This window comes from Acartia tonsa, chromosome 11 (assembly GCF_053477335.1).
Source record: "Acartia tonsa isolate MP-2025a chromosome 11, ASM5347733v1, whole genome shotgun sequence".
Taxonomy (NCBI): domain Eukaryota; kingdom Metazoa; phylum Arthropoda; class Copepoda; order Calanoida; family Acartiidae; genus Acartia; species Acartia tonsa.
In genome coordinates this window covers 21,311,940-21,600,297 of record NC_137270.1, presented here as the reverse complement: position 1 = coordinate 21,600,297, position 288,358 = coordinate 21,311,940, and the positions used below count along the sequence as shown (strand labels likewise).

The window sequence follows — 288,358 nt, the reverse complement described above, 5'->3', positions numbered from 1 at the left end:
GCTAACAAAATGGTATTAATGTTAATATTTTCCACTTATTTATTTATTATTTTATTACTTGTAGAATACTGTAAATGATTTTTAAGTATGGCTGAGAACCAGTTATAATCCAGCGGACAATAATCGGTTTTGTAGCTATTCTGAAAAGGAATTTTCGTGTCTGGTGAACTAATTTGGTTAACGCTGTATTTAATTATTAAATGCGAAATATTTGTGTAACAAGGACAATTAAGTTCCCAAACAGAGCATTGCACAAGTCAAACTTTTAAAAAGACTCAATATCAAGATCTGATTTAAAACTCAAACTAATCCTTATTTCGATATATAATTTTTAGAAAAGAGTTATCATACAAGTTGGAAATTTAGAAAACTAGCTAACTACCCTACTATCCTATTATATAAAGTAGTTAGCGTTTTTTGTCTGTCCTGAAGGATCTCGCTAACCGCTAAACCGATATTGTTCTCCTTTACAATGAAGCTTCTTATAGGTCCTGGGAAGGTTTAAACTATTTTTGTGGAGGGTATCTTCACCCCCTCCCCCCCCAAAAAATATTTTTTTTTACTCTTTTTAAACTCAAATTTAAAATGGGATGAGACTTTTCCCCCTCCTACCTTAAGTGCCCCTAGATGCTTCTAGGGGCGTAGCTGCTAGTATTTTAATATAGATTTAAATGAAAAGAGTGCAGGGTACATTACCGGTACATTAGGCTTGGTTAGGTTGTTATAATTACGGGAAGCAACGCAGGGTAAACTCATCGCAGGTAGAGGCCATGCAGTGTTGTGGCTCTCTGTAAGGATTGGGCATAAGACAAAAAATAACCGCAACCACTTATTTTTCCATTTAAAAAATGTGCGGAAGGTCATTAAGCTCTGTATAAACTTTCACTGCTCGATAGGCACTTTAAAGGAAAGTACGAGAAAATCTAAAATCATTCATTAAGTTCAGAGTGGGTCGTTAAGATAATTAGTACTTTCCACCAATTTAAAAACATAAAAATATCCATTAAAAGATAAAAATCAAATAATCATATTATCCTCTTTGAAAAATAATCTTACCAATTTTCCTGAAAAGATTTATAATATATTGATATAGTTCGAAAATTTAAATTATCAATGTCAAAAAAAAAACATTTTAAGACTTTGCAGGGACGCAAATATCTTCCTAATTATATCATTAAGGTGCTTCTCTATGTTTTCATTTTACAAATCAACACAGGAATCACCACTTATATGGTAATGCAATCCTTCTTTTTTAACAAAAAGTATAGTCCTATTTTGAAAAAAATGTGTTACAATAAGCTGGAAGCAAAGAGATTGTCTTTAAATCAGGGATATAGCTGGAAGACAAAATTAGCCAGTAAATACAACAAAAAAAATTAAAATACATATGAAAAAAGAGTTTCAATAAAAAACTAAATTTTAGAAACATCCAAAATATTTTTTCAATTCTTGTCTGCTTGTGCTGATTAGTTTCATTGTGTTTGGACTCATGCATGGATCATAAAAACTTCAACGGCATTCTGCGTTTATCTCTGAGTACCCAAGACAACCAAAAGAATAAATTTTAGATCCATTGTCCCATCCCTTTATCCTGTGTTAAATGTATTTGTGTTAATGACTAGGCAGGATTGGATTTTGAGTGATGAACAAAAATATTTTGACCGTATTTGCCCACGGGCAGGGTAATTCATTCAAAACATTATTATATAAAATAAAATAAAAATCCAAGTTTATCGGAAATTTTTATTACAACACCCTCTATAATTTATGGACAGGATGGGTTGTTTAACAACCTTATTAACTAAGTTAGGGGTTGTTTCAAGAGGGTTTAAAGGGTGTCGACCTATGGATATGTATCAACCACCTCCCTTCCACCGCCCCCTGGCCCTCGCTACGCCTATAAATATTCTTGAGATTCCTAGTTTATTTCAATTTATTGTATTTTTTTCAACGACTTATTAATGAACCAGGGATATTAAAGGATAAGACAAGAGTCCTTATTTCGGTCCCTGTATATTTATTTTCCTTTAAAAATAACCTGGCCTTTTATATGTTCATATAAAATCTTTTAATTATATTTTATAACATATTAAATTTTGAATTGCATATCTATAATACAAAGTAGCTTGATGTCTGTCCGTCCGTCCGTCCAAAGCTTAAGATCTCGGTAACCACTGAACCGATTGAATTCTACTCTTTAGGTAACATATCTACTGGTCCTTTACCTCTTGGGGCAAAGCCCCTAGAGGCTAGGGGCGAACCCGCTAGTACTCTAAATTCTGATGGATTGGATTGTCTTTGTAAGTTAATTCTGGGTTAATGACTAATGGCGATTAAATGCTTTAAAAAGTTACTTTTAATCGATATTGATACAGATAGACATCCTATTCATTTTTTACACAGCACAAGTTATTTTTTTCTTTTTGTACGATCACCATAGATTTCACCTTTTTAATCATTTGCTTGGTGCTTAAATTAAAGCTTAAGAGAAAATAATAAATAGATATATAAATCAATGGCTAAAAAATTTAATATCTTATCCAAAATTCGAATATTTTCCCAAAAAATCAATTATCAAGTCAATTAATGTATACAATCTACATTGTTTTAAAAAAATAAAGCTTTTCTAAATTATGGGGAAATTCAAATGTCTGTAGCAAATGGAATTAATTATGGATTTAAGTATGTTAAATTTGCCCTAGCAATTCTAAATCTTCTATAGAGATTCTTTTGGCGATAAAGCATGATCTAAAAAGCGTGGCAACACTATACTAATTACCAATAAATTGGCGTGTCCATTTGAAACACGTCAATGTTTAAGCTATTTAGCATATTTGAATTTTTAGTTTGTGAATTTTAATTTATATTAAAAAATCTTTTTATACGTGCTTTTTTTAGTTTTAGCTTTTTTAAAACTCTAATTATTAATATCTTTAGTATAGCAGACTCCCAATTATATGTGAAGCCCACTTTCACTACTGCGTGCTTAAGTGCTTTTTTATTCTTTTCTTCGACTTATACAATATTGTGTGTGTGTGCGTTGTGGTTTATTTATTTTAAGTGCAAAGCTTTTCTATATGTAACTACATGTATGATGTACATGTATATTTACCTGTAATTTGTGTATACTTTAGATAAAATTTATTAGTTTTAAGTGAAAGTAAATTAAATTAGTGTTTGCCATATCTTATCAAAACTATTGAAAACAAGGATGACAACATCCATAAAAGCTAAGCACTGAAACGGTAGGACAAACGGACGTTAAGGCTTATATTTTCAGAACTGAATAATCCTAATATAAATGTATAAGAGTCAAAGCAAAATTGTGAGTAAATTTGTTAAAAAAAACTGCTTAATACAGGATAATGTTTATGGACATACTTACATTTTTAGGACTTGATTATAGAGTTGCTTCGTTTATTACATTATACTTTGTTGTCCCAGGAATCAATATACCAAAAATCAGATCAATCGGATAATTAGATCACATAAAAATTTCATGTTAAAAAAGTAAAAAAATCATCATGTTTAAAATGGACATACGGACATTTTGGTAATGATTATAGAGTTGCTACGCTTTCTAAATCGTACCTAACTGCTAAAGGAATCACCATGCAAAATTTGAAATCGATAGGACAATTCTAACATGCCTAAATCAACGAAAAAAGCTATCCGTTACGGACGGACGGACGGACGGACGGACCGACCCTAATTATAGAAAAGCTTCGCTTTTAAAAAAATATTTGAAACAAAGATGACAACATCCTTAAAAAGCGCAAAAGCACAAAAAAACTCATTAATGGACTAAGTGAAGTATAGACAATGTGTTCAGTTGATTTTAAAAAAGAGAATAGGCCATAAATCATAGAAATCACGAAACCTATACGAAAAATAAGTTTACTTTCTTTTGGTGCATGACATGCAGACCGACTGGCCAAGTAAATTATATACTGGCTGCTCAATGATACAGGGAATCTTAAACAAAGATGTTAACTGTCTATCTTAAATAGAAGCTGAGAAAATGGTATTTCCCCCATAGCGTCACAGACAATGACGCACGGATAGAGTGAATGAGTACCATCAATATCAAAAAGTAGTTCTTACGTACATCATCTTAAAGGACAGCGAAAAAAAGAAAAACGGTTTTTGTCGTGCCATACTTATGGAAATATTAGTCCTAGTTTAAGTATGTATATAGTACTGTGCATTTTAGGTGTCCTTTCACCGCCGCATATGATGCAGCACAATATCATCAATACTTTTTATTAATACAATAGCGAGAGTGTTTATAAGATAATACAATGGTCGATAAATCATGCAATCCGCATACCCAATTATAATAAACAATAATTAACCTTCTGTAGATTAAAAATAATGGTGAAAAAGTTTGGACATTGCTGGTTTGTAAGACCAAATCAAGATTTAAGTTTTAAGTTGTTGTAATTGTTGATAAGAAGAATACACCATCTATAAATACTCTGTATAAATATGATTCTTATGAATTGTTTAAGTCTGTAATAAATAAGTTCAGAAACATCAACATCTTCAGACCTTCTTTACTTGGGAAGCGATCCCGCTAGTAGGTTCCTCCACATACACCCGCTCTATTGTCTAGAACGAGCACCCGCTGTCCACCGTAGCACCGTACCACAATAATATGTGGAGGTCGCTGCACACCTGTTTTATGGCTTGGTTCAGGAAATTATGTTATAGGTTAAGATGTTTTTGTTAACTAAAATTATCTCACAAATCTAGCTTTCCCTTTCAACGTTTTAGAACAAAATATTTTTAATTGATAAATTTTGTTTTCATGCTATATTCACTTTGGGTGTCTGTCCATCTGTAAGTGAGTAACTCTAAGGAAAAATGTGATTTTCTCTGCTGCTATTTAAGACCTATGCTCATCTAGTCTTTACATTGTTTTTTACGTCAGGTCTGTCGTTCATCTTTAGTTATTCTTTAATTTTTTTATAGTTTTTCTCTGTTTTTCCTTTTAAGACAACTGAACATCTGCTATATTTGTTCGTTTGTCCATCTATATTACTTTTATGCTTCGCTTCTTTATCCTTGTTTCCATCCTTGTTTAACTCCTTGATCTACTTAAAAATCCAAGGTCATTTATTGTTCAGTAGATTTTTCTAGCTTTTGCTAGATTTTTTGTTTACTTTAAATATTGCTTCTGGTCTTTAAGCAGAGATAAAGAACTATGTACAGATTGGAAATTAACAAGGACAATCATATCCATAACTTTTCACTAAATTTAACAAGTTGAAAACAGAATAAATTGATTTTAGGCAGTTGGAAAGGTTGAAACAAATATTATAAAAGCAGAAATATTATCTATAATTACGGTTTAGTCCGAAAATTAATGTATGATTCTATTTTAAAACTTAATAATGTTATTATCTTTGCCGATATGATGTTTGAAATGGGCTGTTTATCATAAAGTACCAATAGTAAAAAATACCTGTTAAATTTCGAGATTCGCTTTTATTAATGCTGCCATCCTTGATACGCATATAGTTCGTCTATGACTATATATGATAACCATTATCAATAGCAAAACATTGTTAAGCTAAAAATGCCTACAATAGGCTAAAGTTAACCATTGTAATATGCCTTATTAGAGTGTTAATCAAAATATATTGATATTGTATTTGTTAAGAACAATGCATATTTCTTTTATTCGTTATTTTGACTTTTAATGAAAAGTACGCCTTATGTGTACTATATAATATATGTACTATCGTTATTTAGAGCGATTAGATTTTCAAAATTTTCATTGATTTGCGTATTATTTCGTGAATTCTAATATGGAATAGTGTTTTCTAGAAAGCTTAGGATCCATCAAACTATTTTTTTTATATTTGTTATGACCGTTTTTGGTCTTGTTTTAAAGTTTGACTTATTAAATCTATTCTATACTTTTATATAATTAGGGTCTGTACGTCCATCCGCATGTCACATTTAGCTCTTTTGTTATTTTAGCCATGTTAGCATTGTCCTATCGATTTAGAACTTTGAATGACAATTCCTGTAATAGTTAGGTACGAATCGGAGAGCATATCAACTCTATAATCATTCTATATAATCTTTTTGTGTCATATAATTATCCAGTCTTCTACATTTTTTTAACACTTGCAAAAAGTTACAATATTTTACGCGACGCATCTCTATTATCAAGTCTTAAAATGTAGGTATCTTCTTAAATATAATCCTGTATTTACGCAATTTGGTTATACAATTTACATTCATATGTTATATATTCTGCTTATTTAGTTTTCTCGATCTAATTGAGTTTGATTGTTCTACCGTTTAATTTCAGAGCTTTGCTTATATGGATGTTGCCATCCTTGTTTTATTAAAACTACATGACTTTTTCAAAGTTTTCAAGTAAAAATAATAAAATAATATTTGGCTGGAACTATAAATACAATTTGTTGTAATAAAAAAAACTGGCAATTCTTACGATCATTCAAGGGCTATAACGTTTAGCTACTCTAAAACTTGAATTGTTTGTAGGGTAAATTCTATCTGTGCGTCCATAACTGACTAGCTACTTTATATTTCCAGCCGTCTGTGAGAGAGAAGAAAATTAACAATTATTTCATCCTATATAATATGAATAAGTAGTAATGTTTTATAAATGAAGCTAAAGAGCCAAGAAAATGCTGGTCTAAATTGTTTGTACTTTTAAAGGAAGATTTATATAATTCTACGGGTAGTTCTAGCCTATTTTCCTGACCACCTCCTCCTTTTCTTATACTAGAGGCTTTATAGCATAATAAAAAGTTATTATTAGCTTAATTTATTTCAGTATAATTACAAATAACATGAAATAAACTGTAATATTTTTGGTTTTTTTTATAAATTAAATACAGTAAAATATTTCACATTAATGAAACAATATGTATAATATTTTGTTTTGTTTTAACCCTTAACGGTCGGGGGGGGGGGGCGTTGAAAGCCCCCCCATCCGGTTTTTTCTATCTCATTTTCTGTGTGTGAAAGATAAAGAGCCCAAACTGCTTGACTTTTTAAGTATGGGTATGACACATAACTGAGAGTTGGAATTTTTGAATATCTCTATCCTGGCGGGCACAGGATGCCAGCAAACCTGGCAGGGTCATCCAGGTAAAGAGCAAAAATATTTTTTTGACTAAAACAAAGCATTGTATCATACTAAAATACTAAAAAATCCTCTAGTAGTACATCCTAATATAAAATACAGGTGTTCAAGTCACTTTCAGGTTCCAGGTATGATCCTGCAGGTCCTGATCCTCCAGGTCTCCAGAAATCTTTAAAAGGCTCCTGTGGCCGCAATTTTTGACTTAGAGACTTCAAATTTTAAACTTAAGCTTTTCTTACATGTCTACATAATGTATTAAAATTTCATGAAGATACGCCGCCGTTTTCCCGCCGACCGCCGACTGCGGCGGCTGGCAGCTGCCAAGTACAGCTGCGGCCGCTGAAATTTATATTTTGATATTTCTAATGTAAAATTTACATAAAGATAAACATTTTCTGGAAAAAAAATTTTCTTCTAGCTTCAAAAATAAGAAAATTACAGCCGTTTGAAATTTTTAAGTAAAAAAAGACCTAAAAACAAAGGTTGTTAAATAAAAGGGTGAAGGAAGCGAAAATTGACTTAGACTTATAAAAGGTCGGAAATTCATTATTAAACAGGGGACTTGCACAAAAAAATTTAGCCCTCTAGCTCTAATAGGAACTGAGATAATAAGGGGGGGCGTTGAACGCACCCCCCCCCCCCCCGACCGATTAAGGTGCGGCAAGGGGCCCGACTGTAAAGGGTTAATAGTTTTTTTAAATATTTACTTTTTTGGAAAAAAAACATTTTTAGGTTTGAAAGTAAGTAATATTATCTTTATATTGTAAAAGAAAATTCAAAAATTCAGATGGAATATTAACATGTGAAGAAGTTTTTTCTAAAATTTTTATGGCAAATTGGGCAACAAAAAGTGTTTGAGAGTAGCAATTATTAACAGTCCATTTTTGTATAGCTTCGTCCTTGCTAGATTTCAACGCTCTGTCTTTGGCTACTAAAATGATTGTTGAAATTTGAAGAAAATCTTTATCATTGAATTGAGGATAAGTGATGTTAAATAGGAAAAAGTTTTCTTTTAAAAAAATGAATTCTGGATATCCATCATTATATTTTTGGTCTAGAAATAATGCAAATGCATGAATAAAATACTTAGCAAAATAACAATAAAAAATCCCATGTTCAGTTGTGGATTCTACATTACATTTAGGACAATTAGCATTGTCAAGTAAGCCAAAATGCATTACCTTTTTTCTACTTACAAGAGTTCTATTAAGCTGTTCTAATAAGAAGGATTTATAGTGCAAAATTAAAGGTAATGACATTACTTTTTTTAAAACTGTTTTCAAAACTTTCAATATCTGGAAAATAAAGACCATCTCTTTTCCTTGTTTTAATACTTGGGGCATGTTGATCATATTTTTCTCTCTGAAACCATTTAAAATGCAATGATAAAATGGAAAGGATTTTATTTGTCCGTATGAAGCTTAAGATCTTGGTAAACACTCAACAGATTTAAAAACCTTTTAAATCTAAATATAATAATATTATTGTTATGCAACTCATGGACATTATTTTACTTGTTACACATTGTATAAGAGGTGCACTAAAACGTATGGAACCTGCCATTAGAAATTACAAGTTTCATTGTTTGTTTTACACATTTTTCTTAATGACCCGGGGACATAAATAAAATAGTTATAAAAAACAAGGATGACAACATCCATAAAAGCGGAGCTCTGAAACGGTAGTACAAACGGATATTAAAACTCGTATAGTGTCAGAACTGAATAATCAGAATATAAATGAATAAGAGTCAAATCAAATGGTGAGTAAATTTGTTTAAAAACTTCTTGATAAAGGATAATGTTTAAGGCATACTTAAATTTTAGGACTTGATTATAGAGATGATTCGCTTATAATATTGTACTTTGTTTTCCCAGGAATCAGTATATTAAAAATCAGATTAATCGGATAATTAGATCATATAAAAAGTAGTTGTTAAAAAAAGTGAAACTAACTACTACAGGGATCACTATGCAAAATTTGAAATCCATAGGACAATTCTAATATGCCTAAATTAACAAAAAAAGCAATCCGTTACTGACGGACGAACGTATGGACGGAACGACCCAATTATAGAAAAGCTTCGCTTTTAGAAATACATTTATTATCCTTGATGGTCAATCAGAAACATTAAACTATCTAACTTAAACAGAAATATATTTATTTAAACCACTTAATAGAACGGAGGAAATTTGCAAACCCTATAATCTGCTAATATCAGCTGGATTAGAACTGGTTCTCATCCATACTGGAATATTTGGGAATAGTCCCTTTTGTAACATCGCCCCATAAGGGGCGATTCGTCGTATTTTTAAAATGGCTTTTTTTAGGTTATTTTATGTTAGGTTAGGTTATATTGGGTTGGGTGATTGCCCCACAGGGTTAGGTAATTCGCCCCGCAGGGTTAGAGTTCCCCGTAGGGGCTAGAAATAGGAGAAAAGCTACTGTGAAAAATACGAAGAATCGCCCCATAAAGTGCGATGTTACGAAAGTGACTATACCCGAATATTTTCCTTGAATATTATGATTAAAACTAATACCAGCTTTGTTTGCACGTGCATTTGGTTTTAATCTTCAAATTTTTCATTTTAATATCCGCGGAAAGCTGTCTATAATGCGATGCATTAGATAATTATTAATTATTATTCAATTTAATACGTGTTCTGGAAATCAAATTTGAATAATGATGACAGGGTTAATTTATTGAAATTGAACCAACATTCAAGAATACGTAGGTTGACATGAAGGTTTTAAAATATTTAATTTAAAATTAAAACGGTGCTTTACCTTAAATTCCTTATCGAGCAATGAAATCCCCCGTTGTTATGGATAAAATTCTAAACAAGGATGGTTTTCAGTGCTCAACTAGGGACTTTGAATGAACCTCCCATAAAAACCAGGGAGGGAGGGGACATTGGACTGTTTATTAAACTAGTCCCCAATATTTTATAGTAATGTTTTCGTGTTTTTTTTTTGGCTTAACAACTTTAAGGACTTTTATTGAATTTTGATTGGTTGGTCATTAAATATATTTCCCAAACATTTCAACCATTAATTATAATCTACACAAAGGGTAAATTGTGTATCAGCATTGGGGATTTGCATCAATTTATCGGCCATTGTCCTATTCGTTTAGTTCCCCTGTAAAAACAAACCAAGGCACATATATTGATTATGAAGTACTTGGAAAGTCGAATTACAATTACATGAAAGAAAAAAGAACTGATTATAATCTTAAATGTTATCATACAGGCAAAACTATTGGCTATATATTCTACTAGGCAGGTGTTGCTATAATAAACAGTTTTTAAAAATAAATTAGGTTAATTTTTATTCAGAATAGCCCTAGAGAGCTAAGGCCAAGGGGCATAACCAAATTTTTTTGGGGGGAAAAATTAACACGAGTGTAGTGTTGTTACTAGAACATCTATTTTTTTGTTGGGGGGGGGGGGGGCGCTTAAATTGTACCACATTTTTAAAACTCGACTTTACATGAGTAAATTGGGGTTAGTTATGTTATAACTATGTAATTATGAGGTTAGCTTTTGTTAGCGCATAGCTACTCAATAAACTTGAATTGTCCGTACATCCTTTTTCTGACAGCTCATTACTAAATGATCGTTGAAAGTTCAAAACTTAATTTATTATTTTTACAAATTGCGACCATGTTGGATGCCTTACTTATTAATATGTAATTTATTATCAAAGATCTCTTTCGTCTGCTTCTAAATTATTTTCTGCTACTTGGCTGTGTTAATATAAGCGACACCATTGGTTGATTTTCAATAATCCAATAGAAAGGTTGCACAAGACGGTTGCGATAAGGGGAGACTGGTATTTAACCCTTTCTCCCTCTAGTGTTTTACTCTAACGTTCTAACAAAACTGGCATTAATCTTATAAATTTTTATGTTAATATCAACGGAAAGCTGTCTATAATACGTTGCGATGAATAACTATTACTTTGTAAAGGTCTGAAACTTCGATGATACCAACTCCACAAAGAAGCATTCGAAACACGTTAATGTTTCAGAAAGGAATATACATATATGTTTTATTTTCATTTCTATATTGATAAAAAGGACTATTGTGTCCAATAGAAGCCAAGTTATAAGTTCTGTCACTTTAAACAAGGATGACAACAGCAATAAGTAGCGAGGCACAAAAAAAAACAAAGTAACATATACAGTAGATACCCTGAGTATAAAAGACTAAATATCAGAAAAGGCTAGTTATAAAAATGAAACAATAAAAGTAAGGCTATAAACCTGTTAGGCAATATCCCCCAAAGTATACTTGGAAATCTTATTTTGATACTGATACCCAATATTTTTATTTTATATTGGAATTTAAAGATCAAAGGTAGAAGTAACGTATGTCAAAACTAAAAAGTTAGGTAGGTACTAATTCTTCTATCTAAAAACACAAAAAAAAACATAAGTTAACAAGTTTTGATAGGTATAATTACGTCCAAAAATTAAAATTATACGAAAATCAAGATCTTTTGAATTTTGATTAGAAAATAAAAAGTTCCATGGATGATCCAAACTAAAATATGCTCATAATAATGTTAATTTTGGCATAAAAAAAAAGACAAAATGTCAAAAATGATCCATGTGAAGTCATAAAAATGAGGAAGATGTCCTCTTACAGCAGCCGGGTAACTTGCATATCTCCTAAATCACATATCCTAGAACGGACGGACTTAAAACATTTTTGAGAGGTAATTAACTTCTATAATAGCTTCAAAATTAAAAATATAAATGAATATAAAAAAGTCAATTAAGATAGAGAATTAAAAGATGTGAAATTAGAAGAAAAGCCTACCAAATCAAAAGAGAATAACAAAAGGGTAAAACCTAAAAAAGAAGAAGGAAGCCTGACTAAATTAAATGGTGTAAATGCATATTTGAAACAAAAGCCTGAATCTGAAAAACAAGAAAAAAGTGGTTCAGTTAGAATTAACTCTAAGGTACATTTGGTTTTTAAAAGCGAAAATTTTCTATAATGGTCGGTTTATTGCATCCTGTATTTACGTAATTTGCAACAGATTTTTGTTCAATTTGTTTAGACTCAAATAATACTCTCATTTTTATGTTCTGACACTCTGTCCTTCCCACAGATTTTAGACTTTCGCTTTAATTCATCCTTGTTTTATTGTTAATTTTGATAAAATTTCTTAATACCATCTCCAATCTCTGAAAAAGAGTATGTATATTTAACTTCCTACCCTAAACGTAGGAGTCCCAAACGTCGGAGTGGAAAAACGTCTGAGTGGACATTGCTTAAGTAAAACCTAGGAGTGCTGCTATTTTAATAATATGACAATTTTGAAATTTTTTTATACCTTTGTCGACAAAATAATGACTATGGCCGCAGCGCTCGGCCCCCAAGCATGCCTAGCCGCAGCGCTCGGCCCCCTGGCCTATAACCTAACCTAACCTAACTAAGAAAAATAACGGGACCATTTTGTATAAAAAAAATTGAAAATTGAAAAAAAATTCAAAACTGAAAAAAATCAAAATAATAAAATATACAAAATTGAAGAAAAAAAATTTGGGACTCCTGTGTTTGTCCACTCCGACGTTTGTCCCAAAAATCCTGCGTTTGTCCACTCCGACATTTGTCCCACTCATGCGTTTGTCCCACTCCCACGTTTGGGACTCCTGCGTTTGTCACTCCGATGTTTTTTCACTCCTACGTTTGGGACTCCTACGTTTGGCGTGGAACCTATTTAACAAATGTATTTTAAAATAAAAATAATAAAATTGGTTTTGACAAACAGATTTATTAGTATTGTCTCTTATATCTTTTGTAGACCCTCATCCCTAAATTTGATTTCGAGGACATTTACAGGAACCATATAGGATGATTTTGACATGCAAACATTTTAAGAGCTATGCTTTACGGAAGAACGGACGGATCGACCTTAACCGTAGAAAAGCTTTAAACAAAATATTAAGAGGGTTTGTGTGGTTCAATAATCAATTAAAGGGATGTGCCACACTTATTAAATAAAACTAATTATTTTTGTTCGCAGGAGAAATTGAGTGAAAAGAATGGTAAACAAAGAAGTTTAACTAACAAGGTCCAACAAATATAAAAACAAGGATGAATACGTGATTAAATAGCGCAGCAATAACAACTGTAGAATAATCTGAGAACTATTATTAAGCTATCTTACATAGCAGCTGAGTAATTACTATATTAGGGAACGTAATACAGTTAAAACCAAAGAGAATTAATCAGGAGGTCCTACAACAAATTCAAGACATAAATATCTTACTTAGCAGTAATTTCAATTTTAGCAAATTTGTTTATTATGACTTTGATGACGTAAAGACATATGGACATACCCTACAAATGAAGTAGCTACGCTACTAACAAGGATCTTATTAAGACCAAGAATAAAACGGCCACAGCACCAGTCCAATTAGAAGAGACTTCTTTAAAGGGCTCCAGGTATAAAAAAAATTGATATATTAATACTTGGATGTTGCACCAGATTTCCATGTACTCTAATCAAGTGATTCTCACAGCTGGCTTAAATTAAAATACCCCATTCAACTCACTTTACCCCATTTCCTTTCCTCCTAGTGGATTAACGAACTAATAAATGAGGTCCTTGTGAGCAACCTAAATAGACGAGAAAATTTTCCCTGTCAATATATCCACGTATTCTTTATCCATTTGTATCATTAGATTTTATCAGGGATACAGGGATAGGGCAATGAACAAATAATCAGTCCCCCCCCCCTCCAATATTACAATGAATAGTGTTACTATTTTGTTATTTTAAAATTAGGGTTATGGGGTGGGGACAAAATTAAATTGTATGTAATTAAGTATGCTTAGTAGATGTATTGTCCTTGTTTTCTACATTTAGATTAAGTCAATACGTATTTGTTATTGATCGTTTTTCTGTTTGACTTTTTTAGTTTCGCTATTAAAAATGTTGTCATCCTTGTTAAAAAAAACTTACTTATGAAATATAAGGAAGTTTCTTAGAAACACAATTGTATCCAATTAAAATTAGTTAGATAAAAAAAGTATTAATTTTGTTATTGTACAAAACATGTTGAATTAATATCAGGAGAAAACCAGAATTATCAAGTTTTGTGGAGAGAGATACTGAAGAAAGAAATGGTAGGAAGTCACGCCTCTCCCCTAATGAAGAAAATAAATCAAGGCAATTTTTTGTATGACTTACTCAAAGGATGTATAATATGTGGATATTGAATTAGACTCTTGCATACCCTGAAAAAATATTTCTCCAATCTGGCTAATATAACGATAACCCCCATATCACCTTATGACTTTACCCCATCCCCTCCCCTGACCATGAAGGACCGTATTGACCAGTATCTGAGGACTAAATTAGCAACCTCAATTTACGACTAAAATATCTGTGTCACAATATCCACTTTTCTATATCCATTCTTACAAAGCACTCACACTTTCTTTAAAGTGTATATTTCAATCTTTATAGAGCGAAGTTTTTAAACAAATTCTTTAGATATTAAGTATTTTTTGTCAAATTTAATAGTCCAACAATACTTTGGAGAAAAAAGTAAATTGTTTGAAGAAAGTCAAGATTTAATTTTATAACTAAATTATGTACAAACATGAATCATAACTGAAAATTTTAGCTGCCTATTAGCTTGCAGCCGGAATTTCCCCTAGAGCGTTACGGACTGAACAAGAATTGGAGAAAGTTAGAATTTAGAAAATTTAGAGCACTTTTAGTTACAGACATAAGCTAATTATAGAGTAGCTGCCCTGCTAAAAATATATTTATGTAGGTCAAGAAGTTTATCATTGAGAAGAAACTCTACAGTTTCTAAAAAATCAGGTATACACAGTTTTCATTCTTGGCAAATTCATAGATTATCATTTTCAGATCAGCTTCAGCGCAATTGAATCCGATAATCGTAATGTAAATGTGTGTATATCTGTCTATCATTGTCTCTGTGTTTAGCTTAGGTAATCGCTAACCACTATTGGTCTTCTTTACAGTGAATATTTTTACTGTTACAGGCAAGGATTATAACAGTTTTTGGAGGGTACCTCCACTACCCCCCCCCCTCAGTTTCTTTTTAATTTTTAACTTTTAAAATAAAATTGAAGGGGAGGATCGACTCCAACCCCTCTTCCATCAAATGTCCCCATAGGTTTCTATGGGCGCAGTCACTATTTAATTATATATCCTTGTGATAAAGTAACAGTATGTCTGTTTGTTTGTTTGTCTGTACCGTAGGATCTCGCTTACCGCTAAACCGATCGGGTTCTCCTTACCAGGGTAGCTTCTAATAGGTCCCGGGAAGGTTTATAACTATTTTGGGGGAGGGTACCACCACTCTCCCAGAGGAAATCACAGTGCAACTAGAGGCCATAGGGGCGTAGCTGCTAGTATATTATATATAACTAGCGGCTACGCCCCTAGAGGCCTCTAGGGGCACTTGAGGAGAGAGTCGAATTTAAAAATTAAATTTCTTATTTTAGATTTTAAAAGAAAAAGTAAAAAAAAAATTTTTTTTTGGGGGGGGGATTTTAAATTTTTTGGGGGGGTTGTGGGTGTTCACCCCCCAAGAAAATAGTTATAAACCTTCCTGGGACCTATGAGAAGCTACCCTGTTAAGGAGAACCCGATCGGTTCAGCGGTTAGCGAGATCCTTCGGTACAAACATACAAACACACACACAAACACACATCCTGTTACTTTATTATAAGGATTTTACATTTTTTTCTTCAAACTTGTATATATACAATTTATATACTTGTATAGACAAAGGTATGAGAGCTAAAGAGAAAAGATTTGATGTGTATGTCAGTAATGCTAACAGTTTAGCACACGAACCTCCTTCACCGCCGCAGCCGTTTAAAAGTCCCAGGTGAGAAATTAATAGTTATTTATCGCATCGTATTGTAGACAACTTTGCGCCGATAGTAAAATGAAAGATTAATTGGCCCCAAGAAGCAGACCCAGTTCTAATCCAGCGGATATTAATCGGTTTTGAAGCCATACTAGGAATAGGATTAAAATTTCTTCGTTGTGCAATGTGCATTCACCACTGCTTATTTTTACATTTGCATAATAGCAAAAATTAAGATAGGTGAAGGGTTAGTTATTGTTGTTATAGTAATAAGCAGTTTTTGAGTATTTTTACGTTGTCGAGGAGTGACTTCCGGACGGACGGACGTCCATTTTATGAAGGGAGACGTTTTTGAATTAAACAAAAATCTTTTTAAAGAATGAGAAAAAATGGGAATAATGGTTTGAAAACCCCAATTAACACATACCGTGTTAGATCAAAGGTATTTAACTTTTAATTTTTTATATTCTCATTATTAGAAATGAGTTATTTTGTTTATTATATGTAATTTAGTCAACATTGAGCGATAAACATCCAATATATGATTAACATTGTTCAACGTTGAGCAGCGGCTCTATAACTTTATTTTTACTTTGTTCATCCAAGATTTTTTTATATTTTGCTTCTTATTGATGTTGTCATCCTTGTTTATTTAAATTTTAGTCGAGAGAAAGAATCAGAAATGCACGTAGCAGCTCAAGAGAAACTTTACCTCGACACAGAGGAACTAGGCGTAATAGTTCACGGTACCAAAATACTTACTTTTTTAATGAAGCAGTTGATAGTGCCTGATAAAGAATAACGTCATACTATACAAATGACCAATGATAGGCCAGTTTACAATACATTGTAATTGACCAATGGTAAAATGTATTCTGGCCTCTCATTGATCATTTATATTGTGCACTATCAGTATCCATTGCTTCTTTTAAAATTTATTTTAAATCGTCCTTTTTTTACCTCTGTGGGTATCTAATAGACTTTTGTATATTGGTCAAATTAGCTCTAAAAGCTGTAAAACTATAATATATAGCCAAGAACATTATTATTAGTCAAATATAAGAAGGGAGGGAGGGGATATTGGACTGTAAATTACACTGGTATCCAAAGTTTTATATCAACATTATCTCTCTTACTTCAACTGCCCCACAAAATAATCTTGTTACAGTAGAGTCGACAATACAAAGGAGATGTCAACTAGGGATCTAAAGGAATAAGACAATGGCCGAAAATTTAGATACATCCCAAATGCTGATATACAAAATAGCCCCTCTGTTATTATAATTAGTGGTTGAGACACTTGAACACTCGACTTTATGAATCAAATAATCAAAACCCAATAATACTTTCCAAAGATGCTGATCCAACGAATAAGAAAACGTTAGTATAAAACTTTGTGGACTAATAAAGAATAAACAGCTCAATGTCCCCTCCCTGCCCTGTATGTCAACATGATATTATTACAGAGAGAGAAGTCCTAGAAGACTTGACTCAAGACACAGCAGCTATAGAAGCAATCGTTCTAGGCGCAATAGTTCTAGAAGACAAAATTCCAGCAGATCTAACCGTAATAGTTCTAGAAGATACGGTTCTAGAAGTCCACGTTATAGAAGTTCTGAACGAGATAGTTCAAGAGACAGGAGGTAGGTTAAAACAAGAAATGTTGAAATAATACAATTTAAATGAAAGTCCAAAATGGACATAATTATACGTGGATATTATGACAGGGGAGAAATCAATATAGTTTGCTAACATGGACATTACTTATTGGTCAGTTCATCCAGTAGGTGGGGAGGGAAGGGGGTAAAGAGGGTATATGAGGGGGGGGGGTCATTATTTTAGCCAGCTAGAAGTTTCACTTTGTTTAAGTACATGATGATCTGGTGAAAGATCTATGTAATAATAAATCCCTTGGTCCAACAACCAAGGTTCATTAGATGTAGCTGTGTCTCATTTCTTTTCTGTTCAATTACCTTGAATTTTCTTTAAGTTAAAATCAAACGGACAACCAACATTTTGATTTAACATTTCATGTTTTGAAGTCCTAAAAATGCATAGTGACAAGTTGCAACTGTCTATTTGTTTAAGCTTACTACCCAAGCCATGCACCAGAAGATCTCATTTTAACTGCATTTTAACATCTCTAGTATAACAAAAAGGGTCACTGTTTCATAAACAAAAATGTTTAATATTTGATTAATGTACTAGCGGCTACGCCCTGTAGGTCTCAAGGGGCATTAAGGATTTTGGGGTAGGAACTGGGATAAGTCAACTTTTGAAAAAAAATAGGGGAGATAGGATTTCCTCCCCCCAAAAATAGTTATTAAACTTCACTGGACATAAAAGAAGCCTACTGGTAAAGGAGAACCATATCGGTCGAGCTGTTATCTAGTAAATAGTAAAATTTATTAAATTTCTACATTTTAAGGTATTATTCTCGTAGTAGAAGAGGAAATAGATACCGCAGCTATAGTGGAGATTCTACCACTGAAAGTTATGAACTTAGAAGATCAAGACGTAGTAGAAGTAGATCTTTAAGAAGAATCTACTCTAGAAGGTAATTGTATTCTAACTACTGAACTAAATAAAACAAAAGCTAAATATAGTTAGAATAAATCAAAATTGATAAATTTAAAGCATTTTTGATTATACAAATAATTAAGATTTCAATGTAATTTTGACACTAAATTTCCTTTAAACCTGTGTCCGTCAGTCCGACCTTTTACTGTATTTTAGGTGACTGTTATTTTTCCAAAATGGTAGTGCGAATGGGGCGCTTGTCCAATATTATGGTATAGAGATCGCTCTTCTATGAGTACTACTAAAAATCCTACTTTTACTGCAATACACATAGACATTCTCATCGTCGGTTCGTCAGTTTAGAATGCTTTTCCCTTTACTCCCACAAGTATAATACGAATTTGGTTGAGCCCATGGTAGCTCAACAAAGACCCACGCGAGGTATTATATTGCTTTAAACTAAGAATAAATGGCTGGTTATGGTGTTCAATCTATATCATATAAGTATATTAAGCACTTAAGAAGGAAGATGGTTTTATAAAGTGTATTTACATTACAAGTGAATAAGATAAGTATGAAAGTATTTACAGGATAAGTGATAATAATCATAAGTAGTGTAGGACAGAAAATGCCCTAAGTCCAAAACATTGAATTGTGCTAAGTGTTAGATCTCTAACATAAGACCCAAGCTCAATTCATGCTAAGTACTGAGGGTCCTAAATTTAAACTACAATGCATGCCAAACAACTAAGTCATTACCTTTAAAGCCAGACGAACTTGATGGTTTGAGAGTCAATGAATAACTGAGATATTTTAAGAAGTGCAAGTTATAACAACAACTATTAACAAGGATCTAAGCCCTTGTCTGTTTAATAAAGTGTTTGTATGTTAAACTTGTGACGTAAATCAAACTATGGTTGTAGGCATACATACTAGTACAAAATGGTTACATGGTTACTTTAACAATAAACATAATGTTTTAATAAGCATATAACAATATTCAATCACATACAGTTTACCATGATTAGGCTAGCGTTACCCATATAAGGTATTATATTGGTAAGGATAGGCTAATAAATACGTAAAAACATATAAAAAGTGCCTTAGGGCTAGCTAGAGTAATTGTATCTCGTGCCTGAGTTACGCGCAATAATTACCATGGCATGTCAATCAAATATTCAGATCCAAGTTTTATATGGTGTAAAATTTATAGTAAACATTGGTAAGTGGACTAGATGCGAAGCATTTCTGTGAAAGTCTTGTTCGTACGTTCAAAGAATTTTGAAATTTGGGGATCGCATCTCCAAAAATATTAATATTTTTTTCATAACGATCGATTCTCTAAAATTATACAATTAATAATACTTTCCCTCAAAGTGCCTGTCCAGCATTTAGCCCCATCACCCATTTATAAAAATAAATTGAAAGTAACCCTTTACAGTCGGGCCCCTTGCCGCACCTTAATCGGTCGGGAGGGGGGGGGGCCGTTCAACGCCCTCCCCTATTATCTCAGTTCCTATTAGAGCTAGAGGGTTAAATTTATTTGTGCAAGTCCCCTGTTTGATAATGAATTTCCGACCTTTTATAAGTCTAAGTCAATTTTCGCTTCCTTCACCCTTTTATTTAACAACCTTTGTTTTTAGGTCTTTTTTATCTTTCACAAACAGAAAATGAGATAGAAAAAACCGGAGGGGGAGGGGCGTTCAACGCCCCCCTCCCCGATCGTTAAGAGTTAAGGGGATGTGGTAATTTTTTAAAAATATGCCTAACACCTGGGGGATGGGTGGAGGTTTTAACTAACCAATGGGGCTATCCGATACGAACCATAAACTTACCTGACCTACAACTAGGCGCTTTGATGGCTACCGCCGAAAAAACTATTTAACTATATAGATCAACAAGAAACAGATCTCAATCAAATAGAAGAAGATCAAGGGAGAGGTCTACTAGTAGATTAAGATATTGGAATCAAGTACAAAGAAAATCCAGGAAACATTATTTTATTTTGTAGTCCTTGTATAAAAAGGGCAAGGATGCTTGTCTATTTGTATTAAAATATTTCGTTAATTACTGGACCTAGGTTACTCTCCTTTACAGAAAAGCTGCGTATAGGTCCCGAGGGTTACCTATATCATTAAGAAAGAATTTGCTCTTTAAAAAATACAGTCCTCCAAAAGGTTTTTTATTTTGAAAAAATGAAATTGACAAATGAGTAAAAGGCCTCTAGGGGCGTTGCCGCTAGTAATAAATAATATAATGTATAATCAGCAGAAGATCTCGGACTCCAAGTACAGAATCGTTGTCAGATCCTAAATCTGGAGACAACAAAAATTTACCAAAGCCAAAAATTGAAGCGAAGAATCAATCTAAATCTTTAGGAATCATTCTTTTTTGGGAAAAACTGTAGTATCTTGATCATTTTATTAATCTACTTGCAGCTTCGCCTCTAGCCTCTAGGGGCTTTGATCCAAGAGGTAATTAAAAAAAATTAGGTACATCTGGTGCTGCAAGCACCACATAAATTAACTGCAGAAAAAAATAAAATAAAAATAAGGGGGATTTTTTTTTGGGGGGGGGGTGTCCCACGCCCCAAGAAAACAGCTTAAAATCACCACAGGACCAGTAGATATATTCCTTGAAGATTAGAATCCAATGGGTTCAGTGGTTACTAAGATCTTAAGGGACAGACAGACGGACAGACATCAAGCTACTTTGTATTATAGATATGATGCCTGAATAAATCTGTTTGTAATTTAATTGGCAAATATTTTGAATATTAGATACTCTAGAAAGCATTTTGTTGGGTTTATAGTCAAATAGTGTAAGAAAAAGGCCTTATTATTTATGTTTATTTTTATGAGAACTTTTTGAAAAGAAATTTTGCCCCACTTATAGTTATTAGAATTTGATAATTTTCTTCGTTTTTTTAAGTTTTACGGTACTTAGTAAATAAAAACTGAAATATTTCTTTGTTGTTTTATTGATTGCCTTAAAAAACGAAGAAAATAAGCCATTTATCATTAAATTCTGATAACTATAAGTGGGGTAAATTTGCTTTCAAAAAAGTTTTCATAAAAAAAAACACACTGTGTTTATGTTTATTTTCCAATGATAACATTAAAAGAGTGATTTATAATTAATAAATAGATAATTATTCAAATGACAACGATGAGAGATCAAGATCAAAAAGAAAAAGGTGAAGTTAATAACAAAATAAATAAATCATATATCAATATATTTTTTTATTGTTTCTGTAGACAGTTTTCAGCAGGTTAAAAAAACAAGGATGAAAATATTTATAAGTTTGGCTGCAACTAGCTGCAACTGAAAGTAGCTAATGCTTCTAAATTGTTGGGTGTATGCCACGTGGTTAGCCGAGATTCCTGTGCGCCTGCTGAGCCAAAATGAAGGAAAAAACAGTTTTTATTTCTCTATGATTATTATGATCAAAAATCATTTTAAACGTGATATTAATTTTTAGTCAATCACAAAGACAAAATGAAGAAAACAAACCTAATTTCATTATAAATAAAATGAAGAGAACTTATTAATTAAAAGAATGAAAAAAATTAATATTATTCTTTTGAATAGGTTGGGATTAAATGAATAATAAAATCTAAGATCTAATTTTATATCACAGCTTTACTATAAATTATTCATTTATTTGCTTATTGCATTATTGAGGTTTTTGAAAAATATTGCTTTTCTTTTATTAGGTTCGGTCCGTCCTTTTGTCCTATCGATTTCTAACTTTTTTTGACGAAATCCTTTTTATCTGATTTTTGGATTACTGATTCTTAGGATAATAAAGTACAACGTTATAAGCGAAGCAACTTTATAATCCAGTCCTATAAATGTAGGTATATTCTGTAATTTAGCAGTTTTGCAACAAATAAATAATCTGTTTATTAAGCTCAGACACTCTGCAAATGTTAATGTTTTTTTTGTCGTACCATTTTAGGCAGAGTACTTTACCTACTTATAAAAGTCTTGTCATTATAAATATTCTTCAATTGACACATATATCACCATAAACTTAAATTTAATGTTTTTTTGCATAAGATTTTACTTGTTAACATATTAATTCATATTAAATATTTTGGAGCCTGCGGCTTAAAAAAAATATTTCATCCAAACTTGTTTTTTGCAGGTGGGTAAATACATAATTTAAAAAAAGAAAAAAAAGAAATATTATATATTTTTAAGTAGGATGGGATTAAATGAATATTAAATATAATTTTTTAGCACAGCCTTACTATAATTTAGACTTTTGTTTGCTTTTAATTCCTATCGTTAATTTAGACATGTTAGAATTGTCCTATCGATAGGATAACAAAATACATCAAACAGTATCCTGTAATTTAACATTTTTGTAATAAATTTACTTAAAATTTTGTTTAGACTTTACATTTATTTTCTGTTTATTCAGTTCTGACACCTTACAAGTGTTAATGCGTGTACAGTTTCAGAGCTTTGCTTTTATGGAATGTTTTTCAATGTTCTTTTTACTTGTTAACACTGATATATAATTTTTAAAATATTATTTAGATCTAGAGAAAGTCGGAGAAAAAGATCTCTGTCCATTGAGTCTCAAGATTTGAGGGATTATGAGGAATCTATTTATGGAAGTATAAGGTTAGGTATGAGGTTGGCAGCCGCGCGTCAGAAGCGACTAAGCCTCAAATTTTCACCCGTTTGTATGATTTCAAAACTTTTTTTATAAGAAGGAACGCCAAATTGCCAGGTAGGTTTATATTTTCAGTTGATTTTTAAAACTTTTAAAGATTGCTTTCCCTGAGGCTTACAGATAGCTGACGTGCGGTTGCCCAGCCCTGGTTAATTTGCAGCACAATATTTAACATTTCTCTTACCCTTATATCCCTGACAATTTTTTAAAAATCAAGGATCTTAAGTGATAAGACAATGGACCAAAATTTAATTTACCTTCCCAATGATTATAAACATAAAAGTTTCCCCTTCAGTAGATTAGAAATATAGATGAAATTATTTGTATACGGCTAGTCTCAACCACCCAATCAGGATGTAATTAAGGTACTCAATGTTTTAAGCATAAAATGAGAAAATGTGTCTTTAAAGTTGGGTACAAGTGTAGTTTAAAGTCCAATCAGCCGCCCTCCCGGAATTTACTGCAGAAACTTTTTATTTGTGTTATATATATAGGTTGTGTGATTTTCTATATAAAATTTATATTCTATGTATTATTACAAAGTAGATTTTTTATTATTTTTTTTTAAGTCAATTTATATTTACCTTACTCCATATGTATAGGAAAGAAACAAGTAAACCAAGAGATAAGAAAGGTGAGAAATTTCTAATAATACCGACATATTTAGTTTTATAAATAAACTTTAATGATGTTCAAAATTAATGAAAATTAATCAATTCAATGATTTAATTAAGACTCAGAAGATTCTGTTTCACCAAAACCGAAAATATCACTAAAGGTTACTTTTAAATCATTATTTTTTATAATCAAACATTGCAGAAATATGTCTAACAAATATAGCCCAATCTCTTTTTCATTTGAAGATTTTTTCTTATTTTCCCTGCCAATTTGATCAAATTAACAGCAGTCAATAGAATAGTACGGCTGCATATTTATAAAATAAATGGTTGTCTCTACAGCTGCAGCTTTAGTAATTACTGATATCAAAATGTGGCTGCAGAACTACAAAAATTTGATTAAATTTAAAAACCAATCAAAAAGATATCAATCTGATTAAATATTTTCTTTCATAAGCCTTTATCGACGATTTAATGATAGATTATCAAAGCTCAGCAGCCAAGGCTTCAGCTATGACCCTCAGGCAGCTTAGTGAGTCACCAAAAGCTTAACTGTCAGCCGCGCGGGTTTGTAAGCCACCCATTAAACCTCACTTTAATCTTAACAGCCGCAAAGTAAACTATAGTCTTATCAACAGCCAGCATAAGCCTCACTAGTCCGTGAATCACCTCCGCTACTCAACCCTATGATTTATCATATTTTGGGATCTATAGACAATTAAAAAGTTGATCAACAATAATTATTATGAACTTTCATAAAAAAAAAGTATTTGTAATATAGTCTCTTTCGTGGCAACACCTCGTCGTATTTTCACAGTAGCTTTTCTCCTACTTCTAGTCCCTGTGGGGGGCTCTAACCCTGCGAAGCCAATTGCCTAACACTGCGGGCAATAACATAACCTAAGATAACCTATTAACAGCCTTTAGAGGCGTTGTCACAAAAGGGACTATAACCTATTAAATTTATGTTTGTTTAAATTCTATAAGCGTTTGATGATAAAGTTTTATTAAAAATAAGATTAATTAAAGATGAAGAATTCAAAAGATTTATATTTATAAACTAATGAATATTTTAATTAATAATTATGAGAGCAACAAAACTAAAATTCATTTTCTTTTTCTTTATTACTTTTGGTCAGGTTAGTGTGGTAGCCCCACATGGTTAGGGTTAGGGTACATAGAGAGTTAGCCTCCTGCAGGGGTTAGGCATAAAAAGAAAAATAACCTCCCTTCTTAGTTTCAATTCATTTATAAAATGAGAAGGGGGGTTTTAGGGTTCAATATGCACTTTGAAACAAAGCACCGGCTGATTTTCAAACAAACAATTTTCTACATACATAGATTTAGTCTCTTTAAGTATTGATTGTTTTTATAGAAATGTGAAAGTCCTGTCAGTATTGTTAATTATGAAATCAAATCTTTAGAAAATGGCAGGTAATCAAAATCATATAATTTCTATTTATCTGATTAAATTCATAAATTATTATTTTAATAGGCCAAATTCCATAAAATTTCTTAGGCTAGAAGTTAGGGTTTCCTTAGTCTTACATTTTCCTTTCTTTATATATACTGTAAGACTAATGAAACCTTAACTATAAGACTATCCTTAGAATTCTTATAGGATTTAGCTAAATGTTTTGTTTAGAAACATCTCTGGAAAACAAACTGAAGAAAGAAATATTGAACTCACATATGAAAATTCAACAAAAATAGAAAATAATGTAAGCTTATTTTAAACTAGATTTTGACTTTTGAGGTATTAGTAATAGAGGCCTAGCGTTAAATGTAGTGCATTCATCAAAATCAAATAATTGTAGAGGTTGAGTTTTGACCATGTCATGTAGCGGGCCAAAGTGTCTCAAAAATCAGCCATGTGACGTCATGAAAATGAGTGAGATGGGAGGTAAAGTGAGAAAGAAAAACCCCTAAAAAAGAGATTGAAAATCCCTAATATTTATAACATCACATGGCTGAGTTTGGAGACACTTTGTCCTGCTACCATGTCATCTTAAACTTTTCAAAAACATTGTCGCTATTATTTCAACTAAGTATGAAGCTATGTCAACTATGACCAATTTTTATTTAATTCAACAGTCAACGCAACTATTTTTTGAGAAAAAAAATAAGCATGCATAACTTATACTAAAACTATTACTTACCACTAATGAAATTATAAAAAAGCCATACAATCAAAGGATTAAATACCAAAACACATTAAAAGTCCTAGAAAGAGATTCATTGAATCAGAGGCATTACTCAAAATTGGTAAGAGCTTAATCTGATATATTTTCTTTTATTTAAAGGAACATAATGAAAGTGTACCTAGTGAAACTGAAAACAATAAAGATGTTGATACTGAAAATGAAAATGAAGAATGTATTGAAGAAACAAAGACTGAGGAATATGTATCAAAACATAATGAAAATATTGAAACATTAGAAGATAATACCATAGAGAAAATGATAAATGAAGAAATAGGAAATGAAAATGACAGCACAATTACTAAAGAACAGATGAATGATAAAGAAAATCATACTAATAAAGTTGAAAATGATTTTCAAAACCCAGGTATACTTTTAGATTCAATTATTATGTTTTATAAAGTTACTTAAATACATTGTAGATTAATCCTGTATAAAAGTAATTTCCAAGAATATGTTATTGAAAGTACAGATACTTAATTCTTTCTAAGACTTATGTAGAATTTCTTAATGTTAATTAGAAACAAAACATCTTTAGAAGTGTTTGTTCCCTGACTGACTGACTGAAAACTATTGCCATTTTACTATGTGTACTATGTGTTAACAACGGACGGTCCGACAAAAGATATATATAGTAAAAATGTATAACCAGACAACTACCTGGATCCCCCTTGTTAAGGACTTTTTACGTTGGTTTCTGCTGCTTGGCTGTGTTAATATTCCCGATATTATTGGTTGATTTTCAAAGACCCAATTGACAGTCGGCACAAGGTCCTTGGGATGGGGACATACAGTTTTTAACCCCTAGTGTTTTACTCTAATGGTCAGACAGACTTACTTATAATTACAGTGGCGTGCAGAAGGGTGTAGGAGGGTTTGACCACACGCCTAAATTTTGCAAAGGGGATGGATGCCCCCTCCCCCCCCCCTACACATCTCTTCTTTAAACCTATCTAAAATGTTACGACGCTCATGAAAACATTTATTTCTAAGGAGCAGATACTGTTGCTGTGAAACCTGACGTGGAGATCATTATTGATGATGAAGGAGTTGATATTATTGATTTGGATGATTCTGATGACTCCAGACCAGCAAGTGGAAGTCAGGTCATATCAAAGAACAGAAACCAGTTCATGAAATTTGAACTTCAAAAGCCATAAAACTTTCATATCTTCATATATTGCATGGAAAAGTTTAAACTCTGCTACTAACATTAAAAAGTGTCTCAAAAAACAGCTATGTGACGTCATAAAATGAGGGGGATGAGAGGAGAAGTGGGGAAAAAACCTAAAAAGAGATGGATAATCACTCATTTTTATGACTTTACATGGGTAATTTTTGAGACATTTTGTAAAGTTACACTCTCCTGTACAAACCAATTAAGACAACTAAAACTTTCTAAAGTTTTTATGCGAACGAGAATAAGAGAATCAGTCTGATCTATGAAAAGTTAAATTCTTAACACTATCTGTTTAGTAAATTGTAGTTAAAATCTTTAGATTTAACAAGTTATGTTTTAGGAAACTTTGGATGACACTAAGCTGCACGTTGTCGAATATACAGTAGATCATAATCAATATCTAAAGGTACAAATTTTAATCTCTAATTGAAAACCAATAAATGTTATTGGTTTATATACATATAGTACGTATAATTTTCATATTAAAGGACGCCTGCAAGAAATACCACGCTTTAACTGCTGAAAGACTGCCACAAGTAGACCCAATACCCCAAATTTAAAGCCTTCAGCTTCAATAACAAAAAAGTTCTAGGCATTTCAAAATAGCATTTTATGTACAATGAAATTTTTGAAAGATTTCCAATGCTTATAAAAGAAAAAAACAATATTAAATTACGTCGCCTAGACACAAAATTATAACCTTATCTTTGTCAGAAACTTAGATTGCCGGTAACTGATTACATTTTTACAATAAAAACACCACATTTCATAGTCAAAATCTATGAAAAAAATTCGATTTAAATTGCATTTTTAAACAAAAATCATAGCGGAAACAAAGGGGGAAACTAATACAATCTCAGCTGTGATTGGTTATTAAGCTGATTCAGCCTTCTGATTGGCTACAGTACACTAGGTACAACACAAGTTAAACTTAATTTTTTTTAATGATTTTGACTATAAAAATGGGTATTTTTATTGTAAAAATATAATTAGTTACTGGAATCCTAAATTTATGACAAAAATAAGCTTATAATTTTGTTTTTAGGCTACGTAGTTTAATTTCAAAGTTTTCAACATGAGCATTGCAATTCTTTCAAAATTTTCATTGTACATAAAATGTCATTTTAAAATGTCTAGAACTATTTTGTTATAGAAGCTGAAGGCTTCAAATTTTGGGTATTTGGTCCACTTGTGGCCGTCTTTCAGCAGTGAAAGCGTTGTATTTCTTGCAGGCTTCCTTTAAATGAATAAGAATATTCATAAATTGTTGAAATGAAATTGACATGCAGCCATTAAAAAGCTAAAGTTTTTTATTCTCTTTGATAGACATTATCATTAAGAATTATAACTAGGATCCTATAAAACCAAATAATCCCCCCCCGCCATTAATTCATTTTCATCTTTAAAAAAAGATATTAATTTAACGAAATTTCCATCCCCCTAAGATAGCATAAAACCCTTTCTTTAATTATATATTATTAAACTTCCATAACAATTTTACATACAAACACACATCTTACTGCTGTATAGAACTGGATAAAATGTTTAGGTTGGTCGCCACGGGTTGTCCGCAAGTGCGTGTAATATGGATGCTGATTCTTGTCTAGGCTCCTCTATTAGTAAGTATTACATTTATAGATTTACCTGTCCATGTATGATAGACATGATACTTAGTATTAAGTATTAATTTTAAAAAATAGAACCTGTTAGCATTGTAATCTAAATAATACATGATTAATTTAACTAAATTTTTTTTTGATTAAGTCATATTTAATGATTTATGACATTTTGTTAACTTTATTTTAACCAACAAAAATAGTTTAATCATGGACAATCATTAATGTTAAAAATATATTAGTTGAAAAAATATCTGATGCCACAAAAATCAAACAACATTGCATAATCATATTGACGGACATATCCTAATTATAGAGTACTGAACTGCTTTTCATAAAAACAATTGAAAATATTTTTTTAAATATAAAAATTCAAATTTAATTTTAGATGATCCCATGTGCTACTTCTCTCCGTCAGCGTAAGTTACCACAGATAATCGGGGGGTTCTCTCAAAGTGCCTGGTTGAGCACAGAACCCCCTTATTTTAAAATAATTGGGGTAATTTTTCGAGTGATAGTGTTTTACCTAGGCTAGGTTAGGTAAGGTTATATTAGGTACATTAAGAAAAAAAGAGCAAGGGAGTTTTTGTGATCAACAGACACTTTTAAGGAAAGCACAAAAATATTTGTTATTTGTAATTCTAATAAGGACAATCCAATACTTTTTCACAGACAGACAGGTGACCTGCAGAGCAGTTACTAATGAAATTGTATTACAGTTCCCAGCTGGCGCTAAATCCTGGCTGGACATTTAAGCTGGCAGATAATATTTTAATTGGACAAATAACAGATGATACCAGTGGAGCTTGTTACAATGTATACAGGTATGTTTTTAAAATCTCTGCCATAACGAGAATAATTAAAAATAATGGGAAGGTAATTATTTACTTTATGCTTAACCCCTGCAGTGGGGGGGGAGGAACCATAACCTTCTGGCTTACTTGTACCCAATTTAACACAACTTAACCTGCCCTGAAATCAAACTGTAACCCTCGCCCTTAATTTCAAAATAAGTAGGGTTTCTGTACTCGACTAGTATCTTTGAAGGAAACTGCCGGAATATTAATAGATATTTCTCGCATCGCATTATAAACAGCTTTCCGAGGATATAAAATGTACAAATAAGATTAAACCATTTTTTTAGGCCCGAGTTGCCGAAGGCACAGGCTATAAAAACTGGTTTTAATCTTATAATTGTACATTCTAATTTTCGTAGAAAACTTGATATAACAAGGATGACAACATCCATAAAAGCGAAGCTCTGAAACGGTAGAACAAACGGACATTAACACTTGTATAATGTCAGAACTGAATAATCAGAATGCGAATGTATAAGAGTTAAAGCAGAATTGTAAGTAAATTTGTTGAAAAACTGCTTGATATAGGATAATGATTATGGACATACTTACTTTTTTAGGACTTGATTATAGAGTTGCTTCGCTTATAATATTGTACTTTGTTGTCCCAGGAATCAGTATACCAAAAATCAGACCAATCGGATGATTAGGTCACATACAAATTTGTTGTTAAAAATGTAAAAAAATCAACATGTTTAAAATGGACGTACGGACAATCTGGTAATGATTATAGAGTTGCTACGCTTTCTAACTCGTACCTAACTATTACAGGAATCACCATGCAAAATTTGAAATCGATAGGACAATTCTAACATGCCTAAATTAACGAAAAAAGCTATTTAAAAAAGTAAAAAAATCAACATGTTTAAAATGGACGTACGGACATTTTGGTAATGATTATAGAGTTGCTACGCTTTTTAAATCGTACCTAACTACTAAAGGAAGCACCATGCAAAATTTGAAATCGATAGGACAATTCTAACATGTCTAAATTAACGAAAAAAGCTATCCGTGACGGACGGACGGACGGACGGACGGACGTACGGACGGACGGACGTACGGACGGACGGACCGACCCTAATTATAGAAAAGCTTCGCTTTTAAAAAGATGCAAGGCATAATTTTTTCACATGGCTAAGAACCGGTTCTAATCCACCAGATGTTAATCGGTTTAGAATAAATACGGAAATAGTTATTTCTCGTATTATAAATGGCTTTCCGCGGATATAGAATGTACAATTATAAAATTAAAACCAGTTTTTTAGCCCCGAGGTGCCGAAGGCACTGGTGGATAGGAACCGGTTCTCATCAATACGAATGTCTAGCAGAAATGTACAATCATAAGATTAAAACTAGTTTTTTTTAGCTGGTGCCTTCGGCACCTCGGGGCTAAAAAACTAGTTTTAATCTTATAAGTGTACATTCTATATCCGCGGAAAGCCGTTTATAATACGATACGAGAAATAACTATTATCTTTCCAGCACCAAAGCGATTGATGAACACATAGACATAGAAAAGGTGGAGGATAAAAAAGTTGAAACTTCTTGGTGCTCATTCTACTTCTTAATTAGGTATTTTTTGTAACATAAAATTTATTTCTTACATTCTCATGACGCTAAAATATACCATTATAGAAGTTGCGCTTTAAAAATCGTTTTTTAATGCTAATATAATCGATGCATTATTACGTGGATGTATTTTGCACAAGATTTTAAGTTACTCTAAAAAGTTTTACTCGCAGCTAGCTTAGATAACGACACCCGGCCTATCCAATTCCTTTAACCTACCCCCTTCCCTAACTGGATGAACGAACTGACCAATAAATGATGTCCATGTTAGCAACCTAATGGATGTTTGTCAGTCTATCTATATCTAAACACAAGTAGGAATACGATATCTAAAAAACTTTAAGGCTCAAAATGACTTTTCTTTATGCCTAACCCTTGCAGTGGGTCCTAACACTGCGTGGCTACCCTGCACTAAATATAACCTAACCTAACCTGACTTAAGGTAGAATATGAAGACACTAAAAATCACCCAATTTATACAATGACAAAAATGTGTTTGTACTGCGCTACTTCTGACCATTATATTCCTTGTTTGTTTAGGTTTTTCTTGTTGTGTGCAATGACTGCTGGAATGCTTTGCTTCATTCTGTTTGTATAATATTACCATAAAATATGAAGCGCAGCAACTATAAAACAATAAATGTCCATTACAAAAGGTCGACTGCCACCATAGAATTTATAAGCATAAATAAAGTTTCTTTAGTAAATTTATGTTTTAATAAGTGTTCTGTTATCTTTTTAAATCTAGAATATTGTAAGCTTGCTACTGCTGAAGAAATAATTGTTCTTGTTCAAATTAATTATTTACTAAGTATATTTGCGATTACTTTTATTTAATGAAATCTTCCAATTTTTAACATGTACAAAACGGCCTGCTTAATTGCTTCAAGATCCATGTCAGATCTATATAGGAAATAAATGTCTATAAACGAGCTCAAGTTTTCCAAGAAATATATGATTAAAACTCATAGTGCTCCAATAATCCATAATAAACTCTCATTGCCCAGAACGATAAGACCCATTATTTTACTTTATTAAAAATAAATTCATTTTTTCATTTCATGTTGCTATTTACCTTATATTGATGTATTTAATTTCTAATCATAAAAAAGAAAATTTAAATTTATAATATGATAAATTTAAGAAAACTATGTTTTAAAAGAATTCGATTGTGGCGACATTTTGTGTGTTCAAATATTAAACTAAAATTGTAATCATCATCATTAACCCTTTGGTGATGGTAATGTAAAGAAAAAAATATAATTTAAAAAAATCTTTTAAAAATCATTTAAATTATTAAATATTTACTTTCTTTTAGATAGTAATGCCGGGTGAGGAAAATAGATTTATTGAGAAATAGATATGCATATAGAAAACTAGCCAATAGGGAGATAATTATATCAAGCCAACTCTAGTTTATTCATATCCATGTTATACGTAAATTTATCATCATAATTCACTAATAATAAATAAATCATAAAAGCACAATATACCATTAATTATTTATTGTTTTACCCTTTTACAGACTAAAAACAAATTACAATATCTATAATACAAAGTAGAACGATGTCTGTCTGTCTGTCCGTCTGTCTGTCTGTCCGTCCGTCCATCCGTCCCTTACGATCTCGGTAACCACTGAACCGATCGGATTCTACTCTTCAGGGAATATACCTACTGGTCCTGTGGTGGTTTTAGGCTATTTTCATAGGGGGTGGGACCCCCAACCCCCCCAGAAACAAAAAATCCCCCCAATTTTTTTTTATTTTTTTTTGTAGAAGATTTCCTTGGTCCTTTTACGTATTTCGGCAAAAAAAAAAAATTATATCACCTCTTGGGGCAAAGCCCCTAGAGGCTAGGGGCGAAGCCGCTAGTAAGGTTATAAAGAACATATTTCCCTGTAATTTTTAGTAGCGATGCTACTCAATAAGTGATTCATCATTCTAATGATCATTTATTCTATCTGTAATCAAACCTTTTTTTGTATTATTTTAAATCTAAATTCAAGCTACACGTTTTATGATCAGTTACAGACATTACATTACAGACAATGTAACCTAATGTTAAACATTTTTTTAGTCCCTTACTTAATTATAATTATACAAACCAAATAAAGTTTCCCATTGCTATTTTGTCATAATTTTTCTAGATAAAACTAGTTTTGGAGATTATCGAGATATAATAAAATTAATATCTAATTGTCTTATCCCCATATTCCTGCTGCAAGCCACTCCCCCCTGATAAGTTTGATCTTACTTTCAAAAAGCTTTACTGATTCTGGACATAGTAGTCCCTGTTTTTTGGTAATGCTTAACCTGTTTGCTTTAGTCACCGACAAAAATGGGGAATACGAAAAAACAAGATCTACAACATTCAAAGCGCTTCTGCGGATTTTAAAAGACCATAACGTTTAATAGACTACTTTGCAATAAATATATGTTACTAAAAGCCTTGATAATTATTCAAAAGTATCTATGAATTGTACACATATCGACACATAAAGTTTTAAAACCTATCACTCACACAAATGATTACTCCTAAAAACTATCAGCTTAAGAATAATTACAATTATAGAAAAGGTTTAAAAATTAGCTTGCATTTGTTAGAGGTGAAATAGAACTCACCATAATCCCACATAATATATATGTACTTGTTGAGAACTGAACCCTCTACTCTTCCTTGTTTTTAGAGCATGCATAAGCCCTGCAGGTGTTAGGTTTAATCAAAGAATATTAAACCACGCCTGTTTTCAGTTTATTTCAAAAATAAAGGGGAGTGTTCAGTGTTCAACTAGCACTTTGAGGGAAAGCACTGGGAACTCTTTTTAATATGAAGGTTTTTCCCATTAACCAACTAGGTCTCAATTCATATGATTTGTATCAGCTAAGCAGTTGTTTTTAATTACTTATTTCAATTTAGATTCATATGCTTTGCTATTTATTTATTTTTGTTTTTGTTGATGAATAAATTCATAGAAATATATTCCTACTTGGCTATATATATAATACTAGCGGCTACGCCCCTAGAAGCCTCTAGTGGCACTTTAAATGTTTGGTTTTTTGTTGCGTTCAAGTTTCTACAATATGTTGCGTAAGAGTATCTTTATACGATACCTCGCAATGTTACGTAGGAGTCTCTATACTTAAAATAAAAATTTCGATTTATTATTATTTCTCTTGGGAGGGTTGTGGTACCCTCCCCCAAAATAGTTATAAACCTTCCCGGGACCTATGAGAAACTACCCTGTTAAGGAGAACCCGATCGGTTCAGCGGTTAGCGAGATCCCTCGGTACAAACAAACACACAGACAGACACACAAACATCCTGTTACTTTAGTGTAAGGATAAAAAAGTTATGTTTTAAATTAGTTTGTAAATAGATAAAATTGTACTAAAATTCATAGTAAATATTGATGAAAAAACAAGAATGACAACATTAGTAAAAGCAAAGTTATCAAATTAGTAAATTGAAGGATATGAAAATTAAATGAAATCAACAGATATTTTTTCCACGGCCGATTTTTCTTGGGAGGGTGGAGGTACCCTTGACCAAAATAGTTTATAAACCTTCCAATGACCTATGATAATCTACATTATAAAGCAGAACCATATCGGTCTAGCAGTGAGCAAGATTCTTCCACTCAGACATACTGTTACTTTGACAATTAATAAAGAAAAGCTTCGCTTTCAGAAAAGTGAAAGTAATCAAATGAAGGAAAGCAATCTTTTGAGGTTCTCCACACATTTATGTCGTCATTTTAATCGATTTTAATTTCTCGCTAAATTAATTAAGGAAAGGTATCGTTGATTATAATTGGTTGATGATTCTTACTCAAGGATCTAAAGGGATAAGATAGTGGCCTATAAATTGATGTATATCCCCAATGACGCTACACAATATTAACCCTTCTTTAGATTACAATTTCTGGTTGAAACATTTGGACATTCATTTTAAGAACCAACCAATCAAACTTCAATAAAAGTCCAAAAAGTTGTTAAGCCACCAAATTATATATAATTATTAGAAAACTTTGGGGACTTAATGTAATAAACAGCCCAATGTCCCCTCCTTGCCTGCTCTTACTTGGCATATTTCTGGATTTAATAATCAGAATAATCCGGTAAAATCCTTCGTGACCCGTCAAGTCTCGGAATACATAATTCTCCGTCAACTTTCACAATAATCCAGCAAAACCATAAACTTCATTCAGTAATTTGTTATTTAGACAGGGAAAACTAATTTCAAAGTGAAATTAATTATTAATTATAATTATATGAAGTTTGGCAGAAATTAACTTTGAAAGTATTTAAAAAAAAGGTAATATGATATTTGACAAGGGAGCACTGGAAAGTGTCATGTGGGACGTCATTAAAATACGTCTAAAAAAGAGGGATGAGAGGAGAAGTGGATAAGCAACCCCCTAAAAAGAGGTGGATAATATACTTAGTTTTATTACCTTACAAATTACACTTTTCAGCGCTTCTTTGAAAAGTTAAAAATGAGGGGGAAAAATATCTTTTTATTCCTTATTGCCAGCTTTAGCTCAATTAATCAATCATAACCATAAAAAATAGTTATACCCCTTAAACTACAAGGGGTTTTTGTTATCTTGAGACCCCCCTTTTAGCTATGTCATATGGCAGTTGTCATAAAATGCTTACAAGAGAGTTTTGACCTCTGGGGTTATAGGACATATCTGGTAAGCCGAGCGTACTCGGCCCACGGGGTAACGAGTTCGGATTCAACGGGCCCTAGCCTTTAAGTATTCTACCAAACAAACAAGCAGGATTCAATCATACAGAATTATATATTTAAACTGAATAATATTTACAAGTTATGTTTACTATATATATACAACAAAAATATAACAATGGTTAGGTTTGAAGGGGGTGTGGGGCGCTAGGGCTTAGCGCCCGACGGTAGACAGGCTGTGGGGGCAGCGGTGGTAAAAGGGGAGGCAGTGCCTCCCGATTATATAAGCGCATGATGGACTCGTGATAGTTGCATGTTCAAGTCCCCTCCCCACATTTAGGCAGGCTAGTTTGACCGCCGGGTGCGGGGTTAACAGCGGTCATGAGATGGATAGTGATATAATAGGATTAGTGCTGGGGGTTTGTTATCATAAGTCACAGCGAAGCAACTCTGTAATAGGCCTGTCCGTATGGGTGTCGTATTACCACAACCTCCCCTTCAAGGGTTGCGTGGCTCCTGAGCCACTAGGCCTTGAACCTGGGGATACGACAGCCGGCTCATGCGCCGGACAGGCAGTTCTTGGGGCACAGCTCGATGGAGGACAGCTCGGGCTACACAGGCTCCCCGGGACACTCGTTGCTCGGTCTGACTGTGGTTGGTGATCAGCATTGTCAGCTCCTGGTTGGCTTCTAGGCGTGGGTTGGCCACGGCCAGGCCTCGCCGCTGGAAATTTTGCCTCGTCTGCAGGATCAGTTCTGTCGCGGCTGGTAGCTGGACACGGAGGCCTAGGCAGACTCGGGTGGTTCCTAAGGGTGGAATGGTGATGGCAAAGGGCGCATAGAATTCCATGGGGGCGCCTGCTTGATTCAGGTTGCTTGGCCTCCTAGCTCCGACCCGGATGGGGATGGCTGTCATCAGCAGGGGGCACATGGCTTCTTCTTCTTCTTCTGGGGCGGCTTCTTCCATCGCAGTGGCTGGCTCTTCTCCTACAGGCTCGCTGCTGGCTGGCAGGTTCTCCATGTCTGAGTCAGGGTTCCAGATGGCATCTCTGAGTGGCTCTGGAGCGGGCGGCGGCGGCGGCGGTTCGTTGGGCTGCTCCTGCAGGTTTTCCTCCACTGGGTCACGATCGTGGCCGCTAGGCTGTGGGGCGGCTGCGGCTGGCTGGTGCACTGGGAACTCTCCTGGGTTGCTAGCTGCGGGCGCCGCCGCTCCAACTGGCAGCTCGGTGGCATCCTCGTCGCCGTCCACGTCAACTTGGATGTCATCTGGGATCTGGTGGGCAGTCACATCTCCAGTGTATTTGCGCAGTCGGCCTACATGCGCGGTAACTTCTGAGATTCTGGCTACTGGAGAGGCAGGTTTAATGACATAATGGACTTCTGTAGCTTTCCTCACTACTTTCCAGGGGCCAGTCCATCTCTTGGTAATCTTGGCTGCCTTTCCTGGCACCAGGCGAGGGGCCAGGTACCAGACCAAGTCTCCAACCTCATACTTGGCCGTGCCTTCGTAAGCTGCCGCGCTCCTCCTGATGGCTCCCTCCTCCTTCTGCTGGATGGCATCATAAACTGCATAGTAGCGCTGCAACAGAGCTTGGACGTTGGCTGGAACTGAAGCATATTCGGTCTCTGGCAGCCGTAGCACCATGTCCACCGGCAGTTTGGCCTCTCTCCCAAAGAAGGCCAGGAACGGGGTCACACCAGTAGATCTGCAGGCCTTGGTGTTGTAGGCAAAGGCGATGGCAGGCAGGTGGGGCTCCCAGTTGTTATCGTCTCTGTCTAGGAACAGGCGCATGCCTGTGTTGAGCGTCCTATGAAACCTCTCCACTCGGTTGGACTGCGGGTTGTAGGGTGGTGGATGTGTCAGGCCAATCTCGAGCCGGGAGGCCAGTTCCTGGAATACCTGGCCGGTAAATTCCATTCCATTATCGGAATGGATCTTCAGGGGGCATCCGAACGTGGCCAGGTGGCGGTGCAACAGGGCTTCAGCCACCGTGAGGGTGCGCTTGTTGGGGATGGCGTAGAGGCTGACAAACCGGCTAAATCCATCTTGGCAGGTGAGGATGTAGCGGTTCCCAGCTGGGGTCTCTGGCAGTGGCCCCACCAGGTCGATGAATAGGACTTGCTGTGGATACCCCTGGCGGGAGGGCACGTGGATCCCCTGCTTCAGCCTCTCCTTGGTAACTTTCTGGACACACTCAGGGCAGGTTTGTACCATCAGGCGGACGTCACGGGCCAGGTTGGGCCACCAGAAGTGCATGGCAACGCGGGCGATAGTTGCGTCCATCCCAAAGTGCCCAGCCATGGGGGTCCCATGGGCTAGAAAGAACGCGTCCTTCTGGAGGGCCGAGGGCAGCAGGTATCTTGTCCTCTCCCCTGTCAGAGTCTGGTCAGTGGTGGTGAGGCAGCCATGCTCGTCAAGCCCCAGGGCTGAGAAGCGGCTGGCGTACTGCTGCTCGTCTCGTTCCTTGCCACGCAGCTCAGCCTTGGTTGGGGCCTTGCCATCAGCCACCCATTGGCGGACACGGAGCAGGAGGGGGTCCTGTGTCTGGGCTTCCAATACTCTAGCTGAATCCAGTCGGGCGGCAGGAGGCCGGCTAGCTGCGGCCTCCCCTGGCTGGCCCAGGTTGTGGATATACTCAGCCTGCTCTGCTAATTCTTCGGCGCTCGCCGTTGGCATGTTGGCATCTTCCCGGCGGCTGAGGGCGTCGGCGTTGGTGTTCTGAGTGCCAGGCCGGTGGCAGACGGTAAAATCCAAGGCCGCTAGCTCCTCCTGCCAGCGGGCCACCATCCCTGTGGATGTGTTCAGTGATTTCATCTGTAGCAGGGCAGAGGAATCAGTGTTGATTTGGAAGCTGCGGTAGGACAAGATGCCGTGGAATTTTCGGATCCCATAGATAATGGCGGCCATCTCTCCCTTCCAGGACGGGTAGCGCGTTTCAGGGTCGGTTGTCTTGCGCCCCACGGCGGCAATCAGCCTCTCCTTGCCCTCCTGGCATTGACTCAGTATGGCAGAGATGGCGCGGCTGCTGAAATCTGTGGTGAGCTGGAACACTGCTGGTAAATCAAACCTGGGCGGCGCTCGGATGGGGGCCTGGCGGAACTTGTCCTTGAGTTGCAGCAGCTGGGCTTCCATCTCAGGCGTCCAGGTTAGGGCCTTGGCCGTCTTCTGCCGATTCATCTCGTAGGTGAGGTCTGCATACTCTGGGATGAACAGGCGGTAGTATCCAAAGAAGCCCAGCAACGCCAGCAAATCCTTGGGGGTGCTAGGGGCTGGCCAGTCCAAGATGCGGTCAATATAGTCCTCTTGCATGGCTATCCCCTCACGGCTGAGGGTGTGACCCAGATAATCCACCTTGGACCGGAACAACTTGGTCTTGGCTGGCTTGAGGCGGATCCCTCCCCTGCGGTGGGCTTCCAAGACCTCTCGGAGCCTGGCCAGGTGGGCCCAGGTATCCTGATGGAAGGTCAGGACGTCGTCAAGGTATGACTGGAGGTTGGCTGTGCCTAGTGGGTTTAGGACCCCTGCAATAAACCTGGAATAGACAGACGGTGCCGTAGCCAGGCCAAAGGGCATCCTTTTCCATTGATACAAGCCCCTGGGGGTGGTGAAGGCGGTGCAGGGCCGGCTATCCTCAGACACACGGATGGTGTAGTAGGCAGCCACCGCGTCTAGAGCACTGTAGACACGGTGCCCGCCAGCTCGTTCCACCAATTGCTGGATCCTAGGCAGGGGGTAGCTGTCCAGCTCCAGACACTTGTTGAGGGCCCTGTAGTCGACGGCCCAGCGGGTGCTCCCGTCCTTCTTCTTGATGGGCACCAGGGGGCTGCTCCAGGCGGAGTCCGACGGCTCTATAACTCCTTCCTGCAGCCAGGTGTCCAGTTGTTTCTCCAGTTCAGCCTCTTGCCGCGGGTTCAGATCCCTGAATCCCTGGCGGATCGGCTGGGTCCCTGGTTTGAGGCGCAGCTGCAATTCAACCACATCTGTGCAGCCGGGGGTAGAATTGGAGAAGACGTCCCTGTACTCTGACAACGTAGTCCAGACCTCCTTCTTGAGCAAGGGGTCCTTGCGTAGGAACTCATTGTCTTCCATCTCCAGGGCCTCCCACAACTCTTGCATGTCTATAGGCTCAGCAGGTTCTTGGAACGAGTGGAGACGCGGGGGAGGCGTATCAGAGACCTCCAAAATGTCAGGTTTGACCAGCTCCCCTGCCACTGGGAGGCCAGCATCCAGCAAGAGGGGCGCCTCCCCCTCATTGACCACCAGTACTCTGAACACAGTGGCAGAGCCGGGCCTGTGGGCATACAGGCCCTCTGGAATGACAAGGTCCTCCCCAAACCTCTGTTCTGGGGCAGCTAGTTGAATGGCATCCTTGGTGCAATGGCCCACTAGCTCAACAGGGACCGCCATAACCCCGCGGCCAGGCAGGACCACCCGCTTGGCTGTGCGGAGCTGGGGTGGTTGACCGTCAGTTGGAGTGACAGCGCTTAGCCTATACGTGGCTGGTGAGGGGTCAGCCTTGGCTCCGGGACCCACCGGCCGCGACTTGACGGGCTCGGCTTCTGGAGAGGCTGACGTGTCGGAGCCAGGCGTGGCTCCGGGGGCGTCCGGCCACGATTTGACGGGCTCGGCGCTGGGAGAGGCCAAAGTGCTGGGTCCAGCTTTGGCTCCGTGGGCGTCCGGCCGCGACTTGACGGGCACGGCGCCGGGAGAGGCTGGGGCCTGAGAGCTGAGTGTGGCTCCGGGTACATCAGACCGCGACTTGACGGGTCTGGACTCGGGCTTGGCTGGTGGACTGGCTGGAGGTCCCAGGTAGAGGGGGCCAGGTGGACACGGCTGGCCGTTAATAAAAGTGTCGGAGGAGAAGATGGGTTCTGGAGGGCTGGCAATCTCAGGAAACGTTGTTGGCAGGCTCTCCCTTGGCACCTTGGGCACTGGGGGCAACCCCATGGCTAGCAGGTTAGCTCCCTTGTGTGCGTTGAGTTCAGCGTCCACCCAGTGTGTGCCTTTCTCAACCACACGCGGCTGTTCAGGCAGGGGGCCTGGCAGAGGCCCCTCATAGCTTAGCTCTCTCTCGGCTGTCTCCCGGTCAATGGGGACGCCACGGAGTGGGATAAACTCCCCACGCGCCCACAAGCAAGGTGGTTGCATGTCGAAACAGAGCCTAGTTCCGAACTCCTTGAGAAAATACCCTCCTAGGTTCAGAGGGTGTGAGAGATTTCGGACCACAGACACGTGGTATAGATGGAGTATAAGAGTGTGTGAAACTGCCATATATAACTCTTTTAATTTTCCAATTACCTGGAGGGGCTGGCCGTCCTCATTAGCAGTCAGGATCTGGGTGTTGTCCGGAATCAACATGCGTTGCACGCCCATCGCGTGCATGAGGTGCTCAGAAATTACAGCAGACCCTGGTACACGGTTGCCAGAGTCAATCATGGCATCAACCTGTACATGCTGGGCAGGGTCAGGAGTAGGAAACCTCACCCTGATATGGCAGGGGAAGTGGAGGTCCTGCCCTTGAGACAAGGGGGCCTCTCGTTCGGCTGGGGTTGGCAGAAACTTTGGTGGTGGCCGCACCGCAGCTATGGTGGTATCGCTTACCATGGTGGCTTAGACTGTAGCTTCGAATCACTAGAGCTTATTAATTATCACTTGGTCAACAATTTTATATTTATTTTTATCACTTGGTTGACATTTTATACACAATGATGTGTTGTTATCACTAGGAGCTCTAGGTGCGATTCTGGAAGCACTGGCAGCAGGGAATGTCCGTCCTGCAAGGTTCAGAGGGGTGACGGCGGTAGGGAATGACCCGTCCTACAGCGCCGCTGGTTCGAATCCCGACAAATGGCGGCAGGGAATGGCCCGTCCTGCAGCGCCTCGGGTTCGAATCCTGGGAGGCAGCGGCAGGGAATGTCCCGTCCTGCCGTGCCTGTGGCTCAAAATCTGCTATCCGTCGCAGTGGTAGGGCTTACTTGTGTGCTGAAGCTTCGCAGCCACACATTGCCTTCTTAGGGAGACCAGCACACAGCTGTCTGTCTCGTAGGTTTGGCCTGGGTGTCCTGGGGCTTGTCCCAGCTACACTTGCCAATTTAGACTCAGTTTTGTAGCCGTCTGAGCTAAATTATCCGATTGCCGTGGCTGCGCACCTAGCGCTACTCCTACACGACACGGAAAAAGCGTCTTAACTGGCGCTTTTAGCAGGCTAAATCTGCTTGCCGTAGGCCAGAGGCCCACATATTGCGTTCAAAATGATGGAAATTCGACCTAAAAAGGCCGTCTCACGGGTCAGTTGGCGGCTGATTGTCCCCTTACTTGCCAAAGGGTCCAATCAGAGGTAGAATAGGCTAGTTTCTGTAAGGCTCGATTGAAACACGCTGACACCAAGTTCTGGTAAGCCGAGCGTACTCGGCCCACGGGGTAACGAGTTCGGATTCAACGGGCCCTAGCCTTTAAGTATTCTACCAAACAAACAAGCAGGATTCAATCATACAGAATTATATATTTAAACTGAATAATATTTACAAGTTATGTTTACTATATATATACAACAAAAATATAACAATGGTTAGGTTTGAAGGGGGTGTGGGGCGCTAGGGCTTAGCGCCCGACGGTAGACAGGCTGTGGGGGCAGCGGTGGTAAAAGGGGAGGCAGTGCCTCCCGATTATATAAGCGCATGATGGACTCGTGATAGTTGCATGTTCAAGTCCCCTCCCCACATTTAGGCAGGCTAGTTTGACCGCCGGGTGCGGGGTTAACAGCGGTCATGAGATGGATAGTGATATAATAGGATTAGTGCTGGGGGTTTGTTATCATAAGTCACAGCGAAGCAACTCTGTAATAGGCCTGTCCGTATGGGTGTCGTATTACCACACATAAACTCCTTTTTTCGCAAGAGCGGAGTAGACATCACCCATCTTGCAAGCCTCTACAGGCTTGATTTTGTGGACTAGGTTTAAAAGTATTGAGATAAAACTGAGGATTAATAATGTAAATAATCAAAAGATAAGAATAACCAGACGGACAAAATAAGTTTTGTAGAAGGCGCAGTACTAATAATAACCATTGCATGCCTCCAGGGGAATATGTTGTGTACTATGTCAAGGCATAGTTGGATATTTTAATACAGGGGTAGCAAAGCCAATCTTAAAATCCAATATGTCTGTCGATTTAGCAATTTTTTAACCTTAAACACGTTTTACCACTGAAGATGATTGATGTCCCTCAACAGATTATGACGTCATACGATAGAATAGCCAATGAGAGGCCAGTATACACTGTAATTAACTGTAATTAATTGTAATATTTATGCTGGCCTCTCATTGGTTATTTTATTGTATGCCGTCATAATCTGTTGAGGGACTTTTATCATCTTCTTTACCACGTGCACTGTATTGACTTAAATTCATTGAATAGAATAAAAAAAAATATAAATGCATAAACAAAACAAATAATATATTTCATTACTATTAGAAACCAATATCGCCCATGTAACCATATTTTAGTATTATCAATATAACGAGTTTTGTTGAAAGGAAGAAAAAAATTGGGCATGAAAGAATCTTTGGGAATAATTTTAAAAATTTCTTGGGTAGGGAAGGATATTTTGATTACACTTGTCTCTATAGCGTTTATAATAACATTTTTTTTTGTTGGCTTGTCAACGCTGGTGACTTTTATCAAATTTAAATTGGTTGTTTCATTGACTTAAGTGTCCAAACGTTTCAACGACTAAATGTAATTTATAGAAGGGGAATTTTGTTTATCATCATTGGCGAATGGGAATGTACAAAAATTTATCGGTCATTGTCTTATCCCTTTAGATCCCAATTAAGGGGTACACCCACTTTATTTTTGTTACCAAATACATTGTTATTAATATATACAACATATATATTTAATTTATTATATAATGGTAGCGGAGAGAATAGATATTTAAATACAGGACAGGTAAAGTGGTAAAAAAAAATTTTATATTAAAATGTCTAAATAAAAGTAATAGAGATTTTAATTACTAAATGTTCAAACTGATTTGATATTTTATTTGGCTGTTTCCCTATTATTGCATCTGGACCACAGGCGAACTTTTGTTTTGTGAACCTTATTTTTATACTTATTTTAGGTTAGGGCAGAAAATCCCCACATGGGCTAGATATAAGTTCTTTAAATAATTGAAAACAGGTGTGGGGGGATGTTCAGTGGTCAAGAAATGTTTTGAATAGAAGCACCTTTTAACGATGAAATTTCATTTAGTGACTCTAAACTATCAACAATTGTAAAAATAACAAATAATTCAAGTAAAAAAACAATAATAAATCTATCCCCTTTTCCCTGTTACAAAATAGTTTACTATGAAGAGTAGAATAAACGAGAGAAAGGAGGCTTTGAAAAGGACTCACAGGTTCTTTATTCCAGTTTAGTTTAGTTCATTTTTATACTTGACACAACATACTTCACTTACATACCAGACATGCTGGCAATAAGTTGTTTTTAAACACTAAAAGTAAGGTAATTAATATTTTATGGGATCCTTCATTTACTTTAGCGTTGCTATTATATGATTTTTTGTTTTGTTCTTGACAACTACTGAACTGATTGATTCTATTTTGATGAAGTTTTAAATAGGTCCCGGGATGATTATGTGCTATTCTATTTTACAATCGGGGTGGTTTTAGGCTATTGTACTGTCATTCTCATAGATGCTAGGGGAGCAGCCGGTATAATTCTCCATGAACACTCAAATCTTTTTTATTCTTTTAAATTTAATAAATAATAAATTAATAAATAAGTTGGATATAATCTAATTTAATAAATAGCCTGTGTTAAAAGTAGTGTTTTATATATCTATATAGTTGGTTCGTTGCCTATGTAGATAATTGTTCTTGTTTCAATATATTTTTAATGAGGTGGTTGTATAAATTATTAGTTGTTTATTTGTCTTTGGTAAAGCAGTAGACATTCATTGAAAATACCAAAAATTAATAAGGAAACAAGAAAATACCAAATGAATTTGATTAAAATTATTAGATATGAAATAGAATGATATCTGACTGTCAATCCGTCTGAATGATGCTTAATAATGTCTTAACAAACGCTAGGCGACTCTTTTTTCAATTAATAAACTGGACATGGGCAACGGCATGGATTTAAACTATTTGCTGGTTGTGAGCATGAAAGGGCTGAATAGTGAGAAAAGCATTATTTCCAACTTCAAAATTTACTTGACACCCCTTTCCGGCACGCCCTTAAATTTATGGGAATATGAATTTACCACCAATTGTTCCTATTCTATAAAATAAAACAAATAAAATAATTTTAGATTTGCCATAATCATGAAGTTTCACTGTCTCTGGTGATACTTTTCATCCGTCTAAATATCTTATAATAAAAAGTAAGTTTTTTTTATTAACGGAGATGATTAAGTCCCATAAGGGCGATAATGTTTGAAATATAAAGATAAGATAAACAGTAAATTATTGAAATAGAAATAAAGAAGAAGAAAAAAGAGAAAAAACGATGGAAAACTCTGTTTGACATGATTCCTGATGCAGTTAGGTACAATTTGGAAAGCATAGCAATTCTATAATCACATTCACTACCAGAATGTCAGTTATAGCTGTTTTAAATAAAAGTTTATCCTGTTTCTCTAAATTTCATTATAATTATTCCTAGGACGAATCGGTCAAATTTCGAAAGCAAAACATCCTTATAATCAAGTCTTATGTATGTATGTCTTTGTAATTTTGGTATATATTTATACTCGATATTTGTTAACACTTTAAAACAATGTTAAGTATTAAAAACGTTGTCTAATTTGTTGCACTTTTATGGATCTTGTCATCCTTGTTTATCTGAATTAAATTTATGTATTGTTTTCTGGCAGGCATGGCAGCTGGACAGGCTGACGTTGAACGAGGTGGGGGCGAGGACGAAATGGGCTGGTGTTCATTTTATTTCTTGATGAGGTACTTCCAGGGAGAGCAAGAGAGAGATAGGGCACTGGACATTAGATGATACTTGCTCACTTAAAAATGTACAATCAAAAGATTAAAACCAGTTTATTTAGCCGGTGCCTCCGGCACCTCGGGGCTAAAAAAACTAGTTTTAATCTTTTAATTGTACATTCTATATCCGCGGAAAGCCGTTTATAATACGATGCGAGAAATAACTATTCCAGTATGGCTTAGTAACAGATTGATATCTGCTGGATTAGAACCGGTTCTCAATCATATTGAAAAATAATGTATGGCATTGTATTTCAGACAATTTTCCATGAATATCAAAATAAAACTCCCAAATGTTTAATTCCCGTAATACTTTTCATTTTTATATGAGAGGAAAACTGTCTATAATACGATGTGATAAATAACTATTATTTAATTATAATTTGTTATTGACTTTATTTTGTTTTAGGTTTACGTTATTATGTCTCTCGACAGCTGGAATGGTGTTCTTCATAGTCTATCTATTTATATAAATTTTTAGTCATCTCACTTGAAGTGTCTATCAAGCACTGAACCCCCCACTCCTTGTTTTTTTTTAATAAATTGAAAATAAGGGGTTAGGTTTAGTTTTTTTCTTGTGCCTAAACTCAGCGGTGCCCTTGTATCCTAATCTAACCTAAAGTAACGAACAAACAAACGAAAAATTACTCCCCACCTCATATTTTTAATTTACTTCATAATAAGGGGGGGGGTTTGTGCTCTACACAGCACTTTGAGAGAAATTACCAAATTTTTATATATATTTACATTATATTATACATGCTGAATAAATATCTCAATTTTAGTAATAAATGTTTAAAATAAATCATTTGGATTTAAAATCTTCAAATGATGAAAAATAACCAATGCAAGATGTTATAATAAAAATTGAAATAAATATTTTTCATATTATATGCTTGGCTTGTTTTATCTAAACCTAAAAGATCTTATTAATTGCAACACCTAATCCACCATGAACAATTGAGCAGCTAAGTAAAAGTAAATAAGCGGCTGGTGGGCAGCTCGTTGTCGGTTCAAATTTCCTGAATCAATAGATATATTAACCTAGATGGACTGTCAAACACAATAATCCGTCCAACTTAGAAATGAATTTTAATCAGAGGAAAATGTGTGTTTATATTAAGTCACATATGATTCGTTCAAATAATAGGAGCGCCGAATGTTTTGGACGATATAATTTCCCGGAAGCCTGCTATATACTTAAAAATTCACTATTTGCTGCAGACTTATTATTTATGGTTGCAATGAAAAAATACTATCTGATTGTACCCAAGTTAGTAAACGTTCTGATTAATCTAGATCTACAACATTTTTTCTGAAACTTTCTACCAGAGGTCGGCAATCGCAGCTACCATCAGCCGCGCCTTAGAGAAGCCTCAAGAGTTAGCTGCGTAGCTTAAAAAAAAACATTATCCACTCGAAGCCTCAGCCGCATTCAGCTAAATGTGACTGAATGCGGCTGAGGCTTCAAGTGGTTTAAGTAGCGCAGTTGCGACTAAGACTGATGCTTATTGTTTGGCTATAAAAGCTGTGCAGCAAATTTATTATGCTTCTCTAAGCTGCGCGGCTAAATGTGGCTGCGGCTGCCGACCCCTGCTTTCTAGACTCATTTAATTTTTATCTTGTCATTTATGTAGATAACTTATCTTTAATTCCTTATCTTTAAAAAAAACTTAAAACTAAAGGTTGTGTTATCAAATTCCAATTTGCTCTTAAAACCGCTAATAAGATGGCTATAGTAGTTTGTCGTCAATTTAGGTTAATAACATGGACCTCATTTATTGGTCAGTTCGTTCATTTGTGAGGAGAAGGGGTAAAGTAGGGTAAAGGTATCGTTATTCTAGCCAATTGTAAGTATTACTTTACTAGAGTACATGAAAAACTGGTGCAACATCAAAGTATTTATTTAATGACTGTAAAAACATATCACCATGTTAAATTGTACAACTAAGTATGTTTCATTATCTTTTGTTTCTTCTTTAGTCTGGCTTTCCTGTTAAAAGCATCAACATGAGGGGCCTAACTGTGTTAGTATTTTTATTATCCTCATGACGCAAATGAAGTCTTTAAATAATATAGTGTAATTATAAAATTCATAAAATAAAATTATCTATTACTAGCAGCTATGTCCTAGATGCTTCTAGAGGCACTTGAGGAAGGGGGGAGGGAGATAAACCCTCTTCTTTCATTTTAAGTTTAAAAAAAAAAAAATTTTAATGTGGGGGTTTGCTTTTACCACGGTTCTTTCTCTTTGAAAAGCTAAGATTTAAATTAGTGTAATCTAAAAAATCAAAGTAACTGTACAATCAAGGGAAAATAATTTTGAAGTCTTACCGATAAACTGATTTAAAAAAACAATGTTAAATCTGGATACGCAGAGGTCTTAGGGATTTTCACCAAAAATTTCAGCTCTATATCTTAGATAGGAGCTGAGAAAATCACGTTTCCTCTTAGCCGTAAAGAAAGATGAACACATGCTGTTATATAGTATATTTGCCAGGGCTCGGCAGCTGCAAGTCAGCCGCGACTAAGCCTTAAATTTAAACCTGTTAAGATGCTTTGAAAAAATGTTTGAAAAGAGGGATTGCCATATTTGGGTCAGGTTTAGACGTCCAGCTGATTTCAAGTCTTACATGTTACAGGTGGATGCCGAGTCCTGATTTTAATGAGAAAAAAAAATAACTTTTTCTCCAATAAAATCTTAATTGTTTTACAGGGTCTTTCCTCTGTTGGCTGGTTTAGTTTCTTTAGCTAGCTCAGTTCCTCTCTACGATTACTTCATTGGAGATGGAATAACTCAGGTATTAATACAGATAGTTCCTCTCTATGATTACTCTATTGGAGATGGAATAACTCAGGTATTAATACAGATAGTTCCTCTCTACGATTACTTCATTGGAGATGGAATAACTCAGGTATTAATACAGATAGTCCCTCTATTTGATAACTCTATTAAACAGGATAAATACAGATAGTTCTTCAATATGATTACTCTAATGGAGATATATATTGGAGATGGAATAACTAAGGTATTAATACAGATAGTTCCTCTCTATGATTACTCTATTGGAGATGGAATAACTCAGGTATTAATACAGATAGTTCCTCTCTACGATTACTTCATTGGAGATGGAATAACTCAGGTATTAATACAGATAGTCCCTCTATTTGATAACTCTATTAAACAGGATAAATACAGATAGTTCTTCAATATGATTACTCTAATGGAGATATATATTTGAGATGGAATAACTCAGGTATTAATACAGATAGTTCCTCTCTATGATTACTCTATTGTAGACAGAATAACTCAGGTATTAATACAGATAGTTCCTCTATATGATTATTCTATTGGAGATGGAATAACTCAGGTATTAATACAGATAGTTCCTCTCTATGATTAATCTATTGGAGATGGAATAACTCAGGTATTAATACAGATAGTTTATCATTATAGACAATACCTTGCTTTTGGGACAATGAAACTAGAATTAATCATCTAGTTTCTTACTTTCATTAAGGTTTATCATGGCAATTTTCAACAATTAAAAAAATTATAAACACCATAACTTAAACAAAATTCAGGGTTTGGTAGCCGAGAGCAATGAGTTTTACTTGAATGGAAAACCATTCAAAATTCTGTCTGGCAGTCTTCACTACTTTAGGTAAGATTTTATTTGTAGATGAACACAGTAATAGTGTCTGACTGATTATAACGTAACAAAATAAATAGCCAATGAGAGGCCACTAAAAATTTTACCATAAGTCAATAACGGCCTCTCATTGGCTAATTTTTTTTTGTTACGTCATAATCAGTCAGACACTATTACTGTGTTCATTTGTAGATAAGCTTCGCTCTTTATCCTATAATATAAAGTAATAATGTTATTTGTCAGTAGCTTATGATCTCAGAAAATACTTATCTATATTGGATATATTTTTAGTAAAGCTTTGTAAATATCTTTCAGGCTGGTTTAGGCTATTTCTGACCTTCGCCGTCCTCACCCGGAGGCTAGGGTTGAATTATGCTGGCTATAATAAAAAGTAGTACGATACTGTCTGTCTGTCCGTCATACGGTTAAGATCTTGGTAACCACTTAACCTATCAGTGGAATTTATCAGGTTATTTGCCTCTGGTGGTTTTAAACTATTTTTCCTGGGAGAGTGGGACATTGATAATCCCCTAAAGAAAAATTAAGAAAATGTGAAGCTTTTTTAAAGGCTGAGAGAATTATGAAATTGATTATATTAGAAAAAAATAAGATATTTTTGGTGTTAAAGTTACTCTAAAACTCACTTTGTATATATGTCCGTTAATGTACAATGCAATGGAGGAAATGCAAAATATAGTGGGGTAAATTTCCTTTGAAGATTTTCCCTTCTAATGACATAGAGTATATATGCTGTATTTTGAAACATAATTTAGACGACTTTTTTAATGGTTTTGCTGTATATCTTCAATTGAACTCTTAAGGATATCAAACCTCTTACGGGATATTTGTTTTTTTTTTAGTAATTTTTATAGATTGATAAAATGGCTCTTAAGATTCAACTGATACTTACTGGTAATTTTTCTTTGTCCGTCTGTCTATCATTTATTTTAGTAATTTGATTAGTAATTATGAGCTTCGCTTCTTATGGTTGTTGTCATTCTTATTACTACATAAAAGTTTATTTTAAGATTATTTCTCCGTTTAAATGTTTTTTATTTGCAATAAGTTTTCTTTATAAAATGTGTTTTTTCACTTTATGGGCTTCGTAAAATAAGATTTTACGTAAACAAGGATGACAACAACCATAAATGCGAAGCTCATCAGACCAGACTGTAAAAAAACAATATAACACTTATAGAACATAAATTCATTTTTAAGACTTGATTATAGAGAAGTTTAGCTTATAAGATTTTCTTCATGTCTAAGAAATAAATTTTCCATAATTATGCATAAAGTTGCAATATTTTCAAAATTCTACTGTTTTGTTAAAAGAATAATCATGCAAAGTTTAAAATCGATGGAACGATTTGAACACAACTAGAATAACAATCTATGCTATTCGTTACAGACGTACTAACGGATAAAGCAATATCGTAGAAAGCTTTTCAAAATCATAAGTAAAATAGCATAATTTTTTCAAAAACAAAATTCCTTAAAGAAAAAATAATATTTTACAATGAATTTTTAGAACTCAAATCTTACACCAAATTTTCATATCTTATGAAGTGAAACGTGTAGCTGGCTAAAATAACGACCCCCCTCTCCATCCACCATCCCCTCCCCTCTTAGTGGATAATCGAACTGATCAATAAATGATGTCCATGCATGATAGCAACCAAAATTGAGGAAATTTTTCTCCTGTCATAATGTCCACATATATTCTATCCATTTGTTTCAGGGTTCATCCCAACTATTGGAGAACAAGGATACAACAATACAAGGTTTGTCTGATTAATACCTCTGGGAATGGTTGATAACAACGTTGGGCCAGACCTTTAAAGTAGGTTACAAAGCACTAATAGCCCAACTATTGCAGATAACTAACCCTTTGAAAGCATGACCCTTGTCTTGAAGCCCTAACCTAATCTTGATAACAACTCAGGGCTTATCATTTATATTAGGTCCCAATGCACTACTAATAGCTTAACTATTGCAAATAACCAACCCTTTGTCAAAGAGTCCCAACAGTGCATGGTAAAGAGATGCACCTATTTTGGACCAAGGCATTCTCCTCTATATATATTCATAAATACATTTCTTTAGTATTTGTAAAATCCTATAAAATTTTAGAATTTTGTCTATGAGTTAAGGTTTCCTAAGAATTATATATTCCAATGGATATATTATTACTTGGATGTTACACCAGATTTTTATATACTCTGATAAAGGGATGCTCGCAGCTGGCTAAAATTATCATACCACCCTTCCACTCATTCTATCCCTTCCCCTCCCCTTCTACAGGATAAACGAACAGACCGATAAATGAGGTCTATATAAGCAAGCTAAATTGGCGACAAATTTTCCCCTGTTATAATATCCACGTATAGCCTATATCCATTCATATTCCTTTATATTATGGTAAGATTAAATAAATCATATAATTATATAAATTTAGTCCATCCATTATACAGAAAAACAAAAATTTAAATTTCATGATAATTTTAGGCTGCTGGTTTAAACACTCTGGATGTCTACGTGCCTTGGAATCTTCATGAACCCAGGTTTTTAATAGTGAAGTAACTCTATAATTCACCTTTGTACGTACGTACGTCAGTCCGTATTGTAATTTTTGACTGCAACATTATACCTATAATTATTTATTTTTTATAAAGTTTCGTGATTTTCAATTCTAATATCGTTCTTTTTCTTCCTTTCCTTTTTTGACCACTGAACATTCACTATATAATTCACTTTGTGTGTTTGTCCATCCATTTATTTGTTATTCCCTTCCTATGCTTATCGATGTTTTCATCCTTGTTAATTCCAATTTATTAATTCATTATATAATTAAATTTTACAAAAAGGTATGAAATGAATTAAATAATAACAAATTTATTTTTAGTTCTATATTTATAAAAAGGAATCTTCATAAATGCTTTTCTATGAATTCAATTAAATAATAATATACATAATAATTATTGATATATTTTTAGGGTATTGTCGGTTTCGTAACAACGCCTCTTAATGGTCGCTCCGTCGTATTTTCACAGTAGCTTTTATACTAATTCTAGCCCATGCAGGGGGATCTAACCTTGCGGGGCAATCATTTACATTAACCTAACCTATTTTATTACAATTTTAGTCAAGATGTGTTTGACTTTGGAGAAGCTGGTATGACACAGTTCTCTAAAGAAGGATTTCTAAATATTACAAGGTAAATTATTTTCCAGTATGGCTTCAAAACCAATTAATATCCACTGGTTTAGAACCATTTTTAAGCCATATACTAAAAAACATGTATGGTATCGTTATAAAGACAATTTTTCAAGAATTTTAAAATAAGAATGACAAAATTAAGGCCGTTTTGTTAGACAAAGCCTTTGGCCCGTTATGCCTAACAAAACTTTTTTTTTCATTTCATTTCAATATCCGCGGAAAGCTTTCTATAAAAACTTTTTTCTCTGGATTTTAGGAACGAAACTAATGTATAACTATGGTTTATCTGTACATTGGTTCAGAGGGTTACATTAAAACTCTTATTTTGGCTCTTTTTTCTATTTTCATTGGATAATGCTATACTTTTTTCTTCAATATTCAAATTTTTCTAGCTTTTTTTCCACACTCCTTTTAGATATGCTAGATCTTTTGTACGTGTATGTTGTTTTATCTATTTTTTAATATTTATAAGCAATGTGATGTTTTTTTAAAAGATTTTTGGAGATGGCTCGCGAGGAAGAAATGTTTGTGATCTTTAGGTATAAAAATAATCCTCATAATAAAGTAAAAGGATATGTATGTTTTTCTGTCAGTCTAAAGCGGGGTATTTCGCTTACCGCTGTACCGATATGGTTCTCATTTACAGGGTAGCTTCTTATATGGTCTTGGGAATGTTTATAACTATTTCAGTTACCTACTCTTTTTAAATCTAAAATAAAAAATTGGGTTATCGAAATCAACTCCCCCCCTTGTAGCCGCTATCTGTCTGTCCGTCTGACCGTCTGTCCGTCTGTCCGTCTGTCCGTCTGTCTGTCCATCTGAAGCTTAAGATCTCAGTAACCGCTGAACCGATTGGGCTCTACTCTTCAGGGATTATACCTACTGGTCCTGTGATGGTTTTAAGCTATTTTCCTGTGGGGGTGGGACACCCCCAACCCCCCAAAAAACTAAAAAAACCTACCCTCCCAAAATTTTTTTTTTTTACATTTTTTGTAAAATCTCAGTAACTGCTGAACAAATTGGGCTCTACTCTTCTGGGAATATACCTACTGGTCCTCTGGTGGTTTTAGGCTATTTTCTAGGAGGGTGGGACATACAGGGTACTCGCTTATGCTCACCCCGTACGAGATATATGGTGAACAACCTGGGTTAAATTTTTACGAATTGAAATTTTCGTGCATACGGCGAACAACCTGGGTTTATTTTTACCAAAGAGTAATTCGGCAAAGAATAACATTTTTGAAAATATAACTATAAAATTATTCTGGAGGGTTGACTTTCCATTTCCTCATGGGGCGAAGCCCCTAGAGGCTAGGGGCGAAGCCACTAGTTTATGAATAAAGTAAAACTAGAATTATTAAGTGAATAAAATACTCAAAATGCACTGCAAATATTTTCAACAAACATTAAACTAGAATAAGCAAAAATTAAAAAGTGGTCTCTGGTTATTTAAAAGTTAAAATTTAGCAGTAAATTTTGAGTGTTTTAGTTGCTTGATAATCCTTATTTCCCACTTCCTTTGACATACAAACAGACACAGACTACAGCTATGATATCCACGCTACAATAAAAAAATTCAAGCTTTATTATTATAGACCTGGACCTTACATATGCGGTGAATGGGAGTTTGGTGGTCTACCTAGCTGGCTTCTTAAAGAGGATCCAATGTATTTCAGGTATTATTATTCATTTTATATGAAATTTAATACCACAGATAATCAAAAATTAAAGCATAATGAAAAAAATATTAAAGTAAACTTTCTGGATTTAAAACCATTTAGTCAGCTTTTTTCAAACAACGAATAGTATTTCAAAAAAAATCAAAAAATCTATACGTAGTCGTTTGGGGGCAACACATACTAAAATGACGACCTTTATCATCTGTCCCCTAAATATTATTTTAGATTTATTTCGCTTGTTGGCTGTACCTTATTCTTAATTTGGCAAGGTTTGCTATTCTAAAGCTAAAGATCTTACTAAATATTGACCATAATTGTCTGTTCTTTTCAAGGATGCTATGTAAATGTCTTATTTCCCTGATCTCCCACGATCTACCCTAGAGGCTAGGGGCTAACTAACTAGTTTTTTACAAAGAATTAGGTTACGTAAAATAAGGTGTTCAAGAGTTTTCCCGAAGGGATAGCTCCCATCTGATTGAGAGCTCCGGCAAGGGTTAGGTAAGACTCAGTTGTCCACAACTCGCCCTATATCCTACTAAAGTATTTATCAGGATGTCCTACGGTCCTTATGAAGAGAGGGCAGAAGTATATTTGATGCAGCTCTTACAGAAAGTTAAAGATTTCCAGTTCTATACTGAAAACGGAGTAAAAGGTAATGAAGGAGGGAGGGGGGTTAATGCAACCATCTCGTAATCAATGTATCAATGGCACTCGAATTTCGATCTGAAATTTTGCATGAGTAATCCTTGGTAGGTCTATTTTCTTTAAAGCGAACAAAAAGTTGGAAAAGTAACGCCTCATAATACTCTTTTCCGCTCCAAATCGTTTTCAAACGGTTCTAGCCGGTAGTTGCTGGTACTAGAAATCTTTAAAAATGTTTTTTTTGTATCATTTCACATGATTTTAAGCAAAACTCTGTTTCAAATAGTTGATGCCTACGTAATTTAGCCAAAAAACGGGTAAACGGCTAAACCGTTAGCCGTTTCTTTTTCAACTTATTTTTCAATTTAGAGAAAATAGATCTACCAAGGATTACTCATGCAAATTTTCAGACCGAAATTCGAATTCTATGTGCTATTTATACATTGATTACGAGATAGTTGCATTAACCCCCCCTTTTATATCTTTTTTCCAATGATCTTTGTGAGATGCGATTTTCTCCAATTCAAGTAAATTTTGAAGAATTCTTTTCCTAGCCATCTCCATTTTCTCTGTAATTATTGAAATACTGTTATATGGTGAATATAAATTTGTGGTGTCTTACTTGTAAACACGCCTAGGAACAAATCAAAGCTTCTCTGCAATTCGTTTCTGAGCCCATATTTGTATGTTTAAGGTGGGCCAATCATAATGACTCAAATAGAAAACGAGTATGGCAACTACGGGTATACAGATTGGCCTAGAGACAAGGTAAGGTTATGAGTGTGTGAGCACGCGCCATGCCACGTGACAGAAATTGAATATACTAGGGCATTTCTCTGTGTCTATCGAACAAAGAACCCCCATAAACCTTTATTTTGAACTAGCGGCTACGCCCCTAACTGTAAATGTTTTTTTTTAATAATACGATACCCATCTTTGTTGCTTTCAAGTCTCTACGATACCTTGCTATGTTGCGTTCAAGTCTCTATAGACAAAAAATTTCTCATAGGAGGGTGGTGATACCCTCCCCCAAAATAGTTATAAACTTTTCCGGGACCTATGAGAAGCTACCCTGTTAAAGAGAACCCGATCAGTTCAGCGGTTAGCGAGATCCTTTGGTACAAACACACAGACAAACAGACATCCTGTTAATTTCGTATAAGCACCAAGCCGCGTGTTGGTGTGTTATAGTGTAATCATATATTTATTTTACATATTAAGATTTGAAATATTTTTACTTAGATACTATATTCCTTTACAAATTGCATGTTTATGCGGATTTTCTTCTCAATATTTTCTAGTGCCGAAGCTGCTTTTAAACTCGAGTTTTTTTTCCCTCTGCTATTGAAGATGAATGGCAAAGATTTTGCTATATAATCTTCTCTTCTCTATCACTCATTGGTCCATCATCTATCATTTGTAATTCACCGTAGCCGTTGGGGAGATTTTCTTACCGAAGATTTTTTTTCTCTTTTGCAATAGACTGCTGAATCTTAAGATAATTGCCACATCAACTGAGAATCAGCTGTAAATCAAATTCTATAATTTTTTTTAGGCTAGCTTAGACATTAGGTTGTTCTAAATCTTGCAAATTCTTTTAGATCTCTGTAAGTAAGACTTTAAAAACCAAGAAAATTTAAATTGTATTGACCCATTTTTGTGGAAGATTTATTAAAGATAGATGTCTGCAATTTCTACTTGAGATTTATCCTATTTTGATTATCCATTTGCTGTCTTAACATTTAAGTAAAGTGTTTATATCTTAGAGCTTCACTACTCATGGACGCTATCATCCCTTGTTTAAATTTTAATACAAACTTCAATTCTAGAAAAAATTTAAATATTTTTTAAAAACATAATAATATACTACAACAAAGAAAATAGTAGTAATCTTCTTTGTAAAACTTCATACAAATACATTTTAATGCTTTTTTTAAAAAAATCTGAAAATTTTATTCATTTTTAGGCCCATCTTCAATTTCTGAAGAAAGTTCTAAGAGATGGAGGTAAATATACTATTAAAAAAATATTTCTAGCGAAGCTACTCTTTAAGTATTTGTTTCTGTCTGTACCTATATATGTCATAAATTCCTATACAGCTATAACGCCTCATTATCTCTCTTTGATTTCAAAAGCGTAATTTCTCATAATTGGGATAGATTTTATATTCGTCCATTGTTCTGTCCATCCACTTTTGATTTGGGCTTTGAAAATTAATTTTTTCTAGGGGCGATTTAACCCTCTGCCAAACACATAAACAAAAAAAAAGATTGATAGATATCCTATTACTTTTAAATAAGGTTTGCTTCTTTAACATTATTGTTCTTTTTTTCAATGACATCTGTGTATTTGAATCAGGTATTGAGAGTCTGTTGTTTACATCTGATACCCCCTCCATAGCTGCTGACTGGGGCAATGTGGATTATGAACTCATGACTATCAACTTCAAGTGGAACTCGGAAAAAGAACTGGCTACAATTAAGGTGATTCAATGCAATTTGTGGTTTCCCTCAAACTGCATAGTTGAGCATAGAACACTCTCCTCCCCTATGAAAAAAATTTATATTTTTCTTATAAATTGATATAGGGAAATACTATCCCTTTTTTTCCTTAATTTATTTTAAAAATTAAGGGGGAGGTTCAGTGTATCAGTCAGTTGTCTCTACACATGTGACGTCACTAACAGCAACAGCAAGACTAACATCATTTTCATTAAAATATAGGTGGGGGATATACCTGACCTAACTCTCTGTGCTAATCGTTACCTAATATAATCTTTCCTAACCTGAACAAAACCAATGAACGAAAAACAAGCCCCCTATTATTTTCAAAATAAGGGTGTGGTGGATATATCAGTGATCAAAGGGGTACTTTGTGCAAAAAAATATGTTTATTAAAGAGATACAATATTCTGAAAGACAAACTGTTTAAACTATTCAGGAACTGCGTCCAGATGCCCCCATTCTTGTGTCTGAGTACTGGCCAGGATGGTTTGATCACTGGTTCGAGGATGTTCATAACACTTTGTCGGACAAGGATTTTAGGTAAATTAATTAAGTTGTTGTCTAAAACGACCAAGCTAATATTGCTTGATTCACTTCTTCAAGAGACAAAATGAATTGAAAATGATTGCTAAAATCGAAATATATCTTCATGTCTTAGAATAGCTTGTATTTTTTTTAAAAATAGGTTGAAAAACATTCTAACCTTAAAATAAGAATCATTACAAAACAATGGTGACATCGTCCATTAGAATTAAAAACATCATAAAGAGAGTTATAGAGCAGATGTTTAGTTGTCATAAAAAAAGAGAGAGTTTAAGTGATAAATCATGTTTAAAAATATGTCTTTTGAAGCATTAATCATTTACTGGATGCTGATAAGTATATATAGGTAATCTATCTTAAGTAGCAGCCGAGAAAAATAAAAATTTCCCTCATAGCGTCACGGACAAATGGACAGACAAAGCAATTTTGACATTAGCTTAGCTACCAATAATTATATTTTACACTTTTTAATCCTATTTTGAATTAAATAATAGATCTTTTAGTAATTGTTAAAAAAATTGGGGTATTTTTATTGGGGCCATTCTTCTGAAGAATTTTGACTTTAAATATTTAAAAAATCTATTCATAGAATTTATCAACTTTCATAAAATGAAGAATCTTATCAACTTATTATAAAAGCAAGATTTTAAAGGACAAATAGACTTTAAACATCCTATTTTTTATATTAAAAATATTTTGATTTTAGAGATATCCTTGGCAACATCTTCGATGCCAACGGCAGTGTCAACTTCTACATGTTCTTCGGTGGTACTAATTTCGGGTACATGAATGGAGCTAACATCCTCATGGTTTCTGGTGTGGAAGTGCCACCTGTTTATGTCCCAGATGTTACAAGGTGCATTTTAAATTTTATTATTCACAGGAGAAAGTATTGATACCTTCAATTCAGGGATCTAAAGGGATAAAACAATGGTCGATAAATTGATGTACATCCCCAATGCTGTTGATTAAAAATCTCCAAAGCCAGAGACTAAGAAAACGTTATCAAAAACTTTGGGTACTAGTGTAATAAACAGCCCATTGTCCCCTTCCTTCCTGTTTTTAATCACTTGTATGCTTAAGAAATACCTAACTCGTCAATTACCCAGAATGGGCGAGGCTGCTGCCCTGAAAAGCAAAACAAATCCAGAACAGCAATTTTAGATATCTTAAGCTTCAGACAAAAAGCCTTAATAGTTTATACTATACTAGCGGCTACGCCCGTAGAGGCCTCTAGTGGCACTTTAAATGTTTTTTTTAATAATACGTAATATTTCTATGTTGCGTTTAAGTATTTACGTAAAAATTACCTATGAGAAGCTACCCTGTTAAGAAGAACCCGATCGGTTTTGCGGTTAGTCAGATCCTTCGGTACAGACAAACAGACATCCTGTTACTTTATTATAAGGATGTGAAATAGTTAAGCTTTGTTTAGTTATGATTATGATGCCCCTCTATCAGAAAGTGGACAGTATACTCCAAAGGAAATTTATATCTAAAAATATAAATGTAATGAAAACTTTAATATTTATTTATTGCATCGTATTATAGACAACTTTCTGCAGATATTAGAATGGAAATTTTTAGATTTAAAACAGTTTTTTTTATCCCCGAAGGGACCAATGGCCCGGGCTAACAATACTGGTATTAATTTTGTGATTTTTATTCTAATATTCGTGGAAAATTGTCTCTAATACGTAGCTATTAATGATTTTTAGTATGGCTGAGAACCGGTTCTAATCCAGCAGATATTAATGGTTTTCAAAGCCATACTAGAAAATAGAATATTAATCTAATGCTAAAATATAAAATAAAATTGACAGAGAAGGGAGAAATATTATCACATTTTGTTATATAAAGACGACCTTAGAATGTAAGATCTTGATATAAATATATGGATGTAGTATTATTCAACTCTGGAAATGATTACCGCCTATGATCCTCTGTTCAATGAAATAGACCGTCCTGCAGTACCTGAAGCTGCCAGTATTGTAGCCTATCCAGGTAATTGTCTGAGCAATATTTACATAAAAACACTTGTCATATATAACATGTCAAAAAAGTAGTTTAGTGGTACTAACTAACAATGTGTCCATCATTATTGGGACTGCACTGTATTTATAGTCCATTGTCTTATCCCTTAAGATAAATGATTCTAATTTATATAATGAATAAATATTATTTATATATAATTTATATATTTACGTTTTATTCTGCGGAATTGTAGAGACACCTTTCTGTTTGTAGATGTTGAAATGAGTGTTGTTGGAGATCTCGGAGATGTTCTTGATTCATACCCAGCTGACTTTATACAAAATTATCAGGAAAAATTCCTAAATTAGACGTATACCGTCATCAATAATATTTTAATATTAGTTTGCATTGATAATGGATTTAGGTATACATGGATATATCAATTTAGCTAGCTAATATGGACCTCATTCATTAGTTAGTTCGTTTATCCAGTAGGAAGGAAGGGGATGGGCTAAAGGGGGTGGATCGGGGTATCCCTTTAGGTACATAAAATCTATTAATATCATATCGATTGCGATGATGTTTAATTTATTTTTAGAGGGAAGGAGGGAGATTACTGTTTCTTTTTAAACCAAAAATTAATAGTAGAGGGTTATCTTCACCGTATCCCCCATATTCTCCACTAATTTAGATATTATTGTTAGAAACCCCAATCAATGGAAGTTCTTGGACAAGCCTATGGTTATGTTGTTTATAGGTATACTAGTCTAAACTCCATATGTATAATTAGTTATTTTTTTAAAATCAACTACTATATAATTATGACAAGTCAGTATTCTGTATTTACAACCAAGGACGTCCAAGCTTTTTATTTCAGGAGAGGTAAAAAATATGGATGTTGGGTTGGTAATTCACATTGAATTTTTTTTGAGGGGTTTGGGGTAAAGTTGTAAGCCCCCCCCCGCCCAAAAAAAAAATAATCGAGGGGTAAAATTAACATGGGGGGAGGTCCCTGTGTAAAACAGTGCGATTGACTGGCGTTACCTAAAGATTGTAAATAGTACACCCTTTATACAAAACCACTAAATCTTAAATTTCAGAAAGGAGGTTTCTCTGAAGCCCGGAGACAAACTAGTTGTTAGAGGACACATCAGAGACTTGGGACAGGTAATATTACATGAATTTTCAGTGAAGCATTTGTGTTTTTTAAAGGAGCATGGGCTAAGAAAAGTTATGGGCTTAACCTTTTAAACTGTAAGAAATAAGGACTTTCCAAGGGTGATGAAAACACTCTCCATCTGCACGCCACCGGACCAATCGAATTTTTCTTAGATTTTTCTGTGTCCTGGCAGTTACATACTCCTTTATTTCTTTGTAAGTCTAAGGAAAACCTAATTCTTTAAAGGTTTTCACCAATTAAAAAGAACATATAAAACTTGAGCTATAGGGAAAACAAAGTTTATGATAAATAAATTGTAAAATTGTGCAGAAAATCTCTATCTATGTATGTACATATATGAATTGCTTTTATTACCAGAGAAAAAAAAAACTTTTTGAAATGTAACTTTAGAGTTTCTACAAGCATATTATAATGCCAAATTGTTACATGAATCAAAATTGCCTACTGTATTAAAGGTGTTTGTGAACAACGTAATGATTTCTGAGCCAATCACCTCCTCTATTCATCTGCTGACTACTTTTGGAAGCTGGGCGATTAGAGACAGTCAACTTGTTATACCAGAAGGTAGGTTTTCGCCAGGGCTCGGCAGCCGCGACTATGCCTTAAATTTAACTCCATTTTAATGCTTTGAAAAGAGGGATTGTCATATTTGAGTCAGGTTCAGACTTCAAGCTGATTTTCAAAATTGTAGAAGGTTTTCTGAGGCTTACAGCCTGTTGCTGAGGCACGGAATTTGCTAATATTTAAGAAAGTTCATATGAATTTTAAGAAATAAGACAATTGGCTGTTAATTAATAATGATTATCAAATTCACTTTTATGTAGATAGATTAAGATTATTGGTGAAAAAGTTTGAACATTGGCAGTTTTTAAGGTGGCAAATTGGACTTAAAAAACTATGGAATCTAAAGGGATAAGACAATTGATGAACGATAAATTAATATACATCCCTAACGATAGTAAACAAAAATAGCTCTTTTGTAGATTTAAATTAATGGTTGAAACGTTTGGACAATACTAGTTTTAACCAATCAAAATTAAGTAAAGGTATTCAAAGTTTCTGGGCCAAACAATAAGATTAAACTTTTGGTACCAGTTAATTAACAGACATATGTTCTTTCCCTCCTGCCATGATAAAACTAGAAAAACAATGATGACAACATCCATAAAAGAGAAGATCTGAAATGAAAGGACAAACAAACCTTCACACTTGTAGAATGTCAGAACTGAATATTAATGCATATGTATATACAAAATTGTAAGTAAATTTGTTGTAAATCTGATTAAATACAAGTTACTATTTAAGGACATACTGCAGTTTTTAAGACTTGATTATAGAGATACTTCGCTTATAACACTATACCTTGTTGTAATAGGACTCAGTATTCAAAAAATTTGATGAATAGTATAATTATAACATTAAAAAATTTGTTGTAAAAAAAGTAAAAAAAAAATCTGCTTGTTTTAAATAGACGTACGGACTTTCTGGTAATGGTTATAGAGTTGCTGCGTTTTCTAAGTTGTACCTAACTGTTATAGGTATCAGCATGCAAAGTTTGAAATCGATAGGACAATTCTAACCTGTTTAAATTAACAAAAAGTGCTAACTGTAACGGACGGACCGACCCTAATTATAGAAAAGCTTCGCTTTTAAAAAGTAGGACGAAAGCTAGTTTGTCAAGAAACTGTTGATAAGGGAAATAATCATTATAATTTCTTAATTGAACAAGGAAAACAACATAATAAGAAATAGAGCTAGAAAATGAAAACTACCCAAACTATCCATTAACAGTGGATGGAAATATAAGTTTTAGATTCAGTATTCAAGGGAATAGCAGTAAATACAAAAAGACAAACAAACAGAGGGATATTGAGATATTTTATAAGAAAATAGAGATAAAATATAAAATTATTTCAGGTATTGAATGTAGTGAAAGGTGTACTCTGGACATCCTGGTAGAAAATATGGGTCGTGCCAACTTTGGAGTTCCACATACATTCAACCAGAAGAAAGGTATTTAATTTATGTTTTATTTATCTGTAAAAAATACAGTTATTTCTTGAAGTTGGTGGGTAGAAATAGGAAAGCCTTCTCCCAAAATAAATAGGGAAAAAGCCTGACCTGCACCTAATTGAAACTACCATGTAAGGAAGAACTTCTATGGTTCTGTGGTTAGCGAGATTGGAGAGGAGAATAGACACAAAAAAATACATCATATTGATAGCTTAACTTAAAATAAAGTATTATATGTACAATTTTTATCATTACAGGAATCTGGGAAGGAGATATTCTGTTAAACAGGCAGGTTCTGGATGGATGGGATCACTATGTTCTTGAGCCAGGTAAAAAGTTTCTTTTCAGTCACATATTCCTTAAAGCTTGGATTGCTTAACTACTACTTTAGTAATGTTATTGTATTTGTCTCAAAATTCTTTAGGTGTTTTGGGTGTTTTTATATTTTATACTGATTCTTCCATTATCCCGTTTCAATCCTTTATTTTACATTTGCACCCTTTTTCTCGACTACTATTTAAACCTATTTCCCATTTTAGTATTATTTTGCATCATAATAAGTGCAGTTATTCTAAAATGAAGCATTCTATCATGCAAGATTTTATTTAATTTTGAAATTCACTTTTTAAAAAAATTTTGTAGTTCATTTTCATATGTTTTATTTACAGTCTTGTTCTGTCATTTGGAAAATATTATGTTAAGTTTATTAATTATATACAAAGATTGTTTTGTTTTTAAACATTTAAAACAAATTTTATCTAGATCTCTACAGTGAGGATGATTTTACCAAGAGGATAAGTCCCCGTCAAATTTATGAGTAAGTCAATTTCAATTATAAAATCATTGTTTTTGAATAAAATAAATCATTTTATTTACTAAGTATATTTGCGATTACTTTTATTTAATGAAATCTTCCAATTTTTAACATTTACAAAACAGCCTGCTTTATTGCATCAAGATCCATGACAGATCTATATAGGAAATAAACGTCTATAAATGAGCTCGAGTCTTCCAATGGTAAAGTGTTTAAAACTCATAGTGCTCCAATAATCCTCATTAAACTCTCATTGACCAAAGCGATAAGACCTTTATACTATTTGTTTATGGAATGAATTCAGTTTTTCACTTCATGTTGATATTTGAATTACATTGAAGTAATTAATCCTTATTTCATAAATAAAAAATATACGTTCATAATAGAGTAAATCTAAGAAAACTGTATTTTAAAAGAATTCGATTGTGGCGACACTTCCTTTGTGTTGAAATATTAAAACTAAAATTTTAATCATATTAACCCTTTAGTGATGGTAATGTGAAAAAAATATAATTGAAAAAATATTTTTAATATCATTTAAATTAATAAATATTTACTTCTTTCTTTTAGATAGTAATGGCAGGGGAGGAAAATTGATTTATTGAGAAATAGATAAATAGATATGTACTTATAGAAAACTAGCCAATAGCGATATAGTTATATTGAGCTAACTCTAGTTGATTATATTAGGAGATTCTTGCATAACCCTGAAAAATGTTTCTTGCAGCTGACTAATATAATGTTTTTTTCCACTGACAAATGAGAACCATATTGACCAATATCTGAGTACTATATTAGCAACCTCAAGTTACAACGCAAAATCCCCTGTCACAATATACTTATTTTATATCCAATGTTCTGTAAATTTGTGTTTAGAAAAGAAGAAATGTCACTTGGCTGGAAGATTATGAACGGTACTCTGACAATCCCCAAAGATTTTGAAATTGCCGACACTTTTGTGGATTTTGGATGCTTCTACTGTGAAGAGTGGAGCCATGGAGCTGTTTTTGTTAATAATTTCAACATTGGCAGATATCATAAGGTACACATTTAGCGAGCTATGCTTCTTTTTATCAATGTTTTCTATATATTTATCTATCCTCTACAACTATGCATCTAAGACTTCAAAGTATTTTTTTATGATTCTTTTTTTATCCGCATTTACCCTCAAGTAGTGAGGGTTGAATGTCAAAAAAATAGTCTAAAATATCCCAAGACATTTGTAAAAGATTTCCTGTAAAGTGCGTCACATTCCGACTAGCATTATCCGAGAACTATCAAGTAAAGTATTTGCACATCTTGTACAAGAACATCATGAGGGGGGGGGGGGCGCACCCTTATAATTTTTGGAAAGACATTATATGACCACCCTCAGTCACTCCACAAATAATAAGCTTGCACGTCCTTTATTCTGTTTGTATAATTTTTTTTTGTCAATTTCTTAGGCCGGACCTCAGCGGACCCTGTACCTGCCTGGAGCTCTACTCAAACATGGAGACAATAACATCCTGGTTATTGAAAACTATCATGGAAGCAACACCCTCAGGTAACTATCCTACTTTCCAGGGAAGGGTGGAACATTGGAGTGTTGAGACTTTTAAAAATCATCATTGGTTGGTACAAACTACCTGTGTCTTTTCTACGATTAATTATAATCTGTAGAAGCGGTAATTTTGTTTATCATAATTGGGGATGTATATCGTCCAATACCTTATCCCTAATTATTCCTACTATTTCTACAGTTGCTCTATATATTTGTTAATCTTCCTATACCTGACTTTCTGGTTTGCTACGCTTCGCTTTTATGGATGTTGTCATCCTTGATTTTAGCTGTAAGCTTGTTTTTTATCAGGTTTACCAACATCCCAAATTATGGAGAACCACAGGAGGCAGTCAACAAAGAAAATCCTCTGAACATTCAAATTAATGGAATTTAAATTAAACTTATTTTATGACTTTTGTTGCTAAAAACTTTTTTTTAGACTTTTTTAAAATAAAGAACAATAATTGATTATGGAAATTTTCTATTTAAAAGAAAATGAGGATACCTATGTCCATAAGTAGCTCAGCAAATAGAAATATAAAATAATTATGTTTTATTTTTAATAATGATTTACAAATATATATAAAATTTAAATCATAAAGAGATACCCTTTTGATTTACAGAAAAAAATATACAATTTACATAAAACAGTAAAAAAAAATTTAAATTAAAGTAAAGCAATAAGAATTTAAAATAAAAATCTTTTGTCACTAAAACTTTTTTATACTATTTTTTTAATAAAGAACATTAATCTAAAATCAAAATTTTGTATTTAGAAGTAAATAAGAAACACCAGCCAAAAAAAATATCAAATAGAATGAATGATTTTAAAAATACAATTCATCATTAAATAACAAAATAAACTTTTGATATAAAGAAAAGAGATGTACAATATACATAAAATAGAAAAAAATTTGGAATCTAGGCAAAGCAATAATAAAAATGTTTAAAACAACATTATTTTATAATAATTCATCAATATGAGATAATTAGATTTAAACTTTGACGGATTACAAATGAGATCAAAGGGTGTGTGGGAGTGCCTTGGCCCTGAATTGGCGCAGCATATTACCATGCATAGTTATTTAGGACAAAGATCCTGCAATCGAAGGGTTGTCTGCAATAGATTGGATGTCAGTGACTTGGGAAACTGATTATAATATCTTTAAAAAGAAATCTATATTTATGTATGATTATGTTTGACTTAAAATTACAATTATAATAAAAGTAATATTGAAATAATTAATCCCTCAAAGAAGATAAAGTATAGAATAGAGTCCAGGTAGAAGTTTCTGCCTGACTAGCCTGAAATAAAATTGGAACTTTTGAAAGCCCTAAATGGCTACAAGGCTTGTAGTAAAATCACATGATTTCAGATATTATCGAGAAATGATATGAAAAATAAATGCCTTTTTTAATAGTATACTAAAAGCCATACAGCCAATCGTCCAGCCATATTTGTCCTATTCACAATGGATTAAAACCTTATAGTATGAGCAAAACTTTAAACAAAAATTCATTTCAACATGAATTTAATAAAAAATGACTTTAAAAATATTTGGTTAAGAAATAATGATCACGGCATTTGTATTAGGGTTGCGCGTGAATTTGTTTACAAAAAATCCTTAACAGCTGATTTTTAATTCTTTCAAGGTCTGAGAGTAAAAGATGTTTATATCCAATTATATATTTTTAAGTATTTTAATTTCAATTATTATCATAAATCATTTTATTAATTGTTGAGTTATACGCAAGTTACGTTTACATTTTGTAAGCGAGTGATTACGCAAGTTGCGTCATAAAGTACATTGACAGTGGTGAAATGTAAACAATATTAGATAAACATAAATTTAATTTCTATGCAGTAGAGACATGAAGTTAGAGGAAAAATCTAATATTTTTCAATATATTTTCATTAAAAAGATTATTTCAGTTTTGTCCCAACTTGACATGTGTACTATTTAAGTTTCATATTATGTTTTTATTGCGCAAGCGCAACTTTTCTTCAATATTCCCTAAAATATTTGAGGTTTTCATTTCTATTCCTCCTTATTCTATGTAATCCCTATATAAAAGTAGCAGGCTATCTCTCTGTGTTTCTGTCTGTCTGTGTGTACCGAAGGATCTTGCTAACCGCTTGCCCCACATGGTTCTCCTTTACAATCAGGCTTCTCATAGGTCTCCCACCGAAAAACCTTTTTTTACTTTTTCGTTTTAAAACTAAAATTAAAAGAGCAACGCCGCTAGTTAGGTTTAAGGAAATAGATTATTTAAAATGATAACAAATCTTGTATTTTGTCTATTCAATGGAGCTATTTCGAGGTTTAAAGATATAAATTATAAATCAATAATTTTAAGAGAATTATTTCTTCAAATTTTATCCTCGAATCAATAATATTACTGTTCTTTTTATAAAGCAATAATAAAGGTCATTAGTTTTTAATAATGTGTCTTTTTAAAGTAAACACAACTCTGAAAACCTAAAATTTTAGGTTCATTTTTAATCACTAGGCGTTAAAAACTAAGATAGAAATATAAACTTATTTTATATATTTCTCTAATTTTACTTTTATTTAAATAAATTTAAAATAAAAATGACTTTCTACTTAAAGAAAAATATCAAGAAAAATATAAGTATTTTTTAAATACCCTGAGTTTGAATCTCCTATAATTAATATTTTTATAAAATTTATAATTATGTAAACATGCACTGCGTGTTATATCTACCTTATGTAATACCAGCAGCTACGCCCCTAGAGGCATCTAGTGGCACTTTAAATATTTTTTTTTATTTCAAACGATATTATACATGTTAACAGATTTTGTCAGATTATTTCTATGTTGCATTGAAGTCTCAAAAAATATTTTTTAAAATTTCGGTTTTTTGTGATTTCGACTGGGAGGGTAGTGGTACCCTCCCCCAAAATAGTTATAAACCTTCCCGGGACCTATGAGAAGATACCCTGTTAAGAATTATCCGATCAGTTCACCGGTTAGCGAGATCCTTCGGTACAAACAGACATTTAGACAGACATCGTTCTACTTTGTATTATAGACTAGCGGCTTCGCCCCTAACCTCTAGGGGCTTTGCCCCAAGAGGTTTGATCAAACCAATTTTTCGTATTTCAGATTTAAAATAAAAAAGAAAAAAAAGTTGGTTTTTTATTGGGGGGGGGGGGGGGGGTTGGGGGGAGGGGGTAGTCGTCCCCACTATTTTAATTTTAGTTTTAAAAAGAAAATTTTTTTTTCATTTTTTTTGGGGGGGTATTTTTCATTTTTGGGGGGTTAGGGGTGTTCCACCCCCCAAGAAAATGGTTATAAACCTTCCCGGGAACTATGAGAAGCTACCCTGTAAAAGAGAACCCGATCGGTTCAGCGGTTAGCGAGATCCTAAGCTACAAACAAACAGACAAACACACAAACAGACAGACATCGTTCTACTTTGTATTATAGATAACTAATAACTATTGCATCCCAAACAATCAGGGGCTCTTTAATAAAAGATTAAAAATAGCCTAAAACCACTTAAAGACAAAAATCTTAAAGTAAAATATCGTTAAACAAATATGGTACCTATTCCCTTCCCTTTATTACAGAACTCAATCGGATTAGTAATCCTCGAAATCTCAATCTTCAAGCAAAAAATCCTTACTACTTTATATCATATCCTTATTCTTTATATCATAGGAATAATCTTCATTTATAGAGTGCATGTATGTCTTTCAGTAAGATACCAACTCACTTAAAGATTTTTTGGTACATTAGTTCTATGTCGGTTAGAGGCCAAACAATCCTTGTAAAAAAGTATTGATCAACTTGATGTAATTTTACACAATATTGAAAAAAAAAAGATGGGGAGCTGGGTGAGGGGGGGGGGTGAAATTCTGGATTTGGGGGTAATTTATCTTTGATGTTGGGGGGTGTGTGTAAATAACCAAAAAAATAATAAATGAATTTTAATTTCACATGTAAGAGAGGTTAAAATTTGCCAATCGGTTGCCAATTGGGTTGCCAATTGAACGTCTCTTGAGTAATAGGTTGCTTAATTTTTCTGATTTAAAATAAGTTTGGCAAGATATCTGTTTTCCGTCAGAATCTCTCTTTCTTTCACATGGCTTAGAATCCTGAATAATTATAACGTTAAAATATGAACTATGTCCGTCTATAAATCTGTCAGTTCGATATGAGTTTAGGATTGGAAATTGATAATTAACATTTTTAGAATAAGTTTTCACGGGTGATTTTAGTCTTCAAAAGGTTTGATTTTTTATCATAATTGAGAGTGTACATCAATTCATCGTCGACTGTCTTTTCACTCAAGATTCCAGAGTAGTTCAGAATGAGAGAGAAAAGTTATTTATCGCATCGTATTATAGACAGCTTTCCGCGGATCAAAATGAAAAATTATAAATTTAAAAAAGTTATGTTCGCCCCGAGGGGCCGAAATCCAGGTCTAACAAAACGGGTATCAATTTTATTGAAATATTCGTGGAAAATAAAATGGCTGAGAACCGGTTCTAATCCAGCGAATATTAATCGGTCTAGAAGCTATCAAAGAAATATTACCATTTTTAAAATCAAATATACTAAACCTACCTTAGGACCCATCCAAGTGAAACCTTGCAAGATTCTTTGTTGGTGATTGGGAACATTTCATTCAAACTTTTATCTGATAACAACTCCTACAAAAAAAATAGTTTAATATTCAGTAATGTTTATTTCTAAAAGAAGTAAAAATAGGAGCCTTGTTATAACTTATAGATTTAAGAAACATTTCATATACATTTTAACCTTAGTCTCATTAGATAGGGGGGATCCCCCCAAAAGGTAGCCGCAAGTTTACTACAATGCAGTGAATGTAGCATTGTAGAATGTAGTTTTTGAGTGTTTAAAAAAATTTTTTTAACTGTTTAGTAATAATAAACCTTTGGATCGAAATCTGCTTTGAGATGAATATCATTCTTGTTAGCAAACTCTAACAGTTTATCTGGCACTTTTTCATCCTTACACAGGTCAACATTTATCTGAACAATAGAAAATATCTAAATTTCCTCAAAAAGTTTAGTTTTTGTACTGGGGTAAAGCTTGTGTCCCCTAAATCTACCCCTGGGTTAAACAAAGAATTGTAAAAACATCTTACCCAGCCCCCCCCCCACCCCCTTTCAAGTTTTTATTGTGAAATTATGCCTTTTGCTGCTGGTATAGCATCTACTTAAACTGAAAATTTTCTTTCTAATTGACATTTTGCTATTTTCTGTTCTATGAGAATGTAAAGTCGATATCATCAACATTTTGCTTGAAGAAAAGAAATTTATTAAATTGGCAGATGAAAATTAGACAATTTTAAAGAAGCCCCAAATCTAAAAATAGTAAATTGAGAAAGTCGCTAAAAAAATGAGCATGTGACGCCGAAAAATGATGGATTATCCATTTCTTTTTTAAGGGTTTTCTTTCCCACTCTTCCTCTCCTCATCCTTTATTTTTATGACGTCAGAATTTTTTTGAGCAACTTTCTCCATTTACCAAAAAATATGTTATAACAAGATACCTGAAAATATTTTGGTTTATGACATGCATTCTCACAAAGATGGATAAAAGCTGCTGGATTAAGGTCAGCTATGCCAGCGGTCATCACCAGGCCAGAGTCAATAAGCTGTTCTACCTGGATAAAACATCTCTGTTAAAATGACATCTATATCTAGGGATCTACAGGGATTAGACAAAGTCCATTAAAATGATGTAGATTAGTAGATAAAACGTTCGGACACTGAACTTAATGAAACAACCAATCAAACTTTAATAAAGTTGTTAAATCAACGAATAACAAAATTTTGGAGACTTGTGTAATAAACAGCCAATTGTCCCCTTTCTATTTCTGTCCATATCAATAGTCAACATAAAAAAAATGAAAAATTGAAAATACACACTAGTCTTGAGGTGTATCATTTTTAAATTCTAAAATTGTCATACCTTTTTCCATAGCTTTAGGAGATTTTCATATTTTTCATCAACATTTTCCTCTTTAAGATCTCTCTTGCTACACAGCCCTAAATAATTATTCATTCACCAATAAATGTATAGATGCATTGAGGACCTTTATCGTCTGCTAGAAAATTGTTTTCTGCAATTTTGTCGCAACATTTTCAAATTACAGATTTACAGTGTTACTGCAGTTAGCATCGAGTAATTTTATATTTAAGTTTGACTTTTAAAAGAATCCTACCTAAATCTTCAACTGCATTTGCTGGAACAGCAAGATATAAAACGTCCACATGGTCTGTGTGTAAATGCTGTAGCGCGGCATTCACACACTCTTCAAGGTCGTCCTGTTCAAAGTTTGCTGGAAATATTTTCAGTGTTATTCTCAACTGATCTCTGAATATTAACAGGTTTATTAGATTGAAGCTTTCTGAGTGAAAGATAAAGAAAGAGAGAGAGAGAAACAGATAGAGAGGGAGAGAGAGAGAGAGGGAGAGAGAGGGAGAGAGAGAGAGAGAGAGAGAGAGAGAGAGAGAGAGAGAAACAGATAGAGAGGGAGAGAGGTTAGCAAATGAATATCCAGAAGTAGTAAGATATTTTCCAGTGTAGCTTCGAAATCCGGTGGATTATAACCGGTTCTTAGTTATACTAAAAAATTATGTATAGCATCGTATTTCAGACAATTTTCCACGATTATTGAAATACAAATCATAAAATTAATACCAGTTTTGTTAGCCTGGGCCGGCCTTCGGCTCCTCGTGGATAACAAAACTGGTTTTGATCTTATATATCATTTTAATATCCGTGGAAAGCTGTCTAAAAACGATGTGATAAACAACTATTAATCTATTTCTCATTTTACCTCTCAAATATCTCTTTTTGTCTTGGCAATTTATGGCTTAGATGAATGACATGGCTTTCTTTATATTCTTTATCTTGAATTAGCTCTTCAATTTTGCCAGGAAGATCTTTATTTACTAATAGCCTTGGCTCTTGTGTATCACTTTCTATTTTGAATCTAAAAAAAAATTTATTAATAAATTTTCTAAGAAAATTACTAATTATTTTTTTCATTGAAGCCAACCTACAATAATTCTTGTAATGCTATTATTCCCTATAACTGTCGGTCTGTTACGTAATACGTTTCTTTTTCAGTTTCTGAACTTTTGATAAAAAATCCGTCCCAAAGAGAATCCAGTATATAGCTAATTTGGTCCGTTGGTTTGTCATTCATGATACAAAATTCCTACTTATTATTAAGATTTATAGAATCTTATATCTCCAAAATAAATGTATAACCCAGACAACTACCAGTTCCAAGGGATGGGAACCTTTTTTGTCTGCTGGCAAATAGCTTTCAGCTCCTTTGTAGCGATTTGGCTGTGTTTTTATTTCCGACGTTATTGGCTAATATTCAAAGACCCAATTGAAATTCAGGACTGAATCCTCTCGTAGGTAAAGTTACATACAGCTCGTGCCCCCTTTATTCTTTTACTTTAACCAGTTGCTCCGTCCCTAGCCTATAAGGGGGATTGGGATAGGTAAAGAAAATAGCCTAAATCCACCCAAAGACATTTATAAAGCGTTCGTGAATTAAGTACATCCAATTCAATCGAGCGATAACAGATCTTTAGTTTCAGACAAAAAACCTTACTACTTTATATATTAGAATATCCTCACCTTTCAATGAGATCCTCTATAACTAGTTGTAAGTCCTGGCAGGCAGCTGCCTCTAGGTTAGCGGCTGGATGCTTAAAATGTCGGGCAGCATCTGATACTTGATTTTCACCAACTAATAATACAGAATTCATATTCTTTTCTGAAACAAGTATGACAACATCAGTGGCGTGCGAACCGAAGGGGGCGTTTGGGGCAATCGCCCCCCCCTAGCGACCAAAACGCCCCCCCCTGCCCCCCCCTAGCCATCGCCCCCCCTGCCCCCCCCTAAATGTTGAAAAATGCCCCATTTTGCCCCCCCCTGGTCAACAAAAATGCCCCTTTTTGCCCCCTACCCTATAAAAAGCAAAACTATCCCAGTTTCCAAAAAAAAGATCAAGAAATACCCCCAAAAAAAAAATTTTGGCGCTTCGCGCCAATCAGACAGTTACTATTCATTTAACCTTACCAAATTTTCTACTTAGTGTAGAAATTAGGTTATAATCTTTTTTCACTGAACATAGCAAGCCAGGTAATAGGAAGTATTTTATTTTGTATAATATAAACTTTTTACCAAAGAAATTTTGTACATCCCCAATGATGATACACAAAATTACCCCTTATATAGATTACAATTAGTGGATGAAATGTATGGAAACTCGACTTAATTAACCAACCAATCAAAATTCCATAAAAAAACATGTTTTTTTTGTAAGGGTATGTACACAAGTCCCCAAAGTTGTTGAGCCAACGAATAAGAAAATTTTATATGAAATATTGGGGACTAGTGTAATAAATAGCCCAAAACCCCTCCCTCCCTGCATATTTGAAGAAAAAAATTTGCGCTTCGCGCCCTTCCAAATGGTTTCTGCTTTTTATCATATTGTATATTTTGTTTATATTTCTATAAAAACATATGTAAACAACAAATATTTAATCAAAAGTTATTTTATATAAAAAAGAAATAGCATTGATATTTATCTAAGCCTTTTTCTCAACACTGTATGTCTGTCTGTATAACTATATACATGATGTCATATTATTTTCAGGATAAGTTTATCATTTTTTTTGTGTACATACCCTTACAAAAAACATGTTTTTTTTATGTAAATTTTGAATTTTCATTAAAAACCCTTAAAACTAACTACACTCTATATTCCTAACTTGATGAAATACGCCACTCTTGTTGTCTTTAATTGATTTTAGTTCAAAGGGGGAGTAAATATTTTTAGGTGCGCTTCATGCACCGCCCTTATAAATCCTTGGAAACACCACTTAATCAAAAATTAACAGAGTTTTAAAGTGCCATTTAAAGAGGGTAGGATATGTTGATATAACTTTTTAGCTTCTCTATAATCCACTATGGCTGTCAGTACGTCATGCTAAAGGGGAAATGTGATTTTTTCAACTGCAATTAAAGATAGAAGGCTAAAACTTAATGTTAACATTCTCATCATTATGGAGTATAATTAACTATTAAAAATTCATGGAGGTCGGATGTTTTTTTTTGTGCTTTGCTACTTAAAGATGTTGTCATCCTTGTTGTCATACAATAAAGAAATATTTAAAATCAGTTTTACATATTAGGTTAATTTTTGGTAAATTATTTCCAAAATGAGTGTTTTTATCTCCATCCCCCCAAAATTTTTTTTAATGGGGTTTTTCATCCTTCCTGCTGAGATTTTATAACATTGCCTTCCACCCATAAAAAATGTATTGTGGTGGGGGGGGGGGGGGAAGGTTAAATTATCTTCTGTATTTTTTTTCGAAAATGCTTTCTAGCTCCCTTCCCTTCGGTCATTGCAGGGTGGGGAGAAGGGATGGGGGAGAAGAGATGGTGGGGGGAAGAGATGGGGGATATAAATGGGAAATAGGGATGGGGGAAGGGATGGGGAAGAAGGGATAAGGACTAGAAGGCCCATAATCAAATAATCCCACCCCTTAAAACGCCCTTATTTAAAATTAGTATATATAATCAAAATGCCCCCCCCTAAAGCAAAGTGCCCCCCCGGGGCACTTTGATTTAGGGGGGGGCAAAATTTTACAAAATCTTCAAAATGCCCCCCCCTAGACAAAGTGCTTCGCACGCCACTGGACAACATCCATAAAAGCAAAGCTATAAAATCAAAAGGAAGGACAAACAAACAATAACTCTTGTACAGTGTTATAACTTAAAAAAAAACAAATATTAATTTAAACATCAATCTCAGCAAAGTTATCAAATTTCTTTTACAAATTAGCGTAAATCTAACCTACATTATTATAGGATTTGATTATATTTATGTAATGATAATATTATTCATTCTATAAAAATAATAGAATCACTAGAATGGGAAGTTCAGAGATCTTAAGAAACACTTGCACACACATAGACATCCTATTACTTTGATATAAAATCATATTTTCAGTTATCTATTTTTCACCTTTTCTTTAAGATGTGTAAACGAATACTAATACGATTCTGATCTTAATAATGATATCATGTTTCATAAGGGGCGGAGATTTTGACATAACAGCATTGAACCAATAGGAGCATTTAAGTTATCAAAGTAGAATCATTGTTATTATCAGCACGAATAAAGGAATTAATAAATGAAATAGAATTTTTAAAAGCGAAGCTTTTCTATAATTAGGGTCGGTCCGTCCGTCCGTCCGTACGTCCGTCCGTCCGAGATAGATAGCTTTTATTCGTTAATTTAGGCATGTTAGAATTATCCTATCGATTTCAAACTTTGCATGATGATTCCTGTAGTAGTTGGGTACGATTTAGAAAGCGTAGCAACTCTATAATCATTACCGGAATGTCCGTACGTCCATTTTTAACATGTTGATTTTTCTACTTTTTCAACAACAAATTTTCAAGTGTTTTAATTATCCGTTTGATCTGATTTTTTGTATATTGATTCCTGGGACAACAAAGAACAATAATATAAGCGAAGCAACTCTATAATCAAGTCCAAAAATGTAAGTATGTCTATAAACATTATCCTGTTTTTAAGCAGTTTTTCAAAAAATTTACCTACATTTTTGATTCGACATTTATAAATTTATGTTCCGATTTTTCATTTCAGATACTATACAAGTGTTAATGTCCGTTTGTCCTACCGTTTCAGTGCTTCGCTTTTATGGATGTTGTCATCCTTGTTTTTGTGGAATGACTGTAATTTTTTGCATAAGGTTGCTAAGATTTAGGGAGGGAGGGGAAATTGGACATAAATCCAAACTGTTTCTTGCGGGGGGTATTTAAATTACACTTGTACCCAAAGTTTTATAAACACGTTATCTTATCCGTTTGGGTAATTTTATTTGGTTGTGATTGTTTGGTTTTAGAATTCAAGTATTTAAACTTTTCAACCAACAATTTAATCTATAGAAAGGGTGATTTTGATTTTCATTATTGGGGATGTACATCATTTTATTAATTGTTGCCGGCTGCAGAATTTATTTTTTTCAAGGTTTGGTATGAGCTTTTAATATATGTATTTACAAAACCAAATTACTATTAAACTAAGGGTAAAAATGTATATCTATAATACAAAGTAGAATAGTGTCTGTCAGTCTGTCCCTTAAGATCTCGGTAAGCACTGAACTGATTGGATTCTACTCTTCTGTGGTGGTTTTAAGCTATTTTCTTGGGGGGGGGGGGGGCGATCCCCCCTCCCAATAAAATCCCTTTCAACTTTTTTGAGGCAGTTAATTTAAAATGTGGTGGTTGCAGCACCAGAGGTACTTATTTTTAAAAGCGAAGCTTTTCTATAATTAGGGTCGGTCCGTCCGTACGTCCGTCCGTCCGAGATAGATAGCTTTTATTCGTTAATTTAGGCATGTTAGAATTATCCTATCGATTTCAAACTTTGCATGATGATTCCTGTAGTAGTTAGGTACGATTTAGAAAGCGTAGCAACTCTATAAACATTACCAGAATGTCCGTACGTCCATTTTAAACATGTTGATTTTTCTAATTTTTTAACAGCTAATTTTTATGTGATCTAATTATCCGTTTGATCTGATTTTTGGTATATTGATTCCTGGGACAACAAAGAACAATATTTTAAGCGAAGCAACTCTATAATCAAATCCTAAAAATGTAAGTATGTCCATAAACTCAATAAACATTATCCTGTATCAAGAAGTTTTTCAACAAATTTACTTACAATTTTGCATCGACTCTTATACTTTTATATTCTGATAATTCAGTTTAGACACTATACAAGTGTTAATGTCCGTTTGTCCTACCGTTTCAGTGCTTCGCTTTTATGGATGTTGTCATCCTTGTTTTTAATTATCTCTTTGGGCAAAGCGAAGCCGATAGTAAGCATATAAAGTAGTTGGTTTTTTTTAGTCTGAGGTTTAAGATTTCATTGACTACTAAACCGATTGAGTTCTGCATTTTAGAGAAGCATCACAAATATGTTGGGATGGATTTAGACTATTTAATTAATATTAATATTATACGCTTTTGAGTTTTATTACCTTACCCTTTCTCCATCATAGTAAAAAGGGGATGGCGTTCTCCAAAAGGGGGCGTGGCTTAAACATTGATATGTTAACATACATAGACGTGATAAAAATCAAGTTTTAATATTAATTTAGCAACGTATAAAAAACACAACCTACGGCAGATTATTTATTTAAGGGAAATTTTCTTCAACGGAAAGCTTTGATTGTTAATTTAGGCATGTTAGATATGTCCTATTGATTAAAAATTCACTCTATGTTTTTAGTAACGAAGCTACTCTATAATTCGAAATTTCCTTCCGTCTGTCCGTCCGTCTATTAGAGACAAAGTGTGAAAACGTGATTTTCTCGTCTCCTATTAAAGATAGACAGCTGAAATCTTTAGTGACGATTCCTATGACATATGTGCATCTAATCTATACATTGTTTTGTCCATCTATTTGTTAATTGGGGTGCTAGATCGCTTCCTAGTTTTTCAAGTTTTCATGATTATCTTAACTCCTGTTCAAGATAAACGGCTAGAATATTTAGGGATTAATTAAGTCAACATTCTACACATTCTCACCAAGTTTAATAAAGACTTGCTATTGGTTAGGGCTGTTATCTAATATAGACGGTTGTTTTTTTGTGAAGATTCCCTTTAACATTGAGCATCCAGTATGTATTTTACTTTGTCCGGTGGTATGTGAGTCATTTTTCAAAATAAAAATATTAAAAGACATCAAAATACGATGAAAGGATTTGTGATAAAAGGTTTCGTAATTCTTTATTTTAATTCTCATACATAATTTTTTGTGTTTTGCTATTTATTGATGTTGTCATCCTTGTCCTGTCTGTATGTATAAGAGAAATGTCTTTAACAAATCAGAGATTAAGAATTTAAAATTAATTTAACATTTATTTCCAGATACTTTTTTCAGACTAGAAAAAAGTATAGTCAAAGAGCAAAATAATCGGAGTTAGGTGGGGAGGGTGGTTGAGTTTCAACTTGATTATTCGTCCTTGAACATCTTTGTCTGAATCCCTGGCCATTAGGATTACAATTGAACAAAATAAACTTGTTTGGTATCAAAATAAAATATCTAAAACGGAACAAAATAATTCAAGTTTAGGTTGCAAAGGATTAAAAATGGGCCACATTTGAAACAAGGACAGGTTTACTGAAGAAAAAAACATTAAAACAGAAAGATTAAGTTTTAATTAAGATAAGCTAACCTATAAAACAATCGGTTCAGTGGTCGGCGAAAACTTAACAGTCAAAGAGGTTATCGTTATTTTAGCCAGCTGCGAGCATCACTTTATCAGAGTGCATGAAAATCTATGTACTCTATAAAACAATCGGTTCAGTGGTTAGCGAGGTCTTAACAAACAACAAAAATATACTTTTTTCAACTATTAGGACAAAAATTATAAATTAACAAAGATTAAATTCAGATACACTTTAATATTAGATATAAAACGCGAGTAGTGCTAAAATGCATCTATTTTAAACAACTATTTTTATTAGATTTAATCACAGCAAAGTATTTCCAATCTACTTGGATCTTGCTTTGTGTGATCTTACTGTTTACAGGATCCTAGAAATGTTCAAATAATGTTATGTTCTGTTTACTATGACACTCTCCTTTTAACAAGGACATAAACATTCATAAAAAAATAATATGCTAAATTAAAGGGATATTAAAATTGAAATCACGGAGTTATATACATTAAAATCTTACGTTGGAAAATTTGAGCACTCGTAGTTTGAACAAACTAATCAATTGTATTTTAACATGTTTTTAACCATTTTACCTTTCCTCCTTGGTTTTATTTCTGATAAATTTATAATAAATTTTCAAATAAACAAACATGTTCTTGTTTATGTATTGAGTTACAAATAGGCCGTGGCTACTAATATTCATATTTATATAGTAGCTACGCTTTTTCAGCATCTTACATTATTTGTCTTATTTATTTATTCAAAGTTTTTTCTTTTACAAAGTTATTCTTTATAACAAACCCTAATTGTAAAAATGCTTGGCTTTAAAAGCATGGTCTGATGCGTAAATGCGTCAGCTTAGTTACTAAAATGCGTAAACCAGAAATGTGTGTGTGCGTGTTTGTAAGTCTGTGTCTCTTTAAACCCGGCAATAAATAAATCCCCCTTTTAACTATACCTAGTTTTATAGTCCTTTTTATCTTGTGTAACAGCATAGTAATAACTTTAGGTTTAACAAAATTCTATTGTCATACTGAATATGAAAGAACTCTAGAAGTAGGCTTGTGCGTAGACGGACGGACGGACTCAGAAATGGAGGTTTTAAATCAATAGAGAAATACTATGTTTTAAAATTCTGATCCTCTATTCAGTAAAGTTGTATAAAAAAGAGGAAATGAATCTATATCCTATTTTATAAAGTTTCATGGTTTTTGTCTGAAGCAAAAGATCTCAATAACTATTAAACTGATTGACTTCTCCTTTTTAGAAAAGCTTTACTTAGGTCCAGGGATGGATTTAGGCTGATTTTTTAGATTCAATTCCTGAGATGGTATTAGGCTATTTTTCTGCCAATTTTATACCAATTAGAAAACGCATTCGCTAGATACTAATGGCGCAGCCGCTCGTGTATATATAATTGACAATTATTTCTAAATGCTAAAATATATTGCTTGGTTAGGGAAATATATACACAACAAATTTATACAATAAACATCATTTTAGTGACTTACATGGTGACCGATTAAAGTTACCTATTTGTAATAAATCCTAGTATATAGAGATAAAATAGCTATTTAGTACAAAAATAAAAGAGTAAGAGTGTTTTTCTGTTTGTCTGTCTATCTGTCTGTTGCAGGTCAGAAATATGATTTTCTTTGTTGATATTTGAGATAGATGGCTGATTTCTTTATAGATGATTTTACAATATCTGTTTTTTATCTTTCTGTCTTTACATCTATTTGTCTGTCTTTCATCTATTTTGCCTTAAAAAAATACCTACAGACAAAGGTTTCTAAATAAAAAGGTAAAGGAAGCAATAAACCTTATTAATAATAACAGCACTTAATATTTATAAAGATTTTTTTGTAGCTTGAGAAAGTGTCTAAAAAAATCAGCCATGTGACGTCATAAAAATTAGGGATTATCCATATCTTTTTGGGGGGTTTATTTTCCCACTCTTCCTCTCATCCCTCATTTTTATGAGGTCACATGGCTGAATTTTGAGACACTCTGTAAAGCTACATTTTTTTGTAAAATATTCTCTATATAAATGTTTCTATAGTATTTCTCTATATATTATTACCTCATTTACTTTCTTTGAGAATATATTTTAGAAGCAGAACAGAACAGTAGTAAAATAACATACAATTAGAGACAGTCAATAATAGTTCACAGCACTAGCAACAAGTTAAGAACTGTTAAAGAAAATACGCATTTGTTAGTAATTAGTTTTTTTGTTAATAAAACATATGTACATCTTAAAAAAAAACTAGTTATATGTTTAGCAAAAGTGACTTAAAAAGCTTATAGTTTTAAACAAAAATGTTATATGTGAAATAAAAATATTTATTTTTGATATGCTTTAAAATTGAAACCAAAACAGTATTATTAAAAAAAAAGCGGATCTTCATTTTGAAATAAAACCAAATATATACAAATACAAATGGATATATTGACAGGAAAAATTTGTCGCCAATTTAGATTTATTATATAGAATATTTGTCAGTTTTTCCATCCAGTAGGAGGGGGGGGGGGGGGGTAGGGGAGAAAGTTTTTGATGGGGGTATCATTATTTAGCCAGCTGTGAGCATCACTTTATCAAAGTACATGAAAATTTGGTGTAACATTCAAGTAATAATATATCGATTGCAAAACATTACTGACCATAATGTCAGGGTCGATTTTAAATTGTTGCCAGATTTTTAAATTAGCTAGAATAATGATCGGCTGAGATGTTGTTATAAAAAGGAAATAAAATAAGTTACACTATAATGATAAGCCATTTAATTTCACATTAACTGATTCTTTCTTTAAGGTGTCTCTTGAAATATTCAAATGTTTTCATATTGGTTATTTATACCAAGTCATACTTTATTATAATTGGTGATTCTCTTGCTGAAACACTTACTTGATGTGATTGGTGATTATTTACAGAATTCATAAAGATTGGAATAGTAATTTATTGCATCGTATTATAGACAGCTTTCTGTGGATATTGAACTAAAAAATATTAGATTAAAATCAGTTTTGAAATCAGCTAACAAAATGGGTATTTAATTTAAGTTTTTATTTAACTTTTGTGGAAAATTGTCTATTCATGTTCTTTTAGAATGGCTGAGAACTGATTTTTATCCAGCGATTATTAAACGGTTTCGAAGCCATACTGGAATGTATTCCGTAATACATTTATTTAAATTTTCTGTGAATAACAAGAACAACTTTTTCAGGTTTTATTTAATTTTAAACCAACATAACACCAATACCGCCAATGTTTATAACCACTGTAATCTCTAAATGCTATATCTCATACGAGCGGCTACGCCCCTAGAGGCCTTTAGGTGCATTTTAGGTGGTGGTAAATTTAATTTGACCCGCTCTCCCCCAAATAGTGTAAAAAAGTACGATCTTCCTCTTATTTTTTTTTTTTTTTTTTTGGGGGGGGTATAGTTATAAACCTTCCTGGGACTTATGAGAAGCTACCCTGTAAAGGGGAAACATATCGGTTCAGCGGATAGCGAGATCCTATGGTACGAACAAACACCCAGTTACTTTATTATAAGGATAATCTAGGACTAAAGTTATTAATTATTTCCTACTGTAAAACAAAGTAGCAGCAACGCCCCAAGAATCTTTGAGCTCTCTATGCGAATGAGCAGTGAGGGACTAAAAATAGCTCTAAACCGTCCTAAGACTTAAATTTGAAATTAGAATAGTCTAAAACCCATAACAGGACTATGTAAAGCTTCATGCAATAGGATAGATTCTTTGCTGGTATTGCTAAATACAAAGATATTCAAAAAATATTTTTTTAAGTTAAGAAATTGTAAGAGAAGTGTAAGATTTTATATCAGAGTAATTTGAGTTATGTTGGACATTTCTTAAACAGATATTTTTATTTTTACATTATTCTCTATGGGTATCTATCTATCCCTGTATAATTTTGTTTACATAATAAACAGGGAAATAATATTATGAGTAAATGTTGGGGGCAACAACAAAAATCAATATATAGGAATTCTCTTCAAGAATTGGTTATTAGGGAATTACTTTATGTTACACTAGTGGCTTCACCCTAGCCTCTAGGGTCTTTGCCCCAAGAGGTAATTTTAAAAAATTGGAGATGCAACCACTAATTAAAAAAAACATATCTTGGTGCTGCGAACCATAATTTTATGGGTTATCCATATCGCTTTCTTTTTAAACTTTTAATCAATTTTTTGAGCGGGGGGGGGGGTTGGGGGTGTCCCACCATCAAGAAAATAGCTTAAAACCACTACAGGACCAGTAGGTATATTACCTGAAGAGTAGTGCCAATTCGGTTGAGCGGTTACCGAGATCTTAAGCTTCAGACGGACATACAGACATCGTTCTACTTTGTATTATAGAAATGTACGTAATGTTAAAATTACTAACAGTTTCTTCACTGAAACCTACATCTTGACCTTCGACCCCCCCCCCCCCCAACACCTATTTTGAAATTTGATATTTTAAAATACCAAGACCCTCCTAACATTTACTTAACTTAACCTAACTCAAAATAAGCATAAAAAATATGTTTTTTTTTCAAGATTTCAAGTGGTCCAGATGAAATTTGTGGGAAACTGAGTATATATATATATATGCAAATAACAAAAAAAGCCTTGTCATTTTATTTAAATATTAATTCAATAGTATTCAATACTTCTAACGAATGTGCTCTTATCATCCAAAGTATTGGGGGGGGGGGGGGGGGGCAGTAAGGTAGCATAGAGCCACCCCAGGATCAATATGAAGATTTTCAAAGTGAATAAGCCAACGCTGTGTGCAATGGTTAAAAAGATCTTTATAGACGAAAAAAATCGTACCAATTTATATCGTTTGATAGTCATGTTTTGAATAAGAAAATTAAGATTTTTAAAGATTAATTCGTTTTAGAACCAGTTAAGTAAGACAAAACAGAATGAAGAAGGGAAGCTATGTTTCACGTTGCAATATTTAATTTATTAAAGTATTGTTCAGAAACTATGACTGAAAATGGTATTTATGGTGGAATTGAGGGCGGTGGGACCCATTCTACTGCTATGCTTTTCAGGTAAGACAAAACAGAAATATGTTTTGTTTGTGTGTATTTCATATGTATATTTGTAATCTCTAGAGGAAAGGTTATAAAAGACATATCCTACCCTTTCATTGTTTGTCGGCTTGTATTCACTCTGAATATTTATGAGTTCTACCCCACTTCCCTCAAACACACTGTCGTCATGTTAGAATTATCCTATCGATTTTAAACTATGGATAATAATTCATGTAAGAATTAGGTATGCCTTTTAAAGCGCAGCAACTTCATAAATTTTACAAAAAGTCTGTACGTCAATTTTAATTTTCTTTGACAACTATTCTTTGTATGATATAATCATCCTATTCAGCTGATTGTTAGAACAATTATTCTAAGGACAACAAGGTACCATATCTTGAGCAAAACATCTCTATAATCAAGTCCTAAAACCAAAGAGAGCTTTGCTTTGATGGTTGTTGCCATCCTTTTTATTATAAATTGTCATAAGAAAAGTAAATAATTCAACTTTTACCAATAAATTTGTATTTTTCAAGTACCTAGTAATTACTGGAATTTTAAATAAAGGTTGTAAAGGAATTAATTTTTATTATTTTCTTATCTTAATTTACATGAACAATGTAAATACGTCTATTTAAAAGCAAAGCTTCTCTATAGCTTCTGTAGTTAAGCATTTCTATAGTTTCATCTTAAATGGCAACTGTGTTTATCAGACATTTTTGTTATACACACACTTCTATTTAATATTATTCGCTTTTAATCTATAATTGATATTAAAAAGCTCTCCATATTATTCGAAATGTTCGTCCTAGAGCTACGTTAAGAGGAAATGTGATTTTCTCGGCTCCTATTCAAGATAGACAGATAAAATTTCCTATTGAAAATTTCTTAAATCAATAAGCATCCAATATACAAAATTTACATGGTCAGTCATTCAGTCGGAAATGCTTTGACGGTCGTTTGATTTTTTAAATTCAATGCAAAGCTACTCTATAAATCACTTTGTCCATCGGTCTATCAGCATTTTTTTAAAGGCAATAAAGGTTTTTTATTACATAGATGTTATCAAATACAAAATGCTGAAATTTTATGGCAAAAACTCATAGGATTACTAAGCAACATTAATCTAGTTAATATTTCCGTCTGTTATGCTCACTTTTTTCTCACAATTTGGTGTGCTTTTATATTCAACAATTTCGCTATTTATGGATATTGTCATCCTTGTTTAATACTATGTTAAAATTTATTTACTCTATTTAAGATATTGTAATTCATTGATTAACTTAAATTATTTAAAATTTCTTGTTTACTTTATAAAGATTAATAAAAATCAAGTGTTGATTGATAGCAAAATACGTGTGAAACATAAGAAAAATTTACATTATAAAAATAGAGTAAACCTTTTCTTTAATTATCAACTCTACTTTAATGGAATGCTGATTCCTAGGACAACAAGCATATCTATAATCAAGTCCCAAAATGTACATACTTTCTTAAAGAGAATCCTTTACTTACGCAATTTTACAACAAGTTTATATACAATTTTGTTTATACTTTTAAAATAATATTATGTTTATTAAGTTGTGACATTGAGTGTTCATGTTAGTTTGTTCTACTACTGTTTGATTTTAGATCTTCGCGCTTAGGATGTTGGTAATTCATTTTAAAATAAAATGCTGTATCATAAGACTTTCAATCAATCTTAACTTAAGTATAACGCCCCCCCCCCCCCCCTAATCCATTTGAAATTAACTTTTACGAGGAATAATTGTTTTAGTGGCACTGGAGAAATTCTGGCAGAAGTAAAGGGACCTTCCACAAACCATTATCAGGTAAATAGACGAAGACCAAAATACATAACTTTTGTGTCACTTTTGATTCCTGTGAGGAAGATGAGAGTGGGAAAGAAAACCCCTAAAAAAGAGATGGAGAATATGACGTCAAAAGAAGTGAAAAAGTTATGCAATATGTATACAGCAAAAATTTTACCATTGGTCAATTACAGTGAATACTGGCATCTGATTGGCTATTCTATCGTATGACGTCATAATCTGTTGATGGACTTTAATTATCTTAATTTTTTAGAGATGATTATAAATCTCTGAAGATAAATTTTTTTGGTGTTTTCCATCGTAGGCCCTCATACTATTGAAATACAATAAAGGGTTTTTTCCTGATGCTTAACACCTGCAGGGGTCTTACGCTTAAAGGCTACCCTGTATCCAATATAACCTTACCTAAACTGACCTACAGATACAAAACAAACATAAAGACTAACCACCCCCCACCCTTATTTAATATTTGTTTCAACATAAGGTCTGGGTTTCTGTGTTCGACTAGACACATTGAGGCAAATATTTCCCTTCAATTTTGATTATAATAAAATAAAATGCTTATCACCGCGTATTAATCATTTTCCTTTCTAGAATATTTAGCATCATTTAAAATTTCCCTTCAAAGTTATAAATGCGTAGCATCTCTAAAAGTATGTATGTGATTAGATTGGCAAAGGAGAGACAGCTCGACGGATAGCAAGCATGTTTGAAGATGCTCTAAAAAAAGCTGGATTAGATACCAATACAACTTTAGCAGGTAATGTGTTTTCATTTAGGAAGGTAGGGGACATTACTCTAGTGCCAAAAGTTTTATAAGATCGAGTTCAAATTTGTCTACTTAACAAATAAGCACACCCCCCAAAAAATCGTGCTTAAAAATGATCCAACCTCATTTTTAGGTGTTGGACTGAGTCTGAGTGGGATAGAGGATCCAGAAACGGGTGCTGAAATGATATCCACGCTCAGGGGACTTTATCCTAACCTCACTAAAGAATGCAAAGGTAAAGAAGCAGCTTATATAGCATATAAAAAAATTACGTCATACAATACAAACGACCAATGATAGGCCAGTACACATTATACAATACAAATGACCAATGATAGGACAGTACACATTGCATGCAAATTATCAATGGTAAAATGTTTACTGGCCCTGTCATTAATAATTTGTATTTTATGACGCCATTTTTTATAGGCACTATAAGCTGCTTCAAAGGTAAAAATACGTTTAATAAGTTTAGAAAGGAAAACCTATATCACTAAACAGAGATGGATTCTTAAAATAACAAGAAGCGCTGAATCGGCTATTGTAGCCCAATCAATAAATTTGATTTTGTAATTTTTTATTTAAAAAGAGTTGTTCTAAAAATACAAAAAGGGCTGTTAGCATAAGATTTAATCTAATTTTTGGAGAGTTTTAATATGATTTTTGAAGATAAAAAAAAATTGGTGATTCGGCTGACACACCTTATTAGACATCCTGTTAATCTTATAAAGGATAACACTTTGCCAAGACAAGAAGAAGAAAAATTATAATGTTTTTATTTCAGCTTGTAGTGATACTCAAGGGACTTTAGCAACGGCTACCCAGGTAAAGAGTCAAAAATAGTCTGACCGGTCGCTCTGAAAATAGCTGCCTCACTTTCTTTTTAAAGCCATAACTTTTATCATTTTAATATTATTAGAGTTACGTTAAAGCTGGTCTTTGAGAAACAGAAAAAGAGTTTAAGTAGTAAAAAAAGGGATAAATCTTTTAAACTGGAAGCAGAAGGTTTCTAAATTAAATAGCAAAAATGAACAATAATAGCTTCCATAAAAAGAACGGCGATATCACACAAAGTTTTTGAAGTAATTAGCAAATTATTAGGGGGGGGGGGGCAGGGTTGCTATTCGTTAACAGTAAATTAAATAGTAAATTAGCAACTAAAAAGTGACACCATGGAATCTGTCCCGATTTTGTATAACTTTTGCGGAACATGTTCCAGTTACGTCATATTTTTTTTCCCGAAAAAGGGAAGGGGGGAAGAAAATCTCTTCAAAAGAGATGGGGAAAAACCCCTTTTCTCCCATCTCTTTTTTCTTCCCCCTTCCCTTTTTTTTCTTTCCCCCTTCCCTTTTTCGGGAAAGAAAAATATGACGTAACTGGAACATGTTCCGCAAAAGTTATACAAAATCGGGACAGTTTCCATGGTGTCCTAAAAAGTGAGTTGTAAAGTAGATTCTCATGAGCAAAACGATGGCTCCACATCGATGAAGACACACGTTAATAAAATAATTGCTGCTTTAAATTTGTTTTCTGTTTATTCTTTTTGTTCCAAAAAGCTTTTGTGCTATTGTGACAAAAGACTGCTTGCTTACTTGCCTTTTTAGTAGTGAAGCAACTCTATAATTGAATTTGTCTGAACGTACGCGAGTAAGTCCTTCCCGAACGCTATAGGGAAGATTGTGAAAGGTTTTGCTATTTTTTCCTTGATTTTTCTCATGTTATCCTTCTTTCTGCTGTACATTTAACTTACTTTATCCGTTTGTCCTACCATGATTAATTTAGTTTATTGCTACAATCATTATCATGTTATTTAAACTTTGTAAAGACAATGATACCGGGAGAAATGGTAGGTTTTCCTATATTTGCATGCCTAAAGGTTTTTTTTTGCATTTTTGTCATTATTCGTGTTAGGTTTGACTTTTAATTCTGTTCTTTAAAGATTTTCTATAACTCGCCTTTTACGAATCTATAGAAAATGGAAGATTCTTTGACTTAGATTATAGTTTATCGTATGATACTTTAGGATAGGTTGTATTTGGTACAGGGTAGCAATATAAATTAAAGGGATAGTTCTACGAAGTGTATTTAAAGAGTTAAGGTACTTAGAGTAGTGAACTTTTATATGTCTTAGTAGAATATATTAGGCATTGGATAGATATGATTATATGCTAAAGAATTTTTAACATTGACCAGACCAAACTTTTTTTATTTGACAATATCTAAAAAAGTCAGTGATTTGCCACATAAATTACATAAGAATGGTCCATTTTTTTCCAAATATGTATAGCCAAAACACCAATATCAGAGAATCTTTTTCCACATATTTCACAAGAGTTATAAAAAATTGAACAGGGGTTCCCCTTGGGACAAGTTACTTAAAAAACATAAAAAATAACGTCCGGTTCATTATAGGACAGGTTTTCTATAAATTCTTTTTAAAAAAATAAAGAAAACCGTCCGGTTTACTTACAATATACACATTATCTCACGCGGAAATACCAACTAACCATACAACATATATATATATATATATAAAAAGACCATTCTCATGTAATTTATGTTGCAAATCACTAACTTTTCTAGATATTGTCAAATAAAAAAAGTTCGGTCAGGTCAATGTTAAAATTCTTTATCACATAATCATATCAATCCAATGCCTAATATATTCTACTAAGACATATAAAAAGATCACTACTCTAAGTACTATACTAAATATTTTATTGGTCATTTTTTGTTGTTATGTGTATTTTGTTGTATAAAAAGTTTGAAGTTCTATTAACTAGTAAATGCTATCTAAGGTTGTATTTATGACAAAAAAGTTTTTGCCATATATAACATGCAACAAAGTTGAAAATAAAAATGAAAAACTCATTTTTTAAGGAAAATCCCTGGTCAAATCTTTTAATTTTAATCAATAACTTTATATTATGAACTACTACATTATTTGAAATAGAAAAAACTTACAGTTCACTATTTTTTTTTAAATGCACTTCGTGAAACTATCCCTTTATAATTCATAATTTCTCATACAATTACCCCTTTTCTATTTCTTCAATTGTAATGTACAAACACTTAGATTATTGATTTTTCAATAAAACGATAAAATATCCTTCAGAGTCTTTTTTGACAAATTCTGTTTCAAAATTTGAACTAGTAAGAGATTCAAATTTAATACTATACATATAATATGCTTGATTTTTAATGGATTATTCCAGTAAGGTTTTGATCAAATCCGCTGGATCACAACCTGTACTGAGCCATATTGAAAAATCATGTATTGCCTCATATTATAAACATTTTTAATATTTAAAATAATAGAATTATTATTTGAATAAAATCTTATCTTATGAGTTTTATTTTATCATTCGCAAAAAACTCTTTATTACGATGCAATGAATTACTTTTAATAGTTTGGTATTTTTTTTTGTACATTAGATTTATGTAATTAAATTACAACGTTATTTGCTTTTTTTTAGTAAAGTTCATTCCTTTTTTTTTGTTTGCCTAAAACGTTTGTAGTGAACCTACTCCATTGTCATGAAATTGTCTTCTATGTAAGAACAGTTGATTTCACTAAAGCCTCTAGGAACTTGATTAAGAAGAGTAAAATAGATTCACACCCCTCCTTAACCAAACTTTAGATTAAAAAATTTTTCCAAACATTCGGACAATTGGGCGTTCAAATAGGACCTAGTGGTAGTTAGAATCAGTTGAGAACAAAATCCCAGCCGTTCCTTCTTGCCAGATATCGCCATTTTAAGATTTTAAGTAAAATTACACTAAATATCCAAATACAAACTTTAATATTCTTTAATTTTTTTAGTATAATTTTAGTGAGACAGCCCAAAAACAGAGTATCTTTGCTCCTGTGGCCAAACTGACTGCCTGGAGTCCCTAATAGAGAGTGCCTTTATGTGTTAACACAAGTAGGGATTCGAACCCATTCCCAAAACTAACCAAAGTGGAATAGCTGTGTATTACAGCATGAGGTCAGTATTTTCACCACTGACAGATAGAAGGCAAGGCCTATCCTAACCAGAAACCCGATCATTCACCCACAGGCCCCAGTGGAGCACCTTGGAGGTCTGCACCACATGTTTTCTGGGGTGTTGTTCACCTGTATCCATGGATTGGGCAGGTTGAGACCTAATGGTGCCCTTAGACTCCCAGTAACCCTGCCATTTGGCTCAAGCTTAGAATAATGTCACACACCTGGTCCCGTTAAATGGGCTGTGAGATGTTCCTCTGCCAATCACAGATCAGCACAGCCGCCATGGTAGGATAGCTGCAGGTGGTGGGCCGCATACCTTCACTAAAGATGCAAATTAGCCCTATTCTGATCTTGATCCTCCAAGAGTTCATCTTGAACTATGCCCTTAGCCTGGGAGGGTTCTTTCTAAGGGAGTTGGGGACACCATAACTGTTTGAGAAACCCGAGCTGATGGTATGAATCAATAGGGAGAGTAGCCATGGTCGCCCCTTCTCATATTAAGCAAGTGGTCCCAGCCCTGCCAAGCCTGGGGAAGGCACAGGGCCCCTCCTACAACCAGCGACTGAAGTCAAGAAGCGCTCTCACATTAGCCATGGTCGGGAGAGTAGCCATGGTAGCCATGGTCGCCCCTTCTCACATTAAGCAAGTGGTCCTTCCACAACCAGCTGCTGCAGACAAGAAGCCCTCTAGCTGTAAAATCAACTGTCTGGCCAGAGCAGCTTTCAAGGAGCACCTGTTCAGAGCTGACTGATGACCAGGATATGGGTAGTGACTAGCGTGAAGTTCTTGGCCATTCCCATCAAGATAGGTGAAACTGGACAGGGGCTATTCTTAGTTTACACCCCCATGGTGTTCAATGTGCCTCCAGGAGGTGCGACTGCATCAAACGGCCCCCCAGGAGAGAGATGGTGGTCATGACCAGGCCTAACTTCCAGTGCAGGGGCCTGACTATGGGGACTGCCAGTAAAACTTTAACAAGGAGCTAAACCTGCTGATCACCAACAACAGCTAGAGGGTATCCAGAGGGGCATGCATTCCCTGAGCCCAATAATGTAATATACAGCTATTCCACCATGGATAGTTTCAAACAGTAACTGTGTCCCCACCTCCATTAGAAACCTCCCAGGTTCAGGGCATAGTTCAAGATGCTCACCACCATGATCTCCATGAGGATCAAGATCAGGGTAGTGCTAACTTGCATCTTGATTGAAGGTATGATGCCCACCACCTGCAGCTATCCTTCCATGGTGGCTGTGCTGATCTGTGATTGACAGGGGATCATCTTGAAATTTGATGGGAACAAGGGCTGTGGCTGGCAGTGGCTTCATGAAAGCTACCGTGGCCAGACAGTTGATTGTACAACTAGAGCGCTTCTTGACTTCAGTCGCTGGTTGTAGGAGGGGCCCTGTGCCTTCCCCAGGCTTGGCAGGGCTGGGACCACTTGCTTAATATGAGAAGGGGCGACCATGGCTACTCTCCCTATTGATTCATACCATCAGCTCGGGTTTCTCAAACAGTTATGGTGTCCCCAACTCCCTTAGAAAGAACCCTCCCAGGCTAAGGGCATAGTTCAAGATGAACTCTTGGAGGATCAAGATCAGAATAGGGCTAATTTGCATCTTTAGTGAAGGTATGCGGCCCACCACCTGCAGCTATCCTACCATGGCGGCTGTGCTGATCTGTGATTGGCAGAGGAACATCTCACAGCCCATTTAACGGGACCAGGTGTGTGACATTATTCTAAGCTTGAGCCAAATGGCAGGGTTACTGGGAGTCTAAGGGCACCATTAGGTCTCAACCTGCCCAATCCATGGATACAGGTGAACAACACCCCAGAAAACATGTGGTGCAGACCTCCAAGGTGCTCAACTGGGGCCTGTGGGTGAATGATCGGGTTTCTGGTTAGGATAGGCCTTGCCTTCCATCTGTCAGTGGTGAAAATACTGACCTCATGCTGTAATACACAGCTATTCCACTTTGGTTAGTTTTGGGAATGGGTTCGAATCCCTACTTGTGTTAACACATAAAGGCACTCTCTATTAGGGACTCCAGGCAGTCAGTTTGGCCACAGGAGCAAAGATACTCTGTTTTTGGGCTGTCTCACTAAAATTATACTAAAAAAATTAAAGAATATTTAAGTTTGTATTTGGATATTTAGTGTAATTTTACTTAAAATCTTAAAATGGCGATATCTGGCAAGAAGGAACGGCTGGGATTTTGTTCTCAACTGATTCTAACTACCACTAGGTCCTATTTGAACGCCCAATTGTCCGAATATTTGGAAAATTTTTTTAATCTAAAGTTCGGTTAAGGAGGGGTGTGGATTGTTACCCTACCTAGTATATCTTGAATAACTCTTCAAATTTGAATTTAATTCCTAGCCGGGTTTTGTTTATATTTAGTCACAAGACTTATTCAAAAATACGAGCGGCAAACTTTTTAGTCGATATATTTTCTATAAAACTATGGCTTTAAACCCAGAAACTCATTTATCTAACTTATTGCATGAATAAAATGAACATTAGTTACTCTTTCTTACCAAAATGTGAACACTTTCCAACCAATGATTTGGCCGAATTGTTCCTACACTTCATTGGCCAAATTAAGGAATTAGGGATTTATGACAAATAATGAAACAAATGATAATAATCAAGTTTATATTCTAGATATGTCATACAAATGTTTCGCTACTTTTGAATATTATCGTCTATGTTCCTTTTGTACATAATATTAAGCATGAATGTAGTAAATTGTATGTTCAAGGAGTATTTCTAAATACTTTTCTTCACAATTATTATGTATTTATTTTTACTTTACTTTCGAGACAGTAAGCCAAATCCTATGAAATTTTCTTAGGCTAGCCTAGAAGTTAGGGTTTACTTAGCCTTACATAGATTTAAAGGAATAACTAAAACCCTAACTCCTACGCTAGCCTGACATATTTTATAAGGTTTAGCAGAGTTTGATTTTTTAAAATACTATCCAAATAGAACATGTTATTTTACCCTCCTCAAACTTTGAAACCCTCCCCCCCAGGGGCGTCCAAGCTTTTTTATTTGGGAGGGGGGGGGGTAAAATTTTGAAATTGAAATTTTTTTTTTTTGGGGGGGGGGTAATCTTTATTTTATAGAGGCATTTTTTTTAATTTGGGGGGGGGTAAAAATTGAAATTCAAATATTTTTTTTTTTTTTTGGGGGGGGGATGTAATCACCCCTTTACCCCCCCCCCCTTGGACGTCCATGCTCCCCCCCCCCAAAAAAATACTTTAGATTCACACATCAAAATTTGAAATCCCTCACTTTACCCCTCTCAAATTAAAAATCTTGGATGTCCCTGCAATCGAGATAAATATTTTTCTGTGGCAAAACAAGAACAGATATATTATTTAGAGCGGAGGAATAGTGGTTATAGCTGGTACGGGGAGCAATGCTCATCTGCTTAACAAGGATGGTACTGAACATAACTGCGGAGGATGGGGACATATGATGGGTAACATTTTGGTTTTTAAGTCTGCTAGACCATAAAAATGTTTATTTATTTGTGTATGCTCTAGAAGTTGGTAGAGACCAAATAATTTGTGTGTCAAATCGAGAATAGAACCCCCCTCTATATCCTTATTTTTAAATTAAAAGTAAAATGTGGGAATTATTTCGTATTTTTTTAGTGGGTACAAAGTATCCCCGCAGGGTAAGGACCCGCTTGTTAAACCCCACAGCGTTACAGCAGGGATTTTTAATTCATTTAAAAAAAAAGGTAGGGGGATTTCTGTGATATATAGGCACTGCAATGGAAAGCACAAAATTTCTGTTTTTAGCCGGGAAACTACTCTACAGGTTCAGTCTGTAGGTAAGACATCTAAAGAGTGAAATACTGCAGCAAGCATAATTCTTAGATTAGGACATTCAGACAATAAATGTATAAGTATAGATGTATAATCTTGATAACTACCTGGCGCAAGTTGCGGAGACCCTTTTCAACTGATAGCAAATTGCTTTATGTTTTATTTGTAGGGACTCGGTTGTGATTATATTTCCGACGCTATAAGCTGATTTCAAAGACCAATACAAAATTGGGACAGGGTCAAAACCACGTGGGTAGAGTTACATATAGCTCGTTCGCACTCTATTATTTAACTTTCATATTTAGACAAAGATTTATAAAAAAGAAGATAGAAACATAATTTTAACAACAAGGATGATAATATTATAGGTGACGAGGGCGGAGCTTATTGGATAGCTGCACAAGCGGTCAAACTATGGTTCGATTCCCTCGATGGTCTCAACAATCAATATCAAAATATTAGGTATACTTAATCAGGAAAAGGACAATCAATTTTAAATTAACATCCCCTCTTACTCCCAAAAAAATTTGGTTTTCATTATATATAAATACAAACCTATTTATGGAAGTTTAACTTTTTTTTATTAATTTTGGTCATAAAATTACTTTAGATATTTTATTTCTATTTTTTGTGATTTTAAAAACAGTTTATAATTACCTACACATTAGGTATAAAATCTATTTTTAATTTAGATAATAAAAACTTTTTGTTAAAAGAACTGTATATTTTTTTTAGTAACCTAGAGAATATTATCAAACAACACTTCAATGTTAAGGATAGGTAATTTTTTTTTAATTTTCCTTTTTTTCTCAATCCTATAAAGATTGTTTTATAAATCATTAGCGGTTACGCGCATTAATCTATTAGGGCATATTTGGAAGTAGAGGGGTGTTGTCGACCCTCTACATTCAATTTTAGTCTTTAAAAAAGTGCTGTAAAGTAAAACCATATCGATTCAGCGACTATTGAGATCTTAAATAGCAGACAAACAGACTTCTTGTTTATTTTGCATCGAAAAATTCTAAGGTTCCCTTTTCTGTTAAATTAATACAGAGAAGAGTTTTCTTGATTATTGATTTGGCCTCAAAACAAATTATTGTTCTTTTAAAGGACAAAAACACGTGTTAACAGATTTCTTTTAAAACTTCGAGGATTTTACTATTTAATTTGTATTCTTGCAGACATGGAATGCTACCTCACTTGTATGATAATTTCTCTAAATCTCAGTTTGCTTCACTTACAAAGGCATTGGCTGACAATGCTGAAAAAGGTAAAGAAATAATATATATATATATATATATATATATCTGACATCTGAAGAGTGCAAACATGCACGAAATAATTTGTAATGTCTGAATAAATATGTAAAATTCATATTTTGTTTGTGAGTTAACCTCTTATATATATATATATATGTATATATATATTGGGCGCTTGAGATGGTGGGGGGTTGAATTTTGCCCCCTCCCCTCCTCCTATTTTCTACTTTTGGGGGAGGTAGTCGACCAACCCCCATTTATAATTTTAGTTTTAAAAACTTACATTATAAAAAATGAAGGGTAATTCTTATCTAGATATTTTTCTTATATACCCCACACCTTCTCTTATAAAATCACACCATTCTTCTCTCTCCTAACCATGGAGGAAAATATTGACCAATATCGGAGGACTTTATTAGCAAACAAAAGAGGACTATCCACGAACAAGAGCACGTGATTCTAAGTACCTTCCAGCATTGATCCTGAGTATTTTCTTTCAAAATATAATAGGTCACTATTAATAATTAATATATTGACGAGAAAATTTATGTTTCACCACTTCAAGTTGAAGAATAGTAAAAAAATGTTCAGGTTTTTTAGTCAAAATTCTATCAAACGTTTTGTTGAGTTCGGGGTGTCTTTAATTGTCCATGATGTCAAATGATAAAAATTAAAAAAGTTAAAAGCACATTTACTATATCTCATATGTATGTTTAAATTAATGCTAGTATGGATTAATTTACAATCAATATAACACGAGTAGTCGCATATGTATCATCAAATATCCATTTTATTAAAAGAATTAGCTTCATCAAAGTTTTCAAAATCAAGGGGGGGGGAAGTTTGTACACTTATAGGAAATGAAATTCAGTACCAAAGATTGGGAGGGTACTATGGGCTTGTTTTTAAAGTTATCAACCTAATTCTTTTTGTAGGCTCTCTTATATGACTGGATATACACGTATTTCTTTGAAAATTGAATTTCGGCACTTTCCTTCTAGGGGCTTGTGGAGCAATAGACCCCCCAAAACACTAAAAATATGAGTTCTGAACTTATTTTTAAAGATATCAACCTGATTTTTTTTATACTACTTTTTTTAACATAACCGAATCAACGAACCATTACAGATTTCATTTTGGGACTTTCCTTCTAGGGGCTTGTGGAGCAATAGACCCCTCAAAACACTAAAAATATGAGTTCTGACCTTATTTTTAAAGATATCAACCTGATTTTTTTATAATACTTTTTTAACATAACCGAATCAACGAACCATTACAGATTTCATTTTGGGACTTTCCTTCTAGGGGCTTGTGGAGCAATAGACCCCCCAAAACACTAAAAATATGAGTTCTGACCTTATTTTTAAAGATATCAACCTGATTTTTTTTAATAATACTTTTTTAACATAACCGAATCAACGAACCATTACAGATTTCATTTTGGGACTTTCCTTCTAGGGGCTTGTGGAGCAATAGACCCCCCAAAACACTAAAAATATGAGTTCTGACCATATTTTAAAAGATATCAACCTGATTTTTTTTATAATACTTTTTTAACATAACCGAATCAACGAACCATTACAGATTTCATTTTGGGACTTTCCTTCTAGGGCTTGTGGAGCAAAAGACCCCCAAAAACACTAAAAATATGAGTTCTGACCTTATTTTTAAAGATATCAACCTGATTTTTTTATAATACGTTTTTAACATAACCGAATCAAAGAACCCTTACAGATTTCATTTTCGGACTTTCCTTCTAGGGTGCAGTGGAGCAAAAGACCCCTAAAACACTATAAATATGAGTTCTGACCTTATTTTTAAAGATATCAACCTGATTTTTTTAACACTTTTTTAACATAACCGAACTTGGTAACTTTTACAGATTTCATTTGGGACTTTCCTTCTAGAAGCTAGTGGGGCAAAAGACATGCTGTATTTGTTGCAATTGAAAAACCAATCAATAACTGATAGTTTTCTTTTTTTACACTGAATACTTAATTTTTTTCAATTATGTAGATAGTTTTTGACTTTTTTTAATTTTTTAAAATTTGTTAGGATACATCATCATTTTTAGTCTTTGTACAGTATTTCTATACCAAGTATTATGAAACCTTAATCTAGTCGTCTTAATGTAATTTTTTTTTCAGAATACTACATAATATTTGAATATGACTGTGAATTGATTCAAGCGCATTTTCATTGGACCCTAGAAGGAAATCAAAATCTGTAATGATTACCTAGTTCATTTATGTGAAAAAATTTCACATTAAAAAAATATTTTTAGTGTTTTGGGGATCTTTTGCTTCACTAGCTTCTAGAAGGAAAGTCCCAAAATTAAATCTGTAAAAGTTACCAAGTTCAGTTATGTTAAAATGTGTTTTAAAAAAATCAGGTTAATATCTTTAAAAATAAGGTCAGAACTCATATGTTTAGTGTTTTGGGGGGTCTTTTGCTCCACTAGTCCCTAGAAGTAAAGTCCCAAAATGAAATCTGTAATGGTTCATTAAGTCAGTTGTTAAAAAAGTTTTCTTTAAAAAATCAGGTTGACATCTTTAGAAATAAGCTCAGAACTCCTATTTTTAGTGTTTTTTTGGAGTCTTTTGCTCCACTAGCTCAAGAAGGAAAGTACCAAAATGAAATCTGTATTGTTTCGTAGATTTGGTTATGTTAAAAAAGTATTATAAAAAAATCGGGTTAATATCAATTTAAAAATAAGCTCAGAACTCATATTTTTAGTGTTTTTGGGATCTTTGCTCCACTAGCCCCTAGAAGGAAAGTCCCAAAATGAAATCCGTAATGGTTTCTTAGTTCGGTTATGTTAAAAAAGTATTATTTTTAAAAAATCAGTTTGTTATATTTAAAAATAAGCTCAGAACTCATATTTTTAGTGTTGGGGTCTTTTGCTCCACAAGCCCCTAGAAAGAGAGTCCTAAAATGAAATCTGTAATAATTCGTAGATTTTGGGGGGTCTTGCTCCACAAGCCCCTAGAAGGAAAGTACCAAAATGAAATCCGTAATGGTTTCTTCAATCGGTTATGTTGAAAAAGTATTATTTTTAAAAAATCAGGTAGATATCTTTATAAATAAGCACAGAACTCATATTTTTAGTGTTTTTTGGGGTCTTTTGCTCCACAAGGCCCTAGAAGGAAAGTCCCAAACTGAAATCTGTAATGGTTCGTTGATTCGGTTATGTTTAAAAAGTATTATTGAAAAAAATCAGGTTGATATCTTTAAAAATAAGGTAAAAACTCATATTTTTAGTGTTTTGGGGGGTCTATTGCTCCACAAGCCCCTAGAAGGAAAGTCTCAAAATGAAATCTGTAATGGTTCGTTGATTCGGTTATGTTAAAAAAGTATTATTAAAAAAAATCAGATTGATATATTTAAAAATAAGCTAAGAACTCATATTTTTAGTGTTTTGGGGGGTCTATTGCTCCACAAGCCCCTAGAAGGAAAGTCCCAAAATGAAATCTGTAATGGTTCGTTGATTCGGTTATGTTAAAAAGTATTATTAAAAAAAATCAGATTGATATATTTAAAAATAAGGTCAGAACTCATATTTTTAGTGTTTTGGGGGGTCTATTGCTCCACAAGCCCCTAGAAGGAAAGTCCCAAAATGAAATCTTAATGGTTCGTTGATTCGGTTATGTTAAAAAAGTATTATTAAAAAAAAAATCAGATTGATATATTTAAAAATAAGGTCAGAACTCATATTTTTAGTGTTTTGGGGGGGTCTATTGCTCCACAAGCCCCTAGAAGGAAAGTCCCAAAATGAAATCCGTAATGGTTTCTTCAATCGGTTATGTTGAAAAAGTATTATTTTTAAAAAATCAGGTAGATATCTTTAAAAATAAGAACAGAACTCATATTTTTAGTGTTTTTTTGGGGTCTTTTGCTCTTTAAGGCCCTAGAAGGAAAGTCCCAAAATGAAATCTGTAATGGTTCGTTGATTCGGTTATGTTATAAAAGTATTATTAAAAAAAAATCAGGTTGATATCTTTAAAAAATAAGGTCAGAACTCATATTTTTAGTGTTTTGGGGGGTCTATTGCTCCACTAGGCCCTAGAAGGAAAGTCCCAAAATGAAATCTGTAATGGTTCGTTGATTCGGTTATGTTAAAAAAGTATTATAAAAAAAAAATCAGGTTGATATCTTTAAAAATAAGTTCAGAACTCATATTTTTAGTGTTTTGGGGGGTCTATTGCTCCACAAGCCCCTAGAAGGAAAGTGCCGAAATTCAATTTTCAAAGAAATACGTGTATATCCAGTCATATAAGAGAGCCTACAAAAAGAATTAGGTTGATAACTTTAAAAACAAGCCCACAGTACCCTCCCAATCTTTGGTACTGAATTTCATTTCCTATAAGTGTACAAACTTCCCCCCCCCTTAAATACTTAAAAAAATATGGTGAAACATAAATTTTCTCGTAAATACATTAATGATATATGGTGACCTATTATATTCTGAAAGAAAAATACTTAGGATCAATGCTGGAAGGTACTTAGAATCATGTGCTCTCGTTCGTGGATGGTCCCCTTTAGGACAAAATTTCCCCTGTCACAATATCCACGTATTTTAAATCCATTGGGATATCTAATATTTATGACTATATTATCCATTTACTTTGCCAGGTGACGAGATATGTTTGGAAATATTTGGTCGGGCTGGTTGTGTGCTAGCTAAACATCTAATTGCCCTGGCCCCTAAGGTTAACAGGTAAAATTGTTGTTGTATAGATCTAGTATAAGCACGCCCTCAAGCAATGACGGGCAAGCTTTTTATTTTACGGGGGGGGGGGGGGAGGGATAAAATTAAGGTTATCAAAAGATTTTGGAGTTTTAATATTATTATAATTTTTTATTCCAAATATTATTTTAAATGTATTTTGAAATAAGAGGGTATGGAGGAACAGTGCTTAACATGTTACTTTGTATGAAAGCGCCAATTTAAATTTCTGTTGTTATTTTAGGTCCATGTTCGAAGATGAAGGAGGCTTAAAGGTATGATTTATATACTTTTTAAAAAATATAGAATAAAACCTACAATCTTTTAGGTTTTTTAAAATTTATTATTGACATCTAATCTACAAATAGGGTTGGTTCCTTTGTCCGTAAGAAATAAATAGTTAACAAAAATTAGATTTCTGAAAAGGTAATAAAAAATAGAGGCCTGATTTTTTAACATTCCTGTAATTATAGGGCATATTTTACCAGTTGTTAACAGTGGTCAAACTTTTCCACCAATAATTTTATTCTACTGAAGTGGCAATCTATCATAACAAGGGGTGTATGTATTGATCCTTCATATGCCTTAACATACCTAATTTCTGATATATATATATATAAATTTTAATTAGAGTTGTTTAGACTTAACAAAAATACTTGACAAATCAATGATTATCTTTTCCCGTATGGCCTCAAAACCGATTAATATCCGCTGGATTATAATCGGTTCTCAGGCCTAACAAAACTGGGTTTAATCTTATAACTTTTATTTTAATATCCACGGACAGTTGTCTATAATACGATGCGATACATAACTAATTAAGGTTGTGTGTGTCGGGTCTGTTTGGAAATCTTGGAAATTTTTACAGCCACAATTCCTCAAAACTTTAGATGCATGCAAGGTAACAGATTGAGAAAAAATTACCTGTGACTTTATAATTAACGCCCCCCTTCTTCTCTATTTTTTAGGGTTTGGGTACTTGGTACAGTACAAGGGCGTTCTTAACCTTATGGGGTTTCAACTTTCTACACCAACCCCCCTTAATTTTGCTCAGAGACGTCCAAGGTTTTTTTTAAATCCCACAAAAAAGCTTGAACGTCCATAAGGTTCATGCACGCTTCTAATAGACCCCAAAATTCTATTCGAGGGAAGGGCTGTTTTATTGTAAATTATACTGGTCCTCCAAGTTTTTTTAAAATTCTCATTCGCTGGCTTAAAAACTTTGGAGACTTTTATATAATCAATCAGGTTTGGGGTGTACTACAAGCAGTGTGCACACTTTTCAACGAATAATTTTTATGCAATAAAGGGATAATATTAATTATCGTAATTGTGGGTAGAACAAAAATTTATTTATTCCTTTAACTTCATAAATATTTTATTTTCAGGTTATTACTGAGCTTACATTAGTGGAATTATGTGTAGGTAAGACACCTATGCTTTCCCTTAAAGTGCCTAGTAAACACCAATCCCCCAGAGGGACCCTGCGGAACTACCATGTGCCCGATATAATCTAAACTTACTAAAGTAAAATACAAAAATTTAAAAAAGCTCCCCTTAATTAAAAAAGGGGGAGGTTTTCTATTGCTCGACTTGGCTTAATTCTTATTTTATTAAATTTGCGTTGAAATTTTGCTAAAATTAGAGCTAGTTTTGTAGAAAACTTCATTGATGAATAAAAATTTTATATTCATCTTCTTCGATCTTTAAGATTCTTCTTTACAGGAAACTTCTATCCAGATTACTTATGAAGAGACTACTGAACCTTTATAATTTCAATTTATAAAAGAAATGAAAAACATTTCTCTAGCCCTTGCAGATTTTTACTCATAAGTCTAACCCTACGTGGTATTATTCCTGTGGGACTCTTTTGAAATCTGAACGTGACCAAAACTTAAATTGCATGTAGCATATGTTTTTTTCCCATGAAGTTTGACTGTGGTTTATTTTTGATATAAGTAACTATATTTTTGTAGGCAGTGCTACAGGTGCTTCATATCTTGGCGGTCAGGCTGCTGGACATTATATTCCAAGGTAAAATAGGTTTCCCCTGGATGCTGTATTGTACAACTAGCCACATGCCCCTATATGTCTCTAGTGACGCTTTAAGGAAGATGTTTTAATCTTAATTTTAGTACTGAAAAAGAAATATACAAAGAGGGTAATTTTTTCACATATTTCCGAAAAATTGGGTGTAAGCTTCCAATTAAAAGCGCTTATTTATTAGGTCAAACGGATCTTTAATATAACCAGATGCATAGTATGTTTTTGGTTATTCTCTTTATCATGTTGGAATTAACGATCCGACATATCTGTTACGGACAACAGACCCTTACCATAGAAAGAGCTATGCTTGAAAAACTTTTGATCTGTTTATATTTTAGGGACTATAGTAAAAACGTGAAAGCCTTCTACCACTACAAGAAACAATTATAAGAATATGAAATTTATAATTAATTTTAATTATTTATTTAACTATGAATTTTATTTATATCACAAAGGTTGTATTTTAATTTATGACAGCATTTATTGTATCACTGAAAATTTAAGTTTTTTAAAGCCTAAATTGAAATATTAGTTCAAAATTGACATACTGATTTTTTTTATTTATTTATATTATTAAGTTTTGTAATAGACATATAGTGGCCTACATTTGAATTATCAATTGAATATATGTATACTTAAATTTTTGTAAGTTTAATATTTATATCATATTTATACTTGAATACATATTAAATAATCTATGTCTTAATATCTTCTTGCATTAATACTTTCAAAATACATTATAAACACTTGTGTTAAGGCAGGAATTTGAGCTCAATTCTGAGCTTTTGTTACCTTCTTTATATTTGATCATGTGTATAAGGTACAGCCAACAAGCGAATTAAAATCTTAAATAATATTTGGAAGGCAGATCAAGAGGTCGTCTCTACTGAGGAGCAAAATTAACAAATATATTAATAATTACAAAATATTTATTTGAATTAATTCATGTGTTTCTCTCTTCATCAGTCTCTCATTATTCAACATGTTGTTTTTCAGACTTAAACTTGTTCATCTTATTATTTAATACATTTTAACTGCAATATATAATTTCTCATTATCATAATTTTCTGAAATAAAACAATACAAAGGTATACAACATCAAGGACGTCCTAGCTTATACTTATTTACTTTTTATTCAGCGAAGGGGGGGGGGGGGGGAAATGGTAAACGATAGGAACAAAATTTTTATTTACTCTTAAAATTTTTTACCACCCCGGGGTAAATTTTATGTGGAGGAGGAGACCAAAAATCTAATTTATAAATTCTAATTATTTTTTTTTTTGGGGGGGGGGTTGATTATACGTCCTTGTACTACATATAAAATCATAGACAGTTTTATAAAATAACAAGATAACTATCTCTTGGCAAAATATTGTTGAGCTTCTTTTCTTCTATGTCTCATTTTATGTACCTTCAGTCCATGCTTATATAATTGTCCAAACATTCCAAACAATCTAACATCAGGGATAAAGGGATGAATATTATTATTCCAGTATGGCTTAGAAACCAATTGAATTCCGGAAGAATTTTAGGTTTTAATTTTACATTTTTCATTTTAATATCCACGGACAGTTGTCTATAATACGATTCGATTAATAACTATTATCTGTCAGCTTTTGCAGAATTAATTACCAAGAACCCTCAACGCTCTGCATTGTCCAGATGCTAATTCTTATACTTTAAGAGAATACTAGGGGCTTTGCCCCAAGAGGTTTGATCAACCTAATTTTTGTATTTGAGATTTAAAAAGAAAGAGTAAAAAAAACATTTTTTTCGGGGGAGGGGGGGGGCATTTCTATAAGGAGGGGGGGGGGGGGGTTAGTCGACCACCCTTTTTAAATTTTAGTTTTAAAAAGAAAGAAATTTTTTTTTTTGGGGGGGGAAGTGTAATTTTTATTTTGGGGTGGGGTTAGAGGTGTCCAATCCTACAAGAAAATAGCTTAAAACTATCACAGGACCAATAGGTATATTCCCTGAAGAGTAGAGCCCAATCAGTTCAGTGGTTACTGAGATATTAAGCATCAGACAAACAGACATCGTAAAACTTTGTATTATAGATAAAAGAGTTTGATTCTTCAGACTTTGTGCATAGATTGCAATTATTTTAATGCACAACCTTAAATAAAAACAGCAAATATCTTTTTTTTAATGAGTTAACAACAAGTCGCTATAAAAGAGCAGAAAGTAATTTGCTAGCAGACGAAAAAGGTCCTCAACAAGGGGATCCAGGTAGTTGTCTGGTTACACATCTATATTTATAGATTTACTATCCCCTATTCCTTCCTGGAGCAATGAGGACATTGGTATGAAAATCCTTGATGTGCGCTTAGTTCATGATCTCGCAGTTCAGAATTATTAAAGGCTGAGTAGTCACACTTGTCACAGGAATATCTTACACCTTCATGTACCTAACAAGGATGACATCATCCATAAAAGCGAAGCTCTGAAACGGTGTGACAGACGAACTTTAACTCTTGTAGAGTGTCAAAACTGAATATACAAAATATAAATATACAAATTTAGACAAAATACAGAATACTGTTCAAGGACATACTGACAATTTTAGAACTTGATTATAGAGATGCTTCACTTATAATATTGTACCTTATTGTAATAGGAATCAGTACTTTAAAAATCAGATAAAACGAATGATTGTATCACATAAAAAACTGTTGTTAAAAAAGTTAAAATTGACGTATGGACATTCTGGTAACGATTATAAGTTGCTACGCTTTATAAATCGTACCAAACTACTACAGAAATCATCATGCAAATGAAATCAATAGGACAATTCTAACATGCCTAAATTAACGAAAAAAGCTATCCGTTACAAACGGACGGTCGGATGGACGTACGGACCGACCCTACTTACAGAAAAGCATCGCTTTTAAAAATAATTTATGTGAATTAACCGATTTTTTAAAATTCTAATCCTTATATAAAAGCTCAAGGATGTCTGTGTCTGACATTCTGTGTGTAACCAAGGTTCTCATAGGTCCTGGGAAGGTTAGGATCATTTTGGGCGAGGGTACCTTCTCCTTTTTAATTTTTTGAATAAAATACTGAATTAAATAAATTTTAAAGCAGCACCCAAAAGTTATAAAAAACAATCATTATTAAAATCCGTAGGTATGAAAAAAGTAATAGGATGTCTTTGCAGTGTGTACCAAAGAATTTCGCTAACCGCTAAACCGATATGGTTCTCCATTACAGTGTAGTTTTTTTGTAGGACCACAGGGTACCACCATCATACCAAGAAAAATCGCAAGTTTATAATATAGCCATAACAAACAACAACTGAATTAATTCGATCGAAATACAGTCCCCAAAAATCTGCTCAAAAAACAAACACCCTTTTGAAGTAATTCAGTCATTGGTTAAAACTATTAAAACATGCATTAATGTGTACAAAAACTTACCTTTAACTTGTGGGTTTTCAAAACGCTTGGACTTTGAAAGGATTTGCTGCATATATCACAATCAAACTTTATACCCTAAATGCAATAACTTAATATTTAATTTTAGATAATAATATTGATGTGTAATATGGTTGTGATGACAATTGTTTTCAAAAATAGCACCATTAGTCGATTTTATGGTTAGATTCATGTTGAAGCTTTCTCTATTATTATTTTTTAATACCCCTGCGGGCCACACCTCCCCCCCTCCCAAAAAAAAAAAAAAACTTTACCTCATGTACATAACTAATATGCCACTTTAATCTAGTTATGTCTAATCCAATAAAATCACATTTTGTACATTGATTTTTGTCTCTTTTGTGATGCTTTCATTAATTAATGACATTCATATAAGGCTAACAAAGTTTATAGGTGGAGTTGCACGAAATTCATTTATCCTTCAAGGGATAGTTGCATGAAGTGCATTTAACGAGGTGAGGTTATTTCCAACTTTTAGTTAAATCTAACTATTTTACAAAAATTATTTTAGATGTCATAATTCCTTGGTTATATGGTTTCTTAGCTTTTGTCGAAAATCAGTATAATCACACTCTGGACACTAAAAGTAGAAAATAGTAATTATAAAAATGATTCAATTTGCCTTTCCGTAAGAAAATACTTTTTTCTTCTAGAGTTATCCTTAAACTGATTTCTTTCAACATAATTATACAATACATAATTAAATATACTAGATTTTGTTTCCCAAATTATTCAAAAGAAATTATAGTTATTTCTTTCATCGTATTATAAACAGCTTTACGCGGATATAGAAACTGGTTTTAATCTTATGATTATACATTTTTATATTCGTAGAAAGCTGGATATAAAACGATGCTAGACATAGTTTTTTCGTATGGATGAAAACCGGTTCCTCTCTACCGGATTCGAATGAATACGAGAAATTAGATTTTGTCCCCACCCTCTCTCCCTAAACCCAAAATTTAAGGGGTAAAATAACTCCACATTTAATCTTAACCCCTTTAGTAGAAAATTCTTTCCATTTTTACCCATCCCCCAAACATGGGCGTCCAAGCTTTTTATTTTGGGGGGGGTAAAAATTTTTAGGAGGGGGGTAATTCGTGTTTGGGGGGGGGGGTAAAATGGCGCGCGAAGCGCGCCGCAAATTTTTTTTACGCCCCCCAAAATTTTTACCCCGGGGGTAAAATTTGCTTGGGGGGGGTAATTACCCCCCTGAAATCTGTTGGCAGGGGTAAATTTAGTTTACCCCCCCCCCAAAATTTACCTCCGGGGTAAAATTTTGGGGGGGGTAATTTAAATTTTATTAAATGTATAGTATTAAAAATGCGCGCGAAGCGCGCAAAAATTTTTTTTATTAGAGATTTTTTATTTTGGGGGGGGGGGTATTTACCCCCCCTCCCAAATTGTTTGGGGGGGGGGTAAATACCCCCTCTTAAATGGTTGGGGGTGCCTACGGCACCCCCAGGGTAGGGGTAAATTTTAAATGGGGAGGTAAAATGAAAAAAAAATTTGGGGGGGGTAATCGCCCCATTACCCCCCCCCCCCCTTGGACGCCTATGCCCCCAAACATGAATTATCCGCTCTTATTGGGATTTTGACCTCCCACAACCAAATAGGCTGTTTATTACAGTAGTTTTATAATAACGTTTTCTAATTCGTTTTTCATTAAGAACTTTGGAAACTTCAGTGTATTATGATTGGTTCGTTCATTAAATTTAGTGTTCAAACGTTTAAACCACTAACAGAAGGGGTAATTTTGTGTATCATCATTGAGGATGAACATCAATTTATCGGCCATTGTCTTATCCCTTTAGATCCCTAATATCCATTACCTTTTTCTTCTTTGAATCATCATGAGTTTCTTTATGTTTCCATAGAGCATCGCTTGAATTACAAATTTTTTGGCATATATCACATTGATATACTTTTTTCTCTTCTCTGACAATTACAAAATCATTTGCATTTAATTTTTTGGCAGATTTTTAAAATTAATTTTATCCACAATTTTTGTAAAAGGTATTTGTGCATAAATCAGCGTTGCGGAGCCGTTTGATTTTGGTGCGGCATCGGCTCCGACCTAAAATCAAGAAAAACTCAACATATTTTTTTCCAAGTCTTTTTTTTTTATTTTTGAAGGCTTTAAAAGTTCCATTTTTGATAAAAATTGACTTGAAAAACTTAAAAGGGGCATTTGCACACGACACAAAAGTTACCAAATTATAATCAATAAAAAATCTCTTCTTTTAGCTAAGCCGGAGCCGTTTATAAAGAAAATTACGGCTCCAGCAAATATTGCGGCATCTAGGCTCCCGGCTCCATCTCCACAACGCTGACTTAAATCAACCAAGCCTAGACTTTAAGTTGCAATACAAAGCTGAAACTTTGAAAACATTGTTATAATAAAACAAGAATGACAACAAATTCAGTTCTCATAACAATGAGAGAATATGCAAGATGAAGAAAATAAGAATTTCATCTTTTGAAGTATTTCCGACAGACAGATTGATAATACAATATATAGATTAAATGTGCATGCATATGTCATTGGTATGTGCAGTAAAAATTTCAGATGTCCATCTTAAATAGCAGCTGAAAAAAATCACATTTCCCCATAGCGTTACGGACTGACTGACGAACAGATGGGTTATAACGTAGCTTCGCCCTAAAAAAATATTTTTATTAGCAAATGAAGATTTTCAAATTTCCTGTGCATTTCCAAAATGTGGTTATCCAACTTCAAATTTGAGTATGTAATAAAATCACACTCTGTGCATGCAATTTTTACAGTATGCTTCTTTCTAATATTATTCATTATTCATAACTACAGTGTTTGAATCTAAATGGTGATGAGTAGACTATAAAAGTTTTAAAGATTTTTAATCAATATAATAGATTTAAAATCTGCATAAAATTTTAAGGATTTTTTATAAAATTCGTTTTTTATATAATTTTTTATTTAAAGGCGCAAATACGATTTAAGTTAATAAATTTTGACCAATAGGATAGCTGGATTGGAAACTACCTACGCTCTAATTGGTTGAATGATGTATGTCACTTAAGCCTCTCCAATCAGAGCGCAGATAGTTTTCAATCCACCAATCACAGATCTCAAAATTATTTAACTTAATTTGTATTTGCGCCTTTAAATAAAGAATTATATAAAAAACTAATTTTATAAAAAATCCTTAAAATTTTATGCAGATTTCAAATCTGTTATATTGATTAAAAATCTTTAAAACTTTTATAGTCTAGTGATGAGCACTTTAATAATAAGAGCAATATACTTATAACAAAGTAAAGAATGTCTCTATCTGTACCGAGGGCTCTCGCTAACCGTTGAACCGATATAGTTCTCCTTTACAGGGTAGATTCTAATAGGTCCTGGGAAGGAGAACTCTCCCAAGATAAATAATTTTTTTTTGAAATATTACAGCAGACCGGCGCCAGTACCGTAGAAACATGAATAAAAAACACCTTAGCTAAACATAGAGAGATATTTCTCAAATTAGATATTTAAAATAAAAAAAAAAACATTAAAGTGATAAGTGCCACTAGGGGCCTTTAGGAGCGCAGCCGCTAGTCAGAAAAAAGAAATTGAACTTTTATTGTGTAAATATCACCTTAACTAGTAAACAATCCTGACAAAAAATATTTTTACATTTTCCAGAGTAATGGACAAAATCATAACAGTGATCAGAATTCAAAAAAGAACTTTAAGCTTATGACTGACCGCTTCTTCTGAAAAGTTTAAATTGTTAATCCCTCTTTAACAATATTACATTAAGTAAGTATTACAAGTATATAATTTTGAATCCTTAATAATTTGAATGAATAATAGCCTGTGTTGCTCTAGAGTACTCTTGCACCCTGTAGAATATGGGCAAAAGTCACACAACAGAGCTGTGCTGTGTCTAGCCTCTAGAATAGTATATATAATAAAATCAAAAATAGTCATAACAGTCAAAATATTACATAGAATAAAAGTATATTTAATACATGCATATATAGTACCCCGTCCCGGATTTGAAAAATTTTGTTAAAATTTTTGCCCCCAGCCAAAATATGGTTGATTTATGCATAAAAATGACCCATGCAAAATATTTTTTCTATAATGCAAAAATTGCGACGGTACAAGCACTGCAAAGTTTTTAAAGTCTGCAAAAAACCCTGTTTTTATGGCTTTTTTTGGGGCTTTTGTACCATCCCAATTTTAAAGATTTTTACAAAATTTCAATTCGAGTGTGTTGATATATACCTGAAATTTACCAAAAAAAATGGGGGCAGTCTCATTCATAACATATGAAGGTGTAGCAAATAATCTTCCAAATACAAAATTGTCAAATTGCATACATATATAATAGGGTTGGGCCGGATACTTTTTTGGATGGATATTGGATATCTAGCTGATTTATAATGCCGGATATCCGACATCTGGCCAGATATCTAGCAAATATCCAGTAATTTTGCCGGATATCTGGTTATTCTGCCGGATATCCGGTAATTTGCCGAATACCAAATATGTTGCATTTTAAATCATCCAGATATCCGGTATCCGGCCAAAAAAGTATCCGGCCTACCTCTATTATATAAGTATGAAATTTGTTTGATACACAAAACTATCCCTTCTGTAGATTAAACTTGGCGGTTGAAATGTTTATACACTTAACTTAATAAACCAACCAATCAAAATTCAATAAAATTCTCAAAAGTTGTTAACCTAATGAATAAGAAAAACAATTATAAAACTTTGGGGACAAGTGAAATAAAAAGTCCAATTTCCCCTCCCTCTCTGAATTATACCAGAGTGTACCAAAAGTCTAATAATAACTAGGGAGGCAGAGCACAATGGGCTGTTAATTACACTAATCCCCGAAGTTTTAAAACTTTTTCATTTGTTTGCTCAACAACTTTTTAGATTGTTTGAAATTTTAATTGGTTTAATAAGATGTTCCAACCACCTATTGTAATCAACAGTAAGGGTCTCCTGTAGATTAAGACTAGAAGTTGAAACTTTTAAACACTCAACTTAATAAATCAAACAAATAAAATTTACTGAATTTCCCCAATGTTTTAACCCAAATGTAAGAAAACAGCATTATAACAATTTGGGGACTAATTTATTAAACAGCTCAATGTCCCCTCCCTCCCTGAACTGTACAAGAGTGTATCACAAGTCTAATAATAACTAGGGAGGGAGGGGACATTGGGCTGTTTAATACACTAGTCCCGGAAGGTTTATAATAACATTTTATTTATTTCTTGGCTCAACAACTTTGGAGACTTTTATTGAATTTTAATTGGTTGGTTCATTAGGTTTAGTGATCAAACGTTTCAACCACTATGTTTTCAACAAAAAAGGGTCAGTTTGTGTATCATCATGGGATATACAAATAAATTAAAAAGCCATTGTCTTATCTCTCTAGATCCCTGTACCCAAAGTCTAATAATAACACTTTCATTTTTATTACATAACAAGAAATAACATGTTACTGAAGTATCTAAGGGATAAGACTATGGCTAATAAATGGATGTACATCCCCACTAATAATACACAAAATTAACCCTTCTGTAGATTAAAATTAGTGGTAGAAACGATTGAACACTCAAATTAATAAACCAATCCATCAAAATTTATTGAAAGTCCCCAAAGTTATTAAGTCAACGAATAAGAAAAGGTTATTTTCAAACTTTTAGGACTAGTGTATTAAATGACCTATTTTGTCCAATCTATTTCTGATACTTATTAAATGCAAATCTTTTCTATAATATGAGTATGAACGAACTCCGTAAAGGTTAGCTCTTTTATTTAATCTAAGCAAGTTGAAATTTTTTGATTGAAAACTTTGGTTGATGATTCCTGTAATAATAAGGGTTTAGAAAGTGTAGCAACTCTGCAATCGGTACTTCTGCTTTATAGCTTTAGTTTTTGATATATTAAAGACGTGAGTTTAATGCAAATTATTGCCAGTTTCCCAAGTGCCAAGTCGAGCACATACCCCCCGACCTTGAAAAAAGGAAGGGATACTTTCTAGTTTGTTTCTTAATTATATAAGGTCAGGTTAGGATAGTTTATATTGGGTACCAGGGACCATTGCAAGTTAATATAAGGAGGGAGGGGTTGTCAGTGATCAAAAGACACTTTGAGGGAAAGCACCGAGCATCTTTTATAAGCTGAGACATCTTTTTCCATTAAGTCAATACAAAATTAACAGAGATAAACAATGAATAATGACACATAAAAAGATAATGTTAAAAATTATCTAATTTTCACAAGAAGAGCTTCTCCATATTACTTTCTAGCGGTAACGCTCCTAAAGGACTCTTGGGCACCTGAGAGAAGGGTTGATCCTCTAATTTTATTTAAGTGGTAATAACTGAATTATTCCCTGGATCTATCAGAAACTTTACTGTAAAGAAGAAACAATTGCATACATATATAATAGGGTTGGGCCGATACTTTTTTGGCTGGATATCGGATATCCGGTTGATTTCTAATGACAGATAATCTTTATATGGCAAATTACCGGATATCTGGCCGAATAAAAGAACATCGGCCGAATAACCGGATATCTGGCCGAATAACCGGATATCCGGACAAAATGCCGGATATCCGGTCAAATAACTGGATATCCGGCAAAATAACATATATTTGCCGGATATCCGGCATTATAAATCAGCCAGATATCCAGTATCCATCCAAAAAAGTATCCAGCCCAATCCTATTATATATGTATGCAATTTGACAATTTTGTATTTGGAAGATTACTTGCTACACCTTCATATGTTATAATTGAGACTGCCCCCATTTTTTTTGGTAAATTTCAGGTATATATCAACACACTCGAATTGAAATTTTGTAAAAATCTTTAAAATTGGGATGGTACAAAAGCCCCAAAAAAGCCATAAAAACAGGGTTTTTTGCAGATTTTAAAAACTTTGCAGTGCTTGTACCGTCGCAATTTTTGCATTACAGAAAAAATATTTTGCATGGGTCATTTTTATGCATAAATCAACCATATTTTGGCTGGGGGCAAAAATTTTAACAAAATTTTTCAAATCCGGGACGGGGTAATATATAGGGTACTAAAACCTGTGCAACTTTTCTTTCCTTGGTTTATATCAAAAACTTTGGTCACTAGTGCATAGAATGCCATGAAAAAAGTTAGTCTCCTAGCAGACGAAGCTGAGAACCGGGTCTAATCCAGCGGATATTAATCGGTTTTAAAGCTATACTGGAATTGTTTTTAAATAATCATTTCTATTTTTATCCTTTCTTTAAAAGAAATATAAATTACCTTGGTGTTTTTTAAGGCTGTTTTCACAGGCAGTAAGGAATTTACATTTATCACACTGAAAATTTTTGGAATGTGCCGTTTTCAAATGCTTCTGTACAAAACAGTTATAAAGATTGTACAGAAAAATAAAGTACATTTTTTTGAGGGGGGGTGGAATTAATGGCGCACAAACCGCTCCAAAATTTTTCGTTATCTATTGCCAAAAAAGATAAACAAATCAAATATTTTTTCTGTATTGGTATTCATATGTTTTAATTGAACATAAAACTAACAGCTGATTTAATATTCTAAATGACCAACAAAACTAGGTTTTCTTTAAATAAAAAAATTATAACAGTTTTCCTTGATAGCTTTTTTGGTGAATGTTTTCCCACAAATTTGACACATTTCTGTAAAAAAAAAACAAGGATGACAACATCCATAATAGAAAAGTAAAGCTCTGAAAAGGTAGGGCAAACGAACGAGTGTCAGAAATGAATAAGCAAAATATAAAAGTATTAGTATTGACAAAATTCAGATGAATAGTGGGATGTGGGTTGAAACAAGGGTTTCTAAGGTTTTTTTTTTTTTTTTGGGGGGGGGGTAATCTAATGTTTTTCAACAATTTGTTTGTGAGAATGGAGAATAACAAGGATGACAACATCCATAAAAGCGAAGCTCTGAAACGGTAGGACAAACGGACATTAACACTTGTATAATGTCAGAACTGAATAATCAGAATGCGAATGTATAGGAGTCAAAGCAAAATTGAAAGTAAATTTGTTGAAAAACTGCTTCATACAGGAAAATGATTATGGACATACTTACATTTTTAGGACTTGATTATCGAGTTGCTTTGCTTATAATATTGTACTTTGTTGTCCCAGGAATCAGTATACCAAAAAACAGACAAATCGGATAATTAGGTCACATACAAATTTGTTGTTAAAAATGTTAAAAAAATCAACATGTTTAAAATAGACGTACGGACATTCTGGTAATGATTATAGAGTTGCTACGCTTTCTAACTCGTACCTAACTATTACAGGAATCACCATGCAAAATTTGAAATCGATAAGACAATTTTAACATGCCTTAATTAACGAAAAAAGCTATTTAAAAAAGTAAAAAATCAACATGTTTAAAATGGACGTACGGACATTTTGGTAATGATTATAGAGTTGCTACGCTTTCTAACTCGTAACTAACTACTAAAGGAATCACCATGCAAAATTTGAAATCGATAGGACAATTCTAACATGTCTAAATTAACGAAAAAAACTATCCGTGACGGACGGACGGACGTACGGACGGACCGACCCTAATTATAGAAAAGCTTCGCTTTTAAAAACCCCTTTGCAACCGCACCCTTGGGCGTGCTTAATTCAAAAGTATGTCTAAGTGAAACAATTATGAAAGGAGGGGAATATTTTTACTACAAAACAAGATTAATGAGTGTATGTACATACCTTCAGCTTTAATTTGTTTCCGGATACCATGCATTTTTGATTTATGCTTGGTCAGATGAGACCTGGATTCATATTCTCTACCATCATTGCATAATTCACATAATAAACTGGATACGAAAGGTCATTTAGAAAAGCAAAATAACAGCTGTAGTATCAATAAGACTATGGCGTAAAACATTGCGTCAGGTAGGTGAAAGGTTCTAATCTTGTTATAAATAGTGAGAGTAATGGAATGCCTTGGTCCAAACAGGCGCAACTTATTACCATCCACACTCCACAATGGGGTCTGGGTCAAAGATATTGCAATCAAAGAGTTTGTTTTCTCTAGGACGTTTGACCGCGTAATCATGCACTTCATTGGCAAATTTAACTCAGAGATACACAAATATAAGACCTTGTCAGAGCGAATTCCGTACTCTAGAGGTTCAACAAAAATTATATGTTACAAAATGTAAATAGGAAAAAAGGGTTCGAAAAAAATTTAGTATCAGAAAAACCGCAACACCGGACCAAAAACTTTTCTGAAAAACTTAAGTCAATCAAAAATCAAATACATTTATATTATTATTAAAAAATGACGCTTTCCTGAAATGTTTGCCGTTGATATGATGTTCTAATTGACTCTTTGTGTCACACACAAATGGGCACTGGTCACACGAAAATTTAGAATGCTCCTGAAAATAGTCCAGTTATAATAATGATAACAACATCCATAAGATGCGAAGCCCAAAAAATCATGCAAATGAACACGAATAATGAGATTTAAAGAGTATTTGTTGAAGTCAATAATAAATATGTGGAAAATAAAAAAAAATGTTACTTGTTCTTTCATTTAGAGACACAAAAATCCATTAGAACGATGGGAAATTTAATTTTGATACCCTTGTTTCGCTACTAAAAACAAATTTTTATGAAGCAAAGTGTAGAGTGACACATAAAGCAGGGAGGGGGGGGGGGGGGCATCGGGCATATATTTCACTAGTCCCCAAAGTTTTATAATAACGTTTGCCTATTCGTTGACTTAACAACTTTGGGGATTTTTAAATTTTGTTTGGTTAGTTATTTAAGTTGGGTGTCCAAACGTTTCAACCACTGATTGTAGTCTACAAAACGGTTATTTTTATATCATTAAGGATATAAATGAACTTATCGGCCATTGTCTTATCCCTTAAGATCCCTAAAGTAAGTTACAGAGTTGATGTTTGGTGGTCATATAAAGAGAGTTGTAAATTTGAAATAATTACAAAAAGTAAATAATCAGGGAGTAAGGGAGGGGACAATGGATCGAATATTCAATCTTTAGGAATCTAGGCTTTGGGTACTGGCTTAAAGGGAATGTGCAAGAATTTAGCAGTTTCTGACTGAGTTTGGGTACTTGCACAAGAAATGCCGACACTCGCTGTTTTAGTTTTGAATATATATAGTTTTGCAGACAGAGAGTAGTTTAAATATAAATACACGGCCCCCCTCCCATACTCTATTTCACTCCCTTCTCCCCCACCTCCTTTTTTAAAGTAGACGAGAAAGGGAAACGGTGAAGGGGGGTGGGGGAAATAAACAGGATAAAAAGGGACAGGAAGGCGTGCCAGCCAGCTAGCAGTTACCCTACAGCCTGCCTGCCCCTTTTTTCCGTGTTCACATCACTTGCCCCCAAATCTTTTTTCTCTTTCCCTGTCATCTGGAGAGTTCCAGGGAGATTTTTCTAGTAATTAATTACAGAATGGTTATGTCAGTCTGTAATACTGGTAATCTAATTTTCAAATGATTACTTTTTTTCTCGGAACTTTTTTCTTAGTTTATGGTTTTCTAGATTTAATCAACAATCACTTTACAATTTCCACCAAATTTTCTGGATTATTCTGGATTTCATGGCCTTTCTTCAAAAACTCTTAAATTGAATTAATTGCCCATTGTCCCCTCCCTTACTCCCTGGTAAATAATACCTTTCTTAAATGTTTCTTGAATAGCTCGAGACTTGTAAATTGTTGATCACATTTATTCTTCCGTTTACAGTGATATACATAGGTTATATTGTGTTCTACTTCTACATGTTGCAGATAATCTTCCATACTAGAGGCGTCGCCATATTCAACACATTTATTGTTTTAGTTCATTTTTAAAGCTAACCCTACAATATTAACACCAAAACGCCAAAGCCTTACCGTGCTTTTAAAAATTATAATTTAACAAAAAGTAAAACTAGGATTCTTTCTTTTTAAATCTGCTTCTACTTGATTTGAAATGAGACAGTTTTGAAATAAGTAAAAGATCATTATTCCTCATGGTGACCGAACGCTAAATCCAAATTTTTACTTTGCCGAGTCACCATGGGAGCTACAGTGGACCAATCTTGAATGTTAAGATGTCTAAAGACAGATATTGGCATAACAAAAAGAAAACTCTAAAGGGCCTAGGGTCTATCTCTCACCCAGCTCACAACATAAAAGTAAAATCAATACAAGAAGAAACCCGTCAACTTGAAAGCATCCCACGGTAAATTTAATTTGTAATTCATTTTACATTTCGTAATATTCAAATAGAATTTAATATAAACTATGGTGCTACCTTTATCTAATAAAAGATAAAAATTAAAATGTCTTGATTTCCTAAGAAATTGTGCATTACAGCTCTTGCAAATGAACCCTCCAGTAGATGGTAGACACAGGTCAGGGTGGTTGGCATCAAAATGTTCCTTGAAATATTTGAGGGGTAGCTCTTTAGGTCCATCAAACCAACCAGGTCTGTTATTCTCTCCGGTCTACAAAAATACAAGACAATACTAAGTGATAAAATATTTGCTTTTAATTTTACAAAATGAATATCCACCTATCCATAAGGGGGGGGGGGGGGAGGAAGTTTGTACACTTATAGGAAATGAAATTCAGTATCAAATTTTGGGAGGGACGTGTGGGCTTGTTTTTATAGTTATCGACCTAATTCTTTTTGTAAAATCTCTTATATGACTTGATGTACACGGAAAACTTGAAAATTGAATTTCGGGACTTTCCTTTTAGGGGCTAGAGGAGCAAAAGACCCCCAAAAACACTAAAAATATGAGTTCTGAGCTTATTTTTAGAGATATCAACTTGATTTTTTTAATGAAAACTTTTTAAAAATAACTGAACTTAGTAACCATTACACATTTTATTTTGGGACTTTCCTTCTAGGGGCTTGTGGAGCAAGGGACCCCTCTAAAACTAAGAACAGGAGTTCTGAGCTTATTTTTGAAGATATCAGCCTGATCTTTTTAAAAGAAATCTTTTTTATATAACTGAACTAAGTAACCATTACACATTTCATTTTGGGACTTTCCTTCTAGGGGCTTGTGGAGCAAAAGACTCTCAAAACTAAGAATTGGAATTCTGAGTTTATTTTTAAGCAGGGTTTCGGATCCGCATTGATTTTTTGCGGATCCGGATCCTCAAAATTTGGTCAGTGCGGATCCGGATCCGGATCCTTGACAATAAAAATAAAACACCAAACCTTTCAAAAAATATTTATTCTTTAATTCAAAGTCAAAAATACTTTTAATTTTCAACTCTGACCCTAAACTTTAAAGATTGGCTCTCATCAAGAGAATGTCTGAGATTGTATATAAATTTAGGTAGATTTTTCCATTTTTTCCGCATATTTTTGAGTCCAAGGATCCGGATCCGGATCCGCATTTTTTTGCGGATCCAGATCCTTGGACTCGAAAATATGCGGATCTTTGCGGATCTGGATCCGGATCCGAAACCCTGTTTTAAAGATATCAACCTAATTTTGTTATATAAAACTTTTTGAAATAACTGATCAATAAAGGTACTAAGAAAGAGAGGGAATGTCTGATTGAGCCAATAAATGAATCGCATCGGAGCATACATGAAATCTCATTGGTTGAATTAAACTGAAGTTTTCTAGATTTTTTATTAGAGTTAATTAGAGCTGTTCTTTCAACTTTTACTCGAATCAAGTCCATCACATGAAGTACTGCCTTCATATTGTTGTTTCACGTCTATGTTTTATCTGTGCATTAATAATAAATATGCTTCATCTATTGCAATCATTGTAAAATAATAAAAATCCCTTTATGAATTTAAGTTAATAAAATCATATTTTTTCTTGAGTTTCTATTAAAACAAAAAAAATAATATCTCGGACTTCAAATGTACATGATTTATAATCTTTAATTCGTAATTCGTATCTATTATAAACATTTAAAATACATAAATTCATAGTTTGTTTCATGTTTACCTCGAAATAAATTATATAAAAATAAATTAACAACAGTACGTTCGTTACGTTTTCAACAGGACCTAGCGTTGTACTGTGTATACACTGTACACATATGGGAAAGGGAAAGGGCATATTTTTTTCATTTTGTTCATATAAAGAGTCAGCTGTAAATAGTAGCATTTCTTAAGATAAAGCTTTTCTCACGTAAATTATATCGTGTTACAATTTATTTTCTAGTATAGTGTAAAGCATATTACAAATCCTTTAATAAGTTAGCTATGAATTGTTGAATTCCTTAATATAAAGTTAGCTTTCTAGAAATTATATACTCAAAAAATTTTAAAGTTTTTTGTCAGCTGGAGGAGTTCCTTTGTCAGATTTACGAAAAAGGGGTTCACACTATAGTTCTTCTCTCCTATTTCTATTAACTGATCTAAGTGACCATAACTCATATCATTTTGGAACTTTCCTTTTAGGGGCTTGTGGAGCAAGATACCCCACAAAACACTAAAAATATGAGTTCTGAGCTTATTTTTAAAGATATCAACCTGACTTTTTTCAAAGAAAACTTTTTAACATAATTGAACTAAGTAACCATTACACATTGTATTTTGGGGCTTTACTTCTAGGGGCTTGTGGAGCAAAAGACCCCCAAAACTAAAAATATTAGTTCTGAGCTTAATTTTAAAGATATCAACTAGATTTTTTAAAGAAAACTTTATTAAAATAACTGATCTAAGTAACCATTACAATTTGGGACTTTCCTTCTAGCGGCTTGTGGAGCAAAAGACCCCCAAAAACTAAAAATATGAGCTTATTTTTAAAAATATCAACCCCATTTTTTTAAAGAAAACTTTTTTGACATAACCGAACTAAGTACCTAACCATTACACATTTCATTTTGTAACTTTCCTTCCAGGGGCTTGTGGAGCAAAAGACCCCCAAAACAAAAAATATTAGTTTGGAGCTTATTTTTAAAGATATCAACCTGATTTTTTAAAATAAAACCTTTTAAAATATATGAACTGAGTAACCATTACACACTATTGATAATAAGCTCAGAACTCATATTTTCAGTGTTTTGGAGGTCTTTTGAAAAAAAAATTATTCCCCCCCCCCCCAAGTTTTTTTTACTTTTTCTTTTCAAATCTAATATAATAATTGGGTTATCAAATTTGACACTCCCCTTCTCAAGTGCCCCTAGAGGCCTCTAGGGCCGTAGCCGCTAGTTAACTATATATATTAGTAAGATTTTTTGTATCTAGAGAAGGATTTCGCTGAACTGAACTGCTGAACCGATATGGTTCTCCTTTCCAGTAAAGCTTTTAAAGGTCCTAAGATGGTTTTAGGCTATTTTATATCCTTTTTATATGCTTTTTACGACATTTGCCCAAAAAGGGTCCCCAAAACCCGTTTAAGTCTTTTGCTCCACAAGCCCCTAGAAATAAAGTTCCAAAATAAAATGTGTAATGGTCACTTACATTAGTTATTTTTTAAAAGTTTTCTTTAAAAAAATCAGGCTGATATCTTTAAGAATAAGCTCAGAGCTCCTATTTTTAGTTTTTGGAGGTCTTTTGCTCCACAAGCCCCTAGAAGGAAAGTCCCAAAAAGAAATGTGTAATGGTTACTTAGATCAGTTATTTTTAAAAAGTTTTATTTTAAAAAATCAGGTTGATATCTTCAAAAATAAGCTCAGAACTCCTATTTTTAGTTTTGGAGGGTCATTTGCTCCACAAGCCCCTAGAAGGAAAGTCCCAAATGAAATGTTTAATGGTTACTTAGTTCAGTTATTAATATCAGGTTGATATCTTTAAAATAAGCTCGGAACTCGAATTTTTAGTTTTGGGGGGTCTCTTGCTGCACAAGGCCTAGAAGGAAAGTCCCAAAATTAAATGTGTAATGGTTACTAAGTTCAGTTATTTTAAAAAGTTTTTATTAAAAAAATCAGGTTGATATCTCTAAAAATAAGCTCAGAACTCATATTTTTAGTTTTTTGGGGGGTCTTTTGCTCCACTAGCCCCTAAAAGGAAAGTCCCGAAATTCAATTTTCAAAGTTTTTCGTTCACATTCAGTCATATAAGAGATTTTGCAAAAAGAATTAGGTTGATAACTATAAAAAACAAGCCCACACGTCCCTCCCAAAATTTGATACTGAAATTCATTTCCTATAAGTGTACAAACTCCCCTCCCCCCTTATTGCTAATTTTGGACCTTAAATCATCTTTCAGAGTGTATATTGTGCGTAAGACGTATTTTTTGCCAGGCTGCAAAATATTTTATCCCCCCCCCCTTATTTATTTTAGGGGAGAAAATTGAAAAATGTTTCCAGTATTTTTTATTTTATTCATTATTATTACCCCTCCTATATATATATTTTTCTATTTTTCCCCCAATGATGGGGAAAAAATGGAAAAATCAAATGTATTTTTAAAACTCTTCATTTTTTCTACCTTAAAACCATTGTTTTTATTTTTTATCCCCCCCTCCCGTCTTTATCAGGGTAACCCGAGCAGAATATACACCCCTGTCATCTTTCTGTATAATTTAGGATCTTTACTCTTACTTACCTTAATGGGATGGGGGCACCAAGGACATTTTCTGAAACACGCTGATCCTAAAATAAAATATTAGCCCATACTTTGTTAAGGGATTTGTACTTTATTTTGTATTATACATAAAAAAAATATAAAAAAAATTTCTAAACATTTGTATTAAAATTTAAGAATCTCCTCTAAAACTGTAGGGAAAAGGCTGCTAGAGGCCAATTTGATAAATTACATAAAGTAGTTAGGAAATATTTACCCCAAATGTGCGAATTATAGAAAATTTTGTTTGTAGTTTTGAAATGACAACGCTCACAGTCATATGTATCTTCCTCTGCCCAGGCCAGGATATCTGAAAAAAAAGAATTCATTCGAAACTGATTAATATCCGGTGGATTAGAAACTGTTCTCATCCATACGAAAATTATGTCTGACATCGTATTATATCCAGTTTTCTACAAATATAAAAATGTACAATCACAAGATTAAAACCAGTTTTTTTAGTCCGTGCTATCAACATCTCGTTAAATATTCATTTAAATTAGTTTCATCATGTAGAATAACTACAACCTGGTAGTATAATTAGTCGGTTCCCCTCATCATGTCTTTTTGTAGAGTATAGAAACCCCCTGAAGGTTAGGGCAACCCAGAAGGGCTGTACATAAAGAAAAACACTACCCCCCCCCCCCATTCATTTTCAATTTTCATCTCATTTATCCTAAAATACAAGTAGTAGGGTTTTTTGCTATATAAATATCTTGAGGTTGTTTTAGGCTATTTTCCTGCTCGTCCACGCCCTTCCCTAGGATAGGGGCAAATCAGAAAGTTCTAAATAAGGTAGGGATGTGCTTGCTGGCCACTTTGAGGGAGAGCATCTACTATAATTTTGGACTTGAAATCACAAACTGTATTGTCAATATCATAGGTTAATTACCTCATACGGGCGGAGATGCTGTCCATGACATTTGAACGACTTTGGACAACAACCAAGGATAACCGAGGGGAGCCAAATGTCTCCTTTTCTGTCCAAACACCCGGCGTATTAGGTTAAGTAACATCCATCAGACAACCAACCCTTTGATTGCACGACCTTTGTCTGATAAGTCTTAACTGTGCATAGTAATGAGTTTCGCCTGTTTTAAGCCAATGCATTCCCCCTACTATAATCATTATTGTCGCGCACTTAACCTAGTAGCAGTAGGAACTATTTTAACGTATTTAGATACGATACGGTGTTAAGCAGAGATTCGAACACCGATAGGTATCTGTTAAAGTAAAAATTTCTACCTGAGTCACTAACACTGTGTTGATTTTTATAGTGAACATTTCTAAAGGTTTTCGTTCCAAAAGACTTCCCACAAAATTTACATGGGTGATTTATTGGACTAATTTCATCTTTTTCTAATTCGTCATCAGTTTCTACTTGATTAATATCCCAATCTTCTTCGGAATCAATATTTCTCTTGGCTTTCTAAACCAAGGTAATTAGGATATAATTTGAAATAAAATTGTTTCTTTAGCCTTGCCTTTATCTTAAAATACCAGAGGCAATAATAAGACCTGGGAAGGTTTATAACTATTTTTGGGGTAGGGTACAACCACCCTCCCAAGAGAAATTGCAAAAAAACATAACTAACTCCATCTATCGGCTAAAAAATAGTTTTGGTAAACAGCTTATCTTAACGTATGTATAAAAAATATTTTACGTTCCGCTAGAGGCCTCTAGGGGCGTAGCTGCTAGTTAAAGATAAATCAACACCCTCCACTTTGGTTTTGGTGATCATTTTTGATTATAGCCTCTGTTCAAAATAACAACATACATTTCTTATTAATCTTTTATCCTTGCCTTAAACTTTTTTTTTGGAGATTCAACCATTTTATCTAGTTCATTATAATTTATTTTGGACCTTGATCGCTTTGCCATGTTAGTAGAATCACTCAATTCATTACAACCTTCATCTTTAACCTCAAGTTTAGTAATAAGAGATTCATCTACTTTCTCAAGAGACTCTTTGGTTTCATCATTTTCCTCGTTATCAAAATTGCTAACATAATCATCATGAGTTTCAAATGCATCAAAAGTGTCATTCTCAAAAGTGGTATGATGGGATGTTGTAACTGTTGCGTCACTAACCAATGGATCGCAATTTAAATCATTTGTCATTGGTTCTAATTTGATGTCAGATTCTGTTTTGGAATTATTTAAGGCACCTTCAAGCATGCAATTCTTAACTTTGATTTCGCAGTTTCTTATGACAATATTTTGGACTGGACTTATATTGACTTGATTCTGTGTGTCTGAAATACATATATAACAGGGTAGTTAACCCTTAAGGGTGATATGGTTGGGAAGGGGGGGGGGAGAGGAGAGGAGGGGAGGGGGATATTAGGAGCCTCCATAGCAGTAATTTCTATCTCATTTTGTATGTATTTATGATATGATGATTGTAACTAAATGACTTTTTAGAGATAATTTTACATAGCCGACAGCTGATTTTTTGGAATATCTTTATCCTAACGGGCACAGAATACTAGTAACCCCTTTTTTTATTGAGTTCTTTTATAACACAATATCAATAATATAATAAAATGTACCTCTAGTTATTTCAACTGTGTGATTAGCAAGTTCCTTTGTATCTATCAGATACTTTTCTGTAAACCAATGATAACTAATTTACAAATTTGTAGTGTATAAGGTATAATAATAATATTTGTCCTTCAGCCAATACATTAGTCCGTAATGCTATGGGGGCTATGTTATTTTCTCGGTTGCTATTTAATATAGACGACCGAATATGATTTTTTGTGTGTTTCGCTCCTTATTTATGTTGTCATTCTTGTTATCTTATATTTCCTAATATTTTGTATGCCCTATTCTACTGTATACTGTATCAGTGTATACTTTATTCCATTTTTTGCTTTTATAAAAAGATTAACAGAAATAGTTTGATTAAAATTTATCTTTTTCCTTCCAGTTGGAGATAATCTTGAAAAGTTTTTGTAGACGTAGCTAGAAATTCAATCACATTAACCAGAGGACCAACTATCTAAATAGGAATTTAACATTTAGCCAATGTTAAAGATTTGAGGAGGATGGATTGATTTTCAATGATTTGTGCATGAGATTATCACGAGGGTGTACCATAGTGTAGTGGAAAGCGCACTACGATGTGGTTGGAAGAAACTGAGTTCAAGTCCCCACATAGACTTTGCACTTGGTTGACAAATGCTGTCGCAATTTGTCAGATTATGATCACGCAACCTTCCCTAAGATGCCCTAGAGTTGTAAGGGGGGAGATTTGTAGGAAGTTAGGATTCTACAAATCAAGCAGCTCTAACCATGCCTTCCCTCATCCATGCTCCTCGTATAAGAGTGCCATTAGTTAGGGTGGCTTAATATGGAACACCTGCCAAACCTTTAAGCCATTCTGGTAACGATTATAGAGTTGCTATGCTTTCTAAATCGTACCTATCTTCTACAGGAATCAACATACAAAGTTTGAAATCGATAGGACAATTCTAATAAGCCTAATTTAACGAAAAAATCTATCTGTTCCGAAAACGGACCGAACCTAATTATAGAAAAGTTTCGCTTTTAAAAATATAATACAAAAAGAGAACCCCTATAATTATTTCTAATTCACACTTACATTATCGAACCACTCGCTCTTGTTTTTATCCACATCGCTGTCGTGAAGAAATATTTGTTGACAAAGCTTTATAGCTTCTTGTGTCTCAAATCTAGCGAATTCTATCCTTTTAGTCAATGCTCTAAAATAAGTAAAAGTATTAGGATTTATAATTAAAAATGAAAAAAAAACAAGTCTCTGTAAATTAAAGAAACGTTATAAGAATGGATATTATAATATCATTACTTGGATCTTTCACCAGATTTTCATGTTCTCTAATAAAGGGAAACTTACAGCGGGTTAAGATAACGATTCCTCCCTTTCAACCCTTTTATCCCATCCCCTCCCCTTCTACTGGATGAACGAACTGACCAAAAAACGAGTTGCATGTTAGCAACCTAAATTGGAGAAATTTTTCGCCTGTCATAATATCCACGTATATTTTACATCCATTATTATGGGCTAAACATAGCATAAATACTGGGGTAGTGCCACAAAATAATTTGAGCTTAAATTTAGTGATCCACATATTTTTATAAGGCATAATTTGATACACCAAGAAATCGTGATTGATTCTTGTGATATATTAAACTAAAACATTTGTCTTATTTCTTGTATCTCAAGTAAGTAATCATTGTACTGAAACTCTGTGTGTATTTTAAACTTAGTATCGCAAAAGTTAATTTTTCTTTCAAATGTCTATCTTGCTAACCCATAATTATCATATTCCAATTACACTAACTCGTTAAATGCACTTCATGTAAATATCCTTTAAAAAAAAAACATTGCATGCAACCACTAAGTAACTTATACCTGAAATGCTTCTCATTTATCTGGAGTTTTACTGGGCTTGGAGTGGTAACATCAGTCTTATTATTAACAATTTGGCTTTCAGTTGTTTTAGAAATATATTTATTTTTACTTGGTTTGGCAATTACTTTGCTTACAGTAATCTTTTTAACAACTTTGCTTTTAGTTTTTTTAGAAATATGTTTGTTTTCAGTTGGTTTGTTAATTACTTTGCTTTTAGTGGACTTTTTTACATCGTCACTTCCTAAAGATTTCTTTCTTGTATTTTTATTTGTGTCTTCAGTAATATTAAGAGGGCCGTCATCAATATTTACTCCTAATTTTTTCAATTCTGTTGACCATTTATCTAATTTAGGTACTTTTTTGTTTGGTGAGTCTTGCCCTCTTAAGAGTATTAGACAAGTAACACAAACCTATTAATATTGAACTTCTTAAAATATTTGTGGCTATTTCTGTACATGATATTCTATTAGTTAATCTATTAACCAAAGTAGTGACTATGCCTAAAACCCTTCATTTTTTAAAAAATATTATCAAACATACATACATAGAGACACATAGTACAATCTTAAAACAATGATGGATTTTATAAGGGCATAAAATTAGTCAGATTTATCACTACAATTTTTGAGTAATCAAAATATATATTTTTAAAAAGAATTGTGTTTTTTTAGAAGCAAAGCAACTTTATTATTATTCATGTCCCTCCGTAGTCATGCTGACGTCAATTTCTCTGCTATTAAACAATGCTTGAATTCTCGAAAATCATTACATTCGTAGCATACAGCTTCTTCCCTATTATTTAATTTTAAAAGTTACTATTAAAAATAAGCTATTCTAATGTACCTATATGTGTAAGAAAAAATCTAGTTAAATACAAATAGAATATGATCATCTTGACATTTAAGAAGTGCAAACCCGCTGTCCACAAATAAGATTCCATTGACAAGCCTGCGCGTACGTAATCCGCCGCAAACTTTTGGTCATTTTTTTCTTATGATTATTAAATGGATTACAGCAGTGGGTAGCCGCCTTCAATTCATAGAATTTTTCAAAGTAGTTATAGTGCGTTTGACAAAGATTTTCTCTGTTCGCATCAATTTCCTGGTTAATGCCTCTGGCTCTTTGGATAAGAATGTTCTTGTCTGGTATTGGGTGGAGTGGCTCTTCTTCGCAATTAACAACACCACATTTTGTATCCATTTGTAATGGTATGAGGATAACAGGAGATACAACATTACTACTATTATCAGTATCAGTCTAAAAATATATCAGTAATGGTTTATCTCAAAGCGTCTGGTCGAGCACAGTAATCCCCTGACCCCACATAATAAAAATATTGTAGTTTATATTGTCTTTTACTTTAGGTCAAGTTAGGGTAGTATTTATTGGGTTCTCTGTAGCCAGCAGATATAGGCGCGCCCCACAAGGTTATGAATGAAGAAAAAATCCCCTTCCCTTTTTTGAAATCTACGTAAAAACTAATTTAAGGGGGGGGGTCCTGTGTTCGCAAGGCACTCTGAGGGAAATTATTAGTTATTAAAATACTTAAATATTCTCATATCATATTATGAGGTCAGTCATAGACATAATAATAAATACTTCATCTCCACTACTCTTATGTATAGGAGATAATTTCATACTTATTAATTAAAAAAAATAATATTAAAAGTTGTTTTTTATTTACCATTTGGTGAAAAAAACCGCCGTTTTAAATTTTGTATCAAGGGGGGGGGGGGAAGTTTGTACACTTATAGGAAATGAAATTCAGTACCAAAGATTGGGAGGGTACTGTGGGCTTGTTTTTAAAGTTATCAACCTAATTCTTTTTGTAGGCTCTCTTATATGACTGGATATACACGTATTTCTTTGAAAATTGAATTTCGGCACTTTCCTTCTAGGGGCTTGTGGAGCAATAGACCCCCCAAAACACTAAAAATATGAGTTCTGAACTTATTTTTAAAGATATCAACCTGATTTTTTTATAATACTTTTTTTAACATAACAGAATCAACGGACCATTACAGATTTTATTTTCGGACTTTCCTTCTAGGGGCTTGTGGAGCAATAGACCCCTCAAAACACTAAAAATATGAGTTCTGACCTTATTTTTAAAGATATCAACCTGATTTTTTTTACAATACTTTTTTAACGTAACCGAATCAACGAACCATTACAGATTTCATTTTGGGACTTTCCTTCTAGGGGCTTGTGGAGCAATAGACCCCCCAAAACACTAAAAATATGAGTTCTGACCTTATTTTTAAAGATATCAACCTGATTTTTTTTAATAATACTTTTTTAACATAACCTAATCAACGAACCATTACGGATTTCATTTTGGGACTTTCCTTCTAGGGGCTTGTGGAGCAATAGACCCCCCAAAACACTAAAAATATGAGTTCTGACCTTATTTTTAAAAGATATCAACCTGATTTTTTTTTTAATAATTTTTTAACATAACCGAATCAACAAACCATTACAGATTTCATTTTGGGACTTTCCTTCTAGGGCTCGTGGAGCAAAAGACCCCCAAAAACACTAAAAATATGAGTTCTGACCTTATTTTTAAAGATATCAACCTGATTTTTTTATAATACTTTTTTACATAACCGAATCAAAGAACCATTACAGATTTCATTTTCGGACTTTCCTTCTAGGGTGTAGTGGAGCAAAAGACCCCTAAAACACTAAAAATATGAGTTCTGACCTTATTTTTAAAGATATCAACCTGATTTTTTTAACACTTTTTTAACATAACCGAACTTGGTAACTTTTACAGATTTCATTTGGGACTTTCCTTCTAGAATCTAGTGGGGCAAAAGACATGCTGTATTTGTTGCAATTGAAAAACCAATCAATAACTAATAGTTTTCTTTTTTTACACTGAATACTTAATTTTTTTCAATTATGTAGATAGTTTTTGACTTTTTTTAATTTTTTAAAATTTGTTAGGATACATCATCATTTTTAGTCTTTGTACAGTATTTCTATACCAAGTATTATGAAACCTTAATCTAGTCGTCTTAATGTAATTTTTTTTCAGAATACTACATAATATTTGAATATGACTGTGAATTGATTCAAGCGCATTTTCATTGGACCCTAGAAAGAAATCAAAATCTGTAATGATTACCTAGTTCATTTATGTGAAAAAATTTCACATTAAAAAAATATTTTTAGTGTGTTGGGGATCTTTTGCTTCACTAGCTTCTAGAAGGAAAGTCGCAAAATTAAATCTGTAAAAGTTACCAAGTTCAGTTATGTTAAAAAAGTGTTTTAAAAAAATCAGGTTGATATCTTTAAAAATAAGGTCAGAACTCATATGTTTAGTGTTTTGGGGGGTCTTTTGCTCCACTAGTCCCTAGAAGTAAAGTCCCAAAATGAAATCTGTAATGGTTCATTAAGTCAGTTGTTAAAAAAGTTTTCTTTAAAAAATCAGGTTGACATCTTTAGAAATAAGCTCAGAACTCCTATTTTTAGTGTTTTTTTGTAGTCTTTTGCTCCACTAGCTCTAGAAGGAAAGTCCCAAAATGAAATCTGTATTGTTTCGTAGATTTGGTTATGTTAAAAAAGTATTATAAAAAAATCGGGTTAATATCTTTAAAAATAAGCTCAGAACTCATATTTTTAGTGTTTTTGGGATCTTTGCTCCACAAGCCCCTAGAAGGAAAGTCCCAAAATGAAATCCGTAATGGTTTCTTAGTTCGGTTATGTTAAAAAAGTATTATTTTTAAAAAATCAGTTTGATATATTTAAAAATAAGCTCAGAACTCATATTTTTTTAGTGTTGGGGTCTTTTGCTCCACAAGCCCCTAGAAAGAGAGTCCTAAAATGAAATCTGTAATAGTTTGTAGATTTTGGGGGTCTTGCTCCACAAGCCCCTAGAAGGAAAGTACCAAAATGAAATCCGTAATGGTTTCTTCAATCGGTTATGTTGAAAAAGTATTATTATTAAAAAATCAGGTAGATGTCTTTAAAAATAAGCACAGAACTCATATTTTTAGTGTTTTTTTGGGGTCTTTTGCTCCACAAGGCCCTAGAAGGAAAGTCCCAAACTGAAATCTGCAATGGTTCGTTGATTCGGTTATGTTAAAAAAGTATTATTGAAAAAAATCAGGTTGATATCTTTAAAAATAAGGTAAGAACTCATATTTTTAGTGTTTTGGGGGGTCTATTGCTCCACAAGCCCCTAGAAGGAAAGTCCCAAAATGAAATCTGTAATGGTTCGTTGATTCGGTTATGTTAAAAAAGTATTATTAAAAAAAAATCAGGTTGATATATTTAAAAATAAGCTCAGAACTCATATTTTTAGTGTTTTGGGGGGTCTATTGCTCCACAAGCCCCTAGAAGGAAAGTCCCAAAATGAAATCTGTAATGGTTCGTTGATTCGGTTATGTTAAAAAAGTATTATAAAAAAAATCAGGTTGATATCTTTAAAAATAAGGTCAGAACTCATATTTTTAGTGTTTTGAGGGGTCTATTGCTCCACAAGCCCCTAGAAGGAAAGTCCCAAAATGAAATCCGTAATGGTTTCTTCAATGGGTTATGTTGAAAAAGTATTATTTTTAAAAAATCAGGTAGATATCTTTAAAAATAAGCACAGAACTCATATTTTTAGTGTTTTTTGGGGTCTTTTGCTCCACAAGGCCCTAGAAGGAAAGTCACAAAATGAAATCTGTAATGGTTCGTTGATTCGGTTATGTTAAAAAAGTATTATTTAAAAAAATCAGGTTGATATATTTAAAAATAAGCTCAGAACTCATATTTTTAGTGTTTTGGGGGGTCTATTGCTCCACAAGCCCCTAGAAGGAAAGTCCCAAAATGAAATCTGTAATGGTTCGTTGATTCGGTTATGTTAAAAAAGTATTATAAAAAAAATCAGGTTGATATCTTTAAAAATAAGGTCAGAACTCATATTTTTAGTGTTTTGAGGGGTCTATTGCTCCACAAGCCCCTAGAAGGAAAGTCCCAAAATGAAATCCGTAATGGTTTCTTCAATGGGTTATGTTGAAAAAGTATTATTTTTAAAAAATCAGGTAGATATCTTTAAAAATAAGCACAGAACTCATATTTTTAGTGTTTTTTGGGGTCTTTTGCTCCACAAGGCCCTAGAAGGAAAGTCCCAAAATGAAATCTGTAATGGTTCGTTGATTCGGTTATGTTAAAAAAGTATTATTAAAAAAAATCAGGTTGATATCTTTAAAAATAAGGTCAGAACTCATATTTTTAGTGTTTTTGGGGGTCTATTGCTCCACTAGGCCCTAGAAGGAAAGTCCCAAAATGAAATCTGTAATGGTTCGTTGATTCGGTTATGTTAAAAGAGTATTATAAAAAAAAATCAGGTTGATATCTTTAAAAATAAGTTCAGAACTCATATTTTTAGTGTTTTGGGGGGTCTATTGCTCCACAAGCCCCTAGAAGGAAAATGCCGAAATTCAATTTTCAAAGAAATACGTGTATATCCAGTCATATAAGAGAGCCTACAAAAAGAATTAGGTTGATAACTTTAAAAACAAGCCCACAGTACCCTCCCAATCTTTGGTACTGAATTTCATTTCCTATAAGTGTACAAACTTCCCCCCCCCCCCCCCCTTATTTATAGGACTCCAAGTTAATATCGGAGGTGTTTTTTTTTGTCTTAATTGTAGATGTTAACACTAAAGTTAACACAATAACATCAAGAGAAAATGAGAATAAAAACTTACCATGATTATTTTTATTTCATTCAATTATCTCCTTCTAAATCAAACACATTTAAAATAGGTATTTCTGAAATAATAACAAAAAATCAACAAACTTTAGGAAAAAATAACAACAAAAACTTTAATATTATAAACAATTCATAATTTCTTTATTATAAAAGTTCTGTGTGCTTAACAAGCAAAGGTAATGCTACAAAAATAATACTTTTACATTAAAAATTTCTTTAAACAACAAAAATATATTTCTTCATTGAATGCTAATGTTGTTTAATTTTAAAGCCTTAATTTATTTATCACTTGAATCACAATTAATTTCAGTTTTCATGCAATTCAACAAATTCTGATGAGATGACGTTTTATTGTGCTTCGACAGTTCAGAGTTTGAGTAAAAAGATTTATTGCACAAATCACATGAAAATGGTTTCTCGCCTGTGTGTGTTCTCTTGTGTATTGTCAAATCGCCTAAAAAATATGCATATAATAAATACTAATGTTTATAAAGATTTTCTTGAGTTATTTTAGGTCAGGCCAGGTCTTGGGTACAGGATAACTCCACTTAAAAACTAACCCACCTTTTTTCAATTTATTTCACAAAAAAGGGAAGATGAGCGGGTTTTTCTTTGCTTGCAAAGGAAAACCTATTGTAAATGCAATAAAACGAACATGGATTATGATTTCATGATATTAAAGTTATGTATCACATCGTATTATAAACAGATTTCCATGGATATGAAAATGTACAATTATAAGTTTTAAAACCAGTTTTTAGCCATTGTTTTAATCTTATGATTGTACCTACATTTTTATATTCGTAGAAAACAGGATATAATACGAAACATGATTTTTCATTATGGCTTAGAACTGGTTCTAATCCAGCGGATATTAATCGGTTTCGAAGCTATACTAAAAGACATATTCCAATCTACCTGATGCTCTAAATGCTTTACCGCACTGTTCGCATGAAAACGGCTTCTCCCCTGTGTGGGTCATCTTGTGATAGTTCATGGGTGTCCAGTCGGTGAATGCTTTCCCACAAATATCACAGGAATATGGCCTTTCTCCTAAAAATGCATACGTAATTCTACACCGGTATTTTGAGAAGTGACGATTTAAGTGTTTTTATGCATAAAAATGAAAAATAAAGAAGAATTTACTTTTAACGCATTGTTGATGAGAAATATATAACTATAAGATTTATGATTTCTTTTACAACTTAAGAAAATTCGTGTCAAAATATTTTTTCTCTTCATAAACTAAAGAAAACCATTAAGCATTAGGTAGATTTTTGTGTATAATATATTTATGTATCATTTAAATAGATATTCATTCAAAAATGAGCTTTTACCTTACAGTTAAAAAAAGTTCGACTTAATTTTTTTTGCCAACTCATTAGAATTAATAATGAATCAATCAATGGCAACAAGAATGAATCATAAGGGGGGGGGGGGAGTGACACTTTTTGAAAACAAACTAAAAGTCAAAGGGACTTAACTAAATAAAGAGTTACAGCTCGGAGATTTGGCATGGCAGTTGCTTTAAAGAGGTACAATATAGAATTGTGAAGAAACGGCGGCGGAACCGCCACTCCCGCCGAAAACCACCGTTTCACGTTGAATTTTTTTCCCATTTTCTCGAAAAATTAGACAATTTCTAATCATCGGAGATAAACTTTTTTTTCATAAAAATTTCCCTTATACTTTCACTTAAAATTTTTTTCAAACATGTCAATAATAAAAAAATCGCAAGTTTCATAAATACAAGTGTCAAGTGAAAGTATAAGGGAAATTCTTATGAAAAAAAAGATTAGTAAAGTTCCTTTGACTTTCCGTTTTGGTTTCAAAAAGTGTCACTTCCGCCTCCCCCCTTTGTTAAACTTTGTAATACCTGTATGTTTTCTAATGTGTGTTGACAATTGATTTTGCTGTGCAAAACCTTTTCCACAAAAGTTGCAAATAAAAGGTTTCTCCCCTGTATGAGTTCGTATGTGGTTTCTTAGGCAACTCTTTTGGTTAAATGCTTTGCCACAAAAATCACACGAGTAAGGTTTGCTGTTGAAATGATCTTTGTTTTTGTGTACTTTCAGTAGATATGGGGAGGTATACCCTTCCCCACATAAATCACAAGGAAATGTTTTCTCGGCTGTAAGAAGAGATAAAGATATCATATAATAATGTAGGATTTGAAATAACCATTTTTTCAATAAAATACAAGCCTTAACAGATTTTTACGAGATATCAAACCGACATTCCTAAACGTAAACTATTCATTACTTCCCCCCAACTCTGAGCTAGCAACAATAAATAAAGAAGAGTAAGACTCCTAATAAGTGAATTTGGCCAATAGAAACACAGTGGAAGAACAGTCCAGGTATATTATTAGTTAGAAAGTGCACTGATTTTGGTACGACAGGGCAGAAGTAACTCATGATAACTCAGCTTTTGCTGTTAGTTTGTCATATCTAAGGGGGGGGGGGGGGGGGTTAATGCAACCATCTCGTAATCAATGTATAAATGGCACTTAAAATCCGAATTTTGATCTGAAATTGTGCATGAGTAATCCTTGGTAGGACTATTTTCCCTAAATCAAAAAAAGTTGAAAAAGTAACGGCTAACGGCTCAGCCGTTTAGCCGTTTTTGGCTATTTTTAGGGCAAATCTTCATAAATTACGTAGAAATCAACTTTTTGAAACATATTTTTGCTTTAAATCATGTGAAATGATACAAAAAAACATTTTTTAGATTTCTAGTACCAGCAACTTCCGGCTAGAACCGTTTGAAAACGTTTTGGATCGGAAAAGAGCATTATGTGGAGAGAGGTTTCGTGATGGATTTCGCTTGAAAATACCCAACAAATGTCTAAACGGATGAGCCGCCAGCCGTTAGCCGCTACTTTTCCAACTTTTTGTTCGATTTAGGGAAAATAGACCTACCAAGGATTACTCATGCAAAATTTCAGATCCAAATTCGAATTCTAAGTGCCATTTATACATTGATTACGAGATGGTTGCATTAACCCCCCCCCCCCCCCCTTATATCTTTATTCTTTCCTTGGCATGTTTGCATGTGCCTTCTCATGGTTCTCTTATGTTGGAAAACTTTATCACAAGTTCCACATTTATGCTGCTCAAATTCCTGCACACCATGAATGTCCAATTTGTGCGTTTTCTTTACTTTCTTAGATGTAAAAGTCAGGTCGCATAATCCACAAGGATAAACCTTCTCGCTGGGATCCTGGACGGATTCGTTGTCTTGGACAGTGGGCTGGCTTTCCTGTGCAGCCCTTCTGTCCCTCCAATGCACTGGTTGTTCAATACCATGAACCTTTTTCTTATGGGTTGCAACTTTGGATATAGTGGGAAATTTTAAGAAACAAATGTCACAATTAAATACCAATGGCAGGTGACTAATAATATGTCTTCTATAGTTGCTCTGATTATTGAATGCTCTGAGGCAAGTTTCACATTCATATGGATTTTCCATTTTGTGGATGTTTACTTTGTGTTTAGCTAACATGGCATTTGATGGGAATGTTTGGTTGCACAATCTGCAGGTGCTTTTTCTTCCTTTGGGAAAACCTTTTCTTTTCCTGTTGGAGACAGAAGAATCATTAGAAGATCCAACGGAATTGTCTAATTCATCTAAAAATAAGGATATTAGATGAATCATACAAAAACTGCTGTCCAAAAGTTTAAAATCAGCATATTTTAATTACAAACTTTCTGGTTTATATAGTTGCTACACTTCTTAAATGTTGAAATAAGTAGGATAATTCTAACATTCCCAAATAACCGATATGAGCTATACGTAGAACGTCCAAATAGTTACGAACTAACCCTCTAATTATAGAAAAACTCGTTTTTTATTATAAAAAAGATAAGCTTTAAGTATAATATATTTGTGTGCTGTCCCTAGTGGCTATAAAAAAGTGTCTCATCCTACTCCATGACTACTTAAGTCCAAACACTAAGGAACTATGGCTACACAGTCACACACACATTGTGTGCTGTCATAAATACCTTTAAATTCATTCTCCAATTCCATCTCTTCTTTAACCATTGGTACATCATTACTTTCTTCGTCACTACAAATTACATTAGATTGGATTAGCAGCACAAAGGGAAATTTTCATTAAGTGTTTCTAACGAGTTAGGGTAATTAGAGAAGTTATTCCCAATATTTTTCATGATAGACTAGTTTTGAAGACAAGGATAGATTGATTAGACATGAAATTAATGGATTGGAAACCATTATATCTTAAATTGTTCTCTCCCTTTATCTCCGGATCATATAACTAGGTATCCAACCCAACCTGGGGTAGCTCATGTTAAAATAATCCTCTTCAAATTCTTCCTCCTTCATACAGGTCTCGGGTTCCAGCTTTATATCAAGATCATCACGCTTTCCATTCTTAAAAATAACAATAATTTCGAGTTCAAAGTGCCTTTGTGGGCTTGCTTGGAAAACCAAAAAAAAATATTAGAAAGACTCAACTATAAGATTAACTTTATGAGATGGATGTTTGTAAAATATACGTGGATATCATAACATGAGATAAATTTTCGTCAAGTTAGGTTGCAATATACCCTCGCATTTATTGGTGGGGCGGGCCGTTTATCCAGTAGAAGGGGAGAGGATGGGGTAAAAGAGGGGATGGGGGGGATGATCGTCATTTCAGCCTGCTACAGAGTTCACTTTATTATAGAACATGAAAATCTAAGTTATAGTAAATCCATTCTTTATAAATACATGATTAAAATAACAATTAAATGTATTTTGGAAAATTGTTTGGAGTCGAATTAAACAAGGTTGCATTAAATCTTTTTTAAGTGTTGATGCTAAATTAAATTAAAATTACATTCTTGAATTCTATGAAGCAATTTCAATTTTTCTTACAACAAACATTGCCCAAAACAGCGGCTTTTAAGTTGCTCGCAACGTATGACACCAAAAAAGTTTCCTTTTTTCCTTTCGTAAGAAACAACTTCAGTTTTATCCGAGTCTTTTATTGTCATATAGGGTTTATAAACATAATGAATAATTTTATCACATAACAATTCACTTTAATATGTAAGAACAACATATAATACCTCTATGGTGTGTATAAGAAATAACAAACTATAAAACCTAACCTGATTATCTGTCTGAACGTTAGAAACTTGAAACTTCTTAACACGCCAGACCTCGACCTTAGAACTCATCAGACCTTCTTTCCTCTCCATAAACTCTTTTCTTTTTTCATCTTGCAAAGATTAGCAAGATTAGTTTTATATGATAAAAAACTCATTGTCCTTTCATGTAGAGACATACAAAGCCGACATAAAAAATAGTATTTCGTTTTGTAGCAAGCAAGTATATACCAACAATACATGCAATTTTGTTATAATTTTTAAAAAGAATAAAAGTAGTCATCAACACAACAAACTTTTTAGAGGCCAATGTTTTAGAGATCCTTGGGACCATAAAAATGACGAGATAGCCTCATTTCTTGATAGGTAGCAAAGGTAAAAACTAATGTGCCTTTTTGCAGAAAGATAAAAAGAAAATAATTTTCATTTTTCTCCTTTAAGTTAAAGAGTAGGGGTCTTTTTAAAAAAAAAAATCCTTTCAGCAAAGTAGGTATTTTTCGTCCTAATCAAATGATTCAAAGACATTTAAGCAAGGCTTACCTGAAAAAGTGACATAATCTTGAAAATTATTGATGGAATTATCGAAGAGATCAGTAGCGCTTACCAAAGGACCAACAACCTACAAGATTTTCAAAAATTGAAAAAAGAACGATTGTCAAATGCCTTGCATAGGTTAGAAAATTAAAATGAGATACCTAAACGGTGTGACAGTAAACATTGTTGTGATCTCGCAATTGTAGTATTGGGAAAACTTGTGAAGATTAAAATCTCTTTATCCTCCCAACCACATTTAAAAAAAGATAAACCACAGCTCTCCTTTGTTAAACAAAAACATATGTAATAAGACAAAATTTTCATCTAATTCTGTACCAAATTCATATTCCTATTGTTTGGACTACTTTCTGATTTGTTTCTTTATGTTGGGTCAGATATTGAATAATATCGTATGTTATTTAGACTAGGATGAAGCTTTTGAGTGTCATGATAATGATTTATTAGATATTATCAAATTTTCCAAACATATAGGTAAAGCATTTTATATACCTAGGTAATTGTTATTTTTTCTATGAATAATTACGCTTTTAAAAAAGACATTTCTCTTAGAAACCCTGTACAATAAACAACAACCCACTCTACTAACAAAAAAAACCTTACATGCTCAAACCATTGTTGTTCATAATTATTTGGATCATCATTACTTTTTACCAGAAGAAAAACCTTTTCGCATACTCTAATTGTCTCTGTGGTAGAATGTTTTGCAGCTTCCAGCTTCTCAATCAGCTCACTAGAAATTATTTACATCAATTTAAAGTGCTAAAATCATATCATATAAAGCACTAGGTAAGTCAAACCAGGGATCTAAAGGGATAAGACAATGGCCGATAAATTAATTTACATCACCAATGATGATTACCCCTTTTGTAGTTTACAATTAGTAGTTGAAACATTTGGACACATAACTTAATGAACAAACCCATCAAAATTCAATAAATGTTAAGCCATCAAATAAGAAAACGTTATTATAAGACTTTGGGGACTAGAGTAATTAACAGTTCAATGTCCCCTACCTCTCTAAAGTCAAACACAAGAAGTCACAGCCAGGGAATAAGTCAATTAGGTGACAATTAAAACATTTTCGTATATATACTAGAAATAACTTTGTTTAATTAAAAATAGTGATGGCAATCCGTCGAATCTTTGGGCCGGATTCGGATTCCGGATTCTTAAAAGAATCCGTCAAAAAAAAAGTGGCGGATTCCTCGTGGATTCCGGATTCTTATTTTTGGCGGATTCCGGATTCGGATTCCGGATTCTGGCAATATTTAAAAGGCTTTTTTAAAAAATTTAAAATTTTTTTAAAATTTAAGTGCTACATATGTCCTAAAAATTAATGTTTTTTTCTATAATTCACTTCCTTGAATTGAACCAGATTTTAAAAGATATATATAATGATGATAATCTTTGCCTTCAAAAAGGGGAAGTTGAAAGAAAAAACTCAAGACGCTAATTTTAGCCTACCAATTAAGAATCCGGAATCCGCTATTAAAAAACGGATTCCGGATTCGGATTCCAAAATTGGGCGGATTCCGGATCCCAGATCCGGATTGCCAAACCTAATTAAAAAATCCATCAAGTGTTAAAAATGCTTTACCTGTATAATTGTTCAGTCTTAGGTTGTGCCGTTGGGGAGGACAATTTCTCATCTTTTTCAACAGTCTCATGATCTTTTTCATCTTTTGGTTTATTCAGGCTAGTTTCATTGTCATTAGCCTCTTTGATACCAACACAAACTGTTTCATTTTCTTTACGCTTATTTCGAGTTGAATCTAGGTCTAGGTATTTCAGTGGGTCTTCCCCTGAAGTACCATCTGGTACATCCTCGTCACTAGAATAATCTTCGCCATTGTCCATACCATTTGGAATGTATTCATCTATTTCATTTGGTTCCTCCATCATCTTGATTAAATATCATGTTTAAAGACTGAACTAGGACTAATATGTCCATAAGTAGAACAAGCGCAGCATTTGAAATAAGGATTTTTCTATGATTGAATAGAATAACTTTTCGGCGAAAAATACCAGTTAAAGATTGATCTGACATCTAACTTTATAAATTGGTAAAACACTCCCTTTTAATAAGGGAATATAAGAAAAAAACTCTAGATTTTTTTAGTTTAGGTAATATCTTTTTATATATCAATGGAAATAACTTAAGGTATTACCTTTTGAAATACAGCAAAACTTTTTATTTCTTTATATACATTTTCTACTCTGAAATATTACAATTAATTAGAATAATAAATAACATAACAATAACAAAAACTTAAGACACAATTTAACTTAAGAAATTATAAATTTTTTATTCAATGTAAATAAATGATAAAAAAAATTAGTTTTATGTATGATCCGAGATTAATTGCATATCAAAATAGCTTCATTAAATACCTATAAAATAATAGATTCAAAACAATTAAAATAGGAATAATAATTATAAGAAACTAATTTTAGAAAAGACAAAGAAGTAATAAATGAAACCAGCATTAATTTTTTTTACCCCTACTGCTGTTCTAAATACTTTACATAATTTCATAACATAAAATTTTTACAATGATCAACAATACATATTTACAATTTAATCCATAAAACTAAATAAAATTTTTCTCTATAAGGCCAAGATTATTTTGAATGTCTTCTTTTTCGTCTTTTAATTCATTAACATTATCGTCACCGTGTCCATTAAAACTGTTTCGTTCATTATGTAGCTTAGCATTATTAATATGGCCCGAGGTTTTATTGTGTTTAGTTAATTCAGGCCTTGTATAGAATGATTTGCTGCATAAATCACAAGGAAATGGTCGTTCGCCTGTATGAGACTTTTTGTGACGTATCAGGTGATCTTTACCAATAAAACCTTTGCCGCAGACCTCGCATGAATGAGGTTTTTCACCCGAATGCACTAGTTTGTGCTTTGTAAGTTTAAATGATTGTGTAAAAGATTTCTCACAAAGGTCACATTTAAAAGGTTTCTCACCCGTGTGTGTTCTTTTGTGTAGGATTAAATCATTATTACGCAGGAAAAGATTACCACAAATGTCACAAGAATACGATTTAATACCTTTGTGGATCTTTTCGTGAGCAGTTAAGGCGCCACTAGTCATAAAACTCTTTCCACAAGTTTCGCATGTGAACGGTTTCTCACCCGTGTGAATCATTTCGTGTATTTTTAAGTAGTGTTTAGAGGTGAATCTTTTGTTACATTCTGTACATTCAAACGGCCGTTCTCCTGAAGTTTTAAAGATAGAGAAATTGTCAAGTGGGTGTACTAATATCATTTACTTTTAATTTTTGTTTCAATCCTATACAATAGTGATTGGCTTAATGTAGAGAAATATGACAAACAAAATGATAACATATAGAAAAAAATAAGTCTTTTAGAATCAACTATTTTGATGGAGACAAATTAAGTTAAGCTGTGCATTAAAAAAAAACTGGCCATGGTGAAAGAAATTTTACAATATTTATTTTTTACCAAATCAATTGTTCTCTGTTCAAATCATTGCACAAATATACATTATTGAAGCCTATACTTATAAATGCAAATATAATAAAAGACTGTAAATATATATTTTTTTCTTGCAATTCATCAGAGAACAATAGTTTAACTTTAGATTTTGAGAGAGATAACATTGTTATTACAACAGACAGTCCTTTAGATTTATAAAACTAATAACATGTACAATTTAAGCTCTATCTTTCCTGTATGAGTCTTCTTATGATTCTTTAGGATACCCATAGTTGTGAAAGACTTGCCACATTCGTCACAAGTGACAGCAGGCTGTTGCTCAGTCTTTTCCTGGTGCGTCTTTTTGTGAGAATACAATAGTTTACTACTTCTAAACGCCTTTTGGCATATATCACATGGAAACGGCCTCTCGCCGGTGTGTATTCTCCTGTGTCGTATGCATTCACCTTTTCGTGAGAACCCTTTATTACATACATCACATGAAAAGGGCATATTATCTAGGCTTAAATGTGTTAACTTGTGAGCCTTTAAGGTGTTACGAAGTCTAAATGTTTGATGGCATTCGTCACATGAAAAAGGCTTCTCACCAGTGTGTAGAGTTTTGTGTACATTTAATTTATCTTTTGTTGTAAATTCTTTTTTACAAACCTCACATGAATGAGGTTTTAAACCCGTATGATTCATCATGTGCACATTCAACTTATAACTTGTCATAAATCTTTGTTCACATACATCGCAGGCAAATGGTTTATCTCCAGAATGAATCTTTTGGTGCTCCTTCAATTGGTAGCTAAATTGAAATTTCTTTGAGCAAAGATCACAAGAAAGTTCTTTTTCGCCCTTGATTTTTCTTCTTTTCTTCTTCGCCTTCTTCTTAATTGCAGTTTTACCATTATAATCATCTTCATAACTATCATCTAAACCATTATCATCAACTAAACCATCTTCAAAATAAGGCAGTTCATCCTTTCTAGACTTTTCACTCTTTATGCCATTGATTTCAATTTCTGTTTTGACTGTTGTAATTGTTTCCAATTTATTATCTTCAAATTCTAATATATCTTTGGGTTGTAGACCACTTTTTGTGTCAAATTCTTCAAGATATTTATCTGTAGGAAATTAATGATAACAAATTACAACCAGTAACAAATACAAAAATCTGCTTCTTTCCTTTATTTATGAGATTTTTCTACTTCTGGATAATGATTTAGATTAGATTTTTACCATTAAAGGTCCTATCAAAAGAAATCATCCATTGAACCCCCCCCCCCCCCACAATTTTTTACTTTATCTATTTAAAACTAAATAAAGGGTCTTCCCCCTTCCTTAAGTAAAAGCCATTGAAAGCTCTTAGTTATTTTCAAAAAGCAAATAAATAAAAGGCCAACTACCGTTAAACAGATATGGTAGAGAAGCTTCTATCATTTAAACTTAATTTGGTTATCGTTTCCTTCGTGTTGTAAAAAATCTTCAAAAGCTTGGATAGAAACATTGAAAAGTTCAATAATATTAACTAATGGTCCAACTACCTATGAAAAAAAAACAAGAATAAGAGAATTCATAAACAAAAAATGCAAAATAATGACACAAAAAACAATATACTTACTGAAAATATATACCTACTTATTTTTCCATAAACACAAGAAATTAAACAAAAATAAACTTACATTATCAAACAATTGATTAATACTCGACACTTGATCCTGTACAGAATTAAGTAAATGTTTTTCACACAGCTGTACAGCTTCTTTGGTAAGACTCCTGGCAGAGTCAAGCTTCTCTGACAAGTCACTAAAACAAAAATAAAAAACACATCAACGAAAAAATTTTGACTAGGTACTATTCCGAAATTGCAAAAAAAAATTATTCAGGAATTAAAGGGATAAGATAAAATTAAATTAAGTTTTCTAGTACCTGTTTATAGAAAGCTATAAGTTACAGTAAGTTTTTTAACTTTCTAAAGTTGTTTCTTAATATACTATCAAACTTGACATAAAGGATAAAGGATCTCCAATCCCATATAAAGAAGTTCATAGATAAAAAGGAATCTAACCTGCAATGTTTTCCAAATTCAGTTTTTTGGGCATCCTCAGAAACAATAATGTTACTTTCGGCTATAACCTCTTTAATTGTATCATAAATTTCTCCACAATTTTCCCCTTCTTCTAAAACTTCCACTTTTGTCGACGTATTTATATTGCACTCCATTTTTTAATTCTGAAATTTTCACATTAGACAGAATAATGCAACAGTTTTGATTTTTTTCCACAATTTGTAAAGTAGAAATTTCTTTCCCACCCTCCCCCAAGGGGGAATGGAAAATATACACCCCTGGTTTTGATTTTAAAGTTAAGAGAAATAGGTATAAATAAATAAAATATTTGGCAAAATTTTTTGGAAAACCCATTTTTCTAATCTGTAGACTCGCATTTTAAATCCTCCGTATTCTCATCCCTCTTACAATCATACAGATTTACATTATTTAAATGCCCAGATGTTTTATTGTGCTTTAACAGTTCACCATTAGAGTAGAATGACTTGCTGCATAGCTCGCATGAAAAAGGCCTTTGTCCTGTGTGAGTGTTTTGATGGCGCAAATATTGTTCACGTTTAATAAAACCTTTATTGCAGACCTCACAGACAAACGGTGTTTCGCCTCTATGGTGCATTTCATGATTTTTTAGAGAAAATGGTTGTGAAAATGCTTTTTCGCACATTGTACATTTGTATGGTTTCTCCCCCGTATGCGTTCTTCTATGTATTTGCATATTTTGTTTATTCAAGAATTTCATATCGCACAAGTCACATGAAAACTTCTTCTCTCCGAAATGGACAACTTTGTGTGCAGCCAGAGCCCCTGATGACACGCAGCCTTTTCCACATACGTCGCAAGTAAATGGTCTTTCTCCTGATTTTAGAAAAATGTAAACTGCAAGCTAGTAAAACGCATATTACCTATATCTTTTGTGAAATCATAAATTACAAGATAATTAAGCATAGATGTATTCATGGTCAGGGATTTATAGGGATAAGACAATGGCCGATAAATTTACAAGTAGATGGTATTTCTCCTGTTTTGTTTTTTAGAAAACTATAATCAGCAAGCTAGCAAAACACTACATCATTTGTAGAGTGAAATAAAGTCAAAACTCTTAATACTTAAACAAACATAAAAAGTTAAAAAAAGGGATTGTTTACAATCAAGACTATTTAGGTATCATAAATTACAAGATTATAACACATAAATGTATTCATGGTCAGGGATCTAAAAGGATAAGACAATGGCCGATAAATTGATGTACACATCTCCAATGATAATACAAAAAATTCCCTCTACTGTAGAATACAATTATTCGTTGAAATGTTAGGACACTCAACTTAATGAATAAACCAATCAAAATTGTTGAGCCAACGAATAAGAAAACATTATTAAAAACTTTGGGGACCAGTGTAATAAACAGCCAGAAAAAAAAGGAAAATTTAAGTAGTAGGTATAAAGTTTTAGATAATTTAACTATACATTTTTCTAACCTGTGTGTCGTCGCTTGTGATCAGTCAGATAAGGTTTGTTTAGAAATGATTTCCCACAAATCTCGCACTCATGCGGCTTTTTTCCCGAGTGAATTTTTTGGTGCATCCTCAAACGTTTCAAGCTTGGGAAACTACCCCCACATTCGTCACACGTCATCCAAAGACTTTTGTCAACATGAACATCTTTATGTGATGTTAAATGGGAGTTTGTCCTAAAAGATTTGTCGCACAAGTCACAAGGAAATGGATTTTCGCCCGTGTGGATCCTTCTGTGGTTTTCCATTTCATTGTTTCTTGTAAATCCTTTCCCGCAGATGTCACATTGAAAACGTTTATTAGTATCATGTATTCTTTTGTGGACTTTTAATAGGTAAGCATCTGCAAAGCTTTTCTCACAGGTCTCACATTTAAACGGCTTATCCCCCAAATGCATTCTTTTGTGTATTCCAAGTAGATGTTTTCTTTTAAATACTTTGCCGCATAAATCACAGCAGTAAGTTTTCTCAGGATTATAATCAGGATGAATTAATGAATAATGTTCTTTTATTTGTCTTTTGGTTGGAAAATTTTCATTGCATTCATTACATGGAAAGCCTCCCTTTTTAAATTTTTTTCTTGTGGCTTTCTTCTTAGTGCCTTTAAGTTTAACTTTTTCGTTTTTTACATCAATAATGTCGGCTATACTAATATTATCACTATTATCTTCAATATTATCAAGAAATGATTCTTTTTCATCTACTGATTCAGAAATTTCATTTTCGTGATAATTATTCTTATTTTCAGTGAGTTCACTTTCTGTTTTAACATTTGATTCTTCTTTCAAGCTATTACTCGCTTCTTCATTATTTATTGATTTATTAATATCAGGTTTTAGTTCTAAATCATCTAAATATTTATCTAGAAAAAAAAGTAAGTGATAACTTGTTTCTTTTTTACTTTTAAACTTAATATGGCCGCATAGAACCTAATTAAAAAATTGAAATCTAATGAAATTGGCAAATAAGCGAAAATATTTCAAAAACTGTGACACATTGTATAGAAAAACCAATAATTTTTTTTAAGACCATTGTTTTGGAGGTCCTCGTGAACATAAAAACTAAGTAATAACATTCAATAATGTTTGAATTAGTAGATATGGTTAAAAAAATATTTTTTAAAAAAAGCTTAAAAACCATTGATAAACCATAAGCTCAATCTTTTAAACACTTTCAAACATTACCCTTGAAAAAATTAATAGATTTTTTTGCTTTTGCTTATCAAGATCAACTTTAACATTTAGTTATCACATTCCTTCATGTTGTAAAAACTCCTCGAATGCTTTAATTGAAGCAGAAAATAAATCACTAATATTCAACAATGGTCCAGCCACCTAAAAAAATCAAAAAGTTTCAAAGTTTTAAAAGAAATATTTGAAGTCTATTTTTGTAATAATTTATATAGAAAATAATAAGTTTCTAATTCTATGACTTTGTTAATCAATAATGCTCTCTTGTTTTAGATAACCTAGAAGAACAATCAACTAACTATCAAAGGCCTCGAGAAAGTCAAACAAACAATAAATGGATAATATATTATTAAGTCACGAAACCTTTAAAAAGACTCAAAAAGCCTAGCTGCAATTAAGATACACACAAAACCTACACATTATTTCTCTTATTTGTCAATTGAGTGTAAAAACTGATGCATTATGGAGATCTCAAAAATGTTGCTGCTTTGAGAACAAGCTTTTTATAATGACCGGGTGAGTTGAATTTTTTTTTTTATGCTGTAATACTAGTTATGGGATATTTAACAAGTTAGTCATCAAGAAAGAAAGTATTTTTTCAACTTTCTTGAAAACATATAATCTGTACTTACATTGTCGAACCAATGATTAATACTCGTGTTGTCTTCATTATTTGTATCAATAAATATGTCATGACACATTTCTATACATTCTTGAGTTAGGCATCGAGCAGCTTCCAACTTTGTAGGCAACTCACTAGAAATAAAATGTCATTTAGAGACGTATTATAAGTATTATAAAACAGACAGCTATAACCACTGAATTCAGTTCAGTTCAGGCGCGTCTCTCTTTTGGACTCTGTAGTCCAGGGAATACGGCCACCCTATTCCTCCATGATGTCCTGTCCTTGGCATGTTTTTCAGCTTCTCCCCATGTTAATTTTAAATTAAAGAGGTCTTTTTCAGTGCTCTGCCTCCAGTGAATTAATTTGAAAAAAAATTGGTAATTTCAGCTGATTTCTTTGTGATTTTGGGACGCAACTTTTCATAGTAAAGACGACCTTTTTGTCTGCCCCCAAATATTATTTTAGATTTATTTCACTGGTTGGCTATACCTTATTTCTGCAAAGTAGATTATCAAACATTATTACTATTAACATCTATTCTACAATAAGTATTGCTCCCGCCATTTTTGTACACCATAGACGTCCAAGAGTGGGGGGGGGGGGGGGTGAAGGGGTGTTCAACCCCGTCAAACTTTGAAATTTTACTCCTCTTAAATTTTTAAAAAATAATTTTGACAACCACCTTTCAAATCGTTGAAATCAATAATTTTTATTCCCACAAAAAATATTGCTTAAACATATTGAATTTATTTAATTAATTTTAGAGTTTTGTTTTTTGGTTCAAGTCACCCTCAACTTATTTCATTCGTGTTTTATTGATAAACTTGTTAATATAAAAACAAACAAAAATCAAAGTATTTACCTGTTATTAAAATCATATTTCTGTTTATCTACAATACATTTTTCTTCTATTAGGTTTTGAAAACAGGTGTCCATTATTTCAATTTTTGCCTTGTCCGAATCTTCCATATTATTTTATAAATGAATCTGAAATAAATATTATAAATATAACAGATGTAAATTTTAATTGAAATGGGAATCCTTACATAATAAGCATAGCAATAACAAGTCAAATAAAGTACAGATAGATAAAAGTAAAAACAAGTATGCCCTTTCAACTACAGAGAGTCTTAGATGGACTAGGTTTCTTAAGTGACAGTCAGACGTAAAGAAAAGTTTTAGAGTAGCTGCGTGACTAGGTAAATGTTTAATATAGCTTTCAACAATAACATAACACATATCAATCAGTATTAGTAAATTATCAATGAACAACTAGCGGCTACGCCCCTAGAAGCCTCTAGGAGAACTTAGGGGTGAAAAATTCGACCCACATCCCATTTTCTATTTTTAAGAAAATCAAAATGATATTTTTCTTTAGGGGGGGGTCATTTGAGAAAAACCTTCAGTGGACCTGTAAGAAACTTTATTGTAAAGGAGAACGATATCGGTTCCACAGTTAGCGAGATCCTTAGCTACAGAAAAAGGCTTACTACTTCGTTTATTAGGATTATCAAATATCTTTCAAAAAATTGAAAATATACCTATAAAAATATGTCAATGTTAATTAAAATACAACATTATGAAAATATAACACTAAAATATAATAAATATTTTTTGATGAAATAACATAAAAATTATATGGAGTGAAAATAATTTTTTATTACCTACTCCTTATCTGACTTTTCATTTTTTAACCCCTTGCCGCCTTGATATCCTTCAAGACTTTGTTTCTCATAGAGCAGCTTCAGGTGGCCAGCTGTTTTATTATGTCTTTGCAGCTTGGAATTTGTGTAGAAAGACGAATTGCATAAATCACAAGAATATGCTTTCTTCCCAGAATGAATCAAAATATGACGGTTCAGATGTGCTTTGCTTGCAAAAGATTTGCCACACTGCTGACATGAATGGGGTTTCTCCCCTGTGTGTGTCATCATGTGCATCTTAAGTTTGTGACTTAACGTAAAAGCTTTTTCGCATATTTCGCACTGAAAAGGTTTTTCACCGGTATGCATTAGTTCATGTTTCTTTAAATTAGAACTTTGCGTAAAGACCATATCACACATAGAACATTCAAAAGGCTTTTCCCCGGTATGTATTCGCATATGCATTTTAAAGCTGTATTTAGCAAGAAAAGTTTTACTGCAAATACCACATGGAATTGGCTCCCGCTCTGTATGCGTTGTTTTGTGATGTGCCAGTGTATTTGAGGAAGAACAAGAATATCCACATTCTTCGCAAGAATAAGGTTTCTCCCCTGTATGCTTTCTCATGTGGACAGTTAAATTATTTTTAAACGAAAACTTTTTACCGCAATCTGAACATTTATAGGGTTTTTCTCCCATGTGCACAACCTTTATGTGGCTATTCAATTTTTTGATATGATTAAAAGTTTTGCCACACTCCTCGCAAGGAACATGCAAGCTCTGATCAGTATGGACCACCAGATGTGTCTGTAGCAGCCCATTTGTTCTAAAACCTTTACCACATATGGCACATGGAAAAGGAAGTTCGCCTGTATGAATTTTTCTGTGGCTCACAACTTCAGCATTTCTTCCAAATCTTTTACCGCAAACGTCACAAGAAAATTCTTTTTTGTGTATACGCACATGGGCTAACAAGTTTTGGTTACTATAAAAACTTTTGTGGCACACAGCACATGTAAATGGTTTTTCACCCGAATGTATTCTTTTGTGGTTTTCCAGTAAGCCGGGTTGGTGAAATCTCTTATCACATTCGTCACAAGCATAAGCCTTTTCTCCTGTATGACTTGGCAAGTGTTTCTCTAGCTTATCATTATCAGGAAATCTTACACTGCAAAAATCACATTGAAACTTGTATTGAGGATTGTGAAATTTTAATATATGTTCTTGTTGTCTTGCAGTGGACGGAAATTTCTTATCACATTCAGAACAGGGATACTTGTTTCTAGCACTTGTACCATCGCGTTTCTTTTTGGTAGATTTATTTTTGCCTGGTTCAGTCTTTGAACCTTCTTCAAATAATTCTCCTGTTCCATCTTCAATATAATTATCCTCTTCTGTGGATAATATGCGGGAATTATATTTGTCAAATTCCGCGCTATCTTTTCTTATGACATTGTTGTATTCGGTTTCAGATTTAATAATGAATTCTGTCTTGATCTGTTCATTCGTACATTTAGTGATTTCAATAAAGTTATTGTGTACTTTCCTTTTATGGAAATCTAAGTTATTTATACATCAAAATCTATGTATTTATTTAAACTAATATGGTATCCCCCTCCTCTGAAAATCCTTATTTGTAGCAATGGATGTAGTATAAGTGGATACTGTGAGATATTCTCGTATACTCTGATAAAATGTCTCTCCCAGTTGGCTATAATAACCACCCCCTCCCCCTTTATGACTTTACCCCATCCTCTACCTTGACCATGAAGAAACATGATATTGACCAACAAAAATTCACCTGTCACAATATCCACGTACTCTTAATCCTTTTTTGGGGCTGATGTATGGGGGGGGGGGGGTGTAATGGTTGTGATGATTTTTGATGTAAAAAACCTTTGGTATCTTCAACACAAATTACAAAATCTTCAACATACTTTTCTATTTAAAACCATTTTATGGATATTTAAATAAAATTAACAATATCAGCGGCTATGCCCCTAGGCCTAGATGCCTTTTTGGACACCTGAGGTAGGGGAAGGGGAGGGTTGGTCAATATCTTTTATCAATCTATTTTTTAGAAAGGAAAAGTAAAAAAAATTTAGGGGGGGGGGTTTGGTGTTAATTTTTTATAGTATAGAGGTGATTTCTTCCACTAAATAGTTATGAAGAACCGTATCAGTTCAGCAAGATCCTTCAGTACACAAAGACAGACACAGATCCTGTTACTTTTCTGTATAAGAATATGTAAATGGTTTTAAATTCCTTCATGCTGAAGATAATCTTCGAAAGCTTTAATTGACGTAGAAAAGAGGTCACTAATATTTAATAGCGGTCCAGCTACCTAAAAATAAAACAAAAGCATATATTTTTTAATAACTTAATCCTTTATGTAATGGTAATATATTTCTCTTTAATTCCTTTTTCTATTATTTTGTTATCAATAATTTTCTTATCTTACCTTTGCTGCGTTGTTTATCAATCGCATAGGGTAAGAATAACCTGCAAGATTAGAGTCCCCGTAGGGGTTAGGCATGAAGAAAAATAAGGAAGTGGTTTTCTTTGCTCGCTAAAAACCAGATTTTAATTAATAAAGTCTTACATTGTCAAACCATTGATCAGCATTTTCTTGTTGATCCTTCCTGTCATCAAAAAATAATTGTTGGCAAATTTGTAAACATTGTTTGGTCAGGCACTGTGCAGTTTCCAGCTTAGCTGTCAACTCACTGCAATCAAAACAAGGATGATAACAACCATAAATGTGAAGCTCAACAAGTCAGACAGATACACGAACAAACATTAACAAATAATAAGCAACTACGCATTTAATATTTAACAATATTTAAAGTATAAAGAAAAATTCTTTGTAGATCTATTCCAAAATTACTTGAATATAGGACGATTAATACGGACATACTTACATTTTAAGACATCAATGATCTGATTCAATATAGAGGCTCTTCACTTACAACAAACTGTCTAGGTAATTGTTTACAAATTTTATAAATGATAATTTCAAAATGAAACCCGCATAGTTTTCTTCCTTCTTTGGTGTAATCTTCACTTTCTGCATTAACTTCTTCTCTGTACGATTCTATCTTTACTTTAGAGTCCATTTTTATCCAAAATCATTTGCTTTTTTATAGAGTTTTATTCAGGAATACATTTTATATGTCTGCAAAAATAAATGTTTAAAAAACTGAATATCATTCCATCGCTAACGAATCTATCAAAATCTTTTATATTCTTACTAAAGGGATTGTTGCATGAGGCGATTTAAAAAAAACTGATTTCAAGCAAAAGTTAAAAGTATACCATTAAATATACATAATTTTGTATTACAATAAATAACATTTAGATATCACTAAATAAGTCGTCATGCCATTTTTTGTGAAAATAGGCCAGCTTATAAGTTGCATCTATCACAAAAATACGATTTTCAAGTCTTGATATTTTTAAAACTAGTTGGTAGAAAATTGAAATTCTTTCAAATATATGCCCTATAAATGTAGTTTAAACCATTGGACAGGAAAAAAAAGGCAGTTCACTAAATTCAAGTTTAAATGCATTTCGTGCAACTACCCCTTTTACCATATTGACCTTGTGGCTTTTTATAACATTTTTATATAAAAAATGCATAGAGTAGATGCGCTAAGGTCATAGGAATCTTTAAATTAAATCTTAGCTTTCTATCTTTAATATTAGACGAGAAATCACATTTCCCCCATAGCGATGCGGACTGACTGACGGAAAACCAAGTGAATTATAGAGTAGCCTTACTACACATTTCATTCCCATTTAATCAGCATTTTCAAACTTTAAGTCATCAGCATTATTCATTCCATTTCCATTATTTACAATATTAAGATGAACAGAGGATTTGCTGTGTGTTTGCAGCTCCTGCTTTGTATAGAAAGATTTATTGCATATATTACAAGGAAACGGCCTTTCTCCTGTGTGTATTCTTTTGTGTACTTTTAAGGTACCGCTGGAGTTAAATCGCTTTTCACAAATGTCACAGGCATAAGGTCTTTCACCTGTATGCGTTCTTTTGTGCTTGTTCAAATTATTAATCTGTATAAAAGTCTTAGCACATAAATCACATTTATATGGCCGTTCTCCTGTATGCACTCTCCTATGCACATTTAAACTATTGATCTGTCGAAACGTCTTTTCGCAATAATCACAAGCATATGGTTTTTCGTCTGAATGCAATCTTTTGTGTTGATCTAAATGCGTATTTGATTTGAAACTTTTTCCACATTCCACACACAAATATGGCTTCTCACCCGTATGTATTCGTTTGTGGATGGTTAAATAACCACTTGATGTAAAACTTTTCTCGCAGACATCGCATTTATATTGATCCTTTCCGCCTTTATGGCGACCCCTATGAGCAAGCAACCATTTAAGTGTGAAAAATACTTTTCCGCAAATTTCGCAAGAATATGAAGTTTCATTGGTGTGACTTTTTCTGTGTGTCACAAAATCTCGCTTTGTTTGGAATTCTAACTTGCAAACATCACAAGAGAAGGGTGTTTCAATTTTATGTGTTTTTCTCTTGTGCCACACAATTCTAAAGCTATCTGTAAAAGATCTAGAGCATATGTCACATTTTACTTCGCCTGTATGTGTTGTCCTGTGATCTACCAATTTGGATTTTGTTGCAAATCCTTCTTGACAAAATTCACATTTGTATGACTTTTCAAAGGTGTGATATTTCATATGTTTTTGTAGGTTCGTCTTTGTAGTGTATTGCTTATCACATTCATGACAGGAAAATAACTTTTTATTTATTTTCTTGTCTTTTTCTGTAGTGTTTTTATCATTATTATGAAATGTTTCTTCAACATTTCCTTTGATATCAGTTACAGTAAAATCTAATGAGCTTTCCTCAAAATTATCATCAAAATCATCCGCATAAGTAATTTCATTTATTGTTAAAGGATCAGTAATATCATTATTAGTATCTGTTTCTAACTTGATCAGAGATTCACTTTTGATTTTGCCAGATGTTTCCTCCTCGCATTTTATCGTATTTTCTTTATTATTGCTGGTAGATTTCTTTTTCTTTATTTCTTAATAATATAAAATCAAGAATATATAATTTTTATCCTAATTCTCCTATAATCAAGGATGACAAAATCTATAGAAGCGAAGCTCTAAAGCGTTAGTAAAATCAACACTTTTAGAGTGTCAGTTTGAATAGGCATAATATTAATGCATAAGTCTAAACTAAATTGTAAGTAAATTTGATGCACATACAGGATACTGTTTAAGGATATACTTACATATTTGTTTAGGACTTGATTATAGAGATGCTTCGCTTATAACATTGTACCTTGTGGTAATAGGAATCAGTATTCAAAAAATCAGTTGAAAAGGATAATTATAAATGTATTAAAAGTAAAATTCTTGATTCTAATAACCTTTTTCATTGCAGACATTAAAATCATCTAATTCCACATATTTATCTTAGATAACATTCAATGACAATTATGATTTATAATAGACCATTATCTGTTTGGAACTTAGATAAAAAAGAATAAGTTAATATGTATGCTATTAATTTAAGAGAATAAACACCAAAGTTGTTTCGAAAAAGTAGTTTTTCCGTCGAATTAGAAATAAGTGTAGCATCAAAAATCTTTAGAGCAACAATATAAAAATACTGTGAGACATTCAGTAAATGTAATGTTTAAATAAAATGTTTATGAGTCAATCCTTAGAAACATAAAAGTCACAATATTTAGATATAAGAATCAAACGACTGTTCCTTCATAACATTATTGAAATTTTAGCAATAATTATCATTTTCCTTCGTGTTGTAAAAAATCTTCGAAAGCTTTGATAGACGTTGAAAAAAGATCAACAATGTTCAATAGTGGCCCAGCTATCTAAAATAGAAATAGATCTAATGAAAAAAAGGTACATAGAAAGTTTCTTTTATCATGTCAAAAACTAATATTACTAATATAAAAAAGGGGGGGGGGGGGAGTTTTGACACATTGGCGTATAGGCTTTATCTTTGGACTGAGAGGATGAAATGAAATGAAATGAAATATTTATTTTATGACACATACAAAAAAATATATATACATTACATGGTATAATCACAAACAAACAATAAAATTGATCATGATTACTTATAGTTTAATAATAAAGATAATAGTATTCACATTCAAAATTCGTGTCAAAGGACTAATTAATCTCTCTCGAGGTAATATTAAGTAGCCTTTGCAGATAAGAAAAAATGATAAAAAAATATATTAGATAACATGAAGCTTAATTATTTAAAATAAGAACTTACGCATTATATATGATGGGGATTATAATGTGGAATTGTAAGGAAGGGAATTGGAGGGGAAAGTAACATGATGTGTGTTTGTAATATTGACTAAAAACATTTATAATTAATATGAGGGGTAAATCAGTGAAGACTTGTAGAACAGACAGAATAAATGTTTTACATTCTTAGGTGGCAAGTACGGCAAAGAAGTCTATAACATGTTATGTCTATTTTTGCTAGAAGGCATTTTTTTAGCTTACTCTTAAATTGATTTAGGTTTAAGGCATTTTTTATATTATCACGGTCGTCAAAACTGTTCCATATCTTTGGAAATGAACAAATAGGAAGCCTCTCTACTAAGTTAATTCGAGAAAAGGGGATAGTTAAATTATTATTGTTTCTCAAAACGAAGTTACCATTTAATTCACCTCGTCTAGGCCACATATTATTAAAAGACCTTGGCAACAAATTATTTTTGTACTCATACATAAATTTTAGTTTGAAGTAATGAGCTAGAGATTCAAAGGGTAAAATATTGAGATTTTTAAATAAAGGACTAGAATGGCTATAGTAGGTTGCTTGCTTAATACATCTCACAGCCATTTTTTGTTTAGTGATTATGCCAGTAAGATTTGTGGGTGATGCACATGAGTAGATAAGGACTCCATAAACTAAATGACAATGAAAAATAGAGTAATATAGAGCTTTGAGAGCTTTTTCAGTAAGTAGACCTTGACATTTTCGGAGACAAAATAATGATTTAGAGAGCTTTTTGTTTAATTCATTTATATGAACCTTAAAATTCAAGGCTGGATCCAAATAAATACCCAAGAATTTTATAGCTGGAATATCACTTTCATGGTTGACAAAGTCAATTCTATGTCTAAGTAAAGGGTTAGGGTTAAGGGTATTTGGATCATTATCATCAAAATATAGATTGATTTCATTCCATGGAATAAGGGAGGGAGTAGGATAAAATATAGTGAATTTTGTTTTGTTGGGATGTAAAGACATTTGATTAGCCCTAAACCACTGGGAAATATTTTTGAGTTCTGCATTAACAAATTCAACAAGCTCATTTAGGTTTTTACCAGAGGCTAATATAGTAGTGTCATCACAGAAAAGTAGGACTTTTAAAAGTGTTGACTTAGGCAAGTCATTAAAAAATATAAGAAACAAAATAGGACCTAATATGCTACCTTGAGGCACTCCACTATCTATCTCTAATGGATCAGAGTCAAAAAGGCCAAATTTAACAAATTGATTTCTATCTGTTAAATATGATTCAAACCAATTAAGCAAGTTCCCATTAATACCAAATTTCTGTAGCTTCATAAGAAGAGTATTTTTAGGCACACAATCAAATGCTTTGCGAATATCACAAAAAATTCCAATAGTATACTCCTTATTATTCATAGCTTTACTTACATGATTGAGTAAATGAATCATAGGATGATATGTTGAATTATTTGCCTGGAATCCAAATTGAAGTTCATCAATAAGATTATTATCAGAAAGATAAGCTTGCAAATTAATGGCAATGAACTTTTCTAGAATTTTTGAAAAAATAAGAAGTAGAGAAATTGGCCTGTAATCATTAAGATTGAAAGGATCTCCGCCTTTTTTGAAGACAGCTGTTACTTTAGCCATTTTGAATTGTTCAGGTACAGAGCCAAGTTCAATTGATTTATTGAAAATATGACATAAAGGATCTAGAATTTGTGAAACGACTTTTTTCAATAATAAAGATGATATTCCAAGGTAGTCACAGGATTTTTTTAGGTCAAAATTATTAACAATTTCAGTTATAATTGCAGGTGTGATTGGGGGAATGTTAAATAGGTTGCCAGATTCTTCAAGATAAGAGTTAGGGGATCTCTCAGTAGGGGGTATAGCCTGTCGAATGTTAAAAGCAATGCTAGAAAAATGCCTATTAAATGCCTCTCCTATGTTCTTATCACCAATGATCTCATTACCATCAACAATAATCTTATTAGTTGAAAATTTTCTTTTTGAATTCAAACCAGCGACATCTTTAATAATTTGCCAACTCTTTTTAAGATTGTTTTGGTTGGAGACAAGTAGATTACTATAATATAACTTTTTTGCAGTTTTCAGAACTTTGTTATACACGTTTTTATATTTAGTATACAATTCCTTATTTTCAGTTGTTGGAACTTTTGCTAATCTAGATTGTAATTCAAATTTCTTATTCCTAGACCTTAATATGCCTTTGGTCATCCAATTTTGGATCATGTGGTAGTTTTTATTAAATCGAATTTCCTTAACAGGAATATTTCTCTCAAAAGAAGCTTGAAATAAATTTTGGAAGATAGCATAGCTTTCTGTGGGGTTATTTTTGGCATAGACTTCATTAAAAGACAAATTACTTAAGTCATCTTTAAAGCTTTCAATATTAACGTCAGAAAAATCTCTAGTGGAAATTACTTTTTGGTTTGTCTTATGTTTATTAGTGCTAATAAAATGAAAAGTTGAGAAATGGTCGCTCAAATAAGTAGTTATTACTCCAGAAACCATTTGATCCTTAATATCATTTGTCCAGATGTGGTCAATAAGCGTAGCTGTATTGTTATGGGCTGAGACTCTTGTAGGGTTAGAGATCAGCTGCAGGAAGCCAGCGCTAAAAAGCATGCTGACAAAATCAGCTGTATAATTATGTACATTGTAAGCAAACAAATCTAAATTAAAGTCTCCACAAAGAATTGCTTTACATTTTCGCTCCGTGATAGAGTCTAAAATGCCTTGAAAATGTTCCAAAAATAACTCTATTTGCATATTAGGTGTAAGATTGTTTAACCCAGTGCTAGGGGGTCTGTAGAAATTACCAATAACAAGTTTTTTCCTGTTGCTAAACTCCAATTCTATGAACAAACTTTCAATAATTTTTTCATGAAAAATAGAATACTCATTTAGAACAGAAAAATTTAAAGATTTATTAATATAGAAAGCTACGCCTCCACCCACAAAAGTTGTTCTTGTTTTAAATAGAATAGGATGATATAAAGATATTTCAAAAATGGATGGAATAACAATGCAGACTGGCCAGCCAATTTTGAAAATAAAAAACGTACATAACGTACACAAAAAAAATACGTTACGTACATAAAAAAAGTAAAAAAAACGTACAAAAACGTACATTCCTAATAAAAATAAGTTAAATAATTTCCTAGTTACCTATTATCAATACATTTAAGTCTACTAGCAGCTACCTGTAAAGGAGAACCATAGCGAACTGACAGACACAAGATATCCTATTACTCTATTCAAAAGAACTAGCGTCTACGCTCCTAAAGGCCTCTAGGGGCACTTGAGGAGGGGAGAGTTGAATTCAATAAAAAAAAACATGGATGACAACATACATAAGTAGCGAAGCTCAAAAGTTATTTATAGACATCTGGAAAAAAATTAACTTGAAATCGCAATTAAAATTCATGTTTGGGGGGAGGAGGTAGTTTTTTTTCTAAAGTCAATTTCTCTTGGGAGGGTGGATGGTGATACTCTTCCCCAAAATAGTTATAAAACTTCCAAAAACCTATGAGAAGCTATCCTGTTAAGGAGAACTATATCGGTTCCGTGGTTAGCGAGATTCTTTGGTTCAAACAAACAGACATTCTGTTATTATGTACAAAGTATATCCTATTATAAGGACCAGCGACTACGCCCTTAGAGGCCTCTAGAGGAACTTGATTAGGGGGGGGGGGGGGTAGGAGTTGAATTCAAAAACCCATTTTTTTATTTAAAAACAAAAAGTAAAAAACAAGGATGACAACATCCTTAAGTAGCGAAGCTCAAAAGTTATGGATGGAAATCTGGGAACTATATAAACTATAGAGTAGTGTCGTAAAAAATAAGCATTTAACTTATTTAAATAAATCACAAAACCTTTTAAAAATATATAATAACGTGAAAATCTAGGAATAAATTCAGCCCCCCAACCAATAAGCAAATCTCAATGAAATTTAGTGGAAGTATTAAGAATGAAAACTAATACAATCCCTGAAAATTACAACCGTCTATCAGGAATATGAGTTGTGAAAATCACAAAAACCTATACATCTAGGAATCGATCTAGCACTGCAACAAATAGACAAACCTTAAAGAAACTTTTTGAAAATATGTAGAATGTGAATTTATTTATTCCCTGAAAATTTCAGCCGTCTATCTTGAATAGAAGTCGAGAAAACCATGAAAAAAAGAAAATCTAGGAATAGATCTAGCACCCAACCAAAAGGCAAATCTCAATGAAAATACCTATGTAGAATGTGAACTTATTCAATCAAAAAACAGGAGCCGAGAAAATCACGTTTCTCCGATAGCATAACGGACTGACAAAGTGATTATAGAGTAGCTTCGCTAATAATTTTTTTAGTGAGGGAAGGGGGAGTAGACCACCCCCATTTCTGATTTCAATTTTAAAAAGAAAGAAAAAATAAAGGAAGGGTTGTGATTTTTTTCTAAGAGTAGTTTCTCTTGGGAGGGTGGTTGTACCCTCTCCCAGGACCTATGAGAAGCTACCCTGTAAAAGAGAACCATATCGGTTTAGCGGTTAGCGAGAACCTTCGGTACAAATAAACTGACAGAGAGACATACATCCTGTTATTACGTACTAAGTATATTCTATTAAATAAAGTAGTAAGTTTTTTGTCTGATGCTTAAGATTTTCATAACTACTTCACACAGTTACCGAGATGGTTTTAGGCTATTTTTCTACCATTTTGAATACAGGTTCTTGAAGGGATATGGAAGGACAGAGAAAATAGCCTACAACCTCACAAAGATCATGTCGGTTCAGCAGTTAGCGAGATTCTTTGTTACAGAAAAAAAAGGATTTATAGGATAAACATATAATAGGATATAGGGTTATTTTGTCTATTGCTAAAGATCTCAGAAAATACTAGTCTTTAATACAAAGTAAATCAATGCCTGTCTGTCTAAAGCTTAAGATCTTGGTAACCGCTGAACAGATTGGGTTCTAAATTCTAATCTTCAGGGAATATAACTACTAGTCCTGTGGTAGTTTTAGGCTATTTTCTTAGAGTGTGGAAAACCCACCCCCCCCCCAAAAAAAAATCAACCACCCCTCAATTTATTTTTGTAAACTAATGCAAATCAGCGGGGTGGGGGAACCCCCACCGCACCCTGGGGCAAAGCCTAAATGAAAAAAATAATCACAATCTTTTTTCATATTTTTTTTTTGACAAATTTCCAACAAACGATTCTATAAAAGAGGGATACGAAGCCTCTAATCCTAGTAGAAAGTAAAAAGCTTTAAGTGTCCCTCCCCCAAAGAAAATAGCAAAAACCATCACAGGACTATTAGGTATATTCCATGAAGAGTAGAGCACAATAGGTTCAGTGGTTACTGAGATATTAAGCTTCTGATATACAGACGGACAAGCAGACGGACAGACATCATTCTACTTGCATTATAGATAATATACTATTTTTGTAATACTTTTTGTACAAATACAAATAAATATACAAATACTTTTATACTTATATTTGATTCTTATTCTTTAAAAACTGAAGATACCAAAAAATAAGACTTTTTAATCCTACACTGTGCACCATATGATATCTCGGAAAATTTACCCAAGTATATAAAGAATTTGAAAAAAATTATCGTAAAATCTATTAAAGGGGTAGTAGCATGAAATGCATTTAAGCTTGAATTTAGTCAACTGCATATCTCTTTCTGTTCAATAGTTTAAACTATATCTATAGGACATATATTTCAAATCCATAAATTTAAACTGTAAGTTCTAATAACATATATGCATAATTTACATACATATTTTTGTTCTATGAAAATTGAAGATATTATTGAATTTATTTAAATAATACACCTATTGTTTTTGCAAAAATTTTCGTACAAAACATACAAATTACTTTTCTGCTAATATTTGATTTTTATTATTTTTAAAAAAACGTAAAACGTACAAAAATACAAATTTCAAAATACGTTACGTACACATATCAAAATAACGTCCAAAACGTACACAGATTCGATGCGTAACGTACAAAACGTACACTCTGGCCAGTCTGACAATGGAATAACATTCTTGTAAACAAATGATGTCAAAAATAACCCCTTTCTCTTTCCAAAAATGAATTAGATCAGAAAGGCTAGAAAATTTAGAATTAATAGATTGAATATTCAAACTGAGGATAGAAATGTTTTTTGAATTTTTAAATTTTTCACAAAATTTATCAGGAGAATAGTATGAGCTCTGTATGTCTAATTTTCGATAAATATCAACCTCTTCATTTTCTTCAAAAAGCAATCTGTGAAAATTGTTGTTACTTAGATTGTCTGTCCCAAATCTATGAAATGATTCATTCATTTATAATAAATCCAATGTATGAAGAAACAATATACAAACACACAAACCAAAAGTAAGAAAGGATAGAGAGGGGGTGCAGGGAAAGGAGGGACTGGATAGGGGTGGGAAAAAGGGGGGGGGGTGAAAGTCATAAATACATACAGGTGTACAAGGGGTGTAGGGGTTGTAAGAAGGGTAGGAGAATGGAAGGGGGTAGGTATAGATCTTACACTTCCGGTAATACGGACAATTTTTACTATTTTTCATATCCTATATTTGGGGTGTCCAACAAATTTTAAAATATTAAAATCATTAAAGAAAAACAAATGTTTTTTAGAAGAGGTATAAAAGATAGTTTGTATGGTACTGAATAAAATCCTAATTATTATAATAAAATATTTTTTTATCTAGAGCTAAAATTTTTGTATATTGAGAAAAAAACAGAGGAATCAGATAAGAATTAATGCTAAATTTAGGAGATAAAAATAGGGTTTTTTTATTTAAAAGAAGATTCTTGTAGGAATATGTTGATATATCTAATCTTTAAATGAATTTACATTAAAGGTAGAGCAGGCAAGATCATTATCATTTGGCAATAGACCTTCACCTTTTTCAATTTCACCTTTTGTAGCTCCATTCTTTACCTCCTGCCAGCTGCTTTCCCCTGAATCCTTATGTTCTCCTTGGGCTCCACCAGCATGCTGTCCATCCCGACCAGAAAACTGTCCACCACGCCCTCTACCACGTCCTCCAGGAACACCTCCACGTCCACCAGGAACACCTCCACGTCCAGCTGGCACTCCACTACGTCCACCATGTCCAGATGATTGGCTCCAAGGCCCTCCATTGCCTCTAACTGGGCCCTTAGATCTCAGTTGGCGATTATTTGTAGGAAGATCTGCTCTACTTTTTCTGGAGGGTGATGAGTCATTGTGGGAGGCAACAGCTTTGTCAACCTCTGCTGTGGGATCTGTCCTTATATCCTCAACAAAGAATACCTCTGAGAACCCTCCAAAGAAAATAGCAAAAACCATCACAGGACTATTAGGTATATTCCATGAAGAGTAGAGCACAATAGGTTCAGTGGTTACTGAGATATTAAGCTTCTGATATACAGACGGACAAGCAGACGGACAGACATCATTCTACTTGCATTATAGATAATATACTATTTTTGTAATACTTTTTGTACAAATACAAATAAATATACAAATACTTTTATACTTATATTTGATTCTTATTCTTTAAAAACTGAAGATACCAAAAAATAAGACTTTTTAATCCTACACTGTGCACCATATGATATCTCGGAAAATTTACCCAAGTATATAAAGAATTTGAAAAAAATTATCGTAAAATCTATTAAAGGGGTAGTAGCATGAAATGCATTTAAGCTTGAATTTAGTCAACTGCATATCTCTTTCTGTTCAATAGTTTAAACTATATCTATAGGACATATATTTCAAATCCATAAATTTAAACTGTAAGTTCTAATAACATATATGCATAATTTACATACATATTTTTGTTCTATGAAAATTGAAGATATTATTGAATTTATTTAAATAATACACCTATTGTTTTTGCAAAAATTTTCGTACAAAACATACAAATTACTTTTCTGCTAATATTTGATTTTTATTATTTTTAAAAAAACGTAAAACGTACAAAAATACAAATTTCAAAATACGTTACGTACACATATCAAAATAACGTCCAAAACGTACACAGATTCGATGCGTAACGTACAAAACGTACACTCTGGCCAGTCTGACAATGGAATAACATTCTTGTAAACAAATGATGTCAAAAATAACCCCTTTCTCTTTCCAAAAATGAATTAGATCAGAAAGGCTAGAAAATTTAGAATTAATAGATTGAATATTCAAACTGAGGATAGAAATGTTTTTTGAATTTTTAAATTTTTCACAAAATTTATCAGGAGAATAGTATGAGCTCTGTATGTCTAATTTTCGATAAATATCAACCTCTTCATTTTCTTCAAAAAGCAATCTGTGAAAATTGTTGTTACTTAGATTGTCTGTCCCAAATCTATGAAATGATTCATTCATTTATAATAAATCCAATGTATGAAGAAACAATATACAAACACACAAACCAAAAGTAAGAAAGGATAGAGAGGGGGTGCAGGGAAAGGAGGGACTGGATAGGGGTGGGAAAAAGGGGGGGGGGTGAAAGTCATAAATACATACAGGTGTACAAGGGGTGTAGGGGTTGTAAGAAGGGTAGGAGAATGGAAGGGGGTAGGTATAGATCTTACACTTCCGGTAATACGGACAATTTTTACTATTTTTCATATCCTATATTTGGGGTGTCCAACAAATTTTAAAATATTAAAATCATTAAAGAAAAACAAATGTTTTTTAGAAGAGGTATAAAAGATAGTTTGTATGGTACTGAATAAAATCCTAATTATTATAATAAAATATTTTTTTATCTAGAGCTAAAATTTTTGTATATTGAGAAAAAAACAGAGGAATCAGATAAGAATTAATGCTAAATTTAGGAGATAAAAATAGGGTTTTTTTATTTAAAAGAAGATTCTTGTAGGAATATGTTGATATATCTAATCTTTAAATGAATTTACATTAAAGGTAGAGCAGGCAAGATCATTATCATTTGGCAATAGACCTTCACCTTTTTCAATTTCACCTTTTGTAGCTCCATTCTTTACCTCCTGCCAGCTGCTTTCCCCTGAATCCTTATGTTCTCCTTGGGCTCCACCAGCATGCTGTCCATCCCGACCAGAAAACTGTCCACCACGCCCTCTACCACGTCCTCCAGGAACACCTCCACGTCCACCAGGAACACCTCCACGTCCAGCTGGCACTCCACTACGTCCACCATGTCCAGATGATTGGCTCCAAGGCCCTCCATTGCCTCTAACTGGGCCCTTAGATCTCAGTTGGCGATTATTTGTAGGAAGATCTGCTCTACTTTTTCTGGAGGGTGATGAGTCATTGTGGGAGGCAACAGCTTTGTCAACCTCTGCTGTGGGATCTGTCCTTATATCCTCAACAAAGAATACCTCTGAGAACCCAGCTCCAGTTTCGTTAGACTCCTCACCTTTGCTGTCAGCCAGAGAGAATCTCAGGTTCCCATCAAATGCCCAAGCAGCCTTAACCCTAGGGTCTTGTTTCAGGGCCATCAGATATTTATGGTTCATTGCTGTAAGATCAGGAAATGCAGAATAAAATTTAACACCCATTGTTGTCTCTGCTGCCGTTGGATTTGGCATAAATTTTCTCTTATATTTGAGAAACAGATTTCTCATATACCTTGACATGAATCTTATGATGATAGTTCTTGGAAGATTATCTCGTTTTTTACCAACAAAATGACCATTTGAAAGGAGATCAAAAACTTTAGGAACAGAGTCAATCTTTGTAGGGCCCCATTCTGTGTTCACATCAGTGTCTTCAGGCTTTGGGGTAAGCTTTCTCAGCACAGGCTCAATGATAGCATTGTAGGCAGTAGTTATGCATGCCTCATCAGCTCCCACTTTCTTAACTAGCTCAGAAGAGACAGATAACCCATGAATTCTAATGGTCCAATTGCGATTATACTGCTCATTACTGTTACGTATAACTTTAAATCACTGCAACATTTTTTGAGGTTTGACTTATCCAGAGATATTTTTGAATCACTTTTGTTAGCATTGCATAACAGTTCTTTTAGTTTTTCTGGCGTCACTTTATTGTCAATGAGAATTTTAGTTAAATCCCCAATATTACTATCACTTTGTTGTTGTTCAACTTGATTTGTAGCCATTGTTAAAATAGAAAATTGTTGGACACCCTGTCACCAATAATTTCTATTTATAGGTCATACGGGATATGTTTATTACACGTCCGTTCAGTCTGGCGGTCAACTATCAACTCGATAGGTTATTAGGGATAAAATCATTCTTATATGATAAATTTACCCAAGTTTTAAGATTTTTTGGATAGGCCTACAGATTTGGGCAGATTTGGGCATCCCCCGTTTTGGGGGGCAAAAAAAGGGGAGGGAGTGAGAGGGGGTGAAAATGATATGGGGGGGGGGGGGTGCGGGCCTATTTTTTGGGTGATATTAACTATTATATAATGGGGGGGGGGGGGGGGGGGGTTAATGCAACCATCTCGTAATCAATGTTTAAATGGCACTTAGAATCCGAATTTCGTTACGAAAACTGGCATGAATAATCCTTAATATGTCTATTTTCCCTAAATTGTACAAAAAGTTGGAAAAGTAACGGCTAACGTCTCAGCCATTTAGGCATTTTTTTTGCTATTTTAGTGCAAATCCGTCACGAAATCTATCTCCACATGATACTCTTTGCCGCTCGAAAACGTTTTCAAATGGTTCTAGCCGGTAATTGCTGGTACTAGAAATTTGATAAATAGTTTTTGGTATCATTTCGCATAAATTAAAGCAAAAATATTTTTCAAAAAGTTGATTCCTACATAGGGGGGATGGGAGGGTTTAATGCAACCATCTCGTAATCAATGTATAAATGGCACTTAGAATTCGAATTTCGATCTGAAATTTTGCATGAGTAATCCTTGGTAGGTCTATTTTCCCTAAATCGAACAAAAAGTTGGAAAAATAACGGCTAACAGCTGGCGGCTCAGCAGTTTAACCATTTTTGGGCTATTTTCAATGCAAATAATCACGAAACCTATCTCCACATAATACTATTTTCTGCTCCAAAATGTTTTCAAACGGTTCTAGCCGGTAGTTGCTGGTACTAGAAATCTAAAAATGTTGTTTTTGTATCATTTCACATGATTTAAAGCAAAAATATGTTTCAAAGAGTTGATTCCTACGTAGTTTATGACAGATTTGCCCTAAAAATAGCCAAAAAACGGCTGAACGGCTGAGCCGTTAGCCGTTACTTTTTCAACTTTTTTGTTCGATTTAGGGAAAATAGACCTTCCAAGGATTACTCATGCAGAATTTTAGATCGAAATTCGAATTCTAAGTGCCATTTATACATTGATTACGAGATGGTTGCATTAAACCCCCCTCCCCTTAGTAAGATTTTTTTGTATTTAGAGAAGGATTTCGCTAACCGCTGAACCGATATGGTTCTTCTTTTCAGTGGAGCTTTTACAAGTCCTGAGATGGTTTTAGGCTATTTTATTTGTAATAATAAGTCTTGGTATGGTTTTAGGCTATTTTATAACCGTTTTATATGCTTTTTACGACATTTGCCCAAAAGGGTGCCCAAAACCCTTTTGGGCAATTCGGCGGCACGTTTTCGAAAAAATGCCCAATATGACAACCCTGACTGTAATCGTGCTTTCCCTCATCCATGCTCCTCATTCATATGAGAGTGCCATTAATTAGGGTGGCTTAATATGGAACACCTGCCAAAACTCTAGGCCAGGGTGATGTAATAATTCGAGTTGCTTCCACGAGAATTGTGGGTCAGCTTGTAATGTGACATAGAATACATTCAGCTGTGCGCGAAGCTTACCAATCTAGGATTGGTCAAAGGATTCTCACCTCCAATCTCCTCGTGCATCTGAATCCTAACTTCAGAGAATCAAGGCTACATACATACACTTGTACTTGTTTTAGATTTATGAAACCTATCAGGTATAAAGTAGTAAGAGTTTTTCTAAAGCTTAAGATTTCGATAACTACTGAACCGAAGGAAATCTTCATTTGGGGGAAGCTTGACATAGGTGTTGGGATGGTTTTAGGCTGTTTTTCTACCCTAATCTTATATTATAGAGCTCCTAGATACTAGAGGCGCAGTCAATAGTTTATCAATAAAGTAAAAACCAATTAAGAACTTACATTATCAAACCATTGATTGACATTGTTCTCATCATAATTACTGGATGCTTCCATAAACAACAGGCGACATATCTGTATACATTCATTTGTGTTGCTTCTTGATGATTCTAACTTTGAGGATAACTCACTAAAAAACAAAATTAATTTTTATGAAAAGAGTAACATCCTCTCATATAAAGACTTTTAAACGTCTAATTCTAATACTTTAAGTAAGGAAAAAATTGTTAGATATCATGTAAAAATGTGCAAAATTTAATGAAAGGCACACTCAATTGTAGGAAGAGGTTCCAAAAAGGCATGATAAAATCAAACTTTCTAAAAGGAATATAATCTTACTTTCTACAAGACTTTATTATAAGGCTAAATTAGGACGGACGGAATTTAGTAATTAAATTTAAAGCGTTGCAACTATTTAGGTTTTAGGTTATGTGCAACTTAATGAATAAATAATTAAGATTCATTTTGTTTATAAATAACATATGCAATTGAAATGGAAAGTTAAACGAACCTGAAATATTTCTGCTGATTTATTTCGTCATTAGACAAATTTTCTATCTTGCAGATATTCATCTTATTGGCTTTAAACTTGGTTTAACCTATTTAAGAAAACATTTCATTATTTTAAGTGGGTACTTAATTTGATTATAAAAAACACTTTCTTATAAAAGAAGTCAAGTTATTTTTAAATATGATCTCATAAACTACTTATATCCGATTGGGTCATGCATTCAAATATCTGAAAAAGTTTTTATTTATCTCATTTTTAAAATTATATAAGTTGACCTTAAAGGTTAGGGGTGCAGCCGCTACTTTAAAAATTGTATCACCTTTACAGATGTATAAAGAAGTTGCTTATTCTTACTAAATTCATTTTAATCTGAAATATATGTTTAAAATTGTTTATAATAAATAACTAAAAAACACTTAACAAAAAATACATGTAACAAGAAAAAAGAAGTACAATATTAATTGTGAGATGTACACAACAAATACTTTTTCTTTAAGATAATTTTGGTTTTAATAAGAAGAGAAAGCTTAACTCAATTAATATACCTATTGAATGTTAGTTGATTTTTTAAAAAGATAAACTTAACAAATGTTCACAATATTTTTACAATTTAATGAGGTCTTATAGGTTAAAAGCAATAAAACATTGTCGCAAAGTTTATGTTTGATATTCTTTTCATTGTAAAATTAATAACTTAGGATAATTCGTATTAAATAAGATTTATATCATCAGATAACTTAGAATTATTAAGTTATTCAACTGTTATCAATAATATATCTAATAACTTTGATGAAATAAAATTTAAATCACATGGATTTAGAATACTATGTGGCAAAACTATAAACTAACATATTCAGTAAAGAGAAGATACCTAACATTTTTAATCAGCATTTTCATCCTTAAATTCATCAACTACTTCTTCATTACTACCCCCCATTTTCTTTATATTATCTGCATGTCTTATCGATAACTTCTTGTGTTTAATCAATTCTCCATTAGAGTAGAAAGACATATTGCACGCCTCACAATAGTATGGCTTCACACCAGAATGAGTTCTCGCATGGCGGGTCAGCTGAAATTTGGTTATAAATGTCTTCTCACACAAATCACAGTGATATAAACCTATTCCTGTGTGACTCTTATTGTGTTTACCCAGGCCTGCTTTGGATGAAAAAGATTTATCACACATGGTACAATTAAAACTAATATCAGTGTGCGTCAACTTGTGCAGAGCAAGAGTTTGAGAAGTTTTAAGAGTTTTGCCGCAGATATCACAAGAAAATTGTTCTTCATTATGATTTTTCTTGTGTATATAAAAGGAGGACTTTCTTGAAAAACTAGCACCACAAATGTCACAAGTATGCGGCTTTTCTGTGGAATGACATATCATATGTTCCCTTAAATTTTTCTCGCCCTTGCATTCCTTTTCACAAACAGTGCATTTTAAAATTTCAACTTTTTTCGGGGGTCTCACTTTTCCAAAGTGGCTCATGCCTCTATGCCTGCCTACAGCCTTAACGGACGAAAAGAGTTTACCACATATTTCGCATGGATAAGGTCCTTTGTGTCTATTATTTATGTGTGTTTCCAGTACATCTTTTGTTGTAACTGATACACCACAAAATTCACATTTAAAAGTTTCTGAATGAAATTTTTCGTGGCGTTTTAAGTATCTTATGCATTTATAACTTTTTTCGCATAAATTGCAGGGATATTCTTTCTTTTCTCCCTCTGCTACGTTTTCAATATGTTCTTTCTTACAGTCTTCACAATATCCTGGGCCCTTAATTTTCGTTGGTTTTGTTTTCTTTTTAACTCGTTTTTCATTCTTATTTCCAATACTTTTCTTTTTAGATTTCTTAACAACTGATGAATTATAATCAAGTGAATTTTCATCAGAGTCGTCAAATTGTTCAAATTTAAAGTTATCAACATTCATTTCAATCTCTTCTTCCTTTACCAAAGGCTCAAATGTATCATCATCTGACTCGAGATAATTATCTTTGATTGAACTTTCATCAAATTCTGTGTCTATGGGATCATTTTTAATGGATGCTTTGTCTTGTTCTGATTTGACATCAATGTTGTTGGTTACTGCAACTGTATTTACTTCAAGTTTTATTCCAGTTTCTGAAGTTAATTCATGATAATATGTTAACCATGGGAGTAGTAGCTATCGCAATATTCCGTAGAATTGTGAGCAAGCTTCTAATCAAATGCGATTTTAACGTCTAAGTGTCCTTAATCTTGACCAAACTCATATTATAATTTAACGCATATTTAATAACAGTTTGACCTAATAAGCGCATTTGACTGAAATCTTACATTTTGCAAAAAGCTTCTATTCCCTTTGGTAAATCGGAGTTTCTAGTAAACAATTTTGCACAACTATCCTTAACCCCTCAACAGTCCCCCCCCCCCTCCCCCCAGTACCCGTTTTTTTAAAATGATAAGTAGATTATTGTATTCCTTCCCACTATGATATTGTCAGGATTTTAAGTATTTGGTAATTTAATTATAAACCTATCTTCAACTTAGGGTTATGGGATCTTTTCTTTAGTTTTCAAGAAATCGAAATTGAAGACAAAAAAACGTTTTAACGACTGTAGTATAAGAAATGGAAATAAATTTCCATTAAATTAGATCATGACAATGTCATAGGGATGAAGTACATTTTTTCTCCCATACCGCACCCCTATAGCATATGAGAGAATGAAACTATAAAAATATCCTTCCTAATATCAAGATAAAGATACTACATTTGAGGTTTATTCATTCCTTGGCTTATTATGTACCCTATCATATTAGTTGATTTTAATTATCATATTATCATGTTCCTTCATTTTGAAGCAACTCTTGGAAAGATTTCATAGAAACAGCAAATAATTCAATAATTTTAAATAGAGGCTCTATAACCTAACAAAAAACAATTAGGTAGTAATAATGATCGAAGCAAAATTACCAAATAAAAGACAACATTAAGACTTTCTTGTTTTTTTTAGTAGTGAATTCGTAATGACCGTTCGTCCGTTTTCTACAGTACAGGAAAACGTGAATTCTCAGCTAAAACTCAAGATGGACGGCTGAAATTTTTGTGAATATCCTATAAAATGTGTTTTTCTCTTTTGTTATTTAAAATGGAAGGGTTTTCTTCATGAAAATTTTGCTGATTAATGCACTATACGTCTAATCTGTAAATCATGTTGTACGTCGGTCCATCGATAATGCTCTTATTTATCTATTCTCAGCTGTTACAAAGATAAACCTGAGAAACTTTTTTGTGTAAAGGTTCGTGTGACCACTGAGCATTACTTACTGTCTGCATGTTAGTACCCTATTTCCTTTCATTTCTTTTGTTGCTTTTATTTTTACATTCAAGAGCTTCACTACTTATAGATGTTGTCATACTTGTTTAATTAATATCAGTTTTGTTCAAATTTAAATTGTTAATTACACTTACATTTTCAAGCCATTCACTATTTTTCGCCTCCTCATTGTTTGTAATCAATATTTTATCTTGAAATATGTGTATTGCTTCATTTGTTAAGGATCTAGCCGCCTCCAGCTTAAAAGTTGCATCCCTAAAATTAGGTAAAATTGAGTGAAAATATTATCTTCATGTGTAGTGTACTATGTTTTTTTTTCTTTATTTTAAGAATACTTTCAATTCTCCCACAGAGATTAAAGAAGAATGTTTCAATTAAAAATTATTAAAAAAAAACATTTTGTCCCCTTCCCCACATACTACTTCAAAAACTTTAGTGTTGTCCTAGTATGTTGCAAAAATCAAATGAATAATATAAGGTGTATCATATAAAACTTGGTGGCAAAAAGGTAAAAATCAGCATGTTTTGAATTGACGTATGGAGTTTTGTTTACGGTTATAAGTTGCTACGCTTTCTATGTATATCGTATCTAATTGTTACAGGAATCATCATGTAAAATTTGAAATTAATAAGATTATTTTAACAAGCATAAATTAACGAAAGACTAGGTATACCGGCCATATTTTCCATATTTCGGGTCTTTTACTATTCTATGTTCAGGTACAGTTTCTAAAAGCTCCATTATGAAAGATTTTCTGAAAAATACATAATTACACATTGTCAAACACAAATACAGATTCATTATAAATAAAACAATTATGATTAAGTTCTAAAGTAGCAGAAAGGAGACTATGTATGGACAAGTGATCAAGTGATTTTAAGCACCTTACAGCAGTGATGTATAGGTTTTTACTACTGAATATACATTTACTTGGTTCCTGTTAGATATAAAAATCAAGTTCTACCACGGTTTTATAAAAAAAAATTGAAATACAAAAGGAGTCGGCACTTTATATCATCTAATGCTCAAACAAAAAGCAAACTTATGTGATTTCCGTCTTATATTAATTATAAGGAAAAAAGACATATCAGTGTGATCAATCTACTGTTTTTTTTTATAGTATTCAATAATATTTAAATGCACTTTGAACTCAACAAAACATTTGATACATTTCAGGGGTGTATATTCTGCACAAGATTAATTTTTTTCTCCTGCTGCAAATTCTTTTATTTTTTTCCCTCCTGTTTTTTTCCAGCAAGGAAGGGGATAAAATGGAAAAATATTTTCACAACTCTTTATTATATTTATATTATCCCCCCTCCCACATATTCTTATTTTTTTCACCAAAGAGTGGAGAAATATGGAAAAAATGCTTTCAGTTCTCTTAATTTTTACATTCCCCCCCCCCCCCCCCAACCATATATTTTTAATTATTTACCCCCCCCTCTAGCCGGGTCAAATTTGCAGAATATACACCCCTGTACAATTTCGAACTTTGCTTTTAATTTTCAATTTTTTTCTTACAAAATCATGGTGGAGCTTAAATTTTTAATTTAATCTAACAATGGATATTAAACAGAAACCTAGCTTTTTTACCCTAAAAATGTTTGATCTCGCTGTTCTAAGGTGCTTAACATTACTCTTGTTAGTGCATAGTTCCCTTCAGAAGAAGTGGGTCAATTGAAGAATATGTCTAAGGTCAAAAAATACAAAATTAAAGCAGGATAAGTAATTATGAATTAAAATGTTTTATAATCAAAATTAGTGTAGTTTTACTACTAATAACAATACTTCATCTCATGTAACATTAGTAACATTATATATATTATAAAAACATAAATTGGATGGGTAAAATGTCGACATTCATGTCCGTGTTTACAGTTTAATAATAATATTATAAAAAAAAAAGAAATCCATGTTTTAAAAAAAAATTATGGTTACCAATTAGCTGGTCTAACAAGCCCTCTTATAGAGAAACTACTTTTAAGTCAAGAATATTTACAACAATAACAAACTAAAACTCAGGTACATCTGTCATAAATAATTAACAAATACGACATTTACTTTATGATGATCAAATCAAACGCGGCAAAAATGAGCAAAACACGTGTTTAGTGTATGTGATGTATAACAAAAGAAAAAAATAATAATATTCCAATTGATTTTGATGAAATTATTAATTCAAAATTAATAAATGAAAACATTTAATATTTGATATAATCTATAATATATACCTACATTTTATTCATTTATGAAAATGGTTTTGTTAATATCATTTAATTTTTAAAAAAAATTAACATAAGTTTAGTTAAGAAAAAAAACAATGAAAAAAATCTAAGGGCCTGAGTCGACATAAATAATATTATGATAAGTGAAATATAATAAACTAGCGGCTAGAAGCCTCTAGGGGCACTTGATTGTAGATGTGGAAATCGACCCCCCCCCCCCTCCTACTTTCAATTTTAGTTTAGAAGCTACCCTATAAAGGAGAACCATATCGGTTCATCAGTTAGCTAGATCCTTTGGTACACACACACACAAGACAGAAATTCTTTACTTTATTAGGATTAAAAAGCTAAATGAGAAAAACTATCTACCTACTACAAAATAAAACCTGCTTCTTAAAGTTAATTTAATCAGCATTCTCGTCCTTTAATTGATCCAGTACTTCATCATCCCTACCTCCCATCTTCTTCATATTATCTGCATGTCTTATTGACAACTTTTTGTGCTTCTGCAGTTCTCCATTCGAGTAGAAAGACATATTGCAGGCCTCACAATAGAATGCCTTAATCCCAGAATGCGTTTTTTCATGACGGGTCAGCTTATACTTGCAGTTGTAAGATTTATCGCAGAGTTGACAGTGGTGCATTCCGATGCCAGTATGACTTTTATGATGTTTCCTCAGGCCCGACTTGGACGAGAATACTTTTTCACACAAATCACAGGGGAAAGTAGTGTCATTATGGTTCAACTTGTGTGTAGCTAGGGTTGTTGAGTTTTTGAGTGTCTTACCGCAGATGTCACAAGGAAATATATAATTTTCTTCAGTATGACTTCTCTTGTGCACATACAGAGAAGAACTTCTTGAGAAACTTGCCCCACATATATCGCAAGTATGTGGTTTATCTGTGGAGTGTCCAATCATGTGATTCTGCAGGGACCATTTTCCCTTGAATGATTTTTCACAGATTGTGCACTTCATTATCATTTTTCTCACGTTTGTAACAGTTTTTCCATGGAACACTTTGTGCTTGCTCAAGGCATGAATTGTGTTATAAAGTTTTCCACAAATTTCACATGGATAAGGACCTTTGTGTCTGTTGTTTATGTGTGCTTCCAGAACACCCTTTGATGTTACAGACTTGCCACAAATGTCACACTTATACACTCCAGCGTGAAATTTTTTGTGAGTTCTTAAAGATTTGACACATACATAACTTTTTTCACATAAATCGCAAGGATATTCCTTTGGCTCCCCCTCCTTGGTTTCAATATGCGGCTTCTTACATTCCTCACAGGATCCTGGCTCCCGGATTATTCTTGGCTTGGTTCGCTTCTTTACCCTATTTTCATCATTACCCTTTTCTTTCTTAGTTTTAGATTTCTTGACCGATTTCTTGACAGTTGGCGGAGTAAAATCAAAAGAATTATCGTTATCATCATATTGTTCAAATTTCATGTCATCATCATTATCAACATCATCCTTTACAAAGTTGTCAAATGTATCCTGATCATCATCTGAATCAAAAGGATCCAATTTTATTGCCTCTTTTCCATTCTCTGACTTGACAACACTCACGTTTGTTAGCGCATCTGTAGTCTCCGTATTTATTTCAAGTTTGATACCGTTTTCTATATTCAATTCATGATAACAATAACAAGGATAACAACATTTATAGGTAGCGAAGTCCAAAAAATCCTGGATGGACAAACGGAAAAAGAAAGTTAAAGAACACATGTTGAAAGAAATATTTTTAAAATCACAAAACGTTTATAAATAGATTTTTTTATGTATGCGGGCCATTTGTACCAGGACCGACAGACCAACGGACCAAGTGAATCATATTCTGGCTCAGTGATAAAGCAAATATTAACAACAAAAAAAATCAGTTGTCTTTCAAGAAAAACACGTTTCCCAAAAACGTTTCAAACAGACGGACATACATACAATAGACTACGAGACTTAGAGATATGCTGACGGACATATCGAATTATAGAGTAGCTTCGTTACTAAAATTAAGTATCTTAAAACCTTTTTTGTTTTTCTTTTGACGACAAATCATATCCAAAAACTGCCCCACTTAACAAACCTAAGGTAAAGTCTAAGCTATAATCCTAGAAAAATATGTAAGTCTCGCAGGTTCCTAATATTTTCTTTTTTTCCCGACTAATTAAAATAAAATTATTGTTGTTTATATTATCATGTTCCTTCATTCTGCAATAAATCTTCAAAAGATTTCATAGACACAGCAAACAAATCTACAATTTTCAACAATGGCTCTAACACCTAAATTGAAAATGGTTAGATACAAAACAATCATATTTGATTCTCTTGCATGATATTAGTGATGTTTTTTGTGCTACGCATGAATCTCAATCCCAACAATCTTAGATCTAATTAACAAAATAGCCTAGAACCATCCAAGGACCTATGTGAAGCTTCCCTATAAAAAAGAGAACTTACACATTTCATTAATTTTGTAATCTAATGCCTTAGACAAACATTCTTATTACTTGATAATAGAGGATATCTTTATTGCTAGAATATATTTATTATATTCTACAACATCATTGAAAGAATCACTTACATGTTCAACCCATAGATTATTTTTGACATCCTCATTGGTGGCAGTACAGATTTTATCTTGGATTATTTGAATAGCTTCATTAGTTAAACATCTAGCAGACTCAAGCTTATCAGTTGCATCTCTGAAACAAAATCAGTTTCAATAAAAACTTAAACCTTTTGAAAAAACAGAAGAATCTTACTGACTATTCAAGAATAAGACACGCAGATAACCTATTATTAAACATTAATCATTAGAATATGAGTTTTTATAGTTAAAAACCAACTTTTAAATATAGGGAAAAATCTTACTATTATATGTTAAACAGATTGTTTTATAGAATAGATTCGTTATTAACAAAAGACTGACCTGCTGTGATTTTCATTTAAAAGCTCTTTCACTATTTTCTTATCCGGCTCTGATTCTACCACCTCCATTTTTGGAGAAAATTGCTCTTCTGAAATATAATAATTAATAAAGTATAATGAATATATAGGAGAATTGACAAAATAACTCAGGTACGTTTGTCAAGATGTTCTTAAATAATGATGTATATTAAGATATATAAGTTGGAAAGAATTTTAATGTTAGAGGGAGATTTGAAATCTGCATCAAATTTTAAGGATTTTGTTTATAAAATTCGTTTTTTTGTATAATTCTTTATCTAAAAGCGGAAATACAATTTAAGTTAATTAATTTTGACATCTGTGATTGGTGGATTGAATATTATTTGCGCTCTGATTGGAGAAGCTTAAGTGCCGCACATAATACTAATTAGAGCGCAGGTAGTTTCCAATCCACCTATCCTATTGGTCAAAATTTATGAACTTAAATTGTATTTCCGCTTTTAGATAAAGAATTATACAAAAAATTAATTTTATAAAAAATCCTTAAAATTTGATGCAGATTTCAAATCTCCCTCTAACATTAAAATTCCTTCCAACTTATATATCCTAATGTACAGGGTGGGGCAAATAAGACCGGACAAATTCTAACTTCTAAACAAATAAACATAAAATCGTCAATTTTAAAGATTTTATTGAATTTTAAAAACTGGCAAGCAAAATAGGTACATGACTATTAGATTATTCAATAAAATCGCCGCCATCCTTAATTACCGCCTCTACCAGCCTTCTCAACTGCCGGCCGGTCCAGGTCAAAATGTACCTGTCCAAGATGGCGTAGTTCTCCTTGATAATGGCAATGAGGGATGTCTTTGTGGCATGGGCACGTCTATTGGTACATGCTTCAAAGTAGCCCTAGGCCCAAAAGTCCATTTAATTAAGATCGGGCTTCTGGGAGGCCACATTTCCTTAGGAACGTGAGTAACCGCAGGATTCAAATTCGCCCAACTTTCAAGCTACCCTTATACACGGAGGCTCTTATTTAAACCACAGTTGAGCTATAACGACGTTCTTTACCTTTTTAGAATGGCATGAAGTTTCAGCTAGGGTTTTTAGCGCAACCCATAGTTTAAAATGAGTTTTAAAGTTCAATATGGGTCCCTGAAGTCAAGAACCGAGAAATTTACAAGGTTTTGTGACGTTTTTTACATCTTAAAATCTGCCCCGTTTCACTTTGCTGGAGTACTACGGCCAAGCCATTTCAGATAGAGAGCTCTAGTCTTTTCTAGTGTCTTACTTATGTATCTAACAGTATCCCCAGCAAGTTGGATAACTCTACCTCACGTACAGATGGGCTGAGGTCAGATTTAGTGGGCCCTAGTCGAGAATCCAGATTAAACCCAGGCGCACTTGGAATCTGCCTTGTTGAACAATGAACATATGCGCGGCCAGCTCGTTTTACACGTCTATCTTCGTCCAAAGATTTTTTTGTGCTAAAAGGTCTTTACCTAAGCTTTTTATAGTGTGGTCAAACGTCCTGATTGGTCAAGTAGTTTTGGCGCTATGGCCGTTTAAAGTTTGTCCGGTCTTATTTGCCCCACCCTGTATATACTCAAGAAGGGAGGGGACATTGAGCTTCTAATTACACTGGTAACCAAAACATTTGTAATGTTTTCTTAATCGTTTGCTGAAAACTTTGGCGACTTTTATTAAATTATTGGTTGGTTCATTAAGTTGAGTGTCCAAACGTTTCAACGGCTAATTGTAAATTTTATGTATCATCAATTTACCGGCCAATGTCTTATCCCTTCAGATCCCAGCATATACTAAATAAAAAATGAAAATGTGAAATTCTATTAAGTATACACAAAAGGGGGTTGAATTGGTAAGTTGTCATGGCTAACAAAGCTCTAGAGTAGAACACCTGCCACATTCCCTCAAATAAATTTAATAACCAAAGCTTTGCCTGCCTTACAATATAGTTGTATCTTATCTCTATACATGAAAATGCTAGTCAACATAAGAATAACAATACTATAAAACAATTTCAATACTAATCATAATACCTATGATAAAAAATCACATATATAATAATATAATAACTAAAATCATTTTGACAAGGTTTTGTGTAAAATTTGTCTTTAAAAAACTAAGGTTTTTTAGCAAAGCTACCCTTTAATCAATTATGTCAGTCAGTAACACTATAGGGGAAATTATATTTTTTCCAGTTGCTATTGAAGATAGACAGTTAAAATTTTGAGTCATGATTCCTATGACATATGCTCATCTAGTCCATACATTGTTTTGTCGGTCTGTTTATCAACATAAGCCTTTTTTTAAAAGGTTGCGTGATTTTCTTTATGTATTTGCATCTTTCCTTCGTTATGAAAACTGAAAATCTGCTCTATAACTCACTTTGTCTGTTAGTCCATCCAATGATTCTTTTTGGTGCATCGCTTATTATGGGTATTGTCATCCTTGTTAAAAATTATATTTAGTAATGAAAAAAAAACAAGAAAGTATCATAAGTGAAAACGTCTTATCTTAAATATACAATTAATCAGCTGTCTCATTTTTAAATTCATCAACAAGGCCTTCTCCACCCCCCATTTTCTTCATATTATCTGCATGTCTTATTGACAACTTTTTGTGTTTTGTAAGTTCTCCTTTCGAATAGAACGACATATTGCACGCCTCACAATAAAAGGGCTTTACACCAGAATGAGTTCTTTCGTGGCGGGTTAACTTATCTTTTAGGTCAAAAGATTTTTCGCATAATTCACAATGATATAAGCCTATGCCAGTGTGGGTTTTTATATGTCTCTTTAGGCCAGGTTTGGACGAAAAAGTCTTTTCACACATTGTACAATTAAAGGTAATGTCAGCATGGGTCAATTTGTGCAAAGAAAGAGTTTGTGAGGTTTTAAGTGTCTTGCCGCATATGTCACAGGAAAATATTTCTTCATTGTGCGTTTTCTTGTGAACATACAAGGAGGAGGGACGTGAGAAGCTGGTGCCGCAAATGTCACAAGTATGTGGCTTGTCAGACGAATGACAGATCATGTGGGCTCTCAGATAGTAATGTCTTCTTTTTCCTGTAAATTCTTTTTCACAAACGCTGCACTTTAGAATTTCCTCAGTTTTGTTTATGGATTTTACGTGGAACACTTTGTGTTTGCTTAAAGCATTAATGTTGTTGTAAAGCTTACCACATATTTCGCATGGATATGGTCCTTTGTGTTGGTTATTAATGTGTGATTCTAGAACTGACTTGCACGTTAAAGACTTGCCACAAATGTTACACTTAAACTTTCCCGCGTGAAACTTTTTGTGTTTTCTCAAAGTTTTTACGCATATGTAACTTTTATCACATAAATCGCAGGGATAATCCTTCTTTTCTCCTTCTTTGGGTATTCTATGTTCTTTATGACATTCGTCGCAATATCCAGGAAATTCCAGCTTAGATGGCTTCTTTTTCTTTTTTATCCTCTTCTCAACATTACCACCGTCTCTTTTAGATTTAGATTTTTTAGGAACTGCGGGGCTAAAATCAAGAGAATTATCGTACAATTCATCAGATTGTTCGAATTTCAAATTATCATCAATGTCATCCTTCACAAAATTTTCATAAGTATCATCATCTGAATCTAGTGGATTTAGTTTGATAGGAGTTTCTCCATGTTCTGATTTAACAACACTATTGTTAGTTGTGGATTCTGTGTTTAATTCCAGTTTTATTCCGTTTTCTAATTTTTATTTTTCATGATCGATAACAAATCTTATTTGCAAAAGATAATCAAAAGGTTTAGTGGGATAGTTCAATGAGAAGTATCTAATAAGTTAAGATATCTAAAATAATAATACTTATTTTTTTTTGTAGAATATGATAAATAAAGGTAAGCTATGGGGTGTATTTATTTCTTGGAGGAGGGGAGGGGGGAAGAAATATTTAGTATTTTTACTAGATTGAGGAAATAGATTAAGAGGGGTGAAGGGAAAGAAATTCAAAGTTGTAAAATCACCCCTGGGTTAGCCATCAAAAATAAGTCATGATTTCAAATGATTCGAAATTGTCTGATTCAGCAAGAAATTTTGGATTAGGAGGTCGATTTTTCGAGACTTCCTATAACCCTACTGACATTGTTAATAATTTTCTAGCAATAAAATTTGTATATCATGTTCCTTCGTTTTGCAGTAAATCTTCAAAAGATTTCATAGATAAAGCAAATAAATCTACGATTCTCAACAAAGGCTCTAAAACCTAAAAAAAAATAATTCATTATAGTTACAAAAATACAATTTTGTGGACATGGAAAATGTAAATTAACTATTGATTATTGTAATTATATTCTAAATGAATCTATTAATAATCTTTTACCAATTCAGAAATGAAGGCTAATTTGAAACCTTCTCCCTCCCCCCCCCCCAAAGTTTATTAAGTAGATTAACATCTAACATCTCTGAATGATTGTTGATACGGCCTATTACAATATTAACATTAGCCCTTAGAAAACTAAAAACCAAAATTAACAAACTTTAGCCTTTCTGGAATCTGGATCACCCTTTAAACCACCCAGTTTGACTTACATGTTCAACCCATAGATTATTCTTGACATCTTCATTGGTGGCTGTACAGATTTTATCTTGGATTATTTGAATAGCTTCATTAGTTAAACATCTAGCAGACTCAAGCTTATCAGTTGCATCTCTGAAACAAGATCAGTATCCACTATCCATGAAAACCTATGCTTTTAAAATGAAAAAGAAGTGAAATAACAGTCATTCGATTGCTGGCATAATAGCCCAATAAAGTAATTTTATATATAAAAGACAAAAAATATTCCAATTTAAAAGAAAGCGTAGAAATTTAAAAACACTGTTCCATCAAAACGTGAGATTAATGAAAATTTTAATTGTCGGTTAATATTAAAATGATAAAAATTCCCAACCCAAATTTTAAATAGGCAACAACAACCCAATGGTAAAAGTTCGTACACACTCGTACCTTTATTATAATAATAAGAATTACAATACCTGCTATGTTTTCCATTTTTCATTTCTTTCCCTTCTTTATAATCAGGTTCAGTTTCTATACCCTCCATTTTTCTATAACTTTTACCTTTCTGAAATATAAATAAACAATTATCAAAATAAATAATGAAACACAGTAGAACTGATAACAATAATTAAGGTAAGGGCGTAGTAATTACAATAATAACAAAAAATAATAAATAGGTAATAAATTTGTTGCAAATTTAAGATATTTCTAAAAATTTAAGAGACCTAACATTAGACATAGAAATAATTCAATTGATACATTTAAACTGTATATTTAGTCATAGCTTCTTTGGATTATATTTTAGGAATCTAATAAAAAAATTCTGAAAAAGATATTTCTTCTTGAAAAGTACCTAACATTTTCTATTATTTTTAATCAGTCGTCTCATTTTTAAATTCATTAACTAGATCTTCACCACCCCCTATTTTCTTCATATTATCTGCATGTCTTATTGACAACTTTTTGTGTTTTGTCAGTTCTCCATTTGAGTAGAAAGACATATTGCAGGCATCACAATGGAATGGTTTAATTCCAGAGTGTGTTCTTTCATGGCGGATCAATTTATGTTTAATGTCAAAAGATTTCTCACACAGATTACAATGATATAAACCAACACCCGTGTGAGTCTTGGTATGTCTTGCAAGACCCTGTTTTGATGAAAAAGTCTTTTCACACATGGCACAACTGAAAGAAATATCTGTATGCGTCAACTTGTGCATAGCAAGAGTTTGAGGATTTTTAAGTGTCTTGCCGCATAAATCACATGAGTATTGTTCTTCATTATGGGTTTGTTTATGAACATATAGGGATGAACCTCGTGAGTAGCTAGCGCCACAAATATCACAAACATGTGGTTTATCCGTGGAGTGACAAATCATATGTTCCTTCAATTTGAATTTTCCTTTAAATTCTTTTTCACATATTTTGCATTTCATAACTATTTCACTTACTTTAATAGTGGTTTTTCTATGATACACTCTATGCTTGCTTAAAGCATTAATAGATGGATAAAGTTTTCCGCATATTTCGCAAGGATAAGGACCTTTGTGTTTATTATTTATGTGTGCCTCTAATACATCCTTAGTTGTAACAGATTTACCACAAATTTCACATTTAAACTTGCCTGCATGATATTCTTCGTGTGTTCTTAATGTTTTTACACATGAATAACTATTATCACATAAATTGCATGGATATTCTTTCTTTTCCCCCTCTATATGTTCAATATGTTCTTTTTTACAGTCTTTACAATACCCAGGACCTTTAACTGCTGGTGGTCCCTTTTTCTTTTTTCTTTTCTTTTCTTTTTCACCTCTTTCTCTTTTCAATTTAGATTTGACAATAGTTTGGGTAAAATCTAAAGAATTTTCATGTGCATCATCAGATTGTTCATATTTAAAATTGTCATCAATATCATCCTTGACAAAATTATCAAATGTATCATCATCTGACTCCAAAGGATCTAATTTAATAGGATCTTTTCCTTGTTCTGACTTGACGACACTTATGTTGTTTGTTGCTGTATCTGTATTTATTTCCAATTTTATTCCATTTTCTGAATTCAGATTCATGATAACAAATTCAAAGTTCATACATGTCAAATATCTTTTAATTTACTTATAAAATTTAAAAGAAATATTTTTATAAAACTCATGCAAATATTCTTGCCAATTAAATGACATTTCGACTTTTCCCTGTTTTTATGTTTTAACTTAGGTTGGGTTACATTGGGTACCGGTTATAGCTCCGCGGTCCAACAGGTGTAAAACCCAAGGAAAAAAAACTATCCTACCTTCAATTAATGTTAACTTTAAAAGTAAGAGTTAGGGGTTTTTATGCTTGCTAGGCACTTTGAGGGTAAGTACCAATATTTTTTGTTATCATGTTCCTTCATTTTGCAACAAATCTTCCAAAGATTTCATAGATTCTGCAAACAAGTCAACTATTCTCAGTAGTGGCTCTAACACCTATAAAAAAAAACGATTATGTCCAAAGAAGGAGAGTTTCTACTTAGGCAAAGTTGTTATTAACACAATGATTGTAGTCCTTTAACACTGCACTTCCCAAATCATATTGCCAGAGAAAAAAATTTCTTCATTTTCCAAATAAAAATAAATCTGTGCTGGATACCTTACCACCCATGAAAACAATAAAAATCAATATAATTGTAAATAGACACTTACATGATCGACCCATAAATTATTCTTTATATCCTCATTGGAAGCCGTGCAGATTTTGTCTTGGATTATTTGAATTGCTTCGCTAGTCAGAGATCTTGCAGTTTCAAGTTTGTCAGTAACATCACTGAAATTAAAAGTTTTTGAGTTGAGTCATACAGCGTTCCAAATTAAAGATATTGAACATATATAAAACAATATTATGGATTAGTTACAAAATTGGTTTGAGATTGGGCTTATTCTAAAAGAGACTATGTATGTATAATGTATATACAAGGGATAAGTTAAGTTCTGTAACTTGAATTATTAAAGCCAATCATTTAGATAATAAAAAGTTACAGTTATTAATAAGATAATACATAAAAAAATTTATAGGCAAAAAGCTTTGAATATCAGTAGATATCAGAGACGTCCAAGGAGGGGGGGGGGGGGGAGTGATGATTACCCACCAAAATAAAAAAAAAGCTTGGACGTCCTTGGTAGATATACCTGTTATGTTTTTCATATTTAAGTTCTTTTGAAATTTTGTTATCCTGCACTTCCTCTAAACCCTCCATCTTACAAGATGCAATTCTGAAATATACACAATCCACATTATCACACAAATAACAAATACCTACATAGTTATACAAATAATAAATAACACAAAGTTGATAACAATAACAACAAATCAGGTACAATGAGCATTGAATTATCTAAAATATGAAATAGTAAGCTACCTAAAATACCTATAGGAATTTGCAGTTTTGTTGGTCAGAGCATGTTAAAGAGGGGAAATTTTGACACATTTGCGTAAACCTGGAGTATAGGCTATACCTTAGGACTGAGAGGATAGGTTATTAAAGATGAAATCATTCTTATATGATGAAATACCCGCAACTATAAGATTTTTTAATAGGTCTCTAGGTTCCGGAGCTCTATGCCTCCAGGAGGCCTATAAAAAAAATCTTAAAGTTGCTGGTATTTCATCATATAAAATTAATCTTATCTTAAACAACCTATCCTCTCAGTCCAAGATAAAGCCTATACTCTAGGTTTACGCAAATGTGTCAATACTTCCTCCCCCCTTCCCCCTTAATCCAACTTACTAGGTACAAACAGTTTGAAAAGATGTAAAATATTAAAAACAAAAAAACAAGAATTTAAAGGTCAATCTTGAGAATTTTTGGGTTTTTAATGATAATTTTCATGTCTAACAAATAAATTATTCAACAAATACTAATAATTTAACCTTTATACTGAAATAATATATCGATAAAATTTTCAATCAGTTTTCTCATTCTTTAACTCATTAGCTGCTTCATCATTACTTCCTCCCATTTTCTTTATATTATCAGCATGTCCTTTAGATAACTTTTTATGCTTTACCAATTCATCTTTTGAGTAGAACGACATATTGCAAGCCTCACAATAAAATGGCTTCACACCAGAATGAGTTCTTTCATGACGTGTTAACATGTATTTAGCGTTAAAAGTTTTCTCACAAAGGTCACAATGATATAATCCTAAACCTGTGTGACTTTTCACATGTTTTCTTAGGCCTGATTTTGATGCAAAAGTCTTTTCACACATTGAACAATTATATGTTATATCAGTATGAGTCCTCTTGTGAAGAACAAGATACTGGGGAAGATTAAATGCCTTGCCGCATATGTCACAAGAATACTGTTCTTCACTGTGCCCTTTCTTGTGAATGTAAAAAGATGACTTTCTGGCAAAACTCGTGCCACATACGTCGCAAGTATAAGGTTTTTCTGTAGAATGACAAACCATATGCTCTTTTAATTTTCTTTCCCCGTGGCATTCTTTCTCACAGACTGTGCATTTCAGAATCTCAACCTTTTTTGGGGGTCTGGCTTTTCCTAAGTGGCTTGAGTCTCTGTGCTTTCCAACAGCCCTGACAGACGAGAAAAGTTTTCCACAAAATTCACATGGATATGGTCCTTTGTGTCTGTTGTTTATGTGTCTCTCCAGGACATCTCTGGCAGTTACTGACACCCCACAAAATTCACATTTAAACTTACCCGCGTGAAACTTTTCGTGTTTTTTTAAAGCTTTAATACATTTGTAAATTTTTCCACATAAATTGCATGTATATTTAAGATCACTTTCATCTGTTTGTTCTATCTTTACAAAATTGTCAAAATTTTCACTGTCAGATCCTGGATCATCATCTATAACTGGACTCTCACCGTCGACTGCATCGAGAGGATCACTTTTAATGTCAACTTTTTCATTTTCATATTTGATAAAACTTTCATTTTTTTCTGCTGCTGTGTTAACTTCAAGTTTTATTCCATTTTCTAGATTGAACTTAAATGATAACAAACTCACATTTATAAAGGACAATTAAACAATCATTCCCAATCCCAACGTTTGTCACATTAACTTAAATTAAGAATACTAAAATAATATTTAACTAGGTATAAAACGGACGTACCCCCAAACAGAATTGCAACAATTTAATGCAACAAAGCCCCTGCGGTAGTCTAAGCAATGTGTGCTGCTTACCTAAACTAACTTTAACAACTTAACCTAACCAAACCTAACCCATTTATAGGCTATTTTGTGAAAAGGGTGCAAACCCGTTTAGCTAAAATTCTACCTTCAAGGAAAACTACAATAAAATTATTCTTATTGTTCTTAGACAATTTTTTCGTTTCAAAGTTTCTTTCTAAAATAAATATTTTGATTGCTTATGTTATCATTTTCCTTCATTTTGTAGTAGACCTTCAAATGATTTGATAGTTACAGCAAACAAATCTACTATTTTCAACAATGGTTCTAATACCTTTAACAAAAGGATTTGCGTTCAAAAAAGTTTAATAAGTTATAAAATAAGAAGATTGGTAGGAAAATGGGGAGTTCCCAAAGCTTTAAGTTTTAATTATCTTATTTGTTGACTCGAAAACTTTGGGTATTTTAATTGAAGTTTAGTTGGTTTGTTCCAAATTATTAGTGTCCAAGCTTTTCAACCAATAATTTTAATCTTCAGATGTAATTTTTTGGGGATAAACATTAATTCATCAAGAAATGTCTTATCCCTTTAGATCCCTGCATTTTTTAAAACTTATACTATGCAATACAGCCAAGAAATGTAGTCCCTTTGTTTTACTTTTCGTGCTCGACAAGGCACTTTCAGGGAAACCGCCGAAAATAATACTTCACATTTAAATTAATGCTTATTTGAGTTTTACTAGTTCATTATCCAAAACTAGCGGCTACGCCCCTAGAGGCCTCTAGGAGCACTTAAGTAGAGGGAGTTTAATTCAATACCCATTTTTTATTTCAGATTTAAAAAGAAGGAAAAATATTTTTTTGGGGGGGGAGGGAAGTAATTTTTGTTTTTGTTTTTTTTGGGGGGGGGACGACCACCCCACATTTTTAATTTTAGTTAAAAAAAAAATTGGAGAGGGAGGATTTTTTTCTAGGGGTGATTAATGTTTACTCTTGGGAGGGTGATGGTACCCTCCCCCAAAATAGTAATAGTAGCGAGGTATTAATAGTAGGTTAGCGAGAGATATTCGGTACAAACATACAAACACACAAACAGACATCCTGTTACTTTATTATAAGGATTACAATATATAAAGAATACTTACATTCTCAATCCATAAATTATGTTTCGCATCCTCATAGTTTGTAAAGATTTTGTCTTGAAAAATATGGATTACTTCTTTAGTTAAACATCTAGCTGCTTCAAGCTTTTCATTTGCCTCCCTAGAAAATAAAAGAAAAATAAGTAATTGGCAAAAACAGTCTAAATTATATCTTGATATATCTAAAACTACATAGAAGAAAATTTAAATACTTTAAATATATATGCCATACCTGCTATAATGTTTTTCATATTTGGGCTCATTCACTATTTTATTATCAATTGCTGTTTCCAAGTCATTCATTTTAAAAACCTTGCTACACTTTCTGAAAAATGTATATTCAATAAAAATAATACCTATCTACATATAGAAAATAGAAGCAACTGAATTTCAGGTACATAAGACTAAAAGTTGTTATCTCTTGTAATATTACTAATTTAAGAATGTGGGTTAGGTATGAAAGATGGAAAATAAAATCAATGATATTCTTGACATATTTCTTTAAGTTTGTTTATATCATGGAGGCTCAGGGTTGTCATTTTGGGCGGGCGCTTTTGGGCGGGCAGTTTTGGGCGGGCGGTTTTGGGCCGCCCAATATAAGGTCATTTTGGGCAGTTTTGGGCATCCCCTTTTGGGGGAAGAGAAAAGGGGGAGGGGGTTTAAAAAGAGGGGGGGGGTTAAAAAAGAGGGGGGCGGGCCTATTTTTTGGGTGATATCCTTATACTAAAGTAACAGGATGTGTGTGTTTGTCTGTGTGTTTGTACCGAAGGATCTCGCTAACCGCTGAACCGATCGGGTTCTCCTTAACAGGGTAGCTTCTCTGGGAAGGTTTATAACTATTTTGGGGGAGGGTACCACCACCCTCCTAAGAGAAATCGCCCTTAGAAAAAAATTACACTCCCCCAAAAACTTTTTAAAAATTTTTTTAAACTAAACCCCCCCCCCCCAAAAAAAAAGAAAAGAAAATTATTCCCCCCCAAAATTTTTTTTTTACTTTTCTTTTCAAATCTAATATAATATTTGGATTATCAATGGGGGGGGGAGGAAAATGTGGTGACTCGCACACGACATACCAGCAATTTTATTTTGGGTGCTACTCCCTTAGTTTTAGAGATAATTGGGTGAAATCTTTTTGGTTGTGTCACTAATTGCCCCAAAAAAACGGCGGCGGGATTTCTCGCCGAATTGGGCGATTTGGAATCATTTGAGACCATGTTATTTTTTTCAAAAATTTTTGCCCTTCCAAGCACCCCTGCGGGGGGACTTGATAAATACAGTACTTCTCCTGTAATTTTGAAGATATTGAAACAAAATCTGTTTAGGTTGGTAAGTGAAAAACATTTGAATTAAGAAAACTGCGGCGGGACCGCCGCTCCCGCCGTCCGCCGCCACCAAAAAAAAATTTTTTATTGCATTTCTCGCCGAATTAGGCAATTTGGAATCATTTGAGACCATGTTATTTTTTTTCTAAATTTTTTCCCCTTACAAGCAACCCTGTCCCCCACAGTCTTAGTCATTTTTTTTCAAATTCGGTACCGCCGCTCCCGCCGTCTACCGTTGCCGCCAAAAAAAAGTTTTTTATTGCATTTCTCGCTGAATTAGGCAATTTTGAATCATATGAGACCATGTTATTTTTTTCAAAAATTTTCCCATGACAATCAAGCCTGCTCCCGCCCTCGCCGCCGCCGTTATCCGCCACCGCCACAAAAAATTTGAAAAAAATAACATGGTCTCATATGATTCTAAATTGCCTAATTCGGCGAGAAATGCAATAAAAAATTTTTTTGACGGCGGCGGACGGCGGGAGTGGCGGTACCGCCGCCATTTTTTAATAAAATATTTTTTACTGACCTTTTTTTTGGCGACGGTGGTAGACGGCGGGAGCGGCAGTACCGCCGCCGTTTTTTTGTTTCAATATCTTTAAAACCACAAGAGTAGCACTGAATTTAAGATATACTATAATAAACGAGAATTTGAAAAAAATGACTAAGTTTCAGGGTCTCAAATGATTCCAAATCGCCAAATTCGGCGAGAAATGCAATACAAATTTTTTTTTGTGGCGGTGGAAAACGGCGGCGGACGGCGGTCCCGCCGCCGTTTTTTTGAAAAATACCAAAACTTGGGGTAATTAGTGACACAACCAAAAAGATTTCACCCAATTATCTCTAAAACTAAGGGAGTAGCACCCAAAATAAAATTGCTGGTATGTCGTGTGACGAGTCACCACATTCCCCCCCCCCCCCTTTGACTCTCCCCTTCTCAAGTGCCCAAAGAGGCCTTTAGGGCCGTAGCCGCTAGTTAACTATATAGATTAGTAAGCTTTTTTGTATCTAGAGAAGGATTTCGCTAACTGCTGAACCGATATGGTTCTCCTTTCCAGTGGAGCTTTTATAGGTCCTGAGATGGTTTCAGGCTATTTTATTTCTAATAATAAGTCTCGGTATGGTTTTAGGCTATTTCATATCCTTTTTATATGTTTTTTACGACATTTGCCCAAAAAGGGTGCCTAAAACCACTTTTGGGCGCCTAAAACCCGCCCAAAACCCTTTTGGGCAATTGGGCCGCCCAATATCAAAAAAAGTGCCCAATTCGACAACCCTGTGGAGGCTTCATAGTGTCTTCTAATTGCTAATTATATGTGTATTGTTTTATTTTGCTAAGTTTATATAAAAATGGTAGGTAACATTTAGAGAGTTGCCATCTAAACCTGGATCCAAACACAAATTGACCAAATATCTCAGACTCTCAGTTATGTTTCCATTGTCTTGCTCAATCCATTGCTTTCAAATATATAACAAAACCCCCTGGCACATTATTTAAAGAAAATATTGTTCTATATGATTATTAATCAGCATTTTCATTCTTGAATTCATCAACTATTTCATTATTACTACCTCCTACTTTCTTCATATTATCAGCATGTCTTATTGACAACTTTTTGTGTTTAACTAATTCTCCATTAGAATAGAAAGACATATTACAGGCCTCACAATGAAAAGGTTTAACACCAGAATGGGTTCTTTCATGGCGGGTTAAACGATATTTATATATAAAAGTTTTATCACAAAGTGCACATTCAAATTGTCCATCACCCGTGTGAACCTTTTTATGCTTAATTAGGCCAGAATTTGATGAGAAAGATTTATCGCACAAATCACAGTTAAATGTTATATCTGTATTATGAGTCTTTTTGTGAATAGCAAGATACTGGGCTAGTTTGAATGCTTTGCCGCATATATCACAAGAAAATGGTTCCTCTTCACTGTGAATTTTTCTATGTCTAATAAAGTATTCCTTATGGGAGAAACTAGCACCGCATATGTCACATGTATGTGGCTTTTCAGAGGAATGACAATTCATATGTTCCTTTAATTTAAACTTTCCTTTAAATTCTTTTTCGCATAAGCTACATTGGAAAATCTCAATTTTTTTGGTTGGTTTGATCTTCCCATGGTGGCTTTTATGGAGGCCTAATGCCTTAATGGAAGAAAAAAGTTTACCACAAATTTCGCATGGATAGGGTCCTTTATGTTTATTATTAATGTGTCTTTCCAGAGCATCTTTTGTTGTAACTGACACCCCACAAAATTCACATTTAAATTTTTCAGAGTGTAGTTTTTCGTGAACTTTTAAATATCTGATGCATTTGTAACTTTTTTCACATAAATTGCATGGATATTCTTTCTTTTCTCCCTCTGCAACATGATCAATATGTTCCTTCTTGCAATCCTCACAATATCCAGGTCCTTTCATTTTGGCTGACTTTGTTTTCTTTTTTGATCTTCTTACTTTTTCAGGTTCTAATTTTTTATCTTCTGAATTTTTAACAAAAAAGGGGGTAAAATCTAAAGAGGTTTCGTCAATGTCATCAAACTGTTCAAATTTCAGGTTATCCACATGCATTTCAATATCGTCCTTAATATGATTCTCAGATAGTTCATCATAGGATTCCAAGGGGTCATTTTTAATGGGAGATTTTTCATATTCAGATTTGACAATTATATTTGAAGTTTTATCATTTCTTTCAAATTCAATTGAATTTTCTGAATAAATTTCATGTTAACAATTTTCTTTTTATTCATCAAATTAAAAAAAAATTTGATGACTTATCATTAATCGAAAAAATACCAATCCTGATTGAGTAAGGTTATAACAAAAATTAAAAAAATAGAATTAGAATAGATTACAAGCTATCAATTTCAATATTATTAAATTCATTATTTTGCGCCAAATTTCAAAATAATCATTAATTTTAATTTGCCACTATTAAAAATGTTTATGTTATCATGTTCCTTGAATTTGCAAAATATCTTCAAAAGATTTCATGGATACAGCAAATAAGTCTACTATTTTCAGCAAAGGCTCTATCACCTAAAACAAAATTTAATACTTTATTTGAAGAGCTTTAAACAAAATTTTTTTTACCGTCGCACAAATAAGTTTACCTATTTCTTTATATAGCTCATAATTTAAAAACTTAACATTTCTTACATTGCATTTATTTATTTATCATCCAACTAATACTTTACTTTTATATCTACCTTTTACCTTTACTATTAGGTAAGGGTTAAACAAATGAGATAGAATTAACGGGTTTTGAAATGTAATTTTGATATCTATAATACAAAGTAGAACGATGTCTGTCTGTCCGTCTGAAGCTTAAGATCTCAGTAACCACTGAACCGATTAGGCTCTACTCTTCAGGGAATATACCTACTGGTCCTATGATGGTTTTAAGCTATTTTCTTGAGGGGTGGGACACCCCCAACCCCCCAAAAAATGAAAAATACCACCCCCCCCAAAAAAATTATTTTTTACTTTTTCTTTTTAGATATAAAATACGAAAAATTAGGTTGATCAAACCTCTTGGGGCAAAGCCCCTAGAGGCTAGGGGCGAAGCCGCTAGTATAATATAATGCGGTACCTGATAAAATCAATTATTAAAATACTTACATTTTCTCTCCACTGACTATATTTTGTATTTTCATTATTTGTTGTAAATATATTGTCTTGGAATATATGGATAGATTCTGTTGTTAAACATCTAGCAGCTTCCAGCTTTTCAGTGGCATCTCTATAATAAAAGGTTTTATAAGTTTTATTTTAATAACAATAAGATAAAGTATAATTAAACTCAGGGGAAAGGGAATATGATTCTGACAAACAATTCTAGGTGAAAATTTTTCCTCAACCCCCTTCCCTTTTTTCTACAACTTTATTCCAGCAAAATATTTAATTTTCGGCAATTATAAATGGAATTAGTTGGCTGAATAGCGCAGCCCCTGATTAAACCATTTGTTGTCAATTATTTTTTTAGATATTTAGGAAAGGACTAGTAAGCTTACAATATTACCCCCCCCCCCTATTAAAAAAAAAAAAAATTATGAAATATTATCAATACATAAAATTCTAGGTACCTACCTACTATATTTTCCATAACTAAATTCTATAACACTCTTATTTTGATGGTCTGTTTCCAATACCTCCATTTTAAAATCTTTGATTTTCTGAAATTCTTACCTATTTAAACAAATACTTTTTGATACTTTAGAATGATAATTAACAATTAAAGTTCAGGTACAATTGTCTTTAAATGGATAACAAATACTTTCAATATATTGGAGGGGTAAAAAAAATGAGTGAAATAAAGAGTTGGCACTGAAACATTTTCTTCCCTCCTTAGGGGAAAAAAACTAGGGGGAGGAGGGGGGGGGGTGGTTGGAGGGAAATGAAATATTTTGTAGCCGGGGAAAAAGTTAATCTTGTGCAAAATATATACCCCTGAATACTGGTTTAACTAATTTAAGTTCAAATGCATTTCATGCAACAATCTCTTTACATTGTCTACTTAATAAAAAAAAAATCAATTTCAGATAACATATGCAATGTTTTCTCTTCTAATAATCGGCAAATTTAATCAGCTGTCTCATTTTTTAATTCACCTACTTCTTCATTGCTTCCCCCTCCGATTTTCTTCATGTTATCTGCATGTCTTATTGACAACTTTTTGTGCTTCACCAATTCTCCATTTGAGTAGAACGACATATTGCAGGCCTCACAATGAAATGGCTTCACACCAGAATGAGTTCTTTCATGTCTTGTTAGCTTATATTTACTGTCAAAAGTTTTCTCACAAAAGCTACAATGTTTTAGGCCTATACCAGTATGAATCTTTTTATGTAGGCACAGACCTTTTCTAGATGAAAAAGACTTTTCACACATAGTGCAATTAAAAGTTATATCAGTGTGGGTCATTTTGTGGATGGCAAGATATTGAGATAATTTAAATGTTTTGCCGCAAACGTCACAAGAATAAGGTTCATCTTCACTGTGAATTTTTTTATGCGTAAAAAAAGATGTTTTATGAGAAAAGCTGGCTCCACAAATATCACAGGTGTGTGGCCTTTCCGTTGAATGACAGTTCATGTGTTCCTTTAATTTAAACTTTCCTTTGAATTCTTTCTCACAAATTGGACACTTTAAAATTTCGATTTTTTTGGGGGGTATTATTTTTCCATGAAAAACTTTGTGTTTGCTCATAGCAAATATTGATGAAAAGAGTTTACCACATATTTCGCATGGATAAGGTCCCTTGTGTCTGTTATTTATATGTGTTTCCAGAACATCCTTGGTCGTTACTGCAACCCCACAAAATTCACATTTAAACTTACCAGCATGAAATTTCTCGTGTCGTTTCAAATATCTGATGCATTTATAACTTTTATCACATAAACCACAAGGGTATTCCTTAGCGGTTCCTTCTAAAGGTTCTTCGTGATCTTTCTTGCATTCTTTACAATATCCAGGACCTTTAAATTTAGTTGGCTTTGTTTTATTTTTTATCCTATTTTCAACTTTGCTAGTTGATTTTTTGCTTTTAGATTTCTTTACAATTGAAGGGGTATAATCTAAAGAGTTTTCATCTAATTCGTCAAAGTGCTCAAATTTCACATTGTCCATATTCATTTCAATATCTTCTTTAACTAAATTTTCAAATGTTTCACTATCAGATTCTAAACAATTATCTTTAATTGAATTTTCTATATACTCTGTATCTGAATCGTTTTTAATAGATGCTTTTTCATGTTCTGTTTTGATATAACTATTACTTGTTGTTGAGTTAATAAATCCTTCGAGTTTTATATCATGGTCTAAAGTTTTTTTCATGATAACAAATCGTTTCAAGCAATGCATATAAAAAAATCTAAAGAAATATTTATTTTATAAAATAGGGACATTTTTCTTTCTGGTTTGCAGTAAACGTATGTGTTCTAGACTTCAAAGCAGGTTGCTTGGCCGTTGCTCTAAGGAAGTACAATAAAGAACTATAAAGAAATGGCGGCAGAACCTCCTAAAACAGCTAGGATATCCCACCGATTTTCTAAAAAGCTTTTTGTCGCTAAATTAGACAAGTTTTAATCATTAAGGACAAACTTATCATCTTCTTTGCTCTTGACACTTTAAAATTAAAAACATCTATAACTAGGTATACCAAAAAAGTATCAGATGAATATTAGGTTGAAATTTTTCAGAAAAAAAGCTTTTCTCAAATGATTCAGATTTGTCTAATTTGGCAAAAAAAAGCGAAAAAAATGGCAGTTGTTGGCGGTAGCGGCGGTTCGGCCATCGTTTTTTTCTTCAAATCCACGTTTTACCCAATTAAAGCAACTGCCATGTAAAATTTTTTAGTTGTAAAGTCTTAAAACAAAACACACACATTAACAGAAAATACGTGATAAAAAGTCCTCCTTTCTCAAATTTTTAAAAACTTTTTAAAAATGCTTTGATCAATACCTATAAAAGCAAAGAATTTTTAATTTGAGTGTTATTCTAAAAAGCTAGGTATCTTATAATTTGTTATCTTGTTCCTTCATTTTGTGCATAATCTTCTAAAGATTTCATAGATACAGAAAATAATTCTAAGATTTTTTGCAGAGGTTCCAAAACCTAAAATACATATGATTATGTCAGGAAATAATTCTAAGATTTTTTGCAGAGGTTCCAAAACCTAAAATACATATAAGGGGGGGGGGGGAAGTTTTGCCACTTTCGCTTACTCCGTGATTATTGGGCTAGGTATTAAAGTTAGACTATAGGTTATTTGGGATAAAAGTTTACTTTTGGGTAGTAGCTCACGTATTTTTAATCATTTTTTTGGATAACCCCACCCCCTAGCCCCCCGGGGCTCAAAAACCCCCTAAAAATGAACCTAACCTTAATTTTCTCAGGAACAATTTGACCAATTGAGATGATTTTTTAAACTTAAGCATTTATGCTTGTTAACTAACTTCTAGTTTAGAAGTCACCCCCCTGCCGCCAACCCCTAGCCCTCCGGGGCTCCAAAAAAACCCTAAAAATGAACCTAACCTTAATTTTCTCAGGAACCATTTGACCAATAGAGATGATTTTTTAAACTTAAGCTTTTATGCTTATTAACTAACTTATAGTTTAGAAGTCACCCCCCTGCCGCCAACCCCCAGCCCTCCAGGGCTCCAAAAAACCCTAAAAATGAACCTAACCTTAATATTCTCAGGAACCATTTGACCAATAGACATGATTTTTTAAACTTAAGCTTTTATGCTTATAAACTAACTTCTAGTTAAGAAGTCACCCCCCTGCCACCAACCCTTAGTCCTCCGGGGCTCCAAAAAACCTAAATATGAACCTAACCTTAATTTTCTCAGGAACCATTTGACCAATAGAGATGATTTTTAAAACTTAAGCTTTTATGCTTATAAACTAACTTCTAGTTTAGAAGTCATCCCCCTGCCGCCAACCCCTAGCCCTCCAGGGCTCCAAAAAAAACCTAAAAATGAACCTAACCTTAATTTTCTCAGGAACCACTTGACTAATAGAGATGATTTCTTAAACTTAAGCTTTTATGGTTATTAACTATCTTTAAGTTAAAAAGACGTTCCTGCCACCAACCTCTAGCCCCCCGGGGCTCAAAAAAACCTAAAAATGAACCTAACCTTAATTAAAATTTCTTATTTGAAGAGTTAGAGGTACATTTATTAAACCAAATATGCTTATTTTTGGATGTTATTGACATATTTGCTGAAAAAATTAGAATCGGCTTCCAGGTTCAGGTGCTGCAGGCCTCCAGGTCCACTCTGGAAACAGGTAAAATTAAAATTTCTTATTTGAAGAGTTAGAGGTACACTTATTATACCAAATATGCATCTTTTTGGATGTTATTGACATATCTGCTGAAAAAATTAGAATCGGCCTCCAAGTTCAGGTGCTGCAGGCCTCCAGGTCCCCTCTGGAGACAGGTAAAAATTAAAATTTCTTATTTGAAGAGTTAGAGGTACACTTATTAAAACAAATATGCTACTTTTTGGATTTTATTGACATATCTGATGAAAAAATTGGAATCGGCCTCCAGGTTCCGGTGCTGCAGGCCTCCAGGTCCACTCTCGACAGGTGAAAATTAAAATTTCTGGTTTGAAGAGTTAGAGGTACTTTTATTTAACCAAATATTCTTCTTTTTGGATGTTATTGACATATCTGCTGAAAAAATTAAAATCGGCCTCCAGGTTCGGGTCCTACAGGCCTCCAGGTGGACACTGGATAGGTAAAAATAAATTTCTTATTTGGAGAGTTAGAGGTTAACTTATAAAACAAACTATGCATTGTTTTTTATGTTAATAACATACTTGAAGATAAAATTTAAATCGGCCTCCAAGTTCAGGTACTACAGGCCTCCAGTTCAACTCTAGACATGAAAAAATTTAGATTCTTAATTTAAGAGTTAGAGGTCAATTCACAAGAAAATAAGCATCTTGTTGGATAATATTACCATATTTAAAGAAAAAATAAAATCGGCCTCCAGGTACTGCAGGCTTCCAGATGGCTTTTGGGGGGGTATTTTCAGATATTTTCGCTGTTTTTTTCTCAGTTTTTTAAGACATGTTAGGTATCATATTCATTGATACTTTTTGATATGGACACTTTTACCTGCGTCTTGGTGACCGCTGGTTGCAGCTGGCCAGGTGAATATCTGAACTTGGAGCCAAACTAATATTTTTCTTCAGAAATAGTAATAACAGCCAAAAGATCCATATTCTGTTTTATAAGTTGCCCTCTAACTCTTCAAATAAGAAATTTTAATTTTTACTTGTCTCAGGAGTGGACCTGGAGACCTGCAGCACCTGAACTTAGAGGCCGATTTAAATTTTATCTTCAAGTATGTTATTAACATCAAAAACAATTCATAGTTTGTTTTATAAGTTAACCTTTAACTCTCCAAATAAGAAATTTTAATTTTCACCTGTCGAGAGTGGACCTGGAGGCCTGCAGCGCCTGAACCTGAAGGCCGATTCTAATTTTTTCATCAGATATGTCAATAAAATCCAAAAAGTAGCATATTTGTTTTAATAAGTGTACCTCTAACTCTTCAAATAAAAAATTTAATTTTTACCTGTCTGCAGAGTGGACCTGGAGGCCTGCAACATCTGAACCTGGAGGCCGATTCTCATTTTTTCAGCAGATATGTCAATAACATCCAAAAAGATGCATATTTGTTTTAAAAAGTGTACCTCTAACTCTTCAAATAAGAAATTTTAATTTTACCTGTCTCCAGAGTGGACCTGGAGGCCTGCAGCACCTGAACCTGGAGGCCGATTCTAATTTTTTCAGCAAATATGTCATTAACATCCAAAAATAAGCATATTTGGTTTAATAAATGTACCTCTAACTCTTCAAATAAGAAATTTTAATCAAGGTTAGGTTTATTTTTAGGGTTTTTTTGAGCCCCGGGGGGCTAGAGGTTGGCGGCGACTTCTAACTTAAAGTAAGTTTATAACCATAAAAGCTTAAGTTTAAGAAATCATCTCTATTAGTCAAGTGGTTCCTGAGAAAATTAAGGTTAGGTTCATTTTATGGGTTTTTTGGAGCCCCGGAGGGCTAGGGGTTGGCGGCAGGGGGATGACTTCTAAACTAGAAGTTAGTTTATAAGCATAAAAGCTTAAGTTTTAAAAATCATCTCTATTAGTCAAATGGTTCCTGAGAAAATTAAGGTTAGGTTCATATTTAGGGTTTTTTGGAGCCCCGGAGTCCTAGGAGTTGGCGGCAGGGAGGTGACTTCTAAACTAGAAGTTAGTTTATAAGCATAAAAGCTTAAGTTTAAAAAATCATGTCTATTGGTCAAATGGTTTCTGAGAAATTAAGGTTAGGTTCATTTTTAGGGTTTTTTGGAGCCCCGGAGGGCTAGGGGTTGGCGGCAGGGGGGTGACTTCTAAACTAGAAGTTAGTTGTTAAGCATAAAAGCTTAAGTTTAAAAAATCATCTCTATTGGTCAAATGGTTCCTGAGAAAATTAAGGTTAGGTTCATTTTTAGGGTTTTTTGGAGCCCCGGAGGGCTGGGGGTTGGCGGCAGGGGGGTGACTTCTAAACTAGAAGTTAGTTTATAAGCATAAAAGCTTAAGTTTAAAAAAGCATCTCTATTGGTCAAATGGTTCCTGAGAAAATTAAGGTTAGGTTCATTTTTAGGGTTTTTTGGAGCCCCGGAGGGCTAGGGGTTGGCGGCAGGGGGGTGACTTCTAAACTATAAGTTAGTTTATAAGCATAAAAGCTTAAGTTTAAAAAATCATCTCAATTGGTCAAATTGTTCCTGAGAAAATTAAGGTTAGGTTCATTTTTAGGGGGTTTTTGAGCCCCGATGGGCTAGGGGGTGGGGTTATCCAAAAAATGATTAAAAATACGTGAGCTACTACCCAAAAGTAAACTTTTATCCCAAATAACTTATAGTCTAACTTTAATACCCAGCCCAATAATCACGGAGTAAGCGAAAGTGGCAAAACTTCCCCCCCCCCCCTTATGTCAATGGATTTATGATATACGGGGATGTATTGACATGGGAAAAATTGTCGTCAATTTAGTTCACTAATATGGACCTCATTTATTGGTCGGATTGTTCATCCAGTAAGAGGTTAGGGGAATGGCCTTGGCCAGTAAACAGGCGCAACTTACTAGCATTGATTTACAGTTAGAACTTCCAGACAATGGTCTTGCAATCAAAGAGATGATTGTCTACATTTTTTAAACCTTAACATTCAGACATTTCAATAGTGTACTTTTGCTTAAACGTTGAAATTTAAAATGAAAACTTACATTTTCAAGCCACTGATTATTTCTCCTCTCTTCAAGATTTGATATAAATATGTTTTCTTCAAATATTTGAATTGCTTCTTTAGTGAGGCCACTTGCAGTTTTCAGCTTGATTGTGGCAACTCTAAAAACATTTCAAACTACAGATCATGGAAAGAAAACAAAGTAGCGTATTTTCACATTAGCATTTCTCTTATTTCAAGACCATGCGGGGCAATCATTAACATTTATCTTACATAACAAATCAAGTGCTACTGTAAAATACGACAAAAACCACTACTTCGTTTTCTTTCCATAATCTTAAACCTCTGTACTTATTGTATTTTGTCTGCCCGACTGTAATTGACGTTTTCTTGGTTGTTCTATTGGCCAATTTTAAAGAAAAACTAATAAGACGACAAAAGATATTATTCCAAAATTATACCCTTTAGTAAAAAATAGTACCTAAACAATACTAAATGAAAGCTAAGAAGTTTAAATGGGGTATTTTTTTCGCATATTTTTCCTGAAGTTATGTGTAACAATGTATTCAAATGTTCTTATTAAGTCACACTGTCTTAATTATGACCATTGACCATTTCATATTTATATATACATTATACAGTTTGTAATAATCAAGGACAGTTTGACTTAATAAGAGCATTTAACATAGTTAAACATAAATTTACGGAAAATACGCGAAAAAAATTACCCCATTTTTTAAACTTTAAACCTTTAAGTCTTTGAAAGTCGAACATTTTCTAAATGTAGCGTAGCTCCGCTACGAAGTAAAATACCTGCTGTGTTTAACATAATTCAGTTCTTTCTTATTGGTGGGCATTGTCTCTAAAACCTCCATTATAAGCAGCCTAACTGTTCTGAAATATATACATTTTTAACAGAACAGAAATAAATTGAATTCATAATAGTAATTACAATTCAGGTACATTATAGATAGATATAACATACTTTCAGTATAGTAGAAATTAATAGATAGATACAAAAACAATTACAATATTACATTACATTATTGATTAATTAACATAAAATTACATATTTTTGAAAATATTTTGTAAATCAATCATCTACTTGTCAGGAATTGAAACCATTTTTTTAGTTGCTTCAATGAATCAATAGTTAGGTCGTAATTTGAAAGTTTTTAAATAAAATAAAATATCAATATTTCTTACCTACTAACTTTTAAGAGAAAACTCTGAAACTTTTAAAACTACAAAAAAAATTCAAATACAAATTTGATTAGGTATACAAATAATTTTTTTTTCAGAATTATTAATATTATATTTTGACATTCAAATATCATTTCCTAATAGTTTAAAACATTTTGTTGAAAATCTAACTTTTATAACAATATCTATTTCATAAGATCATAGTCAACTGTTTCATCTTTCAAGTCTTTAACTGCATCGTCATTTCTTTCTCCCATTTTCTTCACATTATCCGCGTGCCTAATGGATATTTTCTTGTGCTTTTTCAGTTCAGCATTCGAGTAGAAGGACATATTGCAAGCCTCACAATGGAACGGCTTGACTCCGGTATGAGTTCTTTCATGGCGGTCCAGTTTGTCCTTTGCAGTAAAGGCCTTCTCGCAAAACTTGCACTGATATAACCCAATGCCTGTGTGAATCTTTTTATGTCTAATAACACTATCCAGGGATGAAAATAATTTCTCGCAGATGTCACATTTAAATTGTTTCACTTCGTTATGCCTTTTCTTGTGAATAGACAGAATGCTATTTAATTTAAATGTTTTGCCGCAGATGTCACAGGACCAAGGTCTCTCATCACTGTGAGTTTTCTGATGGCGCAACAAGTTTGGTTTCCTTGAAAAGCTATCGCCACACTCGTCGCATGTAAATGGTTTCTCTGTCGAATGTACGCTCATGTGAATCTTGACCTGACTTTTATTCTTAAAAGCTCTGCCGCATATGGGACATGTTGGGTCAGTTTTGTCCAGACAAGCGCTTACTTTCCTATGCTGTCTCATAGAGAAATATGTTGGAAATTCTTTCCCACACATGTCACAAGGATATGGTCCCTGGTGTCTGTTCTTAATGTGACCATCCAGTACTTGTTTTGTGCACAATGACACCCCACAAACATCACAAGAGAAACGTTTAGACTCGCCCCCAGTGTAGGTTTGTTTGTGATGGATCAGATGTTCATTACATTTAAAACTCTTTTCACAAGAATCACATGAGTATTGTTTTATATCTTCTGCTGTGTGTTTATTCATGCAATATCTGCAACCATCAAATTTGACAGGAGCTTTCTTCTTTATAACTTTCTTTTTCAGACCTTTCTTTTTGGTCTTTTTCACTTTTGTAAAACCTATTTCATTTTTTTTATCGCTATCTTTAAAGTCATTATTTTCAAATTCTTCTTTAACAATTGGATCAAATGTTGGATCATTATCATTGTCCGAGTCAAAACAATCATTCTTAAATAAATCTTTTGTCTCATCATCATTAGAGTTTGCATTGTTTTCTGATTTCACTTCAAATTTGCTGTTTAAAGATACTGCATTCAAATCAAATTTGATTTCATTTTCTGTAAACAATTTCATGATAACAATTTAATTATAATATTAACTGGTTTATTTCTGTCAGAAAATTATCCACGTACGTACACCAAGGTTATTTTTTATTTAAAAAGTGAAATGCTAATTAGCATGAATGGATTTATTATTACTTATATCTTTCACCAGATTTCATATTCTCTAATAAAGTGAACCTTCTAGCGGGATAAAATAACGAGTTCCCAAATCCCTCCCCTTTACCTTCAGTTATTTAAGTGTGTACTTTGATTTACGAGATGATCTTACAATAAACAAAATGTGGCTTTCACCAAAATCATTATTTTGGGTATCGAAAATTAAAACTTCATTACAATTTACCTCAAAGACATGCGAATGGTCTAGGAAGGGTGGGGGAGAGGGGGGGGGGGGGTTGACTTACATACCAACAAAATCTAACTATTTTTCTAATAAATTAAAATGTGTATTTTCATGTATATTCAAGTTTTAAGAAAATGTTATCATGTTCCTTCTAGTTGTAGAAAGTCTTCGTATGATTTTATAGAGACAGCAAACAGATTTATTATTTTTAACAGAGGACCAACAACCTAATATAAAAATGTATTAATCTAAAGCAGCTTTGATCAATGATCATATAAGATAGGTAATAAAAATCAATAATAATAAACTATTAATGGAATTTTTGAGAAAAAAAAGAAAAATATTATTACCTATGCATCATCAATAAAAGAAAATTAAGAAGGGCTTGGCAATAAATTAATGTGTGTGAACAGTGTGACTCTTTCTTTCCTCAGCTGGTTTCATTTAAAGCAATTTATCTTTAAAAGTCAACATAATGAACAAAAAAAATATTCTCCCTATTTTTCCATACTCACATTATCAAACCATTGAGATTGGTCCTCAAAGATATTTTCTTGAAATATTTGTATTGCTTCTTTGGTTAAACATCTAGCTGTTTCAATCTTGACCGTTACATCTCTGAAAATAATGAAGACAATTTCAATTCAACCATAAATAGACCAGATACAAAATAACACTTATGCTTATTTTAGGTTAGGTTAAGTAAGGAATAGAAGGCACTAAGGGGCTAATTTTAAGTTCACTAGAGTCAAAAATGAGGAGGGGATGGATAAACATATTATTTTTTTTCTAAATTCAATAATCCATTTGATTTTCCGCTATAGCTTCAAAACCGATTAATATCCGCTGGATTAGAACCTGTTCTCAGCCATTCTGAACAATCATGTACAGAAACGCATCGTATTAAAGACAATTTTTCACGAATATTAAAATAAAATCATAAAATAATACCAGTTTTGCTAGTCTTGACCTTCGGAATCGGTAATACTGCCTTTAATCAAAAAATTTTAATATCTGCGAAAAGCTGACTTTAATACGATACGCTAAATAACTAACCTGCTGTGATTTGTTTGTATTTTTTCATCTTTTAAAGACTTAATATCAGGTGTTGTCTCTACAAACTCCATTTTTTCAAAACATTAGTTTTATCTGAAATAAATACATTAGCGACAACAAGTAAAATACATACAAATTCAATAAATAAATAAGAATAAAATAATAAAAATTCAGGTACAACGTGTAAAAATTGACTTTAAAATCAACATTCATTTGTTAAAAAAATGGCATTGCAAAGAATCTTTTCTCAATGCTAAAAAAATAGAAAAGCAAGTATGATAATAGATCAGACAAAAGTTAATGATCAGATTAACAAAATTTTCGGATCTAGTGCAATAAAATGTTCCTGGCAACGATTGTCTCCAAATATCTATGAACATTAAATGTTGCTAACTGCCAAACGGATGAACGTACAATTTACAAGTCATACCCGAACACGTTTTAAGCGACATTAGAAAGCATATAAATAATCTAAAATAGCCAAGATCCTAATATGCACAAGGAAAGCTTCACTGAAGAAAAACGTGTGAAATGCATTATTGAGTAATCCTTTTCGATTATTTGAAGCCCTTCTTTAGTCTTTTAAAATTTTGTGCGAGCATAAACGTTCCAATGTTTAGCCGTTAGCACTCTTTGAAGTTCATTTACTTTTGGAGATAATAGTTATATTGAACTAGATCCGGAATTTAGGGAATCTGTAAAATCCTATAGCAAAAATATCTATATATTCTAATCCGTAGTTTAATGTTTTAAACCATCAATTTCCTTATCTCCATTTCTTTCCACCAATAACTTCATGTTATTCATATGTCTTGTCGACACCTTCTTGTGCTTCACCAGTTCACCTTTAGAATAAAAGGATAGGCTGCAAACTTCACATGAAAACGGCTTCTCCCCTGTATGTGTTCTTTTGTGGCGTGTCAGCATGTTATTCTGAACAAAAGTCTTGCCACAAACATCGCAAGGATAAGTATTTTTGCCAGTATGCAATTTTTCGTGTCTAGTTAAGTGGGTTGATAATTTGAACGATTTTTCGCAAATGGAACATTTGTACAGTTTAACCTCACTGTGAGTTTTCTTGTGAATGTTCAAGCCAGTGGTGCAAGCAAATGTTTTGCCGCAAATGTCACAAGAATAGGGTTTTTCTCCTGTATGAGTTTTCTGATGTCGACTAAAGTTACCAAGCTGAGAAAATCCCTTGCCACAAACGTCACATGTAAATGGCTTTTCACTCATGTGAGTTATCAAGTGTTCTTTCAGTTTAGTTTTTGTTATAAATTTTTTTCCGCATTCATCGCACTTGAACGGATTATCAGTTGAATGTATCTTTTTGTGTTGATTTAATATTGCACTACATGAATACACTTTTCCGCAGATTTCACAAGAAGCTTTGGTGTTTAAATGAATCTTTTTATGTATAGTAAAATTACTTCTGGTAATAAAAGTCTTGCCGCAAATATCACAAGAATATGGTCTCTCTCCTGTATGCACAGCTCTTGTATGAGCTGTTAATTGGTCTTTTCTAGCAAAAGCTTCTTTGCATATATCACAGGAATATGGTTTCTCGCCTGTGTGGCTTACTCGCGCATGTATCAATAAGCCATTTTTGGATGTGTAAGTTTTGTCACACTTAATACAGGGAAACATCCCATCCTCATTTGAAATTATTTCTTTCTTTGGCGAATTTTTCTGACTAACTTTCTTTTTCTTTTTTCTTACTTTCAAAGTATCTCTTTCCCCTTTACCTTCATTTATTTTATCAGATATTGAGAGTATGTCTGTATAATTGTCCTCTAAGTTATCATCATAATCTAAATCAGCATTAGACTCTTCATCTAAGTCTTCATCTGAAAATGTGATCTCTTGTTTGAATTCCGTTTCTAAATGTTCAATATTTACAGCAGAAGAATCATTTTCTGACTTGACAATTGTTTCAGGTTCTAGTTTGTTGCTTGGATCTTCAGTTTTATAGCTGACTAAGCGAACATCTATATTTTTGATAGGTTTAATTTCAAGATAGTCTTCAAGTTTTTCTAAATATTCGTCATTGATAACTATTATTTACCAACATTTCAAAAGAGACAGGTATTTTTTGATTTAAGTAGAAAAAAATATAATCTGACAACAAAAATATAATACATTTTTCAGCCACATTAAAACATAAAAATTTCTATAACCACTAGGTAGGCTTCTTTTCTTTCATGCAGGATGTTTTAATTAATGGAACAAAACTATTGCTTTTTTTTAACCAACTTATTTTTGACAGAAATTATTTATCAATATCTTCCTTCATTAGATTAAATTGCTTGGTAATTAAAAGGGGGGAGGCGGATGTGCCACTTTTTGAAACCAAAACCAAAAGTCAACAAAGGAACTCATCTAAAAAAAGAGTTACAGGTCTGAGATTTTGCATGGCAGTTGCTTTATAGGGGTACAATATGGAACTGTGAAGAAACGGCGACGCAACTGCCGAAAACCGGCAATTCCCGCCGAATTTTTTTTTGCCTTTTCTCGGCGGTTTTCAGCGGTTGCGCCGCCGTTTCTTTACAGTTCCATATTGTACCCCTATTAAGCAACTGCCATGCAAAATCTCAGACCTGTAACTCTTTTTTTAGTTGAGTTCCTTTGACTTTTAGTTTTGGTTTCAAAAAGTGGCACATCCGCCTCCCCCCTTTTAACTCTAATTATCAATTCCTTTGTCTTGTAAAGAATCTCCAAAAGCTTTCACAGTTAAAGCAAAAAGTTCGATTATCTTCGACAAGGGTTCCATAATCTATGAAAAAAAGAATATGTAACATTTATTCAATCTAAATCAACCTAAATCAATGGTGATAAACTAAATAGTCCCCTTATGCAGATTGAAATTATTGCTTGTAAAGTTTGGACACAATTAGTTTGGAAACAAACACTCGAAATTCAATAAAAGTAATCAATAATTTTGAGCCCTCCTCACCCACTTCCGAGGGGAGGAAGGGAGAATTATGGAAAATTACAGGAATTACTTACATTATCAATCCACTGGTTGTCATCTTTATCATTCAAGTTATGTTTGCACATCTGTAGAGCTTCTTGAGTTAGACATCTGGCTGATTCTAATTTGCAGAATAGTTCCCTAAAAATATCAATATTTTGTCAAATACTTGTAAAACGATGTGTTGACTTAACAGAGGGTTGGGAAGGGGGTGAATTCCATAAATAAAATCATCAAGTGACACACTGAGGAGAACAAAAAAAATATGCTTTTTCAACGAATGAGTTGTTGCATTGCCCCCCCCCCTCCTCCTTCCCCTAACCTTTACTTTTGAAGGATTGTAAGATTGACATTTTTTAGGTGGGGGATTGTGTTCAACAGGATTATAAATCAAAGAGGGGTGGGGTAGGACTTGATAACGCCCTCCCCGCTATAATCTGACAAGGACTATTAATATTGTATAGACGCTCATACTTTCAGCCACTTTAGCATATAGGGTAATATTTACATATTTTTTTTTTTTGAGCTTTGACATAACAAAAAAGATCCTAGGTAGATATGAAAATATCGATTAATGTTTTAATGACTATTTTTAGTAGGTAACGCAAATTGATTAGGCTTAATTAAATTTTCAGTAAATATTTTACCTTTTATGTTTGCTTTTTTTATTTTCTTGTTGGTTGTTAATTTCAGTAGTTTCATTTCTATCTTTTGGTACTACTATCACATTCATTGTTGGTTCTAGATTTAAAATATAATATTAAAATGCAAATGTAAATTGTTAAAAAAGAGGGGAGGAAGTATTGACACATTTGCGTAAACCTGGCACCTAGGCTTTATCTTTGGACTGAGAGGATAGGTTATTGATGATAAAATCATTCTTATATGATGAATTTCACGAAGTTTTAAGATTTTTTTTTGGATAGGCCTCTAGGTTCCGGAGCTCCAGGTGGTCTCTGAACAGGTAAAAATGAAGAAATTTTTTTTTTTTTTAAAGTTACAAATCAACTTATAAAACAAAATATGCGTCTTTTTTCTTCAAATATGTGAATAATATTAAAAAAGATGCATATAATGTTTTATAAGTTGACCTGTAACTTTAAAAAAAAACGAACAAATCAACAGAAGAAAGAACCGACAGAAAACTTTTGGAGACCACCGTTTTAGATGACCCTAAGGCATAAAAATGACGAGAAAGCATTACAATTTTTTGTGTGAATTGGTGGAAGAAGTGAACATTAGATGCCTTTTGTCAAAAAGGCCACAAACACAGTAGGTAATTAGAAGAAATAAATAAAATGCTTTAGAAAGCAAAAAACAGAGTTTGTACATAATTATTTCTTACCTTTTGACGATGTACGAGTTTGGTGAAATCTTCAATGAATTACATTAACATTTTATCTGAAACATTCAATACGTTTTTAAATACAATATAACAATATCAAATTAAGATCACTGGTCAATGAGATTTTTAAAGTTACATATGGCAAATAAAAAGGCATAATAATGGTAATTAAATAATAAAATTTCAGTGTAAAGAATCAGGTAGGTAGCAACTTTTTTAGTTATAACTATGACAATAAATAAACTTTCAGTGTAGATTCAAAGCCTATTAATCCACTGGATTTGAACCGGTTCCGAGCCATACTGAAAAATCTCGTATCCTATCATATCATAGACAACTTCCCACGAATAATAAAATAAAATCATAAAATTAATACTAGTTTGGTAGCCTGTGACTTCGGTCCCTCGGGCCTACCAAAAGTGGTTTTAATCTTAAAATTTTTCATTTTCATATCCGCGGAAAGCTGTCTATAATATGATACGATAAATAACTATTACATATTCACGAATCTTCAATATCACTAGCAGTTTTCACCATATTTAAATGCGAAGCTGTTTTATTATGCTTAGCTAATTCAGATGTGGAATAGAAAGATTTGTTACAGGCCTCGCATGAATACGGTTTCTCTCCAGTATGTATCCTTGTATGAATTAATAAATCACACTTTTGAAAGAAGCCTTTGCCACAAACTTCGCATGAAAATGGCCGAACACCCGTATGCCGTCTTTTGTGATAGTTGAAGGGTGTAACATGTCCAAATTTTTTGCCACAGACGTCACAAGTATATGGTTTCTCCCCAGTATGTATCCTTTCATGCGTTGTAACATTGGTTTGTAATTTGAATCTTTTACCACAAAATCTACAAACAAAAGGTTTCTCGCCTGTATGCACTCTTAAATGTAGAGCTAACTGTGTTGTTGTAGCAAAATATTTATCACATTCTTTGCAAGGATATGGTTTTTCGCGTTCTGTGCCACTATGTTTGTTTGAAATGTGCTTTTTCAACATAAAGTTTGCTCTAAATGCTTTACCACACATCTCACATGAAAATGGTTTCTCGCCCGTGTGAACTTTTAAGTGTAATTCTAATTTTGATGGAGTGTTGAATTCTTTCCCGCACTCAGGACACTTCTTCACCTTAAAATGTATTTTTTGGTGGACTTTAAGCTTGGCAATTTTTGTGAAAATTTCTGGGCATATATCACAAGAATATTTCTGTTTGATTTTATGAGTTTTTTCGTGCTTGGCTAAGTAACTCAATAATGAGAAACTTTTGCCGCAAATTTCACAGTAAAAAGGTTTCGCCTCAGAATGTGTTTTCTTGTGTGCAGTTAACTTTAATCTTGTCGTGAATGATTTTTCGCATAAATCACAATAAAACTCAATTTCTCCATTGTCTATATTATTAAATTCTTTTTTAATTTTATTTTTAACGTTCCTTTCCTTTTTAATTTGAGATCCTATTTTATTTTGAGATAAATCTTCAATAATTTCTTCTTTTATGGAGTTTGTTTCTGTATCATCTTTTAAAGATCATAAAGCTAGCTTTACTTGTTTTGATTTAGAAAAAAAGGGTTTAGTAGTAAACATAATAGTAGTAATAATCATAAATTTGAAACTAATGAAAAAATAAGTACAGATGGATGATAGGAAAGGGATAGTTTCACGAAGTGCATTTAAAAAAAAAATAGTGAACTGTAAGTTTTTTCTATTTTAAATAACGTAGTAGTTCATAATATAAAGTTATTGATTAAAATTAAAAGATTTGACCAGGGATTTTCCTTAAAAAATGAGTTTTTCATTTTCATTTTCAACTTCGTTGCATGTTATATATGGCAAAAACTTTTTTGTCATAAATACAACCTTAGATAGCATTTACTAGTTAATAGAACTTCAAACTTTTTATACAACAAAATACACATAACAACAAAGAATGACCAATAAAATATTTAGTATAGTACTTAGAGTAGTGATCTTTTTATATGTCTTAGTAGAATATATTAGGCATTGGATAGATATGATTATGTGATAAAGAATTTTAACATTGACCTGACCGAACTTTTTTTATTTGACAATATCTAGAAAAGTTAGTGATTTGCAACATAAATTACATGAGAATGGTCTTTATATATATATATATATATATCTAAACTGACCGGGCTAGATTTGCTTGATTCACTTCACTAAGAGATTTTTCATATAAAAATGTCTTCCCCGGCGGGTGCCGGAAAAATGTCCTGTTGAGAATTGGAGAAACAGTTGAGGCGTAATAAATAACCCTCCTGTGCTACTATAATACCCAGGAAAATTATAATAAAGAATATATTGTGAAATGATATATCGGAAATTATAATTTATGTCACTGTTTGAATATAACCTAACACACTAACAATTATATAACCATTGCAGGATATTTGTTCCTGTTGCTAACACCTTAACCCTGATAATACAGAGCCTTGCTAATTGTAGCAAAAAAAGATTGTCTTAATATATTCATCCTAATACCTAATGTAAAGAAAGAAAAGAAAAGATAGCTTTATTAATACCTAATAAGAAACAAAACAAAAAAAAATTATAAAAAAAAAAGAAAAGAAAAGGTTCTAAAAAAAAATAAACCTACAAAAAAAAATAAAAGGTTCTAAAAAAAAGAAAACCTAACATCCTAAAAAAAAGATAAGGTATTTAAAAAAACAAGTTATTAATTAGTTACCTAAAAAAAGATAAGAAAAAAGACACCCAAGCTCTGTATTGTCTTGTAATTTAATTGTGATTGTTTATATATTCTCTCTCACAGGTTCCACGAGGGCCCTCCGTACGTACCACATCTCGGTAGGGTAGGGGGAGAGTTGAATATATTGTTTTATTGTATGTAATATTGTCTGTGGAGTGGACCAAGCAAAACTAGCCGTGTCGAGATGTCGGGAAATAAAAAGTACACCTGCCTAGCCTGCAAACAGCCGTTGAAGAGATCTGTGTGTGTACCCTGCCATGTGTGTGAAGAATACACACATCCAGAATGTTCTAATATCAGTAAAGATCTGCTGAAATACTTGATAGAAGAAACAAGAGAAGGAAATTCCCTGTCCTGGACCTGTGATCATTGCAAAAAAGTTGGTGTAATTTTCGATAAAAAGATCAAACAATTGAATAAAGATCTTACACAACTTAGAAAGGATGTCACTGATAACAAAACTTCACAAGATGCCCTGGCTGAGGAGGTTAAAATAGTGAAAGAAAAAAGTAAGAAGAACGAGGATATGATTGCTAAAAATGTGGAGACAACACAGCAAACAATTTTTAGTGAAATTAGAGAACGAGAAGAGAAGAAATGTAATCTTATTATACACAACCTGCTTGAATCATCTGGAGCTGGATCTGGATTGGACAGGAAGCAGTATGATATTGATTGTATTTTGGAGATTATGGAGGAGATATCTGTCACTTTTGGCAAGGATGATATTAAATTTATAAGAAGACTGGGAGAAAAAACAGACGATGACAAAATTCGTCCTGTTCAACTTGGTGTTAAAGCAATAACAACGAAGGAAAATATTCTGTCTCATGCTAAAAGATTAAAGGATTCAGCTGATTATTATGAAGTAAATATTGTTCCAGATCTTACCAAACAGCAGAGGAAAGAGGAGGACGACCTATCCAAGGAGGTAACAAAAAGAAACCTTGAACTTGATCCTGAGGTTTCTTTAAACTCGGAATGGAAGCTAGTGGGTCCAAAAGGACAGAAAAGAATGATCCTAGTCAAGAAACAGGACGGACAAGGGGCAAGGGGCGGCCCAAGGGGAAGGAGCAGAGGCAGGGGATCGAGAGGAACCAGTCAAAAAACACATATGGAGAGAAGTGTTTCAATGAAAAGAGCCAGAACACCAGAAAAGACAATAAGAGAAAAAAGGATGAGAGGAGTGAGAGGAGAGGAGATGAACAACAGAACGGAGCCAGAGGAGGAGGAGGACCAGGTGGAGACGGACAAGGAGTAAAATGTGGAGGGCTTACAGTACTCTATACCAACGCCCAGAGTATTCTTAGTAAGCTTCCAGATTTAGAGGCTACAGCTCACAATTTTAAACCTGATATTATTTTAATAACAGAAAGTTGGTGTAACAAAACTATAAGTGATAATGTTCTTAAAGTAATTGGATATGATTTAATTTCGGATTTAAAGACAGAACTGATACTACAAGAGGAATTGGAGGAGGAATTTTAGTTTATGCTAAAAATGGACTAGCAGTTTTATCTATTGACAACCTTAGTGATTTTAACCAGTATGCTCATTTTAAAATATCGACTTCACTTTGAGATATGAACATTTTTCTTATTTACAGACCTCCAAGTAGTAGCAAAGCTAACAATGAAATGTTATGTAACCTGATTAAAAATGCACCAAAAGACTCGTTGATTATTGGTGATATAAATTTTCCTAAAATAGACTGGAACAATTTAACAAGTGATACTTTTAGCAGTGATTTTTTGAACTCTTGTATTGACAATAATTTTAGTCAATACGTTGACTTTCCTACACACAGTAAAAATAATATCCTAGATCTAGTTCTCTGCAATAATGACTGTGTTTTAAATGCTGAAAATCTGGGACCTCTGTCCAATAGTGATCATGTTATGATTTTAATTAGAACATGTTTTGACTTTGTCTCTACTAACAATAATGATGTGAAATTAAACTGGTCTAGAGCTATAGTGAATTAAAAGATGAAATTGCAAATGTTGATTGGCCTAACCTTTTAAGCAATGATGACGTGAATTTAAATTGGGCGAATTTTAAACAAAAGTTAAATACAGTGATCTATAAGCATGTGCCTTTAATAACTACAACAAGTGATAATTCTAAACCTATATGGATGAACAATTATATAAAAAGAATGCTACGAAAAAAATCCAGATTGTACAAGAAAATGAAATTGACAAAAAGTGAAAGTGATACTAAAAACTATAAAGATGCTGAGAAAGTGACCAAAAAAGCTATTAGAAATGCCAAGAAAAAAGTTGAAGTTCGAATATCTAAACAAAACGGAAATGAAGGTAAAAATAGCTTTAATAAATATGTCAAGTCTAGGCTTGGCAAGCAGACTGGTATTGGTCCACTTTTAGATGAACACAACACAGTGACTAGTGATGGAAAAAAGATGGCTGATATTTTAAATGAACATTTTAGCAGCGTTTTCAGTAAAGACAATGTTAATGTTAATAATATTGAGGATCTAGTGTTTGATTCTCCTATTGAGGATCTGATAATAACTAAACAGGATATAGAAGATAAAATTGACAAACTGAAACCTGGTAAAGCTCCTGGACCAGATGGAATATCAACAACCTTGTTGATTAAACTTAAATTTGTGATAAGTATACCTCTACAAATCCTTTTTCAGGAATCTCTCAGTAAAGGATGTGTTCCCACAGAATGGAAAAAGGCAAAGGTGATACCTATTTTCAAAAAAGGATCAAAAGGCAAGGCTTCAAACTATAGACCAGTTTCGTTAACAAGTGTGGCCTGTAAACTGCTGGAAAGTATCATCAGAGATAAAATAACTGAACATCTTATAAGAAACAAACTTATCAACACTTCTCAACATGGATTTACAAAGAACAGGTCCTGTCAAACTAATCTGCTTGAATTCATGGATTTTATCACAAAATGTATAGATCAAGGGGACCCAGTAGATGTCATTTATCTGGACTTCAGCAAAGCTTTTGACAAAATTTCCCACTCCAAGTTGGCACTGAAACTCAAAGCTCATGGCATACGTGGTAAGCTGTTAAGCTGGATAACAGACTGGTTAACAAATCGATCACAATGGGTCTGTGTTAATGGCTTTAATTCAAAAGAAACAGAGGTAGGCTCAGGTGTACCACAAGGATCAGTACTGGGACCATTGTTATTTGTCATTTTTAAAAATGACCTGGATGATTGTGTTAAACTGATTATTGATTTGATCAAAAAATTCGCTGATGACACAAAGGCTGGTAAATGTATCAAAAATCAAAAAAATACCCAGGAACTCCAAGATGGATTAAATAAACTTTATGAATGGAGTGAAAAGTGGTCTATGGCTTTTAACATTAAAAAATGTAAAGTTATGCATTTTGGAAGAAACAACCCCAAAACTAAATATTTCATAAATGGAGAAGAATTGGAAGAAGATGAATATGAGAGAGACATTGGCGTTAAAATATCATCTGATCTAAAACCATCAAAGCATTGTCAAGAAGCTGCAAACAGAGCAAGAGTTGTATTAGGCCAAATTTCTCGATGTTTTCATTACAGAGACAAAGTAGTGTTCTTGAGGTTGTATAAACAATATGTCCGGCCGCACATGGAATTTTCAAGTGTAGCCTGGTCCCCCTGGCAGTTCAATGATATATCTGTTTTAGAAGAAGTACAAGTTAAAGCTGTCAAAATGATTTCTGGACTTCAAGGTAAAGATTATGTTGAAAAACTGAAAGAGCTTGGTCTTTGGAGTCTAGAAAAAAGGAGACTTATGTTCGATCTTATTCAGATGCACAAGTTAATCACAAATATTGGACATGTCAAGTGTAATTATAGGCACCCTGAAATAAACCCAGAAAGAACAGTCACAAGATCACAAACAGACTCTCTAAACAGAATAAAAGAGAGATCTAACCTAGAAACTAGAAAAAACTTTTTCACAGTGAGAACGGCAGATATTTGGAACTCATTACCAAGTGACATAAAAAGTATCAGACAAGTGACAAAATTTAAAAAAAGACTAGTTCAGTGGATGAGTGAGAAAAAATTAACCAGCAGAGACTGAATTCTTCATTATGGCTTTACGAGCTTACCGAAGAAAACACATACAAGTAAACAAGTAGATATATATATATATATATATATATATATATATATATATATGTTGTATGGTTAGTTGGTATTTCCGCGTGAGATAATGTGTATATTGTAAGTAAACCGGACGGTTTTCTTTATTTTAAAAAAAAGAATCTATAGAAAACCTGTCCTATAATGAACCGGACGTTATTTTTTATGTTTTTTAAGTAACTTGTCCCAAGGGGAATCGAACCCCTGTTCAATTTTTTTATAACTCTTGTGAAATATGTGGAAGTGATTCTCTGATATTGGTGTTTTGGCTATACATATTTGGAAAAAAATGGACCATTCTCATGTAATTTATGTGGCAAATCACTTTGACTTTTTTAGATATTGTCAAATAAAAAAAGTTTGGTCTGGTCAATGTTAAAAATTCTTTAACATATAATCATATCTATCCAATGCCTAATATATTCTACTAAGACATATAAAAGTTCACTACTCTAAGTACCTTAACTCTTTAAATACACTTCGTAGAACTATCCATTAAGTAAAACTATTTGAGATATCATAAGAAAATAATATATGTAAAAACGTTCCCCCGAAAACGTTGCCTTATCCAAAAATACTAATAACACCATGAAATCTCTGTGCAAGCACCTTGTGTGACATCAAGTATTTAGCTTCGTGATAACCTTTAGTGATTTCCACATGACTATCAAGGTCCTTGGAATCTATTTCATATTTATCTGAATTTTGCAAAATTGATAACAAAGAAAAAAAATACAGATCTATCAGTAAAATAATAGCTTTAATTTTCGTGCGTTCTACTTAGGGGGAGGGGTTGTTCTGTGCTTGCTAGACACTTTGAGGGAATGCACCATTTATAAAATTAAACAATTTAGTTATCAATTTTCCTTCTAGTTGTAAGAATTCTTGAAAATATTTTATTGAGGAACCAAAAAGATCTATAGCATTAATCAAGGGACCAACAACCTAAATATAAAGGATTAATTTGTACTGAATGTGCAAAAAAATCGTAAATGTAATTTTTAATGCAACCATCTAGCGGCTGTGCCCGCGTAAGTATAACTATACAGCGACTCTGTATTTAAGGGTGTAACAAAAGGACAGAAAAATAAGACTCCAAGGCTTAGATCTAGAAATATAATAGCAAAAAACCATACTGGGACCTTCTCTTCCGCAGTTGTTAAAATCTTAAGCTTCACTTACTACTTCATATAATATGATAAATACTATAGTCATAGAATACTTACATTTTCAAACCATTGCTGTTTATTGTTGATATTTTCAGAATAGATGAAAATTTCATGGCTAAGTTGTATGGCCTCTCTAGTCATTCCCCTAGCTGCTTCTATCTTTTGGGATAATTCTCTAGAATTTTATTTAATTGCAATTTTTTATTTTCATTTAAAACTTAATGCTAAAGAAGTTGGAACCTAGAATATCAGAAAACTAAATTGTTTCTAAATTTTTAAAAGCGAAGCTTTTCTATAATTAGGGTCGGTCCGTCCGTACGTCCGTCCGTACGTCCGTCCGAGATAGATAGCTTTTATTCGTTAATTTAGGCATGTTAGAATTGTCCTATCGATTTCAAACTTTGCATGATGATTCCTGTAGTAGTTGGGTACAATTTAGAAAGCGTAGCAACTCTATAATCATTACCAGAATGTCCGTACGTCCATTTTATACATGTTGATTTTTCTACTTTTTTAACAACAAATTTTCAAGTGTTTTAATTATCCGTTTGATCTGATTTTTGGTATATTGATTCCTGGGACAACAAAGAACAATATTTTAAGCGAAGCAACTCTATAATCAAGTCCAAAAATGTAAGTATGTCCATAAACATTATCCTGTTTTTAAACAGTTTTTCAACAAATTTACCTACAATTTTGATTCTACATTTATGTTCTGATTTTTCAGTTCAGATACTATACAAGTGTTAATGTCCGTTTGTCCTACCGTTTCAGTGCTTCGCTTTTATGGATGTTGTCATCCTTGTTTATAATGAAATAAAAACATATAATAGTTTATATTTCTAAGTGATTTGAAAAAAATATTCAAAACTTAGAACTCTTTGAAAACATTAAGAGCTTTGTCAATCTCAATGTCAAGATTAAAATAATCTTTAACCAGTATGGATTCGAAACCACTGAATTGGAAACGGTTCTCAGACATACTGAAAAATCATGTCTAGTATCGTAATATAGACAGTTTTCTACGAATGATTAAATAAACATCATAAACGTAATACCATTATGTTAGACCCGAGGGGCCGGAGGTTTTAATCTTATAATTTTTCATTTTAATTAGCCTCAGAAAGCTGTCTATATTACGATGCGATAAATAACTAATAATCCTATCTTTTTAATATAATTACAATAAATCCCTAAATTGTGGATCATCAGACTGGATTTCAATAGTATTTTCCCTATTATCAAAGAATAATATGTGTTGGAACAATTGGGCCTTTCACACAAACCTATTTTAGGTCCATATGCGGTATAAGGGAATCCTCCAAACAATTAAATCAATGCTTTTAATAATTTCATCACTTTAAATTGTTTTTTTTTATAGCATTACATATTATTCTTTACCTGTGAAGGAATTCTGAATGAATTTTTAAATTTTCTTTTGTATTAATATGATCATCTAGATTTTCTCCATTGCTGACAAGTTTATCTTTGTCATTTTTCATAAAATTTTCTTCGTTATCTTCAGTTATAACTTCTTCTTTTAAAATTTCACCTTTAGAAATATCATTATGAAAATTCTCTTTTTCTTCAAGTGTTAACGGGTCATTTGTAGAGGATTCCTCCATTTTTATTTTCTGAAATTGGAAAATTCATTGGAAAAATTGATTTCTCTTATTTTATAAGAGAATTAACATGCTGCTAAAGATTTCCTTGTAAAATTTGACGTTATGTAAGAAATAAGAATGTATGTAAATATGATTTACATGGAAGTGGTTTTAAAAAGTTCAATTTCATTAAATGGTGCAGAGAGAGAGAGATAGGACAATGAACTATAAATAGTTCTTTACTCAAAATTTTGAGTCGTTATTCCATTGTATTGGTTAACTAAATATTGTTAATGGAAAAGATTCAATCATGAAAATAAAAGACAATTTCCCACTCTTTCTCGCAAAATAATGTTAATCTACAGAAGAAGTATTTTTGTTTGTCCATTGTTCAATCAAGTAATCCCTACGTAAGTTAACAATCGATTTATATTCAAACTACCTATTACATGCATAGATTATAATTTACCGCCAAAAATGTAAGCATGAAAGGTTTAACTATGGCACAACTAATGCGGCAAGAAAACTAACTTTTAAGCATATAATGTAAAATTAATATAATAGAAAACTTTAATACAGAGATTTCATCTAACATAATCACACATGTATATTAAAGTAAAATAAACATGCATGAGTTACTTTGATAATCAACAATTAATATATGAATAATTCCAGAAAATATTGGGATCTACTGCAGTTCTCGGTAAAATATTGCTGGTAAGCAATATTTCCAAAAATTTATGAATTTTTAAAAGCTGCCAAACGGCATAACGTACAGATCATACCCGCACACCATTTTAAGCGGCATAAGAAGGCCTACAAATAATCTGGAATAGCCAAGATCTAATGATGCACAGGGAAAGCTTCACTGAAAAAAACGCGTAAAATAGGTCTTTTTCGCGCATTTGTCTGCACTGCGAGATAATTATGAATCATTGATTTATGGCTATTCCAGATTATTTGTAGACCTTCTTATGCCGCTTAAAACAGTGTGCGGTCAGCCGTTTGGCAGCTAGCATCCTTTAAAATTCATAGATTTTTGGAAAATTGCGTTACCAGCAATATTTTACCGTGAACTGCAGTAGATCCAAATATTGGAATGCATTATAAAAGTAAAATGGAATATTTCTGTCAATTGATAACTTTCTTTTTAAAGAACATTTTATGTCATTTAATTCACGGGGGTACATTAAATTACTTAATAAATAGAATTTTCACAATGGCAAAAACGCCTAAAACCAATAGCAGCAAAGCTTTTCACAAATAAATATTTTTTTAAATGAGGTTTTTTCTTAGTCGCATTTTTTTGTTTCAGTCACATTTTAGAATCTACCTTATCTTTACATTGTTAAAAGTCTATCAGAAAATCCTGATAATAGAGGAATCGACCAACCTTACTTAGAACTTGTAGAGTAGCTGCGTTTTTAAGTATGAGCTCATTGTTTACAGTATTAAGAATCATTACTACACATTTTGATTACTATTTCATATTTAAGTTTTGAAGTATAAACATGAAAATTGTGTTATATATGGCAGTGGAAATATTTTACAAATAAACGTAGGTACTGAATGAGTCAAAATATAAAATCGTTTATAACGATCAAATAGCTACCTACTTAAAGAGAAATTTTTCATACAGAGAACTTTGAATAAAAATAAAATCGAATTTTTCATTTCATCATCACATATCAAATGCATTTTAATTTTAATTGGACAATTATTTGTATAGGTAAGTAGAGAAGCAAGTTTCAGCTAAATGAATGAAAAATTTAATTAACAGCCTGTGATTAAAATGAGCTACAAATAAATATCAATCAAATCAAATACATAGGTACCTTGTTTTAATGGAAATTTTTCAATAGGTATTGACTATAGTTCATATATACGCATTACACTTTATGAAAAAAAAACTTGGTACTGGTTTAATAAATAGTTGTTACAACTTACTCAGTTATACAATGCACACTGTAATAGATCCATTCTGGCAATTTCTTTTAATCTGTTTTGTCCCACCTATGAAAAATTAAATCATAAACAAGAGTTCCAATTAGCTCTTTCCCTCAAAGTGCCTGTCGAGCACTGATAACTCCCCTTCCTCATTATATATAAAATACAGTGAAAAGTACTAGTACTGGATAGTTTTTTCTATGCCTATCCTAAACCCTGCTGGACCTTGGTTTAAACCTGTGGTGACTTAGCCCAGCGGTCCTACTCATTACCATATGATTTAGGTAATCTAACCAGAACTAAAGTAATAAAAAAAAACCGAAAAATTACCCCTCTATTATTATTAATGCATTTTTAAAAAGAGGGGGAGTTCTGTCTTCCTTTCGCTTTTAGGGAAACCACCATTAAAACAAATAAAATCTATCGAATGAATAAATATCATGTCCTTTAGTTCAAGTTGTCAAAAGATTATCATATATTAATACTGCAAAAATTACCTCCAAATTGTTCCATCGTCACACACACAAAGTAAAATCTTTCCATCCCTAAACAAGTTACAGTGTGTAAATATGTAGAACTAGCTGCTACGCCCCTAGCATCTAAGGCTCTGAATGCTGAGGCTAACAAAACTGGTATTTATTTTATAATTTTTATTTAAATTTTTCGTGGAAAATTGTCTGCAACCCAGCGGATATTAATCGATTTCGAAGACATTCTGGAATATTTACAAAAGTTGATACATACTGCAAATATTCTAAATTACCTTGAAAGTGAGGTTTGTCTTACAGCCGAGGTACACTTAGGATGGCAGAGAACACCCATCCTGATTTGTGAAGGGTCCGGCGCGTTCAAGTCCCAAACATAGGTTTTTCCAACCTAAAAATTATTATCAATAGTTTAGAAAAACTGTAAAAGCAAGTATTAGAAAATAAATACCTAGTTAAATAAGATAATAAAGTCTTTATAAATGTGTCAAGAGTTGTAAAATGGCACCTCCAAATAAATTCTTAAGGTATTCTTAAAATTTTGTTGAGTTCACAATACAAAGTTTCAATGAACAATTCTAACCAACTATCATAGGTAGGTACCTGATTTCCCAAAGCAAGAACTTTTTGTTGATAATCCATGGCAAATCGAACAAACCAAATCTCACAATCCTAAATTAATAACATTTTTTAAGTTCTCAAAACCTCTCCACCAAAATTATGTTTCAAAATTATTGAATTACTTGAATTAGTATAATATGTTGTTTGAGACAGGCGTCGTAGCTCAGTAATAACGTTGGTGTTTTGATCAGCTTCTACCAATAACGAAAATAATTCGAGAAAAAATCAGCTGTCGTTGGGGGGCAACACATCGTAAAATTGACGACCTCTCCATTTGCCCCCAAAATATTATTTTAGATTTGTTTCGCTTGTCGGTTATACCTTATTCCTGAGTTTTGATACTCGATAGTCACGAGCATAATATCTGTACAACCCTTATCCCAGGCTCCTCTACGGATAGCATCATTCATTATGGTGACTTTAATTTGGGACACCTGCCATACTAGGCGAGGGTGAAAGGTAATAAAGAGTAGCTAGTTGCTATACAAAAGTGTCTAGTCCTTCTTAGGTCCAAAAAATAAGAAACTAAGACTATATACACATATAATTTGTTTTACTTTATGTTATTCAAAAATAAAAAGAAGTAGGTACTGTGTATTACCTTATAATTGATTTTGTGTACGACAACAACTTTGCTTTCTGAACTTATCACACTCTCTTCTTTTCTGTCATCTAGATTGTTTGTTTTCATTTTAAAAAAATTATGAAATGATAATATAAGGACTTGAAAAAAGATAGAATGAACAAACATATTAATTTTTTAAAGACTAAGTCCCCTTGATCTTATTCCCAGCCAAAACTTTAAAAAATTGCAGCTAAATGCCAAAAATTTTTATATACTTTCGAGGCTACCAGTTTTAAAACCTCAGATTATGCTGCTGTCGAGTTCTAGAGGAAAGTACTGAACATAAAAATAAAACATCGACAAAAATATAAGGTTACAAGAAATATAGGAAACTACTGTACCTGGTTTCCAACAAACAATGCAGTTTTCACAGGATTTTGAAAGGATGAAGTCTCCAAACCATTTACAACAATCAACATAATTCCTAAATAAAAAAAAAATCCAGGTAAAATCTAGGTAGGTAAGTATTGTTTTAATGCATACTTATATTTATCTCAATTTCAACTTAAAGATCATACCTAAAACAAGGTAATAAAATTAAATTAAATCAAATAAAAAAAACATAATTGCGCAGTACAAAACAAACCATCTTGTGGATCTTAAGGGACAAGTTAAGACAATGGACAAGAATTCTTAAAAACATCCCTATCCTAATATATAAAGTATTGAGCCTTTTTTGTCTGTAGCGAAGGATCTCGCTAACCAATGAATCGATATGGTTCTCCTTTACAGTAAAGCTACATATAGGTATCGGGATGGTTTTGGGCTATTTTTCTAAATTCTGCCCTACCATATTCTTTCCAATATAGAGCCCCTAGATGCTAGGGGTGCAGTCGCTAGTTGATGATAAACAAAATTACTTCATATTAAAATAAAAATTTTCAGTTACAAAGTTTACACAACTAGTTTGGAGAAGTTAAAAAGAAGTACCCAAAGTTTTTAAGCCAACGAATTAATACCAGTTTAATTTAAAGTCTCAATGTCAACTTTATGAACCAACCTGTGAATATCTCTTGTACTGAACTCAGGAAAATGGCAGAGCTCGGTGGGAAAGACTCGTTTGTTGCCATGCATTTGGTAGGATAAACTTATAGCTGGTATAAAAAAGTTATTTTATATTATTACATCGCATGTAAAGCAGAGATAGAGAGAATGAGAGACAGAGACAAATAGCCTAAAACCACCGTAACACTTTTATAAATTTCACTGAGAAGCATTATCTGACCAGACTAAACATTTCGGAGATATTGAGCTTTAGACAAAAACTTTACTACTTTATATGATAGAATAATCATAATGTAAAGTAGGTAGGATATTATTCAACTTAAGAAGACCTCCCTAACTACTGGACCGATTGAATTCCCCCATCAGATTAGCTTCATCTTTTAGAGGAAAGCAGTTTTATTTAAACCTGTAAAAAAATGATAAGAATGAAGACAATAACTTTATGTTCCTGATTTTATTTTCTCTGTATCACAAGCCCAAATCTTTAAACTGTGGTCCATTCCAGAGGATATTATCTTTGTACCTAAACAAAACCAAATATGTTGAAAAAAAGCATTTGGTAAATTTTGATTCCTTTCTTATGCTTTTTTCAATTACTTCAAAATAAGGTTACGTTGTTTATTGAAGGTAACTGTTATAGAAACCATGATTCAGAGAAGAAAAAAAGATTTGGTTAATATGAGTGCACGTTTACTATATGATTTTCCAATATTAATAATTCTAGGACGTACAAGGGTACTCCTCCCCCTCCCATCCCTCGAATTTTAGGATGTCGTCCTTGCCATTTGGACGTCCTTACAATCATACATAGCTGTATCGTATTCCCATTAACTAGAACACTGAAATAACATAACAAGCAAAGATGCATCATAAGAGTAAATAAACCTACCACTCATATTAAAATCTGCGGACAACACTTCGTCTCTGTGTCCCTCTACTCCGCCAAATATTACAATATTACATTCAGTCTTTACGTTCCACAGTCTGATTTTACATATTTTCATATTTTTTATATTATATGCTAATCTTTTAAATATATTGTTAATTTTCTATTAGTGACTTGTTACACTGATGCAAAAATTGGAGAACAAAATATGAAAATTTCCTTAGAGCATGATCTTTTGATACAGATAAGAGAATGTTGGGATCCTTTGGATGAAACTTGAGCTCGTTTATGGCATTTCCATGCCCAATAAAATGCCTAATAATAAATATATCATTATATGCCTAATAATAAATATATCATTATATACCTATTAATAAATTTTAAAATATATTACCTAGGTATTTGATTTTATTGATTACCTATATTGGTTCACATTTCATATCTTTACATAAAAAAGCCAGGATGTAATTGTGTGTGTATGTCTTTCTGTTTTGTCTGTACCGAAGGATCTGACTGACCGCTGAACCGATCGGGTTCTCTCCAACAGGGTAGCTTCTCATAGGTCCCGGAACGGTTTATATCTATTTTGGGGGAGGGTACCACCACCACCCCAAGATTAATCACAACATAGAAATGTTACGTATTATTAAAAAAACACATTTAAAGTGCCACTAAAGGCCTCAAAGGCGTAGCCATTAGTCTTTACATAAAAGAGGCGGATGTATATGAGTGAATGTCTGTCCACAAAACCTACATGGGTCTCCTTGACAAGAAAGCTTCTTATTTGCCCCTGGAAGGGTTTTAATTTATCTTAATGACTACACCATCACATGAGAAATGACTCCAATAAAAAAATAACCCAAATAAATAAATTTTTCTCTTTCATTTTTAAACTAAAACGTGTGGTTACTCGAATCAATCCCAAACCCCCTCTTAAACTGTCCCTAGAGGCGTCTAAGGGGCGTAGCCGCTAGTGTTGAATAGAAAGAAAACAAAAATTTTAAACATACTCACTTTATACAGTTCATGTTAGCTGGACTGAATATCCTAAAAAATATAAAAATATAAACTATTTTTAACATTAAAGCAAAAAATATGCATAAAAGTTGAGTTTAATAAGTCATACAACTTTTTGCACGTTTAGAGCTTTTAAAAAGTCTTTTCTTTACTAAATCCAATGGTTGGCATGACTTAACCCTTACCTGACAATGCCCCTGTAGCCACCAGCCGCCAGAATTGGCCGTCCTGTGTCCGCATCATAGCTCCATGCACAGGTGTAAAAATTCTCTTCAGTATCCGGATCTAGGACAAGGTAATATTTTTTTAAAAATAACTTTAAATATTCATTAAAACTTCCTTTTAGAGACCCTCACTTTAGAAACCTCATTCAATGAAAGTCTTTTATTAAGTAGGTATAGTTATTAGCCTAAAAATAAGAATATTTACCTGCGTAACACTGAGATAGTTTGATTTCATCAGCTAATGCCTCGTAAATTGTTACCCTAAAATAATTTAACACTAACACTAAGTAACTCTTAAAATTCTGGATTTTTAAACATTGAAGCTAGCTAAAGAAATCTACGTTCATTAATAGAAAAATAGTGAATATGGTTTCTTTTTTAAATAAGACATGTTTTATACCTGTTATAACCGACTGTAGCAAAAACAACTGGATGTGGAGGTTTCAAATGATGATTCACACAGATTCCAAACAATGGATGCCCATGATTTTCTCGCCAATGTCCAGAGTACTGATAACTAAAACACAAGATATATATTAAATTATTGCTAGGCTGAAATTTCCCTGTAAATTCATATTTTTTTCCAAATCATACACCGATAACACTTGTTAATGACTGGAATTCGAAATTTTTGTCACATTTCCGTAATTCACTGGGTACCTATTATGCTGGACAAATTTCAGATTGGTGATGTAGTTAAGAAGAGCCATTTCTAATTTAACATTATAACAAGAATAATTTTATTTTATAATAACAAATGTTTATCATTATCATCACAGGATTGATAAAAAAAAAATATTCTAAAATTTCCTTACTTCAATGTTGAAACTCCATTCATTGAAATATTTTTTCTGCTGGATTTCTCTACCCGCCCTAAAAAATGGTTAAAGATTATTAATAGAACGAGCAGAAGGTTTAATTATAAAATTATGTATAATTTGTATATAGATTACGAAGAATAATCGTATAATTTCTTAGTGTTTTTTGGTTAGGTTGTAAAAAAAACAGTTTGTGTACTTTTAAGTTTGAAGGTAAAAACATACATATAAATATTATAAGATTAAACCTTTTCAGTTGGGCTGAGCCTATTTATTCATTTCCGTATCTGCGGAAAACTATGTAAATTTCAAAGTTTTGTTACCTGATTCAATAGAATCATCTGAGCATGCGTCAGAGTCTTCTTGCTCTTCACTTCCTTCCTCTTCAGAGATTTCCTAATAAATATTTAAATGATTTTAAGGAAATTTTATTGTTTAACAAAAGTTTTCCTTTTTTAAGTCAAACATTGAAATAATAGGTATATGTATACTAAGTACCATTGGTTAATGTTTTATTTTTTTACTTAAGCAAAATTCTAAAATAATTTATGGTGGGTGTAACATCCCCGGAGGAAAAATTCTACCCCCTCCCCTCAAATCTTTTGAAATTCAAATAAAAGTAGTAATAATGTGTTGTACTGAAGGGGTGGGGGGGATTCAGAGAATTAATAATTCTTAGTAATGATGAATGCAAAATATTAACCTGATAGTTTCTGATCTTTTTACTTGCCTCCCTTTCCATTTTAAATCTTAAATTAAAACAGCTATATACAAACGTTTACTAAATTTTGATTCCTAGCGGCCTCTAGGAACATGTAAAATGTTTTCTTTTGAATCTATGTTAAGATCAGCTTTTTATCAATAATAATTTTTCTTAATTTTTGTGATTTCTCTAGGGAGGGTGGCATAGGCGTCCAAGGGGGGGGGGGGGGGTAATGGGCCATTTGGCACCCCCAAACCCCCCCCTAAAATTTTTTACCCCCCCCCAAAAAAAAAAAAGCTTGGGCGCCCCTGGAGGGTGGTGATACTTTCTCCCAAAATAGCTTTATACCTTCCTAGGATCTTGCAAAAGATAATTATATCAGTTTAGCGGTTGACGAGATTCATTAGTTCACACAGACAGTATAGGCAAATAAACAGTTAGAAATCTTGTTACTTTATTATATAAGGATTAAGAACATACATTATATTAATTTCAATGAAAATATGTAAAATATTGCTAATGATGTCTTAAAATAAACAAAACTTTTCCGAATTAAAAATGTGAAGTAAAAATCAATAATTTTCATTGGGATATTTCTTATTATACATTTGGTAACATTTAATGTACTTAAATATTTAACTTAAAGATATAGTATAATCATTCTTTTTAACAGAACTTGGTTGTTTTTCACAGAATTTCTACATATTATAAAAAAATTTGATATAAAATGGTTCAAAAACACTCTATGTCATCAAAAATAACTTAATCCTGTATTACGGAAAGTAAAAGCCGTATTTACTGTTTTTATTTACATTGTTTATAATCTTGCGCGGTATTCGTACGCTCATGAATACAAAGACGACATTTCGAATAAGTTTAAGGGGAAAAATCGATACTATGGTATTTATCGTTGAAGAGAGATATTCTAGTTTTCAAAAGAATAAGTGCATTTGTTTAAATCCTTTGCCCGTTTTTGTAGAAGTATATGCAATAAAATTTACTCTTATCAAATATAAATTCCTTTTAGACTTTTCATAGTAGCTTTATTTTTAACTTTTTATGTATCTAATGATTCCTAGGACATCAAGATACAATATTATAAGCAGGTATCTCAAATCTTATAAATGAAATTATGTCCCGTAGTGTATCCTGTATTTGCACAATTTTGCAACAAATTTATTTACAATTTTGCTAAGACTTACAAATAAATGTGCTGCTTACTAAGTTCTGACAATCTACTAGATTTATTGTTCGCCTGTCCTTCTGATTTTAGAGCTCCGAAAGATGTTATCATCTTCAGTAGAAAATACAAAGTCAAACTTTGATTGATTATTTTCCTTTTCCTCATGTTGTTTCCTTATTAATATCCCATTTTAAGAACTAAATAAATATGACCTTGGCCCTTTTTCTTATCCACACCCACTGTCAAGAATTTTGTCTGTAGTATTTATCAAACAAGAAGGCGTATACGTCTAATAGCGAAGCTGTTTCAAATGAAGGACTAATATACATTAATTTAAGAGGTAAAAGAGAAAGATAGATGGTTGTACCACTCCCTACATTTAGCCAAGGTTGGGGGGTGGCTTTTGCAAACCTGTGCTTCAATCTATTCAGCAGTTAGCGACATCTTCTACCACAGATAGGAAGACTTCCTGTTTCTTTCATATAAGGATAAATATTTCCCGCATATTGTGAATATTATGTGGTGGACAGCCTAGCTGTCAGACTAATAGACCCATCAATAAACAAATATGATTGGAAACCAATGTTCACAGGAAAGACAATATGTGTTTTTCTTTAATATAAAAACTAGGATGACAATATCCATAAGTAGCGAAGCAATAAAAATTCATGAAGGACAAACAGACAAAATGAATTATAGAGACTTTGTTGAGTTGATAAATGTGCTTTAATTCTTAGAAATCACGAAACCTTCCTGATATATCAATAAAAAAAATGTTTTTAATGTTTGTATGCATGACCGACAGACTGACGGACAAAAAAGTATACACTTAATGCTCATTGATACATGGAATCTTCAATAGAAGCCGAGAAAATCGCATTTCTCCCATAGCGTTACAGACTGACTGACTGACGGACATATAAAGTGAATTATAGAGTAGCCTTGCTACAAGAAATGTATATTACTAATGTCTACTTCCTCCTTTCCCCAACAAAACAGTGATTTTTGTTAGAAGCGAAGCTACTAAATATATATAGTTCACTATATATAATAGTGAACTATATATATATATATATATATAGCTCACTTTGTCTGCCCGTTAGTCCGTCTAAAACAAGAAATAAGGTATAGCCAACAAGCGAAATAAATCTAAAATAATATTTGGGGCAGATAAAAAAGGTCGTCAATTCTAATAAATGTTGCCCGAAACTACAGCCGAAATCACGTATAGGGTTCATAATTTTTTTCGAATTAATTTCGTTGTTGGTATAAGCTGGTCCGATACGCTATGGGGGAAATGAGTATCCAGTATGTGATTTAATTGGTCCGTCCATTTGTCAGTCATGCATCAAAATACTTACAATTTATTCATAAATGTTTCATGATTTCTATGATTTGTTGCATATTTATCAACTGAACATCTTCCATGTATACAATTCACTTTGTTCGTCTGCCCTTCCATGATTTTTTGTGTACCTATACAATTGTAAGTAATCAGCCATGTAGCTATTTGAAGAACTTATTATTCTACATTACAGCAACCTATTTGTACCATAAATATGCAATGCAATGCAAATTTATGTAATCCTTTCAGTTCTCGATTTAGCCTGATTTGTTTTCTCCAAAAGTCAGGAATTATACAAAATTTGCAAACAAAATAATTGGCTAATTTTTTGAAAACTTGTAATTTGCAGATTTTTTCTTAATTGAAAAACGAAGAGAACTGAAATTCTTTTTCATTTGGTGTTGCTTTCTTTTATATTTCTGTTGAAAAAAAGGTTGTCCTAAAGTTAGAAAATTTAGTTCCCCAATACTGAATAAATGGTGTAAAAGGGGGACGTAACTGAAGCTTTTTTGATGCTGGGGGGGGGGGGGTTTTCTCCGGAACCACTTGATGAACCGTGCAAATTTTTTGGACTTAAGCTTTTAGGGGTATGAACATCTTATGGTTTTAAAGTTAACCCCCTACCCCCACCCCCTAGCCCCCCCGGGGCTCAAAACCCCCTAAAAATGAACCTAACCTTAATTTTCTCAGAAACCATTTGACCAATAGGAATGATTTCTTAAACTTAAGCTTTTATGGTTATAAACTAACTTCTAGATTTGAAGTCACCCCCCTGCCGCCAACCCCTAGCCCTCCGGGGCTCCAAAAAACCCTAGAAATGAACCTAACTTTAATTTTCTCAGAAACCTTTTGACTAATAGGGATGATTTCTTAAACTTAAGCTTTTATGGTTATAAACTAACTTCTAGATTAGAAGTCACCCCCCTGCTGCCAACCCCTAGCCCTCCGGGGCTCAAAAAAACCCTAAAAATGAACCTAACTTTAATTTTCTCAGAAACCATTTGACCAATAGGAATGATTTCTTAAACTTAAGCTTTTATGGTTATAAACTAACTTCTAGATTATAAGTCACACCCCTGCCGCCAACTCCTAGCCCTCCGGGGATCCAAAAAACCCTAAAAATGAACCTAACTTTAATTTTCTCAGAAACCATTTGACCAATAGGGATGATTTCTTAAACTTAAGCTTTTATGGTTATAAACTAACTTCTAGAATTTAAGTCACCCCCATGCCGCTAACCCCTAGCCCTCTGGGGCTCAAAAAAATCCTAAAAATGAACCTAACCCTAATTTTCTCAGAAACTATTTGACCAATAGGGATGATTTCTTAAACTTAAGCTTTTATGGTTATAAACTAACCCCTAGATTATAAGTCACCCCCTGCCGCCAACCCCTAGCCCTCCGGGGCTCCAAAAAACTCTAAAAGTGAACCTAACTTTAATTTTCTCAGAAACCATTTGACCAACAGGGATGATTTGATAATGTGGTTCCTGAGAAAACTGAGATTAGGTTATTTCTCTGAAAGCATGTTTAAAAAAAATTACTGGAAATTTAAGCTAAAGTATATTTTTTAGGGGGTATTTGAGCCCAGGGGGGCTATGGGGTGGGTGACTTCTAAAATAAAAGTTAGTTTATAACCATATATCTGCCAAACAAAAAAGTAGTTTATACACATAAAAAAACATCTCTATTGATCAAATGGTTTCTGAGAAAATTACAGTTAGGTTCATTTTTAGGGTTTTTTTAAGCCCAGGAGGGCTAGGGGTTGGCGGCAGGAGTGGGAAGACTTCTAAACTAAAAGTTAATTTATAAGCATAAAAGCTTAAGTTTAAGAATCTATTGATCAAATGGTTTCTAAAAAAATTAAGGTTAGGTTCATTTTTAGTGTTTTTGAGCCCCGGAGGGCTAGGGGTTGGCGGCAGGGGGGTGACTTCTAAACTAGAAGTTAGTTTATTAGCATTATAGCTTAAGTTTAAGCAACCATCTCTATTGATCAAAAGGTTTCTGAGAAAATTAAGGTTAGGTTCATTTTTTTTTTTAGTCCTGGGTGCCAGGGGTGGGCGGCAGGGGGGTGACTTCTAATCTAAAAGTTAGTTTATAAGCATAAAAGCTTAAGTTTAAGATATCATCTCTATTGGTCAAATGGTTTCTGAGAAAATAAAGGTTAGGTTCATTTTTATGGGTTTTTTTGATCCCCGGGTGGCTAGGGGTTAGCGGCAGAGGGGTGACTTCTATACCAAAAGCTAGTTTATAACCATAAAGGCTTAAGTTTAAGAAATCATCTCTATTGGTCAAATGGTTCATGAGAAAATAAAGGTTGGGTTCATTTTTAAGGTTTTTTTTATCCCCGGAGGGCTAGTGGTTAGCGGCAGGGGGGTGACTTCTATACCAAAAGCTAGTTTATAACCATAAAGGCTAAAGTTTAAGAAATCATCTCTATTGGTCGAATAGTTTCTGAGAAAATTAAGGTTAGGTTCATTTTTAGGGTTTTTTTTAAGCCCTGGAGGGCTAGGGGTTGGCGGCATGGGGGTGACTTCTAAACAATAAAAGTCCTAGAAATCTGACGTATTGATCATATGGTTTCTGAGAAAATTAAGGTTAGGTTCATTTCTAGAGTTTTTTTGAGCCCCGGAGGACTATGGGTTTGCGGAAGGGGGGTGACTTCTAAACTATAGTTAGTTTATAAGCATAAAAGTTTAAGTTTAAGAAATCATCCCTATTGGTCAAATGGTTTCTGAGAAAATAAGGTTAGGTACATTTTTAGGGTTTTTTGGGCCCCGGAGGGCTAGGGGTTGGCGGCAGGGGGGTGACTTATAATCAAGGAGTTAGTTTATAACCTTAAAAGCTTAAGTTTAAGAAATCATCCCCATTGGTCAAATGGTTTCTGAGAAAATTAAGGTTAGGTTTATTTTTAGGGTTTTTTGGAGCCACGGAGGGCTAGGGGTTGGCGGCAGGGGGGTGACTTATAATCTAGGAGTTTGTTTATAATCATAAAAGCTCAAGTTTAAGAAATCATCCCTATTGGTCAAATGGTTTCTGAGAAAATTAAGGTTAGGTTCATTTTTAGGATTTTTTTGAGCCCCGGAGGGCTAGGGGTTGGCGGCAGGGGGGTGACTTATAATCTAAAAGTTAGTTTATAACCATAACAGCTTAAGTTTAAGAAATCATCCCTATTGGTCAAATGGTTTCTGAGAAAATTAAAGTTAGGTTCATTTCTAGGGTTTTTTGGAGCCCCGGAGGGCTAGGGGTCGGCGGCAGGGGGTGACTTCTAATCTAGAAGTTAGTTTATAACCATAAAAGCTAAAGTTTAAGAAATCATGCCTATTGGTCAAATGGTTTCTGAGAAAATTAAGGTTAGGTTCATTTTTAGGGGGGTTTTGAGCCCCGGGGGGCTAGGGGGTGGGGGTAGGGGGTTGACTTTGAAACCATAAGATGTTCATACCCCTAAAAGCTTAAGTCCAAAAAATTTGCACGGTTCATCAAGTGGTTCCGGAGAAAACCCCCCCCCCCCAGCATCAAAAAAGCTTCAGTTACGTCCCCCTTGAGATTTCGCATACAGATGAAGTAAATTTAAATATTCATGAGAGACACAGAAAAATAATATATGTGAATGGATGTAGAATATACGTGGATATTATGACAGGGGAAAATTTGTCGTCAATTTAGGTTGCTCTTTCCCATTTATTTATTGGTCAGTTAGTTCATCCCGTAGAAGGGGATTGGATGGGGGGAGTTTATCGTTATTTTAGCCCACTACAAGTTTTACTTTATTAGCGTACATGATGTTGATAATCTGGTGTAAGCTCTATGAAATAATAAATTAAGATATCGTACAGTTTCCCTCAAAGTGCAAAGTCGAACACGAAAACTTATTGTGAAATAATTGAAAATAGGGGATGTGGGGGCGGGGGTCTGAATATAAAAAAGGCCACAAATCTGAATATTCAGGAAATCTTTATTACTAAATTGGGTTGGTTTGTGGCTATTTATTTGACCTCACTTACCCTTCCCTAGAGAATTGTACTAGTATATATAATAGCAAACTTTTTTGTGTATGTCCTTTAAGATCTCGCTAACCAAGATAGCTTTAAGTTTTTCCTAGGGGCAAAGCTTTTTCGTTGTCAAGCAATAAATAAGAATAGCTACCTTACAGTTGATCTAAAGTACTCTATGTCGAATGCTATTCTATAGAGACAGTAAGAGTATTGAGAGTTCTATATCCAAAGATTTTGAGAACAGACAACTTCTAACAATTTATTTTATTCTTTCAAGCATTTGAGAATTGTAATGCACTTTGAATTCAAAAGCATGAAAATCTAAAGGAAGATTGAAAGAATAAAGTCTAATTTCAAGAAAATGTTTGGTTTGGATTTCTTTGTCAGCACAGTTTTGGACTTTTACATAAAAGCAAAGTAAAATTCATTTAGAATTTTTTAACGACTTTAAGCTGGAAATATTTTTTTTCTGGTAAAAAAACTCCTTACGCCAATAAAGAAAATGAGATATAAATGATGACAACATCCTTAAAAGCGAAGCTATGAAACGGTAGGAAAAACGAACATTAACACTTGTAGAGTGTCAGAACTAAATAATCAGAACATAAATGTATTCATTTTATAAATGAAAAACTGGATAAATATAGGATAATGTTTAAGAACATACTTATATTATTATGTATTGATTATAGAGATGCTTTGCTTATAACATTGTACTTTCTTGTCCTAGGAATTAGTATTAAAAAAATCAGATCAATCGGACAATTATATGATATAAAAACTTGATGTTCAAAAGAGTTAAAAATTGTCATGTTTAAAATGGACATACGGACAATCTGGTAATGATTATAGAGTTTATACGCTTTCTTAATCTTACTACTACAGGAATCACCATGCAAAGTTTAAAATCAATAGAACAATTCTAACATTCTAAGCTATCCGTTCCGGACGGACCTACCCTAATTAAAGAAAAGCTTTGCTTTTAAAAACCACACTATATAAAGAGGTTTTTTCACGAGAATTTTAGAGATTTTCAAATTCTGATGAAGAGTGGGACACTGGCTAAATTATTCCAGAAATCCAATTTAAATTCGTTGCCAATAATAGCACATTATTATCAAATTAATAGTTTAAGCTATTGAATTTATTAAAAGGGAAGATTTACTATAGTTAGGATAAATCCGTCCGTCCATCCGTATGTCCTTCTGTAAAGCTGTTAGCTCTTTTGGTTACTGTAATCAAATTATAATCCACTCTAGAATTTAAACTTTAAAAGTAGATTAATAAGGCATAATTTAGAAAGCGTAGCAACTTTATAAGCCTAAATAATCTATGTATTTACATATTTAACTTGTTGACTCTTTAGTTATTTTACATGACATAAATTATCTTATTAGCTAGATTTTTGGAATTGTGACTCCTTGGAAGATTAGGTTCTGTATAGTAAGTATTTACATACAGGGTGGGGCAAATAAAACCGGACATTTTTTAAACAGCAATAGCTCCAAAACTACTTGTCCAATCAGGACGTTTGACCCCACTATAAAAAGCTTAGGTAATAAAATTTTTGCCCATAAAAATCTTTGGACGATGGAGGACATGTACTCCGAGCTGGCCGTGCATATGTTTAACAAGGCGGATTCAGAGTGCACCCGTACTATACTCGGATTCTCGACTATGGCCTACTAAATCTGATCTCAGTCCATCTATAGATAAGATAGACTTATAAAACTTGCTGGAGTCACTGTTAGATACATAAGTAAGACACTAGAAAAGAATAGAGCTCTTTCCCTGTTGGCTTGGCCGTAGTACTCCTGCGAAGTGAAACGTTGTTGATTTGAGATGTCAAAAACATATAAAATCTTGAATATTTCTCGGTTGTGGACAACAGGGAACCCCTGAAACTCGTTTTAGACTATAAGTTGCGCTGATAATTCTAGCTAAATCTTCATGCCATTTCCAAAAAGGTATAGAACGTTGTTCTAGCTCAACTGTGGCCCAAATGAGAGCCGCCTTGTCGAAGGTTAGCTTGAAAGTTGGGTGAATTTGGATCCTGTGGTTACTCACGTCCCGAAGGAGACGTGGCCTCCCAGCAGCCCCTATCCTAATCCAATGAACTATTGGGCCTGGGGCTACTTTGACGCATGCACCAATAGACATGCCCATGCAAAAAATGACCTCCCTCATTGCCATAATTAAAGAGAACTTCGCTAGCTTGGACAGGGACATGGTGATCAGGGCCTGCGGGCGGTTCAGGGGGCTGGAGGCGATTTTATTGAATAATCCAATGGTCTTATACCCTATTTGCTTCACAGTTTTTGAAATTTAACAAAATCTTTAAAATTGACGATGTTATGTTCATTTGTTTAAAAAATAGAATTTGTATGTTTTTTTGCTCTACCCTGTAATTAAGTCTAGATATGTAGCTACATCGAAAGTTGAGCTTTGTTTTTAAGGATATTATAATCCTTTTTTTTCTTTTGATAATAATGATTTTTATATTTTCAGAAAAAAAAGTTTTGGGAAATAAAAAGCAAAATAATTATTAGTCTGTTTTCTGCTGAAAGTTTTTCTTGTAATAAATAACTGGTGAGTTGCTACAACTATAACTATTATGTATAAGGAAACTTTTATAGAATTAACTTTTCTGCTGTCATTAAATCAACACAGACTACTGATAAAATCATTATCATGCCAGTCTTGACTTGTAGCTAATAAAGACTCAACTCTTTAACATGACATAATAACAATTTTAATATGCGGCTGCCTAGTCCTAGTTATTACTTGGCCGGAACTATTAGCAAGTTTAATTGAAGGCAGACAGGTTACCCAAGAAGATTGCAAAGGATGCAGAGATAGGCAAATGAAAAAAATAACAAAAGAGTTTTGAATTTATACTGGTAAACAATTTGTGTTTTTGTCTCATACGCGTGCGGAAGGGGGGTGTTCGGATGTTAAAAAAATGGAAGGGTCTGTGGACAAGTGCGTAGCATGAGTTTGGTCCCTGCCTTGGACAAGATGGCGAAGTCGCCCAAGTTCCTGAGGCCTGCTCTATTCTGATACGTGAATGAATGTAGATTATATCTGGATGATATGACAGGGTAAAAACTGACCTCAATTAAGGTTGCTAACATTAACATTATTCATTGGTCAGTTCGTTTATCAAGTAGGAGTGGACGGATGGGGTAAAGCGGGTGGATGGGGGATATCGTTATTTGAGTCAGCTGCAAGTTTTACTTTGTTAGAATTCATGATAATCTGGTGTAAGATCCAAGTAATAATAAATCCATTGTTACATGTCTCTTTATTCGCAAAGATTCCCCTCGCCTACACTTGTCAAAATATGAACATTTATCTCCCTTCCAGTCCATAAACTCGAAACAAGGGTTACACTATTTAATAAAACCAGGGATCTAAAGGGATAAGCCAATGGCCGATGAATTGCTGTACATCCCCATTCCCCATTGATGATTCACAAAAATTACAATCAACTTATTGAAGCAACCAATCAAAAGTCCCCAAAGTTGTTAAGCTAACGAATTAGAAGACGTTGTTATAAAACATTAAAGTCTAGTGAAATAAACAGCCCTTTGTCACCTCTCTCTCTCTGTAACAAAACACAGATTAATATATATATTACAGCAGTACAGTTTTCTTATATTGAATAATCTTATTTCATTTTATCTTTTAAGAAACCATGGATTGTGTTTAAAGAAAAAATAGGCAAAAAATGAGGGGAAAATATGCAAATACCAGTCCAGGATTTTCTAAATAATTTAGAGGTTTTCATTCCAACCTTTTACAAGTTATTAATTGAACGACTTAGCAGCATAGTTTTTAAATACACCATTTACAGAGAAGCTTCGATTCGGATTTTAAGTCATTAAAAAGTGTGTGAAGGTATATCAAATAAAAAAGGTATAATAACATAAAAAAGACTATAGTTAGGTTAGGTTAAGTGGGTTCAACGCTTCTCTCCCTATTGTAAAATTGAGATAGGAATATATAAATAAAGCTGATAGCACAACATGATATATATATTTACAACAAAATTAAACAGCATCTAAGTCGGCCTGTCTTGCAATAGACAGTAGAAAAGCTACACTACAACATCAAAATCTTATCCACCTATAAAAAGCTTCTTTTCTTAACCCTTACATGTCTGGGAGGGGGGGGGGGGTGGGGTTGGCGTTAAAATTTTTAAAATATAGTTGATGATCTTTAGTCCGCGAAATTGTCAAAATTAAGATTTGTAAAAAAAATAACCTATATAGATTTTTTGTCCCTGGTTTTAAATAACCTTTCCTTATTATAAACATTTACGGTCTTGTTTTTATATAAATAAAAACAAAAAAGAACTTTGTGTTTTAATCAAAGCTTCCAAGAACTTTTGAGTTGTGAGTTGCAGAAAAAATACTAAATAGGGGCTTAATTCAGCAGCTTATGTGGACATGTATACTAAAAATAAATTTGTGTACTCAGTGAACCCTAAAGTTTAATCCAACGTATAAGAGAATGCGTTTTTAAAACTGTTGGTACCAGTATAATCCCCATCTCTACCTAGTGTTACAATAAATATATAAGTATAGATAAATACTCCACACAACTATCTGGATCCAGTGTTGGGGACCTTTTTTGCCTTCTGCTAGTTAGTAGTGACTTGGCTGTGTTAATATCCACAACATTATTGGTTATGTTTAAAGACACAATTGAAAGTCGGCACAATGTTCACGGGGTAGGGACATACAGTTATTAAACCCCTTCTCCCTATTTTGTTGTGTAACCACAATAGCTATCAATAATACTTAGGTATTTTAAGTGGTGATAATGGAAATGTGAATGCCATAAATAAGAAATATTAAGAATAATAAACAAATTTATTAGAGAGCTATTATTTTTAATATTTTCTCCTGTTTAAAAAGTATAAGATAATCTTGGATTTTATAATTTGAATCTTATGAAATTCTCAATACAAAATCACATAGAACTGAATTGTTTTGATTTTGACGCCTATTTATTTTTCTTCTGAAGATTTCTAAACTTTTTTTAAGGTTAGGATCTTTTTATATGTGGTATCCGCCGAGGATAAATGGCAGACACCGGAGTTCAATTAGATTACGGCAGTGTGACAGACGTGGACACCTTACTATAGAGAAGCTACGCTTCTCTAGCTTTCACTAGATAATGATCAACATCTATTTTCAGTTGTCACTTTATTGAAGGTTTAAAAGATACTGAAGCTATATACAACAAACAATAATTACATGGATAGGAATAAATAATCATAACATAAAAGCATAAATAATACATATACAATGGTCAGTTTGGGCAATAATGATCCCCCATCCCTGAAAAGGGTGGGGGAGAATTAAGAATACAGTTAACCATAATAAACATGACAGATTCAATCATTAATTCTAAGCGTAGGGAGGGGGTCACTAGACCCCTTCCCCAGGACTCGGGGGAGGGCCATTGACCCTCCACCGAACCCCAGATCAGGGGTGCCATAGGCATGGCTCACGGTTGCCGAATACCACAACTCTCCCCTCGGAAGGCTGGGAGGTGGTTTCCCTACCAGACTTCCGACAGTGGTTGAGGCCTTCGGTCCGCTCCTTAGGGCTAAAATATATACAAACGATAATGATTCAATGGAATCCTAGTGGTGAGTATCTTCTTAGGGTTGATGGGCTCCCAATGTGGGATAGAAGGCAGAGGCTGGCTTGGATTGGACACGTTGGTCAGCGCCTGCAGGTATCAGGTTTGCTGGTGGCACAGTTGTTGCTGGAACGGTCAGCAGTGGGGCCTGCTGGTTGTTGTTGGCAGCGGCTGGGGCACTGGCTGCCAGGTTGATCGTCTGAGCAGCGGCCTGTCCTCCTGAGGGGCCGCGGGGTCTGCCAGAGGGCGGTCCTGGCCTACCTGGGCGGTCATGCCCGCTGTCAGTTGATTTCATAGACACCATTTCCTCGGCTGCTTCCCTGCCGATGGGAATGGCATCCCAGTCCACTGAAAAGTCCCGGGACTTGGCATGGTTGAGCCTGGCTCTAGCCAGCGCTTTCCTATATAAAGCTGGATGGTACAGGAACACTTGTGATATCGCATTCAGGGCTGCTCGGACTCCTCCTTGTGCTGCTGCCAGGGAAATGATGGTTAGGTCCCCCAGCAGTTTGAGGATCAACAACAGAAAACACAGTATGGCTGCGCCATCTCCCCACTCGTGGATGGCTTGTCTAAATCCAGCCCAGACATCCAGGGCTGCCTCTCCTTCCTCCGCCAGTCGGTCAATGTTGTAGGACACTATCCCATGGTCTCCTGTGGCCGAACAGCTGCCTTGCTGAACGCAGGAGCCATAGGATAGGCCGGTCAGCATGGCACCCTTGTATGCTGGGAACGCCAGCAGTTGTTGCCAGTCGTTCAACTCAGCCTGCGAATACAAGCCACCTGAACTGAAGTCATCCAGCGGGGGTGGCCTCTTCTTGGGAGCGGGGGTTAACTCTATCCAGCCTTCCTCCGCGTGCACAGTCAGGGGGTAGGTGGAGGAGCAGGGAATCTTGGTGGCGTGTTCACTGTATACCCGTGTCACAGCGTCTACAAAACCTGTGGGCTCTACTGGCACTTTGTCCCAACACTCCTTGTGTTCGCGGACAACGTACTTGTGACGTTGGCAGGTCAGCTGCAGCAGGATGTCTCCCCTCAGTACCGAGAACGTGCTCCCCTGGACACGCACCGGGTGGGCCGGGTCTAGTTGCTGGAGCTTCCAGCAGTTGGCCGCTACTTCTTCTGCTGCGGTGCTTTTCATGCGCGTTTCCAGGGTAAACCCAATATAACCTGCATGTATCTGTGCTTGAAGGGGAACGTCAACATCCCTGGCCGACACTCTGGGCAGCGCAGCCGCGGCTGGGTCAGCTGCCACGAACAACGCTGGATGGTTTGTGGCATGGGCCTCGAAGTCGCAGTTCACAATCGAGGTGGGGTTGGTCATGTTGATGAAAAACTGGGCCTGATGGTCAACCAGATATGCATCCATCACCAGGCTGGGCTGGAGGCTGCGGATCAGCCTCAAGGGGCAATCTCTTCCCAGGTGGTCCCACACGTAGGTTGCTTCCCCAGTGATGCAGGACAGCTCAGAATGGGGACACTCTAGGGTCAGGTGGTCAGACTGGGACTCCACCCGTCCATCCTCCACTACATAGGTCTCCTCCTTGACCAGCAGCCGTCGCTCCTGGAGCACTAATTCGTTGCGGTATAGCTGGCCCTCGAAGTGGACGTCCTCCCCCTCACAACCCACCCCCTCGGGGCTGTTGACGAGGGCGCCCACCATGTCGATGGTGAAGAACAGGGGATGGTTCAGCTGGAATGTCAGTGGCTGGGTCTTGCCTGGCAACGTGTAGACTCGGTTCCTGGCCAGGTCTCGGCACGCTTCTGGGTCTATCTTGGTTGGCCTCATGAGGGTGGGGACCGAGGTCACCTTGAGGTGACCCCATACCCCACACCTGAATGTCCACTGGGACACGGTGAGCTGACAACTGTACCCAGTGGTTTCCCTCACCTTGACTTGCTGCAGGACGTGTACTTCATGGCCAAGGGGCACCTCCTGGTGTAGGGGCTCCGTGTTACACATCTTTTCTTTATTGTAAGACGTGACATGGGTGGGGTTGGCACAGTCCCACCCCACCAGGACGTAGCTGGTTGTAGGCCACACGGCTGCCAGCAGGAGGCCCCACAGGACCATCCACCAATGGGAGAGGCTTCCAGGCAACCATCTTCCTCGTACACGCGGCTGGGGATCTTCAGCTCTGGTCACGGCTGCTTCTTGGGACTGGACACGGCTGGGCTGCTCCTGGCTAGATACAAGTTTCCATTGAGCGTTATCTGTATGCGGCCGAGGCACCCCGATACCCTCCCCAATGACAGACTGGCAAGCGACTGGCACTTGCCTGGGTGTCGGCTCCCCTAGCCCTAAGTGCTCCCTTCCCTTGTCCAAAGCATGCCCAGTGGCATGGGGCTGAAGTGCATGTGGCACAGGCTCGCCCTTACTCACTTCCCTCCCCTGCCCTAGGAACTCAGGTGCATGTGGCACAGGCAAGTCCTTATTTTCCCAAATTTCAATCTCCCCAGCCTCTGGTGCAGGGGGCACAGGCAAGGCTGGGTTTTTACAATATCTTGGATACAACACATTTAACAAATTCAACTTATCCTGATGTTGAGCAGCTGGGTTCCCTTGGCTGGCAGGGGGCTCTGGATGGCATGTAGCTGGGCTCTCCCTGCAGGCTGGTGGCGCTGGCTGACTGGGGGTGACGGGTGTCACCCCTTCCTCTGGGACCGCTGGCTCGTTCCAGGACTCAGGTCTCTCGGTGGCGGCGACGGTTGTCGCCCCAGACATCAGGTTGGAGGCTGGCTCGTTCCAGGATCCAGGTATCTCGGTGGCGGCGACGGTTGTCGCCCCAGGCACCAGGTGGGAGGCGCTGGATAGCACCCCCCCATCATCCCATTTGGCGACGCCGGGTGGCGTCCCATACATCGATGCAGAGGTGCTGGCTAGCACCTCCTGCCTCTCTCGTTCGGCGGCTGCCAGGACCTCCCCATACACCGTCTCAGGGACGCTGGGCAGCGCCCCTCCACTCTTGCTGGGTAGGCTCAGTCGGGCAGGTTCCATCATGTTGAGGCTAAAAGGCTGGGGCCTCAGCACCTCTGGCTCGGCTATGTTGTTGGGCTGTATCAGCTCTGGCCCCAGATGGTTAAGACTGAAGCCTAGGCCAACCCGGTTGGGTTCAGCCGCGCCCGCCCAGTACGTTGATCCTAGCTGGGACAGTCCCAAACTGCGGCATCCCATCGGCTCGGTCCGCAGCTCTGGGGGCGGCTGCTTGCTGTGGTGGTGCTGGGGGCGCGCTCCCTTCCATGTGGGCCACTCTGCTGGGCTTCCCTGGAGGGGCACCCTTGTCGGCGGTGCACCTGCGGCTGGCTACCTGGGCCCAGTCAGCTCTACAATCGGCCGCCGTGTGACCGTCATAGTGGCAACGCTCACACTTGGCAGAACGGTCACGGCGTGGCTGGGTGCGTCTCTCCTCTAGGCTAACTTCCACAGGCGTTGGGCAGTCTCGAGCTCGGTGGCCTCTCCCCTGGCAGCGGTAGCAGCGGCCTGGAACCTTGTCATCTGGAGCGACCTTCCCCATCTGGTGGAGACCCGGAGCCAAGGAGCCAATCTCCATTGGCTCCGACTCGTCATATTGGGGCAACTGGATGCAGGCAGATCCAGTCAGCCCGTCGGTCGAGTCCACTAAGCACACACCTTCCTTCAGCTGCTTAGTAACCATGGTCACGGTGAACATGGCCTTACGAGTGTACTCAGGTACACTCGTAATTTCATGGTTCATCATGAGGCGTTTTACATTGGCGTTACGAATTCCACGATTTAATTCGTCCACCAACAACTCAAGATCCTCATGGTTGTAGGCGTCCCTATACAAGGCGCACTTAGTTGATATGTACGCTTGTATAGGTTCTGTTGAGTGTTGCTTGTAATCCCTAAACGCTTGTTTAAGCGTTTGGGATTCAAAAGCAGGGCGAAATAGCAATTCACACTCGGTCTTGACCTGTTCGTAGGTCAAGGCTTGGCCTGCCTCGCCAAACAGATGGGACGCCATTTCCGCCGCTTGCCCTACCAGTGACAGTAGTAGGGCGTTGCGGCGGTTGAGGGAATCATGAGGTGGCACGCGGTAAGCCGCCCATGACATCTCGAGTCTGCGGATATGTGCCGACCAGGATTGCTTGGGCGGCCCTCTAAACTCCGGCAGATTGCTCAGCATCAGCTTGCGGTACTCGGCTGGGGCCGGCTGAGGGTCATCCTGGAGCCATCCTGGGGCTTGGTCACCTCCTGGGGCTTGATGCTGGTCCATTGGGTCAACGGTGCAACGGCGGGCACAAAGTTATACAGTACTAAAATGAATGGTTTGTCACTTGAGGCTTCCTAGCCTAACAGCCAACACTGTTTGTATCACTAGGTTGGGAGTTTAGTTGCAAAGATATAACTTAGCTGTACTTATCACTAGTTAGGTGTTGAGGTTGTAGGGTAGGCTGGTAGAGGTAGATAGATGTTGAGGGTCTGAACTGCTGTCAGGAACTGATTGGGTTTTCCTTTATCACACTAGAGCTAGAAGGAAAGAAACTTGCAATTCTTTATTTGCTAAAAATACCCCTGTTAAATGCTATGGAGTAGCTCCGCTCCGGTGTGAGTGTGTGTGTGTGTGTGTGCGTGGAATCTCCTGTCCTTGTAACGCGCGTCCGCGCCGTCAAATCCGCGCACACGGGGAAAACGCGCTCTCACCCCTCAACTCGCTCTCTCATTAGTCCGCTTCGTCCGTTGGATTTATGATATTTTCCGCACTCTGTTGCGCTACCCGTGAATGGCGCTCTGTGTGTCCGATCGCTAGCCCCACACTACAGACGGACTTAGTCTAGTGTGGGTAGGAAGGGGGAAGCGCGTGAGGGGACGGGGGTAACTCCGTCCGTTCCCCCTGTGAGGGAGGGGGGTAACTGGGTGCTGGTGTAATAGGGCCTTTTCTTCTTAATCCTAGGCTTATCTATTATATCACCCTGATTGTATTTGCCTTCAATGGAGAGGGGCTCCTCCCTTTCCCTTGGAATAAGGGGTGTATTGTTGTTGTGCTGTGGGCTTGAGATGTTTTGATTGTATATCAGGGTCTTTATTATATTACATCTAGCTTCTATTTTTGTCCTTATCACAATTGCATAACAGATTTGTTTACCAACTCTGTTCTATTTTTAGCTGTTATCACAATACACAATAATCCAAGCCTGTTCTATTCTTAGATTTATCACAACACAACAATTTGTTTGCCAAGCTTTGCTCATAAATCTATTGTTTGGCCATAACACCAGGGTGGTAATCCCTGCAATGTAACATAATATCTGTTTTTCTAGATGGGTGGCTGCGTTGTAGCTTCTCAGGATACTCGGAGTTGACGTAGTTTTTCTCTGTTCTGGTGCACTACACTCGTATGTTAGCTCGCAGCTCGCAGCTATGTGGCATGTTTCAGCCTATCGGCGGCAGGGAATGTCCCGTCCTGCTAGCGCCGCTGATCCAAATCCGGCTGATGGCGGCAGGGAATGTCCCGTCCTGCTAGCGCCACTGGTTCGGATCCTGCTATTTCTTGCAGTAAAGTTGGCCTATTTCCAGCCGTTTACACTTATTTGGCTTGTTTCAGCCGGTCCGCAGGCCTGTTTCAGCCCTTTTGGCGCTCAATTCTCCGTTAGATATCAGCGCTGCTCGCGGTTATTCGTCAAATTTCGCTGTCTCGCTTCCACAACTGCCGGATGCAGAGTTAAACTTTGCTGTCCAGGGTGGGTAATTCAGGTTGCTTGCGTCAGTTTTGCCAGATTCACTGCTGGGAGTACCTTAGCCTCAGATGCGCGTCTGCTCTACACTTGTGGTTCGCCGTAATCTCACACAGCTGTCACCAAAGTTGTGGTATCCGCCGAGGATAAATGGCAGACACCGGAGTTCAATTAGATTACGGCAGTGTGACAGACGTGGACACCTTACTATAGAGAAGCTACGCTTCTCTAGCTTTCACTAGATAATGATCAACATCTATTTTCAGTTGTCACTTTATTGAAGGTTTAAAAGATACTGAAGCTATATACAACAAACAATAATTACATGGATAGGAATAAATAATCATAACATAAAAGCATAAATAATACATATACAATGGTCAGTTTGGGCAATAATGATCCCCCATCCCTGAAAAGGGTGGGGGAGAATTAAGAATACAGTTAACCATAATAAACATGACAGATTCAATCATTAATTCTAAGCGTAGGGAGGGGGTCACTAGACCCCTTCCCCAGGACTCGGGGGAGGGCCATTGACCCTCCACCGAACCCCAGATCAGGGGTGCCATAGGCATGGCTCACGGTTGCCGAATACCACATATACACTACCTTTATATCTATAATACAAAGTAGCTTGATGTCTATCCGTCTGTCTGTCCGTCCGTCCCTTAAGATCTCGGTAATCAACGAACCAATCGGATTCTACTCTTCAGAGTATATACCTATTGGTCCTGAGGTGGTTTTAAGCTATTTTTTTGGGGGTGGGACACCCCCAACCCCCCAAAAAACAAAAAAATAAGCCCATTTTTTTGTTTATGGGGAAGTTGGTTTACATAAACTACGGGCAGCACCAGTAGTACTTAATTTGTTTTTAAAAGCGAAGCTTTTCTATAATTAGGGTCGGTCCGTACGTCCGTACGTCCGTCCGTACGACCGTCCGAGATAGATAGCTTTTATTCATTAATTTAGGCAGGTTAGAATTGTCCTATCGATTTCAAATTTTGCATGATGATTCCTGTAGTAGTCAGGTACGATTTAAAAAGCGTAGCAACTCTATAATCATTACTAGAATGTCTGAACGTCCATTTTAAACATGTTGATTTTTCTACTTTTTTAACAACAAATTTTTATGTGATCTAGTTATCCGTTTGATCTGATTTTTTGTATATTGATTCATGGGACAACAATAGTATAAGCAAAGCAACTCTATAATCAAGTCCTAAAAATGTAAGTATGTCCAGAAACATTATCCTGTATCAAGCAGTTTTTTAACAAATTTCCTTACAATTTTGCTTCGACTCTTTCGATACTTTTATATTCTGATTATTCAGTTCAGACACTATACAAGTGTTAATGTCCGTTTGTCCTACCGTTTCAGTGCTTCGCTTTTATGGATGTTGTCATCCTTGTTTTTATTTTTTTTAATTACCTCATGAGGCAAAGCTCCTAGAGGCTAGGGGCGAAGCCGCTAGTTAGTAAACAAAGTATTGAGAGTTGAGCTAAAAGTATAACCGCACTTGCTAGTTTGTTCTAATTTAATAGGTTTGAGTCCTAACCAGTCCGTTTCTTTCAATAAACCGTTTATGAATCGAAAATAAGGGGAGAGGGCCTTAATTACCGGGTTAAATTATAACGTTAGAGCTGGATTCTTCTTCGATTGTAAGTGATTATCTAAAGATGCCAAAGCATCATCTACTTCTAATGTGATGCGATACTCTAACGTTTACTATAGGATATTATGTTAAGCAACACCCAATAGAAGACCAACCCTTTTATAGCACACCCTTTGTCTGGTAGAATTAACGTGCGCCTGTTTATGGACCTGAGCATTCTTCCTACTACGACTTTTATTGTCACGTGCTAGATTTAGCAGCACCTGACACTTCCCCCGTCAGTAAGGACGCTATCGATTACGCAGTACCGTGGCTTTCTGTACTAGATTAGGCATTTTGAGGAAATCAAAGGGTATGTTTTAACATTTAGCTATGTAAACATGTACTTTCAAGTTTTTGTTTAGGTACATCAAAAAAGCAAATTTAACTGTAAACGCCGATATCAAACGACAATAAAAACCGCTTCAACTATAATAAAAAGATTTTTGCAACCTTAAGTTTGTCAAGCTAGTTGCCAAATCATGGTTGCCATTTCTTCATTTTACCTTAAAAGTTTTATGTATTAACCAATATAATGTGATTTCTCAAAACATTTTTTTTAATGGCACAGCTCCTATTTAATTTTGATTTTAACTTTTTTGAAACAATGATTCCTGTGAAAACAAAAATGTATGCATGTCCTTAAATAGAATCATGTATTTCGGCAATTTTGTAATAATTTATATGAAATTATTTTAGACTTAGATTGACACTCTATAAGTAATAAAATTCGTTTAAAGTTTAAAGCTGTGACATCCTTGTTTAAAAAGGAGAAAACGGAGGAATAGAATTAACTAAATACATGAATTTGGTTAATAATTTTCTGAAATTAAAAGTTGCTAACCATGTCTAGAATAATGACAGTTTTTGCTATCAGAAGCAGAACACCAGGATACAAATTATTAACATCAAATGCTCAAACGTTTGGAAAGAACAAGGATGACAACATTCCTGTAAGCGAAGATGCAATAAAGAAATCAGGCAATCAGATTTAAAAATTTAAACTAGTGAATTATTTTATACTTTAAAAATTAGAAAAAAATGTTCTTTGTAAAAAAAGGAAGACAAGGAAAATTTATATAACTACATCTGACTGAAGGTGAGTTGGACTTATAGAATACTCTAGCTATAGCGTAGCTGCGCTTCTAAAGACATCCTTAAAATAAAGTAACAGGATCTCTGTGTGTGTCTTGTGTCTGTCTGTACCGAGGATCTCGCTAACCGCTGAACCTATATGGTTCTCCTTTCAATGCAGCTTCTCATAGGTCCTGGGAAGGTTCATAACTTTTTTGGGGGGAGAGTACCACTTTTTCTTTTAAAAATCTTTTTAAAACTTAAATAAAAAAATTGGTGGTGGATTTCATTTTCACCTCTTCCTCCTCATTTGCCCCTAGAGACCTTGTGGGGGGGGGGGTGTAGCCGCTATTCTTCAAAATAAAGTAAGAAAAGTGTAGAGAAAACTAACAAAATACAAGATGAATGACATGTTTCCATATTTATGAGATACACATATTCCATGATTAATCAAATTCTATTAAAAAGCTATTCCTATAACTGTTTACAACTATACTGTTACAGAACAACAGAGAGATACCTCAGATTGTAGTTGTATTGTAACATCATTCTAAAAACCGTTTTATAAAGTAAAGAATAACATTAGCGAAATAAGAGGGGTTTTGAAACGAAGAATTTATCAAAATTTTTTTTGGAAACGAAATAAATGTGAAAGAAAATTTGCTTATAACACCCCAAGACTTAAACCTAAAAATTTAATAGCCCTCAACCGTCCTGGGACATATGTGAAGCTTCCATAAGACGGAGAACTCAATTAGTACTATTTTTTATAACCCCCATAAACAAAAATCGAGGGATGTGAAATATAGACTACAAGATGGTGAAATTTTATAGTCAGAGGGGTGAATACACCTATCCTCCACCCTTGCATAATCAAAAATTTAATAGTAAAAAAGGTTTCTCTGATCTTAACTTTATTTATAAACACATTTATAAAAGGTATCCCACCTCTCTAATTCATCTCTAGGCGCCCTTGTATCTATCCATCCTTGTATCCACACTGTTAAACATATCAACATTAATCATAAACATATTTATACAAGATAGTCAAAATAAAGTGCATACATACATATGGAAAAATGGATAAGAAAAAAAGATTTTAAATTTAAAAATTTTGTCTCCAACAATTATTTTTCGTTGTCAATCATTTGAAAAATCTTTTTTGTTTGTTTGTTGATGTTAGAACTAAAAGAAACAAGGATGAATACATCCACAAAAGGGAAGCTCTAAAATCAGATAGTAGGACAAACGAACATTAACACTTATAGAGTATCAGAACTTTATAAGCAGAATAAAAATTTTAACAAAATTACAGGAAATTAATTTTCTGATTTGATGACTACGCTTATAAAATAAATAAATAAATTAATTAATTGTTACAAAATCAAAAGCTTTGTTTAGATCAAACTGATTTTAAAATTGATAAAGAAAACAATGCATATATTCTTGATATAGAGAACTTTGAAATACCAAGGATGCATATTACTTTTATTTTTACTATCGGTTACAACTCTAATATCTGGGGGCTTTTATACGAAGAGGTTAAAAGGGCTTAGAAAAATACCATAAGAAAAAACCATCCCAAGACTTTTATCTGGAAAATGAAATAGCCTAAAACCATTACAGGACTAAATCGATTTATTAATTATCGAAATGTTAAGCTACAAACAAAAATAACCTTAATACTTTATAGAATAGGATTTTTAGAATTAGTTTAAATCAATCTAATTAAAATCGCTTATAATCTATCTTTCTCTTAGTAAAAAGTTAAAAATATATATTATTGGCAAACTTGGTAAATTTTTCTTGTTCCATTATTGAAGTTGAAAGATTCCTAAGATAGCAACGACTCTTTAAAAGAAAAACTAAAATCTTTGAGATATTTTATGTCTACCAAGTTTTGCAACGGTAAACATACAGGAAAGGGAATATTATCTAAAATTTTTGGACAATTTATGTCATTTTGGTCAGTGCAAGGCTTTTTGTAAATTTCATTTTGTAGCATTTTGTAACTTTGGTACAAACAGATAAACTTAAAAACATCCTACCTCTGGTAAAAAAGAGATTGAGCTTACCTGTAAAGTTTAGCCAAACTTCCTGTTTTGATCTAAAAATATGTTTTGTAAACAAATATTTTTTACTATCTGTATTTTATATAATATCTAGAACATTATTTGGCATTATTACTTCAATCGAGAGTGGAATACCATACCATAACAGTGCATTCCAAAACATATTTGTTATAAAAAATAAGGATGAACACATCCGTAAAAGCGAAGGCAAACTTATCTGACAGATAGACGAGCATTGAAATATAAAATATAACAATGCATTCAATATTCAACAATATCCATAAGTCATTTATGTATATACTTTTACAATTATGTTATTTACGATTATGAGGCATTCCATAAATAAAGGATCTAAAGGTAAAGACAATGTACAATTTATGTACATCCTCAATTTTTATATACAAAATTATTCCTTCTGTAGATTACAATTGGTGGTTGAAATGTTTGGACACTGAACTTAGTTACCCAACCAATCAAATTCAATTGAAGTCCCCAAAGTTGTTGAACCAACGAATAAGAAAATGTCCCCTACTTCCCTGCCCTAAACCAGAGGTGCGTTAATCCAAACATACATAAAATAGAGTTGCAGCCCTTTCTAAATTGTACCTTACTGTTACAGGAATCATCATACAAAGTTTAGAATAAAAGGGAGTGGGAGTTGTTTGTTGAACTGTTAACCTAAGAGATTCTACCAAGTATATTTTTACGATGTCCTGTCGTATTGTGCAGAAAAGAGGGGGAATCTTTGCAAAATTTATTGGTTTGTAATGATTTCATGATGCAAAAAATATAATACCATTATACAAATATGTATATGGATATGTACCGGAAAGCCAGATAGACATAGACAACAAATATAATATTCTTGTAGGATTGCGCGAATGCAAGATACTATAGTTTTGCTAAACTTAGAAATCGTGGAAAATCTACCCTACAATTACCATTCCGTTTTCATTTTTAAAAGTAAATATAAACATTTAAAAAATGGTGTTCTGATCTACTGCTAGTTTCAAGGTCCTACTTCATTACTTTTTTTCGAATAACAGTAGGGTACGAATACGATCTAGGAAGCGTAGCAGCTCTTTAATGGTTATCAGAAAGTTCGTACATCCTTTTCAAACATGCTTATTTTTAACTTTTTGATAAACAATTTTTAAAATAATGATTCCTAGAACATATCTAAAATCATATATAAGATAAAAGTATGTCCTTATAATGCATATAAGCTATTTTGCAACAAATGTATGAAGAATTTTGTTTAGACTTACAAATTAATGTTTTGACACTCTATGAGAGTTATTGTTCGTATGTCCTTACTTCTTTGCTTTTGAGGATCTTGTTATCCTTTCTAAAAGAAAAGGCGGGGGGGGGGGGGAGGGGTAGTTACATCTGTTAGATAATAACACGTTAATCTATGATGTATAATCTTTAAAAATGTGCTATCCATGTTGTATAAATTGTCTATGGGGAATAATAAACGGTATTTCCTTAAAAATGCTATTTTTATTTTTGCTTTGTAAATTCAATCCTATTTAATTATTTTTTCTATTTCTCTGCTTTATAGCTTCAACAAGGAAGACAAAATCCATAAGTAGTGGAGTATAAAAATAAAAGATGTCACTAAAAGAAACATAAAGAGTAAGCTGTTTATTAGCCTCAATATTTAATTTTGAAACTATTACCAAATGATTAAAATTAAACCAAAATTATCAAAGAAATAAAGAATAAAGCTACTTGTTCTTTCATCTATAGACACAAAAATCCCTAAGAACATCAGAAAATTTAATTTTAAAGCTCTAAGCCACAAAAATTTTGAAAATTGGACCACAAAAACTAAAAATATGTGGAAATCAGTTGTTGAGACAAGAGCGGATAAAAAAACTGCTTAAAAGAAGTTCAATCACAATGGAAGTTTTATAATTAAAATAATAAAAGAAATATTCATATAAAATTTCAGCTTTCTATCCAAAATAAGAGCCGAGAAAATCACGATTATCAAAAATTCTACTGTTAAAATATAACCACTAAAATTTTCGAATACTTCTGTAAAACTTATATAAATAAAAAAAAATTGTGGTGCGGCCTAAAAGTTGATCTATAATTTTAAATTGTTAAATTTTTGGGGGGATTGTTTATACACCATAATAAATTGCGGCGTGTAATATATTAGGTCTAGATTTATCTGTATTTGATAGAGAGAGAGTTAGAGAGAGGGAATAACAGGCATTTAGGAATCTTTAGTAGCTCATATGTGATTGTGAGGGATGGGGGTGTAGAACAATGGAGGTCACTATTTACTACTTTTTTACCCTAAATATGTATGATCCAGAGTGGGAGGGGACATTGGGCTGATTATTCAACAAGTTTTTTCTTATTCGTTGACTTAACAACTTTGGGCACTTTTTTTGTAATTTATTGGTTGGTTCATTAAGTTAGTGTTCAAACGTTTCAACCACCAATTGTAAAAAAAGGAGTAATTTGTCATCCATTGTCATATCTTTTTATCCATGTACATATATTTTCTCACATAAATTAATATTCACCCTATATATTTCTATCTATCTACATTATACAAATAGATATATTATTACTTGGATCTTACACCAGATTTTCATGATCTCTAATAAAGTGAAAAACGCAGAGGGCTAAAATAACGATTCCCCCTTTCATCCCCATTACCCAATTCCCTCCTTTCTTACTGGATAAACGAACTGACCAATAAATGAGTTCCAAGTCACCAAGCTGTATGGATGGCAGTTTTCCCCCTATCATAATATCCATTATATTCTACATCCATTATTATACATAATGAAAACAATAAACATCAATAGTTTTATTAAACTTAATAAACTTAAACTTTGAAATCTTAATATTTAATTTATTTTTTATTTTAAATCAATATAAGCTTAAAGTTTCAAGGCTAAATATTTCAAAACATCCTATTGTTTATCTAACTATATGGCATAATATTTTTTTTATTCAAACTTTATCTGCTTTTGGTTGATTAATCTATTATTAACATTCAAATAATGTTCTATTATTATTGGTTTCCCTTACTCTGTAAATAATATTTAACTTTCTATGTTGTATAAGCTAACAGTTTACGACTTTTGAAACATACTAAATATTAACAAAAAACAATAACAATAACATTTTTCAAGCACTAGATAGATTAGATTTTTAATGTTTTAGGTTTTATTTTTTTTTTAATCTTCGAACAAGAATGAAAAAATCTTTGAATTTGTTTTTAAATGTTTTTAATGTATTAAAATAGTTTCAAGATACTTTTATTCTAATTTGTTTAACAATCTTGGTTGGTGGATCATATTATAATGTTTTATCATCTTTTGCAAAACTTAATTTGAAAATAATTAATCTATAGAATGAAAATGAGAGTCATTCAACTAAATTTAAAAAGGGACACAAATCGATTATATCGAAGTGAAAAGAAAATTTAGAGAAACAATGATGACATCATCCATAAAAGTGAAGCTATCAAACGGTAGGACAAACGAACAAGAACACAAGAGTGTCAGAACGGAATAAGCAGAATATAAATGTAAAAGTCTAAAACAATTTATTAAATTATTGGAAAACTACTTAAATACAGGATACTGTTTAAGAACATACTTATATTTTTATGGCTTAATTATAAGGATGCTTCACTTATAATATTGTGACTTGTTGTAGTAGTAATCAGTATTCAAAAAATTAGATAAATCGGATGATTGTATACGCGACATTATAGTAACAATTAAAGAGTTGCTACGCTTCCTCAATCGTACCTAATTGGTATTGGAATACTTATTCAAAGTTTGAAATAAATAGGACAACTCTAACATGTATAAATTAATGAAAAAAGCTTACCGTTGCGGATGGACCGACCCTAATATTGAAAAATTTTGAAGAATTGAAGAAAAAGGAAGATACATTGGGCCAAATCCTAAAAAATTTCTCAGGCTAACCTAGAAATTTTAGAATTTTCTATGTCCTTCCATTTTAATAGACTAAGAAACAGCTAGCATAGGAAATTTTCTAGGATTTGCTTATTAACAAGGATGTAAACATATTTAAGTATCGACGAACATTAATAATAATTTAGCTATTATAGGTAATGACATGTTAGAATTATCTTATTGCTTTCTAATTTTGCTGGATGATTCCTGTAACCATAAGATACCATATAGAAAGTAAACTGAAATCGTTACCAAGAAGTTCTATTTAACTTATTATAACTAATTGGACTTCAGAGCTGGATCTTTAAATGTGTAGCCGTTGCCTTAGCCGTGGCTGTAGTCGTGGCCGTAGTCGTAGCCGTCGCCACTGCCAGTGCTGCCAATAAAACATGGATTTTTAAATGTTTGAAGTTTTTACTTATTATTATTATTATTATTTTTCTTCATATTTTTACTGAAAATTCAAAATGTGGTTGTGATTTAAAGATCGCATATAGCCGTGGCCACATGAAGCTAATTTGATTTAAAGATCGGTATTAGGTAAGTGGCTGTACCTCTGACCACGGCTACGGCAACGGCTACACATTTAAAGATCCAGCTCAGTATACTGTATTTAAGCACTTTACTAACAAATCTACAAAAATTTAGTTCAGACTTAATAATCTGATTATTAAGTTTTGACACTCTACTATTAATGTTCATCGGTCCCACCATCTGATTTTAAACAGAAAGAGAGGGAACAATGGGCTTTTTATCGCATTAGTCCTAAAAGTTTAACAATAATGTTTTCCTATTCGTTGGCTTGTTCAAACGTTTCAACCACTAATTTATATCTATAGAAGGGTGAATTTACAGGTCATCTTTGGGGATGTACATCAATTATTCGGCCAGTGCAGTCTCAGGGACGTCCAAGGAGGGGGGGAATAAAGGGGTGATTACCCCCCTCCCACAAATAAAAAAGCTTGGACGTCCTTGCCTCTATGATATAAAGATTCCCCCCACCCTCGATTTTAAACCCTGTTTTGAATGTATTCATCTCTGTTGAATATATAAATCTTGACCTAATTCCTCACCTCAATTTATATATCATATTTCTATGTGGGTTGAGTTTTCAATTTCACTCCACAAAATCCATTCAATTTAATATGAACCAATAAAAAGAAAATGGACGATCGCGTAAAATTGCAATGAAACCCCTTATTGTACTTATTTTTTAAAAAATACTCCCTTCAAACCTTTGTAACCCCTTATTTTACCCCCTTAAAAAAAAGGTTAAACGTCATTTTTTTAAAGTACCATTTGAATTTCTTAAGTAGGATTAGGCTGCTGCTTATAACACCATCATTCATCAAATCAGATCCAACCCTGTGTCTTGGAATATCAGCCCATATCGTCGGAAATATTTACTCAGCCATGTATATACAAAAGAGCAGAAAGCAACTTGCTAGCAGACGAAAAAGGTCCACACTAATTAAACCAGGTAGTTGTCTTGCCTATGCATTCAATTCTATACTTATACATTTATTGGGTCGGCAATTGCCTTCTGTTAGCTGATTAGCTCTCACTTTAAAGCCCTTAAAATGTAAAGTATTACAAAACAAAACAAAAAAACTAAACATTTTCTGGCACGAACTTGTCTGGAAGTTCTAACAGTGTTTAGAAGAGTTTCTATACCAATATATTCTAACCATCAATGTAACGTGCTAGGCATAGTAGCATTTAGTATACTATTAATTATTGGTAATAACGGTGGTATGAAATATTTCCAGGGGTCTAAAGGGATAAGACAATGGCTCATAAAATTATATACATCCCCAATGAGGATAAATAAAATTACCTTAATGTAGATTACAAGTAGTGGTTGAAACGTTCAGACACTTAACTTGATGAAACAATAAATGAAAATTAAATAAGAAAAAGTCCCCAAAGTTGTTAATCAACGATAAAGAAAATATTATTATAAAACGAATGAGAAAACTTTAGTGTAAAACTTTGGGGACAAGTCTAATAAACAGCCCATTCCCCCCCCCCCCCTCCCCGCCTATTTCACACAAAAAGGATATTGCAGTAGTTTCAACTGATGAATCAACCACATCTAACATTCAAGTTTGTATATTTAATTCCAAGAGTTAAATATATCTGGATATCCATATTCAACAGATTAGAAACGAGACTTTTAAAACAAAATATACTTATAATAAATCAAAGACTTTTTTTGATCAGGAAGGGAGGGGATATTGGGCTGTTTATTACACACAAAGTATTATTATAACGCGCCAAAGTGTCCAAACGTTCCAACCACTAATTGTAATTTATAGAAGGTTTAATTTTTGTGTATTATTATAACGCGCCAAAGTGTCCAAACGTTCCAACCACTAATTGTAATTTATAGAAGGTTTAATTTTTGTGTATCATCATTGGGGATGAACATGGATTTATCGGCCATTGTTTTATTCCTATAGATCCCTGATTTTTAATATCCAAATATATTTGAATCATATTTATGAAAAAATATGTGGATTGGCCATTTACGATATCTTACTGGACATTTTCCAAAAGCAAGTTATTTAGTTATTAGTATAATTTCTCCAAACGTTTAGATCCTAAAATCGCAACAATAATTATTTTTCTTAAATTTTATCCATATTTATTTATTTGTTTTTATTACAACACGTAATTGCATCTAAACACCTTTTCTTGATACTTTTCACAAAAAAACAAGGATGGCAACATCAATAGAAGCGAAGCTCATATAATAACACATGTACCAATGACGGACGGACATACTATTGCGCTCCAATTAAGAGTCAACGGCTCTATTAACAATTCGATAATTAATATCTAATTATTTCTCTTTTAAAATTGTATACAAATATTATTTATTTATCGTATTATAGACAGCTTTCCGCGGATATTAGAATGAAAAATCATAAGATTAATACCAGTTTTATTAGCCCTGAGGAACCGAAGGCCCAAGATAATAAAACTGGTAATCTTTTTATGATTTTTATTGTAATATTCTTGGAAATTTGTCTGTCCATGATTTTTCAGTATAGTTGAGAACCGGTTATAATCCAGCGGATTTTAATCGTTTTCGAAGCCATACTGGAAATATGGTTAGTGGTTAGGAAATTAGTGTCCAAAAAAATCTTATAGGAACATATTTTTGCCGAAATTAGTATCAATCTTGTACAGAGACTGATTATAGAAAAGGTTTGCCTTTAAAAATTCATTTTTTCTTTAGAAAATGTGTTATTGTAAAAAAGAAAAGAAAATAAACACATTTGCCAATCTTCTTAATCCACGTATACTAAGCTTTTTAACACGCACTTCATGTTCTATAAGCTTAGGATCCCTCAACTGTTTGTCTGTCTGTAATACGTTACACACGTAACGCTTTTAGAGAACAAATTATAGTGTAATCTAATAGTCATATCTATAAGAGTATATTAGTGTACATGTTATACAGCCACTTTTATTTATTGAATTGTCCAATTGGAAAAAATTCAGAGATTGACAAAAGGAAAAGGAAAATAATGATTCAATAATTTTTTATGCCTTTTCATTTCTAAACTTTATATTTAGTAGCTGACATTCTCTTTATAAATGACAAAAGTAGCAAAATTATCACTTTATATTTCGTTGCAAACAAGATTGTAGATAAATTTCGAATTTGTTGAAAAATTTCGTATATACAGAATACTGTTTAAAGACATACTTACATTTTTAGGGATTAATTATAAGATGCTTCGCTAATTGCATTAGCTTGTTGTAATAGAAATCAGTATTTAAAAAATCAGATGGATAGGATAATTATTATTTATATCACAAAAATTGTTGCAAAAAAAGGTTAAAAATCAATAATGTTTTAAATGGACAAATGAAAATTCTGCTAAAGATTATAAAACGTACCTAAGTACTACGAGAATATCCAATAGGACAATTCTAACATGCCTAAATTAACGATATGGACAGACCAACCCTAATCATAGAAAGCTTCGTTATTTAAAAGGATAACAAAGATATTTACGTCACACATTTACGTTTTTAGTGTAAACAATAAACAATTGATCCATGGTTAAAATGGATAGATCAATGCAAGATTTATTAAAGTTATATCCAACTTCAGTCCATCAAAAGCATTATTATTTTTTAATGGAGCTTATAGTTATTTTTTTCTAGTATAGTAATGGCTTCGAACTTTTTTCCGGCTTATATTTTAGATAAGTGACAATGTTAATAAGATGAGGGAGAATGCCTTTGCTGTAAACAACTCAATAGCGTGCACAATTCAGGGATAAGGGATGGGAAACGTAGGAAAATATTATTTCAGGCCTATTTCAAGCCTAGGCCTATTTCTAGCCTAATAAACCAGTTTTGGGATAGCGCAGTGGTTCGTATAAAATGCTAATGAAAAAGCTGTGTGTGTGTGTAGATAAAGTATAGAATCAAATTCAGGTAGCTAGTTTAAAGTAAAAAACATAACTTTTTATAAACCTATATATTAATGGCTTTTGTTAAAATGAAGTTTTTTCTCTCCCAAAATTTTTTATCTTTTACTTTGGTAATTTGAACTGTCAGAAAGCTATCGTTGGGTTTCCCTCAGACAGATTTTAGTTTGTATTATTTGCATTTTTATTAATGAGTAAAAATTTTATTTGAAAATTTCATTGCTAATTAAAATTCGAAATAAATAAATAAATATGCACTTGGGTAACATTCTATCAAGTTCTTTGGATACTATACTGGATATAATGTAATGATATATCTGTACTGTGTTGTATTGTACAAAAATTAGGGTGAAGGTGTTGTATCAACTCCGTACTAAATTTTTAAAATTCAAAATACAACATCTAATTTATAAACTACCAAATGAAAATTCGTAGCTACCTTCTTTCCAAAAAAAATAATCCCGTTATTTTTGTTTTCTCTATGTGGCCCTTTTTTAATGTTTAACTAAGCAGATTTAATAATTAAACTAATGTGATCTAACACCATTTATATTTATTTTTTCGTAGCAGACAAAATCATTATTTTTTCTAGAATTGTCTGCTTCTAAAATTTCCGCCATCTGTGATTTGGGCTTGTTTTGTATCAACCAATCACAGAACACTATTGGTTTATAGCGATAGCCAATATGAGCCGTCCGCCAGTAAGGTCATTAAATTAGGCAAATGGTAAAAGTTGCATGATCCCTTTCAAAACCAGGCCGAGACCTAATTTATGGCCAGGTTTCCTATCCCTTATCCCTGGCACAATTCACTTAATTAAGGAGTTGTAACAGTTTTGGGTACTAAACGACAGTCTGGTCCCTAGTTAAAAGTTCTCAAAAAGCTTTTTTTTCAGGTAAAGGGATAACTTAAGTTATGAGTCTCTTTCATTCTCCATCCCTGTATCCTGCATTTTAAATAACAGTTGTTTAATATATCAACAAATATATATAAAATTTTCTGGGATTTCTGAAGATTTTTTTTGGAATTTTCTATGCAATAATATTATTCATACAAAATTTCTTCTTAAGATATTGAACTACAAGAATCAGCTATAAAAATTAATATAGCAACGTTAATATGGCAGGGGAATTGGCCAATTTAGTTTGCTAATGTAGTCCTCATTTGGCCAATGGGTAGATTCATTAGCTGAGAGAAACATTTTATCAGGGTATGCTAGAATCCCTCACATTATCCACGTATACTGAAGAATTTCTTATTGCAATTTAATTTTACTAAGAACAAATTTTGTTTTGAAATAAAAATATTATTCCGCTACTCTGTAAGTTCTTTTTATGTATGTATGTGTGTGTTTAAAGGTATCTAATTTTATAGTAGACTTTCAGGATTTTTAGCATATGAAGGTAGGATAACCACTCACAGAGATGTGGTCTAAGAAAATCCAGCCTCAGCCAACCCCCCCCCCCAAAAAAAAAAATATGGGGTTATTCACACTACCTTGTCGGTGAAGGGTCCTTAGTTTTGCCAGCCCCGAGGGGTCGATGGCCCGCTCTAATAAAACTGGTTTTAATTTTATGATTTTCATTTTAATATTCATGGAATATTGGCAGTAAGACAATGCTCTCCATATATTATTTTTCAGTTTGGCTGAGAAACAGCTTTAATCCAGCCGATTTCAATCGGTTTGGAAGCCATACTGGAAAATGATTGTAATCAAAAGAGTGCAGAGGACCCCACTAAAACAAGATATTAGGAAGAGATGCCCTTTCCTTTCCTCGCCATCTAAAATCTAAGCACGCCACTAATTTTCTTCATAATCTTTCCTATTCCAGAAATTTCTTGCTGACTTTTAATACTTATTTACGTTTATGTACACTAAAATAATTTAACAAGGAAGACAACCATTATAAATGCTTATCAAACGAAACAAATCAATTTAACAAATAAAATAGTTTAAACAGAAATACACTTTTCCTTCATCCCGAAAATTCATGTATAGCATCGTATTACAGAAAGTCTTCCCAAATATTAAAATATAAATTTTAGAGTATATATCAGCCCCTGTTGTCTAACAAAACTGTTTTTTTTATCGTATCATTTTTAATTTTAATATCCGCGCGCAGAAAGCTGTATATAATACTCGTCGTCCACTGTATTTTAAAACCAAAAAATGTAACATATGAAAATTTTAATTTTGATATTAACTGTTTAAAATAGAGTATATGCCGGCAAAAAATATTAATTATACCCAATTATTGCAGGATTATTCTTATTTATTTATTTACGATTTATTCATCCGTTACAGCCTTTCTTTATACAAAGAAAAGATTTGCAATCAGAAATACAGTGGCGTGCGAAGCACTTTGTCTAGGGGGGGGCATTTTGAAGATTTTGTAAAATTTTGCCCCCCCCTAAATCAAAGTGCCCCGGGGGGGCACTTTGATTTAGGGGGGGGCATTTTGATTATATATACTAATTTTAAATAAGGGCGTTTTAAGGGGTGGGATTATTTGATTATGGGCCTTCTAGTTCTTATCCCTTCTTCCCCTTCCCTTCCCCCATCCCTTTTTCCCATTTATATCCCACATCATCTTTCCCCCCCCCCTCATCTCTTCTCCCCCATCCCTTCTCCCCACCCTGCAATGACCGAAGGGAAGGGAGCTAGAAAGCATCTTTGAAAAAAAAGTACAGAAGATAATTTAACCTCCCCTCCCCCCCCCCCCCCACCACAAAACATTTTTTATGGGTGGAAGGGGATGTTATAAAATCTCAGCAGGAAGGATGAATAACCTCAAAATTTTTTTGGGGGGGGGAGATAAAAACACTCATTTTGGAAATAATTTACCAAAAATTAACCTAATATGTAAAACTGATTTTAAATATTTATTTATTGTATGACAACAAGGATGACAACATCTTTAAGTAGCAAAGCACAAAAAATCATGAATAAGAATACAGACAAGTAAATTTAAAGAGCATCTGTTGAAATAAATATATATTTTAGGTAGAAAAAGTCACAAATCCTTTTTTCTGTATGTTGTGTGATGACAGTCAAAGTAAATTACATACTGGATGCTCGAATCAGCGAGAAATTTTATTTTTTTAAATATTATAATCCACAAAAAAATTACTTGTCCTTTCATCTACAGATATAAAAATCTCTTAGAAATATAGGGTATAGTCTCTTTTGTGGCAACGCCTCTTAAGGGGCATTTTGTCGTATTTTCATAGTAGCTTTTAAAAGGTTATTCTAGGTTAAGTTAGGTCAGGTGATTTCCTTGCAGGGTTAGGCAATTGGCCCCGCAGGAGCTATAAATAGGTGAAAAGCTACTGTGAAAATACGACGAAATGCACCTTAAGAGGCAATGTCACAAAAGGGACTATACCTGAAATTTAAAAGATACAAAAATAGCCAAAACGTCCTGAAAAGCAGTCCAACCTCCATGAATTTTTAATAGTTAATTATACTCCATAATGATGGGAATGTTAACATTAAGTTTTAGCCTTCTATCTTTAATTGCAGTTGAAAAAATCACATTTCCCCCTTAGCATTACGTACTGACAGCCATAGTGAATTATAGAGAAGCTAAAAAGTTATATCAACATATCCTACCCTCTTTAAATGGCACTTTAAAACTCTGTTAATTTTTGATTAAGTGGTGTTTCCAAGGATTTATAAGGGCAGTGCGTGAAGCGCACCTAAAATATTTACTCCCCCTTTGAACTAAAATCAATTAAAGACAACAAGAGTGGCGTATTTGATCAGGTTAGGAATATAGAGTGTAGTTAGTTTTAATGGTTTTTAATAAAAATTGCCATAAAAAAAAATGTCTTTTTGTAAGGGTATGTACACAAAAAAATGATAAACTTATCCTGAAAATAAAATGACATCATATATAGTTATTCATTTAGACAGACATACAGTGTTGAGAAAAAAGCTTAGATAAATATCAACGCTGTTTCTTTTTTATATAAAATAACTTTTTGATTAAATATTTGTTGTTTACACATGTTTTTAAAGAAATAAAAACACAATATACAATGCAATGTGATAAAAAGCAGAAACCGTTTGGAAGGGCGCGAAGCGCAAATTTTTTTCTTCAAATATGCAGGGAGGGAGGGGTTTTTGGGCTAATTATTACACTAGTCCCCAATATTTCATATAAAATTTTCTTATTCGTTGGCTCAACAACTTTGGGGACTTTAATGGAATTTTGATTGGTTGGTTAATTAAGTCGAGTTTCCATACATTTCATCCACTAATTGTATTCTAAATAAGGGTTTGTGATTTTGTGTATCATCATTGGGGATGTACAAAATTTCTTTGGTAAAAAGTTTATATTATACAAAATAAAATACTTCCTATTACCTGGTTTGTTATGTTCAGTGAAAAAAGATTATAACCTAATTTCTACACTAATTTAAAAATTTGGTAAAAAATTTGCTGTTTGAATAGTAACTGTCTGGTTGGCGCGAAGCGCCAAAAAATTTTTTTTGGAGTATTTCTTAATCTTTTTTTTGAAACTGGGATAGTTTTGCTTTTTGTAGGGTAGGGGGCAAAAAGGGGCATTTTTATTGACCAGGGGGGGGCAAAATGGGGCATTTTTCAACATTTAGGGGGGGGCAGGGGGGGCGGTGGCTAGGGGGGGGCAGGGGGGGGCGTTTTGGTTGCTAGGGGGGGGCGATTGCCCCAAATGCCCCCTTCGGTTCGCACGCCACTGCAGAAATAGCTCTAACACTTGTTTTTATTTATTTTATGAATATAAAATAATGCAAATCAATATCTTACAACATCAGTTTCTTTGGAAATCTTCACGGAAACACATTCAGGTATTTTTTTTCAGCAAAGCTTCTCTACAAAAGTCACTCTGACCGTCTTTAACTTCACAAGAGAAAAGAGCTTCTATATAAGAATTATTCGGAATTTTATTTTGACGATTCCCATGACATTAATCCTGTACACACTATTACTCACTATATCGGCCTATCTCTCCAAAATGCTCTGGCGATTTCATTTGGTTAAAATGGATCTTCTCGTCTGCTTAAGTTTACCATGCCTAGTAAAGAGTCTCCAATTGACATCAACTGTCTTTTTGTGACAAGCTTCTATAAATTTCTTGGATATACTGAGCAACGTACTTCTATATAATTCCACTATGCATTCTATGTCTACTTATCCATAATACCTATATAAAAGTAACAGGATGTCCGTGTATCTGTGTGTTTGTATCAAAGGATCAAGGTCCAGGGAAGGTTTATGACTTTTCAGGAAAGGGTACCTTCTCCCTCACAAAAGAAATTGCCCCTAGAAAAATCCCTCTCCCCAACTTCCCTCTGTTGCCACTAGATTTAAATATCTAAGATAAACGATTAGTATTTAAGGATGTTGAAATTTGTAGCATTGTGCAGTATGATGGTTGGATCTGTCTACATGTCAGAGGATCTGATAGCATGTGCTAATAAAAACTATTTGTATTTAAGAATGTTGAGATTTGTAGGATTGTGCAGTATGATGGTTGGATCTGTCTACATGTCAGAGGATCTGATAGCATGTGCTAATGAAACTATTTATATTTCAGGATGTTGAGATTTGTAGGATTGTGCAGTATGATGGTTGGATCTGTCTACATGTCAGAGGATCTGATAGCATGTGCTAATAAAAACTATTTGTATTTAAGAATGTTGAGATTTGTAGGATTGTGCAGTATGATGGTTGGATCTGTCTACATGTCAGAGGATCTGATAGCATGTGCTAATAAAAACTATTTGTATTTAAGAATGTTGAGATTTGTAGGATTGTGCAGTATGATGGTTGGATCTGTCTACATGTCAGAGGATCTGATAGCATGTGCTAATAAAAACTATTTGTATTTAAGAATGTTGAGATTTGTAGTATTGTGCAGCATGATGGTTGGATCTGTCTACATGTCAGAGGAACTGATGGCATGTGCAGCCAATACTGGTGTAAGTATTTTAATTAGGGAGGGTGGTATCATCGGGTTGTTTATTACACTAGTCCCCAAAGTTTTGAAATAACATTTCTCATTTATTGGCTTAAGAACTTTGGAAACTTTTATTGAATATGATTGTTTGGTTTATTAAGTTGAGTGTCCAAAAGTTTAAACCATTAATTGTAATCCAAAGAAAGTTTAATTTTGTGTATCATCATTGGGAATGTACATAAATTTATCAGCCATTGTCTTATCCCTTTTGATACCTGGTTATTATTCCATCTTTTGGAGCTTTTACACAAAGTTCCTTGTTAAGCAGTGAGATTAGGTTAGTTTTATATTAAGTACTGGGTAGCCCTGCGGGGTTAAGGGATGAAATTATTTTCGATTCATTAAAAAATGAGGGAGGGGGTTATTAACTAAAATAAATATGAAATATAGTTTGGAGCTAAGCTGTTGGCCGCTCATGGTGCATGTGGTGAGGGAGAGGCTGCTGGCAGGAAGATGCGTGACAACCTAATGCGCAATGCTGACGAGTGCCCAACCATGGAAGAGTTCCTTGGCCGTCTCGAGGAGGACTATGCAGGTATTTCATCCAAGGAGGGAGGGGATCTCAGGCTGTTTATTATACTAGTAACTTTTTCTTACTGGTTGTCTTAATTCAAACTTCAAAGGATTGTTTATTGTCTATTTCTTATCTTCGAAGATTTTTATAGTGCCTATAAAAAATGACTTAAACTGGCCAACCATTAGTCAATTAGATTGTATACTTGCCTATCATTGTACAATTAAAATGTGTATTGGCTTATCCATGGTTATTTGCATTTTATGACGTCACTTTTTTCACATTCACTATAAAAGCTTCCTTGTCTTCAGTTGAATCCTGCTACCTGGCAAATATGGGATGGTTGGACCTGGAGGCTGGAGCTTTCAACAAGGAGGTCATTGGTGCTGATCTTGCCACACTTCCTGCTGAGATTACAGCCAATATCACTGATGAGTCTGTTGGAACTTGTGCTGAACAAGCCCTTGAAGTCTATGGAAACCACCCGTATGTTTACATTTTTTCCAGTATGGCTTCGAAACCGATTAATCTCCGCTGGATTAGAACCGGTTCCAAACCATACTGAAAATCGGAATATAGCCAGGTTTCTACGAATATTAAAATAAAAATCATATGTTATGTTAGCCCGGGCCTTTAACACCTCGGGTCTATCAAAATATTTACACTTGTAGGGTGTCATAACTGAATAATCAGAATATAAATTGAAACAAGTTTAAACAAAATTGTGAGTAATTTTGTTGTAAAACTGCTTAAATACAGGATATTGTTTACGGACATACTTACATTTTTAGAACTTGATTATAGAGATAATACGCTTATAACAAAGTACTTTGTTGTCCTAGGAATCAGTATTCCAAAAATCATATCAATCGGATGATTATATCACATAAAAATTGGTGTTAAAAAGTTAAAATCAAATGTTTAGAATGGACGTACAGACAATCTGGTAACGATTATAGAGTTGCTACGCTTTTGAAATCGTACCCAACTACTACAGGAATTACTATGCAAAATTTAAATCGATAGGACAATCCTAACATGCCTAAATTAACGAAAAAAGCTAACCGTTACGGACGTACGGACCGACTCTAATTATAGAAAAGCTTCGCTTTTAAAATCAGATTTAAGTTATTCATTTATTGTTTTTCTTATTTAGCTGTGCCAACAACTTTTCTGACGAAGAGATGGAAGTTTTGGTTGGGTATCTGTCTATGATTGAGGAGTATGAGTGCCTGAAGGCTCAGCTCGAGCAAGGATGCTCTGCTCATCTCAGTGGTTAAACAAGTCATTTCCAGTATGGCTTCCAAACCGATCAATATACGCTTGATTGCAGCCGGTTCTCAGCCATACTGAAAAATCATGCATAGCATCGTATTATAGACAATTTTCCACAAATATTAATACAAAAATTTTAAAATCAAAACCTGTTTTGTTAGGCCGGGCCTTTGGCTCCTCGGGTCTAACAAAACTAGTTTTAAGTTTATATTTTTTTATTTTAATGTCTGCGGAAATTTGTCTATAACACGATGCGATGAATAACAATTCCATATGTAAATTGTGATATTTCATTTCTTAAGATTTTTAAAGAATTATAATGAACCTAGTAAAAGTGTCTGACTCTGATTATGACGTAAAAAAAATAGCCAAAGAGAGGCCACTATAAATTTTACCATTGGTCAATTACAGTGTATACTGGCCTCTCATTGGCTAATTTTTTTTACGTTATAATCAGAGTCAGACACTTTTACTAGGTTCATTATAAATATTTGATTTTCAATAAAATTTTGTCAAGATTCAAAAGTTTTTATCATTTTCTAAAAATATAATTTAAAGTAACTTATATTAGTTTTTAGTAGCAAAGCTACTCTATAATTCGAAATGTCCGTCCGTCTGCCCGTCAATTACGAAGTGGCAGAAACGTGATTTTCTCGGCTTCTCAAAAAGATAGAAGGCTGAAATTTTCAGGGATTAAATATGTTAATATTTTTCACATTTTCACCAAGTTTCATTAAGATTCGTCAGTCAATTGGTGTGCTAGATCGATATCTAAGTTTTCATGATTTTCTCAACTCCTATTCAAGATAGACGGCTGATATTATGTAGGGATTAAATACCTTAATATTCTGCATACTTTTATTAAGTTTTATTGAGATTTGCCGATTGGTTGGGTGCTAGTTCGATTCCTAGATTTTTAAGTTTTTATGATTTCCTTTACTCCTATTCGAGATAGTCTGCTGATATATTCAGGGATTAAATAAGTTAAGAATTTACATATTTACATATCTCCACAAAGTTTCATTAATATTTGCTTATTGGTTCGGTGCTAGATCCTGGGTTTTCATATTATAAATCTTACAAGGCTTCGTAATTTTTTTTAGTTTAATGTTTTTTTTTTATGAAACTGCTCTATAGTTATTTTTTCCGGATATTTATCCATAATTTTGAACTTCGCTACTAATGGATGTTGTCGTCCTTGTTTAAATTGAAAAGAAATAGACAATATAGAGATATAAAATGAGAACATATAAATAAAACAAAAGATATAATAATATGTTTTCTGCTTTAAGGTTTATTTTAATGAGTTAAAGGCTGAAGTCTTTCAATTTCTAAATATGATCTTTAGTATTAATCAATATTTCTTACAATTAGTTGTAGGTTAAATCAAACAAACGTATTTTGTTACACCTTTAATGCAAACAACATAATTAAATTTTTATTTGAACAAGCAAAAAGACATCACTTAGCTGTGAAGCTAATAAATGTATGTGGAATAATTATTATAAATTACGTTAAAATTAAAACAAAAAACTGTTCTTGCTATTATATCGACCAATAAGATCATGTTTTCCTTTATCATGGCCGACGGAAAGACAGGCAGACATTTTTTATTTAAACTTTCTTCTCTGTGTAGCACAGCTACTCTATACGTATTTGTGTCTGTCTGTCTTTTCTGCTGTCCCTATCATGTTTCTCTCTCTTTTTTTTTTCCTTTTTAAACTTTGTTTTCTCCTTCTTCTTTCTCTTTCTCTAAAGCTCTCTATGGTTGGATGTAACCATTTCTTTCAAAACCCTTTCATTATTTGTAATAATAAAGAAAGGGGGGGGGGTGCTGTTAATTCAGCCAGCTGTGCACATCACTTTATTAGAGTACATGGAAATCTGGTGCAACATCCAAGTAATTACATATCGATTTTGTAACCAATATTGTAATATTTCCAAAAACAAAGAACTTTAGCTGTCTAATTTTGCACGAATATTATATAAATCCCGCAACAAACGCAAATATACATTAAGTTTTAAACATTTTTTGAAGGAAGAATATTTTTTTTTCTCCCAGAATAGTTTTAATACTACTAAATCTGTAATAGAAATATTTCTTAAAATTCCCCTTTGTGTATTGTATGTAAGTTATGATAAAAGATTTTATGGTCAGCCCATAGACAATTGTAGATTGAAAGTCAGTTAGCTAAATCAGAACTTAGAAAAAAATAAGAAAAGCATGTTTGCTTGTTGTACTATTCCCAATCAGCTTAAGGAAAAGAAGCAAATTTCCAGTTAAATGCGAAACTGATTATTATCCGCTGGATTTAAACCGATTCTGAGCCATACTGGATTAGTATTGTATTCATTTTTCTACGAATAATAAAAATTATATAAATGCCAGATTTCTTAGCCCAGGCCTTCAGTGCTTGATTGCCAATTTGTGGGTAAGCAATGATAATTGTACTCTCTGTGATCATTCTGTGATATTCTTTGATCACGATAAAGATTTTATGGTTGTCCTAATGAAATGTGTAGACTCTCAACACACTTAATGGTCAGTGGGATATCTTGGCTACTAGTGTAGGGAACTAGAGATAGTGTAGATAGTTAATGTACAGTAGGATATCTTGGCTACTAGTGTAGGGAACTAGATATAGTGTAGATAGTTAATATACAGTGGGATATCTTGGCTACTAGTGTAGGGAACTAGAGAGAGTGCAAATAGTTAATATTCAGTGGGATATCTTGGCTACTAGTGTAGGTAACTAGAGATAGTGTAGATAGTTAATATACAGTGGGATATCTTGGCTACTAGTGTAGGGAACTAGAGATAGTGTAGATAGTTAATATACAGTGGGATATCTTGGCTACTAGTGTAGGGAACTAGAGACAGTGTAGATAGTTAATATTCAATGGGATATCTTGGCTACTAGTGTAGGGAACTAGAAATAGTGTAGATAGATAATATACAGTGGGATATCTTAGCTACTAGTGTAGGGAACTAGAGATAGTGTAGATAGTTAATTTACAGTGGGATATTTTGGCTACTAGTGTAGGGAACTAGAGACAGTGTAGATAGATAATATACAGTGGGATATCTTGGCTACTAGTGTAGGAAACTAGAAATAGTGTAGATAGTTAATTTACAGTGGGATATCTTGGCTACTAGTGTAGGGAACTAGAGACAGTGTAGAGAGTTAATATACAGTGGGATATCTTGGCTACTAGTGTAGGGAACTAGAAATAGTGTAGATGTTAATATACAGTGGGATATCTTGGCTACTAGTGTAGGGAACTAGAGATAGTGTAGATAGTTAATATACAGTGGGATATCTTGGCTACTAGTGTAGGGAACTAGAGATAGTGTAGATAGTTAATGTACAGTAGGATATCTTGGCTTCTAGTGTAGTGTACTAGTGTAAGGAACACGATGAACATTACTTTGACCTAATACATTTTTTTTTGTACAAAATACGAAGAGCAAATAATCCAGAAGTGGACATAAGGGTTTTTGTTAGATGCTTGTCATATTTCTTTTTTACCAATTTTTCAAAGGAACTAAATAGATATTGTTTATTAATTTAGAAAAGTTTTTTTCCCAAACATATTAATAGTTCCCAATATGGTTTATCTTTTAACACACAATCAAGCATTTTATGGTGTGGTTTGTTTCCTTATGACCAACAAATATATAGTAGATGAGAAGACTGGCAGTTAATTTAAATTTTTACAGAGTCAACATCAATAATTATTGGAAAATTTTATTGTTTTTTTGGTCATAAAAACTATCAGAAACATTTTTCATTAACTAACCAATTAAATAATATTTTTCTAATCAATACATACATGAACAGAAAAATATCAGAATGGTGTAATAATAAAAGTTCTCCTTTAAAAATTAAATAACATGTAATTGTTGGGTCAGGCGGACAAATCAATGTATAATGAGTATGAATTAATTAATTAAGGGTTTTATAAATATCTTTTATGGCAGTAGAGAAGATAGAGAGGCAAAATGGAAGAATTTAAAACTTATAGAGCAGCATTGCTACTAGAAAAACTTTTACAAAGTTATTAAGCATCTTTGCTTTTCTTCAACATTGAAGAATAGAAACATTTTAAGAGTCAAGAAATTGGGTGGGGATAGGGGATTGGGAGGGGGGGGGTGGGGTGTAAACGCATTGCGTAAAACTAGAGTGCACTTTGTTAACTATTGGGAAAAGGAACGCCAAACCTCTGAGAGGTTTCTCCGTTAGATTTTACCCATAAATATACTCTGAATTGAGAGAGAGAGAGAGAGAGAGAGAGAGGGGGAGAAAGAATGAGATAAGGAGAGAGGAAGAAGAGGGGGAAAAAAGAGAGAAATTAAAAAGGAAAGAAAGGAGAATGATAGATAGAGAGAGAAAGAAAGAGAGGGAGAAAGATTGCTTAAAGAGGCAAAATATGGTTTTAGTTAGTTTAGTGGTTATATTAATTGTGAACAGAAATACTAAATGTTATTGTGATTATAATTTTGAAGTTATGTTTTAATTCAAAGATAAAAAAATAGAATTTTGTTGCCCACGGAAACGGAAACAATATATTATTTTTAGTTGGCCTTGACCAAGCTCAAAAGAAACAAAAAAAAGTTTTCATTTAAGGCAACTATGTAAGAGATTGTTAAAAGTAGATTGTTTTTAACTTAATAATTTTTCAAAATAAAAAAAAATTTCTCGTATGTATTCATTCGAAACCTATTAATATCCGGTGGATTAGAACCGGTTTTCATCCATACGAAAAAACTAGGTCTAGCATCGTATTATATCCAGTTTTCTACGAATATAAAAATGTACAATCATAAGATTAAAACCAGTTTTTTTAGCCCGTGCCTTCGACATCTCGGGGCTAAAAAAACTGGTTTTAATCTTATAATTATACATTTTATATCCGAGGAAAGCTGTTTATAATACGATGCGAGAAATAACTATTAAAGTATTTATAATAATCAATCTAATTTATTTTCTTTCCTTATTGCTCTTATCTTGGTGGCGTAGCTACTCTATAACTAAATTTATGTGTCCCACTCCCGACATCCGTCTAACAGTTGGTTTTAAAGGGATCTTTAAGATAGTTAATCATCAAATGAAAATATATTCAAAAGCTCAAATTTAACTTTACTTCGTAATTCTTATAAATTAATCTAATAACTATACCTGCGTTATTTATTCTAAATATCTAGAAAAAAAGATATATTTGTTCTCGTTATCAAGGTAGCAATTAGCAGACAACTAACCCTATGCTTGCAGTACCTTGCAAGTTCAAACTGTGTTTGGTATTGAATTGTGTCTGTTTAAGTTTCAATGCATTTCCCTATCTCTACCTATTAAAGTGACCTATCGATATAGCCGCAGTTTTTTAGTCTCTAGTACGACAGAAGGCCGACAATATACAATAGCGCTAATGCCGTGGGTTATTAACAGACAAACTAACACAACTTATTAAATAACTTTGCTGCTAAAAAAGAAAAATTTCTTCTTTTGTTGAATTTTATTAGTTGTTAAAAAAAACTGCACTGCAATTTGGAATTTAATTGAAAGAACTGTCTTTTAAATTCAATTCAAGCATTAGAAAAAGGGAATATGTTCAAAATAAAAAATCATCTATCTACCTTAAGCAGCAACCGAGAAAATCACAATTCCACCAAAAACATTACACTTATTGGACGGACGGACGTCATGTCAGACAAAACAAACTATAGAGTTGCTTTGCTACTTAAAAGGATCCCATCCCTTATAGTAAATTATTGAGCTTTAGATTTAAATAAAACATTTGATCTTAATTTTACTTCTTAAACTACACTTGTTATAAAGTTGGTGGAAGACAAGGATTATGATATTATTAAAAGCAAAGCCTAAAAATATTTAAAAGTATTAACAGAAAAAGCCTTACAACGAACGGACGGACACACCCGAATTACAGAAAATAAATTAAAGATAAAACTTAAAACTTAAAAATTTGGGATAAAATAAACATATCGTCAATTGTTCAATTCCTAATACTCCCTTAGAGGGCACTTGATGGTAGGTGAGGGTGTGGATCGATTCTCCACTTTTAATTTTATTTTTAAAAGAAAAATTTGAATATTTTTGGGGGTGTGTTGTATTTTTTCAATGGACGATTTAACTTGGGGAGATTAGAGCACCTACCACAAATAGTTAAAATCCTTCCCTGGACCTATACAAAGCTCTACTGTAAAGAGAATCATATTGCTTAATCGATAATATATATTTTAAGCTAGAGACAAAGTGACAGACACACGTCCTGTTACTTTTAAATAAGGATAAAGACGAAAGATAAAAAACAAATATTTAAATTATAGAAAAACTTTGCTTGCAATAAAAAGAAAAGTTTAGAAAGAATCTCGTATAAAAATCAGGGCCATTAACACATTTTTCTCTAAACAAAGTTCAGCGTACGCAGATTTCTTTTCTCAGAAAATTATTGAAACTTAAATTATCTCATAATAGAGACAAGATGTCTATTTGTTCGTCTGTTCAAAAAGATTAAACATTGCTGCTTACCAAAAATATTTTTTTGTTGTTGAAAGTTTTACCTCAACCCTCTTAGGGTCAATCGCATTTAAAAGTATCCCTTTTAACGGTCTCTCTAGTATTTTTGTAATTTAATCCTCTCATCTCTTCGTATGAAAGAAAAGTGAAATCCTTTTATTCAAAGGCATACTATCATTTAAACTAATCATATTCTAAAAATCTAAAAAAAAATTTTTTTATGCGGCTGTTACACCATGTTTTCTCCACTCTAGTAGTTCAAAGACAGAAATACTATAGAATACTAAATAAGACATTATGTAAGTGTAAAATGATTTTGTAGTAAATCAAATTGAATTCAAAAATTGAAAAAGTCACTGAAGTAGAAAAAATGAGAAATACATTATATATACATATATATATACAAGATAAGAAAACGTGGTTATAAAACTTTGGGTACCAGTGTAATTTACAGTCCAATTTCTCCCTGATTTTACAACAAACTTTGCTATCTGTAACCTATTACTACGGCGTTGCTACAAAAGACCAACTCTACAAAAGACCAACGCCTACAAAAGACCAACTCTACAAAAGACCAACGCCTACAAAAGACCAACTCTACAAAAGACCAACGCCTACAAAAGACCAACTAGTCGGTTCTACAAAAGACCAACGCCTACAAAAGACCAACCCTACAAAAGACCAACAACTACAAAAGGGTCAATTTTTTAAAAGCAAGGTTGTATCGGGTTCGAAACTATTCCGTTACGTAGCAAACACAGACTTTGGACAAACTGTCGGACGGAATTTTAAAATTCAGCCTGTGGACAAAGTTATTCAAGAAAGAAATTTCGGTTTTGAATTTTGTCCTTGTGTTTTAATCGCCATATTGGATATCATTAAAATTGGAAGATTTTTTCTTTAAAATTTAGAAGATTTTCAAGCCATTATTTGATTACATTGATACAAAAAAAATAATTACAATTTTTTTCTTGTAATTGTGTCGCTTAAAATCTATTTAAAGCATACATTATATTCATTATATTTATTAATTTGATAAATACAAATATGATGCTACACCAGTTGCAGCTATAGACCTTCCAGCTCTACGATTTTTTGTAGTCGTTGGTCTTTTGTAGGCGTTGGTCTTTTGTAGGGTTGGTCTTTTGTAGGCGTTGGTCTTTTGTAGAACCGACTAGTTGGTCTTTTGTAGGCGTTGGTCTTTTGTAGAGTTGGTCTTTTGTAGCAACGCCATTACTACTATGTCTGTCACGTGACACTAACAGTGAGAGTAGGGGGAATGTCTTGACAGGCTAGATGCCGAAGCTAAGGGCTAAAAATCTGGTTTTAATGTTATGATTGTACATTTTTATATTAGTATAAAACTTGATATGATACGAGGATAAACAGGATTTTTCAGCATGACTGAGTGCCGGTTATAATCCACCGGATATTAATCGGTTTCTAAGCGATACTGGAATAGTTATTTCTCGCATCGTATTATAAACGGCTTTCCGCGGATATAGAATGTACAATTATAAGATTAAAACTAGTTTTTTTAGCCCCGTGGCACCGGCTAAAAAAACTAGTTTTAATCTTATGATTGTACATTTCTATATTCGTAGAAAACTGGATATAATACGATGCTAGACATAGTTTTTTCGTATTCATGAGAACCGGTTCCTATCCACCGGATTCAAATGAATACGAGAAAAGATTTTGATGAAGAATATGATGATTTATCATTTCACCAATTCTTGGTATTTAATTCCATGTCCTAAAAGAAATCAACTATTCTTCTTTTTGCAAAAAATAATTCTGTAAAAGAAAAAAAAATATCTTTTTTATTGTAGCAAAGCTACTCTATTATTCACTATGTCTGTCTGTTCATAATGGTAAATTAAATTTTTAACTGCTATTAATACTAGACCTTTGAGTTGTCCACATTTCTATTATAATGGAGCTTATTTAAGCGTATATCATACATAGCAGTATGATTACTTTTAAACGGCTCACAAACCCCATACTGTCCAGTTTTGAGCAAGACGATTCCTGTGACGTCATATAAAAAGGGAAGGTGGGAAGAAAATCTCTTCCCTTTTCTCCCATCTCTTTTGAAGAGATTTTCTTCCCCCCTTCCCTTTTTCTTTCCCGAAACGTATATGACGTCACTGGAATCGTCTTGCTCAAACTGGACAGTTTGGGGTTTGTCAAACGGCTTTTTAATTTGCCTTTTCTTTTGACCAAAGTAATTAGTATTTTTTTTGTATCAAAATGTTCATATTTTTAATTGACAATCTTTTTAGTTAACAAAAACAATTTTGGATTGAAAAAGTGAAAAGGTCACAGAAAGTATTTAGCCTTAAAAAGTTTGAAAAGAATGTTACTTATAAACAAAGTTTTTGGAAAACATAAATATTTTTTTTACTTTGCTGAAATTGTTTTTAACACTCTAATTAGTATTATTTTTTAGCTACTAACTACTATCTATTAAAATTTTTATGTTGGCAATTTTTTTATTTTTATAATGTTTTTTTTTAAATATTAGTAAATCATCTGTGTGACTATATGTCTGTTGTCTATAAGGATATTTTCTGGGATGCATAAGAATATTAATCAGTCCACATTTAAATTTTATAGATACTAATATACTTTTCAACAATATATGTTTAATAGTATTCTATAGAATAGACCTGAGTATTTGTATCTTTTAAACAACAGAGCAGAAAACCTTTTTTCAAAGATTAATCCTTATTAGACCAACTTATAGGTGTTTTAAATGCCTAACCCCTGCGGGGGGCTTATTTGTAAATTCATATCTTAACCTAACCTAATCTGTTATTATTATTTAAATTAATATTTTAACACTCCTGCGTTTGTACTGGAACCAAATTGAATTGAAAGGTTGGACTCTGCTGGATTTTATAACCCAACAGAGATTTAACTAAAGTCTCAAAAGCCAACTTATGACAGGAAGTGTTTTTTTGGGACCTGTATAATTTGCAATCCAATGTCCCCTTCTACCCTGTGAGTGATTAAACATTCCTTATATATCTTTTATAATTTATAAATATAATATTTTATTTTTTGCTGCGCTACTTATGGATATAATGGCCATTGTTGAATTCTATTTTCTAGATAAATGTATAGGAATTCTAACACGAGAAGTCTATCGTGATGATTTTCTTTCAATCTAGAAACATACCACTGAGCAAATATTACTAGGAATGGGGACAGGGGTTAAGATTCTAATAAATAATTGATAAAACATAAGGAGATAGAGGACAATTGCATTAAATTATTCTAAACTCTTTTCAATAAAAGGCAAAATTGGGAATTTATTCTTAATCCTTGATAAAAAGGACAGATAATTAAAAAAAAGTTTTTTATAAATACCTTAGGTACAATAACAGCAAGTATAATCTAAGAATTTGTGGTGCTTTCTCTGAAAAACAAAAAACTAACCTAAACTAACCTAAGATAACCCCCTCCCCCATTTCCATCAAATTTGTTTCAAAATAAGGGGCGGGGGGGTTGTGGTTTCTGTGCTCTACCAGGCACTTTGTGGGATTACCTAAAATTTGTATTCAGTTAATAATAATGTATTAGGTAGGTCTCAATACTCTAATTTTCCAACCAATATTTAATTGCACAAACTTGGTCTGGAAGTCAAAAATTGTAATAAACTGAGCTCAATTTTTGCTGTGACATCACACTATTAATGTCGTCTATCTAACAAATTATCAGAAGAAGTGTTTTTAACGTCTTTAGTAATGATGCTGTAAATGAATCTGGTTTCTTTTTCAAAATGATTGTCCTTGCCCCCCACAGTACCAACTTTGAATTCTAAGATTCAAATTTAAATTGATTCATCAGAATTTCAGAATTTTAGATTGGAACAAGTCAGGAGCAAGGGAACATTGTCCCCAAAGTTTTATAATTATATTTTCTTATTTTTTGGCTTAAGAACTTTGGGGAATTTTTTTGAATTTTGATTATTTGGTTCATTAAGTTAGACCATTAATTATAATCTACAGAATGAGTGCTGTTGTGTAGTATCATTGGGGATGTGCATTAATTTGTCGGCCAATGCCTATCGCTTTAGATCCCATGGAATAAATCTAGTCTTAATAGTCGCTGTTTAAAAAGATGAAAAAATACTGACTTCTTGCCGCCATTTTATAGCTTTATTTATATTTGATAAAAGCTTTACTAATACAAAATGAAGTTCTGAAATCAAACATTTAGAGCCTAATTAAAGAAAAGCTACGTTTTTAAAATTTTTTGTTCAACTAATTTTACTAAGAGAAAGCATTTATAATTAATCTGAAATATATCTTAATTTTTGTTTTTAAAACAAATGTCATTTGTTTGTTACTTGCTATAATTTTTGCACTAGATTGCACGATTATACATAGAAAATGCAAATTGCAAATTGAACATGTATTGTAATTGTACCATAGTCAGAATCATAACTGAGTGCTTTGTTCTGGTCAGCTAACGGTAAAATAGTGCTAGAATCGATTATTTAAAAAAAACTAAGAACTAGCTGCCGGAAACATTTGGTCTCCTATGTCTAATAACAATATTATCCTTATGTAAAAGTAACACGATACGTGTCTGTCTGCCTGTACAGAAGGATCTTGCTAACCACTGAACTAATATGTTTCTCCTTTACAGTGTAGCTGCTCATAGATCCTAGGATGGTCATAAATCTGATAAATTTACCATAACTATTCTTCATAGCTTAAATAAAATTCAAGAATTTCAGAGAAAATAACATAATTGCAGCACCGCTGCTAAAAATCAAATAAAAAGCAAAAGGTTCAAATCTAAATTTGTTCTGTGGTAACCTGCAAATGTCATAAAAGTTAGTGTAAACAATTATTTTCATACACATTTGCAATACTTTCATACAAACATCTACGATTTTAAAAAGATTTTATAAAGATAACTAGTGACTACGCCCCTAGCATCTAGAGGCTAGAAAATTAGCTTAAAACCATTCCAAGACTGTAATCTGAAATATCTAAAAACCATCGTGGCACCTATGTGAAGATTACCTAAAATAAAGATACTAATCAGTTTATTATTTATTTAGATCTTTAGCTTCAGACAAAAAAATCCTTACTTCTTTATACTAGAAGGTGCATCCCTGGTGTCTAAAGGGGTAAGAATTAGCCTAAAACCATCCCCAGTCTTAAATCTAAAAAGAAAATAGCTGAAACCATCCTGGAACCTTACCTTAAAAGGAGAACTAAGTCAGTTAAGTTTTTATTTATATATATAAACTTTTAAAAAAACTTTACTACTTTATATAGTAGGATATCTGTGAAAATCAAAACAAAAGTGAAAAAGTTGCTGCGGTTGAATTTTATTAACCATGAGATTTTTTAGAGATTTTTACTGAATATCTCAATTTAGGCATCCAATTAATTATACAAAAATTTAAGTTTGCTTTTCAACTTTTTGTAAATAATCTACATTTTTTTCAATAATGATTCAATTCTACATTGTAGAATAGTTGAAAAAGTAAACTATATAGTATTATGTATCACAATAATTTTTTACTTTTTATATCCTTCAAAAAGTGTGATTTTAAAGGAAATTGTGACTTTGGAAATAATCTGAAATTGAAAAATTTTGCACTTATTCTAGTAAAAAATAAAATCGATTAGGAAAGTTTTAAAGAAATGTAAAAATGTGCACATAAGAGGGCCACAGTAAAAGTGTCTGACTATGACGTCAGAAAAAATTAACAACTAACCAATGAGAGGCCGCTATATAATTTACCATTGTGAATACTGGCTTCTCATTGGTTAATTGTTAATTTTTTCTGACGTCATAGTCAGACACTTTTACTGTGGCCCATAAGAGCAAATAAAACAGAACAGACAAAAAATAACAAAATAATTTAATAGTAATAGATAGGAATAGAATGAAATTATTTTCTACATAATTAAATTTTTTGGGGCATCATGGAAAGAAAACGAAGCAGCGGGTTTCGTCGTATTTTAACAGTAGCTCTTGATAGGTTATTTTAGGTTAGGCTAGGTGAATGTTAATGATTGCCCCGTGGGGTTAGGAAAATGACATTGCAAGGGTAAGAACCTCTTCAAGCTAGGTGCAGTGAAGAAAACCAAAATATTTCACAGTAAAGTTTAATAAATATTTTTTATATTAGGGGTCTAAAAAATGAACAGCAATTGTCTATCCCCTCTATCTCTAGTTTGAATGCATCTGTTATTCCTACTACTACACACTTTTTCTACTGCCAGCTTGTTCCAAATAGTTGCAGCTCAATTCTAAGGATGGGAAAAAAGTTTCTCTAAAATTAAGTCAGCTTACAATAGTTACATAAAATTAGAAATTGAAATGGACATTGGCAAAAAACAAAAAAAACCCGACAGAATAGTAAAATTAAAAAGGTGGAGGTAGCTATACAAAATCATATAAAAGTTTTAAAATTTCACTAATAAAAAGATTATGTAAATATAATTTGAAAAAAAGCCCATTTGTAGAAATTCTTCATTTTTCATTCTATAATATAAAGACGTAAAATTTTTTTGTCTGAAGCTGAAGATCTCGGATTAGTTGTACTATTTAGAGAAGCTTTATAAATGTTTTAAAAATATGTTAAGACTCTAGGGGGCTTGGTGTCGCTTCGGGTACTAGGTAACTAGACCTCTCTCCACGCACCTTGAAACATACTCCGCTTATGAATGCGGTGTAAAGCGTCCAATCGCCCATCAGACAACCAACTCTCTGAGATGCACAACCTTTGTCTGAGAAGTCCACACTGTGCATGGTAACGAGTTGCGCCTGTTTTGGGCCAAGGCATTCCCCCCACTCTAACTATTTACGTCGCGCATCTGACATAGTAGCAGTGGGAACAATTTTAACGTCTTTAGTTATGACGCGGTGTCGGACCGAGATTCGAACCTATCACCTTCCCGACGAAGAGCGGATGCGCTACGTGTTGAGCCACGATCGCGGGTTTTATTAATGTTTTAGGGTTAAGCTACAATTTTTAAAGATAACTTGTCCCTATATGTTCTGCAAAAAAGGGAAACACAGTAAGCAGTTTGTTGGTATTATAGTGCAGTCCTTATTGGACATTTGTGGAATTAAATAATATTATGCAGACTTTTTCATAACCTACTTTAAACAGAGGTTTTGAAAAAAATCGCTTTAAATTGAAAACAAAGAAAAAAATTTCGAATTAAGATATGGGTCTCAAAGTGCTTAGTTAAGCATAGAAAACCCCCTTATTTTCGTGTGATTGTGTTTTACTTTAGATTATCATGGGTACAGGGAACCCCTACAGGGTTTGGTACAGGCACTTTAGAGTTAGGCCGGGTCCCCAGCAGGGGTTGTGTATTAGGGCGGGTTCATATCGGAATTAGACAAAGAGGGGATATGCTACAGATTAAATTAACCTTAAAAACATTTCTGACCAAAAAAGAATTTTAAAAAATTGAGTTTTAGAACGCGACCACTAAAAATGTATTTCATTACTTATTAATATGCAAAGACGACATTCAATTTTTTTTTTAAAATCAGAACTATGACTTCATGGTGCTCCCTGGAAAGGCCTTGAGAAGCTGAATCAGGAACTTTTGTCCGTTTCAAAATATCTCGTTCCTAGCCTTATAAATCACTAAAAAAATACAATTTTTTAAGGTTTATTGATAATTGTCTAATTTGTAGAGGTTTTTTAGATTTTCTCAGGCTAGGAACGAGATTTTTTGAAACGGTCAAAAGTTCCTGATTCTACTCCTCAATGCCTTTTCTGGGAGCATCATGAAGCCATAGTTCTGATTCAAAAAAAATTGACTCCCATTTACAAATAGCTATACAATTGAATGTCTGATCGTCAGCGGTTTTAAGACTTAGGATAAATTTTAAATCATCCAGAGGTGTATTATACTCATACAAATCATTTGCAGATCCCCGCTTTTGCCTCAGAAAAAATTGTCCAAAATCGACCCACCCTATTGTGCATACAGAAAAAAATCCCCCTATTTTATAATCATTTTAAAATTGGTCTCGGGTATGATCCTAAAGGGCTAGATCCTATTGGTCTCAGAGAATCTTTGAAACACTCTCAGTAGACCTAAAAAGAATTGAAACAAATTGATTATTTTTTTCACAGCATTTATAATGCATAAGAGTCTTTTTTTTCTTAATATTTTTATACATTTACATAAAAAAGTGGTTATTTTCTTATATTTGTGGATTATTTACAATTTGCCTCTTTATTTTCCTGTATAAACATGTATTAAAGTATTTGGTAACTCTGAAATAACAATATTGCAACAATACCAGGAATATAGGTATAAAATACAAGTTTTTCATTACTCTAATGGACTGACAGACTATCAGTTGTTTTGGTGCAATTTAGATGTACATAAATTTATCCTTTTTTGTATCTAAGCTCACTTTTTTATTATTTTAGTAAATTGAATAAAACAAGGATGATAACATTCATAAGTAGCGAAGCTCAAAAATTATGAATGGATATCGGGAAAAAATTTACTATAGAGCAGTGTCATACAATAAACATTAAACTTGATGAGTTAAGAAAATCACGAAACTTGAAAATCTAGGAATCGATCTAGCACCCCAAATAACAGTCAGATGGACAAAACAATGTACAGATTAGATGGGCATATGTCATAGGAATCTACACTAACAATTTCAGCTATCTATCTTGAATAGCCTAGAAAATCACGTTTCTCCCAAAACGTTTCTTAAGGACAGACGGACAAACGTACATTTAAAATCATACTAAAAAGTAATTTTATAAAAAAAATTACCAAAAAATAATTCAGCATGTTTCTGTACTCCTGATGAAAAGTGCATTTGCTTTTATTAGCTAAGACATGAAAATAGAATAGGATCTAAATAACAAGGACAAGTGTAATACAAGAAAAAACAAATGTATTACAAGGTTTCCATGTCAAATATTAGATGCAATTGAGAGAACACTCCTATACAAAAACATATTATTTATTAGAATTAGTGGTAGGAAAGTTTAGACATTGTTTTTTTTGTATATAGACCAATTAAAACCACAAATGTTTGAAGCCAAGGAATGAGAAATTGTGCCTATAAACTGCAAGTATAATTTTCAGTTCAATGTACCCGTCGGTCTTTGCATATAACATGTAAGGGGAGGAAAACGGCTCTTAAAATTGGTCTTTTATCGTTTCTAATGTTTCAAATTTTACTTTTTAAATATTTATTTGATTAGAAAGGCATTGAAATTAAAACAACAGAAAATGATTTCCAGTATGGCTTTGAAACTGATTAATATCCGGATTATAACTTGTTTTTTGTCATACTGAAAAAATGAATATCATTGTATTACAGACAATTTTTCACTACAACAACAAAAATCAAAACAAATATCTTAGTCCCTCGGGCTAAAAAAGTGGTTTTAATCTTGTCCTTTTTCATTCTAATATCTGAGAAAAGCTGTCTATAATACAATTCGATAATTAACTATTAAAAGCACTAAAAAAAATAAAATGATAGGAAAAGAAAAGAATGTCTCTTTAATACTTTGTTTACCAGAGAAAGGGTGGAATTATAATCAAACATTTATGTAAGGGAACCATGAAATTTGTCTCATATCAAATTGAAAAACATGACTTTATATTATAAATATCAATGTAAAAAATCTACAGTGCATTTATATGACATGTTAAATAAGCTTTTACATCCAGTACTTTTAATATCTCCGTCTGAAAAAATTTAGGTAAGGTTTAAAAACTTCAATGGAACCAAATTCTGTGGTACCCTTTTGTACTGTTATGTTATTTAGAACAATATAAATGTCATATAAAATTAGGCTCCCCAAATTTGAGGATTTTGCACCACTGCACTGCACAGGTTTGGTTATTTTACAAAATAATGGATATTATGACAGGGCAAATTTGTCGTCAATTTAGGTTGCCATTTCACCTCTCTTTCATTGGTCATCCAGTAGGAGTTGAGGGGATGGGATGGGTGGAGAAATCGCTTTTCTTTTTGCCAATAAAAAACATACAATAGAACATACAAATCTGGCGTAAGATCCAAGTAGTTATAAATCCATTTAAAAACTAGATACAAAATCTAGATTTAAATCAAATAAAAAATAATAAATTAGAAAGTAAATTTATAGGTGTGAATTTTGTTCTCGATATTGAGAAGAAGAAAGGGTTGTATATTAATTTTACTTAAATTTTCTTTACATCATTGAATTAAATGTACCAAATCAAATACTTATATAATTTAAACTGTAAAAATAAATTACATCATACTCTTGGTGATAATTTTACTTTTATAGGTATACAATTACTTAAATTATCTATCGATTTGTAATTTATTATTTATAGTTTTAAACAAATATGTGAAATAAATTTATTTAAGAAATGTTAAATCATTTGTATAGCAAATATTGTCATTTTTAAAACTAAGAATTAAAACTAAAAAGTCAACTATTACCTTTTTAGAGTCTCTTTTCTTAATTACTAAAAAAATATAATTGTACTTTTTCTAATTAATTAGTACTACATAAGAAGTATATTCCTCCATATTTTAGGGAGGTCTTGGTAGCTGTGTTTAGTGCCCTTGAAAAATAGGTGTCACCGCTTTTGTCTTACCTATTCTATTGACGTCATAGTAAAGGGAAAGAGAAAGGGAAGGGGAAATTAAACCCCCTAGAAAATAGATAGTGTATAGAGTATTTCCTGATGTCAATAGAATCGATAGTCCAAATTATATCCCCATTTTGCTAGGGCACTATACAGTTACGAGGTATAGAAACCTGGATGGCTTTAGCTAATTTTATTTTAAACTATTTTCCCTATACCTTCCCCTTCCATCACACAGCTAGATCTGATGCACTGCCCCTAATATGCATTGAAATATTTGAAATAAGTGTTTGTCAATTAAGATCACTGATAAGTTAACAAAATTATTGCCTATCCTATTCTATGGTAATTATATCCAAAAAAATATATAGGAGGGCGCAAACTATTTCTTTGGATAAAGCCCCCCGAGACTTCCCCCCCTTAAAAATCTAAATAAAAGAGAAACCCTCGATCAGGCAAGGTACGAAGACACCAGTCTTATAAAATGCATGTATCTTAAATGTGTGAAGCACATTTCTTACAGGATATTAGAAAATCCAATCAATGACACAGCAAAGCATTCAGAAATAAATACATCTCTTATGATAAAATAGCAGGATGTAAGTATGTTTTTTTTGTGGAGGGTTGTGTCTATTATTTTTCCAGAAAAGCTGTGTATTGGTTCTGGACAATTTATTGTGAGTCATTTAAACCAACCTAAAATATAAGAAATGGAAAAAACAACACCCGTCTAAAAATACCTATGTCTAAGATTTTTATTTTTCTATTTTGGCAGTCTGGAAACACTTATTTTGGTAACCTAACACTTCGATATACCTTCACAGATTATTACTTAGAAAGCAAGTCTCTGTTCTATAGATTATGCAAATCTGTCAATCCTCCCTTCTCATGACAAACTTTTAAATTATCCTTGCCAATAGACGTTCCAAGGTTGAGCAGGAGGAATATTCTGGAAAATATTCATTTAGAACATTGCAAATAAATGCTCAGGCTAAGGGACACTAAAAAAATAATTCTGCGCAAAATTCCCAAATCTTTCTTTTTATTTTCATAGGTTGAGCATTTTTCATCCAGTCGATGTAGAGAGCCTATATTTTGTAGCGAAGCTAATATCAAATTTGAAACTTGTGTCCATCCGTTTAGAAGAAAGCATCAAGGTTGCTTTTTGTTCATAAAATGTGTAGGAAGCTGTATTGTAGTATGAAAAAAGCTCAGGAGAAGAATAAATATCAAGGTATTTTGATCTCAAATACGATTAATGACTTGAATATATGCTATAATATTTTTAGAATATCAGGCCTTTCAATTTTTCCTTATTATGTAAGATATTTTGCATAAAAAATTGCTTGTCTGTTCAATAGAAGTATAAAATTAGAAATTGTGTCAAATGTTTAAGGTTTAAGAATTAAACTTTTTCAAAGATTTTCCTTACCTAAACATTTAATAAAGATAGTTAATGATTTATTAAAACTTAAAATATTTAAAATCTTTCATTAAAAATAGTTATTTATCGCATCGTATTATAATAAACAGCTCTTCGCAAATTTATGATTTTTATTTTAATAAGCATGGAAAAATGACTATAATACGATGCTATACATGATTTTTCAGTATCTCGTGGAACTGGTATTAAGAAACAGCGTATTGTGTCCAATAAAAAAATGACGTCATACAATACAAATGACCAATAATAGGCCAGTATACAATTTACCATTGGTCAATTACAATGTATACTGGCCTATCATTGGTCATATGTATTGTATGACGTCATTTTTTATTGGACACTATACGCTGTTTCTTAATACCAGTTCCGCGCGTACTAAAAATTCATGTACAGAATCGTATTATAGACATTTTTCCATGCTTATTAAAATGACGTAATTTTTATTTGCATTTTACACTGTTTCTGGTCTTAATCCAGCGGATATTAATCGGTCTGGAAGTCATGCTGGAAAAGAAATTAAACATAACTTGTAGAGTAACTCTGCTCTTATAAAGCTTTAATTTGTTTGTTGTAAAATGTTTGGTGAAGGGTTTGAAAGCATAATCCCAGGAGTATCCAATCATTTCAGCATTTTATAATATCCTTTAAATATTTTTTTTAGTATTGCTTCAAAACCGATTATTATCCGCCGGATTAGAACCGGTTTTGAGCCACACTTAAAAATCATGTACCATATCGTTAATCAGAGAATTTTCTTCCAATAATAAAATAAAATCATAAATTAACTAGTTTTATTAGACTTGGCCCCTCAAAAGCTGTTTATAATACGAATCGATAAATAACTGTTATTCCCCAATAGACAAAATAGAAAATATTTCAAAGGTTTTTTAAATGCAAACAGTAAAGCTGGCGTATTGAGATCTAGTTATAAAATGCAGATATGTTGTTTGGAGATAATATAATACATTTGACGGAAGGGATGAGACACCATTCCCAGACTATTAGAATTTTACTCCATGCTAATGTAGCAACAAAACTTTTACGAAAATTTATCTATTTAAGTTATTCAGAGCTTGTAGGCATCAAAAAGGATCTCGCTAACCTATGAACCGCTATGTTTCTCCTTTAAAGCGTAGCTTCTAATAGGTCCTGGGAAGGTTTATAACTACTTTTTTGGAGGCACCACCCTCCCAAGAGAAAAGTTTGTAAATTATAGATATATTACTAATAAATTAAAAGAATCCAGGGTTATATTGGTAAATAAATATTTTATTAAGAAACTGAAAGAATCCTAGATTGTCATTGTAGATAAATATTCGGTAGAGAAATTGTAAGAATCTAGAGCCATAAAAGCTTTAGAGAAAGAGCATAAATATCAGGGAGGGGGGGGGGGGACATTAAACTGTAAAATGCACTGGTACCCAAAGTTTTATATCCTGGTTATCTTATTCGTTGGTTAAATAATTCTGGGTACTTTCTTTGATTTTTGATTGGTAATTTTCGAATTTGTAGTGTTTAAACTTGTCAACCAATTATTGTAATCTGTGGAAGGGGTAATTTTGTTTTTCATCATTGGGGATGAATATCAATTTATTATCTATTGTCATATCCCTTAAGATCCGTGATATATAGAAGACACATATGTATGTATTTACAAACTCGACAGGATTGAATACCATGCTCCTTGTTTGGTATCCTTTCATTAAAGTAAAACAATAGACACAATTGGGTCTTTGAATATTAGCCAATAGCATTGCAAATATAAACGCAGCCAAGTCGCAGAAAAGGGCAGAAAGCAATTTTGCTAGCAGACGAAAAAGGTCCCCAAAACTAAAATTAATCCTGTCAAACCTAGAAGCATTTTGTTAGTATATATTTACTACCAATGTTTTGTGTTGACAAAAAGGCTTGAAGGTGGTTATTAGTGACAGATGGAGTCAAACACTAGTGGTTGCGCCCTTAGGATACGGTTAGCGAGGGGGCATTAATGTAGCCTAAAACCATGTGAATTTTCTCAAACAAAGATTACTATTGCCAAATAGAAGTTTAACTTTTTACAGTATAAAAATATGATTATTCTACACGCGATTATAAGAATCAAATAAACACATTTTGAAACCAAATGGCAGAGCAAGTCAGCAGTGGCGTTTCTTCAAAAAAGTATAATTGTTATCATCTTATACCAACAACGAAATTAATTCCCAAAAAAATCACGAAACCTATACGCGTTTTTAAGCTGTCGTTGGGTGGCAACACATAGTAAAATTGACGACCTCTCCATTTGCCCCCCAAAAATTATTCTAGATTTATTTCGCTTGTTGGTTAATACCTAATTCCTGAATTGATATAATTTATTTGAGCGAATCAACATGTTTTAAATGGGCCTACGGACGTTCTGGTACTAATTATAAAGTTGTTACGCTTTCTGAGTTTTATGTAACTGTTACCGGTTCGAATAAACGTTTGAAATAACTAGGACAATTCTAAAATGCTTAAACTATCGATAAGAGCTATTTTAAGAATGTAAGCACGTAGGTACATAAGGACGGATAGAACATACCTACAGAAAAGCTTGGCTTTAAAAGAGTTAGACTTCAAACCAGAGATTTTGTCAAACAAAATCAACAGGCACTTATTATACAGTAGCTACGCTAATACAAAACAAACTAAAACCGTGCATTTATATCTAAACTCTGTGGAAATCTGAAAGAGCATATGAAATTTACAAATTATATACAAAATTTGCCAGCAAATAATTTACACATTTCTTTCACTTGCAGATATTTTGGGTTTTCTGCTATTTAAGACTTAAATTTTATTAAGATCATAGTATGATTAGCTTATAAAATAATGAAGTAAAGATGTTTTTTTCAACCTACACTGATAGCAGATAAGACTAACCCAAACTTGCAGAAAGCTTCGTTTCTATAAAATTAATAAGTTTAAATTACAAAAATTTTCCTTACTTAATTTAATAATTTTCAATAAAATTTCCAATTTGATTGAATTACTATCAAATTTCAATATTCTTTAAAGAAAAGAAATAGTTATATAGTTATTAATCATACATTAATCTTTTATTAAATCTTGAAAATACAGAGAGATACCCTAAGGGGGTTTTAAACAAATTCTTTCAATTGGTGTGGGCGGGGACTTTTATTCTGTCCACTTCATTAAAAAGCATCTCATCCGAAAAATCTTTTATAAGATGATTAATAATTTATAAAAAGATATAAATTATTTCACATGATGCTAGAATAACCATTTACAGGATCAAATTGAAATTCAGAATGTTTAATACCACTTGAGTCAATTTGCAGCTTATTAGGTGAGGGGTATTGTAATACCCCATACACCCTGTACATAGTGTACAACCCCCTAGAATTTTTGAAACTTTCATCTTACCACCATAAAAGTTTAAAAAACTATATTTTATTACCTCAAACCTTTGAGATTTCTCTAATCTACTCCCTCAAAATAAAAATCTTGGACATTCCTCTTACATTATCACTTATACTAGAATAAAAAGGCCTTTAAATAAGATCAAGTAATTACGAAAAGAATAAGAAAATGAGCGAAAAAAGAATGATTTTACGCATATCTAATTTAGACGCATACCTCCTTTTTTAATGACGTTATTCATATACAATTTTTTGTCTGCCTTGGTGAGGTAATTTGCAAAAGTTTTTGAGAGGTCAGACAGTATTAGACTTTCAAGCTGTTGAATAAAGTCCTTGCACTGCCGACATGATCCCTATTTCATATCTTTTTACTCTCTCTATTCAAAATATTTTCAATAACATCTTTTACTAGGTTTACCCAGTGCTTTACCACTAAGAATCGGTTGAACACTAATAACACCCTCTCTTACTTTTTGAAATAAAATTAAGGTAGGTAGACGTTATTTCCATGCTCAGTATTTGTGGAAGGCCTTCAACCCTGCGGGGCTATCCAGTACTCAATATAACCTAACCTAACCTGCCCTAATAAAATAAAAACAAGGATGACAACATCCATAAGTAGCAAATCTCAAAAATAACGTTTCCCCCATAGCGTCATGAACGGACTGACGGACAGACAAAGTTAATTATAGAGTAGCTTCGCTACTAACGAGAAAATCACGTTTCCCCCATAGCGTTACGGATGGACTGACGTTGAGGGAAGGGCTTAAGGAACTTTGTGCAATAGTACCATCTAACCTTTTCAGGAATATCTGTATAGGTCACTGGACGTTAAATTAATCGTTTGCCCTTTTTCTTGATGTGTAAAATTCTAGCGGGATAAGAAGGTATTTCATCTCCATTGTCCTGTGGCTCCCTGATTTCTTCACACAGAACTTTATTATTACATGAATGGGATAATGTAATGTAGCAAATTTATTTATCGCATCATATTATAGACAGCTTTCCACTGATAAAAATATGAAAAATTATAAGATTAAAAATCAGGGTAAGCAGTAATTTTATTACTTTTATTTTAATTTTGAAGGATAATTGTTTGTAATATGATTCAATATATGAGTTATGCAGGGAGTAAGGGAGGGGACAATGGGCAATTAATTCAATATAAGAGTTATCAAAGGGCATGAAATCCAGTTTAATCCAATAAATTTGCAGGAAATTATAAAGGGATTGTTAATTGAATAATAGATTTCCATAGCGTCATGTAAAGTGAAATCACAACTTGTTTTTGATGAAATATATTGAGGTTTTTTGTTCTTATAGGTGCCATTTAAATATTCATCTTTCTATCATTTTTTAGTATACATTGTCTTTTATCTGATCTTCTAAAAGAAAACTGATTTTCCCTAAATATTTTACATTAAAGGCTATAGTATATATATTCAGGAATTGATGAACGCTAGAAAAAGTTATAAAATAGAATATTTGATGCTTTCTCTAAAAGTACCCAGCGAGCACTGAAACTTCCCTCTCTCTTTATTAAATGCGAAGCTTTTCTATAATTAGGGTCGGTCCGTCCGTCCGTCCGTCCGTCCGTAACGTATAGTTTTTTCCGCTAATTTAGGCATGTTAGAATTGTCCTTTTGATTTCAAACTTTGCCTGGTGATTCCTGTAGTAGTTAGGTACGATTTAGAAAGCGTAGCAACTCTAAAATCTTTACCAGAATGTCCGTACGTCCATTTTAAACATGTTGATTTTTTTACTTTTTTAACAACAAATTTTTATGTGATCTAATAATCCGATTGATCTGATTTTTGGTATACTGATTCCTGGGACCACAAAGTACAATATTATAAGTGAAGCAACTCTATAATCAAGTCCTAAAAATGTAAGTATGTCCATAAACATTATTCTGTATCAAGCAGTTTTTCAACAATTTTACTTACAATTTTGCTTCGACATTTATAGATTTATATTCTGATTCTTCAGTTCTGACACTATACAAGTGTTAGTGTCCGTTTGTCCTACCGTTTCAGTGCTTCGCTTTTATGGATGTTGTCATCCTTGTTTTTTAAAAAACAAATTGAAAATAAGGGAAATTTTGCAGTATTTTTTATCTTCTACCAAATACCCAGTATAACCCAATCTATGGTTAAAAAACACAGGAAATTACCCCTCCTTTTTTTTTTGTTGAAGAAAATAAATTATCAGCATTGGAAATCTATGTGAATACATTGCAGGGCTCTCCTTATCCTTACTTTACCTAACCTAACCTGAAACAAAAAAAATACGTTGTTAAGTGAAAATTGACAAAAATTCTATCTGTTGCCGATCAGTTTATTCTTGAATTTATGACATCAGACGTGTGACCTTTTTTGTTCAGAAATTATAATAGCTTTCATGGTGTGCATACACTTCTGCATAGCTTTTCATATTCATACTGTAAATGTATAAGTATATCCATGACAACTACCTGGTCCAAGTGATGGGGACCTTTTTCATCTGCTAGCAATTTTTGTTCTTTTGAAGTCACTTGGCTGTGTTTATATTTTCGACGCTATTGGCTGATATTCAAAGTGGGCTCAGGGTCCCCAATCCGTGGGTAGAGTTACATATAGCTCGTGCCCCCTCTATTCGTTTACTTTAATATTAATGTAAAGACGCAATAGCATTATAAAATGAATTTTAAGTGGTGTTTAAAAGTGAATGTATAAAGCTAAAACTAAATTAAATGTGCTGTTGTAATAAACTGTTATTTTGATTTTTTATGCGAAATTTATGTGGAATTAAAAGCACGCCAGCTTTTACACTACGTAGCAAAAACTATCAAATATTATATTCAAAATACATAGTAGCAAGAAATTTAGCTTCTTATAGAAATAGCAAAATCTGTTTATAACATAGAAAGGGTGAAATTTTAAATTTATTCATGTTTAAACAGTTTTTTTCTACTTTTCTATGCGTCCAATTTTTGCCGAATGGCCTTGCTAACAAAAGTTTATTAATTTAATGATTTTTATTTTAATACTCGTGGAAAATTTTCTGTAATACTACGCAATAAATAATTTTAACAACTTCGAACGCTTATACTTGTTTTTATTAACCCATTAGTGCCGAGCGCCACTTTT

The 288,358-nt window shown here is 33.4% G+C and overlaps 20 protein-coding genes and 4 long non-coding RNA genes across 34 annotated transcripts; 6 read left to right on the top strand and 18 right to left on the bottom strand.

Annotated features, from left to right (window-relative positions):
* The first annotated feature begins 23,067 nt into the window (after nucleotides 1-23,067).
* LOC145332647 (uncharacterized) lies at nucleotides 23,068-25,264 on the top strand. The gene is made up of 4 exons (XR_013884249.1): nucleotides 23,068-23,156; nucleotides 23,811-23,842; nucleotides 23,943-23,986; nucleotides 25,201-25,264. It is a non-coding gene; the product is annotated as an uncharacterized LOC145332647 (long non-coding RNA).
* Nucleotides 25,265-26,284: 1,020 nt separating this feature from the next.
* Nucleotides 26,285-32,006, top strand: LOC145331184 (uncharacterized). Its single transcript, XM_080175806.1, has 7 exons — nucleotides 26,285-26,393; nucleotides 27,020-27,132; nucleotides 27,547-27,612; nucleotides 28,756-28,825; nucleotides 29,211-29,241; nucleotides 29,542-29,646; nucleotides 31,997-32,006. The coding sequence occupies exons 1-7, from the start codon at nucleotides 26,285-26,287 to the stop codon at nucleotides 32,004-32,006; spliced, it is 504 nt and encodes a 167-aa protein (XP_080031932.1).
* A 13,246-nt stretch (nucleotides 32,007-45,252) lies between these two features.
* Nucleotides 45,253-47,043, top strand: LOC145331422 (uncharacterized). Its single transcript, XR_013883724.1, has 3 exons — nucleotides 45,253-45,329; nucleotides 45,822-45,903; nucleotides 46,352-47,043. It is a non-coding gene; the product is annotated as an uncharacterized LOC145331422 (long non-coding RNA).
* Nucleotides 47,044-47,926: 883 nt separating this feature from the next.
* LOC145332792 (beta-galactosidase-1-like protein 2) lies at nucleotides 47,927-66,172 on the top strand. Its single transcript, XM_080177850.1, has 26 exons — nucleotides 47,927-47,969; nucleotides 48,659-48,743; nucleotides 49,528-49,607; nucleotides 51,334-51,376; nucleotides 52,101-52,156; nucleotides 52,738-52,809; nucleotides 53,306-53,350; nucleotides 54,407-54,487; nucleotides 55,042-55,142; nucleotides 55,827-55,900; nucleotides 57,099-57,138; nucleotides 57,491-57,615; nucleotides 58,073-58,176; nucleotides 58,886-59,035; nucleotides 59,615-59,663; nucleotides 60,084-60,183; nucleotides 60,427-60,503; nucleotides 60,858-60,910; nucleotides 61,254-61,320; nucleotides 61,789-61,897; nucleotides 63,251-63,346; nucleotides 63,604-63,675; nucleotides 64,109-64,163; nucleotides 65,037-65,202; nucleotides 65,606-65,706; nucleotides 66,013-66,172. The coding sequence occupies exons 1-26, from the start codon at nucleotides 47,953-47,955 to the stop codon at nucleotides 66,095-66,097; spliced, it is 2,103 nt and encodes a 700-aa protein (XP_080033976.1). The 5' UTR covers nucleotides 47,927-47,952; the 3' UTR covers nucleotides 66,098-66,172.
* Nucleotides 66,173-69,600: 3,428 nt separating this feature from the next.
* On the bottom strand, nucleotides 69,601-73,497 carry LOC145332207 (glutamate--cysteine ligase regulatory subunit-like). The gene is made up of 8 exons (XM_080177165.1): nucleotides 73,363-73,497; nucleotides 72,545-72,700; nucleotides 71,927-72,078; nucleotides 71,674-71,750; nucleotides 71,252-71,365; nucleotides 70,629-70,727; nucleotides 70,300-70,385; nucleotides 69,601-69,827 (listed from the first exon to the last, which is right to left on the bottom strand). Exons 1-8 carry the CDS (start codon nucleotides 73,491-73,493, stop codon nucleotides 69,746-69,748), a joined length of 897 nt encoding a protein of 298 aa, XP_080033291.1. The 5' UTR covers nucleotides 73,494-73,497; the 3' UTR covers nucleotides 69,601-69,745.
* Nucleotides 73,498-83,945: 10,448 nt separating this feature from the next.
* Nagk (N-acetylglucosamine kinase) lies at nucleotides 83,946-103,551 on the top strand. Its single transcript, XM_080177645.1, has 15 exons — nucleotides 83,946-84,068; nucleotides 85,828-85,882; nucleotides 86,552-86,642; nucleotides 86,785-86,886; nucleotides 87,436-87,476; nucleotides 94,032-94,131; nucleotides 94,852-94,945; nucleotides 95,219-95,263; nucleotides 95,665-95,753; nucleotides 100,375-100,459; nucleotides 100,713-100,743; nucleotides 101,292-101,369; nucleotides 101,857-101,893; nucleotides 102,445-102,502; nucleotides 102,853-103,551. The coding sequence occupies exons 1-15, from the start codon at nucleotides 83,953-83,955 to the stop codon at nucleotides 102,902-102,904; spliced, it is 1,074 nt and encodes a 357-aa protein (XP_080033771.1). The 5' UTR covers nucleotides 83,946-83,952; the 3' UTR covers nucleotides 102,905-103,551.
* Nucleotides 103,552-103,724: 173 nt separating this feature from the next.
* LOC145332633 (uncharacterized) lies at nucleotides 103,725-131,703 on the bottom strand. The gene is made up of 24 exons (XM_080177642.1): nucleotides 131,600-131,703; nucleotides 126,810-127,151; nucleotides 125,895-126,304; nucleotides 125,103-125,223; nucleotides 124,423-124,499; nucleotides 124,048-124,106; nucleotides 123,299-123,750; nucleotides 122,740-122,923; nucleotides 121,712-121,804; nucleotides 121,477-121,523; nucleotides 117,304-117,452; nucleotides 116,638-116,767; nucleotides 115,283-115,368; nucleotides 114,695-114,804; nucleotides 113,591-113,635; nucleotides 113,247-113,339; nucleotides 109,791-109,869; nucleotides 108,660-108,749; nucleotides 107,784-107,892; nucleotides 106,478-106,531; nucleotides 106,206-106,301; nucleotides 105,934-106,008; nucleotides 104,800-104,922; nucleotides 103,725-103,970 (listed from the first exon to the last, which is right to left on the bottom strand). Exons 1-24 carry the CDS (start codon nucleotides 131,600-131,602, stop codon nucleotides 103,869-103,871), a joined length of 3,129 nt encoding a protein of 1,042 aa, XP_080033768.1. The 5' UTR covers nucleotides 131,603-131,703; the 3' UTR covers nucleotides 103,725-103,868.
* On the bottom strand, nucleotides 131,661-139,495 carry LOC145332634 (uncharacterized). The gene is made up of 11 exons (XM_080177644.1): nucleotides 139,445-139,495; nucleotides 138,874-139,178; nucleotides 137,877-138,006; nucleotides 137,262-137,340; nucleotides 136,725-136,834; nucleotides 135,905-136,002; nucleotides 135,612-135,676; nucleotides 134,645-135,233; nucleotides 133,481-133,737; nucleotides 132,523-132,657; nucleotides 131,661-132,058 (listed from the first exon to the last, which is right to left on the bottom strand). The coding sequence occupies exons 2-11, from the start codon at nucleotides 139,176-139,178 to the stop codon at nucleotides 131,883-131,885; spliced, it is 1,944 nt and encodes a 647-aa protein (XP_080033770.1). The 5' UTR covers nucleotides 139,445-139,495; the 3' UTR covers nucleotides 131,661-131,882.
* A 1,440-nt stretch (nucleotides 139,496-140,935) lies between these two features.
* Nucleotides 140,936-142,953, bottom strand: LOC145332052 (uncharacterized). Its single transcript, XM_080176960.1, has 4 exons — nucleotides 142,799-142,953; nucleotides 142,413-142,536; nucleotides 142,198-142,274; nucleotides 140,936-141,856 (listed from the first exon to the last, which is right to left on the bottom strand). Exons 1-4 carry the CDS (start codon nucleotides 142,951-142,953, stop codon nucleotides 140,938-140,940), a joined length of 1,275 nt encoding a protein of 424 aa, XP_080033086.1. The 3' UTR covers nucleotides 140,936-140,937.
* Nucleotides 142,954-143,150: 197 nt separating this feature from the next.
* LOC145332050 (uncharacterized) lies at nucleotides 143,151-147,115 on the bottom strand. The gene is made up of 5 exons (XM_080176959.1): nucleotides 146,989-147,115; nucleotides 146,134-146,257; nucleotides 145,569-145,645; nucleotides 144,277-145,175; nucleotides 143,151-143,653 (listed from the first exon to the last, which is right to left on the bottom strand). The coding sequence occupies exons 1-5, from the start codon at nucleotides 147,093-147,095 to the stop codon at nucleotides 143,157-143,159; spliced, it is 1,704 nt and encodes a 567-aa protein (XP_080033085.1). The 5' UTR covers nucleotides 147,096-147,115; the 3' UTR covers nucleotides 143,151-143,156.
* Nucleotides 147,116-147,521: 406 nt separating this feature from the next.
* On the bottom strand, nucleotides 147,522-167,101 carry LOC145331183 (uncharacterized). Its single transcript, XM_080175805.1, has 7 exons — nucleotides 167,038-167,101; nucleotides 166,719-166,806; nucleotides 166,211-166,337; nucleotides 153,591-153,666; nucleotides 153,199-153,246; nucleotides 151,570-152,847; nucleotides 147,522-149,328 (listed from the first exon to the last, which is right to left on the bottom strand). Exons 2-7 carry the CDS (start codon nucleotides 166,778-166,780, stop codon nucleotides 147,791-147,793), a joined length of 3,129 nt encoding a protein of 1,042 aa, XP_080031931.1. The 5' UTR covers nucleotides 166,781-166,806; nucleotides 167,038-167,101; the 3' UTR covers nucleotides 147,522-147,790.
* On the bottom strand, nucleotides 149,964-150,951 carry LOC145332049 (uncharacterized). Its single transcript, XR_013884013.1, has 3 exons — nucleotides 150,797-150,951; nucleotides 150,372-150,495; nucleotides 149,964-150,113 (listed from the first exon to the last, which is right to left on the bottom strand). It is a non-coding gene; the product is annotated as an uncharacterized LOC145332049 (long non-coding RNA).
* On the bottom strand, nucleotides 167,087-170,970 carry LOC145332048 (uncharacterized). Its single transcript, XM_080176958.1, has 4 exons — nucleotides 170,719-170,970; nucleotides 170,179-170,299; nucleotides 169,558-169,634; nucleotides 167,087-168,850 (listed from the first exon to the last, which is right to left on the bottom strand). The coding sequence occupies exons 1-4, from the start codon at nucleotides 170,844-170,846 to the stop codon at nucleotides 167,599-167,601; spliced, it is 1,578 nt and encodes a 525-aa protein (XP_080033084.1). The 5' UTR covers nucleotides 170,847-170,970; the 3' UTR covers nucleotides 167,087-167,598.
* Nucleotides 170,971-171,499: 529 nt separating this feature from the next.
* Nucleotides 171,500-180,312, bottom strand: LOC145332044 (uncharacterized). Of its 3 annotated transcripts, none has more exons than XM_080176953.1 (4): nucleotides 175,205-175,288; nucleotides 174,857-174,977; nucleotides 174,479-174,555; nucleotides 171,500-173,902 (listed from the first exon to the last, which is right to left on the bottom strand). In XM_080176953.1, exons 1-4 carry the CDS (start codon nucleotides 175,270-175,272, stop codon nucleotides 172,678-172,680), a joined length of 1,491 nt encoding a protein of 496 aa, XP_080033079.1. In that variant the 5' UTR covers nucleotides 175,273-175,288; the 3' UTR covers nucleotides 171,500-172,677. The 3 variants fall into 3 exon arrangements, with proteins under 3 accessions (XP_080033079.1, XP_080033078.1, XP_080033080.1); XM_080176952.1 differs by lacking the exons at nucleotides 174,857-174,977; nucleotides 175,205-175,288 and adding exons at nucleotides 179,767-179,887; nucleotides 180,214-180,312 and having other exon boundaries at nucleotides 171,887-173,902; XM_080176954.1 differs by lacking the exons at nucleotides 171,500-173,902; nucleotides 174,479-174,555; nucleotides 174,857-174,977; nucleotides 175,205-175,288 and adding exons at nucleotides 177,507-178,927; nucleotides 179,364-179,440; nucleotides 179,767-179,887; nucleotides 180,214-180,312.
* Nucleotides 180,300-182,984, bottom strand: LOC145332046 (uncharacterized). The gene is made up of 4 exons (XM_080176955.1): nucleotides 182,905-182,984; nucleotides 182,422-182,542; nucleotides 182,129-182,205; nucleotides 180,300-181,795 (listed from the first exon to the last, which is right to left on the bottom strand). Exons 1-4 carry the CDS (start codon nucleotides 182,970-182,972, stop codon nucleotides 180,610-180,612), a joined length of 1,452 nt encoding a protein of 483 aa, XP_080033081.1. The 5' UTR covers nucleotides 182,973-182,984; the 3' UTR covers nucleotides 180,300-180,609.
* A 2-nt stretch (nucleotides 182,985-182,986) lies between these two features.
* Nucleotides 182,987-186,558, bottom strand: LOC145332047 (uncharacterized). 2 transcript variants are annotated; one of them, XM_080176957.1, is made up of 5 exons: nucleotides 186,247-186,558; nucleotides 186,018-186,135; nucleotides 185,130-185,206; nucleotides 183,647-184,720; nucleotides 182,987-183,143 (listed from the first exon to the last, which is right to left on the bottom strand). In XM_080176957.1, the coding sequence occupies exons 1-4, from the start codon at nucleotides 186,315-186,317 to the stop codon at nucleotides 183,679-183,681; spliced, it is 1,308 nt and encodes a 435-aa protein (XP_080033083.1). In that variant the 5' UTR covers nucleotides 186,318-186,558; the 3' UTR covers nucleotides 182,987-183,143; nucleotides 183,647-183,678. The 2 variants fall into 2 exon arrangements, with proteins under 2 accessions (XP_080033083.1, XP_080033082.1); XM_080176956.1 differs by having other exon boundaries at nucleotides 182,987-184,720.
* Nucleotides 186,559-188,610: 2,052 nt separating this feature from the next.
* Nucleotides 188,611-191,550, bottom strand: LOC145332041 (uncharacterized). The gene is made up of 4 exons (XM_080176949.1): nucleotides 191,436-191,550; nucleotides 190,968-191,088; nucleotides 190,309-190,385; nucleotides 188,611-190,059 (listed from the first exon to the last, which is right to left on the bottom strand). Exons 1-4 carry the CDS (start codon nucleotides 191,501-191,503, stop codon nucleotides 188,859-188,861), a joined length of 1,467 nt encoding a protein of 488 aa, XP_080033075.1. The 5' UTR covers nucleotides 191,504-191,550; the 3' UTR covers nucleotides 188,611-188,858.
* LOC145332040 (uncharacterized) lies at nucleotides 191,518-198,978 on the bottom strand. Its single transcript, XM_080176948.1, has 4 exons — nucleotides 198,902-198,978; nucleotides 198,129-198,249; nucleotides 193,885-193,961; nucleotides 191,518-193,167 (listed from the first exon to the last, which is right to left on the bottom strand). Exons 1-4 carry the CDS (start codon nucleotides 198,961-198,963, stop codon nucleotides 191,928-191,930), a joined length of 1,500 nt encoding a protein of 499 aa, XP_080033074.1. The 5' UTR covers nucleotides 198,964-198,978; the 3' UTR covers nucleotides 191,518-191,927.
* A 2-nt stretch (nucleotides 198,979-198,980) lies between these two features.
* Nucleotides 198,981-202,217, bottom strand: LOC145332042 (uncharacterized). The gene is made up of 4 exons (XM_080176950.1): nucleotides 202,075-202,217; nucleotides 201,534-201,636; nucleotides 201,169-201,245; nucleotides 198,981-200,674 (listed from the first exon to the last, which is right to left on the bottom strand). Exons 1-4 carry the CDS (start codon nucleotides 202,143-202,145, stop codon nucleotides 199,477-199,479), a joined length of 1,449 nt encoding a protein of 482 aa, XP_080033076.1. The 5' UTR covers nucleotides 202,146-202,217; the 3' UTR covers nucleotides 198,981-199,476.
* LOC145332043 (uncharacterized) lies at nucleotides 202,162-204,103 on the bottom strand. Its single transcript, XM_080176951.1, has one exon. The coding sequence runs from the start codon at nucleotides 203,719-203,721 to the stop codon at nucleotides 202,816-202,818; it is 906 nt and encodes a 301-aa protein (XP_080033077.1). The 5' UTR covers nucleotides 203,722-204,103; the 3' UTR covers nucleotides 202,162-202,815.
* A 645-nt stretch (nucleotides 204,104-204,748) lies between these two features.
* Nucleotides 204,749-206,889, bottom strand: LOC145332829 (uncharacterized). Its single transcript, XR_013884334.1, has 4 exons — nucleotides 206,391-206,889; nucleotides 205,693-205,786; nucleotides 205,081-205,186; nucleotides 204,749-204,847 (listed from the first exon to the last, which is right to left on the bottom strand). It is a non-coding gene; the product is annotated as an uncharacterized LOC145332829 (long non-coding RNA).
* A 7,155-nt stretch (nucleotides 206,890-214,044) lies between these two features.
* LOC145332828 (uncharacterized) lies at nucleotides 214,045-216,051 on the bottom strand. The gene is made up of 4 exons (XM_080177897.1): nucleotides 215,823-216,051; nucleotides 215,618-215,656; nucleotides 214,479-214,599; nucleotides 214,045-214,197 (listed from the first exon to the last, which is right to left on the bottom strand). The coding sequence occupies exons 1-4, from the start codon at nucleotides 216,044-216,046 to the stop codon at nucleotides 214,060-214,062; spliced, it is 522 nt and encodes a 173-aa protein (XP_080034023.1). The 5' UTR covers nucleotides 216,047-216,051; the 3' UTR covers nucleotides 214,045-214,059.
* On the bottom strand, nucleotides 216,046-224,413 carry LOC145332827 (polycomb protein eed-like). 8 transcript variants are annotated; one of them, XR_013884326.1, is made up of 18 exons: nucleotides 224,357-224,413; nucleotides 223,977-224,049; nucleotides 223,651-223,708; nucleotides 223,236-223,352; nucleotides 223,041-223,096; nucleotides 222,797-222,896; nucleotides 222,609-222,641; nucleotides 221,816-221,909; nucleotides 221,598-221,694; nucleotides 221,160-221,231; nucleotides 220,704-220,800; nucleotides 220,045-220,127; nucleotides 219,680-219,750; nucleotides 219,061-219,129; nucleotides 218,736-218,848; nucleotides 218,470-218,517; nucleotides 217,096-218,038; nucleotides 216,046-216,716 (listed from the first exon to the last, which is right to left on the bottom strand). XR_013884326.1 is itself a non-coding variant. In XM_080177896.1 (17 exons), exons 1-17 carry the CDS (start codon nucleotides 224,393-224,395, stop codon nucleotides 218,020-218,022), a joined length of 1,239 nt encoding a protein of 412 aa, XP_080034022.1. In that variant the 5' UTR covers nucleotides 224,396-224,413; the 3' UTR covers nucleotides 216,046-218,019. The 8 variants fall into 8 exon arrangements, 1 of the variants encoding a protein (XP_080034022.1); XR_013884327.1 differs by having other exon boundaries at nucleotides 216,046-216,713; XR_013884328.1 differs by having other exon boundaries at nucleotides 216,046-216,663.
* A 35,785-nt stretch (nucleotides 224,414-260,198) lies between these two features.
* Nucleotides 260,199-263,791, top strand: LOC145331616 (uncharacterized). Its single transcript, XM_080176383.1, has 5 exons — nucleotides 260,199-260,265; nucleotides 261,312-261,399; nucleotides 261,828-261,972; nucleotides 262,263-262,437; nucleotides 263,108-263,791. Exons 2-5 carry the CDS (start codon nucleotides 261,313-261,315, stop codon nucleotides 263,229-263,231), a joined length of 531 nt encoding a protein of 176 aa, XP_080032509.1. The 5' UTR covers nucleotides 260,199-260,265; nucleotide 261,312; the 3' UTR covers nucleotides 263,232-263,791.
* Nucleotides 263,792-288,358: the final 24,567 nt, after the last annotated feature.

Bases quoted from the DNA above. Each gene is read 5' to 3' on its own strand.
- LOC145332046 (XM_080176955.1), bottom strand. From the start codon at position 182,972: ATGGAGGGTTTAGAGGAAGTGCAGGATAACAAAATTTCAAAAGAACTT. The intron at 182,206-182,421 runs GTAAGTGTCTAT...TTTTTTTTATAG, and splicing joins ATAATTTATGGGTCGATCAT to GTGTTAGAGCCACTACTGAG. The intron at 181,796-182,128 runs AGGAACATGATA...GAATCTGAATTC, and splicing joins GAAGATTTGTTGCAAAATGA to AGAAAATGGAATAAAATTGG.
- LOC145332040 (XM_080176948.1), bottom strand. From the start codon at position 198,963: ATGGAGGTTTTAGAGACAATGCCCACCAATAAGAAAGAACTGAATTAT. The intron at 198,250-198,901 runs GTATTTTACTTC...AAATGTTTTTAG, and splicing joins AATTATGTTAAACACAGCAG to AGTTGCCACAATCAAGCTGA. The intron at 193,168-193,884 runs AGGAACAAGATA...GAAAAAAACTTT, and splicing joins GAAGATTATGCACAAAATGA to AGACCATGATATAAAACTCG.
- LOC145332043 (XM_080176951.1), bottom strand. From the start codon at position 203,721: ATGTTTCCCTGTATTAAGTGTGACAAAACTTACACATCCAAAAATGGC.
- LOC145331184 (XM_080175806.1), top strand. From the start codon at position 26,285: ATGATAAATGAAGAAATAGGAAATGAAAATGACAGCACAATTACTAAA. The intron at 26,394-27,019 runs GTATACTTTTAG...TTTATTTCTAAG, and splicing joins AAATGATTTTCAAAACCCAG to GAGCAGATACTGTTGCTGTG. The intron at 27,613-28,755 runs GTACAAATTTTA...TAAAATGTTTAG, and splicing joins ATCATAATCAATATCTAAAG to GTTGGTCGCCACGGGTTGTC.
- LOC145332207 (XM_080177165.1), bottom strand. From the start codon at position 73,493: ATGAATTCTGTATTATTAGTTGGTGAAAATCAAGTATCAGATGCTGCC. The intron at 72,701-73,362 runs GTGAGGATATTC...ATTTTTTTTTAG, and splicing joins ATAGAGGATCTCATTGAAAG to ATTCAAAATAGAAAGTGATA. The intron at 72,079-72,544 runs GTAAAATGAGAA...GTTAATATTCAG, and splicing joins CAAAAAGAGATATTTGAGAG to AGATCAGTTGAGAATAACAC.
- LOC145332827 (XM_080177896.1), bottom strand. From the start codon at position 224,395: ATGGAAAGGGAGGCAAGTAAAAAGATCAGAAACTATCAG. The intron at 223,353-223,650 runs GTAAGGAAATTT...CTTGTGTTTTAG, and splicing joins AATGGAGTTTCAACATTGAA to TTATCAGTACTCTGGACATT. The intron at 222,642-222,796 runs GTAAGGGTTAAG...TATATTTTTTAG, and splicing joins GGCTACAGGGGCATTGTCAG to GATATTCAGTCCAGCTAACA.
- LOC145332048 (XM_080176958.1), bottom strand. From the start codon at position 170,846: ATGAATCTGTATTTGTGTTTGACAATGTGTAATTATGTATTTTTCAGA. The intron at 170,300-170,718 runs GTATACCTAGTC...ACCTAATTTTAG, and splicing joins AAATATGGAAAATATGGCCG to GGATGCAACTTTTAAGCTGG. The intron at 168,851-169,557 runs AGGAACATGATA...TGAATTAACTTC, and splicing joins CAAGAGTTGCTTCAAAATGA to AGAAACTGGAATAAAACTTG.
- LOC145332792 (XM_080177850.1), top strand. The intron at 59,036-59,614 runs GTGCATTTTAAA...AGCTTTGTTTAG, and splicing joins TATGTCCCAGATGTTACAAG to TTATGATTATGATGCCCCTC. The intron at 63,676-64,108 runs GTAAAAAGTTTC...AATTTTATCTAG, and splicing joins TCACTATGTTCTTGAGCCAG to ATCTCTACAGTGAGGATGAT.
- LOC145332633 (XM_080177642.1), bottom strand. The intron at 106,532-107,783 runs GTAATGGATATT...TTCTACTTTTAG, and splicing joins ATGATTCAAAGAAGAAAAAG to TGTCCAGAGTGTGATTATAC. The intron at 106,009-106,205 runs GTAAAGTTTTTT...TATTGCATTTAG, and splicing joins ATATTAGTTATGTACATGAG to GGTATAAAGTTTGATTGTGA.
- LOC145331616 (XM_080176383.1), top strand. From the start codon at position 261,313: ATGTTGAGATTTGTAGTATTGTGCAGCATGATGGTTGGATCTGTCTAC. The intron at 261,973-262,262 runs GTATTTCATCCA...CCTTGTCTTCAG, and splicing joins TCTCGAGGAGGACTATGCAG to TTGAATCCTGCTACCTGGCA. The intron at 262,438-263,107 runs GTATGTTTACAT...TTTCTTATTTAG, and splicing joins GAAGTCTATGGAAACCACCC to CTGTGCCAACAACTTTTCTG.
- LOC145332050 (XM_080176959.1), bottom strand. From the start codon at position 147,095: ATGGAAGATTCGGACAAGGCAAAAATTGAAATAATGGACACCTGTTTT. The intron at 146,258-146,988 runs GTAAATACTTTG...TTTTATTTCTAG, and splicing joins AAATATGATTTTAATAACAG to TGAGTTGCCTACAAAGTTGG. The intron at 145,646-146,133 runs GTAAGTACAGAT...TGATTTTTTTAG, and splicing joins TTAATCATTGGTTCGACAAT to GTGGCTGGACCATTGTTGAA.
- LOC145332044 (XM_080176952.1), bottom strand. From the start codon at position 180,281: ATGGAGGGTATAGAAACTGAACCTGATTATAAAGAAGGGAAAGAAATG. The intron at 174,556-179,766 runs GTAAGTCAAACT...TTTTCAATTTAG, and splicing joins ATAATCTATGGGTTGAACAT to GTGTTAGAGCCATTGTTGAA. The intron at 173,903-174,478 runs AGGAACATGATA...TGAATTGAATAT, and splicing joins GAAGATTTATTGCAGAATGA to AGAAAACGGTATCAAACTTG.
- LOC145332828 (XM_080177897.1), bottom strand. From the start codon at position 216,046: ATGGAGGAATCCTCTACAAATGACCCGTTAACACTTGAAGAAAAAGAG. The intron at 214,600-215,617 runs TAGGGATTTATT...TAAATAAAATTC, and splicing joins CAGTCTGATGATCCACAATT to TAGAGAATTATCCCAAAAGA. The intron at 214,198-214,478 runs GTAAGTATTCTA...CTTTATATTTAG, and splicing joins AACAGCAATGGTTTGAAAAT to GTTGTTGGTCCCTTGATTAA.
- LOC145332042 (XM_080176950.1), bottom strand. From the start codon at position 202,145: ATGGAGTTTGTAGAGACAACACCTGATATTAAGTCTTTAAAAGATGAA. The intron at 201,637-202,074 runs GTTAGTTATTTA...CATTATTTTCAG, and splicing joins ATACAAACAAATCACAGCAG to AGATGTAACGGTCAAGATTG. The intron at 201,246-201,533 runs GTGAGTATGGAA...TTTTTATATTAG, and splicing joins AATCTCAATGGTTTGATAAT to GTTGTTGGTCCTCTGTTAAA.
- LOC145332052 (XM_080176960.1), bottom strand. From the start codon at position 142,953: ATGGAGTGCAATATAAATACGTCGACAAAAGTGGAAGTTTTAGAAGAA. The intron at 142,537-142,798 runs GTTAGATTCCTT...TTTTTGTTTTAG, and splicing joins GAATTTGGAAAACATTGCAG to TGACTTGTCAGAGAAGCTTG. The intron at 142,275-142,412 runs GTAAGTTTATTT...TTTTTTTCATAG, and splicing joins TTAATCAATTGTTTGATAAT to GTAGTTGGACCATTAGTTAA.
- LOC145332634 (XM_080177644.1), bottom strand. From the start codon at position 139,178: ATGATGGAGGAACCAAATGAAATAGATGAATACATTCCAAATGGTATG. The intron at 136,003-136,724 runs GTTAGGTTTTAT...GTTATTTTTAAG, and splicing joins ACGTTCAGACAGATAATCAG to AATGGAAAGCGTGATGATCT. The intron at 135,234-135,611 runs GTATTTATGACA...CCTTATTTTTAG, and splicing joins ATTGGAGAATGAATTTAAAG to ATGAATTAGACAATTCCGTT.
- Nagk (XM_080177645.1), top strand. From the start codon at position 83,953: ATGTTTCACGTTGCAATATTTAATTTATTAAAGTATTGTTCAGAAACT. The intron at 86,643-86,784 runs GTAATGTGTTTT...CCTCATTTTTAG, and splicing joins TACCAATACAACTTTAGCAG to GTGTTGGACTGAGTCTGAGT. The intron at 100,460-100,712 runs GTAAAATTGTTG...TTGTTATTTTAG, and splicing joins CTGGCCCCTAAGGTTAACAG to GTCCATGTTCGAAGATGAAG.
- LOC145331183 (XM_080175805.1), bottom strand. From the start codon at position 166,780: ATGAATATCTGCAAGATAGAAAATTTGTCTAATGACGAAATAAATCAG. The intron at 153,247-153,590 runs AAGGAAAATGAT...TGAATGTTATCT, and splicing joins CGAAGATTTTTTACAACACG to AAGATAAATATGTGGAATTA. The intron at 152,848-153,198 runs GTTATTAGAATC...TATATTATTAAG, and splicing joins TAATGTCTGCAATGAAAAAG to AAATAAAGAAAAAGAAATCT.
- LOC145332047 (XM_080176956.1), bottom strand. From the start codon at position 186,317: ATGAATGACTTGGAAACAGCAATTGATAATAAAATAGTGAATGAGCCC. The intron at 186,136-186,246 runs GTATGGCATATA...TTTATTTTCTAG, and splicing joins TATGAAAAACATTATAGCAG to GGAGGCAAATGAAAAGCTTG. The intron at 184,721-185,129 runs AGGAAAATGATA...TAAGTTCAATCT, and splicing joins GAAGGTCTACTACAAAATGA to AGAAAATGGAATAAAACTTG.
- LOC145332041 (XM_080176949.1), bottom strand. From the start codon at position 191,503: ATGGAGGTATTGGAAACAGACCATCAAAATAAGAGTGTTATAGAATTT. The intron at 191,089-191,435 runs GTAGGTACCTAG...CTTTTATTATAG, and splicing joins AGTTATGGAAAATATAGTAG to AGATGCCACTGAAAAGCTGG. The intron at 190,060-190,308 runs AGGAACATGATA...TGAAATTTATTC, and splicing joins GAAGATATTTTGCAAATTCA to AGAAAATTCAATTGAATTTG.